We start from the raw sequence: 253,893 nt of genomic DNA on the forward strand, positions 1-253,893 counted from the left end.
TTCTTTCTCGACTGACACACATTGATCATTCAGGACACATCCTGTTTTGCAATAGTCAGACAGTAGCGAGTATAATATCTATCATTAGATTATTATTTCTTCTGGTGGTAAATGGTGGTCGATTTTCTTATCAAGTAACAAATTCTGTCCTTGAGGGTATCCCGCAGAATCAAATAATAAATCGACTTCCCCTAGCCTATCCCACCGAGGTGAAGTGAATCCTACATTATTAGCCGACCAACATCGCAAAGAGAGGTAGTAGATCGTTTAAACAGCATTAGAATTAAACTCGGTACTCGAAATATTTACTATTTTGGTTCAGCACTTTGCTCTCATACAACCTATAGTACTTATCAGAGACCTGGTTCGCATGGATTTGCCATTCTATCTGTTGTTTCATACGGTCTAACATCTTTCCAAATTACGGCACAATTATTGGATTCTGGATATATTCGTCATCATTTGGAGAAAAGGTTCACTCCAAAATCACTATCTCTGTCTGATCGTAGTGACAGCAGAATTTATTTGCAGCAGGTTCAAGTTGAACTGCATTTTATTATTAAATTGAATTTAATTCCACCTTACCATATTAAGTTAGAAATTCAGGTCCCTTACTTCGGCTACCTTTGTAGACCGCCAACCTCTTTATTGAGCAAGTTAACTTTTTCAATCTGTTCTATCTACACACCAGCCATTCTGCTTCGATACTCCGATTTAAGTGATGTCGACAATCCGATTAAACAAAGATTGATCAACCTAACCTGCAAATATCTATCATTGAATCATAACCTCAAATATTACAACTGTTCAACTATTCTATTTAATCTGACTATTCTAACCATCAATTACTTGTTTATTGTACGTCCTCTCTTTTCTACGGAACAAAATAGGTTACAACATTCGCCAATACAAGGTAAGACCCGACGTACAAGGACATCGTACTCAAGACCGAACAATTATAATTCTAATTTATTATCATATAGTTCCAATTATATAATTTCGTGTCCCCCCCTTTGGAGTAAGATCATGACACATGACACTTCAACGGAGGCCGATATCTGACAAAGGATAAAAAACAAAAATTTCTTCGCAATTCTGGTCAAGAATATACTGATAAACGTGGAAAAGGGAAAGTAATAGCAGGAAAAAACTTCCAACGAGGGCTACAGGTTGTGATCAATCGTGTAAAAAGACAGGTTGTAGGAATCTTTCACTTGATAGTGTTCATGAACTTCATAAACGGTTTTATCAGTTGAGCTACAATGAACAACAACTTTTCCTTCATTATCTTCGTTATGTGAAAATCAGGAGACCTGGAAAGACTGTCGCAACATCTCACAAACTAGCAGGTTTTGATTTCAGAATTAATAACAAGCCAGTATGCCGTGCAACTTTATTACATGTATTCTCTATCAGAGTAAAACGTATTCGAGTTCTTCAGGCTAAACTGAAGGCTGGAGAAACAACTCCACGTGATCAACGAGGTAGACATTTAAATCGACCCCATGCTGTAGATAACAATATTAGAGACCTAATTAGGGAGCACATAAGGAGCTTCCCTCTTACAGAAAATCATTACAGTCGAAATGTGTCAACCTAGAATAATCTAAGTATGGACTTGTCAGTGAAGAAGATGCAAAGGCTTTTCGAAGAAAAATATAATCAACCAGCTACATACAGTTTGTACAGTTTTGTTAATCGGGAATTCAATTTAAGATTTGGGTCTCCTAGGTCAGATACTTGCAAATTGTGTGATCAACTATTCGCAAAACTTGTTTTGGCATCTACAGATAATGAACGTAAAACGATACAAGAAGAATCTAGTTTGCATCATATGAAAGCAGACAGTGCGTATAAACAGCTGTCAGAAGCTGAACATAAACTTTTCTATAAAAATTTTCTATAAAAGTTTATTAATGTATTTAATAAGATTGGACTACTTTACTGAGGTACTCTTATTAAACTTTTATTGAAACTCTGATTTGATTATTATTCTTACTTATTGATTACACAGGCCAACAATGAAAAAACTTTTTTACTGAAAATATCTCTTTCTTATGTTTTTTAGGTCGCTGAATCCAAATATGATGCTTAAAAAGTCGTATCACCCACCATTTATTCACATTTCATAGATACATTTTTAGATATATACAGATGTTTTACGAATTTTACAGCTTTTTTATAGTTAAAATAAAATTGCAAATGTAGTTCTAATGTACGTGGATGATGTTGGTAGCACTGCTGAAACACATTCTAAACAGCTGATGTATTTTTATACTTTCAACCTAACCTCAATTTCACATTTCCTGTGCATGTGCTCAGTACAATGTCTACTCGCGGTTGTAAAAATTCTGCTGACAGTTTTTGTTACATTTGTGGTGAGTTTGTTATTAAAAAACACCAAAGAAACATTACAGATTTTGTTAGAAAAGTTTATCTAGCATACTTTGGAACCAAACTTGGAGACCAGGATAAATCTTGGGCGCCGCATAAGGTATGTTATGTATGTGTTGAGGACCTTAGAAAATGGTCAAAGAAAGCCAAAAAACATTTCAAATTTGCTATTCCTATGATATGGAGGGAACCAAGAAACCATTCTGATGACTGCTACTTTTGCAGTGTTGACATAAGTGGTCATAATTCTAAGAACAAGAAGGTAATAAACTACCCTAGTCTTCCATCTGCCATCAGACCAGTAGGGCACAGTGTTGACTTGCCAGTTCCAGAACCACCAGAGGACCTTAATTCAATTGAAATAGAAGTATTTTCTGATGAACAGTTGGAGGTAGAAGAACATGATGAAGAATTTCAATGTATTGCAGAAAATTCAGAGCCTAAATTGTTTACTCAAGTCGAGCTTAATCACTTAGGGATCTGGGCTTAACAAAAGAAAAGGCTGAGCTGCTTGGCTCTAGGCTAAAAGAAAAGAACTTGTTGGCTGCTGGAACCAGCATTCATGTGTATAGGAAGAGAGAACAGCAATTTTCAAAGTATTTTGAACTTGAGGAAGGTTTGGTGTACTGCTCAGACATTTCTGGTCTAATGAATGAGTTTGGAATTGAGTACAAGAAAGAAGATTGGAGGCTGTTTATTGATTCATCCAAAACTAGTTTGAAGGCTGTTTTACTACACAACAGTAATGTGTATGCTTCTGTACCTGTTGGTCATTCTGTATGTATGAAAGAGAGCTATGAAAACCTAGAAATAGTTTTAAATAGAATAGGTTATTCTGCTCATGGTTGGATGATATGTGGTGATTTGAAAGTAGTAAGCATGCTCCTTGGTCAGCAAAGTGGTTTCACCAAATTTCCATGTTTTCTGTGTGAATGGGACAGTAGAGCTAGGAATCAACATTGGTGCAGAAAGAACTGGCCTGCTAGGGAGTCTTTAAAGCTTGGTGAGAAGAACATTCTACGCAAAAACCTTGTAGATCCGAAAAATGTGCTCCTACCACCACTACATATTAAGTTAGGTCTCATGAAACAATTTGTAAAAGCTTTACCTAAAGATGGGGCATGTTTCAAATATCTTTGTCAGAAGTTTCCACACCTTTCAGAAGCTAAACTCAAAGAAGGTGTCTTTACCGGACCTGACATTAGAAAAATGATGTTTGATGATAACTTTGAAACCACAATGACCTCAAATGAAAAAGAAGCATGGGTATCATTCAAGCAAGTTGTTGTCAAGTTCTTAGGAAATGATAAAGACCCAGAATATGAATCTATTGTTGCAAACATGTTGAAAAAATTTGAACAATTAGGATGTTTGATGAGCTTGAAAGTTCACTTTTTGAACAGCCACCTCGATTACTTCCCTGACAATTTAGGAGATTTTAGTGAGGAGCAAGGTGAGCGTTTTCACCAGGATGTTAAAGTGATGGAAAAACGTTACCAGGGCCGCTGGAACACCAACATGATGGGGGATTACTGTTGGTCACTTCACCGGGAAGTTCAGCAAGCAATTCATCGCAGAAAATGCTACACAAGAAGCTTCAAGGAAAAAAGGGAAAGAAAGTATAGACCAATTCCAGTTGACAAGTGAATCTTGTATTATCACTCCAACTACTATTGTTCGACATTTAACTGTAAATAAAAACCATTTTAATGATTTTACATTGTGTTTCGTTTATTTCCCTATATACAGTATCAGGATATTAGACTATATAATAAAATTCATTTTGCTTGGAAACTGTGGGTGATACAGAGAAACTAAGGCCATATTTGGCATTAATAATAATAATTATTATTGATGATTACTTGTTCATTGCTTTTTATTGAAACTGAACTGGCAATTTGGCATTAATAATAATAATTATTATTGATGATTACTTGTTCATTGCTTTTTATTGAAACTGAACTCTTATTGAAACTCTGATTTCATGATTATTCTTACTCTTATTGATAATTCTTGATGATTACTTGTTCATTGCATTTTATTGAAACTGAACTTTTATTGAACCGATGATCACTTGTTCATTGCTTTTATTGAAACTGAAAAATAAAATTATTACATAGCCTATATCTTATGATTTTATTCTAAAAATGAAGAGTTTTTTTATATCGTTCCAATATCATGATGGCACATTATTGGCTTCAAGTGTTATTCTAATGTGACGCTAAATCACTCTGAATGAATAAAAACCCTTTTATGTAGAATAATAATATTATTAATAATGTTTGATAATATTACACTATTATATCACATAATAGGGGTCTGTATTGTGAAATATTTGTTGCTGAAGAGGATTCTTGTGAAGTGGAAAAAGGGCCTATGTTGAAAAATCACTGTTTTCCAATGCTAAAACTTAAAAACGCTCTTCTGTAAAATTCAGAAAACCTAACATAGGCCCTTCTTCCAGACACCAATTCAACGAAAACCATAAACTGTGAGCATCAACTAGGTAAAAAAAAGAACATTTCAATGAATAATTAATTTTATATGGTTTTTATTTAAGTAGATTAAAAACCTGATTTGTGGGGACATTTCAAACTTTCTTTTTTGTCTCTGAAAAACAAGGTATATTGACATATACCCCTCTACCCTGGCACCACAGAATTAATAATTATACCTGCCACAAAACAGAAAACAATATTCTACAGAATGATGGAGTAATAATTTATGTCAAATCCGACTATTTTGTCGAAATAGAAGAAATTGCAGTTAGGCAAGCCAACTGTTTGAATATACATTTAAAAATTGGGAAAGATACTTTTGTTATAACAGCGTTATATAGATCTCCATCACACTTGGACTTAACAGAATTTCTCATTGATCTGAGGCAGATTTTGGATGATAATGGAAAGTATTTTCAAATCGTTCTAGGAGATTTGAACATCAACACAAAAGAACCAAATCAGTACAGGCAACTGGAAGACTATGATAATCTACTCAGTGAATATGGATTCCTACATTGTATAAAGCAGGCAACTCGTATTGGGAATAATAGCGCTTCATGTATAGATCATATTCTGATAAACTTTAAAAAAGATATAATACCAATAGTTTTCCCAAATTCTATCACAGATCATTTTATAACTATTCTGGGAATTAAATATGATGCGGTGGAACACAATCACAACAGAAGAAACCCCTACTATGAAAGTATTGATTATAATAAACTTTCATTAGCACTAACGAATGAGACCTGGAATTCCGTGTACCTGCAGGAATGCGCTGATAGTGCTTTGAAGAGAATGATAGAAATACTGAAGATATACTCAGAAGAATGTTAAGTTATTAATAGAGTATCGCACACAAAAAGAAAAAATAAGCCTTGGATTACAAATGGATTAATTACATCAATAAGGAAGAGAGATAAATTACACAGACAAAGCAAGAATAATACAGCGAATCTACAGCTTAGAGAGTATTATAGAAGGTACAGAAATCTACTAACAACTGTAATAGAAAATGCGAAGAAACAATACTTTTCAAGGCGATTTGAAACTTCCAGCAACTCTAAGCAAACATGGGAAGTAATAAGTGAAATTACTGAAGTGCAACGGCCAAGAACACAAATCCACCAAATCAACTTGGAAGGGAGAGAATTGAAATTGGGAGATGATGATAAAGATATGGCAAATTCTTTCAATGAATTTCTTTTTTAGTATTGGGTCAAAACTGGCCCAGGACATTCTAAATAGCGATTGTAATGGCGCAGATGAGCATGCGGCAGCTGATCAGATAGTCAGCCGGTCATTATTCTTTACACCTGTCAGTGAGGACGAAATGATAAAAGTCATTAATAGTCTTAAAGCTAATAGTGCACCTGGACTCGATAATTTAAAACCAGATTTTTTCAAACAGAATAATACTATACTTGCCAAGCCTTTAACACATATTGCAAACAGAATTTTTGAGGAAGGTGTTTTTCCACAGTGTCTTAAGGAAGCTGGCATTTGTCCAATCTTCAAAACAGGAGATAAGAAAGATATGAATTGCTACAGACCCATATCATTACTCAGTACATTATCAAAAATTTTTGAAAAGTGTATCAAAACAAGACTGATCAGTTTTCTTGAAAAAAATAATCTTCTATCGCCAAACCAATATGGTTTTAGATCTAGTCGCAGTACAAATGATGCTATCCACTAAGTGACCACTCAGATTGCTGATAAAATAAACACTGAAGAGAAACCATTAGCAGTATTCTTAGATTTAAAGAAGGCTTTTGATACCGTGTCACATGACATTCTTCTTTCAAGGCTTGATAACTATGGAATAAGAGGAGTCGCATGGAATCTTTTCAAGAGCTACCTATCAAACCGAACACAATGTGTCAGAGTCAATGGATGTATAAGCAACAAGCTGACTGTAAAGTTTGGAGTGCCACAAGGAACAGTACTAGGACCAATTCTTTTTCTTCTCTACATAAATCCATTATGCAACATGGAAATTAATGGATCAATCACCACCTTTGCAGATGATACTGTTCTACTGTTCTCCGAACCGACCTGGGAGATGACCTGGAGAGAAGCCGAGACTGGACTTCAGAGGGTGTCTCGCTGGTTGAGTGAAAATCTGCTAACATTGAACCATGAGAAAACCTTCTTTCTGACCTTTTCGGCGACTCAACATGGACAGCCAACAGGAGATGAGATAGTAATCGAGAATCAACGGAATAATACATCATACACAGTTCACAGGAAACAGTCACAGAAATACCTGGGAGTTACTATGGACTCTTTTCTGCGCTGGGATCATCATCTCAATGAATTATGCGGGAGACTGAGGAAGACCATCTACAGATTCAGGATTCTGAGGACACTGGTCGACAAGGGATGTCTAAGAGTTATCTACTTCTCTCTAGCACAGTCCCTCATGCTGTATGGGATTGTGGGATGGGGAGGTGCAAGCTTCTTGCACATCGAACCGCTCCTCAGGGTACAGAAGCTGATCATGAGGGTCATCAACCAGAAGCCTCCACGCTATTCATCAGACCAGCTATTCAATGAGTTTGACGTGATGGATCCAAGACAGCTTTACTGCAAGGAGATACTATGCAGATTACTTCTGTTTGGATCGATTCCCGAAGGGTGGAGTCAACTGTTTGCTGTGAACTTGAGGTTCAAATTTCGTCACTTTGCAGAAGTCAACAGTTGCTGGCCTTTGAAATTCTTGGTACAGAAATGGATCAACAGTTGCTGGCCTTTGAAATTCTTGGTACAGAAATGGATCTTTTCACCTGTGTAAAGAGTGTTTACACCTGTTCATTGGATCTGGATTCACATTCTTTGCCATCCTAAAGTTGATTGCCTTGGCATTCTCTTCAATGAGCACAAACACAGTGCTTCATTTTAAAATAAATGAGAATGGTGACCGAGTAAGAGTTTGTAATAAGATGTTTTTGAATACCTTTTCAGTGGGAGAATGGTCTGTGTTGAATTGGGTAAACACAGAAAGTAACAAAGAAACTCCCAATCAAGAGAGGAAGAGAAAGGGTCCAAGCAAAGAGAGAGAACTCATTAAACAGTTTTTGGACAGTTTACCTAAGCTTGAGAGCCACTATTGTCGTAGGGACACAACAAAATTGTATCTTGAGGCCATGTGGCAGTCCAAATCCGAATTGTTTAGGGAATATAAAGCTTATTGTTGCCATCAAAATAAGGAACATCTACAAGCTTCTATATTCACCTTCTGGGCAGTATTTGAAGAATGTAATTTAGGGCTATTCTCCCCCAAAAAAGACAAGTGCGACCTATGTTGCTCATTCACTAAGGGGAATGTGGACGTCGAAATTGAACGTCTGAGTGGAAAAACAGTAAAATTCCAAAAATAAACTGAGATAGCCATTTTGTAGCTTAAATGTAGGTCTATTGTTGGGTCGAAGAACAGTAACATTCTCATTTATCCAATGCTTTTGAAATAGCTGAGAAGTTTCTATTGAGTGGAAGAAAAGTAACATTCCAGGAATATTACTGTTAATCCACTCATATGTGATTCTGTGTAGTTCTAGTGCCTGCCACAGCGCTGCTGATTTTCCGCTAAAATCAGATGATACATTTGTTGTTTTCAACGTTTGTGGTTATGTTCTGCTCATGGAGTTATGGTGAAGTATGAAGTGCTGGTAATTTAAGATAAGTTTACATTTTTAACCGTTGTTTAGGTTCTACAAGTTCAAAGTTCTAAAAGTTCGCCACATTCTTGATTATACAATGTCATCTGACTCCGAGTCTGGTGCTGAGGAGCCTAGAAGAAAAAGAGGTAAGGTCAACAAGGATATGCAAGTTATAAAGGGAAGTTGGTTGAAGAAAAGGAAATAGGTACAGATTGTGGTTGCAAGAAGAAATGCATGGAAGGGTTCACTGATGATGAGAAGAAGGCTATCATAAAGAGTGTTTATAGTGGGCGTCCTAAGAATGAAAGAGATACATTCTTTGTAGGCCTTATTGATAGGCATGAAGTAGCAAGACACCGCTCTGTGTCCGAGAAATCTAAACAAATCACATCCTCTTACAAATACAATGCTCTTAACCCTTCAAGTGATGAGTGTGTGCATACAGTGCACAGACGATTTCATTGTTAGTGTGTAGGCACACTACTGCGTCATCAGACCTTCTCCCCACCAATTACCCTCCTTCCATGCCTTCTTCAAGGCCACTCAATAGATTGAGCAAGTCCAGTTGACAGCACGCTCTTGCTAGAAGTGTTTGTTTCCGACGCGACACGTTTTGTGCATCCAGTGCACAGCGCATCATAATATGTCACAAAGTAATTCACGGAAGAAGAATGTTGATCCCAGTGATTATGCCCGGATTTTGGATGAACAATCGGACTTGGAAGATAGGAATGAAGAGTGCTTGGACAATGACCCATCTGACTGTGAAGAAGATGAGCAAATTATCTTCTCCGAACATAACACAGACTCAGAAAATGAAGATGTGCCGGATTCATTGTTACAAACCAACGTTTCTACACTTCCTGGAACTTCAGCTATGGATGACTTCAATTCAACTGATGAAGAGGCTCCAGACAATGAAGGTAACTCTGATTTCTTCATTAAAACTATTTATAAAAAGAAAAAAATTAATAAAAAAGTGATGAAAGAAGTTAGTGAGACTCACAAATGGAAAAAAACGCCCATCAAGAGCAAGTTTTCAAGAACTCCTCGTAAAAATGTAGTTAGAATGATACTTCCTTCTACAAAAAATTGTCATGATGTCAAAGATGAATTTTCTGCTTTTTCTAAAATAATCAACCAAAACATGATCGATGTTATTGTGAAACACACCAACAGTTACATGCAGAGGACTAGGGATATGGCTAACCTGGATCAAAAAGAGAGTTCGAAAAGACAACTGATTGACACCAACAGAGAAGAAATGCTGGCTTACATAGGTGTATTGTATTTGTTAGGTAGAAAAAAAATGTCTAAAATAAATCTTGAGGAAGCATGGGCAAAAGATGGGACAGGACTTGAAATATTACAGGGTGTCATGGGCATGAGGAGATTTAAAAATTTGACAGCAGCCATCAGATTTGATGAAAAATCTACTAGAGATGAACGAAAAAAGAATGACAAGTTGGCAATAATTCGCGAATTTATAGACTCTTTCAATTATAATATTCAAGAATACTACACTCCAGGAGATCAACTGACAATTGATGAAAAACTTGAGCCCTTTCGTGGACGATGTTCGCTTATACAGTACATCCCGAACAAGCCCGCCAAATATGGGATAAAAGTTTTTGCAATTGTTGATTCCCGAACATATTACTCACTGAAGCTGGAAATTTACTGCGGAACTCAACCTGAAGGTCCCTACAGTGCATCCAACACCCCCATGGATATTGTAAAAAGGCTTGTTTCTAGGTATGAAGGTTCTAACAGAAACTTGACGACAGATAACTGGTATACCAGTTATCCCCTTGCCAAGTACTTACTTTCCAAAAAAATTACCCTTGTTGGTACCATGAAAAAAAATAAAAGAGAGATCCCGGACGAATTCCAAGCATCCAAGTCGAGAGCAGTGGGGAGTTCAGTGTTTGGATTCCAGAAGGATATTACACTGGTCTCATATGCAACAAAAAAAAATAAGTGCGTCATACTACTCAGTACAGTTCATGATGACAACAAACTACATCCAGAAACATCCAAACCAGAAATAATCATGGACTACAACAAGTTCAAAGGAGGGGTTGACACCGTTGATCAACTTGGGGGGAACTACACTGTAGCTCGAGGAGCAAGGAGATGGCCATTGGCGTGCTTCTTCTCGTTGTTGAATGTGGCTGGGATAAACTCACAAATACTCTTGAATTTCAGTTCGCCAGACACTTCACCCAAGTTTAGAAGAATATTTTTGTCTAATCTCGCCACATCTTTGATGAAACCTCATCTCCAAAGAAGAAGCTTGACCTCACTCCCTCTTCATGCTCAACACATCATCAAGAGACTGATACCTTTATCTGATGAATCAAGCCAAGCTGATAATGAACCACAAACTAAGAGGCCCAAAGGACATGGTCGTGGAGGGAAAAAATTATCGAATTATAAAAAATTCAAAATTTTCAGCATGTGATGTATGAAATAAGACTACCTTGGAGACCACCACTGGAGAATAAAGGTCCTCTACACTTTTTCATAACGAAAAGATAAAAAATCTGAAACTTGGATTGGGTCTTAGGGGGGATTCGAAATCCAAAAATTTCAAATTTTGAATATGTGATACATGAAATAATACAGCTTTGAAGCGCTGAGAAGAATGAGCCCAATTTGAACCTGATCCAATAAAGCAGTGGTCACCAAATCGCAGACCGCCAGCTAGTTTTGTGCGGACCGCAATGTCATACCGATCTCAACGAAAAAAAAACTTGAAATAGATCCTAAAATAAAAAAGCAAGGCTTTTAAGGCTAAGGCTTAAGGCTTCCTCAACAGAAAAGAAAACGTGGCTTGCGTAGCTTCAACATACATATTTCGGCACATGAATTTCTTAAATCTCAAGATGCAAGGAAAAGGGAATCTTGTGTGTGAACTTTTCTCTGAAATCCGAGGTTTTTTAAAAAGTGGAGCAAGGCTGCACTTTCCACTCCTTTAATCTGTTTGTGGGAGCAATGAGAGCATTGACATCACCGAGTTCACTGATTTAATGAATAAAATGAGATTCTAATTTCAAGGATCAGAGGATTTACAGATAAAAAAAATGACACATGGTGCAACTGTTAAACAACAGTTTTTCACTCAAACCTAATGGCGTGTGGACAAGTGAAGCATAAGATATTTTCAAGAGTAACAAAGCTGTCTTGTAGATGCAAATCATTGAGTACCAGGAAGATTTTGTTCTAAAAGACATTTTTACTAAAGTTCCAGACACTCTTGAGTGTAACCAATTTTGGATCAAGTATGTCAGTGAAAAAAAGTATCCAGAATTGAAGACAATGGCCTTCATTTTAACTTTAATAGATCAATGGCATAATGGGCCCGTTCTTTGTACATGGAATGTGGTAAGTAAATTGTCCGATTCACAATTTACCAAGTAAAAAGTTCCACGTTCCATGGGAGGAATTTTGACAGATTCTGTTCCAGAATCCTGTTCCAGTTCTAGCGTTCTGCCCCACAGTCGAAGTGTGGTAAATTGTCCCACCTGGTACAGCTCCAACTATCTGAGCTCTCATTGGTCGATTATTGTAGTCTGCTTGCTTCTCTGCGCATGCGCTGATAGTTTGTTTACCATATCATCTATATATATACAGGGTGTTTCAGAAGTAGTGTCGAGAATTTTAGGGTATTGTACCTGGATGCTAGGAGACTACAAATGTCATATTTGAAGTGTCCAAAACTCAGCGGTTATCCTTATAGCTGCCATTTTGTTTTTTTCACTTAAACATTTTTATCTCAAGAACGGAATGTTGTATTGATCTGAAATTTGGCATGAATATTTATGCTATAAAGACTCAACTATAAAAAATAAAAAAAAAATTTTCGTTGAAATTTTTCAAAATGGCGGCCATTTTAAATTTTTGATGGCGAATATCTCGAAAACCGTCCATTTTACAGAAAATTTACAAGAGACAAAAAAGTTAGCAAATTTTTTCACGATTCCAATGATACCTAATTTATTAAGATTGGTCGAAGAATAACAGAGAAATTAATTTTTTTCGTACTGCATGCATGACCACTTTTCACCATTTAAAGATCAATATTAATTTTTTAATTCCAGATGTATTTAAGATGAAGCTTTGAAACTCGGTATGGCTCCATATGGGCAAACAGATGATTTTACAATGGTTTTCAGATGATAATGTTTGTCTTGTAAAAGTATTGTTGTTTCATTAAAAGTAAAGAACCAGATGTAGTGCTTCCTATTTCTTAGTCTCACGTTTCCTAGGTCTTATTTCTATCTTAAATTTCCAGTTTCAATATTTTCTTACGTTGCTTCTACACAAATATTTAATTATTGTAATGGAATTTAGTTCGCTGGAGTACACCGATATTCACTTCATGTATGGAGCAGCTCTTGGCAATGCGACCGAAGCAAGAAGAATGTATGCAGCTGCATTTCCAAACCGCCGTCTCCCTTCCGACAAGGTGTTCACAAGAACTCACAATCGGCTGAGAGAAGTTGGTTCATTTGAACGGAACAGGGTAATTGCTGGTAGGCCTCGAGCAGTTCGAAATGTTGCTTTTGAAGAGGAAGTATTGCAGAAATTCGATTTCAATCCTAGAACGAGTACGAGAGCAGTTGCAAAGCAAATCAATTCAAGTGCTTCTTCTGTGTGGCGTGTACTAAACAAGGAAAGACTTCACCCCTTCCGCTTTCAAAAAGTTCACTCATTGGTTGAACGCGACTATGAGCCAAGAGTAAACTGTGCCCGTTGGTTTCTTCAGCAAGACATTATCCAACCAAATTTTCTAGAAAATGTGTTATTTACCGATGAGTCCAGCTTTACAAGAGAAGGAATCTTCAACTCTCGCAACAGTCACGTCTGGGCCTTAGACAATCCTCATGAGGTCAAAGTGCGTGGTTATCAGCATAGATTTTCGCTGAATGTTTGGGCGGGTATCTTAGGTAATCGCGTGATTGGACCATACATTCTTCCTAATCGTCTGAATTCTCCCACGTACATTACTTTTTTAAGAGACATGCTACCAGAACTTTTGGAAGATGTGCCTCTTGCAAACAGATATAATATTTGGTTTCAACATGATGGTGTCCCTGCTCATTTCGGAAATGTTGTTACGGACTTTCTGAACATGACCTATCGTCAGCGGTGGATTGGGCGGGGTGGACCAGTACCGTGGCCCGCACGTTCACCTGACCTCAACCCTTTAGATTTTTTTTTCTGGGGCCATATGAAAGACCTTGTTTACAGCACGCCAGTAGAAAACGAAGAAGATCTTGTGGCAAGAGTGGTTGCTGCAGCAGGTGCCATTCAAGATGATGAAAATGCTTTTATAGCAGTTCGACGGTCCATGATTGAAAGGTGCAGACTGTGTAATCAAGTTGAAGGACGGCATTTTGAGCAATTGCTGCATTAGTATCAGTGAACCGATTTGAGTGAAATTAATATTTTTCAATGTAAAATAAAATTTGGAGGAAAGTTATTCTTGTATATTTCTGTAATAAGAACGGTTTTCATGAAATTATAAAAAAAATTAATATTGATCTTTAAATGGTGAAAAGTGGTCATGCATGCAGTACGAAAAAAATTAATTTCTCTGTTATTCTTCGACCAATCTTAATAAATTAGGTATCATTGGAATCGTGAAAAATTTGCTAACTTTTTTGTCTCTTGTAAATTTTCTGTAAAATGGACGGTTTTCGAGATATTCGCCATCAAAAATTTAAAATGGCCGCCATTTTGAAAAATTTCAACGAAAATTTTTTTTTTATTTTTTATAGTTGAGTCTTTATAGCATAAATATTCATGCCAAATTTCAGATCAATACAACATTTCGTTCTTGAGATAAAAATTTTTAAGTGAAAAAAACAAAATGGCAGCTATAAGGATAACCGCTGAGTTTTGGACACTTCAAATATGACATTTGTAGTCTCCTAGCATCCAGGTACAATACCCTAAAATTCTCGACACTACTTCTGAAACACCCTGTATAAAAGCGAAATGGCACTCACTCACTCACTCACTCACTCACTCGCATAACTAAAAATCTACCGGACCAAAAACGTTCAAATTTGGTAGGTATGTTCAGTTGGCCCTTTAGAGGCGCACTAAGAAATCTTTTGGCAATATTTTAACTCTAAGGGTTGTTTTTAAGGGTTTAAAGTTCGTCTTTTAGCATGTATATTCTTCTCCCAATCTCTTAATTATAATTGAAATTCCATATCATATGTTACTATAGAACTATAATCTAGATAGAGTACCTCTTCGAAACAGTTGTTAACTGGCAACTAAATTAATAATTTTGTCAGGTTGGCATTAAGTTGAGTTGACTTTGTTAGGTTGGAACCAAGTTGAAGATTTAAATGCATTTATCGCGGAAAGATTGATTGGGCACTGCTACTTCAATCCTGGGAATATTATGTTACTAGCAGTCAGTCTCGCTTCGCTCGCCATATCCGTTTAGTCTGGACCCCCGACTGGATTGTCCTAACATATGATAAAAATGCCCAAATGAAAATGCAGACGAGCGAAGCGAGCCTGCTGATCTCATTCTTGGACGATCCTGTCGGGGGTCCAGGGGGCGGAGCCCCCTGGCTAGACGGATATGGCGAGCGAAGCGAGCCTGACGGCTAGTAGAATACATAACCAACAATATGATGTTTGATAACCATTTATTAAATGACTTTTTCTCGATAGAAAATTTGAGAGTAATGGAATAAAAGAAATTTACACTTTTCTAGACGGTAGGTTTGTAAAACAGCCTTTCTTCATTCACGCAGCTAGTAAACGACACATTTTAGTGTAAATCAACTTTATATGTGCGCGCCAAAAGCTTGAACCAACGATTTTGAAATGGCGTTCCATGGGAACATTTTGCACTAGTCACGTGATGGAACAATTTACGATTAGAACTGGAACAATTTACTGTACACAGAACGTACACAATATCAAACTTCAATATTTGAAGAGCATTAATATCGAAATACATACAGATGAATAACTATCCCAAATATTTGAATTATTTACATTAATGTAGTTGAACTATTAATTTTTCAAAACAATTCTGAGGAGTACCCCCCCATCAGTGGCGCCCCCCCCCCCGCGGAAGCTCGCCAAGACTTTGAAACGGACCTTCATGAAACCATAGAGAAACAATAGCGTAAATTACGCGATTGTTTCTCTATGATGAAACTTAATTGGTGACCACTGCAATAAAGTATTGAAAAGTTTGGTTGATTTTTAGGGTGAAATATCAAGGCCGCCATCTTGAAACGGGGATGAATTAAAAAATTTAGATTTATACATTTCTGCTCCTTGTTTCAAAGTACTTGTATACCAAATTTTATTCAAATCGGACCATAACTGCGGTACAAACAAACAAACAGCCATAACTGCGACTGTAACAGCGGTACAAAAAAACAAACAGACAAACACAGATTGACTTGAAACATAGAATTCGCTTTGCTCATTCAATAATAGTTCTAGTCCCTTTTGTTCGACGCCTCCCCCCCACCTTAATATCAATAACTATTATCAAAGCATTCATTATTCATGAATAATGAATTCTCACTGATTTTTAATGAAGTAGTATATTATGTATACAATATTTCATGTTAGATCTTACTTCAATAGGCTACTCACATCCTGAAATGTACTCAATGTCTAATAAGAAAGTGAGCCACAACAAATTGTGACCTACTTCTGTAAACTCTATGTAAAAAGAAGTGAGGTGCATGATGAGGGACTACACTTGACTCCTACAACAAAAAATACCCAAGTGATATTGACATGATAAATAAATACTGAATATTAAAAATACGGAATTCTTCTTCTTGTGCCTATCCATTACCGAATGTTGGCAATCATTCTGGCAATTATAACTTGTTGACAGCTGTTCTAAAAAGTTCCGGGGTCGACACTGCAAAACATGTTCTCAAATTCTTCAACCAGGAAATTTGTCCCCTACCAAAGCCTCTCCTGCTACGAACTTTAGGCTACTCCGTAGTACACATTTTAACAACTGATATTCAATTCCATTCCTCATAATGTAACCCAGATACTCCATCTTTCATCTTTTGACAGTGAACATGATTGAGTTGTTGAAGAACCCTGTTGTTGGAAATTTTTTCCATCCATGATATTTTCAGGAATCTTCTATAGGTCCTAATCACGAATACTTCAAAGTTTCTTTGTTATTGTTTCAGTCTGGGTCCAAGACTCTACTCCATACAATGACATTGAGACTATATAAAAACGGAGGAGTCTAATTTTTAGTTCAAGAGCCAAATCATGCGACATGCTTTCGAATGCCGCTCTCGCCTTTTCAATTCGAGTCCTTAGGAATAAAACAAAGTATTTATAGCTATTTTTTGATGGAGCAAAATATTTTTCCCACCTCCTAAGCTTATTGATTAAGCAGATTGAAAATATTATGGGAATAATTGAATGAGTCAAGGAAGAAGTGGCATATGAAAAATTAACTCCTAATACTTCAAATTCAAATTTGTAAGTAAGAGGTTACTTAATAAAACCAGTGATTAATTTAAAAGTCGATGGTTAAGTGCACACATGTCGTAAGTTTTTTTCGAATGGACTAAGTTGTGTGAGCAATCTTGTAGATTCTCGGTAGGTTATATTTTCAACTTTGAAAGCGATGAAAATATTTTCTATATTAAATGATAATAATTTACATAACACTTTTTATTGAAATTGATCAAAAGAGTCCCATATAACTTAGTTACTCAACAGACATCAGTTACATAATGTTCTATTATCCAATAGAATCCCAAAATCTCGACTGTCATGTAGTCCGAATGGAGGTCGAGTTATTGAGAAGAGGACCAACATCCTCTTCTCAGTAATTAAGATTTGAATAATCATTGAAATAATAGCAATCAGCAATCAATAATCCTTTAATGATTATCATTGATGTTATGATAATAGGTATTTAAATAATTAATAAATAAGTTTCATATTGCATAATAGAGATGGAATCAATGAAGTGAATTAGTCTATTGTGAAGATGGCAGAGTTTTTTTTCATCATGAATGAAGAGAGAAGAGTGAATATTAATTTTTCCTCCACCTACTATCAAAAGTCTCATTTTACACCCTGGAATCGAATACTAAAGTACTACTTTTCCTCCCATGGGACTAAAAATAATTCCCAGCGGGAAAAGTGATCACTTTTACTCCCAAGGGAGTAAAAATAAACCCATAAGATTAACATGGGAAGAAGTCCGACAACGCCGCGATTGAAGAATGAGGAATGTGGCAACACTGTCGTGGTCGGTAGAGGAAAAGTAAAAGAGCTCTATTTCGATCTTTGGAATATTTTAGCTCTAGGAAATAAGTAGCTCTATTTCGATTGTTAGGTTATGTTCAACCGTTGGTGGATATGAAAAAGTACACACCTCTAACGTCATCGGCATCTCTACGAGAGCGTTCATCTAAAGGTACGTTTTCGTTTATGCGAACTTTTCCGCAGTCGACGACGGCAAGCATTGTTGACATTCATATTGTCCAAATTTCAAGTGTGCTAAAACAGCTGATTAAATAACTTTTTCATTATTTGTCTTTATTAATAAAGAAATAAACATTTTCAATAATATCAAAATATTGCCATTTAAAAGTATAAAAAAGTATAAGCTCAACCTGCTCCATTAAAACATAATTAACATAATCTTTTAAGTTATGTAGACAGATTGAAATCTACCCAATCTGAGATTCTCTCCCTGTCATGGTCGACGACGGCATTTACGCATAAACGAAAACCCACTTTAACAGAGACGACTGAGCGTGTCTGCACAGAAAACAAGATTGCAGGTTATGTTTTTTCTTGGTTACCTACTAAGATCTTCGAAATCCGCTACCGGTATTGTAGAAGTTATTTTCGTTTTTATAAAATGGAAAGTGAGAGTGATGAGGAGTTTGTTCTAACTCCGCCGAACATTCGACACGAAGCTGAAAATGTAACTGAAAATTTGCTTCCGGAAAAATCAAAGGAACTATACATCAAGCGATATGATTTATTCGTTGAATGGTGCAAGAAGAATTGTGGTGGAACAGTAAGAATTTCAGAAAACGTAATCCTTGTTTACCTCTCACAACAAGCACAGGTATGTAGCCCAAGTTATTTATGGACCATTTATTCAATGTTGAAAGCAACAATTATTGTGAAACACAACATAGACATCAGTAATTTTACGAAAGTGGGTGCTTTTCTGAAAAAGAAAAATGTAGGCTATCAACCTAAGAAGTCTAAAACATTCACCAAAGAGGAGGTAAATAAATTCCTGTTAAATGCTCCAGATGAACAATACTTATTGAAAAAAGTAGCCTTGATTTTGGTATTTGTGGAGCTTGCCGAATGGGTGAATTGTGCAATATGACTGTTAAAGTATACTAGTGTGTTAGTAGTGACTGTTTGTCATTGAGGACAAAGATTCAATTCTCATAGTTAATGTACCTGATTCTAAAACCAACAAGGGACGTGTTTTCACAGTGATCAATGGCACACAACGAGACATAGACTACTTATATTATTTCAGAAAGTATTTAAATTTAAGACCAAAGACAACAAAATCACCCCGGCTATTTTTAAGTTTTAAAAATGGGAGATGCTACAATCAAGCCATGGGGAAAAATTCCCTGGGAAAAATACCCATGAGTATTGCACAATACTTACAACTTCCCAATCCTAACTTGTATACTGGACACGCTCTAAGGCGGACTTCAGCTACTTTGCTGGTTAATGCTGGAGGAACAATGACCCAGCTTAAAAGACATGGCGGATGGAAGAGTACTACTGTCGTCGAAGGCTATATTGAAGAATCAATTGGAAATAAAATACAAACAGCAAACAGGATTTTGAACCAAACAACAAGCAACATTGATTTAAATCACACTTCATCTGGGCCTATGCCAGTGGCCACAACACACCAGCTTCAATCCAGTTCCAGCGATGTTGATGAAACTTCAACTAGGCCTATGCCAGTGGCTGCTACGCACCAGTTTCAATCCAGTTCCAGCGATGTTGATGAAACTTCAACTAGGCCTATGCCAGTGGCCACAACACACCAGCTTCAATCCAGTTCCAGCGATGTTGATCACACTTCAACTAGGCCTATGCCAGTGGCTGCAACGCACCAGTTTCAATCCAGTTCTGTTCTATCAACCCCGAACACGGTCTTTCAAAATTGTGATGGGTGCACAATAACAATAAACAATTACTATCAGAAGTAGGCTTTTACACTATCAACAATCATCTCTATCAACAATCATCATCTATACTATAAACTATAAACTATCTATATATAATAGTTAATACGCGACATGGAATTTTGTGACTCATAAGGAAACTATAAACTATCAACTATCAACTATCAACTAGCAACTATCAACAAATTATTATCAGAGGTGAGCTAAATTTTGTTTTTAAAAAAATAGTGTGAAAGCGTGAAGATGTAGTAAAATTATTCATGTTATAGGTATTGGTGTAGGTGGAGTAAAAATGTTGTGTGCATCACGGGACTAAAGTACTTATTCTCCCTCAGGGAAATTGTCGCCCTCGGCTACGCCATCGGGCGACAACAGTTTCCCTCAGGGAGAAAAAGTTGCACTTTAGTCCCTAGATGCACAAATAACTATTGTTATATCTCTATTAAATTCTATAGAACGGAATATTATGTAGGAGCTGCTTGAAAATCCGAATTGCTTAGTTTTCAAAGGCCGAGTATGTGAGATTCTATTGCAGGCCAGCTAAAATTCTAATGCTTTGGAATATTCATAGACTATCATTTAAAACATGTTCCAAACTTCCTTTCAAAGGTTACAATAACAAATATAAAAACTAATATAGAAAAATCTGATGATCCAAAGGAACACAAAAACATATAAATACAAATTCTTACCGGAGTAAAATGATTAGAACACTTTGTAGAGATCACAGCACAAATGGGAAGTTTGCTTCAACAGCCATCAACAACACTGAAGCCATAGCCACTGGCACTGAGCAGCTCAATGCAGCTAGACCACTGCTGTTGATTGGTGGCAGTAGGCGTGAGGGCGGGGGTGGGCGTGGCTGGTGCTCCTTGGAACACGGGCATCACTTGCGAGATGGGCGTCACCAGAAATGTTGTCTGCTGATTGGTCAGTTCTGATTTGCTTATTTCTGTTGACAGCACAGGAATTGCCATTTGGATGGCGATTGTGTTGTTGGAGATGGTGCAAGGTGATTGATGTGACGGCTGCGCCGCGATCGTCACTTGTTCTTCTTCGGCGAGTCTTGATGTTTGATTGTGCAAACAAGGCATTGCTATCAATGACGGCTGTTGCTGCTGCTGTTGTTGCTGCTGTTGCTGCTGCTGCTGCTGCTGCTGCTGCACTGGTTCAATAGGAATACAGCTGCTACCACTTGTGCCACTCGGTTCCTTTGGAGTTGCATTGCTCGATGAAGTATTATTGTTAGTACTTCGACAAGTCATTCCTGTAAGTTGAATTTAAGAGTTAATGGTAAAGAAAAATGAATCTAGAAGTATAAACTTATGAAAATTAACAATAAATAGGTATTTAATGGATTTAAATTATAGTTTTGCGATCTTTACTGCTACCATTGAGGATATCCAGTTTTTCTACAGCTCAATTTTGTTGATCTGGCTTAGATTTTATCATAGCACTGAATTTTTAAATATGATTCAGCGATTATATATTTTATTTTCTTATTCTGTAGTGATTTAGCATAAACTATTTTTGAAATATATGTATATATCAATCAATCAATCATTGTATTTAGTAAAATGCATTACAAAATTGGTCCCGCTAAACCTAAAAGATTTTACGGCAGGTGCCTACAAATAATAAAATACATAAATAGAATGATATGCTAACTTCATATAAAATGATTTGATACTAATACTCTATGATCAGCCTGATTACAATCATTTTGAGAATAAACTCTAGTTCCACTTTTTCACTTTCAAAAAAAATAACTTTAAATAATTTATATAATGGAACGTGGTCATCAGGATTAGAATAAGAGCAATACTGATATTTAGACTGGTTCTACTCCAGTTCCGGAGTTGGCATTCTACGATTCACTGTTCACCTCATTATCAACAATTACAATCCACACCAAGACCTCAGTCAAAATCAGATATGGAACTACATTTTTCCGAACGTCTATAATTAGGTAATTTTTCTAATATAATGTAACCAAACATAAATAAAATCAACATTGAGGGTAAACTCGAGCATATAAAGTAGTTCAAGAATCACAATATAAAAAGTATTGCTGAATTGAGAGTAATACAACTGTGCCTGATGAGAAGGCCAAAATTAATACAGAAATGAAACTTCTTGTCCCGCGAAAAGATTTATTTGCTTCTATTTAAGATTCAAACATTGCTCAGGCCTATATTCTATTGTTCCTAATCTGATAGTAAATTACCAAGAAGCATGTAAATATTAAAAATCATGTAAATATCTAATCGGTCCCATTGTTTCACATACATTTTCTCTTTGAGGTTGAATTTTTTCAAAAGATAAAAAGTTTTATCAACTCAGATAAAAACAAATAAATCTAATATTCATTCATATAATAGTAATTGAAGGCAGAGAAAAGCTTTATAGTCAGATTTATCTCAGGCAATTACTGTGACGGAGAATTACTTTGGCAATTCAAAGCAATTTCATCACGTTGTTATTTTTTCATATTTTAATATAATATTAAAAACATTGCATTATGTACGTACCAGGATCATATTTGCAATATCGAACAAACGGAAATTGTTCCTTCATAAAATGTCGAAAAGTGGAGTATCCCATTATTTTTTCTGCGTATGATGAACTTTGCATTGTTTCTTTGTATAAGTTATGAATGGTCTTTCTTGTTATATCAGGCGGGAACATTATCAGCGATTTGGGATGGCTGTAAAATGTATAATACAATTAGGGAGTATTCAACACAATCTAAGCACTCATCTCACTATTTCTTGGCACTTACGATCTGGAAATCTACGGTGTTGTTACTTTAAAATTTGTTTTGATCAGTATGTACCGAGTGGATGGAGAAAAGCAGAAAATTAACAAATATAGCAGCACTAAATTACTGAAGTCCCTACTTAAACATTGAAAGCTTCAACTAAAAAATGTTGGACAATTTCCAGACTATGAAAAATGAATACATAGTTCACAAACATTTTCTCTTTGAGGTAAAAATATTTTCAAAAGATAACATTTTTCCACTGAAATAATAACAAATAATATTCATTCATATAATAGTAATTCGACTAATAGAAGAATATTCCCTAATAGATAAGTCTATGAATAACGCACAAATGATATTTTAAAGCCAAGTATTAGATCATAAGGAAGCAGTGAACCTGAAGATCACAGACCAGCAGACTCTCCACTCGTCCATGCATCACAGATGTGCATCGACCGACCTGCTTACAATAATAACCCCTCATTATACGAGGAGGAAGCTACTACAAAATTCAGCTTTAATAGAAACACATTTTTATAACTTAGAGCTACAGCTTCTGAAATTTTGAGATTCAGGGCCGTTTGCACAGTAAAAGCTTAAACTGAATTGAATCAGCTAGTATATTAAACTAAAAATGAATCATAATTTGTTCATAACAATCGATACTTGATACGGATTTAATCCTGTTCAAAATAATTTTTTTTTCAAATTCGATAGCTTAGAAGGATGAGCTGTGGTACGAGAAGATCCGATCATTGTGTCAAATGTTAAGAGTGTTTGAAATTTTGATCCATGAGGTGTCCTTATAAGCGCCTCCCTACTAGGAAATCCTGGAATTAAGTGCATCTAACGGGCGATACTGATAGAACATAACCTCTTAAGGCTGTGCAAAGGCTAAAAACAAACTTTTTACTCGTGATATTTTTCAAAGTTTTTCGATTTATATATATATCATCAAGCTAATCATCAAAATGAAAAAAAAATCTCAGGAATATTTTTCCCCCGATCATTACTTTTTGAGATATGTGCGCCTGAAGTTTGAATTTTTGTCACAGAGCATTTCAAATTCGGTGAGAGATAAATCCTTGAGATTTAGATGATTTCTTCATGGTATTGAAGTAAAACAAAAATTTTCTGAAAATATCAATTTTTGAAAAAGTTATCCAATTTACCAAAAATAACTCAACTAAAAGTTATTTTTAGTAAATTGAATAACTATCTTAAAAATTGTTTTTTTTTCAGAAAATGTTTGTTTTACTAGATCAAAAATACTATGAAGAATCCATACTTTAAATCGCATGGATTTATCTCTTACTGAATTTGAAATGTTCTGTCGCAAAAATTTAAACTTTAGGCGCTCATATCTCAATAAATTTGTAAATTGGGGTACCTTAATTTTTTCGGAAAACAATACTTTCCTTACCTATGGTGACAGGGCAAGGAAAGTAAAAAGTAATGATCGAAAAAATGCTTTCCTGAGAAAACTTTTTCATTTTGATAGCTTAATGATATACAAATCAAAAAACTTTGAAAAATATCACGAGTAGAAAGTTTATTTTTAGCCTTTGCACAGCCTTAAAGACAATGTGATTAAAAATATTAATTTGGTACGGTTTTCTTGGTTTCTAATAACATAAGTTACTTGTTATGTGCGTTACTCTTTTTTCTTATCATGTCTGCCTCCATTTTCACCCATATAGTATTCTGATAAGTTCACAAACTCAATGAATAATACCGGATTTATTTTCTAACTTACATGCTAGTTTGTGCCCAATAAAGTTACTATATGGTAACAAATATGGTAATTAGCAAATTATTTAAAGCCTGGTAAATTGATTAATGATTTATTTGAGTTATTTGAGACCTTGTAAATTATTTGCCAGAAAATTAATAATTTATTTAAGTTGTTTTAAACCTGGTAAATTATTATAAACCTGGTAACAAGTATTTGAATAGCAACATAAATAATATATACATCTACATGGAATATATAAATAATCATATTGTATTAAAATAATAGCCAAACAATATTGATAATTGCGAAAGGTTTATAAATAATGTGTATCATTATACACGGGATAGTTTGTGTTCAATAAAGGTACGATACCTAGTAACAAAGGTTTAAATTGTAACATAAATAATATATACAGTACATCGACTCGGAATATATAAATAATTTTATTGCAATTTAAATAATAGTCAATTTAAAACATATTGATATTGCAAAATATTTATAAATATTATATTGATATGTACCATAATACGTAGGACAGATATGTCAGTTGAAACCATGGTTTTAATCTATTATTCAAGTTTTTGTTATCTTCTCATCGAAAACTTTGTACTGCGGTGTGTTTATGTGATTATAGTTATTTTGATGATCAATTATCTTTAATAATATTCTGAAAACTTTTGTCCTGGAATTGTTATTGTAATGTATTGATCTTACTGTTGATCAGTGAGTTATTCCGCTACAGCTAAACTGTGCTGAATATAAAACATGATTCATAATATTATAATTCACATTATAATAATTATGTATTGAAAGATGAATGATTCCTATAATATATAGTTTCTCTAGTATTAAAATTTATTGTTTTATTATTACAAGTCTCTGATATAGAATATTCTACACATAAAATGAGAATATTATGAAGAGCTACGCAAATGAATGCTCTTTCACAGTACCAGTACCATTCAATTTCTGGCTCTTAGTTTTCAACTGTAGAGAAACTGAACACATAAATAATTTCATTCTTATCTCAATTCCGTTCAACTTGCTGGCAGGTTGTTATCACTTTTGGCAGGTTGTTATTCTGTTTGAATCAATGATGCCTTGAATCTTATCTCTGAATAACTTCTGAATCTTATTGATTATGATGATCCTTTGAATTATTCCTAATTTTGTTTTAGTGTTGTTCGTTTATTTTTTCTAGCAAATCGATCTCATTCTAATGAGAAATTGTAGCCTATAAGTTTTCCTATATTTTCTATGAGTCTACTCTATGAGTCTTTCAGTCTTATACGGTCGGGCAAGAATTATATATATTTTTTATCTTCAATTCTTATTTTTCTTCTCAGTACTTTTTCTTTTATTTTTCCCCCTTCCCCCTTTCTCTTATTGCAAATAATTTTATGGATAGTGATTTTGAATGTATATATTTATCCTCAATTGAGGACTTTAATTTTCACTTTAAAAATAATGAGAGTATAACTTTTTTTCACATGAATATTAAAAGCAACAGTGGAAATTGATTAATGAATTGATTGGAAGAGGTACAAAGAAAAGCAAATTCAATTTGATTACTGAAAATGGGATTGTTAGTGAGGATTCAAAAGTGGCTGGTATGTTTAATGAATATTTTGTTTCCGCACCCAAGTCAGCTGTTCCTCCTCCTTTCCCTTCAATAGCTTTACATGACTATCACAATTCTTTCAGAGAGCCACGTTGTGAGAGATCCTTTTTCCTGCATCCAATTTCTCCTTTTGAGATAGAGAAAGTGATTTCATCCTTGAAAAAATCCAAGGCCCCAGGAATTGATGGATATTCCTCTGTCCTAGTTAAATGGATGAGCTCTTTCATTAGTCCAGTGTTAGCTTTTATTTTCAACTTGAGCATTTCTGAGGGCGCTTTTCCTAGCAAACTCAAAATTGCAAAAGTGATTCCAATTCCCAAAAAAGGTAACCGAAAATTGGTGGAGAACTATAGATCAATTTCACTTCTTTCTGTGTTTTCAATTATTTTTGAGAAGCTGATTAAAATTCGTCTATTGAACTTTTTAAATTCATCCAATTTTTTCTCTAGTAGTCAATATGGCTTTAGGGAGGGCTTGGGAACTGAGTTGGCTCTGAGGAAATTTGTCTCAGAAATATGTTCAAATATCAATAATAAAGAGATTAGAAGAGTATCAGGTTTGTTTCTGGACATTCGAAAAGCCTTTGATACTGTGGACCATTCTACACTTGTCAGAAAGTTGGAGGCATCTGGAGTTCGTGGTCTGCCACTTGCTTGGTTCCGTTCATATCTTACTGGGCGTTCCCAGGCTGTAAGCATTGGCTTGAGTTCCAGCCCGCTTCTGATGATCGACTGTGGAGTTCCACAAGGCTCTGTGTTGGGACCAATTTTATTCTTGGTTTACATCAACGACCTGTATCTGGGCCCCTTCAGAGGAAGTTTTACAGTGTTTGCTGATGACACGGCACTTTCTTATGGTGCATGTTCTGATGAGGATTTGTATGATCAGATGTCAAACGACCTGCACTTGATTTCCATGTGGTTCGGGTACAATAAATTAAGCCTGAATCTTGATAAAACCATTTATTTGAATTTTGGAATAGCCTCTTCTTTCTTGCTAACCCAACCTTTAAAGTTCCATCATGTGGGATGTACCAGTCGTGACTGTGACTGTGGTATCATCAATCAGTCAAAAAGTGTGAAGTATCTTGGCATTACTGTTGATGACAATTTGATGTGGAAAGGACAGATAGACAGCATGAAGAAGTACCTGCGTTGCTTACTGCATAGAATTTTCAGTTTGAAAAATATGTGTCCAACATTTGTTTTGAGAGATCTTTATTTTGCTCTTGCTCAATCTCGCCTTTCTTATGGGCTGGTCTGTTGGGGAAGTACTTATATAACTCACTTAAGGCCAGTAATGTCTCTGCAGAAGTCTCTAGTTAGAGCAATTGCTAATCAAGAGAATTTTGATTTTCTATCGTCATGCCAGGTTATGAAAATCATGCCTCTGAGGCACCTGTACGTCTTCAAGGTCCTGTCTGAATTCTATTGGTCTAGTGGAAATCAAGGGGCAACTTTGGGACATGAAACTGGATTAATGAGAACAAGGTTCACTGATAGGTTCCCAATCCCTAGACCCAATAGCACTTTCTTTCAAAAATCTTTTTGTTTTTTGCAAGGCAGGTTTTTCAATCATGTGCCACAGGATATAGTTTATGCTAATTATCCTCTTCCTGTTTTCAAGAGAAAAATAAAAAAGGTAATTTTTGCTCTCAATATCGATGTCATTGAAAGCTGGTATCATATTCAGAGATAAGATTATTCATTTATGTGAAAAATCCTTGATAAAATGTTTTAAAATTAGCATGTAAGTCATATTGAGTTATCATGCCTTTTAGTATGTATTCAGTGAGGTTCCCTGCTAATGTTCTACTGTTGTAGAAATTCAATAGGTCTAATCATTTTGAATATCCTCAAATTTTTCAATTTTAATTGTGTAGCTCCATCTCATTTTATACTTTTTTGTAGCCTATATAGTATATTTACAAAATGTTTCATCTTAGCCTAGTATAATTAGTTATGCTCTCGTTTCATATATTATTTGCTTCTTATATTCTTTTTATTTATTTTTTTTTGTCAATATTATAATATTCATTATATTGTGTTGATATGATACTCCTGTGCGCGGACGGAAAATTTATTTTCTTTGCGCTCAGTAAATTTGCCATAATTATTATGATTTAGTTTTAAATTTTTATTGTATTATTGTTTCATTTACAATCAATATTGTGTTTCCAACAGTATGTCTGTATTTGTTTTTATGGCAAATAAAGTCTATTCTTATTCTTATTCTTCTATTCGATACTGATAGAACATAACCTCTTAAGGCTGTGCAAAGGCTAAAAACAAGCTTTTTACTCGTGATATTTTTCAAAGTTTTTCGATTTATCGAAATATATCATCAAGCTAATCATCAAAATGAAAAAAATTCTCAGGAATTTTTTTCCCCCGATCATTACTTTTTGAGATATGTGCGCCTGAAGTTTGAATTTTTGTCACAGAGCATTTCAAATTCGGTGAGAGATAAATCCTTGAGATTTAGATGATTTCTTCATGGTATTGAAGTAAAACAAAAATTTTCTGAAAATATCAATTTTTGAAAAAGTTATCCAATTTACCAAAAATAACTCAACTAAAAGTTATTTTTAGTAAATTGAATAACTATATTAAAAATTGTTTTTTTTTCAGAAAATGTTTGTTTTACTAGATCAAAAATACTATGAAGAATCCATACTTTAAATCGCATGGATTTATCTCTTACTGAATTTGAAATGTTCTGTCGCAAAAATTTAAACTTTAGGCGCTCATATCTCAATAAATTTGTAAATTGGGGTACCTTAATTTTTTCGGAAAACAATACTTTCCTTACCTATGGTGACAGGGCAAGGAAAGTAAAAAGTAATGATCGGAAAAAATGCTTTCCTGAGAAAACTTTTTCATTTTGATAGCTTAATGATATACAAATCAAAAAACTTTGAAAAATATCACGAGTAGAAAGTTTATTTTTAGCCTTTGCACAGCCTTAATGACAATGTGATTAAAAATATTGATGTGATCGGTTGGGAGGGCCTTGAAAGTTATTAAAATAGAAAAATTGTATTTAGGCTGTAGGACATGATTTTCTATTGTCGCTAGTACGTACTCCCCTCCCCACTATAATAAATTTTAAAAATTCTGAGGAATCTTCTTCACTGAAATCTTCATTGTACTTTCACATGAAATGTGATTTTTTATCATTACTCCAAGTTGTATGAGTTGTATAGAGTAAAAGTAGTGACATTCCAGAATTTTCAAAAATACCTTGAAAAATAACCCTTTTTGGAAAATTTGTATCTCAAAAACCAGAAATCGTAGAATCTTGCGCGACCACTCAATCTATTGAAAATTTTCTTTTCTTTGAATTTGTAGAGAATGATTTTTTTCGAAAACCTCGGAGTTATAAAATAGAAAATTGAAAAAACCCTCTGGCTTTGAAAGAAAAATTCTTTCGGGGCTGTTTCCTGGAAAACGACCATTTGACTGGACTTAAGCTGGGTTTACACCAAAGTTATTAACAAAATGTTAATAAATTAATCCTTATGGATTCTATTAGATTGAATATAACTTATCATGCACATAATGATCATATGTGTTTGTCAAGTTCCTTTCAATGTAATAGAATCTATGAGGATTGAGTTATTAACATTTTGTTAATAACTTTGGTGTAAACGCGGCTTAGTCTTCTAAATTTCATATTTCAACTTATTATTATTTTTCTCTTGATTGTATTTATTTTTTCATGTAATATTATTTTATTGTTCACTCATGATTGAACTAAGTAGCCTAATTAATTTTCTTGTATGAATTTTGTAAATATCAGTTTTATATTTTTCCTAACAGGCTTTTAATATGTTCATGTTTTACATAAATAATGAATCCACATGTATTAGCCTTAGATAACCTACATGATGATTGACCTAACCCATTTTATGATGACAGACAAGGCTAAACAAGAAAAATCCTTCTTTTTCTTACCTAAGCTAATCACTATGTTATTTAATTTCAAGAATAAGTGCAACTCCGGTAAGATCTTCATTATTCTAAATTTTAATTATTCTTCTTCAAAATTATGTTTGGTGATTAATTCGCGACTTCTAACTTACTATGGACACTTGAAAAATTTAATAGGCTACCGGGTTTATCATTATGCATTATTTTGTATTCTAAATATTTATAGTTTTTGTAAATTTAAATTGAGAATAGATTTCTTTCTGGTGACTATTCATGGAGATCTTTCAATTTATTTTCCTCAACTTTCTTCCAATGCATGTTGCAATCAATGCTATCTTGATGATTCGTTGCAACCTGGCACCTAGTGCTGCTGTTCCATGTAGCATTTATTGGCAAAACCAATATATGCTCTACAATGATATAGTTTCATTGTTTTCATAAAGTTTAAAGGGAGGGAAAATGTTTCGTTTTCCGTTTTCGGAAAACGACTGAATAGCAGGCCTTTGGTTCTTTAAATTATGGTTCTCCACTCACTGATTCTAAATTTTTAAATTGGTTCGCAGTTATAGCAGTTAAAGAAGAATAAGGTGTGAATTGTATTCTAATGAACCTTAAATTCGATGTTTGAGATGTCGCAACATATATCTGGGATCACAATAAAAAACTATTGAACTTGATTTGATTGAATCCAATGTGTCGTGGCATAGCCTACATTAACTTTTTCGTAGGGCTACTACTGTATTGAAATAACATAAAAATCATTCAGTACCCTTTAATATTTTAATTATACATAACATATTATCACTCAAGAGTTAGTTATAAGTGCTATTTTCATGGAAAATGCTTCTTCATAAATTGAACGGGTCGAAACATGTAAGGCATTAGTAAAATATAGAAGGTAACCATAGAATGGTAAATATAGAAGGATGATTCAAATTTTATTTCCAATTCGTTACATATATTATGAGCAATGCTTAAAGAAATGAGCAATGAGCAATCGTAGAATCAGATTTGTGGTGAATTTATGTGAATAAGATACAGTATTTCACGTTGAAAATAATCGAAAGAAATTGTTCATTTACTAACCTAGTACCCCCAACACCATTTGATTCGATGAAGTCTTTTAAGAATTCAGTCGCCCTTCGATAAGTATGCAATGGAAATACGTTGTGAGGTTTCTTGCCGTGATTGCCATGGACCCTGGGAGTAACACCATGCGTCATCACATGCTTGCGAATCCTCTTCAATTGATACAAAGTGCAATTCTCCAGATAGAGAAACGCAGCCAGACATACCTACAGAATATTGAAGACATTTTCAATCACTAGGTATAGAGGTTTTGAAAACAATTCAAAATGATTTGTGAAATTTAGGAATCAAACGTTTGAATGAATTCAAATGGAATTTTAAGTAAAGGTAGTTAGTTGTAGTATGATATTGGTTGAATATTAATTCATTTTTACATTGAATTGTACATAATGATGTGGGAAGTAACAACAGGCTCATTAGCCCAAATATTGATAGGAATAGGTCCAAGAAGTAGGTTGATAAGAAAAGTTCCAAAAAGTAGATTGTCTTCCTTCACTTCATGAATTATATTAAAAAATACACGAACCAAGAATGGTGAATTATGTATTGCCAATATAATATACATATTCCTACAAGAAGACCTATTATAAAAATGTTATAATATATTATTTGCATAAACTTTTGCTATCCAGTTACTATAATGCATATTTGTTTTATTTCATAAAAATTAAGATCTATAATGAGATTGACATTTAATGGTATTGATAGATTCAATGATTAACTAATAAATACCTAATGTTTCAACCACGATTAACAAATAAATAATGATATATCTTTATTTATTCCAACAAACTATCAGTTGTTATAAATGGCATTTCTAGATGTGAGGTGGTAACTTGCTAGTTTTAGATCAAATTGATTCGCTTAACAATGCTTTCAAATTTAGCTGAATACAGACCCGTCGTCCCTGGTAAACGTATTGTGCTCTCAGCCTCCGACGAATGCGCTGCTTGGCTGTGACACCGGGATCAGCCATACAGGCCATCGTAAGTCCCATCAAATACATATCATGCTCTTCTTTCGTCAATTCGGCTATGTTCAAACGGTGCCTATTCAATTAAGGAGAAAAATTGCAAATAAAACAAAATGATTACCTCATCCTTATTTAATCCTAAAATACTAACAGAAATCAAGGAATTGGAACATAACGTACGGAATAACTGATTGAAAGCAGCATCAACAGTATCACACAGACTTTAAACAAATAGATAACAGTGTCAAGCGGCAAGTGTTGGTTTCAGTTATGCAAACAAATATTACCGCTGGAAAATCTCAAGAACGTCCAACCGACAATGCCGATCCATGCCGTCGGCATAATGATAATGCGAAAGAAAGTCAATCACCGAATCTATTCAGAAGACATTTTTATCGAATCCAATCATAGAATATACAACACTTTATTTAAGGGATGTGGATAGATTTCGAAATTCTACTTTATTGGATTGATGGTCAATACACGTCGGAGGTTAAATTGATAGAGGTTGAAGATGAAATATCTTCGAAATAGGAACTCAATTTATTCTCAGACCAGATATGCTCACAACAATAATTGTGAGTGGAACAATAGAAATATGTTGTACGATATGAGTTTCTATGTAATATCATTCCGAGATTAAAAATCTTGAGATATATGAAATATGTTAAGTAGTTAAAGGTACTAACATAAAACTAAAAGATGCAGATCTTTTTCAACATAATTACATAAGAATTGGGATACTAATTTGGAATCTAATAAGTTGATTGCTTACTTGTAAACATTCTCTGCGCTGAGCCCTTCAAAACAACATTCGTCACTACAATCGCATCCCATTTCAAATCGCTTCTGAACAGCATCAGCGCTGCCCTCAATTCTTTCCGATTCTCTTTCTTCTTTTAAGCCAACTGATTCTCGTTCTTTTTTGTCTGGCTTTTCTCTGCGTAAATTTAAGAACTTTTTACGAACAAGATTTTTAGTAGAAGTAGTTCGTGGTGTTATACTGTCACGCTTCTTCCCATTAACATCACCACGAGACTCTGTTTTTTCACAATTTTTCTTATTAAGACAAGGAACCTGTGAATTGATAGGATCACATAACATTGTTGTATAATGTGGTTTGAACAATAAAACCTTATTAAAGGAAACTTGATGGTTACAATACATTTGAATTTAGTTGTAGATGACAAAATGCTTTTGAGAGTATCAGTTATTTCATCTAGTTATAGTAATAATAATGCTCTACTACGATACATCATTTCATATGAGTTGAGAGTGTGGATGAAGGTACAATATCAGAATTGAAGGTGAAGGTATCTTGATGTTCAATCTAACGACAATTTGATATTTTATAGCATCATTTCCTCAGTTTTATTGTAAGTAATATTGTGCAATAATCTTCATCTGCTTCTTCCAACATAAGTTTCTATTTAATAAAGACTTTGAGGCATAACTTAAAAAACCTCAAAATTAGTCAGGAAACTCTGAAAAATATTATATGATGTCTTCTCAATATCGATACACGCTTAGAAATAGAATGATGAATTTTGATTTATTAACTCTCATGATAGTTTGATTTCAGCTTAGTCAACCTAAGCGTTAATAACTGTTTCAAAGTGGAAAATTATCTATTGATTAATGACTCGACTTGAAGAGATCTTTAATATTACTTTTCTACAACACTGCTCGTAGAATACTTCTTTTCGACCCACTTGGATGTAATGAGCTGGTTTACGTGCGTCATATGGAGGCCGAAAATGATTGTTTTCTGACCAGGCCGGTAAAATAACCTTGAAGTCAGCTGATTCTGATTTGATGTGAACGTGTTCACAAAATAGTTTATGTAACGGAATCAATTTATGCTTCTAGAATTTAATAAAGTATTTTGCAATAAGATACTATCATTTTATTTGGATGAATGAAATACAAATAAGATATTATAAACTATTTAAATTAAATTTTCAGAGTTGAATAGAATTTAACCTCTAACCTCATAGTATTGCGTTTATCACGAATCCTAGTGGATATTTTTGGAACTACTTGGGCAATATTCTAGGTGCTGAACGTTTTTACAAATAGTTTATGAAACGGAATCAGTTTATGCTTCTAAAATTGAATAAAGTATTCTGCAATAAGATACTATCATTTTATTTGGATGAATGAAATACAGATACAGTTATTTGTATATCTAGAGTGAAAAGTACTGTTTTTTCTCCCTGAGGGAAAAGTTTGAAGCCCGAGGCGAAGCCAAGGGCAATAACTTTCCTGAGGGAGAAAAAACATTTTTCACTCGTGATGTACACATTTTTCCTCCACCTACATATTTATAAAAACTGCAAATAAAATAATTTTTATTATTCAAGAATCAAAAGTTTTATAATAATATCATCTTATTGTCATTTGAAAGAATATAAAAGTATAAACTCAACCTCCCACATTAAAACATAATTGTACCTACATAATCTTTTAGGTTATTTAGACAAATCAGAATAAAAAATATAAATTTCCTGATATTCAAATTACCTCAGATTTGCTAGATGACCTTCCAGTTTTGCTTTCGGAAGTGTCTAATAAACAATTATTCTCATTATAAATTGTTTTATTTTTCTGTGTGGCGAAAAATAGCGTTTGCACCACGGGCAAAAATGTATTTCCGGCTCTCAATCATTTCTAGTCCTCGGCCAACGGCCTTGGACTTGAAAACCGATTTCGAGCCGGAAAAGTCTCATTTTCGGCCCTAGGTGTGAAATATACTATTACGTACTGAAAACACATCGAAAAATAGCTGATTAGGTAGGGAACTGATCATCTATTTTATGCTTGCTACGCATGCGCAGTTTGTTAACTTTTCGCTTGCTATGCATGGGCAGTAGGCAGCACGCACGGTATTTCAGGATTGCCAAAGTTACAAAATTGATCATAACATCAGCAATAGTGACTATTACAGCATTTTTTGAGATTAATATCAATCATTTGATGATAAAAATTCAAAGACTAATTTTAGTAATCACATTTTTATTCAATTTTCTCATAATAATCTCAGCATTCATTAAAATTGATGTCATTAATCTAGAAGAAGAATAATTGATCTGTGATCAGCTGATTGTTAACTGGTTCAAATCATCAATGCAGTCCTCCATGATGGCGGTGATCGATCAGGTTTTTAGGCGAGTCAATCATACTAAGGCCCGGTTGCACAACAGCCGGTTAAATTTTAACCGTGATTAATTTCATGAGAACCAATCAGAGAAGGCCTTCTTGATAAGACGGCTTCTCTGATTGACTCTCGTGGAATTAATGACGATTAAAATTTAACCGGCTGTTGTGCAACCGACACTAACTGTTCTTTTGCATTGTAGTTCAGTATTGCAGTTGTAGAAAAGAAATTGTATCTAATTCGAGTGTAAAACTATTTACTGCTTTCGCAAAGCTGTTTTGCTGAAGCAATAAAGTCGCGTTTCACGCTCTTAATACATAATTAGATAAACTGATGGTACATACAAAAACCTGTTGATCTTTGCGTGCCTGTGACTTGGATGATTCATTTTTCTGCACATTATTCCAGTCATATCCTTGATTAACTGGATGACTAGATTGTTGGATATGAAGAGGATTAATTGTGGTGGTGTCCTTTGTCAACAAACTATCATTGCAAGCTCCGAGCCACTGCTCGTCATCTTCACTCGAATCATTGCTCTCATCGCTACAGTTCTCGAGCACCTACATTACATCGACAAAATACCATCAGCTTATTCACTCAGTTCTAAAAATTAGAGGCAATAATTTCAATAGATTTCACTGTACAATTATTATCAACTCCAACAATTGGTAGGAATATTCAGTACACAAACTGGGAGGAAATTCAATACATTGCAATTCAGTTGTTGCAGTATTGTATTCAACGTAATTGAAATAAATAATCCTTTATTTAACTGAAACCCACAGCTATTGATTCTGTTACCCTACCCTACTGATATTAGCACTGGCGAAGTATTCGTTCTGTTAAGATATAAGTATGGATTAGTTAGACTATAAAAAAATTAAGAAAAATTTTGTTTCGTCTAAGTAGATTGATAAAAATAAAATTATTACTGAAAACCTCGAGACATCATTCAATGTCGATTTGAAGTTGCAGAACTCATTCAGTGGAAAAAACCGGTAGGTTATATAAAATTAAAATTTGTACCACATTATGTTTCGCAAAAGGAAAATACAGTAAAAATTAAAGAAATAAAACTAATTGAACTGAAAACATATTAAATATACTGAAATTAATTATTCGCTAGTGTTCATCATTCTCTACAAAGTTATGATGGCGGCACAGTTTCCTACCTGTTGTACTTCATTGTTCAAACGTGCACTAGGCTTTTCCAATCGTTCAATGGAAAGCAGAGAGTGCAACACCTCACTCGCCTCTCTCTCCGCGTCACCAATATCCATCCCTTGCTGTTGCTAGGTCTGTACCTCTCAATTTTATACAACACTATAATTTAAATCTCCTGAAATTGAAACGACTCAGATAATAAATAGAATATTGTTGATTTATAATAATAGAACATTTTTCAGTTTTATGTAGCTGTTTCGAAGTGGCATGGTTATAAGGATACTGTATATAATTTCGTAAAAACAAAAATGCTAAGCACTCACCAATTAAGATGAATTAAGTTGGAAAGGCGTTGAATTAAGATAGTCTATCCCAAAAGACTGAAACTATAATATAGGCAATATGTATGTCTTGTCCTGCACAAAAACTAGAATGTAGCATTTCCTTTCTTTAATGTTCAGTTGCATCAAAAGTATTTCGCAAGCAAGTCCTTCAGCTAAATTTATAATAAATTATCATTCGATTTCCGACCTATAGTGAGATTAACGTCATAAAGGGAGCACCAGATTTACATTGGTTTGCTATCCTCTAGAACTCATAGGCTAACAGATTACTGTATATACTTTAATTTTTGAAAATATATATTAAGCTGATTTTCAATAGACAAAGCCGATAACTCTATCCTTCTTCAACTCCGCACTCTTATCAAAATAGACAAAGCCGATAACTCTATCCTTCTTTAACTCCGCACTCTTACCAAAGCTACGAATAAATATAATGAACTACAGTACGGTACCAGAATATTCAATCTTAATAGTTGAAATTTATTATTTAATCATGAAATAATATTCTTAATTTTTTATGAAAACTGTAATTGAGTTAGGCCTATTATTGGTCATTAATTATTATAATAATCAACCGGGTTGACTTGAATCACAGATTTACAGAGGGCGGCGGAAAAGGAAACTTGGCATCTACCGTACGCCATCCAATCATTTTTACTGACTATAAATGAATCTCAATATAGCATGTGTGTTTTATGTCATTCATATATGATTGTAAACGTGTGTGCTGTGTGGTAGCTTCAACGGTGGAAGGTGAATTTGCCTTCAAGAAAATATTTAATACAAATTTTCCGGGTAACCACTGAAGGCACTGAAGCAGTAGGCTATTGTATGATGCACATATTATTCAGATCGCTTCTTGATCCAAGTCTTATCTAGTTAAGGAATATCGACTCCAAAGTCAGCAGTCAATTCTAAGTGAAGTATAGTTTCAGAGCATGTCAACTACCAAGTTCTATAAACTGATAAAGTCTATCATTACAGTCAACGAATTATAGCCTAGAAGGGAAAGTTTGGAATACAATATTTTTGACCCGGCAGTTTTTTTTTAGGGTGGTAAGGAGGTGAACATATCAAAAGCCCCCACCTCTACAACTTGTGCTAGGGGGTGGAGAGGTTCAATGGCACCACTTTTTGGTTTAATAGTACAAATCTAAACTATGCATCTTACGGACATGACTAAGTTTATCCTATATAAAATTGAAGCTTACACAATTTCTTGCTATAAATCCTTTACTTCACTTTATTCAACTTGTATTATTTTAATATGTTTCATGTTTTTCTTTCATATATGTTCTACTAGTACCGTAGCAGCTTCAATGTGGATGGTAAAATTTAAATTTTGAACCTGAATCTAACAATAACAGTAAATTTGGCCTAGACCTATATATTCAAGTATTGGGTCGAAGTATAGGTAGGCCTAAGTTGAATAAGTGTGTTTTAATCTGACTGATGAATTGAATCTTATTGATCCGGTCAAAATAAATGTTAAGTACTTGTTTCTTCTTATATCAATTTAGAGGTTATTATACTTTATTTAGGCCGGCTATATTATCATATCATAAATAGCTAGAGACATAAAAATATTGTTGATTCAAGTTATACAAAAATAAAATACAATATTATTGTAATCATTTACGTATGTAAAGTGTAAAAATATAGTAAACAACACAATAATTGTGCGACTCTAAACTCATGATACTTACAGAAACCTAGCGAAATTCAGCTTTATGGCTTGGGCTGTTTGTGTGATTGCCCTTTCCAAACATGAATCTGTATAGTTCATTGGCTAATATATCATACAATTAATCTTTGAACATGATAGATATTGAGTTGATTATCATAGTCAATGAAAAGCCGAATTTTTGAACAATAGTTTTAGAATATAACGATGAAAATAGAATCACAGAATCAACTCTTGAGCTTTACACAACATGGCGCACCGCAATCCTCATACGAATTTTGTCATGCATTCTACTGCAAATGACCGACTGCGCATGTCCTTGCGTCGCTCAATAGAAATGCTTCTCACTCAAGGCGCGTCGTTTGAATGCTTTTTCTATGAAAAGATTCGTTAAAAATTGAACGGTTTATAAAAGTTCGTAAGTGAATTAGATTACTGATAAAGATTCTATTCTTATACGTCGAAGTTCTAATGATTTGGTTCTAGAAAAAAATTACAAAGTGGATTTCAATTTTATAAATACTAAAGACTAACGATTCCTAACTTAGGGTACTGTAAACGTAAAAGTAAATTAGACTAAAGTGAGGTTCACGTTATGATGGCAGTGATAAAAGATAGGGGAAAAACGTTGCCAAGTCTCTCTTAAATTGACTCCATTTTGCCACTGATTGTACACAGCTGTTCGTCCCATTAAATTTGATCTAATATTAGTTCCAATTTCCTTGATAGAATAATCAATTTCATGTTACATTTATTAAATTCATCAATACAGTTAATTTTTGATTCAAAACTTTGCTTTCATAGCTCAGATCAGATTGCTGTTTTCATACAAACCTGAAATGGCAGATCATTTGAAAAGCTGTGATACACTACCAATCTGAACTTCAAAAAACAGAGATTAAGTTATTCGTTAGGTCTATTCTATTCCAATTTCTTTCAAAAATAATAGAAATCCTATTTTATAATAAGATAATTTTAATGGGAATAATTCTAAAATAACTTTTCAATATTATTCATACTGGCACCAGAAGGCCTAACCGATATAGGGGAAGGCTAACTGAATCATGGACGAAGTCTATAGGATGGTTAAAGTAATCAACTTTTAAAGTGTCAATTCAGGTAGGTACCTATAATTTATGTTTCTCATACGGTAACATCTAAAAATTATATAGGTAATCTATTCAAAAATACATTTTAAATCACTTATACGCCTTTTCTACTCAAGTTGGTTTTTGGAATGAAGAAAAAATATGGTGGCTGAATATCGTTTGTTTAAATCTGTACAGTCACTGTCAAAAGTAAAATAAACTATTTCTGGCAAACTTTCAACATTGCAAAGCTTGGAAGAGATAATGCTATATTAATGCTTCTTCAAATTATAGAAGAGGATAGCAACACAATTATCAATCAAGTAGGCCTACATCATTAATATCGGGGCAACGAGCTTCGCTCCGGAGTACAAATGCATAGAAGCATAAAATCATATTTTTTATTTATTTATTGATACACAAAACACAATTCTTCCAATTGATTGGGGAAGGATCAACAGGCACAGCCCATAACACTGTTCTTCCCTGATTCTATAAATAAATAGGTCCAAAAAGTAGGTTAATTATGTTTCACACACTTATGAATTTAGTTCCAAACAGAAAAGTTCGAGTTTAGATTTTTCACAAAGAAAATTTAATAAAAAAATAACACTCACTAGTCACTTAAAACCGTAAAATAATTATTAATGTTGAAAATTTTTATATAAGTACTTTAATTAAATTTAAGTAAAAAAATAATGGATCTAGAATAAAATCATATCGTTGGTCATGTCAACAAATCAGATAAGGTTGATCAAGTCGGTTTATCTATAAATATCGGGTACCGAGCTTCGCTCTGGAGTACAAAAGCATAAAGAATTTATTACGAAAGAAGAAATTATAATAATATTCATAGTTCATACAGAAATGTTCTATCTAATTATAGTGAATTGAGATTATAATTCCCAGAGGAATGCAAAAATTTCCCACTTGGGACAAAGGCCCAGTTGCACAAAAGCCGGTTAAATTTTAATCCTGATTAATTTCACGTGAACCAATCAGAGAATAACCCGGCTTTTTTGCAACCGGCATCAAGTACCTGATTGAATGATTACAAAAGTTCAACAGCTGAGTCATAATTTTGACACAGTCCCACACACATGAACTCGCTCACTCACTTCCATCATCAACAGACAACGAAATAATTTATTATCAGCTATTTTTCCAAGGATGAATGATAATTATCCTTTTAATGTCCTTCAGCGAGTTTTCCCAGGGATGAGACCTAGTGCAATCGAATTTCTATATTAAACCTACTATGTTCTGAATTTCGTGAGAATCGTTAGAGCAGTTTTCGAGATCCGGTTACATACAAACATTTAAACACCTAAACATATAAACAGAAATTGCTCGTTCAATAGTATAGGATTGCCAGATTATACTTCTCATGAGATCCACTGATTGATTGCAATAGTTCAACAGCTGAACATAATTCTGTCTCTCCCAAACAGGCACTCGCATCTTCCGTTATCGACAGACGACGAAATTATCATCTGTTTTTCCAAGGATGAATTATTAATTATTATCTTTTCATGTCCTTCAGCTAGTTTTCCCAGGGATGAGACCTAGTGCAATCGAATTCTTATATCATAAACCTACTATGTTCCAAATTTCGTGAAAATCGTTAGAGCCGTTTTCGAGATCCGTTGGACATAAATAAATACCCAAATATATGATCAGATATATAAAACCAAATAGATCAAAAAAAAAAATCAAATACAACCATGTATCGACAACGTCAATGTAACATAGAGCTAAGCTAAAACATTACACATAAAAATTTGTGCACATGACAATATAAAATTATAAATTAGAAAAGTAGTACAGGCATTCTTACTCAAACCTAAAAGTTCACATTTGCATTTTCAAAGAACTCCTCAATACTACAGAAAGGCTTTTCAACCAGTCAAACATCCAATTTTCTTAAAAATACTTTTTGATTGTAAGAGTATTTACAAATGCTGTCAAATAGCTTATTATAAACTTTTTTGCAAATTACTATGACTCCTGAGTGACTTTTCCAATCTACAGTACTGAAAACTCATTTTTGCTTCGTGTATTATGTGACTGGATGTCTTCATTTAAGAGTGATATAAGGCATTTTTTCCAAATAGTATACAGCTAATTCAAAAATGTACAGATTAATGATAGTTTTTATCTCCAGTTTAACGAATAAAGGCTTGCAATGATCCAAATACTTTGCACTGCTCATAATCCTTACAACCTTTTTTTGTAACTTGAGTATTTCGTCAACCCTAGCAGAAGAGTTACCCCATAAAAGTAAGCAGTATTTGATGAACGACTGAAAAAAGGCAAAATAAGCTATTCTTACACAGTGTGTTGTAACAAAATTTTTCAGACGTTCCATGAGATTCACCACTCTTAAAAGCCTCGTTTTCAGATAATCGATATGTTTCCCCCATGTCAGCTGATGATCAACATGAACACCCAAGAACTTAACATTATCAACTACATCGTGTTCAATGAGTTCATTATCGTAAGGTCTCAAACTCAAGATAACATTTTCAGTTTTCCTTTCATTTAAAAGATAACCATTAGCCCTGAATCACACTTCTGCATCCGCCATGTTTACAAGATTTGAGAGTTCTGCAAAATTATCTGAGGTACGGTATTCAAGAACGATGTGTCGTCAGCATATAAAACTGTTTTACCCAATACATTGTGAGGCAAGTCATTTATACTTATCAGAAACAGCAGAGGGCCAAGAACAGAACCCTGAGGTACCCCATATTTTAAATTTACAAGCTCAGACCACTCACCCTTAATACAGACTGCCTGCTTCCTATCTTTCAAATATGAACCAAATAGTGAAAGTGATTCACCTCTGTATCCATAATAATCGAGTTTTTTCAACAAGTCAGAATAGTCAACACAATCAAATGCTTTACTCAGGTCACAAAATGTGACCTGGGTATAGCCCCTGTTCTCAAAGGCCCGAATAACATCAGAGACTAGACTCTCCACTGCATCTACTGTTGCCTTACCCTTTCTAAAGCCACTCCGGTCTCCAGATAATACCTTTTTTCGTTCTAAAAATTCATTTACTTGCTCGCAAATCAGAATCTCTTTGATCTTGGATATAACTGGTACCGGTACTAAGGTAACAGGTCGGTAGCTCTCTGGTTTACCTTTATCTCCTTTTTTGAATATAGGGCACACCTTAGATATTTTAAGAATATATGGAAAAATACCCTCTAGTAGTATTCTATTAATACACAGAGTGAGAGGAGTCACAATGAAAGGTTTTATTGATTTTAAAAAACTGTTAGACATGTAGTAATAATCGTCACTATATGAATGTCTTAAATGCTTTGCAGCTCTCAAGACATCTTCTTCAACAATAGTTTTCCACTTGACATATTTCTTTCCCCAAGTGTTCAAATGTAAACCATGTGAGGTGTGAAGTCTTCTACCAATGTCACTAATATTAATAAATGAAACATTTCTGAAGTGTTTACATAGATTGAAATTTTCCTTATTAGCTTTCTTAATTTCTTGATTGATAGCAGACCACTTGGAAGGTCATGCCTGTGAGGCACTGAGTGAAGCTCCTTCCTCTCATTGCAGGCGATATCGTCCCCCCCCCCCCCAAGAAGACGCTCACATCGATGTCGCTCAGCTCACCTGACTCCCTTGCCACATCCCTGAATTTAGCTCCCGGCTTGACCATTTGAATAAATAAATAACAAAATAAATATATACAGAAATTGCTCACTTAATATAATAGGATAACGTGGACCTCACTATAGCTATTCTATTGCAGTAGCTGTAGCTGTCCACCAGTCTAATTTCAATTTCCGAAAACTCTATACTAGATCAAACATCTTCATTGCCAGTGCAGGGAAACAGTCCTTTACTTTGGAATGTCTACATCTGGGTACTGGGATTTGAAATTTCAAATAGCTTGCAATCAATAGCCTACTTGAGTTTGAAAAAAAATCACTAGAAATATTTCTTATTGAATTATGCAATGTTTGAAGAGAATTTGAATTATGCAATGTTTGAATTATGCAATTTTTTGATATAAAAAGTGGATATATCTCTTTTCTTTAATGGAGATAAAGGGTTAAAGAAACGAGACAGGGCCGCCGAGAACAATGGATGGACAGGTAGAAGTTCTAGTGACCCGCTTCAGTGGTCGCCTATTGCTATTAAATTTCAACATTTTCGTGGTCTATTGTCAAGGTTCTCACTCCGAAGAATATATTGGTGGACCAGTCTGGTTACTTAAAGGTACTTTTAGATGTAAACCAGTGGCAGCCTACAGAGATTGGATAAACACACACACATTGTTATCGACGACAAGTACAAATTCAGTCAAACGTACGAGGTGTGTAAAGCCCACATAGATTTTTGGAGTTAACATTATTGTTTGCCGCCCTTAAAAATTGTACGAGATTGAATAGAACTTGACAATACATGATACACATCATATATTTGCCAAGTTGTGTTCAATCCTTAGACCAGTTCTCTTTTATTATTGGTCTAAGGTTCAATCTAATAGAATTTGAAACGACACAAAACATCGTATGTTCAATAAAAGTATAGAATTGTATGTAACTCAGTTAGTCTGTATACAGCTTGTGAGCAAGTTGAGTTTCATCAAATGATTCATTGAAAATAGAACAATTACAAGCAGGCACGGCCCTAGGGACTTTGCCGCCCTGGGCGAGATCGGCAACTGCCGCCCCCCCACAAGTATCCCGTATTTAATTGTTAATCACGGGCTCCACCCCTTCCTTGAGCGATCGCCTAACGCCGGTTACACATTGGGCGGTTTCTGCCGGGGTGGTAATTTTGCCGTCGCCGCCGTTCGAGCAGTAGTCTATGGACTTGAATGGAAGCTTACACACTGGGCGGCAGAAACGCTGCGTGGCTATATTGCCGTTGGCGGCAGCTGTGCAGCCGTCCACTGCCACTACGGCTGACCGTGTTTTTGCCGCTCTTGTCTACGCAGTGGCGTACGTGACCAAATGGACGTTTACACATTTGGCGGTTGTCTACCGCCAAATATATGTAAATCAACCTGATGGTTATGAAGATGGTACTGATAAGGTATGTAAATTAGAGAAATCTTTGTACGGTCTAAGAGAAACCCCTCGGCATGGTATGAGTGTTTTGATGATTTTATTGACAGATTGGTTTTGAAAGAAGCAAGCATGATTACTGTTTGTATGTTATGGATAAGGATAACATAAAGATTTACTTGATTATGATTGTAGATGATATCTTGATTTGTGGCTCTGACAAACAAGAGATAGATAATGTCAAACAATTACTGTCAAATAGATTCAGGATGAAAGATATGTGTAAAGTGAAAAACTATTTGGGGATTAATATTGAGTATGACTACAATGAAATGAAACTGAATCAAACTTCATATATTGAACAATTGGGAAACAAGTATAACATTGACAATTCCAAACTGTTTAGTACTCCTATGGAAGCTAACAGGCATGGCCCTAGGGACTTTGCCGCCCTGGGCGAGATCGGCAACTGCCCCCCCCCACAAGTATCCCGTATTTAATTGTTAATCACGGGCTCCACCCCTTCCTTGAGCGATCGCCTAACGCCGGTTACACATTGCGCGGTTCCTGCCGGGGTGGTAATTTTGCCGTCGCCGCCGTTCGAGCAGTAGTCTATGGACTTGAATGGAAGCTTACACACTGGGCGGCAGAAACGCTGCGTGGCTATATTGCCGTTGGCGGCAGCTGTGCAGCCGTCCACTGCCACTGCGGCTGGCGGTGTTTTTGCCGCTCTTGTCTACGCATTGGCGTACGTGACCAAATGGGCGTTAACACATTTGGCGGGTGTCTACCGTCGCCGCTGATCAGTCGTCTTACCCAGTTGCTCCAAGTCAGAGGTCTTTGAAAATCAGCCTTTTAATTTGTGTCTTGTTGTAGAGTTTGTAAGTTGTTTATAACATTTATTTTTAAGTGTTTGTGGTTGACGAGTGTGAGAAAATGAGTAAGTTAATAGACAATGAGTTGTTAATATCATTTGTAGAACAGATGCCAGTTTTGTGGGACAAAACCCTCGACATATTCAAGGATCGAGATGCAACAAGGAATGTGTGGAAGGAAGTGTGTATGGAGATTAGGGGGGATTTTGAAACTCTGGATGGCAAGGAAAAAACTGTAATATGTTGTATATCGCTGTCGATTTAATAAAAACGTTCATTTCAATGAATCCAAGCAAGGCGATTTCTCTGCTGTCTTCTTTTCCTTCGACGGCACAAAGAAAGTGGTAGAAGTTGTTGCCTTTCCATTTTAAGTTGAACACTTAATAATATATACTTTTGAAAAGTGTGCAAAATACAATTAACTGAACACTCATGAAACAGAGAAATCACAACACATTTGCGATGAAGAACTACAAGAATTATTTTGGCTACTGATCATACGTGGCGGTAATTTTCCCGCTCGATGTTTGGCGGTATTTTTCCGCTGAATGTGTAAGCTCGACTTTTTTTACGAGGCGGCGACGGCAGTTTCGCCACCTCGGCAGAAACCGCCCAGTGTGTAACCAGCATTACTATTGTGTCTCCGCTGTGATGCGACACCACAGAGTCTCAGTAAACTCTAAAAAATTATGTTTATCAATATTTATTGACATTTAAACAAATATTTGACAAATATAAATATTGGGGAACAGTAAATTCCAGTCAATATAGACATAAAAATGGGGGTTTGCTTGCAATTTATATCGTAGTTCTGATTTTTTAATATTTTATTTGGATACCAAATTCTTCATGTAAAATTCCCTTGTGCTAATACAGAGTGGCCCAAAAAGTTAGTATTTTAGGTTAATTTTCCAGTTTTCAGCTATTTCCGGCAAAATCAGTGATCGGACAGAAAAAAATTGCTCTTGCCTTTTTTAAGATCATAAAATTCTGAATGAAATGAGATCATTCGAAACTCTCTATCTCCAATGAGTACTGAGTTATGATTTTTCAAATATGAGTGATATTTTAAGAAAAAAAAATCAATTTTGATCATATTTAGTATTTGATCAACAATATATCCCAATTACAATCCAGATGTAAAATTCGAAATCCCTCTGGGCGTAATTTTGTGCTCTGAAATCTGAGACTAGGTAGAGCTCTCTATCTCATATAGATTTCCAGGTACACTTGACAACAATAATTGTATTGTGAAAAACACCTCATTTTTAGCTTCAACCATAATCACCATCTATATTGTCCTCACAGTGATATTTCGCACAATGATATAAGCTCATGAGATCATGTTCTATGAGAATCACCCGTTAGTTGCACTTCATTTCAGTATTTCCTAGTGGAGAGGCGCGCGAGGACACGATGAAGGATCGCTTAAGGATCAAGCTATCAAAATGAGAAAGTTTTCTTAGGAAAACATTTTTTTTCAATCACTACTTTCTGAGACATGAGCGCCTAAAGTTGAAATTTTTAATTTTTGGGACAGAACATTTCAAATTCGGTACGAGATGAATCCATAAAATTCAAAAAATGAATTCTTCATGGTATTTTTGATTTAATAAAACAAAAATTTTCTGAAAATATCATTTTTGAGAAAGTTATTCAATTTACTAAAAATGACCAAAAATAGTGTTTAGTTGAGTTTTTTTTTGTAAATTGAATAACTTTTTCAAAAATTTATATTTTCAGAAAATGTTTCAAAATTTTCTTGTTTTATTCAATCAACAATACCATGAAGAATTCATCTCGTACCGAATTTGAAACGTCCTGTCCCAAAAATTTAAACTTTAGGCGTTCATATCTCAAAAAGTAATGATTGGAAGAAAATGTTTTCCTAAGAAAACTTTTTCATTTTGATATATACCGGTACAATTCGAAAAACTTTGAAAAATATCACCAGTACATTAAGAAAGTTTATTTTTAGCCTTTGCACAGCCTTAAGACGTAGACTGTAACATAATATTAGGCCTACTTAACTTGCTAAGTAATTAGAACTACAATTTCTACAAGTTTGTTCAACACACCTGTTTAATTAATTAGAACTCGTCTGACCTTTGCATGGGGAAATTCCTTCACCAATTCTTCAAGATCTGGGGACTGAACTATTTTATGTTCGCTAGACCACTCAGACGTTCCTGGGACATTGTTTATCTTAGAAAAGTCTTCATTAGCTTGAGGTTGAAAAGCTTCTTATATAATTTTACCATTCACATTTAATATCATGAATTTATTATTTATTTTCATTTTAAAATTTTCCGTTCCTTTATAGGGCAGAAGTGAAGGACATTAATTTTTCCGATTTTCTTCTACAGAATCATTCAAAAGTACTTTATAAACATACTGAAATCTTTATTCCTTTCCAAATACTTATTTTTCATAGAGTTTTGAGGTGGGAAATTATTGTCCCACTGCCCTATAAAGGTATCTTATGGAGTCCATCATATTGGTACTTATAGAGCAGTGGGATAATAGTTTCCCACCTTTAGCATTCATCATAAATCACTTATAGATGACCAGGATAAGTTGTTCTCACTTTGACAATAGAATAAATTCAACTAAGTGAATGAGGAATATGATCATTTGTTCACTATAGTTGAACTTTAGAAGTGAAACATGATGAGGAAGATAACTGATTTTTTTTAGCCCTTGCACATTTAAGAACAAAAATCCAATACCTGCTTTCTCAAAGTCGGTGTTATTCAAGCTACATACATTTATATTTACAGGTTCCACCTCGCAAGAAATCAGACCTTGATGAGGAGATGATATATTCACAAAATAACTATCATTACCTCGACTACAGCTATCTACCAGCCTTAGGGTGTCTGGCCTGAAAAATAATTTGTAAAATCCCCTAATGGAATGGATTTCTGCTCATCAGCTACCCTATTTACTACTTCCATTATTTTACTACATACATGTTTCTTTCCCCAAGTGTTCAAATGTAAACCATGTGAGGTGTGAGGTCTTCTACCAATGTCACTAATATTAATAAATGAAACATTTCTGAAGTATTTACATAGATTGAAATTTTCCTTATTAGCTTTCTTAATTTCTTGATTGATAGCAGACCACTTTGGAAGGTCATGCCTGTGAGGCACTGAGAACACAATCACATTCTTTGCCCGTCGATTTTGCAGATCGTGTAGTTTGCTGCGAAGTGCTGAGTGAAGCTCCTTCCTCTCATTGCAGGCGATATCGTTCTCCCCCCCCACAAGAAGACGCTCACATCGTTGTCGCTCAGCTCACCTGACTCCCTTGCCATTGCCACATCCCTCAATTTAGCTCCCGGCTTGACCATATAAATAAATATATACAGAAATTGCTCACTTATTATAATAGGATAACGTGGACCTCACTATAGCTATTCTATTGCAGTAGCTGTAGCTGTCCACCAGTCTAATTTCAATTACCGAAAACTCTATACTAGATCAAACATCTTCATTGCCAGTGCAGGGAAACAGTCCTTTACTTTGGAATGTCTACATCTGGGTACTGGGATTTGAAATTTCAAATAGCTTGCAATCAATAGCCTACTTGAGTTTGAAAAAAAATCACTATAAATATTTCTTATTGAATTATGCAATGTTTGAAGAGTATTTTTTGATATAAAAAGTGTATATTTCTCTCTTCTTTAATGGAGATAAAGGGTTAAAGAAACGAGACAGGGCCGCCGAGAACAATGGATGGACAGGTAGAAGTTCTAGTGACCCGCTTCAGTGGTCGCCTATTGTTATTAAATTTCAACATTTTCGTGGTCTATTGTCAAGGTTCTCACTCCGAAGAATATATTGGTGGACCAGTCTGGTTACTCAAAGGTACTTTTAGATGTAAACCAGTGGCAGCCTACAGAGATTGTATGAACACACACACATTGCTATCGACGACAAGTACAAATTTAGTCAAACGTACGATGTGTGTAAAGCCCACATAGATTTTTGGAGTTAACATTATTGTTTGCCGCCCTTAAAAATTGTACGAGGTTGAATGGAACTTGACAAACACATGATACACATCACATGTTTGCCAAGTTGTGTTCAATCCTTAGACCAGTTCTCTATTTATTATTGGTCTAAGGTTCAATCTAATAGAATTTGAAAAGACACAAAACATCGTATGTTCAATAAAAGTATAAAATTGTATGTAACTCAAGTTAGTCTGTATACAGCTTGTGAGCAAGTTGAGTTTCATTCATTGAGAATAGAACAATTACAAGTATTTAATCACTGATTTAGATTCATTGTAGAACAAACAAGTAACAGATGTAAGGAACATAGTAATAGATAAGTTGGTGCTACCAGCCAGAAGAGCCTTCAAGAAACCACGCGGCGCCACTAATGAGGATAATGAAGTGGAATCAGAGGAGAATAGAGTAGGCTATGCTAGTCGAAAGGATGTACCTTTTTGGAACAATAATCCAGTGTACAGGTAGCGCGGCCCGTCTCGTTTCTTTAACCCGAGAAGAGATAAAGCTATGCATCACTAGCTATGATTGTCAATATAAAATTCAGATAGAGGCAGCGACTTATATTATATTGTTGATTCTGTATAATATAGTCGCTGGATAGAGGGCGAATACAGTATGGAGTGGAAGGTTGAAAAAGTTACAAATACTTCTCCTTCACTCCTTCACTCCTACTTCTCCTCTCTACACTCCTTGTCATTCCTCAGGAGAGTGAAGAGAGGAAGAGAGAATGGTAATGAGTCCACTCATAACTTAAACTTAATACTGAAAAGGTATCGAAAGTAGACTATTAAATGAAAAATAGAATTATACAATGTAGTCCAGGCAATGAATGCTCAAAAAATGGTAGGGATGGGAAAGGAGGTAGGCTAAACATATCAAAAGTCCCCACCCCTACCCCTTGTGGTAGGGATGGTTCAAAGGTACCACTTTTTGGTTTCCCGCATATAACTCAGAAGCTATGCATCTTACAGACATGACTGTTCTATACAAAATTGGAGCTTACATAATTGCCCATAATATTCATCTCACATTTTTTTCTCTACCCTCCATCGCTTTCAAAATATCGGCTCTTGAAGGAGTGATATTTTTGAAAAAAATGTTTGCTTCCAATTTTTTGCTATTTGGATCTTAGAACGTCTAAAAAAGCTATGAAAAAAACATATAGAGCTTACTAAACGTCAGGCTCGCTTCGCTCGCCATATCCGTCTAGCCAGGGGGCTCCGCCCCCTGGACCCCTGACTGGATCGTCCAGGATTCGCTCGCCTGCATTTTTCATTTGAGCATTTTTATCATATTATGTTAGGAGACGATCCAGTCGGGGGTCCAGACTAAACGTCTGGCTAAACGGATATGGCGAGCGAAGCGAGCCTGACGGCTAGTATTATACTATTCCAGGAATAGCTCTGATTGAAGTAGCAGTGCTCAATCAATTTTTCCGCGATAAATGCATTTCAATCTTCAACTTGGTGCCAACCTAACAAAGACAAAATTATTAATTTAGTTACCAGTTAACAATTGTTTCGAAGAGATACTCTCTCTAGATTATAGTTCTATATTAACATATGGTATGGACATTTTTCAATTATAGTTAAGAGAATAAGAAGAATATATATGCTGAAAGACGAACTTTAAACCCTTAAAGCCACCCTTAGAGTTAAAATATTGCCAAAAGATTTCTTAGAGAGCCAACTACAGTATTTGGGACTAGTTACGGGGTGAACACATCAAAAGTCCTCATCCTTACCCAATCTGCTAAAGGGATGAGGGTGGTTTAAATGTTGCATTCTTTAGATATTTGCTTCCACGCTTACCTATCAAATTTGAACGTTTGGTCCGGTAGATTTTTAGTTCTGCGAGTGAGTGAGTGAGTTAGTCAGTCAGTCAGTGAGTGAGTGCCATTTCGCTTTTATATACTGTATATAAGATAGAGCATCAAATTCTCTTAAATTTGATGCACAATTTCACACTTTTACGCATTTCCCTATGACTGTTGCAGCAGCTTCATTGTTGAGTGTGAAATCTCTAGTTTTGCAACAATAGACCAATTGACAAACGGATTAGGAGTGAATGTTTGTAACACAATTTTCAAATTTGCAGCTTTGTTGGGACTAGTTACGGGGTGAACACATCAAAAGTCCTCATCCTTACCCAATCTGCTAAAGGGATGAGGGTGGTTTAAATGTTGCATTCTTTAGATATTTGCTTCCACGCTTATATCTTCTCTACTTGAGAACAATGCGTTCAATCAACTTGACTAATCATTCAAAAATGAATTTTGATAAATTCCCTACAATATTTGTTCAATAGAGCTTTGTGATACTTCCAAAAGCTTTCGAGATATCCGCTCTTGAAAGTGCGGAATTTTTGATCCAGTTTTTTCATGTTTTTGCTTTTTCCAGGCTTACAACTCTCCAACAAATATTCCCCGGTGCAAAGCACGGATTACCCGCTAGTTTGAAATGAAATTGTAATATTTCTTCTTATTTTGAAGTACGATTAGACCTATTATTTAGAACTAAATTTTGCGTGTATTCGAGTGTTAAATTCACTACATTTCTCAATAATAAATCGATGTCCTACAAATTTCTTGAAATTCCGCTTTGACTGACGTTTTTAGAACCCCACTCCCCCCTTCAACAGAAATGAGGAACGTTAAGTTTTCAGAGCAAACCGATGCATTTCCACTATAGGTAGTAGAATATAATTATTATGGCAAATCATGTATCATACAACTCCTTAGTCTTGACTCCTTGAAGCTACAGACGTGGAGATGGTATCTTATGTCAGAGTTATTATACAGTATATAATGGATAATAGTTATTAGATATGATACAATATTGAGATTTCATATAATAGCACATCATATTATAATAAACCGTTAAAATGGCACGCTTTACAAAAATATTGAAAAAACTATTATGTATGTGAGATTTTCTTTTGAATAGAATTTTATTATAATATGATAATTAATGCAACTATTTTTAGTATAGTAGCTACTTGTCGATAGATTCCTCAATTTCCCCGTAAATGGTAGAGGGAATATTACTGGAAGATTTTATTGATGGATTGAAAGTTGAATCATCAAGTTCTGTGGATGAGATATAGAAAAAAACAGTAAGGTAAAAGCCTTCAAAAGCATGCAACGTGCCTGAAAAGTCAAATTCACTTACCAGAGGAACCATCCAAGAGCGAAAAACTCCTTCTTTTGATGTCTTCTAGATCACAAACCACCTCTTTGTCTCTTTCACACATATTTGCAAACTATTTGAAAGCGTAACCGGATAGGCCTACTCGAGCTCGAGATGAATACCTCAAGAGAAAAATACCTTGTAATGTTTTCAGAATGATAACTCAGTCTTGTAGGCCTATTGAGAAATTGAGAATGGATTTCATTCAGTCAATAATTTCAATATCTGTAGTTGATAGTTCATGTTGGATGTGAGAATGGCATTTAACACATCACTTATGTGATTTGTGAATTCGTAGAAACAATATAAATGATTGTCTCCAATTTCAATAATACTCCTGGTACGGCATGAAAATTATCATTCCATTGGTGAACTCTTCTGTTGGAATCTAATTCTGACTTGACATTAAAAATAGTAGATTCTATTGATGAAGGTTTGTTACCAAATATTAATAATAATTATTATTGTAGAATTTATTATGGGCCAGGAGTGATACTTCCTTTGAGCAATTTCGCAAAGTCCGGTCAATATCGCCGGTTTTGGAGCTGCATGGCAAATTCTCTCACATCTTCAGTTGCAAACTAAAATCGACATGACTATTTCCATGGATTGCAGAGGGTAAACTAGTTCCCGATTTCCCGTATTCACATTTCGCGAGCACACAGCATGTCATCGATTGTTCCTTCTCACGTGCACCCTGAGGGAGCAGACACACACCACACCCATACACCGTACCACGCCATTTTGTACTGACATCAGCGCCAAACGACTCACTGTACTTCCGCCAAAAATTTCCCTCACCCTCCATGAATTTCCCTTCTTTTTGGAGTTCAAACAGATACAATCTCTGGAAAATTCAAAAACACATTAGCCTCGTCAGATTCTATTATGAAATATTTCTCCCTCACATCTCACAGCCCAGAATTTTCGGAGATGACTTCCTGCTACCAGCTTATTTATTCTATAGAAATCTTCAACAAACGGTTTAATTGAGAAAAATATATAAAACTGCTAGGAGATTATGAGAAATGAGCTCATCTAGTCTAAATAATAGAGACATTATTCAGGTGTGTCTTCATTGTATATTTCTAGCAAAAAATAAAATTATATTTAATGTGTCAAAAACATTTGACATTACTGAGTGATTTGGAGAGTTCATCTCTCACCTTACTCTTCCATTTTCAATGTAGGCCTATACATTAAATGTGAACCATCATGATGTTCATGGAAATTACGTAAAATTATTATCAATTTATAGTAGGAATACAGTAAAAGAACAAGAATAATTTTTTCTCCAGTAATTTATTATTGATGAGGTTCAGAAAAAGTTTAGTAGAATAAATGCTAGTTCTGCGATTCCAACTTACAAAAAAGTAGCATATTTTAAAAAAATAATGATAGAAAATCCTTACCTAGTTCATATATAAGCTAATATTCAATTTCATCCTTCAACATAATATTTTGTGCTTTATTAGCTTAGTCAGATAAGATGAGAGATAGATAACATAACCACCTATTTTTAGATATGGCTACGTAGAAACTGGAAGGTACGTAGCTTATTTTCTTTGAAGGGCTGATCACTTGATAGCTAGCCTACCAACCACTATGAGATTACAAACGAATATATTTTGGCTACTAGACACTACTAAAGGCTAAGGAGAGCTCGATTGTAGATGGAATAGAAAATTTATTGTTATCAATAGTTATTCACTGAATATGTGAATGAAAATCCTTTTTTAATAAAATTAACCATTCTAATGAGCTTTGCATATAAACTTTAAACATATAAACAGTTTTTTTTTTGTAAATATAGGCCAAAAAATTAAGAACAAGCCTTACAATGCCTTACAACAAGCAAGCAATGGAATACTTTGCTTGAGTGGTTTTTGATAAGATAGTGTATGTACAACAGATTTATAAGGTCTTTAAAACACTCGTGAGAAAATTATTTCAGAAAATTGTTTTATTATTAAAAATAATCTTGTGTCCTAGTGTTTGTTGTGAAATAAAAGACAAATACCATTTATGTTTTATTGAACTATCTATGAGTTTGCAAATCTCGGTACCTAGAGGATAATATTGGAATTCTGGTGGCTCAGAAGCCACCTGAAGCTGTAGGTACGTACACTCATACCTCATCATCTCATTACCCTCGTAGAAGTCTGAAGCTTATAATTTGAGCATCAACCCATTCTAAAAACAAAAACTATTATAATATTGACAGCAAGAAAAGACTTGTAATCTCTCATGATAGGTACTTACTTAAATTTTTTAATTATGCTTCAATTTATAAATTATGACAAAATCATCAGATTGTGAACGAATACAATTTGGGGAATTGAAAGACCAGTGTCGAGTTTCCTTTAGTGTTTTTGGGCATTTTGCCATGCCATGGCTTGACCCGGTGGAGATGGTATTTGCAATTAGTGCGCAAGTCTGACAGTCACTGTGTGTGTGTGAGCGCTTCTTCCCTACCAGATTATCGATCCCACTCTCACGCACTCGCCAGCACACGCACGCAAACGCATTACATCTCGGCCTGTTTGTTTTGCGTTTCACTCTATTCCGTGTATGAAGGGTAGGAGGACATCCACGCCTCAGGCTGGATCACGTCTCCGAGACTTTTATGTCGAACTAATCTTTCTTGAGCAGTCAGCCGTCCCTTCTGCTTCTGATCTGCAGAATAGGGGCTGCTGCTAAAGTCGAGTTTATTCGATGCATCCCAACTCGTCTTATTTGATGAGCTGAGTCATGCAAATATCGTGAATTCTATCTCAATAACCAGATACAACATTTTTAAACCTAAATATTCTTGGAGGGGAAAATGAGGTGCAATCTGCTGAGCTATTGACGATGTCACTTGAAAAGAGCGCCTCACTTTCATTCCATAAGTAATTCAATCAAGAAGAATATATACTCTATATTATTCCAAACTTTCCTTCTTTCGAATTGGAAGGATGAGAGGAATACAACATATCTTTGGCCATGAACTGTAATCCACTTCTGTGTACAGCATATGATCAGTAATGAAATATTTAAGAGAAAAAGAATGGAAGAAGATAGAGCAAAAACTGTTAAGTTTTTAATATCGTACAGCGCATACAATGTCATGTGGTATCAAATTATTGCTGGTTTTCACCTCAAGCGATTAAATGGATTGTCCATTTTCACATGGTTGTGATCACAACTACTCTTGGAAACTGTTTGATTAGGAGAGAGGACGGCTTGGACTATATAGCTCTGTCCTTGTTGGCCCAGCTACAGTATATAACAACAATTAACACATTTCATTATTTTTATAGTACCATATAGTAGGCTACATATTCATAAATGAAAAGTTGATAAAATGATCTATAATTATGTTTTCCGATCATGTTTATTAATTGATGTGGAGCACGTGATGCTGGAGCTCATACAATGAATATTGGAAGGCTAACCAGTATAGAAACGTACAAGTTTGAATTTAGAGAGTCATCAACAGTTACCATGCATAGGCATGCATTAGAATTGTTGTACGGTACGCAAGTCAAGAAAGAACATTACAATAAGGATTTTGACATATCCTTGACATAACAAGGAACTCTCCGAATAACGGCTTGTAGAATTATGCCCTTGTAAAAGTATAATAAAAATACAGTGTTCAAAACCGCTCTAGCACACCGAATGTTTTCTTCGCAGACAACTTAAATAATATGTTCACATTACTATATTACAAACTGAAACACAAATCTTAACAGTTGGTTTGACGAAGTAAAGAGTCAGGATAGTAACAATAGAGATACACGAAATGTGACTTTGGTAATTTGGCGGGAGAGTTTTGAATTATCTATTAAGCTCTTTTCATATTTCGATTTATTCATGATGGTTCAAAACAAGGAATAAGGTGAAAATATCGTAAGTGGAGAGGTGTGTAGTAAAGGAATGGATCTGCAATGAAAGGGAGTTTTCAGTGAATAATATACAACATACAATTATTATTTCTAACAATGAGTTTTTTAATGAATACATACAATATTTAGTATTATTTACAATACTCATATTTACATAATACTGAGCGATGATAATGAACGAATCTTACAAAAGAAATGGTATTGTTACCATGTTTGAAAAAGAAAATATTTTTATGATGTTTTAAAATAAAACAAAAGTATTCGATCGATGATGAGATAGTAAAAGGCACAATATTGTTCTATGTATACAATGTATATTAACCTTCCGGAAGACGCGCTGTTGTAAAAAGTACAACAGTGTCAGTTTTTTGCTGCACAAAACTTTCCCCCCATCACTCCACTGAGTTGCAGTATCAACCGAGCAATGGTTCAGTCTTTAAGTGCCATTTAGTCGCGACAGTGCATAAGTCGCACTGTGCATAAGATAGGGAAATACTGTAAACGATCCAATAACACAAAATTGATGGCTTTGCTTGCTTACCTTATTGGGATATGAAATGGTAATTATTCAAATGTTCATAGGCGTGAAATAATCCAAGAAGATGGAGAAAGTAATTATACAATTAATTAATATGTTTTGACAGTAAACAGAGTAAATAACACTTGGAAACTTGAATGCTGTACAAAACACGACTGCTCGTGTGTTAGAGTAGAGCGCGACTACCGGAACGTTAATAACATAAATTGGAACATAAAAAAATACACTTACAACATACAACATTTTTCAATAGTCGACGTGTCATAATATAATATCGATCTTCATTAAAATATTATATTCTGAATTGAATAAACTATTCATGCTTATAAGTAAAATGGAGAACATCATTTCTGTCACAGGTACCGTACCTTCCACAATACAAATACTGTTAAATACAATAGGTCGAATCAATAGATTTTCGAGGAAATAAATTGAAGAAAAAACTTTTAGTATTCTTATAATACAGATTATAGTGAATAGTACATTCAGAGAATAAAGCTAAACACACATATGATACATAAATTAGTTAAAAACTTCCACAAGGACTGTTTCTTGAAAGTTCGAAGCTTTGGCACTCATATTGAGCCTTTGGTTTGTCAAGGTACAACATTTCTGACCTATTCAGGTTGCTAATCGTTTAAAATCCATCATTATTTTTCTCTACGCCTCTTAAAACAATGAAAACATGTAAAACCTAGTATAGCCTACAGTAAAAAATAAAGAGCTGATTAAAGCATTAATACAATAGATTATAAAGGCACTATATGAAGGCAATAGTTCTCTAATACTGTATCGGCTACTATGTGTATTATGCCTGATAAAAAACTATAACTCCCAATAATAATTTCAAGAAAGTCCTGGTTGATGATGTTTAATTGATTCAAAGTAAAGAAGAGCCTTTATTTATTACATAAGGAAGGACATTCTTTCCAGAAGCATTATAATAAATCACTTCTGGATTTTTAAACTGGGTAAATGACAATTCTTTGAATATGAATGAAGAGCTGCCAATTCAAGTGATGTTAGGTCGATTAACATCTTATTCACAGCAAAGTCTAGAGATTGTAAGGTAATGACCCTCCGCAAAAAAATCAAAAACGTTTATTTAACAACTGGATTTTAAAGAATTTTGACACGAAAACAAATCAATACCGTACGAAAAATATTAGATAAATCCGCACCTAATTGTAATGAGTATGAGTCCCTCTCATCAATCATTATCGAATCACAAGCATACTACAATGATGGAATGATAAAACAGGCATTAGCCCAAAACATTCTTTGTATCTAAATCCAGTCTATTATGATAATATTTATCAATACATTATCCTGACTTTTGATCAGGTTTATTCTGTAACATGAAATTATAGATCAAATCAATCCATCCGCTTGACTCTGAGAGTAACTTGTCATAATATTATAGATTAAATGACACTTCTACATTAAACATCTATCTATATGCTTGACATCGAGAGTATTTCAGAATTATCAACCTAATATCAAACTCTCTTGATTTCTCTTGACTCGGCTAATATTCTATCTTGTTTCTCTCGATTAAGCTACGTAATACTAGTGAGTTGCATCAAAGACAAAAGAATAAAATTGAAACTTGTAGCCTACTACGTATGCAATAGATTATACTATTGCCTGTGGAGATGACAGTAGTTGTCTCATAGGAAACCGGTGTAGAATACTTTTTTGAGATCGGGCACACTGCCCGACCTGTCTGCAGAGTGTCGACAGACGTCGCCGGTGTCCAAGTAGGAGACGTCAGAGTGGCTGAGGGCGGCGACCAGCGAGTCGACCGAGAGAACCGGCGCCAGGCGTCGCGGCGGAGGCGGCGTCGGGGGCACTCCCAGGCGTCGCCGCCCCCCGGCCACTGGCTGCTGCCTGTACAGCGGCTGCTGCTGTCTTATTGGCACCTGTGACGTTTCCACATCGCTGCTCAACGACATCTTGCGTCTGTTCTCACCCTGCCAACACCAAAACACACATTATTCATTTTATTTACTAAGCTAACATTTTCCACTTGATTTGATATTTTATTCACTAAGCTAAAATTGAAATATTGATTTTATTGACTTAGCGAATATGTTCGAGATTCAAGTTGATTCTCAAGTTTAATGACTCTTTTTAATGCATTGTAATGCGAATATTATACACATCATTAGAAGGGATAAAAAGAATCATTACAAATATTTTAAGTGATACTTGTAATGACTTTTATATCCCTTCTAATGATGTGTATAATATTGTTTGCATTAAAATGATTATTATAATTTATTAATTAAATTAAGTAGTTAACGTAGCAATAGAACTGAACTTGTTCCTTTACAGCCATCATTCTGAGGTTGAGAAGGGAAAGAAACGTGACAACATATTATTATATCCTATAATAATTCAATTAAGAGGATATCAAACAAATTGATCACTCTATTTATTGTAAATTAAACTGCGATGTAAACTGTTGAAATGCCGATTCAAGATTCCTGTCAATTGATTACATCCTCACATACACACACATATATATGGTATATATATTTCTCACAAAACTGAAACCAATCCTTTGGAAGAGATATGTCGACGATATCTTTATCATTAGACCTCATGGTAAAGAAGAACTTCTCGAATTCCTCAATCAGCTAAACCAGATACACCCCCAAATACAGTTCACTCTCGAAATAGAAGAAGAAGCTACACTACCGTTCTTAGACATTCTAATCACCAGATACAAAAATGGCTGTATGGAACACTCTGTATACAGAAAACCAACCCATACAAATATATACCTGAATGCACTATCTCATCATCACACCGCACATTCTTTCTCTGTAGTCAATAGTCTAATCTTTCGATCTCTCCATCTCACTGAAGAAAAAAGCAAAGAAAATGAGATCAAGACAGTCTAATCCATACTCTTCAGTTAAATATTGCAATGGTTACAATAGTAGAATTATTGAAAAATCATTGAAAAAACAACTGACACCTCCAAAACCTGAAAAAAATCTCAAGGAAGAGAAAGCATTTGAAAAAACCGTCCTCCTTCCATACATTAAGGGTACCACCGACCGAATTGGCAGAATACTGAAAAAAAACATCAAATCTAAACTCAGTCTACAAACCTTTTCAAACTATTTCGAAATTCCTAAAGAAACCCGTTCAGAGATTAGAATTAGAAAATCAAGGCGTTTACAGCATTCCCTGCCTAAATTGTGACAAGATGTGTATGTAGGTCAAACAAATAGAAGAATATCAAACAGGATAAAGGTACACAAACTGAGCATAAAAAACAAAACAATCCACCTCAGCTCTTTACAACCACGAGAAAAACCCAGGTCACAAAATAAACTTTAAAATTTCGACAAATAACATTCAAGATTTTCGGGTTAGGATTGTACGAGAGGCTCTGGAAATATAAAAACAAGGTAGCCTTAACAAAAGGGATGACAGTACAAACATCTCTTCTCTTTGGAAAATCATTCTAAACACATCACAAAACCCACACACTTCTCCGGGAATTCCATTCATCCATCAGCGCCAGGCCGAGCACGTGGAAGAAGGAGAGGGGAGGAGGTACTCCCTTCGATCACGAGCAGGAACTTCGAAACACAGGCTGGAGTCAGTGTAGCATTACCTGCACTCCGAAGATGTCATTTGGGATAATGACGAAACGTCAGCAAGTGAGTGAAACTGCTTATCAGATGTACCTGGTTGATAATTTAGCATGTTCATCCATCCGCGAATTTTTAAAAGTTAACATATATATTATACTCTCAACAACTAACTATTCAACAGCATTGTTGAATTAATTTCAAATAACATTTGAAAAAACAATTAATTTCAATAAACAAATTTATTTCCTTTTTTTAATTTGATGCATAATTTGAAGAGATAAGCCAACACAAACTCAATTCCTATGAAAAATTAGGCTAAGTGAAAGGTGAAGTGTGAGAACGAAGTGGAATTCCAAGTTGCCCATGGACTGAAGGACGGAAAAATATCTCCTCACATTCATTTATTCATTTATTTATTCAACTTCCAACGGTACAACACAGATTTTACAAAGAAAATAACAGTAAAAGCCAGTTGCAAGCAAAGAAAGTCAATATAATATGCAATATTTTTGAATATCAGATTGATGAAGAAATACAGCGAGTCAAACTTTTAAGGCTAGTGAGAGATTGCAGTAAAAAGAAAGAAAATCCAAAGCTACATTTGAGAACAGAATAGAAATAAAAAAATAACTTACTCATAAAATATTTTCAATATCATTATTTCTTGATAAACTTGATTTTTCATCAACTTTTAGCAAGACAACAATGCTTGTCTATCACTTTGAAAGAATCTAATCTCTCGCTTCCAATATGTGTTTTCGAAAACCCTGCTAGCATAATTATATATCTCATCAAGTCAGAAGATCACATAATTTGATAACTTGAAAGAGGAAGACTGGAAACTGCGGATGTAGAGAAAGTGATAAACAAACTGATCTTTAAAACCGGATACAGATTTTACACTCTATTTTTGACGGGGATCGAGCAGTCTTTTCCACAGTTATAGTATTAATTTAATAAGCTGCGCCAGGGCAAATGGAGCAGTATATCTATGATCGTTCCATCGTTTGGCTATATTTTTTTTCGTATATTATGTTATGAGAAGCGATAGAGATTTGTGTAAGTAAAAATAACCTACATAACAGATTCATGCACTGAACAACGTTGAATATTGAATAATGTTGTTGAGCGGGAAAGCAGAATAAATTTAATCTAAAATTCATATGAATGGAATGGGGATACTGGAAATGAAGCAGGAGATTATTGAGTCTTAGCTAAGACTGCTCAGATATAAAAACCTAATTTGCAAACTTGAAATAAGTTGAGATAGGAAATTGACAACTTGGATAGCTTACATCAACCTCTTGAACCTCACATCATTACAAAATTGTTAACTGAGAATCAGGATCCGATCTATTGAATTTCTAATACTCTGAATAGATAAAATTACTGTCGACTTTTAGTGGTGGAGAAATACTTATGGATAACTTCAACTCTCAAGACTAATTAATCAATAATACTAAATTAAAAATGGAGAATTCAGATCAAGTAATTTTACAACTATTACCATCTATCAATCCATAAAATTTGTGCTCCATTAAATCGTCTTCGTAGTCAAGTGAATTCTATATCCACAAAAACCAGCTTGGTAATAAATCAATTGAGTTTAATTATTATATTGTTGTGGAGTCTTCAAACGCTCGTTAAGGATTCACCATAGTTATTAGCAGCTGTAAATCGTGAGAATCCTTCCGGGAAATTTTTCAACTCAGTGAAAGTGAACATTGTGATAGTAAACCTATTAATAATAGATTGGTATATCTAATAGCCCAGCATTTCCCAGCCCCAAACAAATCTTTTGGTCATCAGATGAAAGCTGAATTTTCGACAAGGAAATGGAATGATTGAGAGCCGCCAAGAGCTGTAACCTTTGTTGAATAGTCGCGAGTATTGGTCGACATTTTTCTCCACTTTGATGCCATTCGATGCTCGCAACGGACGACGACACGACACACATTGCATGAAATATGGTCGAGCGTCTTCGCCAACAATGCGGATACCATTCATATCATGCTGCTAAGAGAAAGTGTCAACTGCTTATAGCATTATGACAGTCTGATCTAGTGTACTAGAAGGAGCAGAGACATTATGCGGATGCGCAATCTGCTTTCTTTACCAACCAACAGATTTCTACGCAATGCGTACTATACTGGGATATGTAATACTTTGTCTAGCGTTTTGCGAGTTTAAAGTTTTCGATTCTCACCCACAACATTTGGTCTCTTCCTCACACTCATTTCCACTCACTCTCTCTCTCTCTCTCTCTCTTCTCTCTCTCTCTCTCTCTTCTCTCTCTCTCTCTCTCTGATATGTCCAAAGCTCCGCCAATTTATGTAGATACATAACAATATTATCTATAGTTATATTCCAAATTGCTTTTATCATATCATATAGGCCTACAGTTCAATAATTATATTCTTAGTCCATATCATGTACATTCATCTATAATTTTGCTGTATTGTAAGCTATTGTATATAAGTGTATAAGCCGTTGTTGGCTTATTCGCTCTTCTAGGTCAAATTGTATGAATTAATTCTCATCAATAAATGATAATGATTGAAGGATTGAACTTAAATTTACTATCAAAATTGAAAGAAAAGTCCACTAACATAAGAAAATTGAGAAATAACGTAATAATTATTGTAAAGTTTTTATTTTTTAAAAATTCATCTCGTCTTGCAGTATTGAAATAGGATTCATTTTCAAATAAACTCATGAATGTAGTTTTAGATTGTCTAATAAAGTATGAACCATTTATATTATATGTTGTTGCTAAATTATTCACAGTAGGAAGTTTTTTTTTCTTTTTCCAAATAATCAGTAGAATAACAATCTATACTCTGAGTTTTCTACTCTACACCATTCATACATTATACATTTCATTACTCTACACCATTAAAATTTACATTTCAATTTCCGATTCATAAGTCAATTTTATTTCTTGTAAATTTCACTCAAGAAAAGAATGTGTAATGAAAGAATGTAGTTTAGAACTTGAGAAGAGAGGAATAATGTCTTTCGTCAATATCAATAGTAGGCTACATAGTCATGTAAGGTGTAACTTCGAATGGACTTGAATTTAATCTCAACCTGTCATGTAAGTTGGAGTTGGGCATGGATTCAAACGTTGGCTCGATTATAGAGGTGCATTTATCGATCAGCTTGCGTAACTGATAATGGGCCAGACTAGACAGGAGAACTCAATTCTAAAGGCAGGGAATGCAGATAGCAGCCATCAGTGATTAGAGCACCTGGCACGCTCTCTGAGCACTACATGGTGTTCAAGTGCGGGTGGGCTCTACTGATCATGTGTGTAGTGTGTGACAGTTTGCTCCAACACCTCATTCAGTTTTAGAAAACGCATATAAACTTGTGCAAATCGGTATTCCCCTTGAGGGCTTCTACAACCACATCAAATACAGCCTTGTTTAATAATAATTGCAGTATCCCAAATAAAACATTTCCATCGAAAATATTTTGAACTCCAGAGAGTTCCAATTTTAGCTTCAACTAATACAATATTAATGGAGTTCTAGACAAAAAAGGTGGAACACATTTTGTTTGAGGACGCCTCAAGTGATTAAACATTTTATGTAGCTCTAATTCATGAAAGTTATTACCGAAAAATCAGCACCTTTTTATCAATATGAAGGTAAAAAAACTTGAAAATAGTTTCAATATTAAGAAGTTATGTTCTGTACATCAAATATATTGATATTGATTCGAAAGAATGGAGACAGCAAGAGTAATGAGGGAAATGATTAAACAGGAGATAGTGAAAGTTAGCTAGATATATATATGGTGTTAGCAGCATGCTTCTATACAGGAATTGCTCGTAGAGTAGCTTAATTTATTCTGTCCTACATTCTTCATCATAGCTTAGAATCTAATATTTCTGAACATTCAATGTTCATCAAAGTACAGAATATCCTTCAGAATTCACTTCACTTGCCTTTCTTTGTGGGAGGATAATAATTAGATCAATGCTACAAATTGAAATACTTGTTTAAATTCTTCGATACCACAACTGGATTCAGGTTTTCAATATTCAATAATTATTTTGAATTCCATACTTTGATGAACATCTTAAATTATATGAATTTATAAAAAATTGATCAAAAATATAGTAATGATTAGATATAAATACAAGATGATTAAGTTTTTGAAAGTACAACAGTTCAAGTTTAATTTTAAACAACAAAATTTAACAAACAGTTCTTATTACTTTTATCAGGTTACTTGAAAAATGAGATATAAAATCAAAGTATTGAACAACTCTAGTTAAAAATATGATTATAGTCAAAAATAAGAGAATTGATAAATTTTAATGAATGAATATGATTAGGGGAGCCTTGCTCTAATAAACTATTATTCGTGCTTAGAAGAAAATTTCAACTGTAAGCTTCAAGAAGTTAATTGAAATTGTGTCTTTAGATATGAATTGAAACAGAAGTAATAATTAAGTTTGCTCTTTACTATAATGCTATAAAATTTGATATACTTATTTGGGCTTTTTAGGGTGGGGTGGTGTGGATTTTAAATGAGAAAAATTGAAAATTCTAAATACAATCTTTACCTGGCTCAGTCAATTCCCTATAGGATAATTGAAGTCTGAGACCAAAAACTCACTCCTACACTGAACACACTCTCCAAAATCCAAGAGACTCACAGCAACTAACAGCAACTCACTGCAACTCTGCAACTAACTGCCACTAACTGCAACTAACTTGCAAGACAGGGTCTGCCTGCATATATACTAGCACCACGATTTTCCACCCCTCATCACCCTTCGCCCTCTAGCTCCGCCTACCCTCAAACTCATCAGCTAATATTCTGCTTACAAAATGGATTCAAATATCAATTTGAATTCACTATAATGTTTATTATGTTAAATCATTTTAAACTATGGCTCCCCTTCATTATTAAAACAATGATATCATATATTTTATCAATATTTAAACTCTGAAGTTTGGATACTGACAATTGAATGCATTGATTTGATTAATACAGTAGGCTAATCAATCTTATAAATCTAATATAGCAAATACTTCAATAATAAATACATGAAATGAACAAAATACAATGTCATACAGTAATCATTACAATCGAGTTGAATAAATCAAATTAATAAGATACCAATCAATTACTACTTAATTAATTAAGCAGGTTTCTTATACTCATTGTCAACCTGTTTCAATCAAATATACTAATTTATTCTATTTACAAATTTGTCCTTAGCCTATGAATTCGGATTCAACTAACTTAATTAGCTTATAATAATTATTGAATTATAATTTATTGTACAACATTATTTGTTGAATACTTTATACATATAGCCTAATCTACTTCATGACCTAATTTATAAATACATTTACTCATATATCATGTTTATCGTTTTATGTGATCACCATTCAAATAACTGATCATCAAATAATTGCTTCAATAATATCCATGTGCTGACCACGTGGTAAAATTGTAGCATATGCTGACCACGTGGTTACATTGAAAATTACATATCTATATTTACTTCTCTCCTAACTATATATCTATATCGCTATTCACCATCTTCATTTACCTGCCATCAACTTATGCTATAGATATATACAAGGGTTGACACAAAACACAGTGGGCCATGTGGTTTCTATTGTAAACGTGTCTGTGACTGACGTTACTGTTACGTTTCTAGGAAAGAATGATTTTGTCTCAAACTATTTTGCAAAGAATAATAACCCCAGCGTCTGTCTAGCTAGGCTATTCAAATGGATTCTCAATAGTTTCGAGAAACGGTTCTTTTTATTATTCTAGCTCTTCGAGCGTTCATATTCTTAAATACAATATGTTCAGAGCACGTGTTGCAACAAATAACCTATATCTACAATTTTTAAATTTTAGGAGAGCACATGGTCGCCATTTGTGGCTCAAAACCCCCCTCTCAAGAGCAAATACTAAATGAAACATGAGTTTAGTCTTTGCGATATTAACACTAAAAGGATGGTTATTAAGATTAAACTACGTGATGAAATTAATGTTCTCACACTTCAGACACCACAACATGAGTTCATAATATGGACGGTCTAGAAGTTTGAAGATCACTGTAGTTCTCCATCGCTGTACAACCAGATCATTGGATGCTGCATGTTACGTGGAATTCTGACTGGCCGTTAGCCTAGTGACTCTCGTAATCTGATAATGTCAACTTAGTCAGCTGCTCCATTTTCTTCCGTCTCGTTTGTTTCTATCTTTCCTCATCATACTGTACTGTACAATTAATACTACCAGCTACACATATTTACAGTTAAGTTTTTCAGCATGGTGCATCCTTCACACAATAAGGCTACTCAATCCACCCCTTGTGTGAATTCCGCACAATGCTTACTGGCTTGTTTACTCTGTGAACAATACATTCTCCATCTCACTCCTTCTCATGTCGCTCGCTCATTTCGCAGGTGTTACCACTTTCTCTTTCTACGCTAGCCCTTACACTTTCATTCTGTCCTTCTTGTGAGTCATTTGTTGTCCTTCTCCCTTCATTGTTTGTTCACAGGCAACTGTCTTTTCCTATTGGCCCAGTATTATGATTTCTTCGATACTATCTATTCACACTAATGCACTTATTGTTATATTATTTACATTATTTCTCAATTTGAAAATTACTCAATGTAATAATTAGTTCTTGGGATTATCATGGCACATCGTTTCATATTTTTCATCTCGTTGTTCATTACTCCTCCAATTATTATCTGAAAACGATCTTCTTCCTCGGTAGTCATTCCGTTCTCCTCTATTCCAGTTTGCACTCCGTGAACAGGTGTTTGCTCCAATATCATTAGCATAACTTCTCTGCGAGTAGTCCTCATGATTGATTGCTCCCCTTGATCCGAAATTATCGTTTACATATCGTGTTCTCTTTATTTGCGGATTTCTTTCTTCAAATCGTTGACATTGTTTTTCTTCTTTCTCTCCTGCTGGACTCGGCTGATAATCATTACGACGATCACTTCCATGAAAATTCGAATCGTATCTTCTACCTCCTCTGCCTCCATTGTTGAAATGATTGTTATCCCGAAGCTGCTGTCCGTTACCGATGTTAACAGTCTCCCTTCTCTTCATTGACGGACTTTTTCGTTCCTCTCTTTCAACCGAAATTTTCTCCTCTTTTTGTTCTCGCTTCTCCCTTAATTCATTCTTCTCAACATCGATATTTTGCAAGCTCCATTCTTCCAATAGTTTTTCCATCTCGGGCACTGTCTTAACATTCCTATTGAATCTAGCTGTTTCCAGTCCAGTTCCATAGTGTTTGACTAGTTTTATTATGATTTCTTCATCCGAGAGTGCCGGTGTCAAATTCCTTGCAATGAGCATCTGCTTTATGAAGTACTCACTTGCGTTTAACTTCCTCCCTCTAATAAATTTTCCGGTTCTCAATCTCTCTCGCACTGAATCTTGAATGAGTTGGCTCCAGAATTTATTAGTGAAACGCTCCTCAAATTGTTCTAAGAGTCAATGCTAGCCTGAATAATCATCCACCATGCTGAGTGTTGACTATCAAATGACTTTTCAATGATGCTTGATTGCTCACTCCAGTTACTTTTCCCACTACGCCGCAAATACTCTTTCAACTTAATCAAAAATTGCATAGGATTCTCCAGATATTTCTCAAATTTTGGCACTTCATCCAATCCCCTACAGCTGGTGTTGACGATAATCGGTTGTGTCCTGGCCTTCTCGAATTCCGTTTTCATCCTCTCCTTCTCTCTGTGAAATTCCGCGAGCTGCTCCTCAAATCTTTTAAAGGCTGCATTATCCATTCCACCTGATTTCTCTGATAGCTCCTTTCTCACCGATGCGATCTCTGTTGAAAGTCTCTTATCTATTCTTTCGACGTTTTTCTCAACTGCTGTTATTTGCATTGCTATCTCACCACAAATCTCCTTAGTTTTTTCCTCCATTTTCTTCTCAAATCTTCTCTCCAGCTGTTCTACATTGCTACTTAACTTTTCTAACTTTTCGTTCATTTCTTTCTTATTCTCTTCCAATTTCTTACTGTTTTCTTCCAATTTCTTACTGTTTTCTTCCAATTTCTTACTGTTTTCTTCGAATTGCTTACTTATCCCTGTCCGGCTTTCTTCGAAACTGGCACCCATATCTTCCCTCATACTTGTTAATAAGTTGAAGATCTTGTCCATTTCGTTCCCTGATAGTCCTACTTTACTCCTTTTTCCACTCGGAATTTGCTCTTGGTCGTCATGAGAGTCACCAGGTTGATTTACCATGTCAGAATTCGGTAACATCTCCGGTGAATATTGCTCCTGACTCTCAATGGTGTTGTCTGTGCTGCCCTCACTGCTTTCGAAATTTGTTGTGCTGCTCTCATTTGTTGCCATTGTGTCTGATTGAAGTGTGTTTACAACCCTATTTCTAAGAAAATATCCTGACATAGGTAACCTATACTTCGATCCTATTACTGATCTTACCTATCACAAGCGCATACATGACCCAAATAATGTTCATACAGAAAAATGAAATAATGTTCAATGAACTACACCCTCAAATAAATAATTAAAATTTAACTTTCTATGATGCTTGACTGGATAAAATAATATACAAAAGATATAAATGATACTATACTCAGGGCTTCCTGTTCTCTATTTCTATACCCTATTCTACTAATATAACCCAAAACTATATTCACAAAAATAATATAATGAATGATTGATTAAACCCAAATAACACTCTTTTGAAATAAAGCTACCCCAAAGTAATATTGAATGAGAATGAATAATATCAACTTTCCTATAACCTATATAAAATCTACATATGATTGAGCGCACCAAATACGAATTCAAAAATTGATATACAAAGTAATTAAGTGAATAGGTTAAACACTGAGAATTTGAAGAATTTAAACGGATAACTTTCCTACCTGGCAATACTAATAATAATAATTATCACACTTCTGTAGCACACTCAATAAGAATTTCACACAAATAAAGGTGATTATGTATACCAATTCACTATTATGCACTTTCACTTGATACACTTCAGCAGATTAACTTAGAATCTGGCCCCTAGTTGCGGCGACATTTTGAACTCTTTCCCACTGTCGGTCTTTGTTTAGAGTGGGTTTCGAACTCCCTCACTCTATACGGTATTTTGCCCGGCGCCAATCAATTACTATGAATTGATAAAATTAAACTAATAAAATTGAATTGATTTGAATTGATAAAATTAATTACTTTACTGTAACTTCACTCACTGTGTGGATACTTATATTTCACTCACTGAACTAATAATAGTATTGAAGAAAAAGATAAAGATAGATAGATCAGGGTCGTGTGTAAGGGAATGTACGAAGTGAAAGGCAAAACAAAGATTAATTATGAATTTATTATTGAACTTTAATTTATATGAATTTATAAAAAATTGATCAAAAATATAGTAATGATTAGATATAAATACAAGATGATTAAGTTTTTGAAAGTACAACAGTTCAAGTTTAATTTTAAACAACAAAATTTAACAAACAGTTCTTATTACTTTTATCAGGTTACTTGAAAAATAAGATATAAAATCAAAGTATTGAACAACTCTAGTTAAAAATATGATTATAGTCAAAAATAAGAGAATTGATAAATTTTAAAGAATGAATATGATTAGGGGAGCCTTGCTTTAAAAAACTATTATTTGTGCTTAGAAGAAAATTTCAACTGTAAGCTTCAAGAAGTTAATTAAATTGTGTCTTTAGATATGATTTGAAAGAGAAGTAATAATTAAGTTTGCTCTTTACTATAATGCTATAAATTTGATATACTTATTTGGGCTTTTTAGGGTGGGGTGGTGTGGATTTTAAATGAGAAAAATTGAAAATTCTAAATACAATCTTTACCTGGCTCAGTCAATTCCCTATAGGATAATTGAAGTCTGAGACCAAAAACTCACTCCTACACTGAACACTGTCCAAAATCCAAGAGACTCACAGCAACTAACAGCAACTCACTGCAACTCTGCAACTAACTGCCACTAACTGCAACTAACTTGCAAGGCATGGTCTGCCTGCATATATACTAGACCACGATTTTCCACCCCTCATCACCCTTCGCCCTCTAGCTCCGCCTACCTCAAACTCATCAGCTAATATTCTGCTTACAAATTGAATTCAAATATCAATTTGAATTCACTATAATGTTTATTATGTTAATCATTTTAAACTATGGCTCCCCTTCATTATTAAAACAAATGATATCATATATTTTATCAATATTTAAACTCTGAAGTTTGGATACTGACAATTGAATGCATTGATTTGATTAATACAGTAGGCTAATCAATCTTATAAATCTAATATGGCAAATACTTCAATAATAAATACATGAAATGAACAAAATACAATGTCATACAGTACATCATTACAATCGAGTTGAATAAATCAAATTAATAAGATACCAATCAATTACTACTTAATTAATTAAGCAGGTTTCTTATACTCATTGTCAACCTGTTTCAATCAAATATACCTAATTTATTCTATTTACAAATTTGTCCTTAGCCTATGAATTCGGATTCAACTAACTTAATTAGCTTATAATAATTATTGATTTATAATTTATTGTACAACATTATTTGTTGAATACTTTATACATATAGCCTAATCTACTTCATGACCTAATTTATAAATACATTTACTCATATATCATATTCATCGTTTTATGTGATCACCATTCAAATAACTGATCATCAAATAATTGCTTCAATAATATCCATATGCTGACCACGTGGTAAAATTGTAGCATATGCTGACCACGTGGTTACATTGAAAATTACATATCTATATTTACTTCTCTCCTAACTATATATCTATATCGCTATTCACAATCTTCATTACCTGCCATCAACTTATGCTATAGATATATACAAGGGTTGACACAAAGCACAGTGGGCCATGTGGTTTCTATTGTAAACGTGTCTGTGACTGACGTTACTGTTACGTTTCTATGAAAGAATGTAGTTTAGAACTTGAGAAGAGAGGAATAATGTCTTTCGTCAATATCAATAGTAGGCTACATAGTCATGTAAGGTGTAACTTCGAATGGACTTGAATTTAATCTCAACCTGTCATGTAAGTTGGAGTTGGGCATGGATTCAAGCGTTGGCTCGATTATAGAGGTGCATTTATCGATCAGCTTGCGTAACTGATAATGGGCCAGACTAGACAGGAGAACTCAATTCTAAAGGCAGGGAATGCAGATAGCAGCCATCAGTGATTAGAGCACCTGGCACGCTCTCTGAGCACTACATGGTGTTCAAGTGCGGGTGGGCTCTACTGATCATGTGTGTGACAGTTTGCTCCAACACCTCATTCAGTTTTAGAAAACGCATATAAACTTGTGCAAATCGGTATTCACCTTGAGGGCTTCTACAACCACATCAAATACAGCCTTGTTTAATAATAATTGCAGTATCCCAGATAAAACATTTCCATCGAAAATATTTTGAACTCCAGAGAGTTCCAATTTTAGCTTCAACTAATACAATATTAATGGAGTTCTAGACAAAAAAGGTGGAACACATTTTGTTTGAGGACGCCTCAAGTGATTAAACATTTTATGTAGCTCTAATTCATGAAAGTTATTACCGAAAAATCAGCACCTTTTTATCAATATGAAGGTAAAAAAACTTGAAAATAGTTTCAATATTAAGAAGTTATGTTCTGTACATCAAATATATTGATATTGATTCGAAAGAATGGAGACAGCAAGAGTAATGAGGGAAATGATTAAACAGGAGATAGTGAAAGTTAGCTAGATATATATATGGTGTTAGCAGCATGCTTCTATACAGGAATTGCTCGTAGAGTAGCTTAATTTATTCTGTCCTACATTCTTCATCATAGCTTAGAATCTAATATTTCTGAACATTCAATGTTCATCAAAGTACAGAATATCCTTCAGAATTCACTTCACTTGCCTTTCTTTGTGGGAGGATAATAATTAGATCAATGCTACAAATTGAAATACTTGTTTAAATTCTTCGATACCACAACTGGATTCAGGTTTTCAATATTCAATAATTATTTTGAATTTCCATACTTTGATGAACATCTTATATTATGTTGAAGCTTGAATTGGAAACCTGTAGAACAAAATACACAAGAAATTCAATATAGTGGGTTAGATTGATTTATTCATCGATTGATGTCTCTTGAAGTCTCTAATAAGGAAGTGATTGAATTCTGTTATTTTGTAACATAAAAATATCTCCCTCTTAGAAGAAGAAGTTGTATTCCAATTTTTTTCATCATAATTCAATAAATTGAGTCATCTTTCTACATATAATATGTATCCAATGAAGGATGCTTCGAAAGAAAAAAGAAAAAGTAGTTGATTTTGTTAGGAATCAAATCACCGATTGAAATCAATGATCGAGAAAAATGGGTAAAGATTAATATACCATCAGCGAATCAGGATATCAGGAACAATTCAAAGAGAGTCAACATTTCCTATAACGCGTATTCTAGGTGATTTTCTTCAGAAACTTTCTTCTTTAGAATTACCTATTGAAATTTGTTAAGTCGATATTATCATCTTGTCAGTAATTCTTTGGCCCCACCCAGCAAGTTTCAAGCATGCTTCGCTTCTATGCAAAAGTATTTATGCAAAAACGTTTCAAACAATGCTGAAGTTCCTTGAGCATGCAAACTCTCCCATTTTGTAATCATTGAATTATCATAATTGACATAAAAGTTTCTGGGTTGATAGGGACCACCCATATGGATTAGGAGGTCTAAGCTTTTATAATTCTCAAGCTTGAATCTCTTTCTCTGATCTGCAAGTGATTCCTCAGAACAATATTATAGTAGTTCGATTATGAAATTGAAAAGAATTTAATTTTATGCTATGCATTTTTTACACACAAAGACCAAGCAATTAACTGATAAGAATCAAGAAATATGCATTACCATTACTTTTGGCACTGTATAGGCAATCATGAGCTGAAAAGCCAAATTATTTGAAAGTTTCAGAGACCAGAACAGCTTATTTTTAAAGAGAGATTTCAAATTATATAATGATCTCCCTGTATAATTTTTTTATTAGTAGCTAGCAGGTCAATATTCCCAAAATTTTAAAACACTATAAATTAGTTGGATTTTAACAATTTCGACTGGAATAAATTAATTTCAATATAAATAATAACAATTTTCACGTTTATTGTGACTGGTAACTCCTTTCCCATTTACTGTATTTTGTCTTCTCCTTGAAAGGGCCTGATGTTTCAAAAGTACTGTAAATGAAATTCCTGTAAGTAGTAGTGATATGGTAAGCCTAGATGAGTTTAATAAATTAAACAGTAATTTTCAAATGATACGAGTATTTGTCATTAGTACTCTACAAAATCAAAAGCGGTACAGTTCTATCATAAATAGCATGAGAACATACCAGAAATAATTTAATGGGGAGATTTTTATCAGTAGTGACAATATACTTGTGATAAGGTTTAATTACTAAGCCGGAGCTATTTAAAATAGCGAAGTTATTTCGAATCACGTTTGTTGCATAACCTTGAACTGAATGGGACTCATCAAGAAATATGCAGACTAATAGCTACCAGCAATTTAAGTGACAAGAATCTCACAATCACGTACATGATATAAAAAGGTGAATATTTATAATTTTCTGTGAATAGGAACAAGGACACTGCGCTTTTTGAATTTGAGTAGAAAAATGGTCTGGTTAGCAATTGGGAAATATTGATATCTCATTATCTAGTTTTCTAAATCGGAGTAGGCTATTCATTTCATACAATTCCAACTGTTCGTGAAAAGGTCGCTAAGTATACTTAGAATATGTGATTCAAAGCACAACGTCCAGTATTCATGAGAAATCGAAGGATATTACTTTTCGAAATTTAGAAGTCCCCTTTCTCATTTCATAGAGTAAGTTATTGATTTTACGTTATATGCCAAAGATTGTGATATGGAAGCTATTCATTTGTGATTTATAATCTTATCACCTCCGATATGAACAGTCCATCTCTTCCAATTAAACGTGCAGAATGTGGAAATTATGCTGTGAAGTAAAAGGCATAGCAATGAATTTACCTTTCTTGAGAATATTACCAAAAGTGTAAAGAGTTAAAAGAGGGGACTCTCTCTTTCAAAAGAGGGTGACTTAGTTCATACTGAACTGACAACAACGTTCTACTCAACAATCAACCATCATTGTTCAAACAACAAAAGCTGCAGTACATTGGAAAAATGAGTGCTATTGTCCAAGCTGACAATTCACATGGATTTAACTTGGAGAGGATTATTCGACTATTGCTGGAGGAATTTCTCTTACATAAAATTAATGATGGCAGAGGAGGATAGTCCATTAGATTATATTAAAACACTGTAGTAAAATGTGACATTTCGACAACTATCAATAAGTTTAAATTGACTATGTGGATTGATAACATCAATTAGGATCATTATAATAAAATTTAATGACATTCCACTCTAATTAATATTATACTGCAGTGGTTCCAAACATTTTATTTTCAGCTACTCACCTTCGTATGTTTTTACATCGCGACCCACTAAATTCCCCCCCGTATTGTAATAGATTTGATGGTTATGTTCAACAAATGAAAAATAGGGAATTGAGAACAAACTCATGGAAAATGCCAATTTCAGGCGTTCTTTTTTAATATTCTCTAATAATTACTGATCTCTCTCGTTCTGCAGTACCTACTCAGAATCTGAATTTTTCCGTTGTTTTTGGTTTGGTAGACTTTCAGTTAAATTAATGAATGAAACAAACACTGTGTTTGTCCTACTCAAAGCTGACTTATATTGAAGTAGCAATACACTTTTCCAATGCATATCATGAGATTTGGATAATGATTTTCGTACATTATTATGCATGGTAGAGCACTCCTATAACTGTGCTCTTCTCTGTTTTCAACTATCAGTGATCAAACTAGTCTTTCTGGTGCTCTCGTTTGGAAACACGCAGCTGGAATGCAGATAAAATTTCATTGAAAGAATCTTCTTTTAAGAGTGCTTAGCTATTTAGATGCTGAAAACTTCAATATAAATTCCAATGCAATTCATACACATGAATTCCGAATTGCGTTCGTGTATGGAATGCAATTGAGAGAGAATAGAGAAAACAGAAATCGTTTTCCTAGTCACGACTTCCGATGTTTATTTTCCAGCGCAACTCTAATTTTCCAAGATATTCCACCACACATTTTCCAAAAATAAATTATTCAACAGAGAACCTCAATGTAGAAAAAGAAGCAGCATAGTTCGTTAATGTTTTATGAACGTTCATTATAATCGTATCATTAAACAAAACTCGACAAGGAGTTGAGTTAAGCTAGAAGGGGAGTTTCATCCATTAACCGCTAAGTGTCATGAGAGCGAGAAGCATACTAAACACTCTAGCTAGAAGAGTTTGCAGCTGCCGTATTTCATGTACTCGTGAAACGCGCATTAAGCTCAGCAATCTCCAGTTTCGACCCATTTTTGAAACGAGACTAGACTATTTCAGTGGAGTTTTTCAGCTTCAGGCGTGACTAGCTTTCCCACGGCACTACTAATCGCTCACATGAGCGAGCAAGAGAGTGTTCAGCTGTTCAGGACTCTTTCAGCACTAAACCCTTCACCATTCAATATGCAAAGTGACGCCCGTCATTTTAAATTGAAATCAAGTAGTCTAATTGATTGGTTTGGCCGGCCTTTGATTTGAATTGTCCGCTCTTTGACTCTTCAAATAAATTCGTGTTTCTTATCAGCAATCAAATTATATTTTTTCAGTTACAAGATTCAATACATCCCAAAGCTATGCGAATTAGAAGTAAGGCTAGTCGCATATTGAGACGCAACACGACGTGTTCCGAGTCTGCTACTAGTTGTAAAAAATATATGAATGATGAAGACCAATAATTTTTTAATTATTTTGAGTTCTAATGCTCACTTGAGTTCTATTGTATCTTCCATGTTCTATTTTCAGTTCTCCATGATCTATAAGCTCATTTCAGCTAATCGTGTGAGCTGATCCTATATCGAATGATCACATTATTATGTTCACACACACATATATATATATGACCATTATGATATCAACTTATCTAGCGGAATCTGGCCACGGCATATTACATCGCGTGGTGTCTCAATAAAATAATTGAATTTTTTTTAATTCCCGTTTCAAATTTGATTTGATAGGATATTTCAGCTTGACTGCTTTATTCTTCCTCATCTCAATCTCAATACTAATGATGTTCCTTTATTGTATCTTCCACTCTTCAACTACCAATACTTGATTGTTCACCAAACATACAATCCTGCCAATTATCTCCCAAGATCAACAGTGGATGTAACTTTAAAATGCTTCAATTCTTTGAATTATTTTTCTAAGTACAAAAGGGTTTGTGAGGTTTAGTAGGTGAGGTTTTTGAAGCTCACAGTATTAGCTCAAATGAGCTAATAAAACATAGAGAACTCAAAATATAACAACAGCTAATGGAACTCAAGTGAGCATTGGAACTTATAATAATTTAAAATCATTAATCTTGATCATTCAACTATTTTTCTTAATTCTATCTCTATATATACTTACACTGTGAACTTTGTTGATCGAGGGAGTGTATCATTGGTTTTGATCATCCAGTTGTTTTTGCTAATTCTACGTACCGGTATCTCTATTTTTATTTCCACTGTGAACTACATTGAACGAAGGGGTTTTTCAAGATTTTTATAAAGTCCATTTCTTGTACTATTCAATGATTCATGGCATATACATCACTCATAAGACTTCTTCCTTCATTTGCTTGACTGCCCAAATCCAGCCATCACTATAAAAAGAGACAATAACCATTAGATTATAAGTACCTACTATAACTGTTAGATCACCCTGTCTTCTGTCACTCCTTGTTTGGTATGTAAGCTACTATTAATGCAGTTACTGTACTAAGCACAGTAATTGTAATAAAAGTTTTAATCAAATTACAGTCACTCTACACTCGAACCTGATTCCTGTTTTCCATGTAATGATATCATTTATAATTGATTCAATGTACAATGAAACATACAAGATGCACGCATATTTCTAATTTTGTGATAAATAATGTCAGAAGCTTACCTGTCGATGGTGGGGAGTATCGACGGACGAGCTGCTCGACACAAATCGACGCTGGTAGAACTCGAAGTCGTCGTTGGCGGCAGTCGTGGCTGAGCAGACGCTGCGAGAGGAGAGCGTCGCGTACAGCGGCTCCTCGGCCTCGCCGTCATCCTCCTCATCGTCGCCGTCCTCGTCCTCGGACGTGGTCGCTTCGGCGTCGAGGAACAGCGACTCCCGCAGGCGTCGGATGTTGTCGACGCCGCGAAGGTCGGTCGTGCTGAGTCGCTGCGTCAGGAGGCACTGAGTGGACGCGACTGCCGCCGGCCGCTCCATCTCATCCCTCGGTCGGAACACGTTCGACTCGTCGCCGCCCACGCTCGCTGCAGACACCAGGTTGGCGTGCAGCTGGGAGGCAGAACCGCCTCCATCGGCCACCCCCGCCACCACTCCAGCCCCCGTCGCCGCTACCGCCGACATGGAATGCGGGAACCGCGCCGCCAGGTTCAGGTTGAGGCAGTATGGCGGCAGCGCACTAGTTCTCACACCTGTTCAAATCACAAATCATCATCAACAATATAATAGAGAAAAGAATTGACTAATACATTCAAGCCAGTTATACACATCGATTTTTGGACGTACGATATTTTGCCGTCCTTATAAATTCTATTGGATCAAACAGATGATGGTATGTGTTAAGTTCCGTTTAATGTTGTAGAATTCATGAAGACGGCAAAGAATGGAACGTCGAAAAACCGATGTATGTGTGATTTGGAATAGGAAATACATGAATTGGACGTCGGAACAACTGATCTGATTGACTTGAAATTTTTATATAGATCCTTAAATTACCGATGATGGTTATGACATAAATTTACGTCAAGTTTAGAATTTGTTAGGTTTTCAGTACACCAAGTTTTCGATTTGTCAAGTTTTCAGTTTGTGATACTTTGCTTGAGTGATAATTATTTATGTATCTATCTATGATATTATAAAGAAAAAAAAAGATACTGATAAAAATTGTTTATACATATACGGGAAGCGAAATACATGTTTGACGCATTATTACGCCTGAACTACTGAACTGATTAACTTGATTGTTTGTTTGTTAGTTTGTTTTTAATATCTTCCCAGAGACTCTTAACAGAGTATGAGAATTGTCAAAAAAAAAAAAAATGCTTGAAAACATTACTTTTGCTATTTTGATATTTTGCATGGATATTCTTAATTAGCCGAGGATGAATATAGGCTTTTTTCATTTCCATTAATCAATTTACATTCAATAACTAGAACAAATATTTATTTAACTTGTGATTCAAAGTTTAAGCAATATCAGAAGCCCAATCTAACAAAGCTTTCTCCAATGAAACCATGGCGTAATTGGTAGAAGGTGCTATTCATGAATGAAAGGTTGCGGGCCCAAGAACAGTCAAACTCTTTTTTTTGGCTAAGAATTTCAAATTTGATGAAGATTATCCACGTAATTTTGACAAAATAATGAATAATTTATTATTCTATTTTTTATGTTTCCTGGATACAAGGAGATTGCGTTTTGCACCACAATATATTAGTATATAAAGTAATAGAATGAATTAGCATTCAACACTAATCAAGAAGAGTTAAATGCCACATAAAACAAGAATCCATTCTAATTGTACCTTCTCCTAAAAAGTTTTCTACCAACTTTGACAAGAGTTGAAAGCTTATTAATGAAATAAACTGTATCAATGGTATTGATAGAAAATCTTGACCAATTTTGAATATTTTCAAGAGATAAAGCTTGATGTGATTTGTGTTATTCTTAATGAATAATTCTCAGGAATTCGACTATATTTCTTTTTAATAATGATATATCACGTCAACCACCAATCAAACAATAAAGTTATTTATGAATCTTTATGAGTAAAAACAGTTTCATTTGATTTTATCACATAAATATTGGACGAGTATGTTTGCAATACCTTTACACCTCCGGTAATGATGTATGACGGGGATTCTGCCGTCCAGACTGGTGAAAAGGGATCCATTGGTGAGTGGGAACCTCACGGTTTCAGTCGTAGGCCTTTGGCAATCAAGGAGGCTGTTATTGAACGGCCTGAACTTGCCATGAAGACCTGAAATTAGGACAATATTTGATTTAGTATTGACAAATAGAATGAATTATCGTGATAGAGAATGATGAAGGTTAGGCCTATGGAAAAATTTTTAGGGCGATGTAGGCCTATGGAAAAGTTATGAGTAAGATATCACTCCGTTGGTCGATATATTGGAGTACTAAGGAATATATTCATAACTGGAACATTGAAAAAATAGGATTTTTTTGGAAAAAGGAATTATTTTCGTCCTATTTATTTATTTTTGATTCATTTTAAATTCAATTTGACTCCATAAAAATAACTATATCGATACCTGATAATAATAAAAAAAGAAAAGTAGATTCATTCGAGATATTTATTAATCATTGAGGGTACTTGATAATCAAGTTCAGTTGTATTAAATTAACTAGTTGAAAAATTATTATTGAAAACTTATAAAGTTTATGAGCTAATCGATAATCTCATTCATATTACGTAATTAACATACATTATATCATTATCATACAAACATCTCATTAGGTAAGATTGGCTTTATCCTTTCTCACTATCGAAGTGGGTTTGGAATATAATATAGGCTTTGTAAAACATTTGGGCTTGAGTGGTATGAGTGAATCCATTCCCAATACAGACAATCAAAGAAAACATGCAAGAATATCTTAAGACACAAAATTTGATAAGTATAAATTGAAAAGTGATTTTGTGATAGGCCTAATGTAGTTTTGAAAGGCATTCGTTAAGAATTCATTATAACAATGTACGTAAATACATTGATGTATTTCATTTTTCTTTTTTTTTTAATTTCGATTTCATCTATTGCCAATTAGAATATTCAACACTTATTACAAACTCTTTATAATATGACATATCATTAAAAATATAAATAAATAAACATAATTACTCATACATATACTTGAATAAAAAAAATCTAGGCATCACCAGCAAAAAGAAACTCATTGCCCACTGTTGAGAGTTGCAAAACAGTAAAAGAGAAACATAATATTTTGAAATAATGCAGAAAATTTAGGTTTAAATTTAACTAATAATTACAGTAGAAACTTTAGAACAGTATAATATAAAATCAACAAATATTGTGCAGAGAAAACACTTTAAAATGAAAAGAAAAGAATTAAAATTAAATTGCTATATTCAGGGTAAAGAAATATTCCCTCTTAATCCACTCTTTCACGCTCTTTTTACTAATTTTGAGGAAGTCAAAAGGTATTTCATTGATCAATTTACTGCGTGTGGATTAGCTGCCTTCTGATCAATGTAATAATAGTCTTAAAAAATATGTAAAATTTTTAAAGACCTAATTTTATACCAAAATTTAATAATTATCTCCCTTTTTGGACAAATTTTATGTCTTACATTGGTTAGGCAACTAGTTCTAAAGATTTTTGAAGTGAATTTCTGATAAAGAAATTTCAGAATCAGGATTACGAATCTATTCCAACCTCAAAGTGTTTTAAAGTGCATTGGGCGTTGAGGGAATTTTAAACTCTCAATTTGAAGCTCAGTTTTTGCAGGTCGGACACAGCACTGTCTCCGGCTATATATCAACAGTTAGTGACTACCTTCGAATGTTTCTATTTTTTTCTTGTTGTCCTATAAATGCATATGCGTATATATATTTAATACGTAAATACATGATGATGACATGCCACCGTCTGCATCGGGCGTAATTCGGTGATATTCCCTGAATCAAAACGTTCAATACCCACATCAACTAAAACTGAGTATCAAGTTTGAACTTTTCTAGTTCAGTCGTTCCTGGAAACTAACAAAAACAGGAAGCATGCCGATTACTAGCAGGATCTTGAAGCTCCCTCGACTCACTATTTTTATACTTAAGCTGGACTTGTGTACCAAATTTACTCAATTTCAATTAGGCTTACATTGACGTTTTCAGTTCGCAGTCTTCACAGTACTTTAATTACGGGAAAAGATGTATTTTCATGCAGTGATGTACAACAAGCGATGAAACAATGAGAAACGTAGCTCAGTCAGACACCTGTCTCTAATGGATGAGTTCTGTTCCAGCTTCAAACTCTCGTTTTGTCAAGGGATTTTGGTCTCCATTATATTCCTACCACTCTGTTACATTAGCAAGGCCCTTGAAATCACACCGTAGTTTGTGGATCCAGACGCATTTACATTTTGGTGAAGAGGATCATACAAAGGTTCTTCTCCTGTTCTTCTATTTCATATTGAAGTGAGTAATTCTATTATTTTTTGAATTTTCTCATCAACTTGAAATCGGGGAATGAATTTAAATAAAAAATATTTAAAATTCGTCACCACATTTTCAAAACAGCACTTCAATTTGTATCAACAGCTATTATTGTTGAAGAGTTTTAGCAGATCAGGAAAGAAAATGCATTTCAATGGAATATGTATTTTTTCATAGCAATCTAGTCTAAAAAGACTAATGAGCGATTTTTCCCAATATATGGGTTAAATATTATTAAGATAGGTAGTTCTCACCAGGACTACTACTTCTAACAACTAACTTAAAATTAACAAAAGATAAAAATAGTAATGATTATATAAATAAATAAGTTATCATGCATTATAATATACACATTCACACTATTAACACTGCTCTGCTTTCAACATTTTCAGTCCACCACAAAAATACACAACTCGAAGGGTTTGGTCCGCTTCAATCTGCGCAGCATGTGTGTGTTGTCAAGTGAGCCACTTCTTCACTTTCATGCCGTTCGATCCTGTCTGCATGCTTGCTTGCGAAGCGCCCAATCATTGATGCAACGAACTCCAGGTCTCTGTGAATGTCGGCGGTTCGGCCGAATCTTGGAGTATCGACGATGCTCAAAACGATTCCTCAAAACTTTGTTCTGGAATCGTTGAATTACATCGACGTTGCTCTTGCTGGCACAGCTACAGAGTTGAATTCCATACATCCATATGGGTTTCAGGATTTGCTTGTTTCAGGATCTTGTTGTAGGTTGAAAGAGCAGAATTTCGGCCTATCAACCAGTAGATTTTTCTATATCTGATTCCTAGTTCTTCTCTCTTTTTCTTCACGTGTGCTTTCCAACGCAACCTTGCATCCAGAGTCTTGCCTAGGTATTTGGCCTGGAATATGTCTGACACTATTGATAAAGATAACCGATACAGATAATAATAATAATATTCGTATGAGTTTTATTGGTGGGGAGTCCCTGGCGGAAGTTCCACCTCGTCTGAATATATCATTTCAGCCGTCAGTGGGCCTTACGACAACATGACGATAACTGATACATTCAAATATGATAATAGATATTTTTTTAAGCTCGTTATTGATTCCAATTTTAATATAATGAAAAAATCGTGTTTTTGATTTTGGAACATAAATCTGAGTTAATCAATTTATGAAAGCAATATTTGAAGAAATATAAAATAAGATTCCCATTTGCATGATGGTTTTTTGAATTGAAAATAATTAGATTGTGACTTGAGTATGTGACCCACTATCACTAGTAGGTAAATTGAGGTGTGGCAATAAAAAACCATCAGCATTCAGTTCCTGATTAACAGCTTTTATATTAACGCAAACGTTGACACCTTTTTTCTATGAGTTTTATTTCGGTCCAAAAATTGAATAAAAACAAGTTCCATTGAATAATGTGGGCTGCGCTGCAGATCGAGTTTTAATAATCTACTTTTCAGGAGGATGTGTGTGGGGCTCGATCTTGATGTTTCATTTACAGTGAGCTGATTTGGTTTTTCATAGTGGAGAAGTTGCTGTTGACAACGCCGCCGCCGCCGACGCTCACTTCAACTTTCTTCCTCTGGGTCGAATCGAACGAGATCGATTAACAAGGATTCCAAAAAAAGTTGCAGGAAGAATGTCGTCCGGAGAGCGGAAGTATTGGGCCCAACTCAAAACAACGACTTTCTCCAGTCGATCTACCACTATTTCTTCTACTTCTTCTTCCTTCTCTGCCCTTTCTTCATCTTGTATTCACTTGTTGCTGCACTTTGAATCCAGTTCATTAGACACCATCAGCTGGCACTTCTCAGCGCGCCCTCTTCATTAATCCACAATTTATTGGAACACTGTTTCCTCTTCTTTCTCATCCTCTTAGCTAGATTTAACTCTCATGTACCACCACACGCTACTTCTACACTTTCATCAACACTACTGTCGTCTGTATTACTGGATTTTTGTTGTTGAATTATGTGCATCTATTCCAGAGTAAATCAACTTGATTTACATGAGTCAGATACATCTTCATTATTATTCTCACAACTGCTCTTTTAACAGGAAATAATGATAAGTCATGTAATAATAATAGCCCACAGTTCATTGTCGCGAATGATAATTGAGAAGATTTACCCCTTTATTACAGTAATATTAGATTGAAATTGGAATCAATTCATTGGAAGAATGAACGAAAGGGAACAAAAATGATCAATCAATAGAAAGCGTTTGAAGAGTCCCTTCAACATTGGTGTTTTTTCATTCCAGAGAAAAACTCACTTCAGTACAGTATAGTCTAGAGACGTCTAGAGTGTACACTGTGCTGATGGGGCTAGACACTATTGGTATAATAACCAAAGTTTTACAACAATTCGTCATAATGATGCAATATATTTGAAGAGACCATCAGAGTTTTTTGAAATTAGTATGAGTAAATTGTCTGTATTAGGCAATACTTTATAGTCAAGTTTTGATACTAAAAAAATCAATAAGTTTCATTTTCTTCTATGGAAACTGAATAAATTTACAAATAATAAAGGTTAATATGTCAATGAAGCATGACTGGTCTATTGTTCTAGATAGAATTTATTATTTTAGGAATTCGGTAATATCGTGTTTCCCAACATGGAATTTCAGTATCCCTCAAAGTGAAGTTGAATGGAAAAAGAAAATTGTATTGAAAATTTCTGTAAATAAAAAAAGGTAAATTGGCAACTGCAAGAGCAGATGAACTTTATAATATACCACTGTATAATTATTATGAGATATGATGTGAATCCCTAAAGGAAGGTTTTTCGAACCAAGAATATATTTCTAGACATCAACAATAATTATCCTCATTCCTATTTAGAAAGTAATGATGAACTTCTCCTGACTGTATGCCCATCTTAGACGATTTAATAGCAGAAGTCATTGACCCTACTATTTAAAGGATATTAACAAAAACAGAAACTCTGATGAGAGACTTTGATATAAGATGTACTTGTGAGAAGTTGATCTTGATTATATACTTTTCTCAAATAACTGTTTCTAAACAGGAAACCGTCATCTGTCAGGATAGCTTTTCCCGTTCGAAAACGGAGAGAAAACACAAAATGCAGGTTTTGCTGAGACTGCTACGAGATTCTAAAACAGAAGCAAATTGCTTGTGAAGAGATTTTGAATTTGATATTAATAGTTGATTTTCCAATTATTGGGGTTATGAAATAACAGTTTTTCTTCTCGTCTTGTAAAAGATAAACAAGAGCTTGATTATGGCCCAATTCTATTCACATTATGGAATATTACTCTATTGAATCAGAAACAAAACACATACTGCATACTGATCCAATTTAAGATTTCACGAACCTTAATATGAAAAGAACAACGTTTTTAATGGTATCCGTTTTACTAATGGTATAGTGGGAACTCGAATGGAATAGGCCTAGTGAGATTTTCAAAGTACAATTCGAGGATTGTAAGATGATCGGGACTCTTAGAACTTTAGGACTTTGAGAAAGGCACCAGTGAACTCATTTCAATCCAAGCACAGGGAATGTGGTGAAGGTCGTTGAGTACTCCATGTAACTGCTCCCAGTGAACACACTAATCATTTTTTAGTGTCTTCCAAAACAACATTCTTCCATCTTCCAATGTAATTTTTAAAGATGAGTCGAAACTATTCAGTATTCCCGAAAACTAGACAAGTCATTCCACATAAAACAACGTAACGTTTCTTTCAACGGTCTCTGCTGAGAGTCTGTGAGCTGTAAACAACTTTTTACACAGAATAAGACTATCTGTAATTCCAATTACTGTCATCCCTGTGCTTACTCTATCACTTTGTACGTAGATGTCTTGAGGTAACTTTCTCTCCTTGTAATTATCACAGCAGCAAAAGAAATTGGACAATTATATCTTGAGATATACAGCGATCATTTTTACTTTCTCACTGTCTTATGAATCCGTCTAAAAATGAGAAACTAATCACGCGTAGCGTCAAATGAAAACGAAATCCTCTCAATCACTACAACTCCGGCTATCTTATTCTTCCTTCGTCATTACAAAGTTTCAATTCAAACAATGAGTTCAACTTGTGATCTCCTTGTAACCTTGGATTACAAAAGGATTTTGCAGTTATGAAATAATGTAAAGTTCTATTTGGAATATTTCAATATTGTATTCATCCAGCTTGAATAAATGATCATTTTACAATCTAATGCCTGAAAAGGAAAGGGAGAGGAAGATATATGTTTTTTAAATTCATTAAAATTAATATAGAAGGTAGAGATAGTAGTAAGTAAAAGTGAGGATTTAGTGTGACTGTAAATTTATCATAAACCTCATTCTCAATTATTTTTTTGATATTTTTTCCACTACTTCAAATATTTTCCATCAACGTCTTCAGATTAAATTTAGTCACTCCCAACTTTAATAAGCTTATTTCAGAAACGATACGAATTATACCACTATACATTTCCTTTCAACACGGCTTTAAACTTACAACATCCCATAAGGGTTGCCCCTTCGCTTCTAGACAGTTATTTTCCAAGGAGGCTTAGCGAATCCCTATCTTATTCTACATGGGGAAAATACAATATTTTATTCTGTTTTATACCGTACCCCCTTGCATAGTTCCTTGCATTTTAGTTTTCCGATCTGGAAGCCACAAAGTCTTAAAAGTGAAATGTAACCTATCTTTTGGAAATGTTAAGCTGCGTTTACACCAAAGTTATCAACAAAATGTTTATTTTTCCGTCCTTATAGATTCTATTGGAATAAACGGAGCTTGACAAACACATATGCTGGAATAATAAGTTATGTTTAATCTAGAATCTTTAAGGACGGAAAAATAAACATTTTGTTAATAACTTAGGTGTAAACGCAGCTTTACTGTTTATAAAACAGAATAGAATTTTTGGGCTGAGCCTATTGCTCACTCCCAGTCATAGCTATAATGATTTGTAACAGTATTAAATAAATAAATTGAAAACCAAATCAAATTCATTGATTTAATGTTAGTTTCAAGTAAATTGTTGTTTGTGAATGAAACATATGGGATAGTGGTTGTACCTTGGAGAGGCTTGGATATGTCGCTGGGTCTGTGGCGGGTGTAGACGGCTGCCACCCTCTTCTGGAAGGCCTTGTCGGCAAGTGCCAGCACCAGCGGCAGTAGGAATCCCTCCAGCAGGCCACACCACAGTGGCACGTACTCCAGTGGCAGTTGCTGTGCCGCCATCACCCACGGAAAGTAGTTCACTAGCACCGTCAGCACCTGCATACAATTCAATTCATCTACTGTATTTACAAAAAAGCACCTAAAAATCAACTGAGATCCACTCATTTCCCCTGTATTATATTCGGGAAACCATATATAGTTTCAACCATATAGATGTAACCATAGATATATATCAAAGCGTTGTCTTATCCCACTATCAATTTAATTATTGTTATTGCTTTAAACTGTTTAATTTATGTTGCCAACTTCTATCACATTTTATTACTTTTATCTACTATCTTATTTTACTATCGAGTTTGATTGATATGTTCTGCTTTATTTAATTTGTGCTATTTGATTATTTTGCATGAGTATTACTTTTATATTCATTATTGTCTTATTTCATAATTTTCTACATTATCATACTCGAGTTGAAAATTGGTGTATCCTTTGGAAATTGAATAGATATACAAGTAACCGACTCCGAATGTTTTTATTATTGCACATCTGTTTAGTGGCATTGACCTTCACTTGAGTTCTAGATCCGTTAGTACACCACCTGAAATAATCCTGTTGAAGTAGCAAAACAAAAGGAAACATTTTCTTTCATGATTTCTATTCATTCATATTGTAATGATTGAGGCTTACTACCTAATTATTTTACAAAAGAAGAAAGAAAATATCAACATGCCTGATTTGAGAAAGAATTGATTTCTTAGATGATAGAAATCAGCGTTTTCCACAACTATTCAATACAGTGAAGTTGAATAAGGAAGTAATAATATGGAAGTCAGCGACTGCAAGGGGTTGACAGGAGAAATACATAAAGGAAGGGTGTAATTTTTATTGTTATTATCATCATAAAGTAACATTGGCTAGTATTTTTTTCTATTATTTTTTACTTTTACTCAATATTATTCTGTGATTTCCATTAGCTGCCATTGTCCTGCTAAAATAGCAAGACTATTACTACTAAAATAATATAATTTTCCAATCATACTTGTTATGGCTGTTCTCATACCTCACCTCCATATCTTTATACAGAGTGAGTCATAATTATGTATGAGAACCCTTCAATAAGTTGGAGACTGTTGTAGATATAGTACTAAAACTTCAAGGATAAATTATTGTTCAAATACTCTACCTTTTGACGTACAACTGAATTTCAACCCCTTATAAGGGGGTGACTTAGGGTGTTTATTACCACACAATGGGTTTTACATTTATATAATTATTATTTAACGAAAATCCTAAACAAATGCTGCAAATCACCCCCTATAATATAATATTATTATATTATTATTATTTTTATATAATATTAATTAGCATTTGAATAAATGCATTCTCTATTTAATTCCAGGTTTTACATTTGAAATATTCGAGTTACAACCCCTAAGTCACCCCCTTATGAGGGGTTGAAATTCAGTTGTTCGTCAAAAGGTAGAGTATTTGACCAATAACTTATCCTGAAAGTTACAGTATAATATCTACAACAGTCTCCAACTTATTGAAGGGTTCCCCTACAACATATGACTCACTCTGTACATCTAATACCACCAACAAATATGAATATTCATAATTTTTCATACACAATATCAATGAAAACATGAAAATATGGTGAAGATGTATGCCAAAATAATATGTCTTGAAAACTTCTAATAGAATCAATTTGTATTCTATTTCTTTTTTGAGTGACATATTACCGAGAAGAAAGGTTTTGCTTGTACAGCGTTGAATGAATTGACTCTTTGAGGTAGTGCAAGTGCATTATCCAATCACAGCCATCAACTTACAAATCCATCAACTTTCTAATGTAAAAAGTCAATCGAAGGCTAATGGCTTCACTTCAGGTGAATTGAATTCGGTGTGAGTTCAACAGTTGAGTAGGTCAACAGACGAGTTCAATATTGATGTTTAGTTTCAGTTGGTGATGGTGTTGGCAGTGACGAAAGATGGCCTGGCGGGAAGGTCGTTACTCGCCACTCGCCACTCGCCATAGTAAATCACCACGCAATTAGCATATTAATGTGGACATGTTGCATTCTGATTAGGTATATCAACTGATCTATATTCCTAGGAGAGATACCGGGCTCGTACCAAACCATTATCAACAATGATTCTGTTGGTGGCATGCATAATTGATTGAATGGAGCGTTCCAAAACTAAAAATTGTTATGAACATTCACAAATCTGTTAATAATTGGATTGGATTGGTCATTAGAAGCAAATGTTTACTTTGAATAGCTTGTCACTTTTGCAACATGTTAGTTTGATTTTTGTTTCCATCCCCAAGTTCATAAATTAAGTCCTAAGAAAATGTCTAATAATTCATTAGTGAACAGGTTTAGCTAGTTCTTTTCAGAGTAATCCGTTAATCTTTACATATTACTTCATTTTATCTCCTTGGTCCTTGATAGCAGGTTTTATAGAGTAGAACTATTTTAGATATCATTCCCATCCAATTTGTTAACGTCTGTTGCATCGTTATGCGTTACAACGACTTTGTAAATCGTTAAGTTAATTATCTCAGGGGTGAACCCTACTGAATTAACCTAATCAAATGTCGTCAGTATTCATTTTAAACACTTCTGACCTTTCTTGGGACTTGAAAGGTTTGATTTCAGCCCCTACAAGAATTTCAAGTAAGCATGCTGCGTCCATACCCCCCTTATGTGGGCGCACCTGGTTTTCTATTACTGTTTGACTTGCCTGCATTTTGTATTTTAATACGAATGAGAATAAAATGCATTCCTTCTGTTTTAGTACACTTATAAGTTCTTTTTCTTGGCAACTTCAAATCAATAGCGATTATGTCAAATCTGTCACTGTGAGTTGAAGGTAGAAGTTTCATGAAAGTAGTTCATCTTATCGATAAAGCGATCATGAGAAAAAGCAACAGTAATATTTGGAGAAGGAAGACGCACTTTGAGAATGGCGCAACAATAGTTCTCGCTTCTCGGCTGTCATCGCCGTGCTGTTGCCTAGATTCGAGCACCAAGGTCTGCACTGCGCACTGTAAGCGATATGCCCCGCTTTTTGAGCAATGGAACTTTTAGAATTTATGTGACTTTCAAATGACATCAGAAATGCCAGCTCGTTTACACCGCTCACTTCCACTTCCAAGGGCTAGAGAACTCTGTATTGTCATGAATTTCCACACCGTCAAAATAATAAAACAGTAATTCCTAACGCCATCAAGAGAGAAAGGATTATGTCGGCATTGTCAGATATTTCACATTTTCCGAAAAAGGCGGGACAGTTGTTGTTGTCAAATACACCATGAGAAAATAAGAATATTTTAGATCCAAGATACAATAATTAATGACACCTTGTACACTACCTACTAATTATTTGTGAATTCCGTCAAATTATCAATAACGCTGGGTATACTTGATGTTGATAACAGAGAGTGATTCTCATGCTACTTAATGTCACATTGTTCCCAATTAGAATATACAATCAATCATTCTGAAGAAGTGGCACAAGTATGTGTTTACATTTGGGATGTGGATGTGGATGTGGATGTGGTTGTGTCAGACAATGCAAAGTGAAAATGTGTTCCAGCAACCAGTATCGGTACTACAGTATCTTATATTAGAAATAGCCTATACAAATGAAGTGATCAATAGCGATATATTTTCATGCAACTCAATTAAATCCCAATCAACATTACCATGCTCCAAAAAGATAATTATTTTCATCTGATTTATTCAATCGGTAGCCTCGCCAAATATGATCTACTTTTCCATGTTTTTGAATGAAAAACTTATATCATTTGAATGAGGGAGAAATTACGCTGAAAATGATAAAAGTATTTGAATAGTTCGATGTACCTTTAGGGAAGAGGTAAAATTGATAAGAAAACAGATCCAACTGTTTACTAACAGATCTAACTGGTTACTTAGTCTATGATAAGAACATTTAATCAGTTTAGGTATAATCACTGGTAAGAATATTGGAATCTATCAAATAAGTTGAGAAGGAGTTCAAGAATAGACAGAGAACACCCCAAGAACAACCCAATAGAGATGGAAAACTCTAAGCCGTAATGAGGAAATTGGAAGGAAAAAAACTGTTTCCAACGACTTGTTGATTGAGCTGACTACAGGATCAAAAGTTCATGATCAGATTTAAGATAGAAATGCTTTATATTGCACCATTCTTAGGTAGTAATATCGCAGGAATCGCGTTGTTCACATTGAACAGTGCGCCTTCAATGCTCTCATTTGAAAATTCGTTGATTGTCGTGGGTGGGGTAGGTCATGGTCAACAAGTAATCTGATAAGTAGACTACGGTAGTTGAGTGCAATTCTTGGCTTGGTAGTAGCATATTCAGAATTATAATAATAGCGCGCCATATTATGACCATGAACTATTCGATATCAATGGTTGAGAGAACTATTAATCATCAACGTTATTAGAATAGCTACTAAGCATAATAGCAATGGAATGCCAACTGTTAAGTCATTAAATCATCAGTGATTGAAGTTGGCCAGATTTTGAAAAATAAGACTTGAGCGCGAAACACCACTAGCACTTCCCTGTAGCTTATCAAACCTGTATTGTTCAATCTCAACCGCATTTTTCTATACCATATTAACTCACTATAATGCTGGAGCTATAACACAGTTAGTAGCCTATTCAAGAAGAGGCTAGTAGGAGAACAGCGGTTCCAAATTGGTCCAGTCTCGAACGAGGTGAAGCAAGGCCTTGCTCCATGTACAGTATCAACCTCCCCCATTACGCGTTATCCACTCATTATCTACTCGCTTAGCTCTTTGTTAAATATTTCGTTTATGGACTCTGTCCGGAGCGCTTAACGGTCCAGAGCCGCCATTCGACATGGGAATGAATGGAAAATAGTGCCATTACAACGTCTGTTTTTGGTCCATCTGCCTGTGTGGTCAAGCATCCTCGATTATCCGTGGCCAAGTCGCACATCAAGGGACGAATTTATAATAAAAAATAACTGTATTCAATATATAAAAGCATTGCTATTTTGATGCCGATTCTATTGAAAAAAGGATATACTGATTTATTGCTCAAAAACTATGAATGATAATTAATGTGGCAATATATCTGGAGTCAGTAGATATTTCCAGTTCATCATAGGAAATCGTAATGGAAATATTCAATTTTCATATGCCAGAAGTTCTATCAAGCTGATCAAGCTCTTTCTATTCTTTAGCTCTTGAAGCAAATGGGGTTGTAAAAATATTGTGTTTTACCAAAGACAAATCTGTATTCTTCTAATAATTACACAATAAAAAGTGAGGGAATTCGAGAACTACAGTTTTTCAAAACATCCATTTCTTTAAAAGAGAGCGTAATTGTATAACAATAGTAACTCGATCTGTGAAAAGAATTTAACAGAATAGTATTACAAGAATCCATTCTCAATGTGAAATCAAATGAAACAAATTTTCAGCCGAATTTCCAGAATCCAGAGAAATTTTTATGAACATCAGGATCACGTAATAAGTATTATGCTTATAATATAATTTAATAAACTGCAGCCAATATAGGAGCTAAAAAGGTTGTTTTTTTATAAAACGACTATCACTTGAATGTTTAAGCAATAAGTAGTCATAAGTGATTTATTAGAAGAGTGATGCATGGGAATGCCGCAATGCCGGTTATCAGACAGCAGGATAATCCTCGTTCCATTGTCGTGATCATAATATTACCAACAATTCTCAGCTGATAGGATGCACCTTGATGAAAACAGAAAGGTAAATCCCGTTAACTGTTTGTAACCTATATGATTTCTACGTCAAACCAGGATTTGTTCTTTCATGAACATTAATGCAATGAACAATGTTCGAAAAGGTGTTCGTGACTTGTGAAAGTGAGTGCGATGCGATGGAGATGAGCCGTCGTCGTGATCGGTCGAGAACTGTTCAGAACGACGACCTCCATTCACAAATTCCCTCTGGTGTATCTTCTAGATCTCAGAAACTGTATAATTTGTAGAGTAATTTTATAATGGCAAGTGACTGAGTTCGTGTAGCTTCGTTAATTGATTCAAATAAAAAGAATCATTGACTGTTTGAAGTGGTTGATTTTTACTGCAGGAGGGGTGGGAAAAATTGTATTGTACGTTACACACATTATTTTCGTGATATTGGACTTTGATTATTGTTGATCGAAGATAAGATTGTTTGATAGTAGATGTCTGACTCAATGAAAAAGATAGGAAAATTGAGGCACGGTATCTGTAGAGGAAGCTTGCTTCAAAAATTTCATGGATGAATTGAATGAAATCATTAACTTTCATGAATAGAGAATCAGAATAGTTATTATACGAAATTGTAATTAATGTTGAATATGATATACTTTTTCAATTTTGCTTTGGAAAATATACGTTATCAAAGAGAAAACATTTATGGAGTTGGTTACAGAGGCAGTTGAAAATGATTTTAGTGTAGGCAGAATAGAATAGAAAAAGAAGAGATGAATTTATGTGTGAAGAGATGATTGGTTTGTATGATTTTATTGATAAACCAATTACATCAGTCTCATATTATGATATACATATTAAAGAGAAGAATATTATCAATTCATAGCTACTCACATCATTATACGATTTCAAATTTTTTAGAGAGTGATCAATAATCAATTTTAAAAAATCGATCAGACACAGTTGATAGCTAAAGGCTGGGTGCTGATGTGAACATCAAAGGAATTAGGAGTTTTCTCCAGAAATAAATCACATAGGCTAGTAGTAAAGCTAAAGGTACATGGTCGTGAAAGGTCGAAAAGAATCACAGGTTTGTAGCAGTGGAAGGCTAATCACTAACAATCATGCAAAAATTGTAATAATAGAGCAGACAGTATCAATGAGGCAATACGAAATGTGAACGATATCCACGTTTTGGAGTTATTTGAGCTTAGAGGCGAATTCTCAGCTAGTTCTCTGTGAAAACCTCAAATTGTTTGTGTAGTGCCTTACCGAAGTCAGTTGTCGATTGAATTGGAAACAGATTGGATCATTAGAGTGGCTACGTATCCATCACAAACTCATGCATTACGTGAGAGGTGCCTGAATATAGCAACATCATTTTCAATAATATCCTTGTTTAGTCGATCTTATTACTTCGATGACCGCTAGTTTTATATTTTCACTAATTGATTTTTCACAGTCAGATGAGGATTTAAATGACCTCTCGTGACTGGGGCACATAGCCCTTTCCTGTGAAATATATTAAATATTTATATAACAGCATTCTAACGATTTCTCGGCACTTGTACACGTTGGTCTGGGCTGAACGAGAGGAACATTAACATGTGGTACTGTACCACAATACCTTTACCTGAATATACCTTCACTTGAAACCTTTCTATCCTGAATATTTACCCTTTTATTTTGAAATCAGGAATGAGTATCTCTTCTATTAAAAGGGAGGATACAGTCATCACCCTAGACACTGATATTATATCTTATGTGAGTTTTCACATTTGGTGTGTATTGTATGTGATATATTATCTTATTGGCCTTGGGGTATTCAACAAGCACTTTTTTCAAGTAGCGTCGCTACTCCATTCACAATGCATTCAACAAAGACACACTCATTGCTCCAGTTTGGTTTGCATTACTCAGCAGCTTCTACTGACGTTAGGCTACTGTCACTGTGGCTTGCAACTTGGCTGCACTGTGGATTAGCTGCTCATCGGAGGACACCGTACTCTATGAAAAAGTAAATGGTGACGATGACTCCATAAGTAGTGTAGTGTAGATAATGCAATATTTTCTTCAGTCGGATGTCATTGTCACAGATCTGTCGGGATGTTGGAGATGGTTGGTTGTGTGGAGGCCGATAACCGGCATCCGCTAGTCGCTAGAATGGTAACGGTACACTACAATTGACACGGCCACGTACTTGCTTGCATCTAATCGCCCTTCTGGTGACAACTGTCAGTCAACGGATCATCCTCCACTTGGCATTCCTTCAAAGTACAATGGATGTTCTGTTGTTGCTGGTTGATAAGAGTACCTATTGTAAATAGGAAAGTTTGTTGGAAAGATTGGACTTTCAATAATGTCATATCTATATTATTGTTATACCAAAAACAAATTAATTGATGTGAACCTCGCCCCGAGAACATCTTTATGTCATGATAACTTTGATGAAGAAAAAAGAAAAATTTGTAAAAACATAAAGAATTAAAGTGAGGACCTGAGACGTTAATAATCAACCAATTATTCCAATATTCACTATACTAAGTATGTCTGAGTTTCTTTTCAAGTTTTGAGATTTTGAATAATATTAAAACAGTATTTTCCAGTTATCAGTGATGATTTAGTGAAATATTCTTATTTGGTTTCCAACTTATCTAAATTCCTAGTTTATATATGAATATTTTGGACTCAAAATCGGACAAAACTTATGAACTGATAAACATAACCTATTTTTGGACAATTTCTATTGAAATTTGGGAAAGGAACAGTTTTGGGCTTTAAGGCTTCAAGCCTGTTGTTCAGCATTTCCCAATCATTCATAGTTGAGAATGATGTTGTATTTATCAATGTATGAATAAATGAATGAATAAATTAATTAATAAGGATTACGGTGATAAGCCATTTTAAACTATACTAGTTAGTCTTGATCGATCTGCCATGACATCCAAACTCTCAAAAAGGAATAAAACAATTGAAGTAATAGTAGTCTACAATCGTAGTAATTTGGAACAGTTCGATTGGATTGTAAGCTTTTTGTTCGATAACCCATTACATTAATTTGAAGCTTGATGAATTAATGTGAAGAAGTTATGGGGATGCGTAGGTGTGAATTATATACCATTGATGAGAAAATGAGTAGAATAATGAGGTATTGCTTGTTGGCGGTTGCCGTTGATTGGCGTGCTGGGCTGTGGTTTGTAGTCAGTCGTGTTTGACCCTGAAACTCGAGATTGACCTACTTTGGCTACACACAGTCCCTTTCCTCTATTGGCCAGTGTCGGTTACTATAACATCGATCTCCAACTAGTTGACTCACAAAATCCGCATTTAATCAAACGACAAACTACGAATTAACCCAGCTTTGCTATTTGAGTGAGGGGTGGGTGAAATATGGATGTGATAATAAAGCAAGTGCCGAACAATTCCTGGATGATGACAGTTGGACAATAAAAAAAGAACTGCTTAAAATGTTCTGAGTCGACTGCAGAGAAATCGAGTTTTGGAGTGCGATTCATGCTATTTCGAGCATGTTTCAGAGTGGGAATAGACTATACAGTGGATTTCTAGTGAACTATACAAACAATCAAGTAATCGTATTTAAATAAAGAAAGTTGATTTTTGAGGTGGCCATTGGACGGTAGCCTATATGTAACTTATGAGCCGATAACAAAGTTTGGAATCCGATAACCTATTAAGAAAAAAGTTCCTAATGACATTCATTAATGAGAATTTGAAAAATTAATTTCGAAGAAAAAAATGCAATCTAATAAAAATAATTGAGAAAATTGTCCGAGTTGTGTTATAAGAAAGCTCCTATTAATGTGTTTGGGAAGGATCTCGCCGAATTCAGTTGTTCCAAGCTTGACATTTCCTTTCCGGAGCTGAATAGCTAGTAATGAGAAACCTAGACTTTTTGAAATCGTTGTGACCAATCTACTATTGTGAGCACCTCTTCATTTGTTCATTGCATTCTTCCTTGCTCTCAATTTCAGGGCCAAATGAAAATGAACAGTGTAAGTGACTGAAAATGGCCTACTAGAATAATATCAGGTGATAATGAATTTATCTCAGTGAGAAAAACAGTGGAATGGAGGTCGTGAGAAAAGAGGATTCACTGTACAATAATAATGAGAGCTGAAAAATCAGAAGAACAATAACTAGGCGTACCGTGGCGTACCGGCTTGTTCGCGGTCCAAAGCTTAATGGCAAAATTATGATTGATCGTATCCGTCATAAAATTGTAATTGTAAAATATCGTGAAGTTTTCAGTTGAACCTGAAAATAGAAATTTTCATTCTCCTTGGAATGTTTACTGATACTATATTCAAATTGTTGATGTATCTATTGCTCAAATTTATCTATTGGCTAAATCCTTTGGGGACGAGGGTTTCACTCTCGAGATTCAGATGATTCTGCAATGGGAATCAAGTCCATTTATTGGTATTCCAACTAGAGAAATGATGGTTTTGAATGATAATTTCAAGACTAGTCGAACTTATAATAACTTTGTCAATGCATAGCATTGATCCAAAAATCCAATGAATTTTCACTAATAAAATCACAAATGAATTGATGATTAATTATCACCTGATCAATCATGAAATCGAACCTGCATCGGAATGATCAATCATCATTCTTTTGAACGAGAAGTTCAGAAATTTCCAAAATTTCTGTACCACTGTTATGTGGACAGATACAGCAATAGAAGAAGCAATCCGAAATCAATGGACGTTAGTAGGCTACTATAAGTTTAGTAATAGTACTAAGGAACAATGAATATGGTATGAATAAGCATATTGAAATGATGAAAGAACGAAAGGACTTGAGAACGATCAACGATAAGAATGTAGTGGATTTCTAACACTAGTTGTGCACACTAATTCGAAACCAATTGCTGTGAGGAAGAAATGATGCAGAAAGTGGAGAAAACGTTCATTACACCGTCCACTGTGAAACTAGCCGTTTCACCCAGAAGGATGTGAGTGAGATACAGATCTGCTATCACGATAACTTATATACCAGTAATTAAAAGAGGCGCTTTGGCGGATAAAGTTTCTCGCTCGATCGGCTAGTGGCTGCCTCTAGTCTAATAGAAAGCCCCAACTCTCATGGCCAAGGCTAACAAACCAACATCTTCGTTTGCACTTTCCCATACTGAGTGCAGAGTGCTCTCCTCTAATAATTATTATTGTTTGGAGACTAAATGCAAGCTCACTCACGCCTGACGGCTGACGGCGAATGTTGTAGTGTAAACCAGGTCATTAGATCGTGGCAAAAATCTAAATGAAATGGATAGCTTCCTCCGCACTACACCCACCGGAACTGGAGAATGTTACAGCAAAATTTCATTTCACTTCCATGTGATTCATAAATAATGCTTGCCTTCATTTTTTCCATAAATATGTTCTCAGGCAAGTATACCATTTCTCTACGTCTTGAAAACTCATCATGTTGAGCAAGATTCCAGTAGTAGTCCAGTCAATATAGACATAAAAAAGGGGTGTGCTTGCAATTTATATTGTAGTTCTGATTTTTAATATATCATTTGGGTACATAAAAGAAGTCCAGAACCAATTTCTTCATGCACAATTTCCTTGTGCTAGATACAGAGTGGCCCAAAAACCTCGTATTTTCGGCTCATTTTCCAGTTTTCAGTTATTTCTGCCAAATGTCGTAATTGGACAGAAAATATTTGCTCTTGCCTTTTTTTAAGATTATTAAATTCTGAATAAAATGAGATCATTCGGAACTCTCTATAAGGCTGAAGAAAAGGTTGAAGGCTGAAGGTTTGGAGATATATTTCATTATAAATACTGAACTCAATGACTCCACGATTAAAAGGCTGGATTCACGATTTTCGGAAACAGGGATTAAAAAAGATAATCAATACTTATAAATGTATAAATAGTTGTGTATAATACTTAGGTATAAGTAGTTAACAAGGGCACATGTTTTATTTATATAAATAGTATAGAAATTGTAGGCTTTCTATATTCATTTTTGCACTACAACAATATTAAAATATGATTATCTATAATAATAACCCCTGCTCATTAATACATATTTCGTAACAATAGCATTGTTTTTAATGGGGTCAATGACTCACTATAGGATTTCATTCCTCCATAATTTCGATAACCAATTTCTATTGAAGTTAATGGAGTACTACAAATAACTATGCAATTTTATAGGTTGGTGTTTTCATTGAGGTATTGGATTACTGTAGGCCGGATTACTGTAGGCCTAACAAGTGTCAAGGATTTAATATTTTGATATATGATATTTTGGAATTCAAATGACAATAGTCTTCATTTTTGGCATAAGTTGAGCTATTTTGACAACAATATAATGCACAAACACTTTGATCGATAAGAATATATAATTCATAATTCATTATCTCCAGACTGATTCATGCAACCTACAACTTACTTCATTAATTCTTGAAACAACTCTATTTAAAGAGAAATCTCATGTTTTATGATAGCATAGTTTTTATAGAGATTGCATAGAGAAAAGCCCACCTTTTATCCACCTGACTTTGAGGAAATCATTCAATCGAATTATTTATCCACCTTAAAAGAAAGTTTAACCTGATATCAAGGATACATGGAATGTTATTTTGAGCTATGAATGCATATAATATGCATACCTATGAAGCACAGATTTTTAAACTTCTGTATACAGACTTCCAAGTGCTAGTAAAAATGACTCTGCAAGTGGTACTAAATAGATACATTCTTTAGACATGAACTAAACCCATGAATACAAATATTTTCACTTTCATTTTTTCAACTATCATGAACTGTGAAGAAACTAGCATGCTGTCATTAGATCATCCAAAAAACTCGAAATTGAACCAAGCCTCAGATTACTATTTGACTATCAAGGCTACTGTTGAATTAGTAGTTGGTGTCTATGTTGCAGTTCACGTTTCAATCAGAATCTCGATTTCTTCCAATTTCTGAGCTCAAATAATATGCTCGACCTTGTTGCTTTTCGATTAACTGCAGAGAAGCCGAAAATCTTGAGCAACGAATCCCAAATAAAATGACTGCAGCACGAAATGCTCATTTCTTCTCAACGTTGTCAATAATATTGAAGATTCGAAATCTTCACAAACTGGTGATAATTTTGGTAAATCTCCTTTCACCAGCATGATAATTGTCATATCCTCATCGATTTGATGTTCTTATTGAAGTGATGATCATAGAAAATCACGACAAAAATTATTAATTTCCTACAGAAGATTGTTTCAAAATAGGACTCGGAGAAAACTGATGTTAACTCATCGGCTGTGTACTGGCTGAGATAGACATTGAAACGAATTTCTCCGAAATAAGATAGTGTCTAACCTTAAATTTATCTGTATTGTAGCAATGATTATAGAGTATGGATAAAACTTAGCTGTTCTACAGCAATTCTGAATCTTCATTGAAGTTCAAAATGAAGAAAACAATAATCTTCTTCATAAAAATTGAGGATTTCATGACTTCGAAATTGATTTTCATTTTGAGTATCTTTGAAATATTTTATTGTTGATTCTTTGATATATTATGATTGATGTTACCATGAAAGTAAACCAGTTCATAGGGAAGAAAATCATGAGCTTATTGGAAAATGCTACTAGCATTTTAACCAACACTGGGAGACTATTTTATCAAATTGGAGATTCTTAAAGGCAGTGGAAAGAATTTATTCAATCTCTTCGAAGTGAGAATCCTTACTTTCAAGAAACGGTCCACTTGTCTTTCTGAAGACAGATCCAGCTTTCTCTTATTGAAGATGTCAATTTGTTGTATATTAATTATGAAAAGTTACATGTCCGTGTATGTTTGAAAGCCGTAAGTAACTTAAAAAGTTATTTTTTTAACATCAACCACATTGTTGTCATAACTTTTATTAATAGCAACATTACAATACTGAAAGAGAAAGGAATAAGAAGTGAGATTGTTAACATTATTTAGCAAGTAAGGCATGAGGCACGACATTATTCATAGGTCAAGGAGAAAACTCTCAAAGCTCAAAGGCATTCTTATATCGACGAATATAGCAGGAGCTGTGTAGGTAATCATGGTTCAAAAAGTCATAGAGCTCAAGAAGGCACGATGCTTCATAAAGGAATGCAACAGGTAAAGTAATGAGAAGACTTCCATAAACGTTTATCCAAGTGCCGTTGGAAATCTACAGGTATAATAATTAACAGGTTTATTACTGTACTGTACTAAGAATTGACCTTAGCATCAGCTTTAAAAAGCTCCAACAAATCTACGTCACCACTTGAATGATCTTTCAGCTGATATTAAACGTTATTAAAACCATGAACGGTACAGTCTCACAAGGTTGATTTGGAATGCAAGTTTCTGTCATGATGTGTTACTCGAACCCTGAGATGTGTTGAATGCTATGGCATTGACAGAATCTATTGAGTCAGTTCTGTTCTTCACATTGGAATAAATCTGCCTTCAAAGAATCATTTTCCATGATTTCAAAATAGAATGTTATATTACAACAATATCAGGTATGAGGTAGCTAGTAAGACATTTTTATGGACTTCTAACAGCTTTCATTGAGATGTAGTGTATCATTGATATTGCAATCAAGATATAAGGAATGAGATCGCCTAATGAAACCTCTTATTTGATAGAGCCTTAAGTATGTAAATTGATGGTTTTGCATCGGCTGCGAATGAACTTTTATTTGGAGGGGGGTACTCGTGCAATGGATTTGAGTTTGAAGTTCGAAGTTTTAATCTTGTGATTATTGGCCCACATTAAACGCAGATGGATTTTCTCAATCCAATAGGCTAACTTTTAGAAAAGTTAGTAACATTGTTCTGTCCAAAAGAGAGAGTTCTAGAGAGATACCAAAAAGGCGAAAAATTGATAGGAAGGGAAAAGCTTGCTCTAAATTGGCTGGTCGACGTCAGTCAACATTGCAGCGTTAGCTGAAAAACGGAATTGTGCACTCGAGAGCGAGCAGTTGGAGGGCACTTGAAGTCAGCCACCAAACCAAGGCTCCTACACTTCACTAACCACTCCACTTTTCCTATTTATCCGAGTCTTCTTATCAGAGTCTCAAAGAAAGAAGATCATCCTGTGTCACAACTTATTCAGGATTATGTTAAATGATCGTCGGTTCATAATGTAATGTTGATATCGGAATCCAAAGGTGGTTGATCAATGAGTACAAGAGATCAGTGAGTTTGATTGTTTAAAGCAAATTGATTTGAGATGAGCTAATACAGAGTTCAGTAATAAAGATATTTTTGTTGTTACCTATAAGGAATCGTAGCGGAATGGTTGTATTGAAACAATTCTAGAAGCTATCACAGAATCAGATCCTTCAAATTTGAATTACCACTTCCAAGATTATTGGAATTATATGATAATTTAGAATCATTAAAATTTAATAATTATTTATCTTTAGTTAGTAGGCCTAGGCCAAGAATAGTGTATAGGGCTATACACTATCCTTGGGCCTAGGCCCAGTCTTGACATTGACTGTATCCTTTAGTCCTAAGATATTTTGTTATGAAATTGATATGATTTTAAAAACTTAGAAAAGAAGGACTTTATAATTGCTGGTAAAAAAATTGTGAGAGTTTATTGTTGAAACATGGAACAAAACCAACTAGAGATCAGACCGGAGAATCAAAGTTGAATTTACAATTTCTACACAGATCAAAACGAAGAAACATAAAATGAATATTGGAACAAAAAACAAAAATGAAGATAGAATTGAATTTCAATTTGGAAAGCAGGACCCTAACCAGGAACAACTGAAACCACATTTTTCAACCAAGTTTTATAGGCTGTAAACTTTTCACATCAGGTTGTTATGTGTGTCAGATAGATAGCTTATACGTTTGCCCACGGATACTATACTATGATTAAATTTTGTGCGGCCGTAGCTAGAATGACAGTGGTCGGTGTTACAGCTCTGACTTGCAATGTAATTGCGGATTTCTAGTGCAGAGTTCGGTTTAGAGAGGAAATATTAATTGAATCGAACGAGAACGGCGCAGCGCTGCCTGGCCTAACGAGCGGTGCACGAACCACCGACCATTTCAACATTTTTCATTTGAGGCCGTTGGGAAAGTGATTCACAGTTCATCGACACGTTGTATTAATGGCAAAATGTGAATTCTCACTACTGGTCATCGCTTCTAATTCGTTATGGTGGATTGCGCAGCATGGGAATGAAGATTGAAATTGAATAATTAATCGATTATCCTCGGTTTTGATTCCGTGAAAATTTATTTCATTAGGAGAATAATACCTATTATGCTAATTCTAATCCATGAAACATTCAAGTTGGTATTTAAATGTACTTCAAGGATAAACTCTCTTAGTCGCTCAAAAATATTTTTTTAATGTACATTTTCCCTTCGTTAAAACTAAATGCTGTAAGGAAATATAGTTATACTCGAGGGAAATTAGCACCTCTTAGTTGAAAAGTGTGTCTCCACCAAATAGGTTAAAAACAAAACATTCATGAGAAAACCGTAGAGGGTTTCTTTCCTCAGAAAGAATTATATCTAACTAGTAGGTAACCCGTGCTTCGCAAGGGTCTATTTTAAAACTGCAGAATGAAAACTTGACGTAATAAAAAATTTGAAATTTGAAAATAGGCCTATAACCATCCTCGGTTAATGAAGAATCTTTATGCAAAATTTCAAATCAATCAGTCCAGTAATTCAGACGTGATGATGTGTCAAACATAATTTTCCTACATCACGAATGGTACAAACGAAGGCCAATGATAGGCCTACAGCATGAAGACTATGTGCATTTCATTTGTACTGGTGGCAAAATTTTACAATAAAAATAATTATTTGATAAAATCCAAGTTCAATTGTGATGAAAACAAATTCCTTCAAAGAATAATTGATAATAATACGTTTTGAGGGAAAAAATTAAGAACAAAAAAATTGGGAAGCATCGAGATTCGAACCCAGGAACCATCACTCCGTAAGCTAGCGTTTTACCGTTGCGCTACACTGCTGTTCGAAAATGTTAGTCTTGTAACAGCATTATAACCTCCTCATAAAAAAACACACTTTGGGCTATGGAACTTCATGTACGGTAGCATAGATGAATTTGAACATTAATTCTGAAAAATCTAGAAGGAAAATTGAAATTTGGGCTTCCAGGTGCATGACATTGATATTTTTAGAATCTATGTTAAAAATTTGGAGATCTAAATCATTCCCGTTTTTCCGGTATGCAATCCACAAGTTGACATGTTTTGATGCAAACAAACGAACAAACGAACACACAAACAAACACAACCCTACTCTCTCCTATTATATAAGATCTTATTATCTGGTGATCAGAATCGACCCCATACTGATGACTGTGACTCTACTATTCTTGAATCATTAGCAAAAGGGTATTATCCAATGTATGATAATGGAATTTTTTAATTGAAAAATGTTGGTGTTTATTACTACAGCAGTATACTCTGCAGTCAAGTGCAAAAAACTGTTGTTTCCATAAGAGGAACCGCAGATTCTATTTATTTAGGATATAGAATCAAATTCGGTTTTATTATGACATTTGTCGTACTAAATAGTGTCTTTGGCGCGTGCGCTGCACGCACACTTGCATGACGACCTGTCGGAAGTTAGTTGGTGTGTTGACTGTTGAGTGAGTGCTTTGAAGAGAGACGCTCGCGAAGCAAGTGGGCCAACTGCCGACAGAGAATCTCGCACAGACGCATTCTCTAATTACCGGCCCATTCGACGAAGAAAACCTGGCTAATTACTGCCTTTTCTTTTCGTTTTCAGCTCTGAATATATTGAGAAGACAAAAATGAAAGTAACGATTATTATATACACATAAGTACTGTAATGCAACCTAAGTACCGCAATCAAAGTGTAAACTAGACTGTCTAAGAGCCTAAATTTAAACTAGAATTCATTTTAAACTACATAGATTGAATTCTCATCAAGTCTTGCTCGTTATAATTTCATTCTAAGTTTAAGCCACCAGTTGATTTAATTCAGTTTTGTATTGTAATATTCAGCTTTGAATGTGCGAACGGCCCTAAAAGTAGCAATTTATTGTTCTGATTTTTCATCTTAATTATTTATGATTTTGAAATTAGTGAAATATTTTTTCATCATTGTATGTGTATTTATTGTATTGTATTTTTATTTATTATATTGTATTATTTATTGTATTTATTTTATTGTATATTGTATTTATTGTATTGTATATGATTGTGTATTTATATGATGCATGATAAATTAGTAAGCCTATATAGTTATTATTTAATATTTTTTGCTAATTTCAAGTTAGTTGCTAGAAGAAGTAGTCCTGGTGAGAACGACCTATCTTATTAAATTATACCTTTATTATATTGAAAAATTGCTCATTAGTCTTTTAAGAGTAGACTGCAATGTACTGTATTAAAATAATATTATATTGATAGAAGCAATATACTTTTCAAGGATTCCGTAGAATAGTTGAATTGAAAAGAAATATTTTCATGGGTTGTCTCGTTGAATGTCATGGATATTCTAGGTTTTTCCCAAATCAATTTATTTGTTTCATTCATGAATAAAGATAGACCTCTTTCCTGCATCCATTGATAACAGTATAAAAACTTTGCCATATTTATTATTCTATATATAATGTTAAGTAGGTGCCTGGAATCTGATTGGAGTTCAAGACTTCAACAACATGACTCACTAGACTAGATTGAGATAAAAATGTTTCAAGTCTTGGGAAGCACAGCGATGTGGGACATGAAGCAGCAGCAGCAGCAGCAGCAGCAGCAGCAGCAGCAGCAGCAGCAATTCAAAGCAGCGCATTCGCACAGGTATCGGGTTGTTTTTTTAACCGTTAGCCAAAATGAAGAGTCTAATTCTTGATCTGTGGTCGTATCGATTTCGTTTCTCTCAGTCTTGACTGCCCACTTTTTTCTGTTTCTCACAACATGACCGTGACTTATTCGGTACTGAAAGGTAATGCGATCCGCTCGTATTTATTTAACTCGGTCCCCAGTCTCTCTTGCACCTCGACGCATTGTCTTTTTTTATTTTTTCTTTCGCAGTGAAAGCTTTCTCATCTTATCTGTCTCATCTTTATTACGTATTAACCCACATACGAGAAAGAAAATAGAAAACCACCCGTCTACTAATAAAATGATGATGGGCTATGTGGAACTGCATTACGTTACATGATAATATAAATTTAATACAGAGCCTGAATTCCACGAGTGATGGGGAAAATAGTGCAAACTTTTGTGTTGAACTACCAATGCAGCTCTTGCCTCAAAAATAAGAGCAATTTGAACAAAAATGAAGATATTACAGTAACTGAAGTGCTACTGAAGTGTGAACTCCGGTAGAATATGAGACAATTCGAAAACTTCTTTTTTCATTTAATTATTGATAGTAAATTTTCCTCTGTATGAATCAAGCCTAATTCTTCATTCATTTCCATCATATGAAATATTAAGATTTAACTTACTTTTCACGATCATTTGCCTCTTGATTGATACAAATTTTATATTTTTATTGACTGTTTTGTAATTGCATGCATTATTATAACTAGAATAGAAATAGGAACTGAGAATAAATATTCTTTATTGCATGTGAAAATCTGTAAGATTCGTTTGAACTTTATTAAGCTCAAGTAGCCTACCAGCCTGATAGACATCTCACTAGACTATTGATAATGGACAATGGACACAACATGTCGACTGTCTTCCAAGGTTACAAGGACTTCCATTAACTGCGACTGAACGAAACTGACAATGTTATTATTCTTTGGTGTTTTTATTCGCGTTTTTATTATCTGTTGCGTCTCAAATTGATTCGCAACTACAATGATTTGTGTTCGTTCGAAAGAGCAACAGATATGCAGTCGCAAATATTTTGTATTGAAAAATAATAATGATGGATTACAAAATTACTCCAGCGAACTCATTTGTACATTATAATCGATTGTAGAACTGTCTTAGTGAACAACAGTTCACAGTAATTGATTCTTATATGAACTTATGTGCAGCTCTATGCATTTAGTTTAATAATTCATTTTGAACTGATCTATTCACTGACAGTTCCGGGTTCTATTCCAGACTAGACTGACATTTCAATTGTGATTGATCTTCATAGGCAACAATCGTTATCCATACTTGAGCATAATAACCTCATCTTGGCTTGCATTGAGACAGAGAAGAGCTTCACTATCACACTATCACATCATTGAATCAGATTGGATCTCAATACCATTCAGTCCTACATGAACTAAGTTAATGTTACAAACAATTTTCCTTCTTCATACATCTATAATATAATTTATCATGTACTAGTTATTTATTTTTAGACGATGGAATTTTAACCTATTTTAATTTTTGAAAGCCTAATTACCTCACTAGGTTAATATGAATATGGCAAATTGTATATTTTTCCAATTGACGTTATTGAGATCAAACTCAATTAATTCATCCTTCAATAGCAGAATAGGAAAATGTAATATTCAATTTAAAAAAACGTTAAATAATCAATCAATCTTCTATTCACTTGAACAGAAAAAATACAAAAAACATCTTAAAATTTGCTTGGTAATTGCTGGAAATGTAGAATCTAGGTAATACTTTGTCATAATAAGGCAATCAAGTTAAATAGCATGTTGATAGTATGTAATTTGAACTCACCAGTACAGGAATATGGTTGACAAAGTAGCAGAGGCCAAGCACGGAGAGGACAGTGCAGAGAGGCAGCTCCTGACGGACGCTTGTGCCGGAATTGTGCAGACAAGGCGCGCGGCTATTGGTGGATGAGGCCGAGTTGGTGGTTGACCCGTAGCACGGCTCAGCGATGGCACCGTAATCCAAGTCCTCACTGCCAGACTCCACAAACGAGCTGCTGTAGTGCAGGCGACTCGTGTCCGGGCCCGAGTCCAGGTAGGTGATCGGCGGGCTGCCACCTTCAATTTAATTCATAAAAATGTTTTATTGTTCCACAAAAAATGACAGTGACAAAGCATCAATGAATGTACTAATTTTATGTAGATTATGCTTAAGCCATTTTACAAATAAGCAGATACTCATGTTATTATAAGCGAGAGGCTTTCTAACATAAAGAAAACTAAAATGAAGAAAACTCTGGAAAATTACAAATTACAATGATTTGATTTGTCACAAACAGCACGCAAATTGATTTTAAGAAATTTTATCATTATGTATTTTTTGTACTTTAAAGTGATTTTTTTCAATTTATTATGTATTGTTTTTGTGTATTATTTTGAGGTTAAATAAATTTTATTTCATTTCTATCTGAACTAGAATGTTGAAGATGAATTACCTTGTTCGTTGGCCGGCGAGATTCGCAGCAACTCCTCGACCAGACACCTGCGTGCCCGCGCGCTGCAGTCGCTCACACTGTGCGTGACTCGTGCGCTGCAGTCGCTCACACTGTGCGCTACACGCGTGCTGCGCGAGCGCATTGTCGATATCATGGAGATGTCGGACAGTGCGGACGACAGATCCGAAGACGAGTTGAGCAGCTGGCGTCGATGCACGCGACAGTCGGACGTCGACGCCGACGAGGATGCTGATGACGTCAGCCGACAGCAGGTCGAGAACAGCGCCACCACCGAACCAACCGCCAGAGAAGTGTGTAGCCCCAGCCAGAACACTATGTACCTATCGACAAAAACGAGATTTCATTCATTTATTTGCCATAAAATTAAGTATTGTGGGTGAGATTAAAAGCAAATGGTTATGATAGCACACTTTGAGGAAGAAGGGGATTTATTAACAAGCAGTGTGTTGAGTAACAAATCCCATAGGAGACTAGCTAGAGGGCCTAAAACCAGAAGGTGGTACCAGGCCCGGAAAGACATGAGAAAGATGGGTCTAAATGAGGTTGACGCTGGTGACTGGAATCGTTGGAGAGGCTGTGTTGTTGAGGACAAGTAGTACCGACTGAGGTACGAGTGGCCAGTACAGTGAGTAAGTAGGAGTAATTTATATACAAATTAATAAAATAAATATTACCAATAGAATATTGCACTACCGGCAGAAAACAACTTGTGCGCCGGCAGTGAGAAAACAACTCTCAACTCCAACTCTCAACTCTCATCTTCAACTCTCAACTCCAACTCTCAACTCTCAACTTTCAACTCCATAAAATTCAATTCGACCCTGATATAATTGATAGGGTCGAGGGCCGTTTGCACGGTGAAAGCAACTGAATTGAATCAGCTGGTCTTTTAATCACAAAACGAACCACATTATAACAAACTAGCAATGTACCAGTGCTTCGCTACGGGAATTAAAAGATCAGATTTATTTTGTAAAATATTTATAACCTTAATTGTTCCAAATTCGTTACAATCGCATATGATATAACAGCCGGAAATGATAAAAAGCAAAAAATTGTCTTCAAATTTGAATTGGAACATGTGTGTGATCATTAAAATAATGATCTTCATCTGATCTAATGTAAATAAATTATAATGCGTTTACACCAGAGTTTAAAACAAAAGTTTTCAACATAAGTTAATAACATTTTCTTTTGGCTGCTAGTTTTGTTATCAACAAAAGTTAATAACTTTGTCACGTGTTTTGTCTGCAGCTGTAGTTATTAGGGAACAGCTGTAGTTGTAGGGTAGGGATGCTGGGCGAGAGGGTTGCGGGGAAAATAGTAACCTGTTATTAACAAAAGTTACCGACTCTCGATGGATAACATAAATCTTGTTAATAACAAGGAATTTTCTGTTGAAAACACGAGTTATCAACTTTTTTCAAGAGAATTTTTTGTCGATTCAGTCAAGTTGAAAACTTTTTATTAATAACTCATGTTATCAACTCCGGTGTAAACGCAACTCAACATGATGTTATTAACTTTTGTAATTAACATCAGTTGATAACAAAAATGTTAAAAACTTGAGTTATTATTAACTCCAGTGTAAACGCAACTCAACATGATGTTATTAACTTTTGTAATTAACATCAGTTGATAACAAAAATGTTAAAAACTTGAGTTATTAACTCCGTTGTAAACGCAACTCAACATGATGTTATTAACTTTTGTAATTAACATCAGTATTGATAACAAAAATGTTAAAAACTTGAGTTATTAACTCCGTTTTAAACGCAACTCAACATGATGTTATTAACTTTTGTAATTAACATCAGTATTGATAACAAAAATGTTAAAAACTTGAGTTATTAACTCCGGTGTAAACGCAGCTTAAGTGTGATGATTAGTTGCGTTGCTGTCACCTCACTTTGAACCACGGTATATAGAAGAATATTTATAATAATACATCGAAATACCGTGCTTTGAACAACATATTCAACACTGTTGAAATATACATTCAACTGCGTATTTTAAAAAGCAATCAAGTTAGCGATGCCTTATGGTGTCACCCAGTTGATCTTATGCACTCATCTTGACATCAGGGAATATTTTTATTGAATCATGCAATGTTTTCAAATTATATTGCTTAAAATTTTATAATCACAGCTGTTAATTTGCTCTCTTCCTCTCTTTAGTTTTTAACAAACGATGGAAATTTCTGTTTCAATCAGCTGCCACTTGGATGATCAATTTTTCCTCTCAAGTTATCTCAGGGATGAGACTCAGCTCAAATTTTTGTATCACGGACCCACTATTTGCTAGGAGCATCTTATGATCCTGCCCTCTTCGGCAATAAGTAAAGAAATTAGGCCACAGCTTGGCATGAAAATTATTGAGTCTAAGCATTTGAATAATTAATTGATGTGTTGGAAGTGCTCTATAGAACAGTAGACTAATTGCAGCGAATTTTGTGGAATATTGGGCGGGGCTCAAAAGTCGACCTCGACTTTATCCATTGGCAATTAATATTTTCAAATATTGAAAATATTGAAATTGGCAATTAATATTTGACAGTTATCAAATTAGCAGTGATCATGTTATTTTTGCTTTTGCTTGATGCAATTGAAAATTAAATTCCAAATCAAGTTCGTTTGGAATTTGTTGACTGTGGTATCCATGGATCTTTTGCTTATTCTGGAATTTCTGGCCTATCGCTTAAGCTGGTTTACACTACAGTAACTATATTACCCACAGTATGGCCATTGGAATTTTTTTCCCGCCGCCGCCATGAAGATTGCAAATATTTGAATTTTACAATGGAGCTTATAGGCGATTATAAGTAAAATTGCTAGCCTTTACTTATTAAAGCATATTTTTGTGAATATTAACTTCGATATAATTATTTCTTTAATGTTTTTCTATATTCTCAATATAGTTTTTGATCTTGAAATAGTAATTCGTAGATAATAGCGAGTAAAAATGAAAGGTAGGTAACGTAACCTGAAAGCTGAATCTCCAAAAAGCTTTTGAAATATGTCATGATATTGTAATAAATTTTGTTCCATTGACAAAGAATAATGAAGTTCTCTATTTGTGGAATTATGATGGAATTCTCATCACAATAGATTCCATAACATTCAAATATTTTGTTTTATTAGTTGGCAGCCAATAAGTCTGACGAAAATATTTTAAACACAACATTGGATATAAACTGTGGAGAAGTCAATTGTTCTAGCCATAGTTCTACTTAATGATTTTAATAAACATGTAAGCAATTGGGAAAGAAAACACATTACCATTATTATTCATATTTAGTAGTATTTCAAATCTTAAGTTCATGGTGATGCAACTCTAAATCCATATTATATCAATAACTATTGACCAATTATTGAACGTGTTATGGATAGGGTATTCAGTACTGAAGAGAATCAATAATAGAAGTCAAGACGTACTACTTAATCACGGTTAAAAATTTCATAAAATGTTATATTTAATTGAGCCGCAAAACGTATTTTGAAATTGGATTATTTGAAGTTCGATCCAATAAATTGGATGAGGAAATACAATAAAATTGAAATTTATCTTTCTGCATATTTATCTAGATCACTGGTTCCCAATAAGTTGTCCGCGAAAGCTCTAGAAGTGGTCTGCGATGAGTCCGAAGGAAGGAAAATTAATGTTTCAAGCTTTATTAGTGTTTTTAAAATGTTATTTATTGCTATTAAAGTATAATCAATTTCCCTTCGAAAATATTATATCAAACTCATCGTGAGTTCAAAATATGTTTACAATCGGTAAAAGAAGTGATAAGTTTCAAATTTCTAATGCTATAAGATAGGACTTGAAAGTTTGTTTGGAATCTTAATGGTGGTTTTGTACCATGTGACGGAGCTAACCAATCAGAAGCGTGACAGTCAATGGCCATACTGTAGGTAATATAGTTACTGTAGTTTACACCAAAGTTCTTAACAAAATGTCAATAACTTAATACTTATAGATTCTATTAGATTAAACGGAACTTGACATATTATGTTCATCAAATGTTTAAACTTTGTTTATAACTTTGGTTTGAACGCAGCTTTACTCTTTGTTTCACTTATTCAAAAGTGTAAAAACAGGCAATCCACTGATTATTTCTTCCATGGAAGTCCATTTATATATAAGAGTCCATTCATAATAGTAGTTAGTCTAACATTTAATGTGGCTGATTTCTCATGTCCTAAACTTTACTATCATAAATATTAAAGTAGGAATTTTCAAGTGGATATTTCAATGTTAATTTGCATAATTCTGTATAGAGTTTATTCAATCACTTTGACTATTGACAACCATTATATGATTTCTTTCTTTCTTTAATCTTAGCTTGAAACCAAAAGCTTAGGGATGAAAATTTAGATTAAATTAACTTGATTTAATTTCTATCTAAATTGACAACTTTAGTATTTACTTGTGATTTATTAATATCAATATCAATAGGTGTGTCTTGTGTTGTAACGACATCATGAAAGGAAATAGGACCAGCTGATGGAATATTATGTTTTTTTTCGATATAGTTTTTAGCTGATTTTGAAACATGAAAATATCAGGCCCAGTAGCTCAAAAGCCTGTTCAATTTCAATCATGATTAAATTTCATGAGAACTAATCAGAGCAGGGATTTTTCAATAGAAGGCTTGGTTCTCGTGGTATTTAGTTCGGATTAGGAATTAACAGACAGTATAACTGGCTCTCTCAAGGCCTTGGCTGCGTACAAACATGGAGCAACAGAGGAACCAATACAACAGAAGCTATAGAACAGAAATCTCTATATTTATTTAGGATTTTTCCTAGACATTTTAAATTGATGAATTATTTATTGATTTTTGAGAAAACATAACAACAGGTCAATGTAACTTACTGAGCGCGAGGTCTACTGTTCACAGAACTACTAGTTTAATGAGACCTTATTTCACATAATAATAATAACAAAAAAAGCAAAAATGTCAAACCTAATTGAAATCGAAACTAATAACAGCTGGCATAAAAAGGAAAAATGGCAATCATAATTTTGAAATCGAAACAGTAGCTATAATCTTATCTTCATCAGATTCTGATCTAATGTAAACAAATTATAGTAAGATTCACATCATTGTGTCAGCATTGGTTGAATGAGGAGCATTGATGCTATTAATGAGGAATACTGATAGTTTCAAGTGAATATCAACCAACTGTAATAATATTTTATTTATTCTCTAATATTTTTATCGAAAGCTACCTTCTATTTTCTTTGGTAACACAACTAATGTTTGGGAATAATTGATTCATGGTAAAAGTGCTTTACTTCTATGGAAGATATTTTTACATTAGGAAAAGCAACAGCTATTTGGCCGTTTCAATAAATAACCCCTTTCTTTCGTCAGGTTAAATTCTGGCCGAATTTCCTCATTCTTTGCACACAGATTCCACAACGGACACTTCTGAAGTTTTAAAAATACCCTCCATTTATCATACTGAATAATTAAAATTTCATCGAAATTGTTTAAGCAGTTTACGCGATCTGTCAGATATACAAACAAAATTAGTCTTGATAGAATAGGATCAATAATTGTTCATCCTATAAATAATAAATATAAATAATCAATTATTGATAGAAGCAACTCCCGTCATAAAAGTTTGTTTCATGAAACATAAAAATTATCTATACTCCCAGGAATAGAAATAAAAATATTTATAAATATATGAGTATCCATTTCAAAATTATTTAGCACGACATGTGCGACATGGCACTAAATAATAGTCACTTGGCATTATCAAGTGATTGGAAAATAAATAATAATATAATAGGCTATTCCCAGGAATAGCTCTGATTGGAGTAGTAGTAGTGCCTAATCAATTTTTCCGCGATAGATGCATTTTAATCTTCAACTTGGTGCCAACCTAACAAAGTCAACTCAACTTAATGCCAACCTGACAAAATTATTAATTTAGTTACCAGTTAACAACTGTTTCGAAGAGATACTCTCTCTAGATTATAGTTCTATATCAAAATTATGGTATGGGCATTTCAATTATAAGGGATATTCACAATTTTGTTTTAGCCAGCTAAAGTGCTATTTGATAACTCTGGATTGTGAACGCCCCATCAGAAAACCATCTGCTTTTAGCTAACTGCAGTAGCGATCCAAGCGAGTAATTTGTATAACTTAAAGTTAGTTTGAAAAAGTAAGATTATAAACATATGGCTGCCGCTTTAACAGAGATAGCTAGAGTTAGCGGACTCAAACCTGCGCAATCTGCCATCTCATCTGTTAATTTTTTTCTAACGTACCATTGAGTTAACACAGACTTAGCAAATAGCTGGAGATAGCGAATAGCTCGACTTAGCCAGCTATCTCCAACATTGAGAATACCCCTTATATTAAGAGATTGGAATGAGAAGAATATACATGCTAAAAGACGAACTTTAAATCCTTAAAAGCCACCCTTAGATTTAAAATATCGCCAAAAGATTTCTTAGTGAGCACCTAGGACTTATAAAGAAGCTATATTTTAAGTTTTGTTACAATCCGTCCAGTAGTTTTCCAGAAATCGTGATCAGTGAGTGAGTGAGTGAGTGAGATAAGAATTTTATAAGTATAGATTGAAATGTATATGGATTTAATCCATTTCTAACTACCACTGAGCAAACATCTCTATGTTGGTATTAGAAATGCAATTTTTCAAATTCCAAAGTCGTGATATATTCAAAGTTCCTACTGAATTGTAATATATTTACTGTTTGAATAGCAGCAAACTAAATTAGTCTGCCTTGGATTTTTGTTTGCTATTGAAGAAAAGTTTGCTTGACCACACGAGCAAGTCACATGATTCTTCCAAAGAGAATAAATTCAATTCCATCAATTCTCCACTCATTTCTTGAAATCAATGCACAAAATAATTGAGAAAACGAAAATTTATCCCAAAAAATTGGGCTTACTTTTACATGGCATGGCAGTTTCAAGTAACTTATGTTCCGAAAAAACGTCATGGTAGGTCAGTAGTAATAATAGAAGGAGAAACAGTTAGTAATGTATTTTCTTGTTAATTTCTTCATAACTTAACTGTAGTTACAATATTTTGATTAGCAATAATAATCGTAGGGGGATTTGGATCCGATCATACCAAATATTGACGTATTAAATTAGAAAATGGTAACAAAAGAAAATCGGTTGAACAGTGAAAAGTTTCGTTATTTACCTGCGATCGCTTTCAGCGTGACAGGGCCTGACTCGTGCGAGGACAGCGGCAACTCCGACCGACGAGCTGAGCACGGCGAGGCAGATGAGGTGGTAGACGAGCAGAGGCCGATGCCTGAAGCAGCGAGCCAGGGCCAGTGACGTCAGAGTGCCGGCCTGCATGGTCCGGACAGCCTGCAGAAGCCAGGCCAGCAGCGAACACCACACCTCCGACTCGGGTCGCAACAGCGCCAGGCCCGCGTGCAGCGAGGCTGCCACCTGAACAAAACCACATCATTTGCACTACTAGATGGATGCACAGTCACTTGGAATTGCAGCTACATCATGGGGACCCAGCTTTCCTAGTCAATGAGCCATCTGCATAAGGCTTAAAATTGCATCTGTATTATTGAGACAAATCTTTTCCTGGTCACTGCATCATCTACATGAATAACTCGTGACAATTTTAGCTTATGAAATAGAATTGAAACAGTTTTACTTACGTAGGCTATTTTTTTGAACGGTTCATGGTTGGTTTTCATGACTCCAGTAGTTGTGTAGTTGCTCACAGTCATTGTCAACCGCTTTTATTTGTGATTGACAAAGATAACAATCGTCCATTTAAGCAATGCTGACTTCTCAACATGATGCCTGGTTTTCACGAATTCAGTAGGCTATGTGTGCGTAGATGATGTAGAAATGGACCAGGCTCTGCCTAGGTTTTCCTCCATTATAGTGTTTTGTAAAATAAATAAATAAAATAAACTTGATACTTGATATAATGATAACTTTAACCGTACTTGAATAGATTCAGGTTAAAGTAATCCACATAATTCGAGTACGTGTCTATATGGCATGAGGTTTGAGTTACATGCTTCCGGTAGCCTACCTCCAATACAATTATAACTAGAACGCTTACTGGAATATTGTGGAAACCAGGTGTATCAAGAAATGTAGTGGGGATTTCATAGATAAGAGGTTTCCAGGTGTTTTGTGGAAACTATATCAAAGTGCCACCCAGCATCGCTCAAATGAAAGCTTGCTATCCTTGTAAATCACAAGGCAGTTTCCAATTACTCTGAGTATTGTTCCTGTTTATCTTAAATGTTTGAGACTAAATTTCAGCAACTGAACAAATAGAATTAATTGGTTGTATATTATGGAAGCGACATTATAGGAAGGGATTGTATTTGGTTAAAGCTTACATTTTTTGAAAGTACCTAGATAGAAGCTATAAGTAAAAAGGTAGGCATACATGCCTACAGTATTTTTTAACCAATTCAAATTATTATGCAAATTATGAATTGTTTTAAATATATGATATTCAAGAACGGAGTGACTTCTTGATGTTGATCGAAACATACAATGGCAACAGTTTTTGGAATTTCACTCCTTTTCTATTGAGCTTGTGAGCTAGATTATACAAAAAAGGAACAGTTAGAAAAGATAAATAGGCTACAGTTGAATAGTAGAAAATAACAATATCATTCGTCTATGGCTAGATACGAGCCTTACTTATGAGTGCAATATTTTATCAAGTTTCAACACTAGAAAGACGACTTGCAGATTTCATTAATTGTGAAAAAAGTATGAAAATAGTTATACTCACTCCTCACTGACTTCAGCATGCAATTCGAAAGTACGCTCCAGTCAGTGAGTAAATATTCTCATTTTTTCATAATAAGTCTGCAAGTTGTCTTTCTAGTGTTAAAACTTGATATTATTGCATTATCATTATGCATCTACCCATAGACGAATAATGTTGATATCTTTTCTAAAAGCTTGATGAGAGTTGAAGCTTTCTAAAGTGTTAAAGCTTGAAGAAACATATGTAATGGATGGATGTTCACAAAACATAAAGTTCGTAATGGATGGACTGCAATAATTACCTGGTGTAGAACGGCCTCGACTAGGAGCGCGACTAGCAGCGGATCGAGGGGACGGCGCCAGTGGTTGGTGCTGCCATGGCTGCATCGCAGCACGAGCACCGCCCAGCAGAGCACCACGGCCGCCAGGGGTGCACCCGCCCCCGTCACCAGCCAGGCCCGCGACTCCACCCACAGCGGAGTCATCATCACCCCACCATAATCATCTCTGCAACACACAACAGATCAGCATCTATATTATTTGTGCTCGCTTATCAAACTGCAAAAAGGTTATTAAAAACTTGAGGCCCCGTTGCATAAAAGCCTGTTAGATTTTAATCATGAATGAATTCCACAAGAACCAATTAGAGAAGGTTTTTCTGATACGAAGACTACTCTGATAGACTCTCGTAGCATTTAATCTCTTTTAGTTTTCTAGGTATGAACTCTTGAAATTGCAGAAAATAATATAATCATATTATGATGTTCTATGAACTCATGATTAGCACGGATTTTTTCAATCAATCGCTAAAAGTTATAAGGCCAAAAAGATAAAAAAATATCGGAGACGGAAGGGATCTTCTTCAAAATGTGACATCTTCGAGAGGTCATACCTAGAAAACTAAAAGATTTATGGGAAAATTTTACGAATGAAATTTGTAGGCTAATTTGTAAGCTTTAATTTCGACAAAAATTTGCGAAAGACGGATATTATTCCATATTTATGTGCAAGAAACAAAATATGGTACTTTCAAACCACCCTCACCCCCTTAGCAAAGGGGGTAGGAGTGGGGACTTTTGATATGTTTACTCCCTTACTATCCTTTAAAGAGCTGCGAAGTCAAGAAAATCGTGTTCCAAACTTTTCCCTCTATAATCTTTTGTTGACTGGGCTAAATGTGAAAGATAAAAATTAAGAACTCTTTATAGCAGCTGTGTGTAAAGTTCAGATCGCCTTGATTATTGTGAATCGTCGTTTGGAGAATGCGGAATAAAGAAGTCGTTGAAAAAGTATGAAATATTAATTTCAATCTAAAAATGCTCAGTTATCAATCTACCTCCCACTCAATTAGCCTATTCACATTCAACCATGCAAAATCATGTTAATATAATTAAATTAAAATCATGAAAATATAATTTCAATATAAGGTGTGTGAAAATGATAAAACAAATTGAGAAAAATGTGAAAATTCAATTCCACTTGTTGAAGATGTAGAATGATACATTTATAAAATAGTGGGAGGGAAATTTCAACAATTTCAACAAGAGCTGAATATTGGAATGAAAGAATATTATTATCTTCCTATTTGAGAAAATGTATGTTTGTAAATGACCATCGGAATTTCACTCTTCAGAATTCATCACAAAGACCTAATAAAATTGAAGTATATATATGTAGAATAATGTTATTTTCGAAAAATCAATATTTTAATTTGGTTTTGAATGAAATTATTACAGTAGAAACGATTGTAGTAGTTTGAAGATTACAGTAGAATAATATACTGGTTAAAATCGCAAATCGCAATAACAAAATTCAATATAGATTATATTATTTGAACGTCATCAAGGTGTATGAGAGTAAATATAATATAAAATTGAATTATAGTGGACCTATAACACGCGTATTTGTAGGAGATCGCTGAACGAAATCACGTTGATCGTGATTCAAATTGCAATGAAACTCCGTTATAGTGGCTCTGCATCATCAAATATTGATGTTAATGGACAAGACAGGTTTTTGAGACGTGATATTCAAACATTTCCATAACTATATTGTATATTATCTAATTAGCCCAAGCACGTTAAGAAACAAGTATCCAATTTTAAAGAGTGCCGGTTAACACCACGACGGGAGTTCCATCAAGTATTTTCAATACCTTATGCAACATTATAATTCAAATTCAATCATCATTGCCTTCCAATTTGAACAGCTTTTAGAAAGTTGAGAAAGCATTATTACAAATCATACAATACTTTTTTTATACTTTATTCACAAATGTCTTCTCTCTTCTAATGTTGTTTTTCAGTTGCTATCCTATTACTGTATATGACAAACTAGCAGGTAACACGTGCTCCGCAAGGGTGTAATTTGAAACTTGACGAACTGAAAACTTGAGCTACTGAAATCTTGAAAAATCTAAAAATAAGCCTATAACCATCCTCGGTGAATAAAGAATATATTATGCAAAATATCAAGTTAAACAGTTCAGACGATGCGTCATTCGTGAATTTCCTATCGCTATCCCATACGCATAGAAGCCAATTCTTTCCTTTAATATATTACAGATTATTCTAGCTTTATAAACTGTTCAACTATATAAATACCAACTGGAGTATACACATTAAAAAACTCTTGGCAAGTTAAATAGTGTCTTTTTTATATGAATCTTCTCACTTTAATTAACTTGATTCTCAGTGAAGAATGTAGTAATGAATATGGTCTAGACATCAATGTGAAGAAGACAAAACTGATGATTATAAGCAATAATAACATAAATTGAGGTCACCTATATGTCAATCAAGCACCAGTGGAAAGTTTAAAGAAGTGTAAATAATAAATGGGCCATAATAAATGAAGAATGGGATATTACTGAGGAAATAAAATCAAGAATAGGAAAGGTCAGATCAGCTTTCAATAGAATGGGCTCCATCTTCAAGAGCAAGAATTTTTCCCTAGAGACAAAGATAAAAATGCTCAGGTGTTATGTGTTTGTTTACAGTCCTATTATATGGTGCAGAGTCCTGGAAAATGTATCTACTATCTGCTACTAAACAACTGGTATGCTGGTATTAGGTATTGATCTGAGGAGAATGGAAGGCGATATTATTTGTTTGCATTGACGGTATAGTGATTGTGATTGGTTGACAGTCCAGTACAGATAACGACTTTCGTGGTGCGATTTTCTCAGCGTCAACCAGAAGTGAAACTATCTTTTATCATGCTTCTCTTCTTTGATCCCTCGACATAAAAACAGCTCTCGTCGATTACTCACGCACGATTTTTCATCTATTCTGGATGCTGAGCTCTTCTTTCACAGGTTTTGTCGCAGGTCTTCACGCTCTGATTGGCTTATCCAGGCCGTGTCCAGTTTTGGCCCGTTACCATGGACAGTGGGCAGTAGTCAGCACTAGCCCAACATACAACTCAACCATTTATTCATGCAAAACAGGGATAATCACTTAAATTAAAAAAAAAAACTTTTTCAATGAAATTTTTAATTTCTCTGTTATAATTTGAACTACTTCTACTATTGTATTTATTTGATCACTAGTAATGTAACCAATCAATCTTGAAACTTAATTATCACTCTGAGTTTTCCTTTAATTTCTTGAGCTCTCAAAGACAGTACCTTATGAGATTAAGAAGATGAGCAGCTTGAATAACTATCATTCTCACTGCATATAGTAGTTTTGTTTTAATTCATATCACTTGAAAATGACATAAATGACCGAAACATGTGATAAAATATTTTAAAAAAGGGTACTGAGATTTTTATTTTTTTTATATTTATAGTTTTGTTCTGTTCAATTACACATTGAATATGCCTTTAAAGAAATGAAGAGTTCACTCACTTGCCATTTGTCAACTACATAAACTTAATCTTCGAATTTTTTCAATATGCAAACTCATGGAACTTATTTTTCCATTCAGAAAGTTCAGGCCATTTCGCCATACAGTATTTGGAAAGCAGTAGCCTAGAATTTTTAAAGTTTATTATATATGGTACCTAACATTATTCGGAGGTTACTATTATCTCCTATCAGATAGGAAGACTTCAGTTTCATCGTAAGGTTACACTCCACATAAATTCCGATTAGGAAATAGCTACCTAGATGTACACACACAGAATTTATATGTCTTACAACTGGTTTGAGAAAAATATTATCGTTCACGTTCCAGTTACAACTCTCATGCAATGTCATTTCTTAACGCTGCTCGTTTAGAAATATGCGTTGCATTTCCCAATTCAAAAGTTCAAACCTGCGATCATTGTATAACTTCATCATATCTTGAAATATTGGAAGATGAACAGCATTGCCAATTGGAAGTGCTTCGTTACTACAAATAAAATATATTAAGTATTTTCCAAGTGCGGATGTGAATTTGAATAACTGGAAGTTGATTGTATTTGAGTCAGTAATAAGTTTGAATTAATATGAATCTATCAGTGTCCTATTCTGACACGAGAATCATCGAAAACGACTCGATGAAAATGGTCTTAATAGCACTCCAAAATTACGTAACGCTGTATGAGCGTTATTCTCTGTAATATAGGGGATGAAAAAATCACCAATTTCATGTTACGTAATTTACGTGTGCTTTCTCTGAGTAATCATTACTTTTTACTCCACACTCGATCTAATGTTTAATTAGATTTACGATAAAAACAATCTTAAATGCAATTATGAGACAGAAACGGTCTTGAAACAGCCAACATTCAAACCAATTCACTCCTAATGACTTTGGAGGTTAATTTAAATTGAGGAAATTCATTGGATGTTCTAAAGAGTTTTGTAATAATGATGCAAGGAAGAGATTAGGAATTCACTTATCCAAACAACACCAAGAAAGCCAAGAAGATCGAAAACGCTTGTTTCCAGTTAATGAAGTTGTTATTCCAATGATGAAGGTTGAAACAAAGCGCGCTTTTTGTGTTCCATCTGAAAGACACTAGTGTTTTTTTGTGTCAATAGTGTTTCATAGAAAGATGGGTGGTTGCATAGCAGGAAATTGGTGAAACAAAATATGAGCAGCCAAATTTCGAATTGATTGTTGAAAATAAATCGCTTTCCGGTGGTTCGGAATTCACCTAAAAACTGTGGGTCCATTCATATCTTATTATCATCATCCGCCTCATTACCCACATAAAAAGCCTAAAGCTCATGTGATCATCACCCTCAGCAGAAAAATCCTACTTTTAATAAGTTCATCTCGACTTATATTTTTTAAAATAGAAATACTGTATGTATTTAGTATCCAAGTTGAAATATGGAATACTGTAAAGGAGGATTATCCTAGATATTGAGCTTCTAATCTGTTATGAATAGGCTACTAAATGAGGGATGATAAGAATAAGTTCACTGTAAGAATCTTTACTGTATTCAAATCGTAGATTATTAATTGGTCTCGTCCATTGTCGGAGGCCCCGAAGTTGATCAATAATAAATTGTGACCTGAAGAGCTTCAATACGAGACTTAAAACATACGATATTTGTTAAAGAATTAAAAAAAAAGATCCGAAAGATCTAAGAGACGACATTTTAGTTTCAACACGATTATCAGTTCTAAAATCTGTGATTCAGATAAACTTTGTTCCAGATTAGGAATGCTGGACCATGTAGGTGGGTTATTAAGATGTAAAATACTCTTGAGAAACTTCAAGTTTGTTTATAATAATAATTTCTAACAAGTAAAAAAGGTTTGGATAATCTTTTTCGGACGTAACTAAAAAAAACGTCTCAGCACTTATGGTTGAGTGGGCTCTGTACTTCCACAAAAATCATTGAAAATAAGATTCTCTTCTAGAGATTATTTTGAAATACTCGCTCACCGAAGAAGACCACACATAGAAGTAGGAATGAATATTGCGCAACTCCTTGTTTGCTCTTCTCTCAAGAATGGGGCGTGGGTCGAGAATTCTTTCGGTCTTATTTGAATCTCTTTACAGTTTAATCGCGTTTAGTGAGACGAAGAGTTGAGTATTTTGGCGCCTGACTGTATATATTTTGAAACGTAGGTTGCTGTTCGACAGTTTTTTGTGGATGAAGAGAAAGGACCCACACTGAATTAATTGAAAGAAGCGGTTTATGACTAGGAAGAAGTAATGAGAAACTGTGTGAGAGAAAATGATAAGTGAGGAAGAGGGCGTTTGTTATGAAGAGGCGACCAAAAGTAACGCTTACAACGTGGGTGCATAGCAGAGATGCTCTTCAACTCTCCTGTCGTAGTCACAGACCGGTCTCTAATCGCGGTTGACCGCCCATCGGATTGCGGTAGGAATCACAATCACCCAACAAACAGAAAACAAGAAAGAATTCACAAAACAGAAGGAAGCAGCAGTGGCGGTGCTTATTGACACAGAATCCAAGTAAAGGTTCCTTGTTCCTCACTTTCCCCTTCCGCGTAGCAAACCAACTAGACAAAGTGAAGAAACTTGAGAAATAAGCGTCCTCATTCTAAAGCATTACAAAATAATATATAGTAGCCTAGTTATCATGACATCCATACATCGCTTTATATCTTTTCAATTATTCACATAAAGCGAAGCTGATAAGTTCATGGTTTGAATAATACTTCTAGCGTTATTATTCGATTATTTATTTATTCAACAAGGACAATAAAACATTATCATAAAATAATTGGAAATAGAAAAACAGGCTCATAGCCCTTACTATCCTATTCCCAAATTTTGATTGAAAATCAGTCCAAAAGAGGTTATGATTCGTCAACACTTCTAAACACAGATTTTTTTAGTCCTAAAAGAATTACAAGAATTTTCAAATTTATAATATTAATATAGGAGACTAATTCTAACACTAATCATTTTTAGCAATCATCTAGTTTTCCAAAATATATAGTTTGAAGATTTATATAATGATGTGGATGTCACAATAGTTGTGCGACCGTGTACTATGACGTATTTAGATAAAACGTAACTAAATTAATTCTTGTTTATATTCGTGGGCATCGATTGGAACGCTTTCATCGTCATTTTCCCCCATAAATTATGGACCTTCAATGTTACAAAAGCTTTAAAACTTGAAGGGTTAGCGGTAAATAGGTGAAGGAAGTGGCCGTGAATGGAAGTTGAGAGCCCTGCAGCAATCGAACAGAAACGCAACCACTAAACAACGGAGGTGGTCTTTCTTTCAATTCTATTGAGCATCATCTTCAATTGCATTATTATCAATCCTCTTTGACAATCATCATTTTTGATACGCCCCAACAGATGATTCGATTCTGCGACGCTAGATTCAAGGCTCTTCCGTTGCAAGATGTTAGTTCCATCAGCCTACTCAGCTTATCTTCAATTTGATCAATTGCACTTCAAAGAAACTACTCATTCTATTCTCCAATTAGAACAACAATTAGGAACAAAGCTATTCTGAATCATACCAAAATTGGTGATAATTTTTCAATAAGCATGAACGTGATTAGGTTCTAGCGAAAATATATTATTTTCGTTGCTTCACTGTTATGAATTGATCAGGATCATGAACCCTAAAATTTTCTCTAATTTTCTGCTTTGCTCCATCTAAATCATTTTTAACTTCTCAATTTACTCTTACTCACCACTCCTAATTCGTTGAACGGTGAGGCCATCAACCTCAGTTTGGAGGCAACGGTACATACTGTTCATGCCTTGCTACGTCTTCTGCTTGATTTAAACGGATTAAAAAGAAGCTGATCTTTGCTGGAGTTTTCTCTTCTTTTGATCAGCAGTTAACAATGACAATTACAATCTTACAGGTGAGCTGCTCTCAAAATCTAAGGAGAGTTGACAGGTTGAAAAGATAAATATATACCGCAATCAGGTTCAATTGAATATATATATATATATATATATATATATATATTATATTTTTAGATATTCTTCAACATGGAGTAGAACTTCCTCAATTCAATGATGGAATCCTTTCCGGCACCATTGAAAAACTTTTGTCTGGATGGATTTACTTTTGGAAGATAATATACAGATTTTTTATCTGAGTTTTGATTTTGATAGTAATTTTGTAGTTGATGAACATAGAACATCATGTTCCATGTACTATAATTCAATAAATGGAATGTTTGTGTTGTGATTGTGCTATGTGTAACATGAGATTGAAGACTTTCAAAAACTGAACGAACCTAAAATCGTGTACATAAACGTATTCTGTGTTACAGTACGAGTGCGGTATCTCTCGATTCAATCTCAATTACATTAGCTGGTCTCACTACACTGTACCGTGCCCCACGCTTCCAATGTGAAACGTTATTGACTATCTCACTGCTGCACTGAGAGGTGTTTAGAATTCGAACTTATCGACGAGAGCTTTTAAATTCCAGTGAAAGTCGAAAGTGTTTTCAAAATTTACAAATAAGTTGCATTGAATATGGATAAAGTACAAAGTTCACCACCTGATTGACTTGGAGAGCTGAAAAACGCCAATAGCAACATTTGTTGGAAGTGGAACAGTAGTGGATGAATAGATAGATGGAAATGCCAGCTATAGTTGAGGGAGTATGTAAACGACAGACGTCTTGTCACAGTTTGTAGCACCAACACAATGGATACAGATGTTGCCAACAACAATAGTATGTTTTGAAGGTTTGTTAGTTAGCTGAAGAGTCAGTTCAATCAGGAAGATAGCACTGCACTCACTCTGGGTGCAGGAAGGAAGTTACGTCTCGGAGCTGATGAGGTTGAGGCGCACGAGCACAATGGTGGGGCGGGAAGGAAACTAGATAAGGAAGACGGAACAAGAAATAATGAGGAGTGGAATGTATATAAATCGGTCTGTTAACTTAGCCCTAGAAGATCCTGAGCGTCTGCTGGAAAACTAATTCAATTCAAATGGACAAATCCGATTACAGTAATGTGGGAAGTGGGACTGATGAGACAACCAGCGTATTCAAATCCAAATCAGCTTCCAAGTAGCTTTCTAAGTTAGATTATGGACAATTTCCCGGTACAGCCAATCTTATGTTCTTGAACTCAGTTTCCCATTTTGATACAAATAGCTATTATATAGGCTACTGTCATCGAAAAAGTACATTTCCTGCTTAACAAAAAATGGACACCTTGAAAGAATGAATTAGTCCTGAAACATCCCTCAACCATCGAACCTTCCGAGGAGCACGCGCACGGAATCAACCTTACCATGGAAAAATTCGAAGCTGTTAAATTCGAATACGGTAGCCTACTTGTGAGAATCCAACTTTCTAATTTGAAATTTCCTAGCATGGTCCCGTGAACTTTGAATAAGTGAGGGTCTTTTGTAATAGGTGATGGACCCAGTGGATCTTTTGCAATGGATCAATATTTGCAAAATTGAATAAACCTTCTATAATCTTTTTGTATTAGTAGCTGCTGCATAATACAATACAGTAGCAGCTGAAGAGTCTGGAACCGGTGGGTTCAATCTGTTTGCAACAATTCTCAGTAATGTGATTTTTCAACTTCAATGAATATAGAAGAGCTAGAGATTATCACCATATTTTTTGGCATCCTGACCAAAGTGACTGAAAAATTGTTCGCAAGTAAGTTTTGTGAGCTTCGTGTCGTGGAATGAAAATGGAAATAAGGAAAGTCGAATCAGAAGCAACACGCTCTGTAACGATCAGATATTGTTTGATACTATCACGTACTTTGGTGGTTCAAATCACGTTTTGGTATTCGCTAGTAGACGTTGGCGTGCATAAGAATACCACATAACAAGGTCGTTCAATGGAGGAATCACTTTCTCTGTATAGTACTCCGAACATGAAAGGGAGCTCTATAGGTTTGCTATCTAGAAAGTTGGTATTATTTTTGACAAACAGTTGCGGCGATATACATTGATATCCATGACAAAGCTCTGCATCGGTGATTGATTGATTCCGTGATAAAAGCAGCTCGCAAATAAATTCATTGCTCGGTAACCTGGTTTCTATTCTCAGAGTTAAAGCACGACAGACCTCATTCCAAACACCCCACCGCAATTATATCAATCCTATTCCGTACTTTTCATTTTGCTGGAATTTCTAGTATATTTCCTGGTTTGATAGTCATTACATGACGAGTAGTAACGGGGTTCTACCAATAAAATTACAATAACTAATCACATTTCATAATAAAGTTTTGAGAAAGGAATTCCATGTCAAAGTATTCGTGACTGGAGGATTTTCAGTTCCAAATACCATCTATAGCGAGCTTTGTAAAAGAGCTTGTTTTGGTTTATATAGTGGCTTACTTTACTTATACAGTATCTTGATTTTAATAATTTCCAATATATATGTTGTTAAATATTTCCAGTATATATACATATATATGTTATCATAGCTTACAGATAATGCGATAATGCTCAGTAGCTTCCTAAATTATTCAATAATATTTTTTCTATCTTAAAGTTCTTGAAATCCTAATATTGACAGAAATTTTTCGTGGAGCCTGGAATTTCATCGTGAAGCCTGGAAGATTTTAGATCTTGGATATTATAATCTATAGATCTGTCTTAAGTTTATTGGATTAGGATCTCTGGTTAAGCACTTGAACAATCTGATGAATAGACTTAATGAACTATGAATATGGTGGGTTTATGATGATTTATTTGTGTTTTTCTGCAGAATATCAAATAATTATCGATCTCTAATCTATAATAAAGCCCAAAAGAAATAATTTGAGTTGATAATAGCAGTGACTGCAGAGAGATCGTGTTGGGAAGTGCTTCATGTAACGCATTTCAAGGTATCTGGATAAAAATGATCAATTTCCAACTATGCTCAAGTACCCTTACTTGACCGCTCAAACTAGAAGTCCAGGTCATGCGTGACTCGAGCTAATAAAAATCTGAGACCCAAATTCTCTTGTAATCGACTGAATCTTCTTGACGTTTAGAAGGGAGTTTCCTAAAGTTCCTTGAGTGTACTATATAATCATAATTACAACGCCAAGTGACGCAGCAAGAAAATGAAGTTCAGCCTACGATAGGGTTAGATAGATGAAACTAAATAACTTAACCTAAACGTGGAAATTTATTGTTTTATAACAATTATAAAAAGTAGAGTAGTTAAGAAAGTGCAGTTAGGGATAATTATTAGCAGATTAATAAGTAGTTTGTTCATATACTTCTCATGAATTTTTACCTTTTCGAAAAACCACAATATTGTCATTGAATATGATGAGACCCATATCATATCCTGGAACAGCAATATAAGAATATTGGCTGATATTGAAATATTTTCACATTCACAAAATGAAATAGTTCCTACAATACAGTATTGTCACATCCTGAAAAATAAGTAGGACTTATGTAGATCTCATCATAATTGAATAAAGCATGATTGTACAGTACAGAAGTTTTTGAGTTTTACAATTCACAAGAATCAACTGATGATATAAACATCATAGAATACCGCATATCGAATCCAGATTAATTTTATTGATTTGTGCTCTCCACGTAAAGATGTAACTATTTTTCAATCGAGGACACATTTCATTACATTGCAATTTGACGTAGCCTTAAGGAGTAACTAGAAAGTCATACATAAAGTCATACTTAGCGGATACGCTTTTTGTCTACAGAGAAAAGACTGAATAGCAAAAAAAGGTCGAATGAATGAATAGTGAACATGACTGATGCATCTGACAGGTATTAGCAGAGTGTTATAGCAACGGTACAAAATTTTGCAACACGCCTAATTACATGCCGAGTGAGGGCCATTACACAACGTCAGGCGAACATCGCTCGCAGGATTTTAAATCGGATCAACGCCCGTTCTTTGAGAAGAGAAAAGAAAGAGAGGAAAATGCACAGAGAGATATATATAGAAGGAGGGGTGAGAGAGAGAGAGAGAGAGAGAGAGAATGTGTGTGTGGGAGAGAGAGAGATGATAATTGAAGCTCAATTCATGTCACTCATGTTCCACTCCAACTTGTCCTACAAAATAAGTTGGACTCATGGTTCAAACGTATTTCATTCTTCCATTACAATGATGACAGACATTGAACGAACCAGATTATTTCATAGTTTCAACCCGTTCAAATAGTAGCAGTGCTACAGTAGGCCTATCTACACGAGCCGTGATCACAGAGTATAGAATATGGATATAGATAGTAGACTATACAACACAACAGAGTATAGATTACATACTCTCTGGCTGAGATAATTACTTTGTTTTGGAGATTTTTAAAACTAATGATGACCAATCTATTACAATTGTGAATATTGATCATTTTCGCTGTTTATAACAAACACTCAAAATTGCATGATAGAATGGTAGTTTACTTGAATATGTTTGAAACACCATGTGTTCAAGTTGCATCATATACAAGCATGCATGCGATTGGAGAGAAGATGATGAGACTTTTGATAATAGAAGTGATTTTTCACCACCAAAATAGTAGTCAAACTATGAACAAATAAACATCCAAGCTTCAGTTTATTGTCAGTGAATATACTTGAGTCCAAAGATTGATACTGGCTCTCCCATAATGAGGATGAAGAAAATTCAGAATATCTCAATTTTTCGTATTTCTCTGCAGGAGTAACAAATTGGTTTTTGGCTGCATGGGAAACGAGTCTAACTCAATTGGACATAATATCAGTTTTTCTTTTAAGAATTTCATCCAGCATTTCTTCACCATCGACTTTTCACTGATCAATTTGGCTTTCTAGGCTAATCAGATAGTAAGGCGTAAAGGTGTGCATCGTTCTGGATACGATTTTCCAGCCACGGTGTTAGTTGAGCAAAACTGATACAAATCATTTATCCGAATTCTCACTTCGCCCTTGATCAATCGCTCTGTTTTCATACAGCTGAAAGTAAGCCAATGATGGAAACAGCTACAACAATTTATTAAAGTCAATTTATCATCATCAATGTTTTATAGAATTGAAATATTGATGAAAATTGACATACTAAAAACCACTGGCCGTCAGTCACATGCCAATCAGGCACGCCAGTAACCGGCAATCACTGACCGCCGTGTCTACATTCCCTCTATAAGGTGGGCCGTCCACTGGCGGAACCGTTTTCGTTCCAACTAGCATCGGGCTAAAACTACCGAGCGATTCCGCAACAAAGAAAGGCATAGATGCTCGTCCATTGCAACAGGTTCATACGGCCGTCTCCGGCCGATCAATTTTTCTATCCGAATTGAAAGGGGTTTTCCGGCTCTAACTAGTCGAGCTGAGACAACAAAGTTTTCCTAACCTAAAATTGTTTCACAGTCTTGTTTGTTATGTTTTATAAAGTTGTAACTATGGACAATAAAAAGTTGATAAGTTTAGTTCAAGAGCATGTTCCATTGTGGGATATGCGAGACAATAGATATCATCGTCATGATGTTCAAAGGAATCTGTGAACAAAGATTGCTTAATAATGAATAACAAATTTAGTGAATATTTGTTGATTAAATTTTCAAAATTTCAATATAACCATTGTTCATGAAAAATTTTGTTGGCTATGATAGTAGTTAATTCAATAATTGGCAAATAGACTGACGTAAACGATTCCAATGGACGACCATATTCGGCCGAATTAACGGACGGCAGATTCGTCCGATCCAACGGCCGAACGGATCGGTTGAATACGGTTCCAGACGGTTACCCTAAGCCGCTCAAGGGCTCCAAGGACAGGGCTGGATTTAATGCCTGATCTGATGCCATACAGCTTTTACCTTTGTGGCTTCATCAAGAACGTGTGTACCTGTCTCCGCTACCAACTGACATTGCTGAGTTAAGAAGCTGGATTGAATTACTAAAGACACACTTATCAATGTTTGTAAAGGAATGGGCTGTAGGCGTGATGTGTGTCATTATACAAAAAATATGGAAGTCATATTCAACGTTTTTACGGTTCTTGAAAGAACTATTGAGTTGCTTTTTCATTTGGCATATGAATTATAGGTTTGGAAAAACAAATATTGGAAGCAGTTGGAACTATGATATTCATTTGTGTATTTGTATATTACAACCTACATCTTGAAACGTTTTTCCATTTTATTACTTATTACGCCATAGGGTAGTTGAAATTGTATCTAAAATAAAATATGGCAATCAAATTAGAATGAAGTGGTTAATCGATAGAATATAACTCTACAGAAATAGAGTATATATTTTATTTCTCATTTCTAGGAGAGACTAAATTTCCTCATCAAATACATAAGTTCAATGGAATCTAGCCACCCTGTGATGTTCTCTATCAATAAGTTTTGATTTTGAAGGAATTTTTGTTGTTCAAAGGAGGATGAGCCAATCCAGTTCTTTAAGTATTTTTATATACGATTTACAAAGGAACTCCAATTTCTAGAATGTGAGCTTTACACCTTCATGTGATACATTGAATTTGGAGCATTATAGTCACACAGCTTGATACATTTCGCCATAGTACAAGAATATAATAATGATCTACAAAACGGCCAGGAGCACATTGACTCAATCAAGAATGGGACACACTCGGAGTATCACATAAATTAGATTAAATTTAGTGAACAGTTAGTTGATCATTGATGGAAACTTAAAGTTTTTGTATCACATGAATGCAAACTTTTAATCGAGAAGTCCGTAGGCAAAAGAATCTATCAATGCAATGTGCATCAGAAAACTGGAAAAAGAGAGCTAGAAGAGACAAGCTGGTAAGGGATGTACTAGCTACACAATTCCAAACAGAAGCTATTTGCATCACGCGACCCCACTCACACGCACACATGTCCACCTGCTAACATTTACCAGCTCTCGCTGCGGTAGTAGAAGTTCTCTCTAGCTGCAGCGGCAGCAGCAGCAGCATCATAACATCATTAAAAAACTAGTTTCCTGGATCGTGACCGGCGTCGGCGTCACCATACGTGGATAGGTGGTCGATCATTATCCGTATCAAAGATACCTTTTCGTTTCCATCACTGACCAATAAAAAACTCCAACCGGATTTCGACATATGTTTAAGCTACTTTCTAGTGTTGGTTTTTAATTATGAAATACATGAAGTACCTACATTAAAACGCACCCTGATGGAAAATTAATTAGAAAAACTTACTGGAGCGCGAAACTTGAGGTTGCTACATGATACATAATAAATAAGATTTGGTAAGGTTTCCAACACAAGCCATTATTAATATCTCTTGTGGGTTCTGTTTCAATCTAACTTGAGCTATTTCTCGATACATCATAGTAAATGAACTGATTCTATCAGTTTATTTATTTACCATACACGAGTAACTTTGATACATTGAACCCACATTGGGGAACTCAAAGGTCGCTCAACAACAAGTAGGCCTAAAACTTGACAAGTGAATTAGCTACACGACTGCAAACAGAAGCTATTTGCATCACGCGACTCCACTCACAAAAGCTTTTTAATTGTTATTATTATTATTGAATTACAATTAATACATCATATAACATTATATTACATTACATTACAGATGTATTTGTTTTTTATAATCATTATTATTAATAAATTACAATTAATTTATCAGATTACATTACAGGTGACATGTTCGATACAAAGCTTCGTTCCTGATTTATGTTTTCATCTGATCTGAAGCACTACTTAACAAATTTTGTGTCTGAATCTAAAATGTACTTCATAACAGTAAATAAATAAATTATTCACTATTTTCCATCAAAGAAGATTAACTTGTATAATATTTTACACAATAATCAAGAAAAATAATCTAATAGGCTATTGATAGCCTAATAAAAGAAAATAATGAACTAAAAACTACTCCAATCTAAATCAACTCAAATTTAATGGAGCTTAACCACCACCCACTACACTTGCCAGATTACGGAGGACGTCAGCATTAATCATAGTCACTTTTTACTAAAAATATATAAAAATTTCAACTAAGAAGCCACAGCAGAATTTAACGTAGGGAAAACTAATTTGGGAACAAAACATTAGTACAACGTTCATCAACATTCCTGAATATTTCACTTATCAAATACTTTCAAGTACCCACCTGTGTAATCATTCCCATTCATCGTGATTTGTTTGAAAAACCATGCAATTGGCCCTTACATAGATGCCATGAGAGAATTGAACAAAAATGACATCCGGTAGGTGTAATTTGGTCGTTCACTTCCGTTAGTTTTTATGCACAGACAGTGGTCCTGGATTCCGCAGCCGCCGGATGAAAAGTAGCGACAAAACGCGAAAAAGGAAGATCGTTGACCGACACGCGTGTGTGCGTGCGTGAGCATATGTGACATGTGTGCATTGACATTTGTGACACTCATTATGTCACCGAACTCGAATCTCGGAAGATAACAATGTACAATCAGAGCAACAATGGTGTCTGAGATAGAAACTGAGATTGAGAACGTGGAGAAATATTTTTTAGGAGTATGATACACGGGACAAGTACAGTCCACAGTCCTGTGTCACTTCCTGTGTGACAATTTTGATTCGATTAAAACACGTTTCTGATCTGTATCACGGCAGTGGAAAGCCCCGCACACAAACATCGAGTTTTGTTCGTACGATATTTTGCCATCCTTATGAATCTGTAGTTTAATCTATCAGATTAAACGGAACTTGTCAAACATCATCTGTTTAATCTAATAGAATTTATAAGGACGGAAAAATACTGTACGATGTGTGGGTGCGGGGTTAAATACATAATACCGTAAGTTTCCACATCTTTTGCTAGAAAAAGAAAGCAGCAAACTGAAGAAATCTATGACACTGCAGGCGAATTTCATTGGTGGATGTATCAGTTATTGAATGATCGAACAGAAAAAACATTGGATAAAGCCAGATTTAAGAAAAATGAGCCCCATTCCATCTTCTTTCATGAATACTTTATCATATTTCCTCCTTGTTCAACGACTTGGACCTCCCCTCACCACAACTAAAAACACCAAGGATGAATTACTGGTGTCTACTGAACTGTCGACATGAAAATTCAAAAAGTATTTCTTTTCTCAGCAAATCACAAAGTAACTATAAGTGTTTTATGCTTGGTTTTATCAACAATATTAATTCAAGACATTTATGACAGACTGTTATAAAAGAAGGAAAGCGTTACAGGAATGTTCAACATTTTTCTCTTTTCACGGAAAGCTCTTCCCGTGAAATGAAGTTCACAGTTAGCGTTCTTGTCTGAATTCCGTGTTTATATGGAAGCTCGTTAATATTGGATGAGTATTTTTTGGTGCGAAAGATTATTACCTGCTTGACGCAATAGAAAGTGAAAAATTACATCTAACGTAACTGAAATTGATGTGAGGCGTGCAATGCAGGTCTTTTTATTTACTCTCCGAACATTGCTCTTTCTCCTTATTTCTATTTTTTAATAAGATTATGTCGTGGATAGACACGGCTGACGCGTTATTGTTCAGAAAGGAGAACGAATAAGAAAATGAACTTTTTTACTAGAGCATTTTCAAAGGATAATTTGCGAACTTCTGAGTGCCAGTAGATTATTCATGAAACACAATTAAACGTCAGATCATGGAACCTAAGATGTAGTGTGATGTGAATCTTGAATTAAGTTAAGAAAAATTCTCTTCACTACTCTCAAGTCAAGTGGTTAGCCCAAGTTACAGGTGGTTAGTGGGTACAAACACAAGTCGTGGTAGCAATAAATTAGAAGCCAGCATAAGTAAAAGTGGATAAAGAAAGTGTTCAACTTGAAAACATTACAATATTATTGGATGGAACTGGTTGGACGGTTGGACTAGACTCAAGTTATCACTAGGTGCAAGAACGCTAGGTGCAAATCTATAATTATCATCAATAGTCGATTGATAATAGTGGTAATTAGTGAATTGAACTTTCTTAGAGCTTGAGACCCAATTTACTATTTGATGACTCGTTCGAAGGATTATATCAATCTTACACAAACTGAAGAATAAGCAGATTACTAATTATGGTAGCCTCTAAAGCATCCTAAAGAAAAGTGACATTCAAGGTGAGGTGTTGCAATCTTTTTAATGTGTGACACCGGGAGGAAAGTAATATTTCACAATACTGGAAGTGAGCAAAATATCTTATTCATACGTCCTTTCCACAAATGTCTTCTCAAAGACAATTTCTCCTCCATTTTATGTCTTCTAAATTTCTAAAACGAATCTCATTCCAAGAATAATATCTCAAAAATTTCCACAAGATATTAGCCCTACTAATTTCCGGATAAACTATTTATCTATATAAATTACTTAAATATATAATATAACTATCATGAATTATAATTATTATGATATTAGTAAATGACTATTATAATATTCTTATGATGATAATTATTATTATGGAAAGTGATATTTATGAGCATTTGGAGCTATTGTTTCACAAATTTCTAAACCTCTTCCTCTATTGTAAGTATTCATTACACTTCTGCCAGCCTTAAATTTTAAAAACCTCCTGTTCCCCGTACATAAACTCCTCTCAACTCACCAACTATTAGGAATAGTATACTATTAGTAAGTTTATAGTATACTACCAACTATTAGTATGCAGTATAGGCAATACATTTTCTCACCTCCAACAAAAAGTAGGAAATTCAAGGCGATTAGAGTAAATTTCGACTCTTCCACGAGAGAGATTTCAAATTTAACACGCTAATTATGAGATTCACTGGTCAGAGAATTAGTTCCGAGACGAGTTGAGAGTGAAGAGTGAGCAGATCAGAGCAGAGGTAGCAGCAGATTCGGTATGGAAATGAAGCGATCTTAGTAGGCTGAGCCATTTGGCTGTTGACCGCTTGGCCAGTGCCGGTCACAGCCTCGGTTCAGGCATTTTTTTTCTGGTGTGGTGCCTATCCGTTACCGAATGTTGGAAATCAATCTGGCAATTATAACTTTGTTAACAGCCGCTCTAAAAAGTTCCGGGGTGGAGACTGCAAACCATGTTCTCAAATTCTTCAACCAGGCAAATTCGTCTCCTACCAACACCTCTCCTGCCAAGAACTTTACCCTGTAGTACACATTTTAACAACTGATATTTAGTTCCATTCCTCATAATGTGCCCCAGATACTCCAATTTTCGTCTCTTGACAGTGTACATTATCTCTGTCTTCTTATTGAGTTGTTGAAGAACCCTGTTGTTGGAAATGTTGTCCATCCATGATATTTTCATGATTCGTCTATAGGCCCACATCTCGAACGCTTCAAGTTTCTTTGTTGTTGTTTCAGTCAGGGTCCAAGACTCAACTCCATACTACAAAATGGGAAATATATAACAACGGAGGAGTCTAATTTTCAGTTTGTAATGTTCAGGCATTAAAAACCACCGAACAAATTTAAAGAGCAAGTTTAAATCCAAACAAACCAATAAAAAACTGAACGCACAAGCTGTTGGAATATATATCCCCGATATCTTTTGGCATTGTGCAATATAATTACACAATAATTCTGTAGGAAAATTCAGAGGAGAGAGGAGGATAAGAATTAAAAATGATTTAATAAGGGTCCAGGATGAGCGAGAAAGTAATGATATTACATTCAACAAAAGGAGATAGACTATTATTGTATTCTATTCGTCAGTACTACATATTCTCGAGTAAAGGAAACCTTTTTTTATTGACTTGGGAGATTGAAAAGGAAGAAGACAGTAAAACACATAGAAACATAGAAAATAATCTAACACATTACACACGGAAAAACTATTGCCAAGGATTGATATCATGCCAATTGGAAGTGAAGAGGGAAAATTTTGAAATATGTTTAGGCTGAAGAATAATTCAAGATGACAATATGAGAAAAGTGATACCGGTAATCATGGATAAACTGTGATTATAATTTACATTTTCTAACAACACTGAATCATTTTGAAAGTGATGAAAAGTGAATGTGTGACGAAAAATAGAGAATGTTAATAGCTCATTGATCAATTTAAATCATCAGTGATGGCACAGATAAGAGAGGTGATATTGTTGTTCTGTCTCTACTACTACTAGATCTAGTCTGTAAAAGATAGATAATATCTATCTATTAGCATTTTTTTTCTGGTACGGTTAGATAATAGTAGAATTGGACAGTTCATACAATTTGGTAGTATAAGGAGAGCAGACATGCTACATCTGAATCCGACTACTGCAGAGGAGTCTGCGAACCACTATCATAGAGAACAGAATACTGTAATATTTAATCTCTGCCACTATAAAACATAATCACTCAAAGTTGTTTATTAGAATAGTTTTTAGAAAGTAATATGACCTCAAGAGCTCACACGATGCTATGATGTGAAATTAAGGCACATTAAAGCTCTAAGCTACTAAAATATCAAAGAAATTTGCAGCCCGCATCAATACCTCAAATGTTGAGAGCACTCATTTCGTTTTGAACACAACTTTATTAAGTTGGAATCCTTCAGGTGATTGCAGCATGCAGCCTAGGAAAGCTGCAATCGATAATAATTGAGACAGCCGATGACCAGCTTCTGAGCGAGTTGCTGGTCAGGCGAAATCCCTCTAGCATCTTTGGAACGGGTCAGACTAAATCTAGACGTTGAGGGCAATCAGTCGTCAGGCTGAACGCGGTCATAGATACGTTATTGGAGCCATTCGACTTATAGCCACTCTTCGCAACAGACGTTTGACTAAAATTGGGCTGTAGCCTATATTATACGAAATTTTTACCAAGTTAATGCTGTAATTTGATTGATAGTTTGGCAATTTTTGAAATGTAGATTGAAGGGGTGTCAACTGGCTGATGATTTTATAAAATAACTTGATTAATTAAATATGAAGTGATAATTAAGTGTTATATTTAAATATAGTTTGGTGTTTTAATTTCTATAAATTCAAAATGTTTAACTTGTATATATTTTTGGACGAAAATTGAACTTGAACGTTTTACAGTAGAAACATAACCTATTTTTGGACATTTTATTAATTTATCAAAATTTGAGAATGGAATAGATTTGGGCCAAGCCTGTTGTTCCTTCCTAATCATATTTATACGATTTGTGATTTTGTCCACGAATAAATAAATAAATAAATGATAGCATGAACTATAATAATACTTAATAGCTATTCCTAATGCGAATTTATCATTGGTTGAGATGTTTTCTCTTTGTGCAGTTTTTCATTTTCTTCGATTTGATGAGATATTTTCTACAAGATATAATTGCATCGTGGTGCGGAGAGATTTTAGTTTTTAGAAAAGGCTGTACAAAAAAAAGATTAAATCGGAGTACGAGGAATTGACTGTATAGCCTAGAAGTAACATTTAATAATTATGACACTTAGTGAAAAGAGTGAACCATATCAAAGCATTGAGTGTAGGAAGTCAAAAACTGGATTGTTCAGATGAATTAATTCCCCTGACCAGCCACAATCATATTACTAGTTGAAGTTTTGAGATGGTCTTCTAATAACGTATCCTCAGAATGAGCGTAAGTTATTGCATAACTTCTGATCTTTCAGACTTTGAGGAGTGCATAATGTTTATTTTCTAATGGAGTTACGGAGAACCTCCAGACTCCATAGGATAGGACAAAGAAAAAGATTTTCAGAAACATTCATATGGAGACAAATACCACCTTCTATAATGATCTTATTCCTTATGTATGCTCCCATCTTCTTGATAGTTAAGATAATACTACAATAACATAATATGATTGAATTACAGTCTATCATAGTCCATAATACTATACTCTACTTAAACAACCGTAGCGATAGAAATTTCTAGTTCTTTTATTTGTCTATTATTATTTTCTCATAATTTGTTCCTCACTTGGCAATGGATTACTCTTCAAGTACGCAAGTTGATACTATCAACTTGGTTAACTATCATCGTGTGAACACAGCTCTACAGAAGATGAGACAACCCAGTTCTTACAGAAGATGAAACAACCCAATGCTCACATGGAAATACGACCGAAGTTTTGTATTGTAAAGATAAGTGGTAGAGCGAAATGGGCTCAGTAGAAGGAACTGAGAAAATTACTGGCCCACCCTTTTCACTATGGGAAAAAGGAATGGTCCCGTTATCAGGAATAAGGAAGGACGAGTAATCGCAAAAGACTATACAACAATAATATTTCGTACCAAAGAAATTATGCACCATCTGTCTAGAAAAACTTGATTCCTTGTGTGAGAAACACGATACAAGGAATATTTCGAAGCCGAAAGATCGCTGTAGAAGGCTAGAGAGAACGTGAAAATTAAAAATACATTAGGCTTGAAATATCGCAAATTATTCACATCTTGAAAAATATATTCACAAACTGCTAAACTTTTCAACACAGCAATGATAGCCTAGTTGATTTAATTTCTGTTGAGTTATCGGTAGCATACCACATCATCATTATCACGGCGTTTTTCCCTTGATGCTACTGCATAACTCTCCTGCAGAGCCATAATTTACTCCGTCATTCTTTGCATGGGTTCGCAACCTCTTTCTTCTTCTCGTAGAGTTCGACTTTATGGTGCTAAGTCGCGATCACCACCGTGCAGATGGTGAGGCGTGCGCAATCGAAAGGGAGAGAAGAAGAAGCAATAAGGAATGCGTCTAACAGCAGGAAGACAGAAAGAGGAAGTGCAGGTTGAAGAAAAGGCGTGCGATGTCGGCCTGACACGGATGTTCACATTTGACCGGAGCCGGCTGATCGCGGCGGGAGAATGTGGCTCACGGACGGGACAACAACAAGAAGCTGCTCGAGGGTAGACAGCGACAGAACTAGAGGAAGAACAGCCGGAGAAAGCGAGATGAAACCACAAACAAGTCGGCCGCGGAGCGGAGAGCGGACACTGTGTCAAGAGGTCTCGGCTCTCTCCTTTTACCTTACCAGCATCTGCATCTGATACTCACCTCCAAAACCCGGCCGAATTTCCCACAATCAATGAGCAATGCGCGTGGCTATCCATAAATGGTACCATATTACTATTAATATGAATTTGTAACACAGTTTGGTAACGATAACTAATGGCTGAGGTTCATCGAGTTCAAGGACTAAAACGCTAGACACGTGTTCAATGAATAATGTTTGAAATATGCATTACCCATTTATCTCAAAAATACAATATTGGATGAGAAACAGGCATGACATCTCATTCCCTGAATAGATAAATATGAAGGGACCTTATCTATTAGGAGGATCATGGGAAAGACTCTTTTTGTAAAAATTTTGAATTAATATTGAACTGGGAACATTATAATTTCATTTTTTTATTCATGGAAAATCTACAATTTAAATAATAAAAGTTACAGCAAATAAAGATGCCAAACATGATTAATTCAAATTTTCTGAGCACTTTAATCCCAAATATATATTTGGGGATTTCTTATCAACTACTATCTATAGAATCAATATGATTTCATTAATAACTTCAATGAATTGTGAAATGTATATAATTGGATTAAGCGATTAATATAACTTACTGTGTACTTTCAAAGTCAAAATTATGCTGAGTTTTCAAAGTGTGGATGTGTTTTTTTATGATTAATGAATTGAAATATTTGAATAGAATATACTGCAGTGAAGAATGACTTCTATATCTAAATGAATACGTAATAAATAACGTGAATTTGAAATGTTCGTTTAAATTGAAAGAGAATCAGATTTTAATGAGAGATCATATTATGTTGAGCGGTTTTCCCATCCATTTATCTGAATAATAAAAAGTAATTGAATGTTCTTGATAGAATTTGAAAAGAATATCAACTATATAATGCATTCCAGGTTATGTCATTCACTCAACTGTCAACTCAACAAACGAAAAAAACTTCCTGAAATGTAGAAGCATGAAATCTTAGGCCCAAAAACTTCACATCTACTCTACAAGCTTAAATTTTTTACAATGTACTGCTTAATTTGTTCTTATCTTTGAAGATCAAGTAGCATTATAAGGAACATTTAATAATAAGATCAATGAATTAACTGTGCCTCACGTTTTAATCAAGAATACGCTCATTTGACCTTCTCCAAATTCCAGTCATTAGTATATCATGTTATTATTATTCAAAGTGTGTGAGCTATTGAAGTTCAAAGGCGGCTTTTCATCCACTGAGGCTCGACAATATAGAACTATGATACTACACTGTGATAATTTGTGAGTTGGTATAAACTCACTATCAATAAATAATGAATGCCGTAGGTACGAATTGTCAAAAGTTATTTTTTGAAGACAAACTCATTCAATTCAATTCTCTCGAATTTCAAGAGAACAATAGTACTCATCTTGCACAATGTCCGAAGTGGATTACACCATGATTGAATGGTTTAAAAGGTTGGCTAGATAAACGCAATGGCCTAGAAGTGCTCTTATTTAGAATTTAATTTGGAATTTTTCAGTATTATTATACTACAACATCGTAGCTAGCATAGGTCACGTGATTAAAATGTATTGTGATTAAAGTAGTGCAAGGATATTAGGCCTACCACTATTCTAACTAGATGTTATTTTGTATTTGAATGTAGGTACTAAAGATTTGATGCGACTAATAGTTACGATAAATTTAAATGGTACGAGAGATGAATAACTATATCATAATAGTTCACACATAAGAGTTAGACAGTATATATAAAGAAATGAGCTAGCAAGTGATTCGGGGACATGAATTTGCAGAGTAGGATAAACGCTACACTATTGCTATCATTCAGTATACACTTCTCTTTTTGTTAAAGAATATGAATTTCCAAATGAGAGAAAAGTTTTCCTCGCTTCTATTCAAGTGGAAAATTTTTGAAGAACATTAAAGGCTGTGGTGTATATTGCCTTCACTGGCTGATTTGTTTTACTCCAGATGTGAAAGCAATAATCTACAAAGCAATATATTTTAAGAAAAATTAAATAGTACTAGTGTTCTTAGTTGTTATCTACCGATGTGTGTGTTTTTTTGTAACAATTTCAATACATTAATCACACATACCAAAAGAATAATACTGTATTATACTGGAACAGGCTGTATATAGAAATTCAATAACGGAGTTAAGCAGGGAAATTGGAACAAAAATACTAAGTACAAGTATTTCATGTACTGGGAACAAGTTATTAAGAGGTATTGGAATATTTCTCATTCTAACAAAAGAGAAAGGGCCACACCAGGATAGTATAACTCAGTAATACAGTTTGAGTGCGATATTTAAGTGGACCTACCAAGAAAGGTGGAGCAACGATATTAGCCCTCCCCAACGTTAATGGAATTGGTTGTAGAAGGCGGCAGTAACGAGTCGAGAATTGACTGATTGCGTTGAAATGGTTTGCCATTTTCACCTTCACAGACGATCAGTTACCGACAATATACTTATGCAATCGCTAATCCCACTGAGGAGTGTCTTTCATCGAATTATAGCAACTCTGCAATTAATCAAATCGATTAATCCATGAGAAACGACTAAATTCATTCAACATTTCTCAATGGTAGCCAATATGATCAGATTTTACTAGAGAATCAAAGGCAAGCCAGTTTTTAGCACAGTCTATTATAAACATAAATATGCCTAACTAAAACATTTTAGCGTAATTGATTATACTTCAACTATTCAAGAATTTACATTCATCATTCAATAATTTTTTATTGCGGATGATGCCCACATGAGCTTTTTGCTTGTCTGTGGGTAATGGAAAGTGCGAGGGTGAGTTATGAGATAATCAAACGTCCATGCCCAAACGATGGGATTTGGCGGGGGTCGAACCCGCGACCAGGTATCAATAGCAGACTGAAGGGTGCAACGCCTTCTGAAGGGGTCAACTCGGCTATCTGGCCGGCAAATGTTAATAAATAGAATCATGAACATATTATCTAGAACCACCACTAGAAACTGGCGAATCCTTATTCCGAAGAAACTGATACATTTTAACAAAGTCTGTGGCGAAATATTCCAATTATAATTTGTTTTATATAAAATCAAAGGTTTTTATTTTATTCGATTCATTGTAGGGAGAATTAATTATCAAGACAGCACTTTTCAACTTTGAACAGTTTTTTTAACTGATTTTACTAGGCTACTAAAGATAGATGGCAGATAAAAAGAGAATTCGAGGTGCAATAGGATCCATAGAGAAACGTTTTGTGAGATTTTTTCAATATTTTGGACAATTCAAAAGCAGACTAGCAGGCAAGTACTTAAGTTCTTGAAAAGCAGGCTAAGGAATAAGTCCAGTTATATGCTGGATTCTGGATCCATCCACGGACAAAAGGAAACTAACTCCATGATGCCGACAAATTTGTCGGACAAATCCGACTCAACGTGGATTATGCATGCAAAGTCTAATCATGAAACTATTTATTAAAAATAAAATTATCGCGCAACTTGATACATAGCAATTAAACAAAATATTACATTTTTAGTTATGTATTATATACAACTCATCGTTGAATTGACAGTCAATATTTTGATTGTCATCTTTTCACAGTGAATTCACGATTTACTCTCCAGACAGCACAAAATTACTTCCTATCTAATTAGCTAGGTTACATGAAGGCACAACGGGTCTAAAAAACGCCTGTTAGAATTTGAAAGACCTATGAATTTTGTAATACAAAATGAAATTGGAATATCGTTAGTTCAAATTCGTATAGTCACTTGCTTATTCAAATCATTATAGGCTTACTATCAACGAATCCAATTGCTAAATTTTTGTTTTAATAACTATGTTACATATCATTAGATTGTAAAAAATAATTTGGATCATTAGTAAAGGTTTAGTTTTTTTAATATACTGTGTAATGAGGTGTTCAACAGAATTTGAATCGATATTGGTTATTAATGGTCAGACATAACTTGATACTGAACCCTAAAATTATATTGATGCTCAAGACATCAAAAGGAATATTTGAAAGAATATAAGAATTTTCTTGTAAAGCTCACATCGTATGACAGGTAGTACAAGGAATCTCCTTATACAATTTTGTATTAGCGGTCATTTAGGTTGATTCGTTTCACTTGTATGAGAGCATGTAAGCTATAAGCGCATACAGGTTTGGTTTGATCATACTTGTATGCAAAATACACGTCAGAATGAGAATGATATACTCACAATTGGAAATGCGCATGAATGCATGTAAATTTATAAACCAATTTAAAGAGCTTTGATAGTTTATTGAAAACCTTCAACAGCATGCTGTCATAAGTAAACGAAGGTCTGTTTGATACTCAATATAATATTATGGAATACAATCATAATTTTATCATTTTTTGAAATACCTACTTTATCTTATACATTACTCAATTCACTTATTTACTTTTATAAATTAATGCATTGTATTGATGTATTAATTAATTATCAATCTATTTTTCAGTCTCTCATTGATTTACGATTATCAACTATCAATAACTAATTGAAAATTGTTATATTTGTTATTGGTGTGTTATACAACTATTTAATAATATGAAAAGATGTACATTTATCCATTCATCAATCCATATAACTTGATTAGATGAAACATGAATAAACAAATATTCACATAGTAATAATTTCTCTAGTATGAAAAACGTTCGAGTAAACCACGATTATTAATTACAGGACTCACCTCGTGAAAAATAAATCCTATCAATCCAACAGCATTAGCAAAAACCAAGAGCAGTAGCAATAAAGCGACACGCGCGCATCACTGCCTATCGACACAACAGATCTCGGTTGTCGCGGCAACACAAATAATCGCGTCGGCGACTGTCGCGGGTCGCGCGTCGCGGCAAGGAGACAGCTCTGGCTAACACCAACACCACTACTAGCACAGCACGACACAAGCACACACCGACAGGCCACGGCACTCACTGACTGCACTCGGCACTCGGCACTCTGCACTCCTCAGCTTCTCTGCTCTTGCTGACCCCACTCCACGGCCTTGCTCTCTCTCCTCTCCTCGGTGCATTTCTTCCTTACAACTGCTGTCCACCGATTGACACAATCTCGCCTCACTAATACCACATTACTAAAACTTTTCTCTAATGACTGCTTACTATCAGAATGTATATCATTAAATATATCATCACTATAACTGTAAAAAATAATATAATTAAGTTTTTGGTGAGAGCTACTCTTATTTATCAGGAAATAAAAAATTGAAAATGGCATTAATATGTTGAAACATGTAGTGAACAAGTTTTAAAAAATGGATTATTTTTATTATAAAATGTATAGATTTTTATTTCTGAAAAATAATATAAATATGTACTGGAATTATTGTATAGACTTTCATTCGATTGACAGATGGAAATAAATGAGAGATTGCATCTAATTCATATGTTAATGAATAAATTATATTCTTTGAACGAATTTTCAAATTAAATTGTGTCAAACACACCACCGACGAACCAGAAGTTTTCGGGGTAATTGACAAATTGGTAGCATTCAATTTGCAGAGTTCATTAGTAAAAAAATAGCAAAGGGACTCTACTTGCTGAGAACGTTAAAGTTTACTGTAGACATTAATGTATTATTGGATGTGTATTTCTCTCAAATAAAAAGTTTAATGTGCTATGGTGTACTATTATGGGGCTCTAGTACTCATATCTCAAAAAAAAGCAATACCTTACATACTTTACATACCTTACCTCAAAGCATACCTTAAAAGAAAGCAATTAGATTGATTTGTAATGTTGATATGAAATTTTTTACAAAGTTGAGAATATTAACTGTCTATTCTTTATATGTATTATTGAGAGTTAGTAATGTACACAGTAATCTGGACTTTTAAAATTAAATAGTGACTTTCGTGGATATGAAACCAGAAATAGGAATAATATCAGAGTTCAACAGCTCAGGTTCACTAGTTTACAAAAATTCTTCTTACACATCTGTTAAACTGTACAAATTCATTACCACTAGAAATTAAGGCATTGCCTCTTACATTCTTTAAAAGGAAATTAAAAACTGTACTGAAAGCTGAAAGTTTATATAACATACAAGAATTTTATGTAATTGACTGGACCAAATATTTGTAGGCTTATATTATTTGAATGTATTAATTGTATTATGTATTATCTAGCACCTATTTTTGACGTTTATCAATGCATTGTTAACAATGTCTATGATAATAAAGATTCTTATTCTCATTGGCCCATTGGATAGCTAGGAATGTGGGAGCATCACGAGTGATTGCTACAGTCTTCAGGAGGAAGTTGGAAAATTGGATGAGCTGAACCTGAGAATCCGACAGTGGGGAAAGCACTTCATCTTCAGGATCAGAACCAACATCTGTTCTATTTGGAGACAAAGGACTAACCTCAGGAAGAATCAACATATCAGGCATTGTGGCAAAGTCTAATGCGCCTGCGGACTCATCTCCGATTCCTGTGAGTGGAGCAGCTTGAGATCCCCAGACTCGGCTGTGGCTATGATGGATTGGACTGGACGATTGTGAGATCAATGATTGGAAGAATCTTCGAGGACAATGGTATCAGCGTCACCTGTTGTGTTTACAATCCATGGGCAGCCACACCAGCGGATCAATCGAAACCAGCTTCTGCTTGCCAGACCTTCAGGATGGATCTTCATTGTTCTGGGACAGAAATGGATTGAGGAGGGGGCAGTGATATGGATGAGGCCTTTAGAGGGATGGCAGAGGTGAGGGGTTTCTGGAATCTTCTAGTAGTCAACACAGAAGAGGCAGGGGGCTTCTAGATCATTCCAGTGTGTTCTGCTTTTGGTGCAGGGAGCCATCGACCAATGGCAAGCGCATTCTGGGACCTTCTGGCGATTTCCATGCACTGCAATTGGTCGGACGTTTCGCCACACCTCTAGACCCTTCTGGAGAGTTCTGCTGTGATAAAGGCTGGTTGTATTCTCCACCTTTTTCTAGATTTTTGTGCTGACCCTATATAGATGGCACATGTTGCAGCCGGAGTGAGTTGAGAAACTACAGAGGAGTGTTTGCTGCTTCTTATCGTGACAGAGACGAAAGAGACGTGATAAAGTGATAATATACTTTTGTAGATGTTTATTTAGCAGTCTCAAAAAACTTTTCTAGCTAAAAATAATAATACATGCCACGTGTAGGCTTATACATTGCATCAGGAAAACGAAGTTCAAAACTATGGTTTTCCTAAACATATGTTTTTGAGATAATTTCTTTGATGCCGCTGTTCCACATTCACCATTATAAAATACAGAGTTTGTGAAAATAAAAATATTTATTGATTACCAAAACAATACTATTATTATATTAATGATAATAATTAATTATCAAAACATACTTTTATTATATCAATAATTATAATATTATTAAACATATTTATCAATTATCAGAACAATATTATTGAGGTTGAGTGGAATCAGGTAGAAAGCAATAACAGAACAGATGTTCTTTTTTGAATTTCTATCATATTATTTTGTCATTTCCAATGATTACAACATATGTTAGAATATCACATGTCAATAAATAAATTATCTCATTTCCATATGGCACTCACCTTACCATGTTCATAACCTTACTTAATAGGATCCTTTTCCATCCTTTGAAACCCTTAGAGGCAAAATATCTCAAAATCCGTTCTTAGTGCGCGTCTAGCATGTTTGAAGAATATTTGTGCAAAGTTTCAAGTCTGTAGGACAATTAGTTTGAGTTGTAGTGTGATTTTACATCAAAATTTTTGAAAAATGCCCTCTCCTGGACCACCCTGTGCTCCTGATCGAGATTTTTCTGCATAGATCTAATTTTTTTTCGTAGCTGAACAAATAAGTTCCTCATGACTTTGCTGTGAAATGAGTGGTTCAAAAGTACAAATTTTGGGGGGCCCCAGCTCCCTCAGGGGGCAAATTTCTGAAAATCCTTTCTTAGTGGATGTTTTCAGGCTACCATAAACAATCGTGCAAAATTTCAAGCTTTTAGGCTCAGTAGTTTGGGCTGTGGTGTGATTTCAGTCTGTCGGGGCTTAGCCTTTTATAAGTATAGAGAAGAAGAGATATCCACTTTTAGTCTTGATTAATGTTATAATATTTGTAATTTTCAATCGCACTCACTGCTGGCGAACAAGTTCCACTTATGCCGGTAGTGCCTTTTTATATAAATTTATTTACTTATAATATTATTTATAGTATCTATCATATTTTTAATGTAAGTACTGATTGTAAAATGTTATGGCAAATAAACCAATTTCAATTTCAACTGTGACTTTCATCAGGAGAAATGTTGTGTTTTAATGCAATATCCTTATGTTCAGGATACATAAAAAAATAGAATAATTATTTATTATTTTGTCAAAATTAGGTGGATAATTTTCATCAGAGTTGAATGTTCTCAGCAAAATAAATTTTGATTGGTATTGAACTCGTAACCTTTCATTAATAATAGATTAATTCCATTCATGAGTTCCCATGCTACCACTAATTCACTAATTCTCTGAACACCTGTTCAGAAGGGCTTCCATTGTTGCATAAACTTCCAATCACAAATTGAATGAATATGTTTTAATTATAAAATTTAAATAGATTGATTAATATAAATGAAAATAAGGCTATATCCATACTCGGTGAATTCATAATCTTTATGTAAAATTGCTAGTTAATCAGTTAACTAGTTCATAAGTGATAGATCGTTGATCGTGTATTTCCTATCCCATACATGTATAACCCAATATACTTCCTTTATAATACATTGCATTCATTTCGTCGCTCAAAACAAAATAAAAATGTCTCTAAAAAGTGGGTTTTCATATTCGGTGTAAGGCTACCACAAGATAGCATTATTTATGAATAAAACACATTTATGTCAAGTTATTTTATGTGTGCTCCCCAGGGGTGCCCATCCCCCAATGGTCCATGTCGCAAATTCCCCCCCAAAATTCTTAAAATTTGGTATCCATTTAGGTACTTGAAAACTGTATATTGATAAATCCCCCCATTTTCACTAGTTTTTTCCAAAAATCCCCCCCCAAAATTCAGCCTCATGTCGCAACTTCTTCTCTAAGTGCCTATCCGTTCCGGATGTTGGCTATCAGCATGGCTATCTTGATTTTGTTGGTTGCGATTCGGAAGAGTTCTACTGATGTTTTACCGAACCACTTCCTCAGATTTGCCAACCAAGATATTCTTCTTCGACCCGGTTTTCTCTTGCTGTTTATCTTGCCTTGAAGGATCTCTTGGAGTAGCCCGTACCTTTCTGTGTTCCTCATTATATGCCCGAGGTATTGGAGTTTCCGGCATTTTATGGTGTTTACCAACTCTGCTCCCTTTCTCATGCGTTGTAGTACTTCTGCGTTTGTGACTTTTTGTGTCCAAGATATCCTTAAAATTCTTCTGTAAAGCCATAGTTCAAATGCTTCAAGTCTCCTGGTGATTTCTTTGTTCAGAGTCCAATGTCGCAACTTGCGGGATCAAAACATGCTGTAGGCACCCCTGGTGCTCCCTTAATAATAACTGTAAAATTCTTTGAAAATTACAAAATACTTCACTCAATTTTAAATGAATTATATTCTATTATCAATTTGTTACAATTTTTTGTCTGTAATGTAAATAATAATTTCTAAAGTGACAAAACGTTTTTTTTTTTTTTAATTGTAAAATGTAGATATGAAAAGCTTTGAAATGGAACATTAAATTAAAAAGAACAAATCTCCCCGGAGAGAGACCCTTAATACCCCACCCATCTTTCGGGGGGTAATCTATCCCCTCAGGTATGACTTTACTTGCCCCAATCCAGACCATCCAACACTCTATACTACTGATGGCAAAATGAATAGGCGATGAGATACAGAAATTTTGAGGCTTCTGCACTAGTGGAGTCCGAATGAATATGATTGAAAATACATTATTAAAATGACAATCAGTAGGCATCTTGGAAGAGTTCAGGTACTTATTAACAATGTTGGCTAATGCTGATCTGAAATGAATCGATGGCAATTATTCACGAATGGAAAGGGATTTACATGCAGATTTATTGATATTATACTACATAATGTCTTTTCTATTTCTCTTTATAGATAAGCCAATTGAAGAATTTATAATTTTTGTATTGATATGAGAGTTTAAGTTTACCAATAAGGATATAGCAGATAACTCGACATCTCTCTTCTTTTTCTGTGAGGGAGAATCTTTTCCCAACGTTTCAAATTAATGATGCCGATCGAGTCAATTTGACAACTGAAATCCGAACATTGCGGAAAAATAATAAGAACCAGTCTGTTCTCAGTACCTTCACTCTAACAAATAAGTTCGAAGGAAAAGAGCCACGAAAAACAAACTAAGATTTTTCAGATGAGTGTCATTATTCTATAAGTAGACAAAATTTCTTTGATTAAAGCCAAGCACACTCCACGTCGTTTTTTATTCATAGTAAAAATCGTCTCTATTCACGTTGGTGAGCGAAAGGCTGATAAGTGACTATTATCACTGAAACAACATTTCAGTTACTACTGTTGTGATTATAAAATTATAATTTGACAGAATCAATTTCGACAGAATGTAATTCTTGTCTTGAGAATTATACAAATATGATTGTTTAAATTAATATCGTAGCCTATTTTTTTCAAACTTCAGTAAATGACAAAGCCTATTGAAATAATTTTTTTACGTTTCCTGAGAAATGTTGATTTTGTAATGTATCTGGTTTTGCAAATATACGACTCATATGTTGTGATAAGTGTAATATGTGATACTGATATCCTTAGTTTGTTATGTAGTGGATCAAATGATTCCAGTAAATTGATTAAGTCTCCCAGATTTAAGATTGAAGAAGGAAAATTGAGTGAACTCTCCCAGAACACATTCACTTGGAAGATGGTAGAATATCAACATATTCTGATGAGAATGAAAATTAAAGTAAATTTAGATGAATAGAATAAACATATTTAATAAAAATTACGTAGATTGTACATTATTTCACTTATACAGAATGGAAATTGAACAAGAGACATTGAACAAAAGCATTATTGTCAATGATAGATGCTCACCATTAAGTTGTATCAAAAAGTCTTCAACCAACTTGTTAAATTCAGCTGCGTACTTGATGTGGATATTATGTTTGCCGTTTTCGAATACATGTAGCCTACAAAAGAAAGAAATGAGTTGTTAACTAGAGTGATCACATCTATTAAACTTAGATTTATCACCAATAAGTTTAAAGTTTTTAGAAAATTATTAATTATTATTTATTTGAAGAGAATTTATTTGTAAGTAGGACCATCGTTATTACTATTAGAAATTCTTTCAATTGAATAGTAAAATCGTAATTAAAAAGCATTAATTAGGAGCTTTATACAGAACACATATCATGATGTTGAAATTATGATAAACATGATAAGAGTTGATGAGGATATTAAAATGCTAGTGGCCGGTTAGCTTTTACCTTTTAATCTCCATCTTAATTTTCAAAATTAGTATTCTGATGTTGAGAGCTGAGATAGTTGATTAGGTTCGAATTGACAGTGAATCACTATTTAAATAAAACATTGATGCTTAAAAGCAAGTTAAGAATATGGAAATCTTACTACTGGCAAGTTATTAGGTATAGTTGAACTAGTTGTTCAAACAGTGAGAGCATTCAGAACTGAATCGAGCTAGGAGACTATTAGAGTGGTCTGGTTTTCACACCGTGTTGTAAAAAGCCTTCTGAATTGAATGGTTCCCAAAGAAATCCGACAGATGACAGTCGAGATATAAACAGTTTTTTATGACATCTCACTCGAGATGGATGCCTAGTTGGGTAGCACATGATTGGGTCAAAAGTTTTCTGTCGAATCGCCGCCAATTGGTATCCATTGGAGAAGTAGAAAGCAACGTACAAGACATTAGATATGATGTGGTCCAAGGTAGCACCCTTGGTCCGATTCTATTCCTGGTTTACATCAATAATATCATTCAGGAAAATATGTCTGGGAAAATGATGCTTTTTGCTGACTACACCGCAGTCTATTTTGAGGTGGAAAGCTGGGAGCAAGTCTACAGAATTGCTTCAAGTGAGCTGAGGGAATTGAAAAGTTGGTTCAATACAAATATACTCAGTATGAACACAAAAATACCAAATTTTTGCCTATTTGCCTACGTGACAGCCGTGCTCCTCCTACCAACATTAAACTGAGGGTTCATACATGCGGTGCTGATTGGTGTGACGATTGCAGCTGTGATGTGATAGAAACCGTGTATGATTACAAATACCTAGGTAGATGCATAGATAGTCGACTGACATGGAGCACTCATGTTAGATATCTCAATAGTAGGTTGAGGAAGATGATTTATGTGTTCAGCCAGCTGAGGGGAATCTCAAGTATAAATCACCTGAGAACCGTTTTTTTCGCATATGTTCAGTCTGTCATGTCCTTTGGTATTGTTTTATGTGGAGGAGCGCCTAAAACCTTATTAGATGAATTATCAGTCACCCAGAAAACAATTATAAAAGCTGGCCTTCGCCTTTGCAGAAGATTTCCATCTGATCATCAGTTGTTCCGGACTTTTGATTTTTTCAGAATTAGGCAACTCTTCATCAAGGCAGTTCTTTTGTACATGTTTAAGAATAAAATATACTTCAATTCAGAGTCCAATCACCCTCATTTTACTAGGCATGCCCGATTTCATCACTCGGGTCTACCGCAAAACTTAAGCTCAGCTTGCGACAGGAATATATCATTTCTGTGTCACACCATTATGAATAATATTCTTCATGAAATTAGTCAGCCAGGCATGACTAATAAAATATTCATATCATAAAATATTCAAATGCAAAAAAATCATTTCAAACTGGCTGAAGACTATGGATGTAGATCAATGTGAGCGGCTGCCTACCAACACTAAATTAGCCTACCTAATTTTCCTCTTTTTCCCCCTTTCTCTCTTTGTCAACCGACTGTCAAGTGTAGACCCTTTTCTCATGGATATACCCTTTGCCATTGTGATTGCTCCGTATTCAACGTGTGCGTACGCGCGCGCGCGCGTGTGTGTGTGTGTCTTATATTATTATAAAGAACATAAAATACTATCAGTAGAATAATAAATATTATACAGTTCTGAACTCAATGACCCACGAGCAGGCCTATTAGGCCTATGTGGGCAATCATTATTTCATTATTAGGGTTCAGATATTTTGCTAAGAAATGCTAAGAAAATGATAAAATACAGCAAAATAGGCTAAACTAAAACAAGGAGTATACTCGAGTTTAATTCAATATTGGAAAGAAAATAATTCCACAGCTCACAACCTTTCAAGAGTGATTGTGGCTCACTTAACTTGTAATAAGATACTAGTCCAGGCAACGAATGCTCAAAAAGATATAGAGGGAAAAGTTTGGAACCAAATTTTTGACCTCGCAGTCCTTATAAGGATAGTGAGGGGGTAAGCATATAAAAAGTCCTCACTCCTACCACACTCAACACTAAAACTGCTATAAAAATTGATGGAAAGCATGAAATGATGAAATAATTGAAGAGAATTGAATGCTCTACAACTCACTGTCTTTTAAATACTCCTATAGTCCAGCCAATGAAAGATTATAGAGGGAAAATTTTGGAACACAATTTTTGACCCCGTAATTCTTCGTCTAAGGATAGTAAGGGATTAATCATATCAAAAGGCCTCACTCCTACCCCCTGTGTAAAAAAATTACATTTATTCGATGCACTGTTGTTGAGTAGTAAGCCCTGAAAGTGCAAAAAGTTGGAAGAATTTAAGTTCAAAGATTTTACACTTTTAAAAGTGAATATCTCAAAAACTAAAGAAGATATCACAAAACTCTACTGTACAAAACTTGTAGGAAATTTATCTAGCTTCATTTTTACTCAGTTAGCCATGTCGCTGAAATGCATTGTTTCCCAGTTACATGCGTGTCAGCCAGAAATGGAAAAAAGCAACTTTTAAACTACCCTCATCCCTTAAGCTCAAGGAGTAGGGATAAGGACTTCTGATAAGTTCACCTTCTAACTAGTTCAAACAATGCTGCGAAGTCAAATATTGTGTTCCAAACATTCCCTCCCGATTTCCCTGACAATGAGCTATTGTTGATGAACTGAAGATTTCACACTCAACACTATAACGGCTGCAACAATCGTTGGAAGATGCCTAAAATAATGAGACTATAGATGAAATTGAAGAGAATATAATGCTCTATGAGCCCATGATTAGCACGGATTTTTTCAATGAATCGTTAAAAAGTTATAAGGCCAAAAAGATGAAAAAATCGGAGCTGAAGGGTTTTTCTTCAAAATGTGATACCTTAGAGAGCTGATACCTAGAAAACTATGAGAGATATGGAAAAGTGTTAGAAATGAAACTTGTAGGATAATTTATGAGCTTTGATATTATGATTGTGTTCGACAAAAATTTCCGAAAGGTGCGTATTGTTAGAGATATATGCAAAAAACATAATATGGCACTCTCAAACCACCCCCACCATCTTAGCACAGGGGATAGGAGTGAGGACTTTTGATATGTTTACCCCCTTACTACCCTTGAAAGAGCTACAGGGTCAAAAATTGTGTTCCAAATTTCCCTCTATAATCTTTCATTAACTGGACTATACGAGTATTTAAAAGACAGTGAGTGAGCAAAAACAGGCTCAAAGATTGATGATTTATTGATTATATCAATGTAAAATGTAGCTGAGCTTGATCAATATCAAATAGAATGATGATTTATCGATTATATTGATGTAAAATATGAGTGGGATCGATCAATTTCAATCATTTTTAGAACAGTTTTATAAATTCTCTTAAGTTCCCATAAATTCCCTTAAATCCTCAAAATGTCTTTGCCTCGGAAATGTTCCCGGAAATGTTGCCAAATCATAAGTTCCTTCCCACTGGGAATATTCCCAATCCACATCACTAACTGAGCTAATACTATTATTGTATGTGAATAATAATTTAAGAATTAGTTAGATAGATAAAGATACAGTATTTTAGTGGACACTTCCAATGAAACTGAATCATTTTAATGAAAAAAGAAGATCGTTCACCTGCAGTCTTTTATATTCTCCTTCAAGTACTTGGGATGCTCGTCTGGCACGATGGGATCTTTAGCGCCATGCAATACAAATGTGGGACACTGAATGTTTGGCAAAAGTGTTTTGCACAGGTCACCACCATTATCCAATATGTGTTGAAAAGAATCAACCCACGATTCCCACGTCTCTTTAAAGTAAGCTTCCCCATACAGATTGATTAATGGTGCTCTCATCGCCTCAGACCAACGGGAGATATCACGGATGCCTATCAACAAATAATATAAAAGTACATAAAATGCTTAGTTCGCACTTGGCCCAGTCGCTGGCCCAGCATGGCGCTCGCTACACGGAGCGCCGGAGATTCGAGTTGGAGATTGAAATCATTAGCTAAAAGGAACACAAAAAACTAAAACACATAAAAACTAAAAAAAAAACAATAAAAAGTAACGCAATAACAGTTCGCAGAAAATAAAAAATCACAACTCAATTATACAATACACAGAAAATTCAACAGAGCAGACGACAAAACAGGAAACAGCACTGGAGACCAGCGCTGGCAAACCACCCATCTACACATTGGCGCTGGGAGACGTTGGCTTTCGTTGGGCCAATATGTGGCATAAGGATCATTAAATTCATAACTAACTTAATGTAATGAATATCATCGTCAAATGTTTTATGTGAGTCATAGACACAATATAAGTATCACATGAGAATTCTCATCAGAATTATTCTTATTCCAATAGATATTATTCTTATATATCCTATTTTAAGTGTATGGTGATTTATTTCTAATTCAGGAAAACTGTCTTTTGTCACACGATTGAGTTTGTCGCCCCACTCAATCGGTAAACCTACATACGGCAGTGCGAGTTGGTGTAACATTCTTTGTGGATTCTAGTCGTATTATGAACCATAGAACATGATTACTATAGTGGAAAGAGTCAAAGCGTGTATAACTTCAATCGTTAAACATTTTGAGCATATTTCTTGATAATCTTGAAAAACTGAGAAAGGTAAATCCAAAATGGGACACCAGAGCACGAGAAATACGTAAAAAAAATATTAAACCATTTCCATATTTCTCACCACTCTGTATAATTTGAATGATTGTGTAATTTCAGAGTATTACGGTTGCTTATCACAAATATTGCAATCACTCGTGGCAAGGTATGTCAAATTATTTTGCTTTTAGAGGTTTTTCTTGTGACTAGCTAGATATTCTCACTAATGAGGAAAATTTTTAGGATTATAGGAATCATCTTTACAATTTGCAATAGTTCTTTTGGAGTTTCATAGCTTCAATAATTATTGTTACTACCATTTTCTTCATCATTAATACCAATTTTACAAAACCAATTAGATGCAAACCAGACAAAACTGAAAGTAATTTTACATTTAAATCATACATTGGAACTGCAAGGTCTATAAAAAAATATTTTATAGATTCAAGATTCTTCATTTGCCAGACATTTTACAAAATGTATAAGCTCGTCATATAACATAAAATTACAGTAAATCTTACGTGATACATCACACGACATTACTTGCTTATTAATGATATCTAGCAGTAAAAGGAGCAACTGAGATAGCCCAATTCGCTAGGCTGGAGAAACATTTTATAATATTTATTTCTTACAACGAAAATAATTGTTGAAAGTAAACAACAAATATTCATAAAAATAACACATACAACTGTTGTCGGCCGGGTCAAAGAAGGCGGTGCTAGCATACCAAAGTTTGTAATGCTCCTTACCACTTGACCAACCCGGCCGACAAGAGTTGTATGTGTTATTTTTATGAATATTTGTTGTTTACTTTCAACAATTATTTTCGTGGTAAGAAATAAATATTATAAAATATTTCTCTCCTGTTTTAATTTATATTACAAACTTTGAAGTGTCTTCTGTTATGTGCTATATATATATATATATATATATATATATCACTTTTAAGTTTGTAATATAAATTAAAACACAGGAGGCACAAGACATAAATAGATTGAAAACACTTAGAAACTTACATCAGAAACGGAAATTTTCGGAAACTGAGTTTCCTTCCTCAACCGAGCAGTGAGTGGGTAGCCTACAGTTTGAAATCAAACGGTCGTGACCACAGAGTACGCACGGAGAGTCAATTGTAGCAGCAGACGGATGGAGAGAAAAAGGGTACAGATTCAGGGGACATTATGGGTATTTAGGGGGCGGTTACAAACGGGATATTTAAGATTTGAGTCGGTTATGAAAAATTTGAACAGCTATCAAATATATATTAAATGTTCAATAAAAAATGAAAAATAAATTACATCAATGTTTGATGTCATACATTAATCATTATTGTTAATGTCATTCTTATTTCTACTACTATGAACAGTTTTTTTTTTCATAATGTATTTGGAATGTATGTAAATACTTGTTATTTTTTCATGAGGATGAAGAAGAGCCTTAAGAGCCTTTTCCAGAAATAAATTACAGCAATGTTTGATGTCAAACAGAAATGACTAATAATATTTCAAGCTTATTAATTTCTACTGCTATGGACAGGCAGACAGAAATACTATAGACAGATCTACTGCTATGGACACAGCAAGTCGTAGCTAGTCAACGTTACCCTTTTCGGAGCCAGCTCAGTCATAGCAATGAATACGTGTCCGAGGAGTATGACTTCAAATTAATTAAGTGGTTCTTCAAGGCTAGGAATGAACTCATACAATTGAACAAATATTCCTACACGCGAAGCAGCAAACTTTGTTCTTTGTGCAACTTGAAGTAAGAAGAGGATATTGTTCATTTCATTGGCAGGTGCCCTATTCTTAGTTTCTACAGGCGAAAGCATCTGGGAAAATCGTGTCTTCCTTGGTCAGAGATGAAAACGCTTTTGAATGGTGAGAACTGGCTGAAAGTGAGTGGGTACTGTGCGGATGCATGGAAATATAGACATTTTCTGACAACTGAATTCAATTATTAGTGCCTAATTTCGAAATTGTGAGAGACTTTATTCATTGAAAAATTTATTTCTTGTATTAAAGGAAGATTTACAAAAAACTCTTTAAAAGTCATGTACACATCTCAACTCACCCTGACGGTCAAGTACCAAGGGTTATCAGCTTGCATTTGTTTATTATAAATTTATTTACTTGTATAATATTTGCTCAATACAATAAAAGCTATTCTATTCTATTCTATTCTATATTCTATTCTATATGAAAATTCTCTTGTTTATTTTTTCATGGTTATTCATGGTTATTCTCCTGGTAAGAATGTTATCACAAATCACTTGAGATATTATTTTTCTTGGTTCTAGTTGTATCCCATCTATTTTGGTACAAAACTTACATTCTCCATGTAAGTTTGCTTCAAAATTCACATTTAACCAAATTTTTGCTACAAAACTCACACTTTGTGTATTTTGAAGTTAAATTCCTGTTTTATTTCATTCAACAACTTATTGAAGCTGTACGCAAGTAGTTGGTATGGTTTCAAGCTTTGCTTGAAAAAAAACTTGCAACAATATCCTTATTTTATCATCATGAAACAGTTTTTTGCGGTTTCCCAAAAATTAGGAAAAGTGGAGAGTGTGACTTTTGCATCTAGGCCCCTCAAATGTTCAATAAAATGAAAAATAAATTTCATTCAAGTTCAATTCTACAATTATCCCTTTCTCCAATTTTAGTTTAATTGTTTTTTGATTTCTAATTTTAAATCTCCTCTTTTCTATCAATTCATAAGCTACACCTTTCCTTATTCATAAATGTAAATAAAAACTCCCGCCGATGACATGGATGTTTCATTATCTCATCAATTCACCAACGCACTTTCTATTACTCACGCACAAGCAAAAAGCTCATATTGGCATCATCCACAATAAAAAATGAAACAACCAATAATATTCATTTTGAGTTATTTTCAACTAAACCTACATCAATATCGAAGTACTGTGATGATTATGAACAGAAATGCGTGTTTCCTGATTATGCGGGTTTCTCGGGAACTCAGATACGGGTTCTTTACTTTATTGTGGATAGAAGTTACACAGTACTGTTTCTGTGACGGTACGCACCGGTAGGCCGTAACGTACTGTTACGTTACCTCTACGAGCGTTACCTCTAACGTACGTACTGTTACCTCTTGGAGCAAAAAACAACAAAATATTCTGTAACATTATCCGGAATTTTTTCCTCACTTCCAAATTGCTTGAAACCCCCCTTTTGGAGACTAAATTTGAAAATTTTTCTGATGTGGTTTTGATATTTTCCCGAACAGAAATATTTTTCAGTTAGTCATTCACCTTACCTTGATAAATTTTCAAATCTTTATCCGTGACGTAAGCATTTCCGCCCCAGACGACCAATTTGTGAACTGCTTGTGGGTACTTGGCTGCTAGGATCATGGCTGTGATGCCACCATCGCTCCAACCAAGTAGAGAATATTTCTCAATATTCAATGTCTAAAAAAATCATAGAATTTCGAACTTATTAGACTACAGAATTGATCATCGGAAGGTGAGTATTGGATTAAGGATTACTCATCTGCAAAGAGGTTTTTTCTAAAGTAGTAAAGTCAGATTTCGAATGTTATGATAACACACTCAATCATCGTCTTCAACAAGATTCAAGTCCCATATTTCTCCAGGTTCAATTGAAAAAAGTAAGAAATACAACAGTAGATGGAAGTCAAAAAGAGGGATGTTGAGTTTCAAACAGAATTGGAAGAGCTTTAAAAAGATTCCTCACATAAAATTAGTTGTTGCACTTCGATTTACGATAATTTCAAAACTAGTATGCTAGTTTTAGTATGCTGATTGTGATTGATCTGAGTGCATGGTGGAAAGAGAAAACTATTACAACGTCAAGTTTGAAGAAAGTATTGGTAAAAGGACACAAAGACACATGAAAAAACAACTACAACAATGAATCCTGACCATATTATTGTTCAAAGATTGAGAGATGAATACATGATATTTGCAATGAAACAAATTGTTATTGACCAAAAATCGCTTATTTATACGAAGTATGAATTACTCCTAATTCTGTTTGAAATAAATCTCCACATTGTGGTCAAATTTCAACAAATAAAATAGCGTTTATACAGAACGTTAACAGAAAATAAGAAAATTATAATTTAAAAAACTTTATTCAAGCCTCTTATTACTCTTTTGACGGTTTTTTTTTTATTTTTGAGGCTGTGAGAAAATGGATCATTACAGCCTACATCAATATCGACGTACTGTAATGATTATGAACTAATGATTATTGATTTCTGTAATGATTATAAGTCTTGTATCCTGTGTAAATGGAATTCGTTGAAATAATCGAAATAGTGAATGAGTTAGTCATACTTGCATCAACTTGGCTGCACTCTCAGCATCACGGTGGAAAAAGTCTAGAGGAAACTTTCGCTCGGGCGGAATGCTCTTTCCATATCCAGGTGGATCCCACGCTATCACTGTCAACTTTTTCCGGTCCAAGCCTTCTACTTGCGGTTTGAAATCCGTCCATATAGACCCTGCAGCAACAATACATTTATTATTCGCTTCGAATCATATAGTTATGTTAAGGCTGTGCAAAAGGCTAAAAACGTTTTACTTGTTATAATTTTTAACGTTTTTCGATTTGTATACGATCAAGCTATCGAAATAAAATAGTTTTCTCAGGAAAATATTTTCCTTCCCCATTATTGCTTTTCGAGATATGAGCGTCTAAAGTTTAAGTTTTTGGGACAGATCATTTCAAATTTGGTAAGAGATATTCATGAGATTTTGATTATAAATTCTCCATGGTATTGTTGATTGAATAAAACACAAATTTTCCGAAAATATCAATTTTTGAGAAAGTAATTACATTTACAAAAAATGGCAAAAATAACTTTCAGTAAAAGTTACCGTTGAGTTACCAAGTAAACGAAGAGATATTTTTGGTCACTTCGGAAAATTGTTGTCTTATTCAATCAACAATACCATGTGAAATTTATCCTCAAAATTTCATGAATTTATCTCTTACCGAATTTGAAATGATCTGTCCCAAAAATGTTAACTTTAGACACTCATATCTCAAATAGTAATGATCAGAAAAAAATCCAGAGAGAACTTTTAATTTTGATAGCTTGATAGTACAAATCGAAAATTTTTGAAAAATATCACCAATAAAACGTTGTTTTTAGCCTTTTGCACAGCCTTAGAATAATAACTATTCAGTTTATTCTGAATAATTATTTATAACAATTTACAGCAATAATTTCTAGAACTCTAAGCGGAAGGAGAAATCTATATTCAATTGAGTAAGTAATTAACTTGTAAAGCAAACAGTTAGTACACTTATGAACAAAGAATTATCAAGTGAACATAAAAATAATTAGGCTATTTCCGTAACAGGTACAAAAATGTTTGTCTTTCGATTTCAAATTAAACTATTTGTTACACAATACTATTCGGAATAAAGTAGCAAGCCAATAAAAAAGATTGGATAAGCTAATATTAATTTATGGAATTATCGCAGTAAACTCATCAACAAATATTTGCATTCAGATTTGAGTTGCTACAGTGAGGTCCACAAGAATGAACTGTTAATATAGATACGATATAAATAACTGTCAATGTACATAAGATTATGTACATCAGCTATCCTCTATATAGTTTGTTTCTGAATTACCTTCCAATATTCTAGGGCACTGATCCCGGGTAGGAAACATGTCATTTTCAAAGGGCCCGAAAGTCCCTAGTTACTCACACAGCCACCAATTTGTTTCTTTCACTTACATTTGTTCTAAATAATAGATCATTCAACAAGCTTAGGATAGGAGGAAATATGATGATAATAATAATATTTATATTTTAAATTTTGAGTTATATTCAAAAATACAGTGATGTGTCTACGCATATATTATGTACGGTATACAGCATGTCCCACAAGAGGTGTAACAGCCGAAGACCTGGAATTTGCAACAAAAAAATGAACAGTAAAATTTTCTCACATCGACCTTAGTTTTCTAGATTTTTCGATATTTTTGAAAAATGTCAATAACTAGAAAACTATCAGTCAAAATTTAATTCTAAGGACATGGTTGGAAAGATGATGACATTTCCAATAAGAATCATATGATTTGTTCCTTTGTTTGACGTTTTTAAACTTTTAATGAGCGGCCAAACTGTTTGAAATTTGGCTTTGAGCTCGACAAATGTACTTTTTCCCAACATTGAGCGCTCAAGTTTAGAGACGTGAAACATATTATAAAATATGAAACTTATCGGAAATGTCTTTCTCTTTCCAATCATATCCTTAGAATTAGATTCTGACTGACAGTTTTCTATTTATTGTCGTTTTTTAAAAAATATATTAAAATCTATATATCTTGAAAACTAAGGTCCATATAAGAAAATGTTACTAGACATTTTTTGATGCAAATTCAATTTAGAATCTATGATTTTCGGCTGTTACATCTTTTGTGGGACACGAATTGTTAGAGAGAAGCAATAGGCTCATCTTAGCAATTTTACTAAATTTATGTAAATTGATACCTATCTAATATAAGTTACTGAGTTATATCAAAGATAAAATCTAGGTGCTATACTTCTCTATTTTTATCTAATTATTATCTAACTTTCTTTATTGTTATAGTTAGATTATGCTAATCTATATAAAAATGAATGTCTGTGTGTTAGTTTGTTCCCTATAGACTCGAAAACTACTTGACAGAAGGGCATGAAACTTTGGGAATATGTTGTGTGAATATTGGAGATGGTTTCTGACCAGAAATTTTAATATGGGGTCTAATAATAATTATATATTAATCCATTTCACAGACCTATGTTTTCGAAATTATTGTCGGTCGAGCGGCTAACGTAGAACGGGAAGATCATCGTGATTCAAGATCATGTTGAGATAATATGATTTAGCATCTAAACTTAACAGCTGTAATAAACACGTCACTCTGTGATAAAATTGTTTACTGGTATTAAAACGGTAGTTTTAAGCACATAAAAAGTCCGTATTGAGATGTAAATGAAAATATTGATTGTCAGATATAAAAAAATTTCATGATTCACCAAATAAAGTCAAGTGTGGCATGAGATAAATTGACTTTTTGGCGGTACGAAGTTCGCCGGGTAAGCTAGTCTAAGAATGAAAAGAATATTATTTTTCCTACTCACGAACCCAAAGCTCCTGGGAGACAAAGAACAGGGTGTGCAGTCTTATTATCTCCAACCTTCAAATAATTAATATGGACCCCATCAACGCAGATTTTCTGCTCCTGAAATTAGTTTTCGATCAAATAAACTTTTATAATTTTAAAAATGTTTGATGCCATAGAATTAATTCATTTTCAATAGCCTGCAATCTTAATAATTTATTTGCGTAGAAGATCCAATGCTTGCACCTGCAATTAGTTTTCAATTTATTTGATAAAAAGAACCATGATTGAACCATCACATTTAGTCACTTGAGAATATTTTTTTTATTCACAAAGGCAACTCTTCACAAGTATTTTAAGCTTAGGTGATGAATGATAATACAGTACAAACGTTTCTATTTGTGATTATTTCATAAATGGATCAATAGAAAGGTGATGAATAGCTGAAATAAAAGATGAGATTAGTTATTATAAACTGATGCTTCAATCATCTAACATTCTTCATTCTGGGCTATGGGTTGCAACTTTGGTGTCATGCATCTAATAGGCCTAGTCATAAAGCTTTTATAATGCAGAAGAAAGCAGTCCGCATCATTACCTTGATCACTGCAGTCCGCTCTTCAAGTATACTGGGATAATTACTATTTTCAGTTTTATTATATATATTGAAGTGCTATGCATGCCAAGGTGAATTTTGTCACGTACAACGTGAGGAGGCTACTCCTGACCATTTCAGCATCTGCAGAATTCTCACCGATCAAACATTTAAACTTCCTCTGGTTGAGAATATGCTGTTGGTGGAAGTTAGCCCTTTAGAGAAATAATAATTGTGGGTGTCGTGTCAGCAAGGAATGGGCTAGTGTGGAAACAGCTATTTTTCTGGCTAACAATACCCTATCTTTGAGAGTTTTGAACAAAATTTTGTCAGTATAATGATAGGTGGTATACTGTTTTACATTCTGGGTGTCGTGCTGTCGCAAAATCGGTTGGCTAATATGTATAAGGCCCATATTCTCACTCACTGATTTCCAGCCGACATGACCCTTAAAATATTCTCCGATTGGCTAAGAATCAGCTATTAGTGAGAAATAGCCAATTGGAGGACATACCGGCACACACCGATTTTGCAACTTTGCAACCAGAATATCAGCCAAAAGTGTTGAAACATTAACATTTACCTACACTGCCACTACATCTGTAGCATAATTTTAGCACACATAAAGGGCTAGACTATTATTCCTATAAACGTAAAAGCATCATATTTGTTTTCCATAACTTAGTCATTCCTCTTGTTTCTTGCAACTTGTAACTTGCTCCCAGAACACAATCGGTAGGCCTACCATACGCTGTCTAACCTCAAACTGGCAAAAGTATGTTTAAAATCCACAAAGTATAAGTGAGAATAAAGAAATGACTAGCGGTTTTGGGCGTTATGCCGGCAACAAATAGGTGAATATGAAAACGGACAATGAGTGAATAGTGAATAGACAATCTAGAATAGTGCCCTGCCCATGAACATGTTAACAATACATCAAATAAAATCAGTTAATTTGAGTACTGTAGTTATTCACAAGTTACCGTATTTACTTGAGTGGAAAGCCTATTTAGATATTTTACAAAATGTGCAAGAAAAGTGATTTATACTGTTGTGTCTGTTTTAAAAGACAAATTAATTATAAATGCTTTAAGTGGATATTAATGGATAGACGTCTTGACAAGACCAAAAGCCTTAATGATAATATACCGCACTTACAAGGTTACCAAAGCTTGTCATTTTTCTGCAGAGTATCGTAGACTTATTGAGAAAAGTATAGTAATTCTTCCAGGTATTTAGCAGCAAAATTTTGGTTTGCATCCTAGATTATAAACTGAACAACTGCTGCGTAAATTCTTAAAATTTACAAATCTTCAACTTTGACAGTTCTGTATCTGAATTTTTTACGATTATTTTTAAAAGATTCAATTTTTGAATAAATATAGAAATATAAGAGTTCCTGCTGAATTATAGATTAGTAGCGCTTGCAAATAAAAATACATGGAAGTTGTTACAACATACAAACATTTTATAAAACAAAATAGCAAATTTCTAACAAATTACAACCACACAACATGTGAAATGATAACAAAACAGATAATCTAAAAATAACCTAACCTAAAAACATTGTAACTCAGAAGATTCTCTTTGTCACAGATACAGAGTAGCGACCAGCAACGGTCACAGCTATCACATAGTTATTCAAAAGTATTCCTTGACTATCGACCGGCTGATTAGCTGAAACGTGTAGCCAGAGAAAACTCCTATAATTAATGGTATTATTAATAACTGCTATTATTAATTCTGTGGTGTAGCTTATGAATTGATAGGAAAGAGGAGATTTGATAATTATTAGAAATCAAAAAAGAATTAGACTAAAATTGGAAAAAGGAATTGTAGAATTGAACTCGAATGAAATTTATTTTTCATTATATTTATAATTTTTTATTTTTCATTAGTACCATAGCTATCAACTCTACACAAACTGTTTAATTGAATTGAAATAAATTTCATCATATCATAATAAATTTCACAGCTATCAAGTATACATTAAATGTTCAATAAAAATTAAAAATAAGTTTCATTCCAGTTCAATTCTACAATTCCTTTCTCCAATTTTAGTCTAATTCTTTTTTGATTTATAATTTTAAATCTCCTCTTTCCTATCAATTCATAAGATACACCTTTCCTTATTCATAACCCACTCATATCTTAAATTTCCCGTTTGTAACCGCCCCCTAAATACCCCATAATGTCCCCTGAATCTGTACCCTTTTTCTCTCCATCCCTCTGCACCGCGTAATCTGTGGTCTCTGCTGCTACAATTGACTCTCTGTGCGTACTCTGTGGTCACGACCATTTGATTTATATTTCAAACTTAAAAGTGTATTCTGTTTATATAGCATATATATAATATATATATTTGGGTTGCTTTTATTTAAATGCCTCACACAGGTATAAAATCCTTCACTGAACCCTCGGTGTTGTAATCTCAAATTTATGAGTATGTGTATGAATTCTACTGAACACCAGACTGAGAGATTCAACATAAGATTTAATTTAATAGTCCAAATCGCGGGAGACACAAACTCCTGCACACCCTTGATCTGTTCAATGACTATCTCTATGAGAATAATATTATTTGCAAGCATACGTCGTAGTGTAGCAATTGCTAGACACCAGATTCAGAGACCTTAAATTATTACCTGTATTGTGGACAGTGCACAAAATCAAACAGGTCGAGCAAGGAACTTGGTGCATATAATTTGCGGGATTGCGCCACTAATAAATTCTGATGGTCTAGGCTAGGTTTGATATACCAAATGCCGTTCGGAAGATACTTTGCGGACAGAATCTTTCCAAGTTTCAGGCTCTATTGTATGATTCTTTATACTGTAACTGTTTCTGCTCTGTGGTAGGAACTTTTATTCCTAAGTCGATGAAGGGCACAGATAGAAGCTGAGATATTAGCAGGTAAGGACTGAGAACATATGATCTCGATCTGACCCCACTTAATACCTCCACTTAGATCTGTTCCTTGAACCAAATTCGGATCAATTATTTCAATGATCGTTTTTTGATCGGTGCTTAACAAGTACAAACGTGCCAAACACAAAATCTGAAGGGCTAAAGAAATAATCGAACTCAGGAAGTGAAGAATTAAATTTGAAATATAATGAGCAGTAATAATAATTAATAAACAGTACAATTCCAAGATTTGATAACAGGCTATGAATAATTTCCTGCTGACAGGCTTATCCGAATTAGTGCTATGATGCTGGGCTATCATGCATGTTCTTCTACAAAGTTTAAAAATTCTTAAAGATAAATTATGATTTCAATGATTTAACTAGAAAATATTTCAATATGTAAAATTTAATCAGGGTCGCGGTTCAGGCAGATAAGGACAGTTAAACGACCACAAAACTTACAATTATAATTCAGTACACTTGAGCTATTTGCGCTTTCAACGTGGCCATTAACAATTAGCGAAGAAAAATTTGCAGTAATTTCTGTACTTTTTGAAGCGAAGGGTGGGGCCCCAAAAAATAAAAAGAAAACTCACGTGATCCTTCTTGGTATGGTAGTTTCTTTGAATTAATTTCGATTCGGTGGTTTGTCCAAACTTCAATCTTCAGCACATGGGAGATTTTCTTCATAAATTAATTATTTCCTTCACTAATACAAAATGAATAATAAAATTTAGATTCATGGAAGTAATCAATTGAAAGAATAATTTTACAAATATAACGAATAATATTTCCTCAAATATAGGCTACCATTAAAATTACATAAATTTAACAAATAATAATCTCACTAGAAAAATGGTAACTTTTAGAACAAGGTCTTTACAGTGGAGGCGTTGAAAGGGAAGTAAAACTCTCTTCTCGAAAAACTCTTGCAGAGCAGTTAATTTACTTAATTTGTCTTACTTAATTTGCATAGAATTTTGCTATTGGTGGAAATAGTATGAGTAAGAGAATAGTTCTTGCTTTACAATAAATAAACTTAAATTATCTGCCTTTTATTAGTAATTAAATTCTCTTCATATTTCTCCTTATTCAACATGCAATGTGTTACTGCATATGATAAGGCCTTTTCTAGTTGCTGATAACAAAAATAGAATATATCATGTTTGAATATCATCCCTTTTTGGTGTCATTTTTCTGACCTATGATTGGCCTACAGAGATTTTTATATCAGTCCATGCGGTTGATTCTATAATAATTATGATACAATATTAATATTTCATACAAGAGATTCTTATTACATTAATAAATAACAAAAGACTATTATTACAGTTCTTATCAATGATAATGCTTGTATCATGACCATGCTCGCTTTTATAATATCTAACATGTTGTATATTTCCATTAATAAATTATTTCAACAATAATAAATATATTTTTATTTTGAAACTCTCATCCTTATTACAATAATTATTGGTTTGTAGAAGTAATTTTATCATCGTTTTGAAATGTAAGTTCAGCAGTACAAATAATTCATTTTGACTAATTTCTTGACTGCATTCAAAACAGCTGTTCACTAACATAAACAAAGTTATAACCTCTAAATTTGATGGTTGACTATAAACAATTTACAAATTATTTGCAATAAATTATAATTTCCAATAAATAATTCTTCCAAAATATGCTGTATAGAACGATGCTCTTATCTCAGTCACAGCTGTTGATAAGTATAATCTCCATTACTATCAGGTAACAGTACATTTGATATTCTTCCTAGCCTCTGACAATAATAATATCTTCTATAACTTGGTTTTATTTTATTTTATGGTCTCAATAATTTTAAGATGTCACAATATATATAGAAATTCCAATGAAATGAAGATCTTGTTGTATTGCAGTACTTGGGCCAAGCCACATGGACTGTTTTTTCAGGCATTTTTCAGACAAGTCGACAGGGCAGGAAGTTAGCCGATAAGCTGATTGGGTTGGCGTTTTGGAAACCCACTGATAATCAACTAAGCTTCCCACCCTGAAAAAAAAACACTTTGTGTTGCTTGGCTTATATATGATTATTTCTTTGGGAGATTTTATTGCATAAAATAAATAAGCTAATTAAATAAAATACCGATAACTTCCAAGAGTTTATAATAACATGAGAAATTCCCTTTTTTGAGATTATTCGAAATGTTAATTACTTAATCCTTGTAGATTTAATTAGATTGAACAGAACTTGACAAACGCGTACGAGTATGTTCATGTATGATAAGTTATGTTCAACATGATAGAATCTATAATGATTGAGTCATTAACATTTTGTTGAAAACTTTGGTGTGAACGCAGCTTCACATGAGTGAATAGAACATAGAAGAATTGCATCATAGCCATCAACAGAAATTGAAGAAGCATAAAAAGTGCTGGTGTAGATATTTATAAATTTGATACATTCAACTTGAAAACCCAGCAATGTTTTCAGGGTCCAATGAATCAATGAAAGTAATTTCCGACTATAAAGAGGTTATGTACTAATGTTACAAGTTTTGATTTTGATAATAGAGGTTATGTTGTGTTTTTGTGCATTGGCGAATCAGTTGCAGTTCCACTGAATGCCATTTACAGCTCAGTAACAGCTATCACACTGAACGGTACTGCTCCAACATATAAGTTACCAGCGCATGCGCATTCTTCTCCATGTCAGACGAGAATTTCTACAGCGAGACGCGCGTCTCTACTCTTGTCACAGTCTTAGACCAGTTATAGAATAGACACGGCCTATTGTATATTCATACTGAAAGTCGATGAAGCCAACATCTACTGCTATATCTCCAAATCGTGACGTCATCATCAGATAAAAACTTTTCTGTAGAGTTTGTTTACATTGTTTTCCATAGCAGATTGTGTCTATTTCAGCGGGAGCGCAGCTGGAGTTTACCATTTTAATGAATAATAATTTATATCCTTCTGAAATAAACACAATCTGAAAGTTTTCTATACGATGATGACGTCCGATTTGGAGATATGGCAGTAGATGTTGGCTTTAGAGGCTGGACTTCCCAGTGTGTCCATTCTATAACTAGTCTAAGGTCACAGTATAACTATTCTGTGCTCTTGTCTCACTTGTTACTACTCTTAGACCAGTTATAGAATAGACACGCTGGGAAGTCTATAGTGAGGTCCACGTTATAATGACAGTATTTGATCAACTTTGGTTTTGCTATACTTGTCTATCATTCGACAAAGCCGGTGGTACTATCGTTTTCTAGGTCCACAACGGTGCCAATTATGTTTTTGACAGTGTTTAATGATTAATTAATGCAGAGAATCGGCATCGCTATTCTTCTATCTTTATCCACTGTCATTATAACGTGGACCTCACTATAGCCTCTGAAGCCAACATCTACTGCCATATCTCCAAATCGTGACATCATCATCGGATAGAAAATTTTCAGATTGTGTCTATTTCAGTAGGATGTGAAATAGTGAACTCCATTAAAATGGTGAACTCCAGCTGCGCTCCCGCTGAAATAGACACAATTTGCTATGGAAAACTAAAGACTTTGAAGAGATATCTTTAAGGTCTTTGTGGAAAACAATGTAAACAAGCTCTACAGGGAAGTTTTCTATCTGATGCTGACGTCACGATTTGGAGATATGGCAGTAGATGTTGACTTCATCGACTTTCAGTATGAATAATTGAAGAAGCATAAAAAGTGCTGGTGTAGATATTTATAAATTTGATACATTCAACTTGAAAACCCAGCAATGTTTTCAGGGTCCAATGAATCAATGAAAGTAATTTCCGACTATAAAGAGGTTATGTACTAATAAACTACTAATGTTACAAGTTTTGATTTTGATAATAGAGGTTATGTTGTGTTTTTGTGCATTGGCGAATCAGTTGCAGTTCCACTGAATGCCATTTACAGCTCAGTAACAGCTATCACACTGAACGGTACTGCTCCAACATATAAGTTACCAGCGCATGCGCATTCTTCTCCATGTCAGACGAGAATTTCTACAGCGAGACGCGCGTCTCTACTCTTGTCACGGGATGCCACAAAAGTGGGTCGACGACAAAGTTGGTCGATACACATTTGAGACCGACGACAAACTGGGCTAACGACAAATGCGGTCAGCGACAGAGTGGGTCACATTCCTGAGGTGACCGCATTTGTCGTGTCAAGAGGCGACAGATGCGGTCGATTTTCATTCCTGCACCTCCCGACAAATGCGGTCAGCGACAGAGTGGGTCACATTCCTGAGCAGACCGCAATTGTCGTGTCATGAGGCGTCAAATGCGGTCGATTTTCATTCCTGCACTTCCCGACAAATGCGGTCAGCGACAGAGTGGGTCACATTCCTGAGCTGACCGCATCTGTCGTGTCAAGAGGCGACAAATGCGGTCGATTTTCATTTCTACACCTCCCGACAGATGCGGTCAGCGACAGAGTGGGTCATTTTTATCGATATATCGAAATGTTCGATTTTCATTTCTTCCTATCGATTTCAAAACGTCCTTACATTCATTTTTAGGATTGGCAACCCTGTTTCTAATCATTCCTTACCATGTTGTTTGTTGTGAACAAATGTGATAGTATGTGAATAGTTAAAGGAAAGAAGTGCTATAAATAGGAGTTGATTCAATGACTTTGTTTTCTAGTGAGCTGAATTCTGTGCAGGCTAATTTATTTATTAAAAAATTATTAATAATTTGTTTTTGTTAATGTGTAACGTTATGTGCAAGTCAATTCAAATGTCTCAAAAATGTAACTCAACTTTAGTGGGAATTTAGCCTTGTTTTTCAAATGTTAGTTTATGAATTGGGTAGGTTGTTCAATACAAAACACCAAATTTATATTAATTAACAATAAATATTATGGTATTTGTACTCAATTGATATCGATGAATCTATAACCTTTATATTTGCTCACTTTTTTGTACAAACCTTTGTACAAATTGAGTAATAAACAATACAAAGAATGTAATTGGGGAATAGGAGTTATTATGTTCAGAATGTCCTATTCCCTCATTACATTCATTTTCGCCATTGCAAATAGATTGAGAATAAATAGTCTAATAAAAGTAAATGGAATTGGGGAATAGGAGTTCTTATGTTCAGTTTTGTCATATTCCTTCATTACATTTATTTTTGCAATTATTGCGAATGGATAGAGGAATCAGGGGTGCCCACAAGGGGGGGGCATGGCGCAATTTGCGCCATCAACATTTTTGGGGGGGCATGATTTTTGTATATTTTATGTCAATATTTTGAATTATGATTAAAAAATCAAGGTATTAAATAGAGATATCCTAATGTAGTTGATTTTCCCACCTTTACAATGTTATATTTTGCTAAATGTAACTCAATATAAAGCATAAGCACAATTAATAATATTTTGTATGCAGGAATTTTAGTAATTTTAAGCCTACGAGTTTGAAGGTAAATCTTTGACAAAATAAATTATAACTTCATCATCCACTATTATTCTGATTTCCTTTGCTTCATTTTAATTTTTAATGGTCCTGTGTTTGAGTTTCCTTGCTGTTGCAAGAAATATGCGATATTTTTCTCATTTCCACAGTCTCGCCAGTTTTTCGATATAAACAGTGATGCAAGATCAATTTAGGGCAACTCAGCTTATAGAGCATGAAATTCTCTCTCATTTAAGACCAATCGCAAGTTTCTATCATGCATTGTACTCATTTTAGAGACTCTTTGATAACAGTAAATCGCAAGAAAAATGAGAAAATAAAGATCATCATTCAATTGGCTGTAACTTTTGAACGGTATTGAAAACAAAAGTATATTTCATGGGAGTGAAAAGAGGAGAAAATTCATCACAACCTCGACCACTTTTGGATTTTGCATCTGAAGTGTTCCACAAGATACGCAACGTTGCATATGCCAGACTGTGAGAATTGGAAAATATCACAAATTTCTCACACATTCAAAGTTGCGTATCTTGTGGAACACTCAGATATAAAATCCAAAAAGTAGTCCTGAGCGACCACTCAATTCATTGGAAATTTATTATCTTTAATATTATATAGAGAATGCTTTTTCTCGAAAAATTCAAGGTTCTCGAGATTAAATGGAAAACTTAAAAAATCCAAAATTTTGGGGTGAAGTCGCCTTTTGGTGTGTCAGCAAATTTCAGATTAGAATTCAGCACCTCAAAATATATATAGGACCATCGAAAAAAAATATTTCGGGGCTGTTTCCTGAAAAACGACCATTTGACTGGACTATAAGTTGTTATCCTATTATAATAGCGAGCAATTTATGTACATCTGTTTATATTTTTCTATTTCTATATCTGGCTATCTGGTTATTCCGGTCTTCTCTCATGTATCCAAAAAATATATTTAAAAATCATAACTACAATATAAATTGCAAGCATACCTCCTTCTTTATGTCTATATTAACTGGACTAAGAAGTTCCTGTGACAACTATAGAGAAATCAGCTTGTTAACACTGCTTACAAAATCTATAGCATGATTATCAAGGAGAGGATGCAGCCCATAATGGAAGTTCTCCTCCTGGAAGAGCAATGTAGCTTTACTTTTAAATACTACCTCACCGCGCTATACTTGGGGGGGGGCGCATATCAAAATCTCGCCCCGGGCGCCTATTAACCTCGGGGCGGCCCTGTATACCTAGTTATAACATCAGGTCCCGCAAATAGAATAAACTCACTAGTACCGTAATTTACATCATAATATTATATTATGACTAGCCGTCGGGCTCGCTTCGCTCGACATATTCCGTCTACCAAGGGGGCTCCGCCCCCTGGACCCCCGACTGGATCGTCCAAAAATGAGATTTGCTCGCCTGCATTTTTCATTGAGCATGCTTCATTCCATCAGAAAGTCAAAGTACTGAGAAAATGCAGAAAAGCTGAGAAAAACGTTGATTTTGGGCGTATCTTTGATGAAATAATAAAGTCACAAAATTTTTAGACCCTACCTAAACCTCTGTATCAAATTTGAACATTTTCTGTCTATTACTTGATGAAAGAACAGAGAAACGAAGAAAAACCGCTAATTTTGGGCGTACGGTATCTTTGGCGTTATTTCAAATTCCTTCTAACACAACATTATTCCCCCAGCTGAGCTTAACATTATTCCCCCAGCTGAGCTTCTGTAGTAAATTTGAACATTTTCTGTGCATTTGTTCTCGATAAAGCTGAGAAAGCGCAAAAAAACGCTCGAAAATGCATATTTTGGGCGTATCTGTGGCGTTATTTTAAATTCCTTCTAACACAACATTATTACACCTTAGCTTAGCTTCTGTACTAAATTTGAACATTTTCTGTTCATTTGTTCTCGATAAAGCTAGATTAGATTAGATTAAAGGTAGATTTTTAGTTCTGCGAGTGCGTGAGTCAATCAGCCAGTCAGTGAGTGCCATTTCGTTTTTATATAACATCGGGGAACGAGCTTCGTTCTGGAGTACAAAAGCATAAAAAAATTACGAAAGAAGAAATTATAATAACATTTATACAGAAATGTTTTATCTAATCACAGTAAATTAAGATTATTCCCAGAGGAATGCAAAAATTTCCCTCACAAGGGCCCAGTTGCACAAAAGCCGGTTAAATTTTAATCCTGATTAACTTCACGTGAACCAAATCAGAGAAGATCATTTCAAAAAGATGGATCCACTGGAATTAATCAGGATTGAGAATAACCCGGCTTTTTTGCAACCGCTAGCACTAAGTACCTGATTGAATGATTACAAAAGTTCAACAGCTGAGTCATAATTTTGACACAGTCCCACTCACTCACTTCCATCACCAACAGACGACGAAATAATTATTATCAGCTGTTTTTCCAAGGATGAATAATAATTATCCTTTTTATTTCCTTCAACGAGTTTTCCCAGGGATGACACCTAGTGCAATCCAATCTTTATATTATAAACCTTACTATGTTCTGAATTTCGTGAGAATCGTTAGAGCCGTTTTCGAGATCCGGTGAAATACAAACATATGAGCATCTAAACATATTAACAGAAGTTGCTCGTTTAATAGTATATAAGGTAGATATATTACCATATTTTATGTTTATTTTAGTTGTGGACTTGCTGTTATGAGTAGCCTATCTACTAAATCGCACAGACTTGTTTGATCAAGAATGAGCGCTTTTACTTTTATATTAATCCAGCGCACATAATATGATGTGACTGTTAACTACAGTAGTTGTGCGTGCAATTGTTTAGTAACCTTGACAGTGCATTAAAGATTGAAGGTAGGTTGGTAGGTGAGCGTTTTTTAGGGCCGTTTGCATAGTATCCTACATTAAATCTGCGTTTACACCAAAGTTATTAACAAAATGATGATGAACATATGTGTTTGTCAAGTTCCGTTCAATCTAATAAAATAAGGATTAAATTTTTAAAACTTCGTACAGTAGGCCTATTTAACTTTGGTGTGAACCGCCCAGCAGCTTAATATTAGTAATCTAAAGCTGGAATCAAATCTGGTTTTTTGTTTAAACTAAGTACCTACTATTTTTCATTTATACTCTTTTACTATTGCACAGTGCAACTAAATGTAAAAGTAATTAAATCTTATCATTTTTTGAGAAATTTCTCAATCGCTTTTCCTCTCCTATTACAGTACTGTACCTATCAGAGTAGGCTACAGCTCTAAACACACAAACGACGAATGAGTTATTAAAATAACCAATGAACTGCTGGTTTATTGTAAACAAAAAATAATTAATTCCCTGAAGAATTACATTAAGTACCAATTCAAGTTTTAATTCTGTTCACTCAAACTCGATCAACTCAATCTATCTTAGTTTAGCTAGCCTATCTAGGCCATCTATGAAAACTACATTTTAAATTAATATACTGAAACAATGAGTAGAACTTAGACATCAATACTAGAACTCTAAAACTCAACAATTTCCATAAAGTTAGGTTATTGTTGATAATAGCCTGTTACTTTAAACCACATTATTAACACTGAGTCTCAAGTTCATTTTGTTGATTCTTGTAATTCAAATCAAATTGTAAAATAGAATTCAACATCATGAACACAAATTAAAGATTCAAATTCAAACTACGAGCTACGAGGCACAGGTCAGTTAATCAGTTTGTACAAACAATTTTCTGCATTATCAAAGGCTATACGATATCGATAAAGTACAATGTATCGATAACAGAATCTCGATATATATTGTCACATTCTGAGGTGACCGCATTTGTTGTGTCATGAGGCGACAAATGCGGTCGATTTTCATTTTTGCACCTCCCGACAAATGCGGTCAGTGACAGAGTGGGTCACATTCCTGAGGTGACCGCATCTGTCTTGTCAAGAGGCGACAAATGCGGTCGATTTTCATTTTTGCAACTCCCGACAAATGCGGTCAGCGACAGAGTGGGTCACATTCCTGAGGTGACCGCATTTGTCGTGTCAAGAGGCGACAAATGCGGTCGATTTTCATTTCTGCACCTCCCGACAAATGCGGTCAGCGACAGAGTGGGTCACATTCCTGAGGTGACCGCATTTGTCGTGTCATGAGGCGTCAAATGCGGTCGAAAAAATGACCCACTTTGTCGTCGACCCACTTTGTCGTCGACCCAGTTTGGCGCTATACCCTTGTCACAGTCTTAGACCAGTTATAGAATAGACACGGCCTATTGTATATTCATACTGAAAGTCGATGAAGCCAACATCTACTGCCATATCTCCAAATCGTGACGTCATCATCAGATAAAAACTTTTCTGTAGAGTTTGTTTACATTGTTTTCCATAGCAGATTGTGTCTATTTCAGCGGGAGCGCAGCTGGAGTTTACCATTTTAACCCTAGAGTACTAATCATATTTTTTTGACATTAATACTAATCATGAGTAAAATTTACGCATAGTTTACAATAACATCACTCTTTTGTTTTTTCTCTCATAATGATTTTATTTTTTAATAAAGTAATATTTTTCAAATAATTTTTAACTTCAAACTTACAGAAAAAGTTTTGTAAGTCCTTATTCACTTGCACCCTGGGCACATTTTTACCTGGTGCTCACCACAAATTGGCTTATTGCATTTTGAGCAATAGGTGGTGGTAAACCTCCTCTTCCTATAATGGCATAAACCGCAGTACTTTCTTTCTCCTTTCTGAGCTTTCTCAAAATGTGGCTCTTCTGTACCAAGCACTTTATCAATGGTCGTTTTTAGCTCTCTCCTTAGTGTGGGAGTCTCAGCTCGACGGCGCGTAATCCATGGCGTTGTCAGTTGACTGTGGAGATGCAGTAGGAACTCTTGCCTGGAAAGTCCGACCTTTTTGGAATTTGGCGAATTCCTAAAAAATTGGTGCACATAAATCACGTACGAGTTTACACTTGTCAAGTTCAGAATATTATAAAACAAGCAGAGTGGCCATCTTCGTGTCTTCCTGCTGCAGCTCATATGTTGACACATCTGATCGAGAGTGTCAACTGCTCCTTTTGTTTCATTATATGCTAGTATAATGTCTGGCTTTTTTGACTTTTCATCCACTGTTCCATCATCATGCATGGTCGAAATCAGTGTTACAAGCTTATTTGCTTTTGGCTTGTAAGACACTGCCGTTAGGTTGTCGGAAAATAAAAAAAGCGAAGAGTCCACATTTCTATTCTGATACTTTATGTCGACGAATTCAGAGGGCAGTTCAGGCTTATTTTTCTTTATCGTGCCTATTGCTGATAAACCGTATTCTTTCAGAAGCTTCTCGAATAATGGGATGCTCACAAACCAATTATCCATTGTTATGTTCCTATGCGATCCTTTCAAGCTCTCAACCAATTTCTCAACAAAATAATGTGTTGAAACAACTCCTTCCGGCGATGAACCTTTCCCCAGGTAAGGAATAGCATTGAACATGTACTTAGTGTCATTGTCACAAATCATAAGTATTTTTATCCCATACCGATTTGGTTTTTTTGGCATGTATACACGGAATGGGCATCTGCCACGGAATCCTACCAACTGTTCATCAATTGTGCAAAACGAACTCGGCTGATAATTTTCAGAACAGTTCATTACAAATAAGTCCCAAACCTTTTTTATTGGTGCCAGTTTGGATTCTTCGCGACGTTCATTCCTTGTTTCACGATCATCAAATCGTATACAATTGATCAAAAACAGAAATCTTTCGGCAGTCATTGTAGCTCGATAAAGATCACCACTGTACTTTGAATCGAATAATAACTTGGCTGACAAATGATTATTATTTAGAGCCGCAGTCAAGAATAAAAGCCCAATTAGTGCTCTCAGCTCTTCTTTACAAACATCCTTCAATGTTGCATTCACAACTTTGTAATTTTTCCTCTGCCTCACTATTTCTTCATTTGTCCTAAGGACAATTTCATCGAGAATGTTGTCAGATAGTAGCAAATTGAAACATTTCTCTGGGTCAGGATCGATTTTTTGTGTGGGGCCTGGTCTAACATGGACAATGTTCTTATCTCTTGTCTTACCTTTGTTGGATCCAACTTCTTTGGTTTTCCATGTAAAACCTTTTTTTCCAATAAGCTCTTCTACAGTTGGCACTATCCTTAGCTTAGATATTTCACTCCCTACCTTATCTGCGACTTTAGAAGATGATGATGATGATTGGGACTCCTCAAGGCGTGGTCTTTTCTTCTTCCTCTTCTGCTTTTCAGTTTGTTGATAAGCTTGCTCGATGTGTTGAATCTTTGTAGCTTCATCAATAACCTGGCCTTCATTGCTGGGCTGGAAGTCTGGGTCATCATCGCTGTTATCAGAGAATATCCCCTCCAGAATATCTTCTTCATCTGCGTCAGATTCTCCACCCTCATCTATCTCATGAAGCATTCGGCGAATACGTTCTTCGTCAGTTCCAGCAGCCATGATCTGGGAAAAACGTTTTTTTTTTATAATTTTTATGACTTTTTCAAGGTTAGAAATTTGTATATATTTATTTGACACATAGGCCTAATGCTAAATCAATAATGATAGGCATAAATGAATTTTATTCAAATGAGTAGATAGAGATAAGATAGTTTCATGTTCCATTTATCACATAAAAATACATGTTGAATATCCATCAATACGTAAATTTACGTGAATACAAAAACATCATGCGTAAATTAAACTCATCTAAATTGTCAATTGATACTAAACATGCGTATATTTTACTCACTTAGAATACCCATGAATACTAAACATGCGTATATTTCACTCATTAAAAATATCCATGAATACTAAACATGCGTAAAACAAGCGCGGTGACTTACCGAAATGTCAATGTAGTTCCCAACAGACAGAATATACAGCTCCTTATGATATGCAGTCTTCTATAGGAATGAGACAACAAAGCACTGCTAGACGCCTAGATCTCAAAACCACAGTGGAGGGGAGGAATAGCCGGTTTTATGGCGCCATGCGTAAGAATTACTCATGATTAGTTGTCTAGGGTTAATGAATAATAATTTATATCCTTCTGAAATAAACACAATCTGAAAGTTTTCTATACGATGATGACGTCCGATTTGGAGATATGGCAGTAGATGTTGGCTTTAGAGGCTAGACTTCCCAGCGTGTCCATTCTATAACTAGTCTAAGGTCACAGTATACCTATTCTGTGCTCTTGTCTCACTTGTTACTACTCTTAGACCAGTTATAGAATAGACACGCTGGGAAGTCTATAGTGAGGTCCACGTTATAATGACAGTATTTGATCAACTTTGGTTTTGCTATACTTGTCTATCATTCGACAAAGCCGGTGGTACTATCGTTTTCTAGGTCCACAATGGTGCCAATTATGTTTTTGACAGTGTTTAATGATTAATTAATGCAGAGAATCGGCATCGCTATTCTTCTATCTTTATCCACTGTCATTATAACGTGGACCTCACTATAGCCTCTGAAGCCAACATCTACTGCCATATCTCCAAATCGTGACATCATCATCGGATAGAAAATTTTCAGATTGTGTCTATTTCAGTAGGATGTGAATTATTATTCATTAAAATGGTGAACTCCAGCTGCGCTCCCGCTGAAATAGACACAACCTGCTATGGAAAACTAAAGACTTTGAAGATATATCTTTAAGGTCTTTGTGGAAAACAATGTAAACAAGCTCTACAGGGAAGTTTTCTATCTGATGCTGATGTCACGATTTGGAGATATGGCAGTAGATGTTGACTTCATCGACTTTCAGTATGAATATACAATAGGCCGTGTCTATTCTATAACTGGTCTAAGTTACTACTTGAGAGTTGAGATTCGAGAGTGGTTGAGGAGTCGTCTTAACCTTAGACCATTTATAGAGTAGACACGCTGGGAAGTCTAGCCTCTGAAGCCAACATGTACTACTAAATCCGCCAATATTGACGTCACAATCAAGCTAACAACAATGCATTGTTCAACAACAATGTAAGTTAAACACCACAAACAAACTGTTGTGACGTCAACGTGGGTGAATTTGGCAGTAGAGATGTTGGCTTCAACGACTTTTAGTGTGAATATACAATTGGCCGTGTCTACTCTATAAATGGTCTTAGGTCTTAACGATAGAAGTGGAATTTGAAATGTTTACCAAGATGGCGGCCGACCTTCACAGTGAACTTGGAATGCTGGCAGCGCTCCAGTGGGCGTTTTGTGAACTACGAGAGTTACAAGACATGTTTTTATTCTTTGTAGGTTATGCTTATGTTGTAATTTTAGGGGAAAATAATAGTTGTGTTTACTTATAATCAATAATTATTATCAGTTTTGTGCCGAGCACTCGTTTTAATTCAGGCCTTTTCCCAAGTTATAATAGTAAATTTAATACTCTATAGACTAGAGTCGTTATTGTAAGTGAGTTAGCGAAATAAATTATTTTCTCTCTCTATTATGAACGGCCATGACTTCGAGTTTCCCATGATAGATATTTAAAAATTGTGGCTCTGAGTCGTCGAGGAATGTAGATTATGGAATTATCTCTAAAACTTAGCCTTCTTGTCGCGACATAAAGTGCGATAAGTTGGAAAACAGCAAGCATTGAAATTATAACAAACTACCGATTTTGCAGTTACTATTTGGTCCAAAGGCTCTAGAAGCCACGCGACGATTGGTCAAATTGATTCCTTTCGCCCAATAGGAGACCTGTTTCTAAATACAGTAGTGGGGATTCCCCAGCCGCCAGACCAGATTACGTTTCAGAGGACACTTTGCTAGGAGCACTACGAGAGTAAAGATGTAGTCATTATGTTTCGCCCTTTTTGGGCAGGTTTATAAGTTTATTTCAGTAGTTAATGTAGGAGCTAGTTTTATTTTTTATTAATGTTTAAATTTACTAGTAGTGCCATGTCCTGAAAGTTTAATTGTGTTTCTTCATCATGTACGAATAATTGTTTCTTCAAATACCGCTAAGGTACGTAAAATAAGGTTAAAAATAATTTAGGGAATTTAATTGATTGAAACTTCCATAAGAGTATTGAATTAATTAAGCCTGTTATTTTTCAAGTTAATAATATTGATTGAGAATAATCCTTTTGATTTTATTAGTGATGGAAGATAATTATAAATTTTTTTCTACAGAAGTATAGAAAGTTTTCAGTTACGTTACATTTGAGTTATTGTTTCTGGAGATATATTATCGTAGAGTATTGCTGAAAGTCAGGAAGATAGCCTTTAAATTGGAATGAAACTTTTAAGAATTGTTCATATTGAGTTTATGACATTTTTTAATTTATATTTTTCAGACTCTGTTTTCTTTTGTCATTAAGGCTTTTGAATGATTTAGTAAATTTTTTATGATAGAAATCTTAATAGATGAAGAAGAAAGTTTTTCTTCTCCAGGAAATTAATATTAATGAATGTTCAAATTTTAATACAATTTAAATTATTTTCTATGTGTCTACTAATTTTATTTAATTAAAGGTAAAAACTATCCACAAGATGAATCTTATAAGGCAAACATTATCTTTCCTTAAAGTGAAATTTTCAATATTTTTTTCTTTTATTGTGTTATAAAGTGTCTTGTTTTATTAGGTGATAAATTCATAATTTCAGTTGATACTAGTTTTTGGACTTGTATTTGTAGGTAAATCAAATCATAAACTCTAGAATGTTCATTTTTAATTAAGGTTCTGAGCAGTTTTGGGCGAATGCCCGTTATTTACACTTGGATTGCGTCCTATAGTTCATAAATAATAAATAAAATAAATGTTGGCTGGCGCACAAGTTTCCAACAATACTAGCCGAGCTACTATATGAAAAATTACATTTGATTTCGCAAACCAAACGAAAAATATCATATAAGTTAGCATCATTTCAATTTGAATTATTTGTGAAGAAAGATCCCTTAATTCTGATAAAAAGAATCAGTAGTTTAAAGATAAAAATCTATATAAAATGAGGATTCAAATAGTATGAGAGAATTTAATTAATTGTAATCAATAGATAACTCCTGTTTTAGCTTTTGATGAATTGTAGGAAGAGTTAGAAATTAATGCTGTAATACATTTATTTACAGCGGTTCATGTGTGTCCCCTAACCAACTTCTTGTACTACCACCCCTTTGGTTCCGCAACTTTATGTAACACCGCTTCAAGACACCCATTCAGACGACAGGTCTAGGGACGTAAGAGGACGTCGCCGTCAAGCCAAATTCAACCGGTAAAAGCTCACCGCCAAAAACAGGTACTGTAACCCCGACGATAAAGCAACGTACAGACCAACGAAAGTGCAGTGTAGTGAAACAAAGGTTCATTCGAGAATGTCAATCAAAAGTGGGGATTCAAAATTATTATGAAATGGGTTATATGGGTTACTATCGACGAAACTTGGGTTCAACGGGCTTTTCTTTCTTGAGTAATTTTATGTTGAAATTAATTGTTATTTGATGACTGATATTGTTTGGTTTTGTGACGTATTGCTATCTAATCGGGGATAGTAATGCGCCCCCGAATCAGATGAAGAATGTCACCAAAGTAACATGAAATTGTTGTTTCTGTTGTTCTATTTTAGTTGCCAATGTTTATTGAAGCTGTTTGTATTTTTCAATTATTTCAAATTGTAGTGTTTTTCTATAGTATAAACCTATTAAATCAGGCATGGCAAGATTAATTGAAGTTTTCTTGACTCTAGCCCGTTCACCTACATGAATTAGGTATAGACTCAGGTATTTTCTAGATGTGTCGGCCTATTTCTAAATTCTAAATTTTATTCAAAATTATCTTCTTTGGCACACAACTGCGCCACTCTGCTGTCTAGAGATATTTAAATCTCTGGAATTCAAATTTTCTAAAAAATTAAATTTTTCATAACTTACACTAATAATACTAGATCAATTTTTCTGAGTCTATACTTAATAATTCATTCTGTGAACGTGTTAACTGTCAATATTTTAGGTTTGGAGTTGAATGAATAATTTATAGTTGCTACTCCAATTTTTCTGAAGTTTAAATAATTGTAGATGAAACAGGAAAGTTATTCAGTTATGTTAAATCCATTTAAATGAAAATCTTTTGAAGTGCTTAAAGATAAAGTTAGGTATCATTGATGCTTAAGTTGAAAGTATTCTAAAACTTAATATTGAAATTGAAGGTTTAACGGTAGAATAAAAATTGGTAGAAGAAACTAGCATAGGTGAAAAACAACTGATTCTAAGTGCTGAATAAATTTTTGTATTCTGTAATTACGTGAATGATGATAGAAATTATTGTAATGTCAACGTACGTATTCTGGTCTCACGTCTGGTAGTTGAATATCATTATAGTAGTAGTGAAAGGGAATATTGAGATTTTAAAGGTCAACCCAAGTAAATTAGGAAAATTCGGAAATTATTATGGGAGAATGTTTGAGGAAAATAGGAAATTTTTTTGATAAGTTTAGGTAGATCGAAGGTAATCAGAGAATAAATAGGAAACTGTTTTATTAGTTATTGTTGATATGTAGTTTTGAAAAGTTGATGAAGTCCCTTTATCAGTAATGTTTATTCTCGAAAAGGTGAATCAGTTTTATTATTGGAAATATTTTTTTTAGGGTGTGATTTTTGCGGTAGGCATGCGTAGTGATAGTGTAAAGATCCGTTGTGTTGGTGACGTTTCCTGTAGGCTGTGGGGAATTTTTTTGTTTAGTTAAGACTCAAAATTTAGAGGAGGACAAGGGGATGTCCTGCCTGTGTGTGTTGTTGTTTAATTTAGGTAATCGGCGCGAGTGTAGGTCCGTGTCCAGAGAGAACGGAGCACTGCCCGAAAGTTGTCCATGTAACAAATCAAGGAATCTAGCTGTGACTAACCTTGCAAATTTGTACGGTGGAATTGTATAATTTTAGCGAAAGGCACCGAAGATGGTGTGAGCTAATATTTTTTTTTGTATCTAGTAAACGGTCAGGTTCATTCGAGAGTTATGGGGCTCATCAGTAGAATAACGTAAACCGAAATCTAGAATATTTAGTGAGTCTTCGTAGTGATTGTAAGGAAAGCAATCAGAATAAGGCAGTTTAGGGAAGCCCAGTCAAAAGGTTCATTAATGTTTGGTAGGAAAGTCAGCCACAAAAACACAAGTAATAATTGGTAAAAAAAAGGGGTATTATTGAGTTTAAAGTTGCTTAGAAATTTGGTATGGTAACGAAAATTGAAGGTTTTAGACAATGAATATTTAAGGTGATTAGTTAAGGTATACAAATAAAATAACAGAGAAACTTTTTCGAGTACCTAGGTAATGTTAAAATGGTTATCAGTGAAAGTAGAAATAAATATTGGAACAGTACTTAACGGTTTAAATTAAAATAAAATTAACAGTGAAATTCTTCTAGTTGAATTTGAAATGAAAAGGGAAAATCTCTTGAGTTAAGCATGAGTTTAAATTATTCTGTAGTTGAGGGTTGAAAGGTTGATTAAAAATTTAATTGGGGATATGAAAGTAGAAATATGTAGGAAAATTCGTGTCAAAAAGGAAATAGAATTCTGGTTGGGAAAATTAAAGTGAGGTAATTAACAGTAGTAGGACCCTTTAGAGATAAGTAGTCAAAAAGTATTAATAAATAAAAAAAAAAAGAAAAATCTTTAATGAAATGATCAATTTTTTTTAATGATGAATAGTAAAATTGCAATCAAGTTTTCCATGTGAATAAGTTGAGATATTTTAAGATCTATTAGAGTAATTGAAACTAGTTCGATATGAAGTTTATAGTTGAGGAATAATTATGTGAGGCTCCAGTAAGGTTGAAAATGTGAGTGAACTTGAGAATCAGACATAGTGTAATAGTAGTCTATTAATGTGTTAGTGTATTGGTAAATTCAATAATGTTGATAATCAGAAGTCAAACAGTAGCAGTCCAATGCTAAGATAGTTGTTCCAGTTGAATTTTCATATTATTAAATCATGCCTTGAGAATTATTCTTCCAGTGTTTAGAGAAAATGTCACGTACTCTAGTGAGAAGCGAAATACAGAATTACTATTGTCGATTAAAGCCTGGCACCCGATATCATAGTTTTGTTTTGACTAGCGTTCTGTGGTAAAGGTTTCCTACTAGAATATTATAATGAAAAGTGTTTTTCTCATGATTGTAGAATGCAAAATCACGCTTGAGTCATATTGAAAAATATCCGAAACAGATCAGGAAAAAATAGGAAACAGATCAGTCTATTGAAGACAAGATTTTTTGTCGTGAGTTATAATTGGATAAGTTTTTGTGAGTATGGCGCCACTCTGTAGCCTTGTCCCTATACACTCAACGAGATGATTCCTAATGAATGAGAAGGAGAAAGGAGAAAAAGAGTTATGATAAAGATATTTACCATATTTGTTATAAGGATTCATTACGGGTTCATGAAGGGTTTTATTAGTCAAAGATTTTGTTACGTGACAATATAATGTATATAGAAGAAATTCCGGAATGTAAATAACTTGCGCAACTAGATTAGTCATTAAATTATGTTATTAACTTCGTAATATTAAATATATTTAGGTAGGTGAATTAGGTTTAATTTTATTCCATTGATCGGCTGCATACTCGTGGTAAATGATTGTACAGTTTTCCCACGGTAGTAGATAATTGATTGTTTGGTAAATCGGGTGATGATCAATTTTTGAAGTCATCAACAGTCATAATACAATGTATGTAAATGATGTCTCTAATAATAATAATAATAATAAGTTATTTAGCATAAGACGGTTTATCATAATATTCTATACTATACCCATTTTCAATAGCTTAATACTCATCCATTCATAGTTAAGAATTATACATTTACCTAGTTAGGAGTTAGTACACATAGATAAAATATATTCGCATTCATTAAATAATAAGGATAATGTCTAAGGCCTCATATTTTATATTCTATTTGCTTTATATTTCATATTATTTTGTTGATATCCCTATTCTTTATTAGTTTACCTTCCATGATTAATACAATTATAATCTTATCATAGGTGTATTCAGTTTAACTGCTTCCGTTTTAGTTCACTTAATATAATTCAGTGATGGAGATTTCCTGCTGGAATACAATAATGGATAGAAATTTTCATAGCTACGGAATGTACATCAAGCGTGTGTCATTGCTCTCCGATGGCTCGCTAGCGTTGCAGTTTCAACCATTATTATCTCTCGACTACTATTCTCAATCGTAGTCGATGTAGAATATATTCTCAATCGTAGTCGATGTAGAATAGTATTGCCTATTGAATTGCTTTATATTGTTAAAAATATATTGCACTCTCAACTCTATAGTAATGATAGTTAGATTTCAATACATTCAGCTGAGTGAAAAAGTTTCATCCTTTACTATTCAAACGTACTTCATATTTTACAACAGCAGAGTAACATAGAACCAATTAAAACTATGATGTCTTTTAAACGTTTTCCCTTGTTAGAGTTTGCCAAGAAAATAACCAGGGACTCAATAAAGTGATTGAAGTATTCAAGATTATTATACTCGGTCCGTCTTTAGTACCTACTCAAAAAGTGGACACGCCCATATTGTTTTGTCCTGACTCTTGCCACAGTTTTAAAGACTCTTGCCCAAATCTCAATTAGTTATACATTTTGCTGAATTTCGGAATGATTAAAGAGATTTCTTTTGAAGAGGGCCCGCTTCAAATTGGATCCTACTATCAATCCAGAAATTCGACTCTCCAAATCATACAGAATGCCTCTATGGTAACATATCCTGATTAGATTTCTTTTTGCGTGTTTCACACCGTAAGGAAGGGGAGTGTGCCGAGCACTCGTTTTAATTCAGGCCTTTTCCCAAGTTATAATAGTAAATTTAATACTCTATAGACTAGAGTCATTATTGTAAGTGAGTTAGCGAAATAAATTATTTTCTCTCTCTATTATGAACGGCCATGACTTCGAGTTTCCCATGATAGATATTTAAAAATTGTGGCTCCGAGTCGTCGAGGAATGTAGATTATGGAATTATCTCTAAAACTTAGCCTTCTTGTCGCGACATAAAGTGCGATAAGTTGGAAAACAGCAAGCATTGAAATTATAACAAACTACCGATTTTGCAGTTACTATTTGGTCCAAAGGCTCTAGAAGCCACGCGACGATTGGTCAAATTGATTCCTTTCGCCCAATAGGAGACCTGTTTCTAAATACAGTAGTGGGGATTCCCCAGCCGCCAGACCAGATTACGTTTCGGAGGACACTTTGCTAGGAGCACTACGAGAGTAAAGATGTAGTCATTATGTTTCGCCCTTTTTGGGCAGGTTTATAAGTTTATTTCAGTAGTTAATGTAGGAGCTAGTTTTATTTTTTATTAATGTTTAAATTTACTAGTAGTGCCATGTCCTGAAAGGTTCAATTGTGTTTCTTCATCATGTACAAATAATTGTTTCTTCAAATAACCGCTAAGGTACGTAAAATAAGGTTAAAATATAATTTAGGGAATTTAATTGATTGAAACTTCCATAAGAGTATTGAATTAATTAAGCCTGTTATTTTTCAAGTTAATAATATTGATTGAGAATAATCCTTTTGATTTTATTAGTGATGGAAGATAATTATAATTTTTTTTCTACAGAAGTATAGAAAGTTTTCAGTTACGTTACATTTGAGTTATTGTTTCTGGAGATATATTATCGTAGAGTATTGCTGAAAGTCAGGAAGATAGCCTTTAAATTGGAATGAAACTTTTAAGAATTGTTCATATTGAGTTTATGACATTTTTAATTTATATTTTTCAGACTCTGTTTTCTTATGCCATTAAGGCTTTTGAATGATTTAGTAAATTTTTTATGATAGAAAAAAGTTTTTCTTCTCCAGGAAATTAATATTAATGAATGTTCAAATTTTAATACAATTTAAATTATTTTCTATGTGTCTACTAATTTTATTTAATTAAAGGTAAAAACTATCCACAAGATGAATCTTATAAGGCAAACATTATCTTCCTTAAAGTGAAATTTTCAATATTTTTTTCTTTTATTGTGTTATAAGTGTCTTGTTTTATTAGGTGATAAATTCATAATTTCAGTTGATACTAGTTTTTGGACTTGTATTTGTAGGTAAATCAAATCATAAACTCTAGAATGTTCATTTTTAATTAAGGTTCTGAGCAGTTTTGGGCGAATGCCCGTTATTTACACTTGGATTGCGTCCTATAGTTCATAAATAATAAATAAAATAAATGTTGGCTGGCGCACAAGTTTCCAACAATACTAGCCGAGCTACTATATGAAAAATTACATTCGATTTCGCAAACCAAACAAAAAATATCATATAAGTTAGCATCATTTCAATTTGAATTATTTGTGAAGAAAGATCCCTTAATTCTGATAAAAAGAATCAGTAGTTTAAAGATAAAAATCTATATAAAATGAGGATTCAAATAGTATGAGAGAATTTAATTAATTGTAATCAATAGATAACTCCTGTTTTAGCTTTTGATGAATTGTAGGAAGAGTTAGAAATTAATGCTGTAATACATTTATTTACAGCGGTTCATGTGTGTCCCCTAACCAACTTCTTGTACTACCACCCCTTTGGTTCCGCAACTTTATGTAACACCGCTTCAAGACACCCATTCAGACGACAGGTCTAGGGACGTAAGAGGACGTCGCCGTCAAGCCAAATTCAACCGGTAAAAGCTCACCGCCAAAAACAAGGTACTGTATCCCCGACGATAAAGCAACGTACAGACCAACGAAAGTGCAGTGTAGTGAAACAAAGGTTCATTCGAGAATGTCAATCAAAAGTGGGGATTCAAAATTATTATGAAATGGGTTATATGGGTTACTATCGACGAAACTTGGGTTCAACGGGCTTTTCTTTCTTGAGTAATTTTATGTTGAAATTGAATTGTTATTTGATGTCTGATATTGTTTGGTTTTGTGACGTATTGCTATCTAATCGGGGATAGTAATGCGCCCCCGAATCAGATGAAGAATGTCACCAAAGTAACATGAAATTGTTGTTTCTGTTGTTCTATTTTAGTTGCCAATGTTTATTGAAGCTGTTTGTATTTTTCAATTATTTCAAATTGTAGTGTTTTTCTATAGTATAAACCTATTAAATCAGGCATGGCAAGATTAATTGAAGTTTTCTTGACTCTAGCCCATTCACCTACATGAATTAGGTATAGACTCAGGTATTTTCTAGATGTGTCGGCCTATTTCTAAATTCTAAATTTTATTCAAAATTATCTTCTTTGGCACAGTTTGCAAGTTATATAAATATTTTAGCTACAAAAGCCAAAGTTTCAAAATAAAATTATTTTTCAAAATCGATTTGAGCTAGACTATATAGCTGTATGATAACATAAAATAATGATGAAGATTGATGTTATTCTTTACTGTACCGTACCAGGTTCCAGGTAAGACAAACAAATTTGGGCTGCACTTTAGTATATGGGCCGAGGAATCTAGCATTGAGACCTACATAGATCGATAGAGGAGATCAAGACGAGATCAACCATGTATAACATTGTTGTCGATTTCCAAGGATTAGCTGAAAAAACATGGCGGAAAGTTCAAAATTTTTATATCAATTTTTATTTTTAATAATTTTTTTATGGCTACAATATGTTTTAAACTAGTGCAATATTATGTAAAATTTGACGAGGAATGAAATTTGACAATGAAACTAATCTCAGGTTCGTAACTTCAGTAGTTTTTGAAATATTGCAAAATATGTGCAGAAAAGTGCAAATTTTTTGCTTTTTGCTTGTTTTCATGATGATTAATGGGTATTTTAAACTATTGGATATAGTAGAATCATAAATTCTAAAGGAAAAATTTCCAGTCACTTGATAGCTTAAACTCAAAATTCTTTGAGATATTTGGGAAAATAAAAAAAATGCACACTCAATACTCTTCAATTCTCATATTTATTTATTTTTTTACTATTAGTGACTACTAAATTGGCTAAATCTCATTGGGATTTTTGCAGGGAATTCATTAAAATAGATTTGAGGTTAGAAAATTCTATAGATTATTAAGATAGGTATTTGGAATAAATACAAGAAAATGTAGTATTTTAGCTTTAGAAGAGTTCAATATGTTTGCATAGGCATAGTGCAGACCGATATTGAGGATCACATTTTATTCAGCTTCCAATGCAATTCAGAAGCTTTAAAAGATTGTAAAAATAATTGAATCAAATCAAGCTTTCCCAACCTAAGCTTTTCCCAAACCTAGTTTTTCCTAACCTAAGCTTTCCCCAATCTAAGCTTTACCTAACTTAAGCTTTTTCCAAGCTAAACTTTTCCTAACCTAAGTTCTCCCTAGGTAGCAAAAAATGGAGTTGCAATATTTTTATTTGCCCAAATATCGCGAACAATTTTAATCGTTAAACAAGTTAATCGACAACAATGTTATACATGGTTGATCTCGTCTTGATCTCTATCGATCTATGTAGGTCTCAATGCTAGATTCCGCGGCCCATATACTAAAGTACAGCTCATACTTGTCTACATATTACAAGAATTACTCTATTATAATATATGCTTTTATTACCGTTATAATAACAGTGGTGGAAGAGATAGAAGAACAGAGTTTTCGATTCTCTGTCTACTGTCTTCTATAAAGGATATCTGATGTAATATTAACTTTTCATTCTTGTTTGAAATAACTAATCATGTTTTATTCCTCAGGAAAAAAAATAATGATTGCAGGAGGTTTGTGGCATAAGGTAATCAATCCATCCTGAATGGAGCAAGTCCCTAGCTTAAACTCTTAACTTGTTTACAATTTTAGTTTTTTCTCTTCCCATTCATATCCAACACTTTCTTATTTTTTAGAAAACATGAAGTCTGTAGTAATCTACCCCCATGTCAGTGTAGAGAGGCCTGTTCATGAAGACACAAAATCATTCGACGGTGAGTAATGCGTTACTTGATCATTGGTCTTAGAGATGAACAATAATTATTATTCGGAAATATCTACAATCCATTAAACGAGTCTCATCCCCAAACAAGAACATTCAAACTTGTTTCACTTGCCTGCCAATTTGAAACTGTCTGATTATATTACTCGTATGCCCAGTTTCTAGGCCATTCATTAAATCTAATGGACCATTGAATCTTGGACACCACTTATTAAATCTAACTCGACCATTAAACCTATTAATTGTTTTGTCAGTGATTATGTTTAAGAGGGTGTATGATTTTAAATTGAGTTGGTAATTGACTAAGAACTCAATTTCAAATCAAACATCTCTCAACTTATGATGCAAAATTCCCTGAAATTCAAGATCAGAAACATTTATTCCCAGGGAGTTGATTCCCAAAATTCATAAATGCCCGGGAGTTTATGATTATTTTGTATGATAACTAAGAAAACGCCTTTTTTAACTAAACTTAGGCTATTGATAATCTTATAAAAAAGTTATATTGAAATGATTAGAATAAATAATTATTTATAATAATGATTAGAATAAAAAAAAATTATTTATCACTTCTTGATTAGTGTGAGGAGGAATAAGCATTCATTTTCTAATAATTTAAGGCTACGCGCCACGCTTTTGGAAACTTATTATTGGTTCCATTTCGAAGGTATTTTGATTTGAATTCTATCAAGATACTTGAATAGATCATATTTCCAAGGAAAAAATATTTTCATCATTTTTTCGTTTTGATATTAGGCGCTTTAAAAGCGCATAACGTTCAAATATTGGGAAAGATACATCCTCAAAGTATGAATTTATTTGCTATCATTTATGATGTAATGGATCTGCCCCAAGATTTGAACTTTTTGCGCTTTCAAAGCGCCCAATATATCAAAAAGTAAAAATGATAAAAGTTTTTTCTTGAAATTAGTCAAATCTAAATAAATTGATAGTATACAATTCGTAATACTTTGATAATTTGCCAGTAAAAAGAATCAAAAAGCGTGGTGCACATCCTTGATTATTGTATACTTCCATGTTATGTCTTGTAAATTAAATCTGTTATACTCATATTCCTAACAGTCAAGTAAGCTTAGTCAACAAAATATTGGGTTTACTTCGTCTTGAATTGCTCAAGAAGTTGAATTTTGGGTTTACTTCGTCTTGTATTGCTCAAGAAATTTAATTATGATAAATCATCTATTACTTGAAAAGAAGCTCACAATAATTTTAACCCAAAAATAAAATAATAAAGAACATACTAGAATGTTCGCTCCTTCAAAATTTCATTACTGTAGTATGTGAATATTTCATTTTTTGTGATAATAATGTGTAATATTCTTTCTACGAAGGCTTGGTTTTGAAGCATCTAAATTTGAAAATATTTTAGGGCTGAAAATTTTGTGAAGTGAAGAACTACAAGACGACATATTTCGGACTATGTGTAACTTTATCCAAATTTGGGAGAGGAACAGCACAGGGTTACCTTATTTTTCCTCTCCCTATCATTTTCATGATATACTTATTATGATAAAGAATAAAGAAGGGGACGCTTTGCTTTAATTGAATTAGTAAAATCGATAGTATTTAATTAATACTATCTAACTAACCCAACTTAATTCATCGATATAGGTGATCACTGGTTCACTCAACGTAAAGTCTAGCCAAATTATATAAAAAATTGATGTAATTTGTGAGCTATTTACACTGCTTTTTTGAATGGATGATTTATTTATTATGATTGTCAAATGTGATTGAAATTGATAAATAATATAAACTATTTTAATGCAATTTATTCCGATGGTTTCTTGGGCAGAGAAATATTACCCAATCATAAGTTTCTTCCCAATGGGAATATTCCCGACTTACATTACTACCCTGAAAATCAGAACTGACTACCCTGGAAATCTCCCCGTCTACTCACTACACCATGTTCGTACCTCGCTTTGTTCAAGCAAATCAGTCTTAGCGCAAAACGCCTATAATATAGTCCAATACAAACAGAAGAGATGTAGCACCAAGTCCATTCTGTTTCCATTGGACCATATTTCTATATTTCTAGAGGTGTGAGAGTCCTCTACGCCACTTTGGTGTGAATTGGGTCTTATGCTTAGTGAACTGTTAGTAGAAGTATATTACAACATATTTATTCTACCACTCCTACCTATCGCTACAACTTGAACATTTTAAATGTTATTTTCAAATTTCATCAACTCATTTTTTATCATTCGATCAATCAATAATTCGTTTGTTTTTTTCTCTTTCAGACACCAAAACATATTACACAGTGTAGATGGACGGATAGAAAGCGTGAACATCAAAAGCCATCGTGTGTGTTACCCAGTTTCCATTCTGCATCTAACAATAGCAACAAAGCATCCAACATCATAACTTTATTATTATATAGTCCAGGCAATGAATACTCAAAAGAGGGTATAGAGAGAAAAGTTTGGAAGACTATTTGACCCCGCAATTTCGTTTTGGGTATTAAGGAGGTAAAAATATCCCCACCCCTACCCCTTGTGCTAAGGGGGTGGGGTGGTTCAAAGGTACAATTTTTTGGTTTCTCGCATATAACTCGAAAACTATGTATCTTACGGACATAACTGTTACATACAAAAGTAAAGCTTATATAATTTCCTACAATATTCATCTCACAACTTTTCTAGTTTTCGAGATATCCGCTCTCAAATGTGTGACATTTTTGAAGAAAACACGTTCGCCTCCAATTTTTTTCTATTTCTACTCTTATAACTTTTTAAAAATTGATGGGAAAAATCAATGCAGATTATGAGCTCATAGAGCCTCTTTCAGGGCTTATAACTCTCCAACAATGCATTGTAAAAATCATTGCTTTTCGTAGGTTTGTAGAGCATTAAATTCTCTTTGAAATAGTGTATTATTTCACTATTCAAAGTTTCTGTTTCATTGTTATAGCAACTTTAATGTAGGGGATGGAATTTCCAATGCTGCAACATTATTCATTTGGCAATGACATTTGAAGCGGGTGTCTGTGACACAATTTTTGACGTTGCAGCTTAATTTTGACTAGTTAGTAGATTAACATAGCAAAAGTGCACATCTTTATCCCCTCTGTTGAAGGTTTGGAACCGCTGAGTTGACACTAGTTGCAATATTGAAAATGTTGCTACATTGCACTATCATTCTTGATCATTTGTTACATCACACAACTATTATATGAATACTTTGTATTGTTGTAACCAACTTGAATCAATTGACAATTCCTTTTTACTGCTTATTCAAATTTACTATTTGTAAAACTATATTTACAAATACTTTACTATATTTACTATTTGTTATTTTTGATTTTCATTAAAGGTCCTTTTTCCTACTTAATGCAGTCATAAAACTTTTAAGGTCATTTGTAAAGTGCCACTTATATCAATAAATGCAATCATTTGCTATTGTTACATTGTATTACAATTTCTTGGCGTCTACCTTGCTACCAGGTATTTAGTAGTTTTATGTGAGTTTGGGTAAAGGTATTGACAAACAACATGAACAACATCAGCCATCTATAAATTATATTTATTATTTAACATGCATTTCATTCAACTTAGTATACAGTCCACTTGAAGTCCCTCATACCAAACACATCAGATACGGTACATAGTTTTTGAGTTATATGTGAGAAACCAAAAAAATGTTACCTTTGAACCACTCCCACCCCCTTAGCACAAGGGGTTGGGGGGGGGACTTTTGATATGTTTACTCCCTTACTACCCTAAACAGAACTGCGGGGTCAACAAGTCCTATTAGACCAAGCTATTTAGACCAATTCTTTGTCATCAAGCTCTCTATTCTGTTGCTTTACAAAAGAACAGTAACTTTATATAGAAAACTATTTGTTGAGAACTTTGGTGTAAATGCAGCAGCTTCAGCATTTATCCTTATCCATAAAATTATATTGTTGTACTTGAGTATACTCTTCATTTTTAACTACCCTATGTCGCACCTGGCTATTCCATTGGCTGCGAGCGAAATAGTAACAACTATCAACAGTATATAGCTGGCTAGTAGAATTCCATTAGCTTCAAAAGTTTGAACATGTCAACAATTCATTCGGGCTACTGAGACAAATGCGCAGGTACCAAAAAATAAATTTGTAATGGAATAAAAAAAAGGTAGGTACGGTAATGGAAAATTAAGTGTCACTGTTTTGATAGAAGCTATACAAGCATTGTTTTAATTGTCAGGTGTGACACAAGGCTTGCTATAATAATTCTAATCTGAAACAAATAATAGCTATAATACTTTGAAATCATTATAAAAAATACTGTATTTCCCACAGAATAGGCAATGTCATTATTTTTAGTCACTTTGGGTATGCCTAGGCCTGTATTTCTAATTTTATTTTTTGCAAAATCTCAAATTTATTTTTTCTTCATTTATAATTATTATACAGTATATAATCTTCAATTCCATCATGATACATTACATTAATTCCAATAAGTTAGCATATTATTATTATATTAAATTGATGGTTAGCTGTCACAGGAGAATAGAAAGGCTATTACGTATATCTATGACTCAGTACGGTAACCAATAACAAATAATAATAATTAGTCTATTGGTTAAGTTAATAAAGATTTTATAAAATAAGAATTTCTATGAAAGTTAATGGTAGGCCTACTATTACTTGATTTCTATATTCAGGCATTAATATAAATTATTATGAAAATTCATTATTCGAATCATCATTTAACTATTTTTCTTGACGAATAAAATATGATTGATTATTTTGAACAAGTCACCAGGATCTTGGATTCAAATATGAATTACAATACAATACCGTATATTGTGTATTTTCAATAAGAAATTTAGATCTCTCAACATTCATGGGAAGTTGAAGGACAGTGATGGTTTTTCTTCTTGAAGTATACCTTTGGACATTCAATAAATAAATGTATCCATCGTCAACAAGCTCTCAGACAAAACAACGTTTTTTGTTGAACTTGAGTAGAGTTTCTAATTGAAGCTTCAAAAATTGTACGGTATTCAGTCTATTTCAAGAAAGTTCTCATTCTTTTACGTTAGGGCCAGATCATATTCAAATTTATTACAAGAACAATATTAAGCATTTCTTTTACCAATCGAAGAGCTTCCTGCTTTGCCGACTCTAAAAACGCTCAACTGGCCCTTGTATTGTTGATAAATAACCCGCAACATTAAACTTGTTCATACAGCCAAGCCATACTAATTTATAAACCTACGGTACGAATTACTAACAAGATTATCAGATATGTTTACTAAAGTAAAATCCTCTATTCTTCATGTTTTCAATAAAATTGCTTATTATATTCTTTGTTGACCGCCAACACAAATCTCATTACGGGTAGTCTATGATAATTCGATCAAGAATTCCTCAAGACACATTTATGATGTTGGTTATTCTACTAAGATTCAAAGCTGAAATAAGCAAATATCCTTTTTCTATATTATTTTCAATATTATTATAGATGGTAGCCTACTTATATCAAGTTTTCTTTAGTTCATGGTTAGCATACAGTATTTGAATTTGCCGGTTAAGCCAACTTGATAATAGTGTTTGAAAAATTTCAAAATAAAGGAGAATAAAGAGTTAATCTACTGATGAATGTCTTTTTTCAATCTGAAGAGACTCATCAATGATTGATTTAAACAAGTTTTCATTATAAAATAAAAATATCTTCAATTTGAAATTACAAAACAAATCAAGCTGGCCATGTTGTCAGCATTCCAAGTTCAGCTTATCAGGTATATTCCAAATTCCACTTCTATGGTTAGGTCAATTGGTGGTTGAGATTGTTTTTTGTTGGTTATGTTGATATAACTACTTTGATATTTTTAATTTATTATGCCGTTAAATCGACAGTTTTAAAAGAAACTGTTGGATATTGGTTAATGTTATAAATGTGTAAAATGGTATATTATTTACAGCTTAACATGCAACCCGAGTGCGCTATAATGTAGGGATCTTTTCTACGGTACTTTTTTGTTATTAACTACAATTTTTAATTTATAAAATATATCCAAATCATGTAAGTAATCATACAATAGTTACAATTCATTTATTTATTTGCTTTCTACATTTTAGTTGATATTATAATCATTAAATTATTAACTAGTCTTTGGTAACAATTTGTTGGGATAACATGCATTATAAAACATGCTTTAGATTTTATAACATCTACAATGATAACAAGATAAATACATGTCCAAGTTAGGTTCTACCTTAACTTTGCTAATAATAGAATAACTTGAAGTTGAATTTTGGTATCCACAGTTCCGTATCTTCTGCACGTATTACCGTATTGTAATATTATTGATATCAAAGCACATAAATGTTCTGTTTAATACCTTAATACCTTCAGCTTCATCCATTACCCACAATTGTGGGATCGATGGCGTCAAAAAATCAAAACACGTACAAACACATGAAAAAAAAAAACTGTAACAGTTCAGATGGCAGTGATCCAGTGCTCATGCTCTCAATAAAAATTCAAATTATCACTCATAAATTCGTTCACACTGTAGTATGCCTTTGCACACAGTAGCTTCCGGACGGTTCTCCTGAAGGCGGCCTCATCCAATTGCTTCACACTATTAGGCAGCTTGTTGTAAAATTTCAGGGCTGAAATCCTGTAACTGGCCTGTGATCGGTGGAGGCGTCTCCTGGGGATATCCAACAGCTCACTGCGCCTGGTGTTGTGGCGGTGGATGTCACTACGGGCAGCTAGAGTATGCTGTATCTTCTTGACATACACCAAGCACAGGAGGATGTAATGGCTGAAGACAGTCAGTACACCAAGGCGAGCAAAGATGGGCTTGCAGTGGGCAAGATGATCGCTGCCTGTTATAATTCTTATAGCCCTCTTTTGCAGTCTCAGCACATCAGCAGCCCCCGCTGAATGACCCCACAGAAGCAAGCCATAGGTAATGTGGCAATGGAAGAGCGCATGATACATCATTATCAGGTACTTCTCAGTCACCAGGCCCCTCATCTTGAGCAGCAGAAAGCAAATGCGGGAGAGTCGACTGGTTACTTGCTGTATATGATTGTTCCAGCTGAGTTTGCTATCCAAGACAAAACCCAGCAGCTTCACTGGATTCTGAGGGTCACGCGGCTCACGTGACAAGCTGCAGATGATCCTTTGGGTCTTGTCCTCATTCAGCTGGAATCGATTAGCCAGGAACCATGAAGTGGCAGACTGAAGATGCTCCGCAGATGCCTCCAAAACCCGCTCAAGCTCAGCACCCGATGACAGTAGAGATGCATCATCCGCGAACATCAGAGAGGAACCGTGGTCGTCGAGGTCATTTATCATGACAAGAAACAGTGTAGGCCCCAGCACCGATCCCTGAGGAACACCAAAAGTTACCGGAAGTGTCTGGGAGTCAGCACCACTGAGGGAGACAAGCTGAGTCCTTCCAGAAAGGTAAGAGCCCAAGATGGAAAGGGCAGAGTCTCTAAGACCATAAAAGCTCAGCTTTCTAAGAAGAATGCCATGGTCCACGCAGTCAAAGGCTCGGCTCAGATCACAAAGAGCAAGAGCAAGAGACTCACCATCCTCGAAGGCAGCATCAATCCGCTCAGCCACATGGTCGACTGCACCCACTGTTGATCTCCCAACTCGGAAACCAAACTGCATGTTGGAGAACAGGCCATTCTCCTCGAAAAAAGCCTCCAGCTGAGGCTTTATCACTGCCTCAATCACCTTGCCAAAGACAGGAGTTATGGAGATTGGCCTGAAGCTACGAAGGTTCTCACGATCACCCTTCTTGAAGACTGGGACAGTTCTTGGGTTTCCAGATAGGCAGTGTCGGAATTCTCAATAAAAATAACCTACATGGTCATTCACGCTGTGGAGGTGCTTGACTCCCAAAAAGAGGTTCACTGTAAAACTCCTGTAGTGAGTAGAGTGGCTTTTCCAGGAGTTTACTTTTCAGAGTGGTATAGAACCAAGAGTTCGGTGTTTCCTGAATTGGTCTAGGAAGGCTGTTAAAAAATCTTATTGCCTGCGAAGGAAAGCTATTGTAATTCCCCGCCAGTCGGCTCCGGGGTACCTCCAGTCTAGTGGCATGTCGTGTATTGTGGCTGTGTATATCACACCTTTTTTGAAACTGCACCAGGTTCTTCTTGATATACATAAGCGAGCACAATACATATTGACTGTACACTGTGAGTATCCCAAGATCCCTAAATAGTGGCCTGCAGTGATCCCTGAAGCCGGAAAATGTCACTATTCTCAGAGCCTTCTTTTGCAGTAGCAGCACATCGTGGACAGCTGGTGCGTGACCCCACAGGAGCAATCCATAAATGATATGGCTGTGAAACAGCGAATGATAGGCCATGACAAGACTTCTCTGATCCACCACACATCTCAGCTTACGAAGGAGGTACAGCACTCTGGACAATTTCCTGCATACTTGATTCACATGATGATTCCAGCTCAATCGCTCATCCAACCAGAGTCCTAATAGTTTTACTGGATCTGATACGACTGGCTGTCTTTTCAATGAGCAAACCAAGATGTTTGTTTTATCCTCATTTAATTTGAGCTTGTTGGCAAGAAACCACAACTTAGCTACTTCTAAGAGTCTGGCGGACTCCTCCTTTGCCTGTTCCACAGTGACACCTCTGGCAATCAAGGTGGTGTCGTCCGCAAAAAGCACTGCCCCCTGACCGCTTGAGAAGTCGTTCATGAGTAATATGAACAACAGAGGGCCCAAAACCGAGCCCTGTGGTACTCCATGCTTAACGCCTCTCAGCCTCGAGCCAGCACCTCTCAGCTGCACCACCTGTTTTCTATTATCCAGATAGGATATCACTGTCTTAAGGACCTTGCCACCCAGACCATATTTCTCCAGCTTTCCAACCAATATCCTGTGAGGTACGCAATCGAAGGCCTTGCTAAGGTCACACAATGTGAGGGCAAGGGATTCACCATCCTCAAAACTTCTCTGAATGTTTTCTGTCAAAGCCAGGAGAGCACTAGTTGTGGATCGTCTGTTTCTAAATCCATGTTGCGATGATGACAGCAGCCCATTCCCCTCAAAAAAGTTGGTCATCTGCATTTTCATCTCTGTCTCGATCACCTTTGAGAAGATAGGCACCATGGAGATTGGCCTGAAGTTTGCTGGATCACTGGTCTCCCCCTTCTTGTGAATTGGCACTGTTCTTGCTGTCTTGAGACAGTCTGGAAACCTTCCTGCCACAAAACAGCTGTTAATGGCTGCAGCCAATGGTTCAGCTATTTGTTTTGCTGTTGCCTTTAGCACAAAGGTTGAAAGTCCATAGATATCCTGAGACCTGGAGTTTTTCAGGTTTGAAACAATTTTGGTCACACGGTCTGCACTCACCAGCTTCCAGTCCATCATCTGCTGTTGCACCTGTCCTACATTATTCATGGGATTTGAGCCACAGTCAGGCAACTCCTGCAGAATGTTTTCTGCCACACTAACAAAGTAATTGTTAAAGTCATCTGGATTGAGAGGTGATTCCATTTGAGGTTTCTTTGGGCGATGGGTATTTATAATGTCCCAGGCTGCTTTGCAGTTATTATCAGCAGACATTATAGTCTCTGACGTGTAGTTTCTTTTTGCCATGCCAACCTGAATCCTATACTCTTTTTTTTGTTTTTGGTACTGGTTCAACCAGTAGTTTTTATCTTCAGGTGTCGCTGCTGTCTTGTACTTATGATGAAGCAGTACCACTAGGTTCTTCACCTGGGCTAGAGTTTCATCAAACCATGGCCTATTTGCAGTTTGAGTTCCTCTTCTGCTGTTTCTCGAAACCTTTCTCATGGTCTTTGGGAATACTGTGTTGAAGACATTAACATAACCAGCCAACAGGATATCCAACATGTATTCTTGCTTTGTGAGTCCAAAAACCTCCGTCCAGTTGATGCCCTCAAGCTTCCTGCAAAGAATGGGAATTCTTTCTTCTCTCACCACAATGGAGTAGCTGATGTAGTTGGCCTTCCACGGTTCCTGAGTTTGTTCAGTCTTATGCAAATTTGCTTGAAGAACAACAGCGCTATGATCGGATATGAAGGGATCAACCACTCTGGTAGTATACTCCCAGGAGTTCAAGTTGGTTATCACAGTGTCCAGACAAGCATCACCCCTCGTGGGACAAAGACTTCCAACAAATAGATTGTGACTTCGTAATAGGTTGACAAAGATATCTCTCTCCTTGGATGGAATTTCAAGGTGTACATTGAAGTCACCACCAATGATTATTCTGTCTTGCTGCCTGCTCAAGATGAAGGACAAAAATTCATCGAGAAGCAGTGTGAATCCTTCAAAATCTCCATTTGGTGGATGGTACACTGACACAACAATGATATGATAGTCCACCAGCTCCACCGCTGCAAGCTCCAATGTGCACTCCTTGCAATAATTAGTAACCTCTACTATTTTATATTGCAGTTTCTTATTCAAGTAAATTGCAGCACCCCCATTTTTATGAAGATTCCTGCAGTAGATGCTGGCTAGGCTGATTGTGCCGATATTTCCATAGAAATTTGACTCCTCTTCTTTCAACCAGTGCTCTGTGATGCACATAATGCTGGGCTCCATTTCGTCCACAAAGAGGTCAAGCACATCGAGTTTTGTTCTGAGGCACTGAATGTTTAGAACTATAATGATTACATCCTCTGGTTTTCTTTGCTTGTTTTTGAAAGGTGTCACTATTTCAGTGTTCCCCCTTGCCCCCTCTTGAATAAAAAACGCCTGAGTGTCACATACTTCGGCCATTTTGTGCTGTCCAGGATTGCATCCTTATAGTCAAACTCAACTCCAAGCTTGAAACTGCAGTATGACTCACTTTTAGTATCTAGCTTTTCAACTGTGAAGTTAATTCCAGGAAAATTATTTGTTAGAAAAGTGTCTACATCCTTATCTGTTGTTCCCTTTTTAATTTTACCCAAGTGAAACCATGCTTTTTTTTCGCCTGTCAATGTACAGCTCTGTAATGCATCCAAGCTGGATGAGCATGTCCCAATCAGTAAATTTTTGTCAATAGGTCTTTTTTTGTTAGTTTTAACTGCATTGGCGAAGTTCAATTTATTACCTTTATTATCAAGCTGAGTAGTCCTTTTTGTTTTTTTTGTTACCATTTTCCAGGTAGCTTCGTCATTTTTAGCCTTGTTTGGTGAGTTGCTAAGGCTAAGTTTGCCTGGGTTATCTTGAGTAACACATATATTATCACACACATTTACACATAAATTATCACAGGGGTTATCACAGTTCAAGTTACAACTAATAGCAAGACCAACAGTCTCTTGTTCTTTTGGTATTTCGTCTGTGTTTGAAGGTTTATCTTCAATACTAAAAACAGAGCTGTCATTATTTACACTTATTGTGTTCTTATCTGAAGAAACTGTCATAGCATGCGACCTACCTTCCTTCTCAACGACAATACGGTCGGTCAGTTTATTATTTACATCTTTCACTATTTGGCCTGCAATTTGAATTGAAGTAGGCCTACTACTGTCACTACCCTTTTCAAGTTTTCTAACTCTACCGCTTAAAGATGCGAGATTAGCACTTAACTCTCCAATAACATCGAGAATTTCACTAAGAGTTTCATTTTCGAATACTTTTCCGTGATTTTTTATGTCCTTTTTATTGACACTTAAGTTACGATCTTCCAGATCGTGTGTTTTCAGGATGTTGGTCACCCTAACCTTACACTTTGAGCAGTACCAAACAAAACCATCACTAAGACCCTGAATCTTGCGGTATTCTGTGTAAGAAATTTTTAAACAGCCGATATGATGCCAATTTTCACAAAATCCCTCACAAAAAAGAGCCTTTTCCGAATCTAAAACTAGATTTTTGCACACTCCACAGCATGAATCCTGCAGTTCGTCGGCCGGTGCCATCTCGATCTCCTAGGTGTCAGGGCTACCTGATGGGCAATTGACTATATAGCTTCCCGAATCAGAATAAGCACAATTGACATAAACGCTCTATACCATGGGATATCTACTTACGCTATTGTTTCTCTATGCTAGTATTTTCTTGCTATAGGTTCTACCAAATTCTTCATAGAAATAGAATTCTTCATTGATAACACTGAAGTGCTCAGTTTTTATTTTGTATCCGCGCCAGTAGCCCTGGACGGATTTGGCCTGGCTCGGCTCGGAAGAAAATCGCCTACGCACTCACGGATTTTGCCCGAGCCGAGCCGAGCCGAGCCAGGCCAAATCCGTAGGTGTGTAGGGCCCTTTAAAGGTAAAAGGTTAGGCTAGATGTTAAATTTTTGCTTTTAAATGGTAACGTGCTGGTCCTGGTATTATTCAAAATGTATTGATAATTTTACATAATTAATACACAAAACGAAAACTTAGGAGTTCTATCAAAAATAGAAAACCATGTCTTACAGCCAAAATCCAAATTTTCCATCGTAATAACGTTTGAGGCCAAACCGATCAAATCAATACTTTGGATCACAATGTTATACCAGGGTTTTTGTAGGAATCTTTAGGGATCTTCCGGAGTCAGCAGATTGTGAGTGATGTGGAATGCAAACGTTCCACTATATTACCGATGAGTGCCCACTATATAGGTTGCCAACTGGGGCTGCAGGTCTCCTCATTCTTAGTCCAGATGCTCTCCAGTGGCTGAGTGACCTGGAAGTACCGATCTAAAAGCTATTCAACTGGCAAGCATATAATTTTTATTTTTCTTGACGACTATTTTCTAGTGAGCATTGTGCTGTTTTCCCCCCGATCATACGAATATTTTTGTTCTATCAGAATCACCCCTTATATTTAAGGATTCTCTAGTGGGGGGGGGCTCTTATAAGGTTACTTCAAGGATCAAAATTTCAAACACTCACTCATAACTTTGATACAATGATTGGATTTTCTCGTAACACATCTCTTCAAGCTCGTCTCTTCTCAGCTCGTCAAGGCGGTCCAAAATCTAGTATCATAATGTAGAATTTGATAGAAAAATGGAATATTCTTAATTTTATACTAAAAAAAATGGCTATTCTCCATATTCAAAGCTGCGATTCTTGTGAAACACATCACATGAAAAATTCAAAATGTAGTGAAGGTTGTGAGAATTCTTCCCTTTTTTCACATTCAAAAATTACAGCCGGTTGAAAAAGTGGAGATTTTTATTTTTTTCTTATAAAATATTTTAATAACTTTCAGTTGTGTTATTTTCGGTCATTCTTGGTAAATTCAATAACTCAATTTAATCAACAATTTAGCCTACATTCTTCACGAAATTTTTTTTTCGATCAAAAGTAACACGAAGAAGTCATCCTCAAAATTTCATGAATTTATCTCTCACCGAATTTGAAATTATCTGTCTCAAAAAATCAAACTTTTGGCGCTCATATCTCAAAAAGTAATGATCGGAAAAAATTTTGTCCTGAGAAAACTTTGATAGCTTGGTATACAATTCAAAAAAAGTTTTTTCAGTCTTTTGCACAGCCTTTCTTATAAAAACAATAACATCTAGTCGCATTTACTTTTTGTAAATCAGAAAGCAAGTGATTACAAACGTCTAACCTTTAATAACTTTTCTTTTTCAGAATGAAGCTCAAGGATTCAACTAGTCGTGATATTCTGACCAAGTTTCATCATAGAAGAGTTGATGTTACTTATAGTGCAGATGCTGACTTCACACATATCAACATAGAAGGTAAACGTTCAAGTAATTGAAAATTACAATTACTTAGAGACACTTAACTTCATTTTTTGTAATTATCCAGAACGGACGCATCAGGTATTTTTCACTTTTTTTACTAATTTTTTTCAACCACATCCAAAAAGTCTTTTAAAACGAATGTCAGTTCATTGTTCAACACTCAAAACTCCAATGCAAAAGGAAAAGCTAATCTCGCCAAACCAATCCTAACCAAATCCTACTTGTGCGTAACCTACTATTTATAGTAAACACAAATTGGAGAGGCGGGTGATGGTGGCACCATCTATGAGTGAAATTGGTAAATTTCAAGCTTTAAATTGCATATGTTATTCTAAATAGAAGAGATGTGTCAATCATATAAAAAATTTATAATCAGGTTTTATTTATGTTTTAGAGAAACACAAACAAATACTCGTCACTTCTCCAATTACAACGGTTCAGTGAAGGCTTGAATTGGTGCTACCCTTTTCTTATTTTACTTTCCTTGCCCTATTACCGTAGGTAAGGAAAGTATTGCTTTCAGAAAAAATTAAGGTACCCCAATTTCTAAATTTCTATACGTTTCAAGGTCCCCTGAGTCCGAAAAAGTGGATTTTGGGTATTGGTCTGTATGTGTGCGTGTGTGTGTGTTATGAAAAGTTTAATTCTTATATGAAAGTGAAATATTATCTAAATGACATTAAACTTATACCAAAAGACTAAAGATGATGATCAAAGTGACCTCCGTTGTTCTTAATGCATATGTTCAGACGTCTTCTCATAGATTGTCGGACCCGTTCAAATATTCCAGGAGTCTGCTTATCATTCCAATTCCATTCAAAATCCTTAATCGGAGTTCTTCAATTGTATCAATCGGAGTATTGTATACTAATGTTTTCAAGTGTCCCTAAAGATAAAAATCCAAAGGATTCAAGTGTGGTGACCTAGCTGGCCATGGTACTAGCACACCTTGGCCTATCCATTGATTTGGATACCTGTTATTCAGGTGTTCGTGTTCACAAACAGCAACACTGAAGTGTGCTGGAGCTCCATCATGCATAAACCAAATGTATTGGCGCAACTGAAGAGGTACATCTTCAAGTAAGATAAATAGCTCCTCTCTCAAAAAGTTCAAGTAGATTATGCCATTAAACCTGGGAGAAGGCTCGAACAGAAGTAGATGATCTCCTATGATTCCTGCCCAAATGTTTACTGAAAACTGATGTCGTGGACGATTAGGATTGATGGCATGAGGATTCTCAGCTGCCCAAATATGTTGGTTGTGAACGTTAACGATAGCTGTTCTTGTAAAGTGTGCCTCGTCGGTAAATAAAACGGTTGTTTAAAAGTTTGGGTTAACAAATTTTTCTAAAAACCATCGGCAAATACCAGCACGGGGAATACAGTCTCGTAGCAATAGAGTATGAACTTTCTGGAGGTGGTATGGATGTAATTGTTGCTCTTTTAGTATCCTCCAAATAATAGATTGATTGACATTAAACTGCACTAACAATTCTCTCGTGCTCTTCTCTGGATCTTCATAAATTTCATTAAGAACATGTTCCTTCAACTCAACAGTCCTTGTGGATCGGGGTCTGCCTGTATAAATGTGCTCTTTGGATATCAAAAAGCATGTTTCAGACAGACGTTGATGAATAGTGGCAAAAAACCTCGAACTTGGTCATACTCGGTTAGGAAAGTTTTCTTGATACAAACGTCTTGCTTCACTTATATTACTGTGTCCCATTCCATACATTAAATGCACGTCAACTAATTCGGAGTATGAATAATGTCTAAAGTTACCTGCCCTTTTTTAACAAGTTAACACTCAACACAAAAAAGCAAAGTGAAATGGTTACAAATAACTGGTTAATAGATTAAACAAAAAACACAGCGCGATTACAGTATATTTTATTCAACTTTCATTGAAATTTAGTTTACACAGCTTACATAATTCTTTTCAGAATTAAATTCTCTATAATGTTTATCAAAAAATTATTTGCTTACTGGTCATTAATGAAAGTTATTGGGAATCAAACTTGGAAGTCTGTGTTTTTCTACTTGGATTTTTTGCATATATTTCAACTTTTTTCTCAAAAACTACTCACACTACAGCTTCCAGACTAGTTTTATTAAATTTTTCAGATATTTTTCCATATGAATCCAGCATAAGTTTTTCAAAAACTAGTCCCCAAACAATTCAGCATCGTTGTATTTCACCAGAGGAACTGAATTCCGGGCGAAATCTTTCACCCTATATAGCTCGCTAATGAAGCGTTTATGGATATATGTTTATAAGAACTTTTTTCTTATTTTCACCTCTACTATCACGTATTAAATTATTTTACCATAATTAAGAATCACCCTGTACATCTTGCCTCTGCAAGAAGTTGAGAAAAATAATATTCAAGTTCAAAATGCTGAGAAAAATTATAGACGAGAAATGCATGAAGATGTTCTACTATTCCTTAGTTCAGTCTTTGCTTACCTATGGAATTGTAGAATGGGGAGGAACAAACTACGTTCACCTCGACCCCCTTATGAAAGTGCAAAAACTAATAATTAAAATAATCAAGCAGAAGCCACCTCGTTATCCATCAGACCAGCTATACAATGAGTTTGGTGTAATGGACGCAAGACAACTCTACTCCCTAGAAATTATTTGCAGACTGCACAAGAACCCAGAAAGCTTTCAAAACAAACCACTGTCATAACACAAGAAATAGAAGCCTACTTATCACGAACGTGGCAAGGAAGGCAACATACCAACGACACTTAAACCACCTAGCACCAAAACTCCACAATTTACTTCCTGTACACATCAAGATAATAGAAAACTCAAGAAAATGTAAATGCGCCGTTAAAAACTGGATCACAACAACTGGAAGACATAATATAGAAAACATAATTTCGAACATTGTGTGAGTTCACTTACCCAATGTATTTGCTCCCCCACTCTAACTTTAATTGTATTACTACTACACCTGCTCTAGAACATGGGTTTTCCATAGTTGAGTAGGTTAATTCCCTAAAAAGTAATTTATTTATATTTGTAGTAAATTTCATTTATTGTATTTTTGAATATTATGTACATTTTATTGATTAGATTGTTTATTTGTATATTAATGGAAATAAAATTTATTTGTATTGTATTTGCGTTCCATTCCATTATTTTTAGTGAATGAATCATTTGAACTGCAGTTCACTTTGTTGTAACTTCTGAAATTTAGACTGTAGTGAGGTGATTATTTTGTTCTTGTCTATCCAATTTTGCCAAGGTGAGCTGCAAAATATTAGTGGTGTCTCCTACTTCACATTTTTGGCTCTCCCAATTTTGGTATATTTTCTTTTGAGACAATCTGGGCGGAAGTTAATTTCTTAACCGCACTTTCATTGTTTGGATTGTGGGTTTGTGTATGTTCTGTGATTTTTGGTGGAATATTCTTCACTGTAAAATATTTTTTGTTTTATGGGAGCTCCTAATCTTTCGCAGTTCGATTGCGACAGTGCAACCTCAATAGCTGGCTTTATGTGCTTACCCGCAATGAATAGGCCTACATTTTGGTAAAGAATCACAGGGTTTTGCACAGTCCCTTGTTTGATATTTACCTGCACACTTTACACACCTCGGCTCCTTGATACAGTATTTTTGTGTGTGACCGTATGCTTGGCATCGTTTGCATTGCGGTATCAGGTTGGCCTTCTTCAGTGCTTCCACTTCCACTTTGCAACCAAGTATACTTTTAAGTTCAAAAACTTGTTTTATATTCTCCTCCGTGCTGAATGAGACTATGAACATATCTAATGGCTCTCTTGTCTTCCACTTTAGCTTATTTACAACTTCTAGAACTTTCAATCCTCGTATCTTCAAATCTTCCAGTATCATGTCTGTACTAAAAGTGATGAAGTTTTTCAATCATTACTCTTATTGGTCTCGACTGCTTATCCTCATAGGAGTGCCAGTTAAATCCGTCATTTATCAGCTCTCTGGTAACATTCCGATAAGTTTCTGAGTCGACAGCATTTATTTTGAACGTTTCTCCACTTAAGAGTTTTATTCTAAATTTGTCAGCTGGCGACACTTTTTTCCAACTCTAAAAGTAATGTTTGGACTGAAAATTGGACTTAAATTCAAAAGTGTATGGAACATAACCTACTTTTTGGACTACCGTATTTATAGTGTATACATCAAAATTTGGGGAAGAAACAGTTTTGTGCTGTGCCTGTTGACACTTGCCCAATCATTTAAAAGAATTGTGCTCTGTGTATCAATAAATGAATATAAACAATGCTTTTATGCTTCTATGCTTTTGTACTCCAGAGCGAAGCTCGGTGACCCAATATTGTATCTTGAATCTAAAAACATACCGGCCTGCCACCAAGATATAGTAGCCACTAGTGCTTATATGAAAAAAAATCTGCTGTTGGGCAAAAAAAGCTAAAAACTAGTGCTTGTAATTTTATTACATAGCATTCCTAAATAATTTAAACTACTCACTAGACTAATACATTTTTATTGTGAGTAAAGGCCGGTCCAGACGCTCAAGTCTTTTTGCTTTAGCAATAGTCGGAACATGGAAGTCATTGTGTGTGGACGGTAAAACGGATGGGTCGTCAAGCTTAAAAAGTATCGGCCTGGAATCTTTCTCCAGTCGATCGTCCGTATTTTGCCTATCCTCCAAAACCTAAATCGCGTAAAAATGGAGATAGAAAAATTGTGATTTCAGATTCGGATTCAGCACCCTCAAATTAATAAAATGCCTCGCAAATACTTGAAAATAAGAAAGTTTTCTCTCAATTGGTTAAAACGCCATTTAATCCTTTTTATTTATTTTCTTGATTCTCATGATACTCTCAGAATTTGATGTTGATATTTTATGATATACTTTAATGATATATTAAGATGTACTATATTGTTGATATTGGGGCCTTATATTGTTGGATGGGGCCTTTAGAGGGATGGCAGGAGGCGAGGGGTTTCTGGTATACAAAATGGAGGAGGGGGCTTCTGGATCGTTCTAGTGAGTTCCAGTTATGGTGAGGGGAACCATTGAATGACCAATACTTCTGGAGAGTTCTGTAACACTGTATTCTCCACCTTCTAGATTTTCCTGCCCAGCCTATTAATAGAATGGTGCGTGTTGCAGTCGGGTGTTAGTTTACAAACTACAGTGGTATTGTTGCTTGTTTCTTCTCTTATCGTGACAGACAGACTTGTGATAAAGTGCTAACAGACTTTTGTAGTAGCTTATACAGTTTATTATAAAACTTGTTCAACTTGTTTATTTGTTTTGAATATTCTAATTGGCAATAAATGAAATTGAAATTGAATCATTCCTGGTGACAGTTATTGATATTAGTTAATGTAAGCTTGTGTAATTCAGTGTGAAATATAAGTGATAAATCTAATTATAACACAATATCAGTGTTATAAGTAATAAATCTAATCAGCATAAATCACCTAAAGTGTTTTATTAGTGTAAAAACCCGTAACATTGGTGTCAGAAGTAGGATATTGTTCTTTAGGCAATCTTATTCATAGCCGTAACAATAACCCATAAAAAACCATAATAACCCATATGATAAACCTGTAACAATATCAAGAATACTATCTACAAAATTTCAATCCATTTACAATCACTGTGTCTCGAGATATGTCATGTAAACAAAGCCATTTAGCAATTAGCAGTAATATTATTATCTGTCATTATCTTGTTAAATTCTAAAAAGTAGCATAATCAGAAGAAAAATTAATATAGCATTATCCTGTTGAATCAGCAAAAAATATGATATAATTATTACCTATCAACCGGATATATGCCAACCTATATATCAACTGGACATTCTCAAAGCAATACAGCATGAGATAATTTTTGTCTTTTCAACAGCCAGTCCCTTCTCCAACGTGAACGATGAACTCCACCTTTCTTCCTATTTTTCACACACACAACAAGAGTGGCCAAGAGTACCAGCTCTTCCATAGTTGATGACGATCTGAACTTGTGAGAACAAAAAAAGGAAAACGGACCGACAAAAAGTTGGATGCGTGTAGACGCATTTTTGCATCCTCCTTTTGCTTGAGTGGAAAAGACTGACGATAAACTTGAGCGTCTTGATATTATAACCACGAATATTAAAACAGCTATTAACCGTGGACAATGGGTTATTTTTTATTTATGAAAATTAGTTTATTTTAAGCCTATTTCAATAGATAATGAATCAGAAGCTAGAAATCGTTGATAAAATTTTTATTTCAACGTCATTAAGTCAAACATTTCGCCAAAAATTGACTAGTTTTTAATTGAAAAAACTACTATATTTAAAAAAAAAATGGTACTGATCTCATAGGTTCACTAGTTCATTGAATACTCTTCACATTCATCAGAAATTCAATTGTTTTAGTTCCAAATTCAATCGTAATTACTCGACTCTCTGAAGATTCTTCTACACAGGCCATCATTTAAAAATATTAAAAACGGTTACAAGTCTCTTGTGTGAAGGAATTTCCAAATACTGTATGAGGCAATATGAGTACAACTTTATATAAATATACAATTCAACACAGTGTGATGTATAACTCTTCTGTTTTCAGAATGGACCGCGGTGACCTAAATAGTCATGATATTCATGCTTATGGCAGATTCTATCCTGTAAGAGTTGATGCTGCTTCAGTGAACGCTTTGGATTTTCCACCATTACTGAGCTTGAAGGTGAGAGCATCACTGAATAATAAATGAATTCTCATATAAAATTTTAGTGTATCAAAATAATAGGTCTAAGAAAAATATCTTTTAGTTTTTATGCTTATTGAATATGCTAGATGAAATTATGTAAATACGTTCTGCACATTCGTTTTATTGCCTTGTAACACCATGAAAACATTGTGGGAGGGGGAGCCCCTAGTAGTCGGTGTCACATGCTATTTTAGAAGCTATATCATTTATCAGTGATTGTGAGTGTGAGAAAAATAATATTCTTCCTTTAACAAATATCTTTCCATAATGAAAAAATTGTTGGAATAGTTATTTCTGCAACTAGTGCGCAAAGTAATAGTTTGCTGCATGAAATGTTTACCCATGAGCCTACGGCTCGTGCAGAATGTGTTTTGAGTGCAGCAGAGGAACTTTGCGCACTTATTTCACATTTTCCAGTTACAATCGAATATGAAAAGTGAAAAATTGTGGGTAAAATGTGCTGAAATCCATCAAATGTTTGTCTGTAATTTTGTTATTAATAACAACCTCAATTTATTTAAAAAATAATCAATTGAATTCATAATCAATAATTTATTTCAATCAACAATCAAATAAATTGAATTAATTTGAAAATTTCAATAAATTTTAATTTATTAATAATTTATGAACCTTTCAATTTATAAATAGAAAAAATATTATTTGTAATAATTTATATTCAATAATATTTAAATATTTCAATATAAATATTTATTAATTAATAATTCAACCAATTACTAATTAATTTAAAACATCCATTTTGTAAAAATTACATGAATGATTTTTTATTAGAATGATGGTGAGATGATAGATGAATCGAATTCACAACAGAAGTGGCTGTACGTCGCGAGACAGAAGATTTAGGGTCGTTTGCACAGTGACAGTTTAAACTAAATTTCATTTTAAACTGGATTAAATCCGTATCAAGTCTAGTTTGTTATAGTGTGTTTCATTTTGAGTTTAAGCCACCAGCTGATTAAATCGAGTTTAAGATTGAGACTGTGCAAACGGCCCTTAATGACTCATAGTGTAGGAAATGCAGTTCTAAGCATGCGCTAGTTCTAGAAATCTCTGGCCGTGTGATCAAATAGAAGCAGGCCATACCGGCTTCGCAATCTCTGAAGTAGTACCGCTATGGTGGTCAACGGAAATCACTCAACAAGAGGTACTGGTCTACTGCTACTGCCAAGGCAACGAACTCTGTGTGGCCTGGTCCTACTTGACAACACGGCAAGGGATTTCTAGAACTTAGGTACCGCAGTTGAGAGCTCGGTGTGGCACCGCCATGAATGTTCAATGCCTGTATGATCAATAGCTGGCTAAAGATCATTTAAATTTACTCACTATTCAAATTAGATTCAATTGTTAAAACAATTGAAAAATGTCACAACAACGTCAAAGTCACATAACACCAATAAAAAGAAATTATAAAAAATGAAAATAAATGGTACATGAAATGAACCATTGAATGATTGAGCATACATCATTAAGAAAATAACTAACATTTAAATAGAAAGTTTGTATGACAAAGGTTGAATCAAATAAAAAAAACAGAGAGATTAAAACCTATATTGGAAACAATTTCACTTGTTGAGAGACAATATGTCTCTGTGAGTGAAAACTGAGATGAAGGCAATGTGGAGTTGTCTCCTGAAACTGCAGAGGATGGTTGTAATCTAGGAAATTTCAAAGAAAATCTACGTTTCAGAGTTGTAGCAGGATACAAGACCCTTGCTAATCATTTGAAAAATGTTGGGTCACGAGCAACTTATATAAACAAGAAAACTCCAAATATTATAATTGAATGTATTGGTAAAGAGGTAACTGCTAAAATAATACAACGCCTGGATATAAATGTATTATACAGTATAATGTTGGGTGAGACAACCGGTGCCACCCATATTTTACAATGCTTAATATCACGATACATCGATGAAGAGAATGTTAGAGAATACTTTATAAGCTCCACTGATACATACAAAGCAATTCAGAACTTCGAAGACACTGAAGAAGAGGGTGAACTGAATAAAGAACAAAAACTAACAAGGAAAAACCTGGGAGTAATAGTACTGAACCAGCTGAAGAACTCTCGACTTGGAAGACTGTGTAGGAATTGGCGCAGTTGGCTGCAGTGTCATGGTATCTGAGATTGCTGGTGCAGGGCATAAATTCAAAAATAAGCAAAAAATTCAATAAGATGCCCCCCATGTAACAATAATGCCCTCAACCTGTCCCTCAAAATCAACTCGTGTTGAAAGTGTTAGAATTGCCATTGGTTTGATGAAAGAACCTATTCAATTTCTAGGGCCTCTGCAAAGAGTAATCTTGGTTCAAAAAATGAACTCAGAGGACAATGAGCTGTAGCCTACTAAGTGAGACGAGATGGGTTGAGAGGCACACATTAAGGTGCGTACAGACTTTCGCTCTGCTCCACAATCGAACGTCACTCGAGCTGATCGATTGATGATTGACCGGGGAGCAAGAGTGGAACGCGAGAAGAGCTAACATCTCCCGTAACGTTCATGATCGGAGCGATTGCGGTGCGCACGTGGAGCGAGTGCGGGCGTGTTGGAGGCGCGTATATCCGTACGCACCTTAAGATTCACAGTTCCGCACCAGCCTTGAAAAAATGTTCAAATTTAATTTCTAACTATAATTTCCAAATGGAATGAACTGGTATCTACTCACAAAGCTGATTCTCTTATTTATGCATTATGTGAAAGTGAATTGATGGTTAGTCTGGTAAGTTTAAGTGACATTCTTCCTCTAACCTCACCTCTTAGTTGATGCCTTAGAAAAGAAACAGTAAATTCAGATCTAGCCATAATTTATGTTCAAACTACTACTACTACTATCAAATCTTTAGAAGAGAAGAGAGAAATCTGAATTAGAGTTTATGAGTGTATATGAGGATTGTACAAAACTAGCACATGATCTCGGGATAAATATTCAAATGCCCAGGATTGCATGCCGTCAGAAGAATAGATTAAATCCACCTGTAACTGAGATTGATTCTTATTACCGAGTATCTATCTACATTCCCCTTATATAGTCAATATTTGAAGATATTAAATTATGATTCTCACAAAAATCATTCAAATCTATTATATGGCCTCCAGAATGTAATACCAGTTATATCATTAGGTTCCCAAACATTAAGATCTCAACAAGAACTTGCAACTTTGTCTTCGAGATTTTTAAGTCTGTTGAACTTTAAAGAAATCTAGCACAGCAACAGATAATGAGAAAATTTTAAAATGGGAAAACATTTGGCAGGAAAACACTAATGTACCTGTAAATTCTTGTGACAGCTCTAGTAAATATGACAAGGACGTTTTTCCTATCATAAATTTGCTTCTCCATGTGTTGACTGTGCTCCCAGCAAGAGTAGCTAGTGCTGAGAGAGATCATTCTCTACTTTTAGCCCAGTCAACGAAATGTTATAGAGGGAAAAGTTTGGAAGACAATTTTTGACCCTGCAGTTCTGTTTAGGGTAGTGAGTAGGTAAACATATCAAAAGTCCCTACCCATACCCCCTGTGCTAAGGGGGTGGGGGTGGTTCAAAGGTACCATTTTTTGGTTTCTCACATATAACTCGAAAATTATGCATTTTACAGACAAAAATGATTCCAGACCTGCTAAAATAGCAAAAACCAAAGCAGAAAAGATAATGATCAAAGAAAACATCAAAGACGTATACAAACAAAAAGAAATGCTCAACTCCAAACTTTTGTAACTACACCTAGAAATCTCTAACACATATGGACATGACTTCTTCCAAGAATTAGCCATCACAACCCGTCACTGGATTAAACAAAAAACCAAAAAAATAGAAGAGACACACAATAAGAAAATTGCTAACCTAACCCCTCCACACTCAATCATAGAATCCAACCATGAATTCTACAAAAGAACTGTAAACCTAACAAATACAGAATTCACAAAGAAAGAACTTTATATTCTTGATAAAGGCCTCAAACACAACCTATCCTACACATACAATAATGGCACATTGAAACAAATAGTTATTGAAACAGAGACATCCATACATCATACTGAACCACAAATTCAAGATGGACTAAGACATGAAACATTAAAAGTAATCAAAAGCATCAAAACACAAACCAAAAACTCCCTCAACAATGAAGCCCAAATAATAAGAGATGTACAGAATAAAGCAAATGATAACAACTTGAAATTTGTCAAAGCAGATAAGGGGAACACCACCGTAAACATAAACAAAAAAGACCTTGACCAAAAAACCATGGAATTCATTATTAAAAACAACATAAAACAACTCAAATCAGTCCCAACAAACGAATACCACGTAACCATAAAGAAAACAATCAACAATGCAAAACATTTAATATCAGCAGCAGAAAAAAGAACACTCAAACAAATCCACCCATCAGCACCGACCCTACAAACACTTCCAAAATTGCATAAACCCAACATTCCCATCCGACCCATAGTAAACTACCGCGAAGCACCAGCCTACAAACTTGCAAAACACCTAGACCATACACTTAGAAAATTAATTGATCTAAACAACAAGACACACCTCAAAAACAGTGATGAACTTATCTCAAAACTGAAAGACACTCACATTCCGTTCAACTCAACCCTAGCATCCTTTGATATAACAAACATGTACACCAACATTCCAATCGATGAAACTATATCCATAATCAGAGACCTCCCTACAAAAAGTAGCTTACCAATAGAAAAAACTAATGAAAGTATTGAAATCCTGCAGACAATAACCAAACAAAACTATTTCACCTATGACAGCAAGTTCTATCTACAATATGAAGGTTTACCCATGGGGTCACCAATTAGTAGTTTACTTGCAGAAATATATGTTTAAAACTTTGAAAACAAACACATCCTCAATAGTGAAATATCAAAGAAGATAGCTTTCTGGTATAGATACGTAGATGATATCATAATTCTCTGCAAGGGAAACCAGAGACAATGTGAAGTTCTCCGCAAACACATCAACAAAATCAACAACAAAATACAATTCACTTCTGAGTATGAACAAAATAACTCCATAAACTTCCTCGACCTATCAATCACAAAAAATCCAGACCAAAAACTCAGCTTTAACATTTACAGGAAACCAACCACAACAGAAACCCTAGTCCACAACTCCTACAACCACCCAACACAGCACAAACATGCAGCATTCAGATCCATGCTCCATAGACTCAACAAAATACCCTTATCACCAGAAAACTACAAAAATGAGCTCAACACAATAAAATACCTAGCACAGAGTAATGGATATGACTCAAACATAATAGACAAACTAAACCAAAAAACAAAAGCAAAAAACCAATCCAACAAATGAGAGAAAACACTTCATAACACTAACATTTATCAATAGTCAATCCAATAAAATTGCCAGAATATTTAAAAAAGCAGGCTACAAGGTGGCTTTCAAAACTAAAAATAAGCTAATGGTTACCCTCACCCCCAAAACCACCGATAACACCGACAAACACAACCTCCCTGGGGTATATAAACTAAAATGTAACGATTGTGAAAAATTCTATATTGACAGAAGTGGACGATCATTCAAACAAAGATTTAAAGAACATATCAACGCACTGAACACCAAAACAGAATCAGCTTATGCAACACATTTGAATGAAACCGGGCACTCCTACACAAGCATAGATACCAACCTCACAATACTGAAAGTAAAAAGAAATGGACATGAATTAAATACAGCAGACCAGTTTGAAATTTATAAAGCCACCATCCTCCTAGACAGTAACAACATAGGTACTAAATGAACAGCTGAATTTCAAATCCAACAAACTTTTTGATCACAATGTGATATGTGATAATGTCATAATAAACACCACAAATCTTCCTGTCAAAACATTTTTGTCATACTTACTCATTTGCAGCTGTTTTCCATGCATCAAATCAAGCCTGTAAACAGCTGTTTTAAGAAAAAGAAAACATGAGATTTTCATTACAGCATACTATACTGTAAAGAGATGATTTTATGTAGTATACTGTAATGAGAATCATATGTTTATTTGTTCTACAATCAGCTGTTTACCGGCTTGATTTCATGGATGTAAAACAGCTGAAATCGAATGACTATGACAAAAAGTACTATTCCGGTATGCACTGTTGAAAATGATCGCTATACGGTCGAAAGTGCTTCAGTCAGTAAGTAAAAGTTTTTAATTATTTACTTAATAAATTGACTGCATGTCGTGTTCAAATACATAAAAAAGTGTATTAAAACAAAGCAGCTCGGAATGGATCAAGAAACCATCACCGTTATTTTGTTATTGAATTCTACCCAGCTTTATCATTTGTTCAACTCTGTTAACCCTATTAACGAATTCTCACAAATTAATTATTATTTATTATACTGAATGATTTATTATTCACAAATTATCGACCTCTTTAATCACCAATTATTATTAGGCCTACCCTAGTCAGAAAAATTGTTAAATGATTACAAAAATATTGTTATTTTTTTAGGAAAACAGTATAATTTTAATAGAATATAAATTTCTTCTCTTCTACTTAAATTCAAGGTTTAGGCTATAACGCCTGGTCAGACTCACAAACGCTAGTAATATCCTATCAGTTTTATCATTTCGGCTGTTATAAGATTTTCAATGTAAAGTAAAAATATAAAATAATGCAGAATATAATGTTACAGCCATCTTTTCAAAGGCCTACCCACATCTCTGTTTCCTGTTGGGTGATGAATATACATTTTTAATGATCTTTCTGCTGGCATTCTTCTTAATGCATATAAATTTTGAATCACAAAATTTGCAAGGATGCTTAATTTTTCACATTGTAGCATTTTATTTTTCCTCTATGTATAAAATATTAGATCATTCTTTCAATATGTATCACTTCATAGGCGACTGTCGGCCTCAGTAACTACTTTTTAGCGCTAGTTTTGCAATCAATTTTTATATTACAATCTCAAACAGGTCTAGTACCTCGAGATGCAAATACTCAATTGGCATTTCATTTTATTTTGTAATAGTATTTTCCCATGTTGTCAAATTTGTATTGCTTTTATTATGTACTAGCAGGTAACCCGACACAAGGGTCTTTCTTAAAACTTGAAGTAATGAAATCTAGATGAATTCAAAATAGGCCTATAAGAATCCTCGGTTGATTAAGAATTTATATGCTGCATTTCAAGTAAATCAGTATGACCACCTTTCAATAAAAAAAAGAAGTTGGATTCAAAATGGCGGAAAAAATTTGGGTGTGACGGAAAACCTGTTTTTATCATTCGAAGAGGATCCCCAATCATACCTATCTTCTAATTTCCCTTTTAAGAGAAATCTTCTGCTGCCCTCCATACAAACTGGAAGCATGACAAATAATTGAAAACTTGACAAACTGAAAACTTGATGTAATCAAATCTTGAAGAATTTAAAATTGGTCTATAACCATTCTCGGTTAAGCAGGAATCTATATGCAAAATTTCAAGTTAATCAGTCCAGTAGTTCTGACGTGATAATGCGTCAAACATAATTTCCCTATACTTTACATCTGTATAGGCTACGTTTATAATCCAGTTCTTTCCTTTATTATAGTATAGAAGATGATACATGGATGGATGATCATTGTTATTTTACTAAAAGATAGAATAAGTTGAATAGTTTCCCTTCCAGAGGGAGTTTTGACAGCCCACAAAACTCATTTTTCATTTGAAGATATAACGAAAAGGTGCATATGACCTTATTTTTTTGCTCAGCTTGCCAAAAAATCTGGTGTGGCGCACTCACACAACTTTCCTTGCCGTTATGAAAATTTATCACCTGACGCTAGTGTTCCCTCGCATCTCAAGTCTACTTTTCTAAGATCTGAGCCAGCTGGTGACAGGACAAAAGCGCTGCAGACACACGAAGTCAGCTATCTCTTCATAGTGAATGATTTAATAGAATCAACAGTTGCCAACAGTTTGCAATTAAATAATCTTATTTTCTCGAATTTCGAGCTTATTTTCAATTTTAGGTGAAAATGTTACTGAACATTAATTGTAGAAATTTTCATGTTCAATTATTTCCACTTGAATCTTTTTGTTTAAATTGTATATGAAGGCTGCTAATTGAGAATCTAAGATCAAACTTTGCATAGATGGGGCGGAGCCCCATGTTCACACACACACACACACCACACACACAACACCACACACACACACACACACCACACACACACACACACACACACACACACACCACACACACACACACACACACACACACACACACACACACACCACACCACACACCCACACACACCACACCACACACACACACACACACACACACACACACACACACACCACACACACACCACACACACACACACACACCACACACACAACACACACACACACACACACACACACACACACCACACACACACACACACACCACACACACACACCACACACACACACACCACACACACACACACACACACACCACACACACCACACACACACACAACACACACCACACACACACACACACACACACACCACACACACACACACACACACACACACACACACACACACACCACACACACACCACACAACACACACAACACACACACACACACACACACACACACACACACACACACCACACACACACACACACACACACACACAACACACCACACACACACACACCACACACACACACACACACACACACACACACACACCACACACACACCACACACACACACACACACACACACACACACACACCACACACACACACACACAACACACACACACACACACACACACACACACACCACACACACACCACAACACACACACACACACACACACACACACACACACCACACACCACACACACACACACACACACACAACACCACACACACACACACAACACACACACACACACACACACACACACACACATACTGGAACAAGGCCACAAACGGGGAGGTGAGAAATGAACATACAATGCGGGGAGGCTGGTTTACACACATTTACACACATGTTAGAGATTCAATTTTTGATTCAGAAGGTATATTCAGATGTTCTAAATACAATAGTAACATTTTTTTTCTGTTAACTTGGAAAAAATATTACACATTAAACCTACAAAATGGGGAGAATGTGTGTACACTTTCACTGCACAAACCGGGGAGAAATGGTGTGTACACTCCCAACTCACAATCCGGGGAGAAATTGTGTGTTAATTTTAACTTACAAAGTGAGGAGAAACTCAGCTCTTAACACAATTTTTGTCTGCAACACTTATTTCGCTAGGCTAAGATTTAAATTTGCAGGGCCGCCTAAAGCGTCTTATTCAAATGAGAGTGAATATTTTTTTCACAAGTCGATAAAATCAATTGGATGATTCGGAATAATATCAAATAAGAGCGTTTAATTAATTGATTATGAAGTTCTAAATAATTGAATTGAATTGAATAAAATTGCTGGAATGATCTTTCTAGACTTAATTCACTTTATTGAGGACTTGGAGAGTCTCCTTCAAATCGACTGTATTCCCTTCCATATGCAAGATATGGAAGGACAATCTAGAAATATGGAATACAGAGTGGCGCAAAAAGATGGGAACTTTTTGATGTGATGTTTACAGGCTTAAGATGGTCAGAGAAACGCGATTAGCATGGCAAGTTGTACAGTAACATTGGAGATTCACTATCCATGTAACAGTAGACCGTTCAAGAACGTGTACTGTTAATTGAATCAATATAATATTATCTCTATAGAATAATTTTTGGAAGTCAAGTTTTTGGAAAAGCATAGTTTATACACCTTTTCCTGTTAAAATTGTTAAATTCTCAAGTTTACTGTCATAACAGTACCATGGGCGTATAGGAAATTTTATTGTTTTTAATTCAGTTACTACCTATAGTAATTTATATGTTTCATATTGATCTTATAATTTATTATTTATAACTGTAATTGTATTTGATGTTGTTAAACAAATTGTATTTTTGTAACGACATTAGGACAATGAATGATTCTGATTTCGTTTGACTTATGAAATAACTGGGGCAGGACAGTAATGGTCTTCAGTACAGCAGCGAATCTCTGGCTTCCTCTCCATTGTTATTATTCGGTAATCCATTCAATTTGGGTTGAGCTCAATTATTCATATACAGTCAGCGGTTTTGCGTCTTTGTCACTGTGATATTTCGTTTTAGGATGTATATTAATTGTCTTGCCTTTTCAATAGGAACTAAACATTAAAACTCAACACTTAAACACAAAAATGTATTCTCCTTGATTTGGCCAAAACTAAGGTTTTTAAATTTTCTCCAAAGTCCAGTCTCTTCACAATTTCATTTCCAATCGACAGTATTGGGAGTGAATTGTGCCTTTCTTGTGCCATTGTAAAGCGCAAAATACATTTTAATAGGTTGGAGTTTGCCAAAACTATGTTTTGCACTAGTCACTGCACTAGTCACGGGAATCGTTAGGAAATTATTAATGCAAGTGCAACCCACAAGTTTGTTAATATACAAATGTATTTGCTGTTTGACTTTTTAAATTAAACTCAACACTTCGCTCACTATGAGCAAATTGGAGGGGATAAAAATGTTTAGAAGGAGAGAAGTGTTAAAACAATAGATTATTTTCAAATTCGGAGAATTTTCTGGTGCCTCTGCTTGAGTACCGTACATGAACATGATAATGAGTACAGAACATAATAACAGCAAACATCACACCCTCCTGTTTCCAAAGAAATCGCTTTAGACAACAAATACTACAGTAATCTCTAACTTACTATTTACATTGACCTACTAAGCAGATAATAATTATAATGAAAGACACCAGGCTCTTTCTGACAGTCAAAACACAACACAATGTATTCGGCACAATCAACTACGTCCACACACATTGTACACAGGCGTCAGACGAACGAACAATCAGTGAAAAGTATATTTATTACTTAGAAGAAGATTAGAGATAATTCACTAACACAAGCTGTTCAAATATTAAATCGGGCAAAAATGCAGTTTTCTTTTATGACGCCGAGGCGCCCCCCAGGCTGCGGCGCCCAAGGTGACCACCTCGGTCACCTCACCCACGAGACCTCTCTGTATATGAGTCAATGTTTTTGACAATTTTGGTGGGACAACTTTCGAACCACTCTATACCAAGTTCAATCACCCTCACAAATCATTTCTTGTGTGTTATGATCAACAAAACTTTTGCCTTGGGCGCCTAAGAAGAACACAACGGCCTTGTTCACTTCCCCCCCCGCACCATGACTTCTCAGTAGCTTGACCCTTCCCCTAACATGATCACCTATGTTGACAGAAGAATTAATGTCTATGTTGTTATCGAATGAATGTATCCATTCATCAGGAGATTGGAAGTGAGAGACAATATTATAAAATAGAGTAAAAAGTTGAAAATATGATATAAAAATCATACTTCATTACAATAACTAAATTATTATGATGTAAAACTTTTGTGGGAAGTCTGCTGTAAGGATATGTTGGGCTATTTTTGAGCCTTGAATGCCAAGTTCAAGATTTTATTACTTCAGATTAAATCAAACACTCAATGGAATTACCAAATGTGCATCCATTTATCAAAAGATTGAAGTGATCAAGAAATCTGAGAAGATAAAAATAGCAAAGGATAAAATGATAGAAAATGATCATGACTAATTACAATAAAATACTTTGATGCGAAACTATTGTAAATATTATTCACATAAAAATTAAAAATAATGTACCCTGTTCAAAAGAATGTTATATGCAAAAAATACATGAAATGTATTTATACATATACATACTGATTAATTTCATGTTGATCAAGTATAAATATTAATTGAAACATCATTCATTTTATTATTATTTATTAGTTTTTGTATTGAAAATTTATATTGATACTCGCTGTCATCACTCCAATACTCATGTCAACACTCATGGTCAACACCAATGACCATGATACTATTTTTTATTATCAATATTTATTCATTGCAAATCAAGGAGAAAACTCTTCTATAAAATAATTTGTTGTAAAAAATATGCTACTATCATCAAAAGCTTACCGAGTTGAAGCAGAGAAAAGTCGGGAGTAAATAATATGGTACTTCTTGTTATCAATTACATGCCTCATTGCCTGCAATTAATAGTCCACATGACAGCTGATTTTTTACCAAGTTACATCGAGATATTAATAATTGGCGATGGTAATATTGGCGTTCAAAAGAGACTCCTTTTCCTTTTATATTATCCTTAAAATGCAGAATTTCAAAAAACCTTATGTATACGTCGACGCGAAATTCAAAAATGAACATACCTGTCAAATTTCATGAAAATTTATTGCTGTGTTTCGCTATGGATGCGGAACATGAATATAAACATATCGTATTATATTGAGCGAGCAATTTCTTCTGTATATATTTCTATGGGTATTCATATCCAAATTATATTAAGCAATTTCTGTATATGGTTATATGGTTATATGGTTAAGTATGTCCAACGGATCTCGGAAACGTCTCTAACGATTTTCACGAAATTTAGAACATAGTAGGTTTATGATTTAAAAATTTGATTACACTAGGTCTCATCCCTGCGAAAACTCGAAAAGGATATGAAAAGGATAATAATCATTCATCCTGGGAAAAACAGATGATAATTTCGTCGTTTGTGGATAACAGAAGATGCTTGTGTGGGAGAGAGACAGAATTATGTTCAGCTGTTGAATCAATCAGCTTATCTCACGAGAAATATTATCTAGAAATTTTAATCGACTTGATCAAAATAATCTCATTTGTTGGCATGACATAGTAAATCATTCTGAATGATATCAATTGAATCAAGATCGTTTCCAGCCCTCTCCCAATTTTTTATTCATATGTGAAGATCTCCTCTCGCAACAGCCAAGACCGCAAACCGCTACTCTAACGCCTACTCGACTGAAAAATGCATATTTATAATATCAGCTGTGACCTAGATAACAACAATGAAGTTATTCAGATTGATAACACTGAACTTGCCTTAAGAAGAAGAGAAGTTTTATTTTGTTATAACTTTTTATCAATGTTACAAATCAATAGGCTTCTTCCTCAATCTATATAAGAGATCGAGAACTCGATTGGCTCATTAGATTAAGTGATTACACACCGGTCTGACAATCAAGAGACCCGAGTTTGATCTTGACCGAGGCAAGATTTTTCGACCACAGCACAATCACATGGATACGGCCACTCCGTTTTTAGTAGGAGACGATAAGTCGTCGGTCCCGACTACCTAAAAAGTAGTCGTCATCTCTCATCATCATCCCTTTCACTCATTACTCACGCACAAGTCGAGTCACGCACACGCACGTCCCTCATGTCCCTCAGAATATTATCATTTTTTTTCAAATTTCGAGATTGTATGACCTTTCGTTGCGTATCTTGCGTACAGATGTAAGCAATTAGAGATAATACTGTTCAGTTGAGTACTGAATAATATAAAATATGCTTCTTTTTTGAAAACATATAAAATTGTGACAGTGATTATCGAGAAGGCTCATCAATTAATTCATGACATGGAAATTAAAAGCTTCGCATTGAAGAATCATATACCTATAAATATAGAACTATCAAAAATTGGTTCTTTTATGAGCCTACCTATTGTCCTGATTAATTTTTAACACTTTAGAATTGACATCTTATTCACATGGAGATCTATAAAACTAAATTGGTTGATAACTCACAAAGAAGCTACCGTATGCATACAAGAATCTCTCATTTATTCCAGTTTTATGTGAACAAAAAAATTAAAGTACAAGCTGACATAACCGATTATGTGGTTATAATCAATCAACTGAATGTTTCAATCAGAATTGTGGTAGGTGCAGTCCGTTGATGTGATCTAATTTTGGTCAATATTTAACCCCATCAAACATTAAGGAAAATCAAAATTCAAAATAGCATTGGCAAAATGTTACAAGAGCGTCAGCTCACATATCAATATCAACAATATAATAACACATAATCAAATCAAATAAATCCTTATTCACATGATACAAAAAAGAAACAATTAAAAAAACAATTATCTTTATAATTCCTCTATCTAAATTCTATTATTTCTATCTTAAATATCTTTAATACATATAAAAGCGAAATGGCACTCACTCACTCACTCGCAGAACTGAAAATCTACCGGACCAAAAACGTTCAAATTTGGTAGGTATGTTTAGGTGGCCCTTTAGAGGCTCACTAAGAACGGATTTAGAAAAATTTCCAAAGATACGCCCAAAATCTGCGTTTCTCCAGCGTTTTTCTGCGTTTTCTCAGTACTGTGACTTTCTGATGGAATGAAGCATGCTCAAATGAAAAATGCAGGCGAGCGAAGCGAGCCCGCTGATCTCATTCTTGGACGATCTAGTCGGGGCTCCTGGCTAGACGGATATGGCGAGCGAAGCGAGCCTGACGGCTACTAATATATAAAAAAAAAATTCCTCAATAACTAGTTTCCAATACTAAAATAATAATTATGAAAGTATTACAATAATAAAGAGACGACTCATTTGTATAATAATTATCCATTCATATTAATCCATACAAAATGCTTCTCAAGAAGAGTGGAATCCTCTAAAGAGTAGCTAAGAATTCAGTCATCTCATCAGAAAAGCCATCAGTGATGTCCTGAACTAAGTCAACACAAAAACGTCTCTTATGGTTTATTATTGTGATAATTTCATAATTGTACTATTGGAAAATAATTATTGAGAAATTTTCTTTTTATTTATTATGATTGTTTTTTTAATTGTTTCATTCATGTATCATGTGAATAAAGATTCATTTGAATTGATTATGTATTATTATATTGTTGATATTGATCTCATCTGCAGTTGCAAAACTATGGTCCAATTCACCTGATTTGCGTTCACGGGAATTTATGAAACTCTGAACAGCCCTAAATTGATTTGCAGCCTCTGCTATATGAATAACGCATTATTATTCTTCTCAACTTATCTCAATCTGTGTCGTCGGTATGCCCTCTTCAGCCTACCCACAAGTGGCACTAGATTATACCTGGTTCCATACAAATAATGCATTATCAAAGATTCTCGAATGACTTATATGGAAATGATAGTCTATCATATCAAATCTCTCATTAGTTAAGCTGCGAATAACCAATCTTTTACTTGTGGAACAGACTCTATTCCGGCCAAGATCGATTGAATCGAGGTATTGGAATACCAAAGTAATAAACTAAAACTGCCTGACAGGTGCTTGTTCTCTAATTCAATGTATATTACAACTCCACTTAAAGTATTCTGACCAATTTTACAACTGTCCATTTCTACAGTATTTGAATAAAACCTGGATACATGCACTAACTTATTTTTTTCATCTTGACAGGACAAGTTTCTTAGCTTTTTCTTTCTCTTGATTTCTGTTCAAGATTAATATCGAAGCTAGGATAAATACAATATATAAACTGAAAATTCTAAACGAATAATTTGGCTGATTATAATAATACATTAATTACATTTAGATAAACATTTCATCTATGGATATAAACTACTTAGTACTGGGATTTAAGAAAGTGACGTTTCACAGTGCCTCCCAACTCTTAATTTCGAGGTAGTCCTCGACATTATTGCTGGTAGGTGAGGAGGTCCGTGGGAACATTTTTTGGGAACCCCTGGTCAACATTGCGTTTTTGCTATTTGTGCTTATTAGAAAAAATAGAGATTCTGGAACTGCTACATCATGAGCTTTCTGATAGTGATAGAATACCGTACTCCATTTTATGTTGCATTGCTGAGAAACTTTCAGCAACCCAAATTAGATTATTTAATAATATGAACTAGAAGGACACACTGCTCAATCAACTCTGATTCCTCATTATTTATTTTCTCCAAGAGAAATCATTCTGGAATGCCTTGATTCTTCGCGGTAGCCAGCGCGGTCAGCCTCCCTATCTGACAACTCGTGACTACGATTTTTTTGAGCGGGGTATGATTACTTAATCTTTTCCCCGGAGCAACGTATTTTCACACGAAGTGAGCATGCCATACACAAGTAAAATATTCAATATAAGGTTTACAAGAAATTTTTTGCAAGGATATTGGCAGACACAGGAGAAAATGGCAATATGGGGAGAAACAAAGAAACAAATTTTATTTCATCATAGCCTATCCTGGTTTGAGATTCAATGTTAGGTTACCAATGTTAGAGACACCCTTTCCTGTAAATCAGTAAGTGAATTCTCAGTGAAGCTTGTTCAAGAATATAAACTTAATGACGTGCTATCCTTGAATCTAAGCAAACCTCTCATTCCCATCACCAGCAATAGCCCAAATTCAATGCGGGAAATTCTTGGGAAATTGTGTTTTCAAGAATCATGTCTCAGTCACCATTGATTGTGATGAACCTGATTTGGTGTTGAATTGAAGAGGATTTTGTGCTCTTGAAAAAGTTTCTGGACTTTTTCACTATGAATGGTTTTTGAGTTATATGAAGAATGAAAGGTATTTTTTAAGACTGTGGGGTTTTCGGAGGGAATTTTTTCGTGAAGAATCATTAACAGACTACTTGTACCAAATAACTAAAAAATCAGTACTACAATACATTCTGCAAGCATGTCTCAAGTGGACTAAACAGAAAAATGAACTATGAATTAGCTAAGCGGTGAATCTATGAGTCTGAACGAAACAGAGAATGAGCTGCTGAATCATGAATTCACGGCAAATACCATAACAAAACCAGTTGCTTCGAACAGTGGAGGAGACGATGGGGATTTGCAGGGATATGCGAGTACCCCGCATTGTATGCTCAATTCGTAAATGAGTTTTGTGTGAGTGTGTATTAGCGATCGTAGCACAACGTGGTGACAATTTTGGGAACTGGAGTGTATACCAATTAGGTAGAGTTCTAACAAAATGGGGAGATTTTTTTTTAATACGTTTTGTCACGTTATTCTTTATATAAAAATAACGATTAGCCTCCTGCTTGGCATCAGTCGGTAAAGCATGAGATTTAATATAATTAGGGCGTGGTTTTCTAATAGTATTCAGTCTTAAAAAATCTTGATAGGCCTAGATATGGGCTTCTCCAATAACTCTTGTAATTCAATAATAATAAATATATATATATAAATGATACTTATACTATAGAGATGAGGAATATAAAATGAATTGCACACCATAAAAATTTTACACATATATTACATAAATAATGCAAAGATCAGTCGAGGCAAAAAATATATATAGAGCGATAAAAATATAATATAAAAATAGAACAATATTTGAAATCAATAAAAATATCACAGGCTAACTTTATATTCTAGATTTATGGCACGAATCATTACCATGTGCCTTTATCTTGAAATCATATGCATTCTTTGGCATGTAGCTGTGACATGTACTTGCTAATACTTGTCTGCTTGGATAATTCAATCATAATATGTGCTCTAAGATCAGCTTGATAAATTAGCCACTAATAATCCAAATATATCTATATATTAAAATCTCTAGTATTTAGTAGATTTATTTGTATCGATATATATTTTATCTCAGGGTGCAAGATTCGGCACCTGACGGAATAGGTAGAGCCATTCATCTAGTGAATTAGAACTATAATAAATTATCGCAAATTGTATTGCAAAAAATTAAATATTATATGCATATGTTTTAATAGCCTAGATTTCGTACTTCTTTGATTAAATAGAAATTTCTAAAATATTGATCTATATTTTTCTTTCAATTAAATACCTTTAATACTAATTTTACTTGCGCAAGTATTACTCTTATTAATTTCTCAATTTATAATAACCCTTTCGGCTAGCTAGCTTTGATCATCAGATTATTTCGAAGCACTAGGGCGCCCATCACTAAATTCAATTTTAAATCACTCACGTGTCGAAAATCTTCTTATAAGCCGCCGATGTCGATCCAACTCCATGTGGTCCGGGAATATGGTAGCCGGAATCGTCTCCTCCAAGGGGTTATAAATTTAATAAAAATGAAAAAATGACTTCTGCTTCACAATAGCATCACGAAGTCTTTTAAGAAATTTAATAATTTACTTTAACTTTAATTTTTACAAAATTATTAGTAAGGTACTTCGCTCTAAAATATTTGGGGTCCTCTTATGGTGGCATCTGGCTGGCGAGTGCTGGTTCTTCCTTCTCCAGTTTTTCACAGATCCTCTTTCCGACTTTCAAATTAGCATAAAATTTAAATATCTCAATCCTCCGCCATTAAATTCAAATAGATCTTACAAAGAATGCCAAAATATTGCTTAGATTATATGATTAATAATTTCTTTGCATTCGAGCCATATTGATAACATAGATTACACAAATTTTTACACGAAATCTACTACAATTATATAAATATATATAAATATTTTGAATCGGCCTACAGTTGCCGCCTATAACTGCCGTTTTACTATTGGTGCATGCAAATTTTTATTAGGTATTCATGCGCCTGGTAACTCTTATTTCCTGAATACATTAAATTATTTTTATTTGGTTTTATATTTATGCTCTTTGCATGCTAGTTAATATTATATATATTAATATTAATTCCATGCTAACTAATAATTAGCCACGTGGACGGGTGTTTTCTCACATTGCACACCGTCTGATTGCAATAAAGCTCTGCCAAGGGGTTTTGGTCAGATTCTACGTTCTTCGCTTTGATCGATCTCTAGGTCACCGATCTGTGAATATATCTACATAACCTCAATCTTCAAATATTTTATAAATAATATATTTATGAGTAGTAAACTTTCTTCAAATCCTTTTTAAGTTCTTGTACCATTTAGCCAGAACAAGCTGATGCTATCTTATCTTGATTATTATCTGCTTGGCGATATTAGCCAATTACTTTATTTTTAGACCTATTACTATTTCTGTTAGGGTTTTTCATCTACCCAGATTTAAGATGTTACAGTTTTTACATGGTTTCAAGCATGTAGAAGTGATTTCCACTAAAATTGAGCATTGACAATACGGGGTCTCCCCGTAGTGTACACACCTCCCCTTAATGAACTGTGTATACTTGATTGTCTCCCCGTATTATACCTTGTTCCAACACACACACACACACACACACACACACCACACACACACACACACCACACACACACACACACACACACACACACACACACACACACACACACACACACCACACACACACACACCACACACACACACACCACACACACACACACACACACACACCACACACACACACACACACAGACCAATACCCAAGAAACACTTTTTTGGAATCAGGGGACCTTGAAACGTATAGAAATATAGAAATTGGGGTACCTTAAATTTTTTCCTTACATATGGTAATAGGGCAAGGAAAGTAAAAATAATACCCCTCATTCCAATATTAAAATTTTCGACTGATTGTACAGTGAGTCAGTCATTCTATCAGGGCTCGAATAATTTTGAAACTTTAATTAAATAAAAATGGTTGAATATAATTTCTTTATGTAAATAACAACACCTTCATTCAAAAACATATTAACTGCATACGTTTTCATATTGCCGATACAGCATTGATGAAACTGTAGACGTTTATTTAGCACTTTGTCTCAAAAATTGTTCTAGCTGAAAAATTAATAATCCATGCCACGTGTAGGCCTAAACAGTGCATCAGGATAACAAAGTTTCAAAACTATGTTTTTCAGGTAGAAAGCAATATAGAAACATATGTTCTTTTTTAATTTCGACCATATGATTTGGTGATTTTTTAATGAAATCGAATGTACCATTAATGAATTTTAAACATTAATTCTGAAAAATCAAAGAAGGAAAATTAGAATTTGGGCTTCCAGGTGCACGAGATTGATATTTTTAGAATCTATGTGCAAAATTTGGAGATCTAAATCATTCCCGTTTTTCCGGTATGCAAGCTACAAGTAGTTGACATGTTTTGATGCGAACAAACGAACACACGAACAAACACAACTCTACTCTCTCTTATTATATAGATTTCCAAGTTTTTATTTCTTTTTTGTCAATAGAATATTTCACAATATATTTATTCAGACTTTTCTTAAGACTTGGTACTTTTCATCTTACTTGGATCATAATTATATAGATCATTCTGTGGGTATAACATAGAATAAACAGTCTAGATTGTTTATTCTATGGTGTGACTGTTTTAGTGTATGTGAAATACAATCAACCCTGCAATAATTCCTTCATGATTTCTAATAATATAGTCTATAGACCTCAGAACCCTTCTACTTTTATAATGGGGCACCGATAGCTGTAGGTTATGGTAGGAATCAGGTTTCAAGTCATTTTATGATAATTTTCCAATAAATTGATCGCATGATTCACAACGTTGTGATTTGTAAGCGTATCAATTGAATGAAACTATTATTATGGGCTGTTCATTCAAATTTTAAGATCGGATTTCATTCATTTTATTGTCTATCAATTGTTTCATTTACTATATTGCTCATCAATTTTTATTGTAATATCAATTGTCATTAGTCACGAAATCCATTACACTCTCATAAAATGTTTCTCCTTTCTTTCTATTTTTGTGATTCATAATTTTACTCATAACAATTTACAAAAGACAGGTTCTATTCTTTGAACACTGTGCTTGTTTAAAACAATGCCAATATCAATTTATGATGAGTAGCTGTAATAGAATTAATCAATCTATCCAAGGCAATGAATCATCCCTTTGATGAAAATGCTAACTCCACAATATTTAATAGTATAGAACTCAGTGAAAATAGAATGTAATTACATTCTATATTCTCAGGAAGATGATACATCTACACTTAAGATCTATAAGTAAGGCGTAGGAAGAAGTATGCTTATGTTGATTACAAATATTTATTATCATTAAACAATTCAAATTACCATTATTACCATTATCATTATTATATTCAAATATAATACTAGCACTTTAACCGAAAGATCGGTCTCACATACACCATGCTAGTTTTAATTGTTGTTTTGTGGCATCCCTGTGCGCCAGACGGATCTGTCATTCATAATACCTTCCTCCAAACCTTTTCTTGCACAGACAAAACAGTTTACAATCAGTCAAAGCCGTGTCCTCGTGATTAAAAGTCATTTTTCTGAAACCTATGTGGTCTGCTAGACCGGATCTCTGGTGTAATGTTGGTGATTTTACTCCGATCCATTTTGAACTTGCTGTTATTTTTGAACTTTGTAATATTTAACATTCAATATTTATTATTTATAGTATATTTAAATTGTTTCTAACAAATTGGATGGGGCCAATTACATCAATAGATGAACCTACAAAAAAAATGACTTTTCCTCCACCAATAAGTGTTCCAAATCCTAACTAACAGAACACCAGGTAAACAACAATAATGCTTTTTGGTGCTGATGAAGTGTCCAGTGATGAAAATATTGAAAATGAAATAGACAATTCCGATGTGGATCCAGATTTTATTTTGCCAAACAGGAATGAAAATTGTACAGATTGTAACACTGATTAACGTTTGTAAATGATGTAGCTGCTGGAGCAATTGGTTGATGAGCCCCATTATGTTCTCCACAAAGACGAGAAAAAAACACGCAGCTAATGTAATCAAGTATATTATATTGGTCTCTGAGACCTCATATTTCTAGAAATGTTAGGGAATTCATCTTTCGGTGAGAGTGCTAGCAGGTAACCCGTGCTCCGCAAGGATTTAATTATAAATTTGTCAAACTGAAAACTTGGAGTAATGAAATCTTGAAGAATTCAAAATAGACCTATAACCATCCTCGGTGAATTAAGAATCTATTCGCAAAATTTCAAATCAATCAGTTGAGTAGTTTCGACGATGATGCGTGATTCGTGAATTTCCCATCTCGTACGCTTGTAAGCCAGTTATTTTCTTCATTATATTATAGATTATCTTTTATACTGACAGAAAAGTATTTAAACAACAGGAAAACGTGGGAATTTAATTAAAATTGAATACTCGTACATTCATTTACACAATCACAACATCAAATGAGTGGGAGAGAATCATCAAGATAACCCAAAACTGTTTCCTCTCCCTAATTTTGATTTTGATAAGAACTTACTTGAGCTATGTAAACACTTCTATATTAATAAAAAAATTCACAGATATATTTACTAAAAAATGTTTCTCGGTTGAAAAGAAATGAAAAAAAAAATATGAATCATTACACTTGAAAATGCATTTATGAATTGAAAACTTACATTGCGCGATATCATCAGATTGCAATAAGCATAGGTAAATATGGTAAATCATATTTTTTAGAAATTCAATTCAACATAAATGTACTTGAATACTTACTCAACACAATGATTTAAGAATATAAATTTTTCTGTAATTATAACCATTTTATCCAAAACCCAAAAATGCAAGTGTTTATGTGGATAGAGTTTGATGTATGTGATATTTTATTATTGTGTATTGTGATAATAATTTATCAGTTGGTAGATTACAAACGGTATCTTACACAACAATGAGCTGCTGTTATTTTATTGAACTACTTATTGTAGCAAGGAGAGCATCGTGGATAATTAGTATCAACAATTTATCAATTGAGACGACCATCAGTTCTTGTTTACCCTCACAGTCTCTGCGTGGAACAATGCTCACATTTTGCAATTTTAATCTGCCGAATTAGATTAAATATTGAAAATGGTATTAGTGTCCGAAAATGTTGGAGGAAATAATCTAAAAGAGTACTGAGATTTATATATATATATATATAATATATATATATATATATATATATAATATATATAGGGTGATTCATAATTATGGTTAAAATAATTTAATACGTGATAGTAGAGGTAAAAATAAGAAAAAAGTTCTTATAACATATATCCATAAACGCTTCATTAGCGAGCTATACAGGGAGAAAGATTTCGCTCGGAATTCAGTTCCTCTGGTGAAATACACCAATGCTCAATTGTTTGGGCACTAGTTTTTGAAGAACTTATGCTGGATTCATATGGTAAAATATCTGAAAAATTGAATAAAACTAGTCTGGAAGCTGCAGTGAGAGTAGTTTTTGAGAAAAAATAAAATATGCAAAAAATCTAAGTAGAAAAAAACAGACTCCTACGTTTGATGTCCAATAACTTTCTTTAATGACCAGTAAACAAATAATTTTTCGCAATAAAAATTGTAGAGAATTTAATTCTGAAAAGAATGAAGTAAGCTGTGTAAACTAAATTTAAATAAAAGTTTAATAAAATGTGTTCTTATGTAGAACATTAAACCACAAAAATTTGCTGTTTTATGAGGATGAGAACTAATAACTCATAGGTGTTAGCTGATTGCAAATAAAACATGGATTTTAATAACAGCTGTTCCAAAACAGGATTTATTTTGTTTTAAATAAGAAATATTTAAAAGAAATTATCATCTGGAAATTATTTTCAGAAATATTTTAGCTCACTGTTGAACAAAAAACAAACTGTAAGTTAGACCTACTGTAACCGCGCTGTGTTTTTGTTTAATCTATTAACCAGTATTTGTAAACCATTTCACTTTGCTTCTGTGTTAAGTGTTAACTTTTTAAAAAATGGCAGGTAATTTTAGACATTATTCATACTCCGAATTAGCTGACAAGCATTTAATGTATGGAATGGACACTACTGTAATAGTACTGAAGCAAGACGTTTGTATCAAGAGAACTTTCCCAACTGAGTATGTCCAAGTTCAAGGTTTTTGGCCACTATTCATCAACGTCTGTCTGAAACAGATTCTTTGATATCCCAAAGAGCACATTTATGCAGGCACACCTCGATCTACTATGACTGTTGAGTTAGAAGAACAAGTTCTTAATGAAAATTTATGAACATTCAGAGAAGAGCACGAGAGAATTGTCAGTGCAGTTTAATGTCAATCAATCTATTTTTTGGAGGATACTAAAAGAGCAACAATTGCATCCATACCACCTCCAGAAAGTTCATACTCTATTGCCACGAGACTGTATTCCCCGTGCTGGTATTTGCCGATGGTTTTGAGTAAACTTGTTTACCAAACTTTTTACACACCGATATTTACGACGAGGCACACTTTACAAGAACAGATATCGTTAACGTCCATAACAACATATTTGAGCAGCTAAGAATCCTCATGCAATCAATCCTAATCTTCCACCAACATCAGTTTTCAGTAAACATTGGGCAGGAATCATAGGAGATCATCTACTTCTGTTCGAGCTTCCTCCCAGGCTTAATGGCATAATCTACTAGTCTTTTGGTATAAGTTAATGTCATTTAGATATGCTACTTTCATATAAAGAAAAACTTTTATAAAAACCGATACTTTATTTGCAATCAGCTACAACTTATGAGTTATTAGTTCTCTCCTCATAAAACAGCAAATTTTGTGGTGTAATTTACTACATATGAATACATTTGAATTTTATTCAAATTTAGTTCACACAGCTTACATCATTTTTCAGAATTAAATTTCTACAATTTTTATTGCGAAAAAAATTATTGGTTTATGGTCATTAAAGAAAGTTATTGGGCTCAAACGTAGAAGTCTGTGTTTTTCTACTTGGATTTTTGCATATTTCAATTTTTTTCTCAAAAACTATCACAATACAGCTTCCAGAATAGTTTTATTCAATTTTTCAGATATTTTTCCATATGAATCCAGCATAAGTTTTCAAAAAACAAGTCCCCAAACAATTCAGCATCGGTGTATTTCACCAGAGGAACTGAATTCCGGGCGGAATCTTTCACCCTGTATAGCTCGCTAATGAAGCGTTTATGGATATATGTTTATAAGAACTTTTTTCTTATTTTTACCTCTACTATCACGTATTAAATTAATTATTTTACCATAATTATGAATCACCCTGTATATATATAAATAAATAAAACATATAAGTACATTATATTTTGATCTTTGTATGGTTTTTTTTTGTACGATTACATGTACGAGGGTCATTTTTTTCAACATCCGATCACATACCCATTGTTCATAAAAAAAGGGTAGGGGGTGATTTTGACAGAGCTGAACAGCTTGTCATCCCCACCAAACGACCTGTGATCGGTGCGGCCAGATCATCAATTTTGTTGTCGAGTTATAGACCCAGAAACATGGCCACCTCACTTGAATCTTCCGCCAAGTGCTAGTTGCGTAGCGTTATTTATTTATGCAAGCAAAAAGTGATAGTTCAGCATAAATTCACTGAAGAATGATCCAAGTTTACGCAAGAAATTTCATGAACGATAATGCTGTGCGTGAATGGTGTTGTAAAATTGAAGACGTCAGTCGAAATGATTTGCGGAATCTTTATGATACATGCCAACTCGCCTCATGGTGCTGGTGTAACGAAAAGGCTTCTCCAGCAAATCAAGTTGGATAATTTCGATCACCCGCCACATAATCCTGACAGCCACTAGTAACTCATACATTTTTCTCAAACTCACATCACGACTTTGAGAGCAGAGGTTCCAAACTAACAAGGATTTCCCTAATTAACGTCTTAGCCCATTTAAACTCATCTTTTATGAAGAGGGTTTTTGTTGGCTGGCCCACTGATATAAGAAATGCCACAATTTTTACGGCAGTTATGTTGAAGAATAATATTAACTGTGAACAAATTATTCTCTCATAAACATTCGTCTTCTAGTTATGGCCAATCGTAGGTTGAAAAAATGACCCTCGTTACATGGTTGCTACTGTAATCAAGGACTTTTAATTCTTTAATCTATGCTTAAAAAGCCTCCAATTACTAATAATGATTAATTATCATGAATTCATCAGTGTTAGGTATGTTTTATTATTTCATTCCTTGTTCTAAGGTTTCATAACTCATTGCAATCCGCAATTCTGTAGATGTTTTGCATACATCCTACTTCAATGATATGCTAGGGGAACAGAATTAAGTTCCTGAAGAATATTCTAGAAATTACATTATTCATAAGACCTTCACATTTCATATTCACCTGTTGACTAATCGATTAAGCAGTAGTGAGGGTTATGAATGTGAACCTAAAAAATGTTTTATTTAAGAAAATATTTTAAACTCTAGTTTGCACGCAAAGTTTAGACCACACATTGCAACCGTGGTGAAACTGCTATTGAAACCATGTCATCAATATTATCAATCACTCATCAATATCCATATCTATATAAATAAAAATCTAGCCGCGGCTAGATAAATGAGGAGGCGCGGCATGGTGACACAAAGTGTTGATCATCACAGGAGATTGCCTCATCACACCGTTCCACGCCATGCCCGATTCAGTGTGTGTGTGAGTTTTCCATTCAAACCAATAGGCCCAGCAAGAAGCACCTGGATGCAAAATGCCACATCGCGCCTCCTCAGGTAAGCATCCAGCTAAAGTTTGTTATGAGATGCATTAACTATTTTGCGGTACGAAGTTCGCCGGGCCAGCTTGTTATAAAATAGAAATAGATGTGATTATTGAGTGACGAGCCACAGCCTACTATAGATAGAAGGCCGGAACATGCTCAATATGGCAACGTGTGGTTCAGGCCGACTTTGCTTTATTTGATATGCATAGATTCATCACACCATTAGACAAATTGTATTTTGTAGAATCATTTGTATTATTGTATATTGTGAAATCATTTGCATTTGTTAGTAGGGATAGTAAGTATTTACCCTATAAACCCACAGAGATATGTAAAGATAGATTAAACTATTGCTATTGGATATCAATTCTTCTGTGATTTTTTGTCTATTTTTGACTTTTTGGCGGTACGAAGTTCGCCGGGCCAGCTTGTTATAAAATAGAAATAGATGTGATTATTCTTGCTATTGAGTGACGAGCCACAGCCCACCTAGATATAATTGAGTTAATGGACAAAGTTGAATGAATTATCATTATTCCAGCAATTTTCAATTCATTATTAATATTAATTATCACTTCTCTTTATAAGGCTACTTTGAAATTATTAAAACATGATATAAATCTTCAATACCGTACTCTTTGTATTTTTTTCTTCCAAAACTTGACTAGTTCCAACTCATCTAAAGCCATTTATCCTAAATAAAAAAAGATGAGTTGAAACAAGTCTTGTTTTAAAAGAAAAAAGAACAATAAAGGGTAGGGTACTTAATGATGTGTTTTAATATAAATTGATGGATATTATTACGAACAAAAACTAAATGGTAGTAGAATATATTCCCTTTGATAGATATTATTGAACTATCGATTATCATTACGGTGTATAGTTAGTTATAGATGCACAAAAAGCGAATGCATTAAATTCAGGAGTTTCTTAAAAAGAAGATGATATTCGACTTTCATATTTTTATTTTACATTTAGAAGGTACTATTCAATACTTTCATTTATTAATGAAATACATTTGATCGTTAAAATTGCTCGTAGGAAATACAGACACAGAAAGTAAGTACAGTGAAATATATTGCCAAGCTAGGCATTATACTTGAAACTCCTAGAGCTAAAGTTAAAATTAGTCTATCAGTTAATATTATATATTTTTTTATTATCATTGAATTGAATCTCTCAGTATTGTTATTTGATAAAGGGCGTAAAGCTGGTAGTTAATCGGGAGTCTACCCAAGTGAATTCACTTTTCTCGGCCTGAAGCTGAGCTTGACTGCGACGTTGCCAAGTTGTGCGCCCCAGCTTTTATCTAAAGTAAGCCATGGACGAGCCCCTCTGGGCTAGAGAATTCAATCAAAACGCCGCTAATATTCAGTCAGCTGTTCTATCAAAATCTCCGGTTGGGATCGATTTACAATATTCCATATGAATTTTTTTAATTAAATTTTGAATGTTTTTAATTGTTTTAATGTATTTATTACTTTCCTTGCCCTATTACCATAGGTAAGGAAAGTATTGCTTTCCGAAAAAAATTAAGGTACCCCAATTTCTAAATTTCTATACGTTTAAAGGTCTCCTGAGTCCAAAAAAGTGGCTTATGGGTATTGGTCTGTATGTGTGTGTGTGTGTGTATATGAGTGTATGTGCGTGCGTCTGTGTACGATATCTCATCTCCCAATTAACGGAATGACTTGAAATTTGGAACTTAAGTCCTTTCACTATAAGTATCCGACATGAACAATTTCAATCAAATGCAATTCAAGATGGCGGCTAAAATGGCGAAAATGTTGTCAAAAACAAGGTTTTTCGCGATTTTCTCAAAAAACGGCTCCAACGATTTTGATCAAAATTCATACCTATAATAGTCATTGATAAGCTCTATCAACTGTCCCAAGTCACATATCTGTAAAAATTCCAGGAGCTTCGCCCCATCTATGCAAAGTTTGATTTTATATTCCCAATTATCAGTCTCCAGATACAATTTTAACAAAAAATTTCAAGTGGAAATGATTGAGCATGAAAATCTCTACAATTAATGTTTTGTAATATTTTCACCTAAAAATGGAAATAAGCTCGAAATTCGAGAAAATGTGATTATTCAATTGCAAACTTTTGGCAACTGTTGATTCTATCAAACATGCACTATGAAGAGATAGCAGACCTCGTGTGTCTCCAGCGTTATAGTCCTGTCACCAGCTGGCTCAGATCTTAGAATAGTAGACTTGAGATGCGCGCGAACACTAGCGTCAGGTGATCAATTTTCATAACGGCAAGGAAAGTTGTGTGAGTGCGCCACACCAGATTTTTTTAATGTATTTATTATTTTTAGAACTCGTGGCTGGAGCTCAAGGCTTCTTTTCCCAGTCATGCCAAAAACTATTGTATTCTAACGATTTGTAAATTTCATATGATTTGTTCATCTCGTGATTATTGATTCTATCTCTGCATACATATTATAAACATATTATATAACAATATTGAGAACGTATCCTTTGAACTTTTTATAGTTCAAAGAATTTGTATTGATAATTTGAATTTGATTAATTAAAGCGTTCGAAAGTTATCGTCGAACATACAAACCCACAAAGGGACAACTGCTCTAGCCTCAAGTCATAAGTGGGAGCTCGCTACGCTCGTTCAATAATAGCATATTCTGAAGTATGAATTTTATACAGCATATACCTGAAATATTTTGTTGAAGGATGTAATCATATTTGATATCATCTTCGAAAGTCAACTTCTATTTTAAAGTCAAGATCAAAAACACAATTTTGAAAAAATAAACTTACTTTCACATTTTTCTGAATGGCTGAAATCTGATAAGTCTCATTCTTTGTGAAAATGGGAATCTGCTCGTATTTCAACCTGACACCAATAAAATCATTCTGAAGCAATTATTTTTTCACTGAGAATAATGGACTTTTCTGTAAACTAAATCTATTTTTGAATATTTGAGAATATAGGAGCAGTTTTCAGCTTTCTCTCTCTCTCTCTCTCTTTATCTATCTATATGTCGGCAGAGAAAACTCATACGGAGAAAAACAAAGCTGTAAATTTGAAGCAGAGAAAACTTATACAAAAACTTATAAGATTGTTTCATTCTGTGCTATCGGTTAGAATTGCAATTCTATGAAAATCATTGAACACTTTCAGGATATTTGCTCATTTTTCCATTTTTCAATTAGGATATTACTTCTCAAGGTTCTAGTTTATAGGGTCGCTCAGTATTCGCATTGGTCAAGTAACCGCTTGAAGCCCACGGCATATCAGTATCCAGTATCCACTGGATGAGTATCAGTTATGATCTTCTTGCACAGCCTTTTTAAGGCTGTGCAAAGGCTAAAAATAAACTTTCTACTCGCGATATTTTTTCAAGTTTTTCGATTTGTATATCATGAAGCTATTAAAATGAAAAGGTTGGTTCAAAAGCCATGGTCCAAAAGCAGTTTAATCCCACTTGTGCACTTAATTTTAACACTTTTTCCGATATGAAGCTTTGATTGATCGGTTGCAGTGAGCTGCTTCCGGATTGTCTCTTCTGTGGTTTGTCCAACCACCCACATAGCACTCGTTTGTCTAACGCGTTTTTCATTAGAAAATTGATTCGATTTTTCACACTTCCTTATATTTTATCTTCTTCCTTTTATATAAAATATTACTGGAAAATACGTCGATGAGCCAAAAGATTTGAAAATTTTATTTTAATACTCTATGACTATCAGTGAACTGTATTATCTGTTATTAGACTTATATGACGATTCATAGTACACCTTGAAACTTCTCGTTTCCCTAACTTAAATCACGTTTAAAATTGTTCACAGATTTAATATTTGGACATAATTATCACAATTTATTACAGAGATAATTAATTAAATGTGCCTATAATTGTATTAACAAAACGTGTAATTGCCTAATCTAATAGATATTAAGGTAATAAGTATTATAAGCTGTATAAACTCTTTTTAAATACACTCATTTATATATCCCATTTGCCTAACTTTTACAATATAAACACCCTTTATTTAGTCATTTCTCATATTCATATTCCTTACATATTATTAATATAATATTCCAGCCAAGCTGCAAAATATTGAAGAGTTTATTTGAGTCAGGTCGTCTTTATTACATGCTTATCTACGGATGCACTGTCAGTCCGACAGATTTGATTGATACTTGATCACAATGAATTGAAGCTGCTCACCAAGTACACAGAAGTACAATCTTATCCGAGCAATAGTTTTTCCTTACTTGACTGACTGCATATTACCAAATCTAATAAGATACAAATGGATCTACATAGAATATTATACAGTGTACAGATGTCACTATGTCGGTGGATGGGGTGAAATTACCCCATAGATGAAAAGAAGGTGTGTAGGATTAAACGCATCATAAATGGAATAAAATATTATAATATAGAAGTGAATAGAATTGATAATAGCACTGATAGTGCAAAGGAAATGCAGCTTTGTACTTTGAAATCTTTCATTCAATCTTTAAATTCGAAAATTCGAGGACATCTTCCCTTTCCATTAACCTAGCAATAGTTAGTTGTCACTGCAAATACTTTGTTGGGAAAGTTGGAAAACATCCAATTGTTGATTACAAATTTCTGATGAAAATGAAAGTACCAGCTGATGAGCAATGAAACTAGTGGGGAAATAACATAAAAAAGTAGAAGCTACCGTTATGTAGTTATTTATTGGGTCAATAACTGCTGTAATTGAACCGAAAATGTTCTCTCTTGTTGCCAGGCAAAATAGCCTCGTCGATTTTCCAGCGGAACCGGTCGACGGTGACGATTGGTGGGGGAGCAGCCAATGAGAGAGCCGCTGGCTGATCAGCTGATCGAAGCTGTCCAGAGCAGCAGTGTTGCTTGCATTGTGACGTTGTCCTCGCCAAGGGACGGATCGCATCGGTGTTTTGCTGTGTGGTGCGGTGCTTGCTTAGCCGGCAATGGATGGATAGATCGGCCCGCACTTTCCACAAACATTACTAATTATATATTCAACAGCACAAATTCACACAAAACTCACCCTTATCCCGCGAATGTCCTCCATTCTCAACATTTTTCTAATGCAACTGTCCGACTGATTTACTAACACTATTTACAAATTATTTTTATTAAAATGATGACCAGTGAACACTTGGAACACTTTCTAGAAGATTCTCCACACCGAGACGTAAAATTAAATGAAGTTTTCAATAAACTCTCAGACATTTTACAGCAACAAACACCGATCAAACAAAAAATGTCGTGCGATGTTATTGATAGCATTCTACCTGACCGGAACACAGTCCCAATATCTTCAGGTAAGAACCAGATAACTATGTATCAATGGCACCTCACTATCTCTAAACAGCACCAATTTAGAAAATATTCTGGGTTTTTTGGCACTCATGATCCCTAGCGACTGTAATATTCAACTTGTCCTCAATCAATTATAATTTTATAATAATCATTTATCTACAAACTAGGACTAGATGGAGGGAGCTCTACCTTCTCATCTGGTACCTTCTCTTACAATGTCAGGGTTTCTTTGAATGAGTTTCTTCTTGTGTTTTGTTCTTTCGAATTATCCTCATCAACGTTTATTCTAAATTTTTGTTTTCCAAGTAGGCAGAGTAAACGAGGGGGTGAAGGCTCAATGTTTTTTGTTGATCAAGCATTTCCATGATGTAGCCTACACGAATTTAAGAGTTCTACTTTTGAATTTGAATGATGCTCAGCCAGTGAACAGATGATTTCTAACGGCCGATAGGCTTATAACCTCCTCGTTCAAAGTGATGAGCCCATCAAGTTGTTTGTTATCATTTGAAACCTTGATGTCTTATTTTTATTGAACAGCTTGAAGTATACTATTGAAAATAGCAAGCTCAGATAAAGCTTTACTGACGTCCAAAGTTTATATTGGTGGTTTTTAAATTTGTCAACGACCAAGTGAAAGAACAAAGACTTTGTGACGCCTGCGCCGTCCCAACTCCGGAATCCAGAAATAACGATTTTCTGCCTCACCCTCTGTTCACAGCTGTTCGCCTCACTTTCTTTGTCAAGGTTCCAGCTGAAGTCTTTGTTCTGTCGTCCCTTGTTTATAGAATACCTACACAATTATTACAAATTGTTTATAGCAGGGTCTATCCTTTTCAAAGGTATTAACAAACCAGTTCTCCTTTGTTGAGAGAATTTACTCATTTGATAAAATGAGAAATTTTATGAAATTATGATCCTGAGGTGATCAATTCCAATAGTTTTATTGAATGAACCTACATCGGTACATCCCTTTTTACATGTTTTATGTGTCCAATTGTTTGTAGAAATATAAAAACAAATTTATTTGTTTTCAAACTAATTTTGTTTGCTTCAAATTTATTTTGAGTTGTAAACTCGTATCGATACTCTATAAACTACAAAATGGAAACATTAATCATTAATACTGGAGAAAATAAGCAAAATAACCAAAATCTGTATGAAGTAAAATCTTGAACCATTGAGACATCACGGAATACCGAGTTTGCTATTATCATACTATTTTATTATGAAGATTCTGTTCTTTTTTAGAATTTGATTGAAATTGAGGCTTATTCTTAGTGTAATTCGAAATGGGTGATTGTAACTTCAAAGGAGCACTGATATTATTTTAATTTGTAGTATTCTCTAATGATTTAATTTTTAGTTATAAAATAATAATGTTTATATTAGTAATGTTTGAAAAATATATTTAACACAAAATTAGATAGGCGTCTTTTGAAAGCAATCCAACATTATGAAATTGAAACAATTCATTTTATCTATTTTAGAATGAAAAAAACAATTATTAATCGTGGTAAAAATGATAAAGTTATCCATTTCAATAAAAAATCATATTTTTTAAATCAGCTTAATTTTGAGGACATGATCGATAAAGTTTTCAGATGAGGCAATGATGGCACAATACGTTCCATTGTGTCATCATCTCATGTTTATCGTTTGCTCCATGAAATTCGGTAGCTATTTACGTTTGGTCTTGTTTTCGCCCATAAATCTATTGCCAAAAGTTTACCGAAGGCTACGTAAACTAACTTATGGGAAAACAAGTAGTTGTTTACGCTAAACTAGCAATATCCATTGATCAGTCCAAGTAGAACTCTTAACACATAAATATAATAACAGTCGAAAGCGTTTGTTCATAATAATTATCTCCAAACGCTTATAAATTATGGTGCTTGATAGATATCCAGACCAAGCTATAGATTGATTAGCGTCAAAGATACGAACATATATTATTATACCTTGCGTGTGATGTGAACTTTCAACTATTATTTGAACTTTCCACATGGACGAATAAATATTTATTATATTTCTCATTGGAATATGATATTGTTTGTAATTTAATCGTCTTGTTCTTTGTATAGCTTTTATAGAATTTTACATGAAAATTTGGCCAAAAAATGAAAGAATAATAGAGTTTGGGGAACCGTTGGAACATGAATTAAACATGGTTTCACCAATATTCATTTTAACCATATTCACTTGAATTTAAAAAAATATATATATTTGGAAGGCTTATTTTCACTTTTCATGATTGAGTGACGAATTATTATTAGCAGTGAAGCACAAGTGGAATCCATGAATAGAATTGAAATGTGCACTGGTACAGCAATGAACTTGTATTTATTGTACAGGAATTGAATGTAGCGCGTATTAAATTTAATGAATGTTCAGTCTTCACAATTCTACACCACTATCGTATTTAGTATTATTCGTCTATAACTTGTTGTTATAAAACCAAGAGTTTATTTACAGAACATTTCATCAGCAAGTAAAAAACAACGAAAAATCCGATTCACCAGATGAGGTTTTCTGAGCGTTGAAATTTTTATGGAGGGAACAGCTAAAAAGTTTTAACGTCTGCCGGCAAATTGAAGCATCATACGTCACAGATTGGACACGCATTGACCGGATGACCAGGTGAATTGGCAAAACTCCAACTCAAATCTCGTTTCTTGCGCTGTGGGGCGCTGGACGCTGAAAGAAGCAGTTTGAAGTATAGTGCTGCCTGCAGCCGAATCTCCAACAGAGTTGCTTTGCTTGGAACATTATTTAGCTTGGTCGTGGTCCTAGGCTCAGAACTCAGTCAGTATACTCAGCCTCCCTCTTCATCACAGTTCACTGTTAGCATCAATTGGTCGGGCTATTTTTACCGACGAACGCCGCTTGAATTATATTACAGCTTGCATTTTATATTTGGTAGAAGTGTCCTCCTCAATCAAACCCTGCGCTTTCAATTTAGCATTTGATCCACCTCAATTGACCCAAACTCACGCCTAAAACAGCGCCACTTTACTGCTGCGTCGCACTATATACATGACTACTCTATTAATTTTATTTAGGCCCATGTTATGTACTATGTAGGCCTACTCATTAATAACCGGCTCGACCGGCTCACTAGAATCTATTTTGCCATTCAACCGATAGATAGACAATTCAATTTGTTTTATCATAGATTAGCAAAACTTCTAAAAAATATGAACTGGTCAATACAAAAGTGTACAACTCTTTGGTAGGCTACCTATACAGCAGAAAATTGAGGTGTAATTATGTTATAAACATTATTTTGAATAATACAAACTCATTTTAAAGTGAAGATAGTTTTGGAAAAGATTCAAAATATTTCCAGCTACTCAAGCTATTTTACTAATATTTATTAAATTCCCTAAAGTCATATAATTAAATATATAATGTACGGTAAGATCTTTCATAAAAAAAACAGTTGAATTGAAAAAAAAACTTGTCAAATTCTAGAGTCCTTTCAGATTCTACGAAAACGAAAGGTATACAATTCTTAGATGTAATTGAAAAATAGTAGTTTTACACTTGTTTATTTTCTTTCCTACATTTACATCTTTCCTAACATTCGTATGTTCTATCACAGCAACCTCTTGCGACCCTCTCCACTAATGACCAATTACCGGTATAGATAGAATAGTCACCAATTTGCCCCCATTTCAAGGCAAGCTGATAACGAAATCGAAAAAATACGACCAGTAATACTACCCATTGGCCTAGGCTGGTTTCATACGAAGAGTACAGTATGTGTTTCAATCAATAAAAATACGGCAACACTTGTACGGGTTTGCATTTGGTATTGTCTAATGTACATCTGTCTCGCCAGGGCATAGTCAGTCAGTTGGCACAAAGCCTCAACTCTCAACACCCGCCCATTTCCATTTCTGACAATGAAGGGTCTGTGTAAAAAACGGAGAATTATACCAGTTGGATTTTGGCTGGACAATATTTCGTCATTGGAAATTATACTTTCCCGAGAATAACCAATGTCTGTTATTCTGATGTCTGATGATAGGTCTAACAAATTAATTATTTATAGCGTGATAGTCAGACGACTTGAATAAATAATACTTTCATGTCTGGAGAAATGTCAAGTTTGATATTCTCGTTTGACCTGAGCTCCAGCAAAATCGAGGTTTCCGAGAAGTAGCAATAAATAGACTTGGGGTTGAATAATATGAGGGGAAAGAATACTTAAAGTTGTTCGTATCGCATCATTTTCGTCTTTAAATTACAGTAAATTCAATGCTTACCTAGTTTTTCATACCATGCGTCAAAAATTGATCTCTTATGTATGCATTCCTATTCCACTTTAGGAATATTCACTACATTACGCGGATAATATGACAAAAAGCATTTCAAACAATAGTAATCATCCGATGTATATTCTTGCTCATTTTCTACGTCATAAAAATCGAGGTTAAATGAAAAGATAAATTTTAGAGAATAATCTGGGTCTTTATTTTCGCTGCACTTGTTTACTTACGTTTCGTTTAGCACCAACTGCTCACACAATGATGTATTGCATAATTCTGGTTCGATTAACAGTCAGCTTTTGTCGACAATAAAAGATTAGGAATAATCGCTACTCGCTCTGAATGAAATGAGTCATATTCTATATTCAAGCCAATACTTTTCATATGAATCTTCATTTGAATTGGCCACTGCTGCACTTGCACATTGCTTATGAAATTTGTTGGGATATTACATCACGTATCTTGATCAACAATAGCTGTAAAATTAAGTAGCTGAAAGTACACTCACTATATCACAACAAGAATATTCAAGGGAAATTTGAAGTCAGTAGAAGGAAATGAGGTGAAGGAAAATAAATCCATTACAGATAGTTTTAATATCATTGAGTAAAAATATTTGAAAATAGTCAAATAACCCTGGTAGAAAGGGGGAAGACGTGAACAGGACGGGATCGAAGCACCGAAGGATAGAGGTTGAAAATGAAAATTTAGAATTTGTATTTCAATATATATGACTTATCGGGAATCAGTTTTCAGATGAGTGAATCCTTTGTCTTTGTCGAATTTCACATCAAAATCAAAACAATTTCCCCTTTGGTCAATCCCATAAATATAGAATGTCAATTATATTTTCTCCCGTTGTATTCTTGTTTTAGTTTGTTTTAAATTTATTAATTACATAATACTGTACTTGTAGAATTCATTTGCTTATTGAAACCAAAGTTTGTAAGCAGTTCAAGTTAAATGTCTTGAAACTAGTTACAAGGTGCTGCTCATCTGCATGATGTAAATAGCACGGTAGATTAGCTCAGCTAATATGACAGGAAATTTCTAGAAGGCGACTCACCGATGATGGAGTTTATCCGGCCGTATGGCGACATAAAAAAATCGACAGGATGATTCCTGCTGGCTTTTAGTATTGAGTGGTGAGAGGGTCGAGTTTCGTACATAGGAACAAAGGATTTTCGGTCCTGAGGGAAGTGTGCGTGAACTGCCTCCTGTAAAAATGTCCCCGAAAAAAGGGAGAGGGTGAATATTTCCAGGATTTGCTTCTTGAGAGCTTTCAATCATTCAAATTATAGTTTCGTGCAAGTCGAACAGGGAACTGAGCTTCACCACCTCTTCCCCTCCTCGAACCATTACCCTGACCCTCTCGGCAAGCGTAGCCTAGCGTTGGCGAGAGGCAAGCGGATCGTCACGTAGGCTCTTGGGTGGTGGCGTGGTGGGGGTAGCCTGGTGGTGGGGAGACCGGCTTGGTGTCTTTGTTTCACAGCTGGCAAGTTGCATCAGTCGGTTTCCAGTGTTCTTGGTGTCAACTCGATACCTAGTGCTAGGCCGTACCGGCACATCGCAAGTGATTCAACGATAGTTGAAACAGTGCTAGATTATTCACCTTCGGGTTTCATCGCTTTACTTAGTTTTCAAATTAATTGTTACAATGGAAGTATTACCGTGCCCAGTCAATGTCAACTTCCCAAGCTATGCTCGAGGTGAGTTCTTTGTCTTTGTTCTCTAGCTGCTAACTTTCACCGGCTTATGCCGGTCAAACAAGAAATCTCTTCCCGATTGAATTCATTTTCTATTTTTTACACTGCCAAACAACTACTGAATCGTATTAATCATTCAAATAACCATTCCATTAACTTTGATATGTTCAAAGTGTACAACAGCTGACTTTCCTTTGTTCCTGCATCATCTCATATCAGCTACATAAGCCAAAGTGATTTATAAATCGTATGAAACTAACATTTCATCCACTTTCTCTTTCTTGATCAATCTGTTATGGCTGTATATTAAACTTTTTTATGGCTTTAAATTTTTAACCATTCTTGTCATTCGGTTAGAAGTAAGTTATCGATCGGCGTCGGTTAGAGGTTGACTTGAAAGTGATAATCTACTTTTCACAGGCTTTATCAGTTGGATGCAAAGATCATTGGAACTGCTAGGACTAATGATTTTTCAATCATTCTTTGTCTCTTATTGTTTTCATAGGTATTTAAAGTTACTCCAAAATTCAAACCCAAGAATATTAAAATTTCAAGTTCTCACGTCCTGTGCTCTGTATCGGCTTAACTTGCTTTATTTTAATTCGAGTTACAAGTATATTGTGTTCATAACAGAACAATAATATTATATTATATAAGGTACTGAATGATTCTGTTCCAGTATATTCACAAAGCTGCACTAACAAAATTATTAGTCTAATATATTTATTACGCTAACGTATTTCTTTGTTCATTAGGGATTGATAATACTATAATTGATTTTTGAACTACCGATTATTGTATTATTTTTTCTGTGCTATTTTTGTTATTGTGTTGAAATATTGTACTGTTACCGTATTGAACCGGCATTCTGATGTTAGACGTTAGAGCTACCATAAAATATTTACAATATAATAACAACTAATATGAATTTAATAACTGACATTTACTATGATATCTTCCATAATCATAGTTGATTACCTATACATTTTAGAGTTCATTGTTTGATACCGCATACCGGTTCTTCATTGACATGAGTTATAACCATATAGCTATAATTTTAATATAATTATTTCAACTCCATTTTTCAATACTGAATACAATATTATAATTGATATTGTGATAGTTTGATTTTGAAGTTCTATTGGAAGCCGATAAACCAAGATTAATTAATTGTTTGTTGGCTGATGTTGGTCTGGCAGGTATGTGACCGAAATGTTGTGTTTGCAGGTTCGACAAGGCCGAGCAGTGACGAGTGCCTCGGAGACGATGGTAGCGCGTGCCAGTCGCTGACGAGGCGCCTGGAGGAGGAACTGCGAGCGGCCAAGACGGCGCAACTCTCCTGCGGCGAGGTGCTTCTGCCCGCAGACCTTCTTCCTAGGATAGCTAGAGATGTTATTCGAATGGCCGAAAACGAGCCTTGCGGATTAAGGTAACTATCATCTCCAACCTCTGTTCTAGCTGTATTTTTTTTATTAAATTTTCTGCAAAGTTTTAAATAAAAAGATTCAACAAGAACCGTCCAACCAATTCCCGATTCTAGCGTTGAAGGTTTCTAGATATCAATTATTCTGATTCTTTATAGCAGATTTCTATATGCATCCGTTTTGAGTACTTGTGCAATTCATGCCGGCCGGCTTACCATTTTAGCTGATGTTGCAACTTTTCAGCTATCTTCTTTGTTTGCTACAGCATAATCGTTTATTACATTACTACTGTACTCAAATGAATATAGGCGACAATTGTGAATTATTCTAGAATTCTAACAATATAATACCAGGTTGTTGTACTTTAATTTTTTTTAATAATAATTAAACAGTAACACGCCTACTGTTGTAGACAAAGCTTATGTTCTTTGCAAACATTTATTGTTAAAATATTTCATTGTATCGCTGCAGCTTACATTATATTGTTCCAAAAATATCTCCGAGCTCATTACAATTGACTTTAATACCTTTAATACCTCTTTAATGCATTACAAGCTTCATGCATTACCCACAATTGTGGGATCGATGGTGTCAAAAAATCAAAACACGTACAAACACATTTCTCAATTTCTCCAGTAATTTTAAATATGAAACTTCCTACCTGCTGAATGATTAGTTTGAAAATAAAAAGTGAACTTTAGTTGAAGTCAATGTTTCATACAATAGTAAATGTTGCTATGCTATTTTTCTGTGTCTGAATTATTATAGTTTGAGATTATTTCAAGTCACAACTTATCTAACGTATTTGTTCAATTTGTGTGTTACAGAGGTTGTACGCTTTTCATCAACTTTGGTACCGAAGAGGAGTGCCGTAGAATAGGAACAATCAAATGCGACCCGAACACAGTGTCAACATTCGAACTGTTCCTGACGCTAACACAAGACGCGAAAAGCACCTGGCACTCGATCCTGCCTCAGTTCATCAAGAACCTGACCAAAGGAGGCACAATCATGATTAGTCCGGCATTCGAATTAGAAAAGAAGAAGCTCTACCGATCGTACCTGGATTAGAGGCTGGTGGCAGGCGGACACTCGAGACCGCACACGAGAGCCAAGACTGATTCAGAGTGCTGCTTCGGCAGCACACTTCTACAGCGCATTGTGATTTACATCTCACTTGCAATCGTCACTTAGTCATTCACATTATTCGAATTATATCTAACAAAAAAATTATATTGGAATTATGAATATTCAAATTGAAAATTTATTAAAATTAATTTTATATACTTATGTAGTAGATATGATATTTTATCAAATTTTATTTTAATTATTTAGTTGTAGTTTGTAGAGTTTGAATCTGGCCTAGAATTGAATTTTATTTGCAGAAAAACCAACGTTTCGGTATCGTACCAATACAAAATTATTATATAAACTATTCACCGACTATTGATGTTTTGCTTATAAGTTTGGTGTTCGGGTCTTCCTTTGTTTTCACAAGTGATAGTTTTTCTGAAATCTTTATTATAAACAAGTCAGAGGGATCACCAGAGCAAAGACCAGAAAAGTACAATGTTGATATTCAGTCATATCACTTCACAAGGAAGGTTTGTTTTAGTGATAATTTAAGTAATAATTTGACTTGTGATTAATTAATATTAAGGACTAATTAATATTTTTTGCATTGAAAAATTTAATAGTATTTTATTATTATATTCGAATAGATTATAAAGTCATATATTATTATATATTCGATAATATGCCTGTTGAAAGGCCGATAGCTTTCGAAAGTGTCTGAATTGAATAATTGTGTATGTAGATCGACCTCGAATAGATTAGAGAAACGTGTTGTCTTTCAAATTAATTGGTATGTAGGCTAGATGGAGAAACGGGCTAGAGCAGTATTGAGTATCGTATTTGTGTGTGCACTTCACCTCTGTACTTGTGATGATTGAAGTTGATTTTCAATTAACTCTACCTTTGAATACCTCATCAAATTTTATAAAGGCCTATGATTTTGTGTCTTTATATTGTGATATCAAAATGATTTCTCAGCTTCTAAGCAAAATTTGGTTTTATTATGTTATCGATTTTCTTTTATTGATTTCGGTTGAAGTCATGTTACGGCGAAATTAAGTTCAAGTGATTTGTTAGTGATGGATGCTTTATTAATTTTTAGTTTTTTCTATTTCAGTAATTGACATAAATTATGATGGTACAAAACAGTAATAATGTAATTAATAGAAGATCCCTTTAATTATTCAAATTGTATTGAACACCAATTTGCCATTTTTAGTTTTTGATTTTAAAAATTTCATTGCATTGCAGACAGTGACCTTCAATATTATTGTGATCATTATCATTTAAAATTGTGATAGAAGAGAAATTAAATAAATGATAATATTATTTTGATCTGTCGCTGTTACATAATATATTTGTTAACAACAGGTAGTAGTATGTTTATAACATAGCTATGTTAACTGGCAGTAGAGATTGCAACTGTCCTATCGTTTGAAAGTGTCTTGTCTAATACTAAGTATGTGTAGAATTTTCCTGATCTCATTTATAATAGAGTTTGGTTGACCATTTAATTGGTAGCCATTTGCCTTCAGTATTTTGTTAATTCAAACAGTAATATTAAAAGTACTGTACAATTATGCTATGCTTTGGGCAATGCCTTATGAGTTCTTTTTTATGTTGTCCATCTTTGTATTTGTTCAAAAATTGCGCGAATATTCAATTGAATGTGTTGAAGTTTTTTTTTGTACTTTTTGTTATGATGAAACAACTTGAAAAGATGAAAAAAGTTAAAATAAAAAAAAATATTAAATTTACTCAATGCCTATTCATTAGCAACATCCTTCCATCCTAGATAATACCAATCATCACCAATATTACACTCATTGAGATTTATGTAATCAGGGTTGAGAGCTCTGATGTAACTAACATGGTCTTTTTTATCCACGCAAACGTTTAATATTTGGAAACGTTTAATTATAGAATTATTTATTGGTGATGGATACAACTAATAAATAAATATATACAAACTCAGTATAGGAAACATTTTTGAGTAAAATTAATGAACTCTTATCAAACCCATACTGCAGCAAGTTTCTAATGTGATCTGCTTTAGGTAAATTTTAATCGCTAAAAAAACTGCGATACTAGTTCTCTGAAAATGGATTAATACTTGCAGCATAAGATTATATTACATTTCTCTTCATATTGGGCTGGACACAGTAGCAGAAGATGAAAAGAAGGAAGGTTTTTGTAGAAAGTTTTACTGGAATGACTAGAAAGAGCAGTAAAATCCAGTGGAATAACTTACTTTATAACTGTTTTCAGTCAATCATGAGAAACATTCTACTTCTAATTCTCATTCTCCTTTGTGAAGGAGCATCAGTGCAAGAGTGGAGTCTAACAAATTTGTAAGATGAATAATTCTAGAAATAAGTAGGACATTTTTTTCAGATATAAATTGGATAATAGAGAAGAAAAACAATTGGTTTGTTTATTTTTTAGGATCCAGAGTGTTATGCGGATTGAATGAAATTATCAGCTTTCGGTGAACTTGGACCACCAGGAAGCGGTTTATAATTTCTGACATAGAATAACTAATTAATATAGTTACTCTGATGATATCAGATCAACCCAGTCAGCTCTAGTGTTGAGCACTATCACTATAGTAGGCTATTCGTCATACATTGAGATACTGGAAATGATTTATCATCTTCCTCGATTAATCATAGTAAAATGAGAATTGCAAATGATTCGAGTTCTACCGTGTTACTATAGATTAGTGTAGCGTACTGTAGTAAAAGTGGCAAATACTGATGTAATTTATAAGACATTGTAGATCGATTAATCATCATTCCTGATCAAAATTAATTTATTGGGTGAATAAAAAAATCGGCAAGATAATTGAACAATTTTATAGATTTGAAAGCCTACTGGAAGAGATAATATGCGCAGTTGATTTA

At 34.5% G+C, this 253,893-nt stretch overlaps 5 protein-coding genes and 2 long non-coding RNA genes across 11 annotated transcripts; 2 read left to right on the top strand and 5 right to left on the bottom strand.

Moving 5' to 3' along the window:
- Positions 1-1,405: 1,405 nt before the first annotated feature.
- LOC120353302 lies at positions 1,406-17,633 on the bottom strand. The gene is made up of 3 exons (XR_005572284.1): positions 16,246-17,633; positions 9,796-9,797; positions 1,406-2,038 (listed from the first exon to the last, which is right to left on the bottom strand). It is a non-coding gene; the product is annotated as an uncharacterized LOC120353302 (long non-coding RNA).
- Positions 17,634-20,470: 2,837 nt separating this feature from the next.
- Positions 20,471-38,525, bottom strand: LOC111049345. The gene is made up of 8 exons (XM_039436475.1): positions 38,271-38,525; positions 36,229-36,395; positions 35,398-35,616; positions 32,672-32,973; positions 31,822-31,972; positions 30,921-31,129; positions 22,314-22,489; positions 20,471-21,049 (listed from the first exon to the last, which is right to left on the bottom strand). Exons 2-8 carry the CDS (start codon positions 36,334-36,336, stop codon positions 20,532-20,534), a joined length of 1,683 nt encoding a protein of 560 aa, XP_039292409.1. The 5' UTR covers positions 36,337-36,395; positions 38,271-38,525; the 3' UTR covers positions 20,471-20,531.
- On the bottom strand, positions 37,720-144,552 carry LOC111049349. 3 transcript variants are annotated; one of them, XR_005572278.1, is made up of 11 exons: positions 144,267-144,532; positions 117,186-117,390; positions 115,319-115,575; positions 108,102-108,442; positions 107,453-107,724; positions 86,961-87,162; positions 79,571-79,723; positions 77,634-78,157; positions 56,736-58,869; positions 48,568-48,570; positions 37,720-37,730 (listed from the first exon to the last, which is right to left on the bottom strand). XR_005572278.1 is itself a non-coding variant. In XM_039436460.1 (10 exons), the coding sequence occupies exons 3-10, from the start codon at positions 117,369-117,371 to the stop codon at positions 58,567-58,569; spliced, it is 2,238 nt and encodes a 745-aa protein (XP_039292394.1). In that variant the 5' UTR covers positions 117,372-117,390; positions 127,990-128,043; positions 144,267-144,532; the 3' UTR covers positions 56,443-58,566. The 3 variants fall into 3 exon arrangements, 2 of the variants coding, with proteins under 2 accessions (XP_039292394.1, XP_022191086.2); XM_039436460.1 differs by lacking the exons at positions 37,720-37,730; positions 48,568-48,570 and adding an exon at positions 127,990-128,043 and having other exon boundaries at positions 56,443-58,869; XM_022335394.2 differs by lacking the exons at positions 37,720-37,730; positions 48,568-48,570 and having other exon boundaries at positions 56,443-58,869; positions 144,267-144,552.
- Positions 144,553-150,498: 5,946 nt separating this feature from the next.
- On the bottom strand, positions 150,499-164,954 carry LOC111049350 (valacyclovir hydrolase). The gene is made up of 6 exons (XM_022335395.2): positions 164,485-164,954; positions 162,755-162,851; positions 159,943-160,109; positions 158,898-159,051; positions 154,618-154,870; positions 150,499-150,719 (listed from the first exon to the last, which is right to left on the bottom strand). The coding sequence occupies exons 1-6, from the start codon at positions 164,584-164,586 to the stop codon at positions 150,554-150,556; spliced, it is 939 nt and encodes a 312-aa protein (XP_022191087.2). The 5' UTR covers positions 164,587-164,954; the 3' UTR covers positions 150,499-150,553.
- Positions 164,955-176,229: 11,275 nt separating this feature from the next.
- Positions 176,230-178,644, bottom strand: LOC120351938 (piggyBac transposable element-derived protein 4-like). The gene is made up of 2 exons (XM_039430892.1): positions 178,479-178,644; positions 176,230-178,095 (listed from the first exon to the last, which is right to left on the bottom strand). The coding sequence occupies exon 2, from the start codon at positions 178,090-178,092 to the stop codon at positions 176,230-176,232; it is 1,863 nt and encodes a 620-aa protein (XP_039286826.1). The 5' UTR covers positions 178,093-178,095; positions 178,479-178,644.
- A 10,200-nt stretch (positions 178,645-188,844) lies between these two features.
- LOC120353308 lies at positions 188,845-193,212 on the top strand. Its single transcript, XR_005572289.1, has 3 exons — positions 188,845-188,997; positions 190,423-190,500; positions 192,776-193,212. It is a non-coding gene; the product is annotated as an uncharacterized LOC120353308 (long non-coding RNA).
- Positions 193,213-196,281: 3,069 nt separating this feature from the next.
- LOC111049351 (protein charybde) lies at positions 196,282-252,747 on the top strand. Of its 3 annotated transcripts, XM_039436507.1 has the most exons (6): positions 196,282-196,549; positions 204,067-204,176; positions 210,754-210,871; positions 241,959-242,517; positions 249,720-249,921; positions 250,744-252,747. In XM_039436507.1, the coding sequence occupies exons 4-6, from the start codon at positions 242,334-242,336 to the stop codon at positions 250,985-250,987; spliced, it is 630 nt and encodes a 209-aa protein (XP_039292441.1). In that variant the 5' UTR covers positions 196,282-196,549; positions 204,067-204,176; positions 210,754-210,871; positions 241,959-242,333; the 3' UTR covers positions 250,988-252,747. The 3 variants fall into 3 exon arrangements, with proteins under 3 accessions (XP_039292441.1, XP_022191088.1, XP_022191089.1); XM_022335396.2 differs by lacking the exons at positions 196,282-196,549; positions 204,067-204,176; positions 210,754-210,871 and adding an exon at positions 216,998-217,081; XM_022335397.2 differs by lacking the exons at positions 196,282-196,549; positions 204,067-204,176; positions 210,754-210,871; positions 241,959-242,517 and adding an exon at positions 246,283-248,495.
- The last annotated feature ends 1,146 nt before the right edge of the window (positions 252,748-253,893 follow it).

The sequence above is a fragment of the Nilaparvata lugens genome, chromosome 1 (genome assembly GCF_014356525.2).
Source record: "Nilaparvata lugens isolate BPH chromosome 1, ASM1435652v1, whole genome shotgun sequence".
Lineage (NCBI taxonomy): Eukaryota > Metazoa > Arthropoda > Insecta > Hemiptera > Delphacidae > Nilaparvata > Nilaparvata lugens.

Bases quoted from the DNA above. Each gene is read 5' to 3' on its own strand.
- LOC111049345 (XM_039436475.1), bottom strand. From the start codon at position 36,336: ATGGATATTGGTGACGCGGAGAGAGAGGCGAGTGAGGTGTTGCACTCT. The intron at 32,974-35,397 runs GTATGTACCATC...ATCAATTCACAG, and splicing joins GCAAAGATCAACAGGTTTTT to GTTCCTTGTCTTAATAAGAA. The intron at 31,973-32,671 runs GTAAGCAATCAA...TTAATTGAATAG, and splicing joins AGCGCAGAGAATGTTTACAA to GCACCGTTTGAACATAGCCG.
- LOC111049350 (XM_022335395.2), bottom strand. From the start codon at position 164,586: ATGCAAACCAAAATTTTGCTGCTAAATACCTGGAAGAATTACTATACT. The intron at 162,852-164,484 runs GTAAGTGCGGTA...AACTAATTTCAG, and splicing joins TGACAAGCTTTGGTAACCTT to GAGCAGAAAATCTGCGTTGA. The intron at 159,052-159,942 runs GTATGACTAACT...TGATTTTTTTAG, and splicing joins GTGCAGCCAAGTTGATGCAA to ACATTGAATATTGAGAAATA.
- LOC120351938 (XM_039430892.1), bottom strand. From the start codon at position 178,092: ATGGCTGCTGGAACTGACGAAGAACGTATTCGCCGAATGCTTCATGAG.
- LOC111049351 (XM_039436507.1), top strand. From the start codon at position 242,334: ATGATGACCAGTGAACACTTGGAACACTTTCTAGAAGATTCTCCACAC. The intron at 242,518-249,719 runs GTAAGAACCAGA...TTGTGTTTGCAG, and splicing joins CACAGTCCCAATATCTTCAG to GTTCGACAAGGCCGAGCAGT. The intron at 249,922-250,743 runs GTAACTATCATC...TGTGTGTTACAG, and splicing joins AACGAGCCTTGCGGATTAAG to AGGTTGTACGCTTTTCATCA.
- LOC111049349 (XM_022335394.2), bottom strand. From the start codon at position 117,371: ATGATGACTCCGCTGTGGGTGGAGTCGCGGGCCTGGCTGGTGACGGGG. The intron at 79,724-86,960 runs GTACAACCACTA...TCCTAATTTCAG, and splicing joins CATATCCAAGCCTCTCCAAG to GTCTTCATGGCAAGTTCAGG. The intron at 58,870-77,633 runs GTAAGCTTCTGA...TGGTGTTGGCAG, and splicing joins ATACTCCCCACCATCGACAG to GGTGAGAACAGACGCAAGAT.